Here is a 265,081-nt window from a genome sequence, read left to right on the forward strand (position 1 = left end):
CTTCATGCTGTATATAATCAAAGTGCATCAAAGTAAATCTAAGTAAATTAGCACATTGTAAAATGGAAGCTAAGAGCACATTTTTTTCTAAAAAGAACTTTTAGAAATATGTCAGTGTAATTAGAACAGTAGACTTTGCCTGTACCAAAGTTAGGAATTAGAAAGAGAGATAGAGAGAGGCAGATTATTTGATGGGCTCAAACTGTTCTCATCCTTCAGATGAATCTCCCTGTCGTCAGTTCGGCTGGTATAGCACAAGCTGTTGTCCATCATTGCTTATCTTGTTTGCAGTGTAGCGATAACTTTTTCATAAGGTATCAACAGGATTGGCAATTTGGATTTTGCTTCATAAATGTATCTTACTCCTACAAATAAACAGAGCTATGTGTTCTGTAAACTGTTTCAAACTTTTTGATTACCAAGTAAGTTTCCTGATTTCAGATTGCTTCTCTCTGTCTTTTTTCACATTTTTAGAGTCGATGAGCTCTATCTGGTCACATTGAGTGATAATTCTTGCAAGTTTCATTTGGATGGAGTTACAGTTGCAGGAAGAGGAGCAGCAGCGTTCATCAATAGATGATCCTGAGGTTTGGCCTTATTGGTATTAACAAAGGTAGCCAAAGGTTGCTGTTCCTCATCTTATGATCCTTGATGCTTGTTACTGTGACTTCTGGATACCCACACCTATACTGAGATTAGCGGAGTTGGTAACACTTCTTTTAAGAAAAGCACTATAAAAGTCGATCACCTTGGTGAATAATTAATGGAAAGTTTAACAGGCAGGTTTAACAGAAAGGCAGAACAAGTACTGCTACTGCAGACGGCCTCTGTGGTGTAATTTTTGATGACAGGGGAATAAAGGTCACCAGAATTGCTGAGCAAAAAGCTGATCCATCATATCTCTTACTGAAAAGTATTAAGCTGGCTCTCCTCCTTATGCAGCTTCCTCGTCTTCGACTGTTATACCTGGATTGCTGCCAGGTCAATCTGGGTCAATTTACTTGCTGGCATTGCAGTGAATATTGGTTGAGGGCATCGCAAAGGCGTACATGTGCTGGCACCCTGCTCCTATAGTGGTACAGCCACTGATGTGGGGCTGCTGAGCTGTGAGCAAGCAGACTGCATAACACAAAAGTAACTCTTGAAAGCTCCCACCCCATTTGGTCCACCAATCTATTGGAGTTAAATACCCATCTCCCCAAGGTGTCCAGAGCCTGAATTGTAGCCATTTGAGCCTCCAAAGCAGCAAAAGCTGAATTGAACAATTCACGGCAGATGACAGGACTCAATAGCAGGCAGTGGTATTACAAGTAATATATATATATCCACAGCTGTTATACTTTAAGCAATACCTCCCAGACTCTACTAATGTCACAAAAGTATCATTAAATTGTGATTACCAAAAATAGGCATGACAGAGAGGAGAACTCAAGAATTTTCATACATTTAAATGTGATTTATATTAATTTAGTTCTGAAAATCAATTATAGTTTGTCAGTTTGAAATACTCAATATATAATTTGTGCTGTGAAATAGCAAACATTTCAGCATCAAATCACAGAATAGTTGCAGCACAGAAGGGGTCCATTCAGTCTGTCCTGTCCATGCTAGCTCTCTGCAAGAACAAATCAGCTGGTCCCACTTTTCCCCATAGCCCTGTAAATTCTCTCTATATCTCTCTCTCTCTCTTTGAAAGCTATGGTTAAACCTGCCTCCACCAAACTCTCAAGACTCAAAAAAGAATAAAACTGGATGGACCACCCAGCAACGACCTAGTTACCATAAAAGAGAATGGCACATCCAGCCCTGTCAAACCTGCACACTTCTCCTTACAAACATCTGGAGGCTAGTGCCAAAAATTGGAGAGCTGTCCCAAAGTCTAGTATAGCAACATCCTTACATAGTTATACTCACTGAATCATACCTGACAACCAATGTCCCAGACAAGACCATAACCATCCCTGGATATGTCCTATCCCACTGGCTGGGCAGACCTATCAGAGATGGCAGCACAGTGTGGGGAGGCGATGGCATAGAGGTATTGTTGCTAGACGAGTAATCCAGAGACCTGGGGTAATGTTCCAGGAATTCGGGTTTGAATCCTGCCACAGGATCATTTCCAGATAAAAATCTGGAAATAAAAGTCTAACGATGGCCATGAAACCATTGTTGTAAAAACCCATCTGGTTCACAAATGTAATTTAGCGAAGGAAATCTGTCATCCTTACCTGGTCTGGCCTACATGTGACTCCAGATCTACAGCAATGTGGTTGACTCTTAGCAAGGCACTCAGTTGTACCAAATCGCTATGAAGGAATAAAACCAGATGGATCACCTGGCATCAGTTGCAGTGGTTCAAGAAGGCAACTTACCACCACCTTCTCAAGGGCAACTAGGGATGGGCAATAAATGCAGGCCCAGCCAGCGAAGCCCACATCCCGTGAATGAATTTTTAAAACTTCAGTCAGGTGGAATTTGCCATGGAAATCCTCAGTATTGCCTTCAGGCCCATTGAAGTCTCATGGCATTAAGTCAAACATGGGCAAGGAAACCTCCTGCTGGTTACAACCCACTGCACTCCCTCAGCTGATCACAGAATCAGAATTGGTACGGTACAGAAGGAGGCCATTCGGCCCATTGTGTCTGCACTGGCTCATAAATGAGCACTATGACTTAGTGCCATTGCCCTGCCTTTTCCCCATACCCTTGCACATTGTTTATATTCAAATAATCATCTAATACCTTCTTGAATGCCTCGATTGAACTTGCCTCCATCACACTGCCAGGCAGTGCATTCCAGACCTGAACCACTCGCTGTGTGAAAAAGTTTTTTCTCACATTGCATTTGCTTCTTTTGCAAATCACTTTAAACCTGTGCCCTCTCATTCTCACTCCTTTTACGAGCAGGAACAGTTTCTCCCTATCCACTTTATCCAGTCCTCTCAGTTTTGAACACCTCTATCAAATCTCCTCCTAGCCTTCTCCTCTCCAAGGAGAACAGACCCAACTTCTCCTATCTAGCTTCATAACTGAAGTTTCTCATCCCCAGAACCATTCTTGTAAACCTCGTTCACACTCTCTCCAATGCGTTCACATCCTTCCTAAAGTGTGGTGCCCAGAACTGTAAAGAATACTCCAACTGAGGTCTAACCAGTGTCTTATATAAATTCAGGATAGCCTCCTTGTTCTTGTACTCCATGCCCCTATTAAAGCCTAGGACACTGTATGCTTTATTAACTGCTCTCTCCACCTGTCCGGCCGCTTTAATGACATGCCCATATACACCCAGGTCCCTCTGCTCCTGCACACCCTTTAGAGTTGTACCCCTTATTTTATATTGTCTCTCCTTGTTATCTCTACCAAAATAAATCACCTCACACTTCTCCACATTGAACTCCATCTGCCTCCTATGTGCCCACACCACCAACTTGTCAATGTCCTTTTGAAGTTCTACACTGTCCTCCTCACGGTTTACAATGCTTCCAAGTTTTGTATCATCAACAAACTTTGAAACTGTCCCCTGCACACCAAGATCTAGTTCCTTCATTTATATCAGGAAAAGCAAAGGTCCCAATACCGATCCCTGGGGAACTACAGTACAAACCTTCCAAGCCCAAAAAATATACGTTAACCATTACTTGCTGTTTCATATTACTCAGCCAATTTTGTATCCATATTGCTACTGTCCTTTTTATTCCATGTCTTACAACATTTCTCACAAGTCTGTTGTGTGGCACTGTATCAAATGCATTTTGGAAGTTGGTGTACACCACATCAACAGCATTACCCTCATCAACTCTGTTTCATCTTCAAAAAACTCCAGCAAGCTAGTTAAACATGATTTTCCCTTAAGAAGTTCATGCTGGCTCTTCCTAATCAACCCATGTTTTTCCCTACAACCTTTTTTGAACAAGGGCGTAAATGTTTGCAATTCTCCAGTCCTCTGGCACTTCCCCAGAGTCCAGGGAAGACTGAAAGATTATGGCCAGTGCCCCTGCAAACTCCACTCTCAATTCTTTCAATATCCTTGCATCTCTTCTGGTCCCAGTGCCTTGTCAACTTTAAGTTACTGACAGTTTATCCAATATGTCCTCCCTATCAATGTTGAACCCTTCTAGTGACAGAGTTTCCTCCTCTGTCACCATGGCCTCGATAGCACCTGCTTCCTTGGTAAAGACAGATGCAAAGTATTCATTTAACACCTCAGCCATGCCCCCTGACTCCATGTGTAGACCCCCTTTTTGGCCCTTAATCATCTCTACTCCTCCTTTTACCACCCTTTTATTGTTTACATGCCTGCAGAAGACTTTGGGATTCCCCTTTAAGTTGGCTGCAAGTCTTTTCTCGATCTCTCTTCGCTTCTTTTATTTGCTTCTTCACCTCCCTTCTGTACTCAGCCTGGTTCTCAATTGTATTTTCTACCTGACGTATGTCATAAGCACACTTTTACTTCTTTATCTTAATTTCTATCTCCTTTTTCATCCAGGTAGCTCTGGATTTATTTGCCCTACCTTTTCTGATTGAGGGCCTGTACCTGGACTGTGCCCAAACCATTTCTTTTTTGAAGGTAGCCCATTGTTCAGCTACAGTTTTTCCTGCCAATCTTAGACTGGAACCAATCTGGCCCAGCTCCTTTCTGGCCCCATTGAAGTTGGCTCTGCTGCAGTTAATTATTCTTACTCTGGATTTCCCATTGTCCTTTTTCTGCTGCTATCCTAAACCTTACAATACAATGATCACTATCTCCTAAATGTTCCCCCACTGGTCTCCTTGATCTACTTGGCCCACCCCATTTCCAAGAACCAGGTCTAGCAGCGCCTCCTTTCTTGTTGGACTGGACACATACTGCTGTAGAAAATTCTCCTGAATACCATTGAGAAATGCTTGCTCTTCTCTTCCCTTTACACTACCACTATTCCAGTCTATACTCGGGTATAGAAAGTCCCCATTATAACTACTCTGTAATGTTTCTACCTCTCTAATTTCCCTGCAGATTTCTTCCTCTACATCCTTCTCACTAGTTGGTGGTCTATAGATTACACCGAGTGATACGATTGTACCCTTTTTCTTCCTTACCTCTAGCCAAATTGATTCTGTCCTTGAACCCTCTGGGACATCCTCTTCCTCCAGTACTGCAAGGTTCTCCTTAACTAATACTGCCACCCCTCCTCTTTTTCTTCCTTTCCTATCTTTTTTGAACACTTTATACCCAGGAATCTCTAGCACCCAGTCCTGCCCTTCCTTGAGCAAGGTCTCTGTTATCGCTACATCATAATTCCACATGGCAATCTGTGCCTGTAACTTAACAATCTTATTTACTGTACTCCATGCATTCACATACATGCAGCACAACCCTGATTTAAACTTCACTACTTTCTCCCTTACTCCGACTCCACCTGTTAACTTACTATTCTCTATTCTAGTTCTTACTATTCTCTATTCTAGTTCTATCTGCCTCTCCCAGTATTTTGTGCATTCCAGTATGACTCTAGTATTGTCTCCTGGTTCCCATGCCCCTGCTAAATTAATTTAATCCCTCCCCAACAGCACTAGCAAAGTGCCCCACAAGGAACTCAGTCCCAGCTCTCTTCAGGTACAACCCGTCTGGCTTATATAGGTGCCATCTTCCCCTGAGCCTGTCCTAATGTCCCTGAAATCTAATGCCGTCCCTCCTGCACCATCTTTCCAGACCCACAATCACCTGCTTTATCCTTCTTTTCCTGTACTCACTTGCACATGGTGCTGGGAGTAATCTGGAGATTACTACTTTTGAGTTTCTGCTTGCTAATTTTCTACTTAGCTCCCTAAACTCTGACTGCAGGACCACATCCCCTTCCTACCCAAGTCATTCATACCAACGTGGACCACAACCACTGGCTGTTCACCCTCCTCCAGAAGAATGTCCTGCGGCTGCTCTGTGACATCCTTGACCCTGGTACCATGCTGGAGTCACGTCTATGACCGCAGGAATGCCTGGCTGCTCCCCTAACTAATGAATCCCCTATCATTATAGCTCCTCTTTCCTCCTTCCTCCCCTCGTGGTGCCACAAACATGGCTCTGACCGCAGTCCAAGGAAGCAACGCCCTTACCAGTATCTAAAACGGAAAACCGATTAGCAAGTGGAGCCCCAGGTGACTCCTGCATTACCTGTCTGGTTCTCTTGGACTGTCTGGCGGTCATCCATCCCCTTTCTGCCTCCAGGCTCCTAACCTGCAGTGTGCTACACACATAGTTCTTAGCCTCGTGGATGCACCACAGCGACTCCAGGCACCGCTCAAGCTCCAAAACCTGGAGCTCAAGTTTCTGTAACCGGTGACACTTCCAGCACATGTGGTTATCTCTGACATCGGTAGCCTCCATGACTTCCCACATATTACAGGACACACATTCCACACGACTGAGCTGCCCAGCAACATCTTTATTTTACTTTGGTTTACTTATATTACTTTATTTTATTGACCATGACTTCCCCTTATTCCTAGTGTTTCTTATTCAAATCCAAGCAGCCGCTTCTTTAGAAATAATATACTTTTCTAATTTACAGCTGTTTAAAGACACTCCCTATCAGCAGTTTCTTACCAATCAATGAACTTACAGTTTTCCTGTGATGTTGCTGTTTGATTTCCTTTTCCAAACTCAGCCAACTCCGAAGGTGAGGTTTACACCCATGTTCATTTCAGCTCAGTTGCTCCTGTCCCCAACTGCAGGTGAGTGAAGGCCTCAAGCCTCAGCATGGGCTTATAGCCCCTCTCTGATCAGGTTTACACCCAGGTCCGTTTCAGCTCAGCTGCTACTGTTCCCGACCACAGGTGATGAAGCAGTACTCTTCCATGTTGAACACCAATCGCAAGAATCTTTGAGGGTGAAAATGGCATAGAATGCACTACGGGTGGGGGACTTCAATGTCCATCACCAAGGGCGGTTAAAAAGGACCACTACTGACTGAGCCCTCAAGGAAATATTTGCTAAACTGGGCCTGTGGTGAGGGAACAAACAAGAGGGAAAAACCTACTAAACCTTGTCCTTAATCGACCTGTTGCACATGCATCTATCCATGGCAGTATTGGTTGAAGTGACCACTGCACAGTGCTTATGAACATCAAGTTCACATTGAGAATACCCTCTATCATGTTGTGTGGCATTACCACCATGCTAAATGGGATAAATTCAGATATAGCAACTCAAAACTGGACATCCATGAGAGGCCATAGGCAGCAGCAGAATTGTATTCAACTACAATCCATAACCTCACGGTCATGCATATTCCTCATTCTACCATTGCCATCAAGCCAATGGATCAACCCTGCAGGTGCCATGCCAGGAGCAGCACCAGGCATACCTAAAAATGAGGCATCAACCTGGTAAAGCTACAGGACTACTTGCATGCCAAACAGTGGAAGCAACATGTGATAGACAAAGCTAAGCAATCCAATGCTCCGACCTACACACACATTACAGGGTATGAAGATAGATTAAGCAATTTAGAGTCCAGTAAGATTAAAGGGGATACACAGCTCTTGGAGATTGTTGACTTGGCTGGCTTCAGCTGAATTCAGTGGTCCTGCTGCTTTTGGTGTTGAGGTGGTTTAAAGAGGTAGGAGGACAATTTATCTGTTCCTCTGGAGACAGCAGTGCTGGGTTGAGTTCTTCTTGAAATCTCTCCACAACATCTGGATAGTCAAAATCAACAGACAGGGTTCAAAATTTGCAAGTTGAATGCAGAAAGAGAGAGAAAGAAAAAATGGAAAGAACCCATTCAGGCCCCTGCTCCTTCAGTGTCTCATTTGCTGTCTTGTTCTGCAGAGAAAGTAGGCGCTTAAACACAAAGGGTTGGCTTGTCACATAACCTTCTCGCTCCAATTACCCAGTGACCAAAATATGGCCATGGCTAGTGTATTCCAGTTGTAACTTGATTAGATAATGTCTGGGAATTTCTCTCTCAGCTAGGAACCCACTGTTTAAGTGACTTTATCTAATGGTTTGTCTCCATCCAGTTGATTGTCTGGCTGCTTTGCTAATGAGATAGAAGATGGCCACCATTCATACTCTTTCAAGGCCTTTACTCCTGGTGCAGCTTTTCAGCCAGGTTGTCTCCATTTCAATGGTTTTAGAATGTAGAAGGTACAGTGGGGGCAAAGTCATCTTTGATGTGACTCCCAAGTAACTGGAGTGTGGCTTTAGTCTTATTTAAAAACAAAAATTAATTAGGGGTTTCCAGCCAGTAAATTCAAAAATCATTTTTTGATATAAAGCATGGCTTCACAACACAAGTAACATTGTCTGGCACTTGCGTGGCATCAATGACCATCTCCAGCAAAACAGAACCTAACCATCTTCCCTTAACATTCAATGGCATTACCGTCACTGAATCCTCAACTATCAAGATCCTGGGAATGTAGCCAAAAACTGAACTGGATTAGCTGCAAAAATACTGTGGCTCCAAGAGCGGGTCAGAGGTTGGGAACTCTGCGGCAAGTACCTCACTTCCTGACTCCTAAAGCCTGTCCACCATCTACAAGGCACGAGTCATACTCTCCACTTTCCTGGATGAGTACAGCTCCAACAACACTCAAGAAGTTCGACACCATCCAGGACAAAGCAGCCCACTTGATTGGCACCCCATTCACCAGCTTCAACATACAATCCCTCACGACCCATGCACAGTGGCAGCAGTGTGTACTGTCTATGAGATACATTGCAGAATTCACCAAAGCTCCTTTGACAGCATCTTCCAAACCTGCAACATCCACCTAGAAGGACAAGGACAGCAAACAAGGCAGCACCACCACCCGCAAATTCCCCTCCAAGGCACACACCATCCTGACTTGGAACTATGGGTGGGATTTTCTGCACCCGCCCACTGCCGAAATCTTCCGGTCCCGCTGCAAGTCAATAGACTTTTGGCTGGAGCGCCACCTCACCTGCGGTGGGTCCTGCCCGTGATGGGGTCGGAAACTCCCGGCCTATATCACTGTTCCTTCACTGTCACAGGATCAAAATCCTGGAACTCCCTTCCTAATAGCACTGTGACTACACCTTCACCAGTTCAGAAGGCGGCTCACCACCACCTTCTCAAGGGCAATCAGGGGTGGGCAACAAATGCTAATAAGATGTTAGCCATGCCCACATCACATGAAAGAATAAATTAAATAAATGCATTCCAGATCTTAAACATTTGCATTTCCCTCATGTCACCATTTTTCCTTTTAAACCTTCAAACGATAGTTTATTACTTAGCATTTCTTCAAAGCAATGTCCCTTACATTTCTTCTACAAGGTTTGTTGTGTAGGAATTAAATGAGATGAGGTTTCTTTTAGTAAGAGCTTATTTTAACTGAAGTTGATGGGGTTGAGCTTTTGCTTTGGGTGCCATCAGTAAATGACCTTGTAATGTTCATGATGGCCACAACATGTTATATTTTGATATTTAAAGTTTGTTTTCATCACTCGACTAAATAAGTTGCATTTAAATTCAGTGCTTAATAGATTTGCCTCACAATGAGACCACGGATTATTCTTGACACTTTTATGTGTGGTCATTCATTGGGTTCAATCATATCACATGATTTAATGGCTCCCTCACAATTTTATTTTTTTTTGTTTTCACATGGAATGACTCACATGGAGAAAAGCTTTTCTTATCTTTGTGTTTTAAACTGCCTCAATTTCCCAGTTAGATGAAGGTCCTGGTGGAGTGCTGTTTTTCTCTACAACGCCCCCCTCCCTGTTTTTATCTCCCAGGTCCACTCCTCACTTTGTAATCTTCAGAGGCCGGGAGGTAGGATTGATTGTCTGCAGGAGAGACAAATGAGCTGTGACCTGCATACATAGCAAAGAGAAGCTGTACATGCCATGAGTGATACTGATGCTGCGTCTCTCTGGGACACCTACGTGGAGGCCCAGTTATTAAATAAGAAAACTCTGGATGTGTAAATGACAGATACATCCCATTGGCAAACCTCACATGTGGACATTCACATGAAGACACATAACACAATAATCTGAATCTGCTCATATTTTAGAAAGGATCAGATTAAAAGCAATCCAGTTGTTCGAGCTGGCAACATTCTGAGATCTTATTTACAGGACAACAGATCAATGTACTGAAGTCATGCAACAACCCTTATGGGACAAACACTATGCTGCAGAAGACATGGGCTGAATTTTGTTGCTAGAATGGTGAACCAGTGATCGGGATGAATTCCAGGTCGGGAATGCAGCAAAGCAGGTGGAAGGACATCAGGCACGATCTGCCCAGGTGCATCCAATGAAGAAACTGCCTCCAGGAGTGCTGTCCCATTAGGAATGGCAGCGGGCACCAGAGGGAGGGGGGAGGCAAACTGAGCAGCTGAAAGGAAGGGCAGCTAGCCACCAAGAATGGTGTGCGCTGCTCAGGTGAATGGAGAGAGAGAGGGGGCGCCGCTAGATAAAGGTGTGCTATTAATGTTGGAATTGGCAGACATATTCTAGTACTTAGAGCTATCCAGTGGCCCTGTCTGCAGGGGAAAAGCCTTTACTTGAAAGCAATTGCTTATGTATGTGCCGAATGAAAACCTATGCGCTCATTTGAGGATATTATTGCATATTCATTTCATGGCGCTCCAATCTCCTGCCGTGCTCTCACCTCTTGTGAGGAAATGAGCTGCAGATGAAGTGGAGATCCTGTGTGCCTCCAGAAAACTGCTAATTCCTTAGAAAAATGCCAGTTGTTTGATGGTATAATGGCCATAATTGGCTTCCCGCTGCTGCCAGGAGAGTTGCCATTCAAGGACACAGCCTGCCCATGGGAAAAGTGGCCAGAGGCGGGGAAACTTCGGGGAACCAGTCCAATGCACTTCATAAAATTTTCCTGGTCCACCTTAACTCCAAGCCCACTTAGTTGTGGAGTTGGGAAAGTTGCCCCCCATATGTCCCACTGTCTTGCTGGCAGTAATACATGGGCCTCTTCAACCTGGTAAATAGCTCAAACTAATCACAGTCCCATCTTCTCCCAGGACTGTCACAAAAAGCATTGATAAAGGAAAATTGACAGGCATTCTTGCCGAACAAATTAACACGATGTCAAAATGATAATTCAGTGCAAAAACATCATTGCACTGGCTATTAATTTCATTCATAAAATGCCGCAGCAAACATTGTCAACTTATATAATTAATTATTTAACAAAGTGGGAAATGCATCCTGATTGAGTTGCTTTCGAGGTGGCAAGGTGTCACATTTAACAGGTAGGGATCAGCATTGAGGTGCACTGCTCAAGTTCAAATTAAGAGGGAGTGAGTGAAAACAGTGTTTCAAGTCCGCTGTCAGAACTAAGGAACTGAGGAGTCAGAAAGCAGGAAGAAACATTCCATGGTGAACGTTTGAAGGACTTGCCACAGTTCAGGTAAAGCCTTGCTTCTACCTGGTAAGGATACATGGAAGCTACAAAGGCAGGGCAAATCTTTCTATTAAGCACAATCATTGTGAGTGCCTTGAACCTCAGACAGCAGACTGGTGAATTATTTACATGAACTAATCATAGATTTATTGTTTTGAAAGCTACAAAAAGCTAAAATTGCTTTTTGGTACCTTCTTACTGGTTTTGTTGCAAGTCAAATTTCAGTTTTTTTCCCCCACTTGGGTCATTAAATCTAAATGTATCATTAAATTTAAAATATATCTCAGAAACACAAAATGAAAGGCAACAGAGAGATGATAAATTGGAGGGGGCCAAGGATAGATCATTGAGACACTAAAGAGGTAGCGATTCAGGAGTAGAAAGAGAAGCTGTTGCAGGTGATTCCTGACTATGACTGAATAGATAAGAATGGAACCAGGTGAGGGAATTCCCACCCAGCTGGATGATAAAGGAGAGGCATTGGAGGATTCTGTGGTCAATCATATCAAAGATTGCAGACAGATCAAGAAAGATGAGGAGGGATAGTTTACCACATTGGGGGCCTGATTCTCCTGTGGGCTCAGGAAAACACTACCTGTGCACTTTTCAAAACTGCCCACCTGACCCACGTGTAACTTTGCCCAGGACTTTTGTCTTTTACATGCAGGGGTCCGGATTCACAGTTCATTTTGTGAGCCATGATGGAGATTGTGAGGAGTGTGGGTGCAGGGGTGGGGGGCAGTGAGAAAGCCCACCTCAGGTCTCCAACACGGCAGCTCAGCTCCCAACTTCATGAAATGGCCCCCTAAGTCTCACCCTTCAGCCACTGCACCCCCCCCCATGTCCCCTTAGGTGGGCTATGCCACCTCATGCCCTTCAGGCAGCTCATGCCACATAATGCCCCCTCACCCCCACCCACCCACCCCTCATGCCCCCTCAGATGCCCCATGCCCTCCATCTATCCTTCATAGTGATTATTCATTATGTACAGTCCTCAGGAGCCACACAATAGCAGTGGGAATTATTTTAAAAAGTCATTGGAAAAAACAAACCTCAAACAATCTAATAAAACCCTGAATTCAGACATACTAGCATTGATACTGGAAAGAAAAGGAACTAGTCCAGTGCAAAAAAAAACCGTAATCTTTTAAGTGTCTATTAGGTTTGTAAAGGGTGTGTGAGGACACAGGCGACCACGCCGGAGTGAGACAAAGACCAAGTGAATAGCAAATTAGGCTCATATGGTAAGTTGTGGTAAGTCCTTTTCAGGTTTAACTATAGATTAAGAATCAGGATCTAACAGAAGTAAATTAAGCTAGCTTGTTAAATAGAGAACTGTCCGGAATGGCAGTTATCTGTCAATCACCTGAAATCAGTTGGTTCAAGTGGTGATAATTACTATTGCAGGAAGCTTAACTAGCTAGTAACTCAGAGGGTTACTATAAAAGAGACAGACTTTTCAAACTGCACAGTCAGTACAAGGCACACAAGGGACTACGTCAGAGTGAGAAGCAGACCGAGTGAGTAGTGAATTAGGCTCATGTGGGAATTCAGTGCATGAGGGCACAGAGGTGCACCAAAATGGTTCCAGGGTTGGGAAACTTTAGTTATGAAGATAGACTGGAGAATTGGGACTGTTATCCCTGGAGAGGAGAAGGCTAAGAGGAGATTTGATAGAGGTGTTCAAAATCATGATGGGGCTGGACAGAATAGGTAGGGAGAAACTGTTCTCACTCAAAAGGATCGAGAGTGAGAGGGCACAGATTTGAAGTGTTTTGCAAAACAAGCAAATGCGATGTGAGAAAAAGCTTTTTCACACAGTGAGTGGTTTGAGTCTGAAATGCACTGCCTAGAAGTGTGGTGGAGGCAGGTTCAATCATAGCATTCAAGAGGGCATTAAATGATTCTTTGATTAGAAACAACATGCATGGTTACGGGGGAAAAGCAGAAGAATGGAATTGAGTCATAATTCTGAGAGCCGATGCAGACACAAAAGGCCGAATGGCTTCCTTCTGCACCGTAACAATTCTGTGAAAAAAGAAGCCACATCAAATGCATACTCTTATTACAGCCTCTTAAAAGTTTCCATTGTTCCTTGGTCAATTGACCACCTGCTGAGCTGAGCTGAAGCTATTATTAGCATTTGTAAACTAGCCAAGCATTCATAATGGCTCCAGCTGTCATAACAAAAGTTTCCTGCTACATTGTCTGAAACTGACAGATCAGAATGGAGTCCCATTGCTATTTCAAAGCAGAATGCCTGTCAATCAATGGAGAGGAGCAGAGATTTATTTGAACTTACAGAAGCAGGTTTTTAAAAATAAAATCAGCCAGAGCTGTCAGTCAATTTAAATCACAGCACAAAACATAACAGCAGAGGCTGACAGGACATGTTATTTTTACATTTTTAATGCATTATGACACTTTCTTCAATGGAAAGAGTTCTGTAATGTATGACAACACATATACAATGGTTGTCAAGGTAAGGGTTAACCTATCTTTGCAGGACAGATTCTTATGATGAATCACAGCAATAAAAACACATCTACATTACAATACAGCATCTAATAGTGACATTGAAAGGTGCCAAAACATTATGCACTTGTGTTTCAGAATGTTCCCATCTCCGCAGTAGGCTTTCGAACATACGAAATAGGAGCAGAAGTAGACCAGTGGTGATGAATTCTCCAAGGAGATGCATTTTTTAAGGCTTTCAATGCTGACACCAGTGCACAAAATTTGTGTGTGGGAGGAATTTCAATTTTCCTGTGGTACTCAAAGTAGGGACCCCGACCTTAGATGTGGTACATGTGCAACTTGCACTCCAGGCTTTCCCGACCCACAGAAAGGCCACATGAAAATGGTGCGGGGTCAGACAGACACAGGAAATTGCTTTTTGAGCAACAAAAAAACCCCACAAAGTTCAGTGTTTCGAGACGCGATTCGCACCTCCTTTGGGAGATGAAAATCTGGCCCAGAATGTCATTTATGTGGCAAGGGTAGGAACCTGATCATGGGGATTCAAACCTAGAGCTGCAGGAAATATGGGTACAGATTTGAGAGGTGACAGCACATTTAAGGACTTTGGAAAGGAAAGGCAGGTGGTAGGGCAGTAGATTACAAACGCAGTGAGATCAAAGGTGGGTTTTTTGGGGGAGATGGATATTTTTTAGCCTATCTTCACATGCACTTTTTTCCCTTTAAGGAATAATGGAAGGATTTCCAGTCTGTTTATCAGCCCCTTGAAAAGCATCACAGACACTCCTTCTGTGGCTAACAATCCCTGGCATGGAACTTGAACCCAGGGCTTCAGTCCCAGAGGTATGGGCATTACCACTACACCAAAAGACCTCCTGGGGAGCTAGAGAATGATGGCAGATTTGAAGGTGAGGTGGATAGCAGCAGAGCCAAGGGAACCGGTATTAGTATCAGCTAACACGAGGGCCAGGAAGGAAAGTTGGGTGGTCTGCTAATGGTAGAGAGCAGGAAGTAGAAAACACAAGTTATTCCAAATACAGTTAGACCACTTACCGTGCTCTGTGCAACATCCCTCACAACCGACACCAGACTGCCAGGAAATTGGACCTATACATCTTATCAAGTTGCCACTGTTTTAATAGGGTCTGATGAATCCTGTTCTTTACACTAGCAGAGAATTAAGCTTCTTACGTTTTCCTTACTTGTGATGTAACCAACTGAAATCTTAATATTTTTTCGCATGAAACATCTGAATGGGAAAAATAATTCTATGTTAAAAATTGAGACTTGTTATAAAGGGCTTGATTTGGGAATGTGATAAAACACTCCAGCTCCTCCTGGACCACAAAGAAACAAACGAATACCTTGCTGGGCCTCTTCCAGCCTTGGGTTCTGTTCTCGGGAGATTTAACCTGGCAGGAAGGATAGGCTCTCTCCACCCCCCCCGGCCCCCATCACAGGTTAAAATAGCCAATGATCTAATTGGAATCCAGACAGATTAACAGATTGGTCCCCGATGATGTAATTGGGGCCCAATTGGAGTGTGCAGTGGATTTTGTATGTACCAATGATAATTATAGGGACCCACATGAGTCAAGGAAGAACAGTTGTGTTTGTTTAAATTGTTCAGAACTTGAAAGCCTGGCCCCAATATTCACTCAGAGGGTGGGAGGGAACTGGGGAGCTGTTTAATGGTCAGTCGAGGTCCTGCTGAATTTAACAGCAGGGCCTGTTTAACCATCTTTGGTCTTCAATTTCCCATCTGCATTCAGCCAGATTGCAAGGCTGACTAGCAGACGGATGTGGCCAGTAGCACCATGTCGCAACCTGGGACTGGAGAGGAAGGAGGGAGAGGTCATGGGCTGGGAGTCAGGAATCGATCATGGGGGTGGTCAGGAACATTGAGGCACTGAAGCCAAATGGCGGGAGTGGGGAGTTGCTGGAATGATCGGATGGGTAAGGGTTTGGGGGGGAATTGGAAGGGTCATGTCGATGGGAGGTGGTGCCTCAGGGTGGGTGTTCAATCATGGGGGTTGGGAGGGATAAAGCAGGTAAACTGGACTGAGCTGGTAAGGCTCTTACTTACCTATTAGATCAAGCAATCCTCACCTCCCTTTCACTGCTGGGCTTCCCAAAACCAGGAAACTCTGATGACCCAGGTGAAATTTAAAATGGACAGGCACACAGCCTGATTATAATATTTAATTAGCCAAACTCCCTACTGGGAGTGCTCCTCCTGGTGGAGGCTGGATAGAGTTTGAGTATTCAACACTTTTATATCCCATTCAATCCAAATTCAACCATTATCGGGGGTTAAAATTCTTGGCCTCTGATCACGTGGAAGGAAGGATGTCCTTGCTATAGAGAGAGTGCAGCGAAGGTTTACCAGACTGATTCCTGGGATGGCGGGACTGACATATGAGGGGAGATTGAGTCGGTTAGGATTATATTCGCTGGAGTTCAGAAGGATGAGGGGGGATCTCATGGAAACCTATAAAATTCAAAAAGGACTAGACAGGGTAGTTGCAGGAAGGATGTTCCCGATGGTGAGGGGGTCCAGAACCAGGGGTCACAGTCTAAGGATACGGGGTAGACCATTTAGGACTGAGATGAGGAGAAATTTCTTCATCTAGAGAGTGGTGAGCCTGTGGAATTCGCTGCCACAGAAAGTAGTTAAGACCAAAACATTGTATGTTTTCAAGGAGGAGTTAGATATAGCTCTTGGGGCGAAAGGGGTCAAAGGATTTGGGGAGAAAGCGGGAGCAGGCTATTGAGTTGGATGATCAGCCATGATCATAATGAATGGCGGAGCAGGTTCGAAGGGCCAAATGGCCTATTCCTGCTCCTATTTTCTATGTTTCTATGTGTATATCTAGATTCACCAGTCCATATTAAAACAGTGGCAACTTGATAAGATGTACAGGTCCAATTTCCAGGCACAAAACAAAAACAAAAAATACCTGGAAAAACTCAGCAGGTCTGGCAGCATCTGCGTAGAGGGACACAGTTAACGTTTCGAGTCCGAATGACCCTTCAACAGAACTAAGTAAAAATAGAAGAGAGGTGAAATATAAGCTGGTTTAAGGGAAAGGCGGGACAAGTAGAGCTGGATAGGGGGCCAGTGATAGGTGGAGATAACCAAAAGATGTTACAGACACTTGTCCCACCCTCCCCTTAAACCAGCTTATATTTCACCTCTCTTCTATTTTTACTTAGTTCTGTTGAAGGGTCATTCGGACTCGAAACGTTAACTGTGTCCCTCTCCGCAGATGCTGCCAGACCTGCTGAGTTTTTCCAGGTGTTTTTGTTTTGGATTTCCAGCATCCGCAGTTTTTTGCTTTTATCCAGTTTCCAGGCAGTCTGGTAGTGCTGGTGTGGGAGGCTGGACAGAGCACAGTAAGTTGTCTAACAAAGTTTATCTTTTATTTTTCCTGCTCTCTAATATTAGTAGCATGTATACACAGTCCAGCAGCCTGCAGTATGGGAGAATAAGCTGCCAATTCTTAAGCAGCTAAAAACTCTCTTATGTGTTTACCTAATTGTATTTAAAGGGACCATGCTTTTTTTTTATTCTTTTACAAGATGTGAGCATTGCTAGTTAGGACAGCATTGAATACCCATCCCTAATTGCCCTTGAGAAGGTGGTGGTGAGCTGCCTTCTTGAATCGCTGCAGTCTATGTGGTGTAGGTAAACCCACAGTGCTGTTAGAGAGGGATTTCCAGGATTTTGATCCAGCTGGTTTGGGACAAGTGTACCTGCTACCTGCTATTTAATATTACACCTGGCCAGATCAGGGCGTGAAAGAAGGTAAATCCCTTGCTGCATTTTAAACTGTCTTCCCACCCCTCCCAGGTCTGGTTTCTGCCAATATAATCAGGTAATGCAAGACTCCTCCCATTAATAGGTCACCTGACACGACTTGGGCTTAGCACTGTGTTACGCCCATCCACTGTGAAACTGGATTTAGAAAGTGATCAAGTGGTGGTCTGTTCGACCTTCTGCCTACTTTATTACTTTACTGCAGATTTGAATATTGTGAGAAGGTAGACGTTGCAACTAATGTATTCCTAACATTATGAAAGAGTCAACGTGGGAGTGGGTTCAGCACATGCGTATAAGTTATGTTTCACTATGGGGAAAATGTATGCACAACACACAACACTACAATGCTTAGTTCATATTCCTGCAGCCTTAAAAGTTATGTTTTTTTACAATACTTGGAAATCTTTTAGCAAAGTTTGTGCTCCTCCAATGGAAGAATGTTTCCAATCTATCCACCTAAACTCATGAGGTTATAGATTGATTTCTGTTTATTAAGAAATGAGAATAATAAGGACCATATGGTGGAAAGACTTAAACTTGCATATTTAATATACTTTAATTTAGCAAAACATCAACTGAAATGAGTAACTCGGAGTTTAAGAATAATAATGAGCAATACTCCAGGAACAAATGTGCTAACCTGAAAGAGGCAGTTCACCATAGGCATTAACAAACTTTGCACAACAGCTGAAATGAATAGCATAGCATTTGCTTGTGCACATAATGAATCAGAGTATGTGTAGAGATGAGTTAATATGAAAAAATGCTTGCAGTTCAATTTGTCAGAGCAATCTCCAATCCTGGTTGTGAAGAAGACACTGAGACTAGAATGCTTTGGTGGAGACTGTTTATTGCTTGTCACAGAGCTTACTTCTCCACTCTAACTCCAGGCCCCAGTGCTGGATGATCTTCTTTGTATATATATGTGTGTATGTATGTATATATGTATATGTATGTGTGTGTGTAATATATATATGCCTGACTATAATTAACTAATCAATACACAACACCTAATATGAACATACAAAATAGGAGCAGAAGTAGGCCATTTGGCCTCTCAAGCTTGCTCCTACATTCAATAAGATCTGTTTGCGTTTTGAATTCCACATACCCATCTACCTCTGATAACCTTTGATTCCCTTGCCTAACAATAATCTATTCACGTCTGCCTTAAAAATATTCAATGACCCCCACCTCCACTGCCTTCAGGGCAGAGAGTTCCAAAGTCACACAACTCTGAGAGAAAAAAACTCTCCTCATCTCTGTACTAAAAGGCAACCCCTAATTTTAAAACAGTGCCCCCTAGTTCTGGACTCATCCACAAGAGGAAATATCCTTTCCATTCCCACCTTGTCAATACTGTTCAGGATCTTAAATACTTCAATCAAGTTGCCCCTCACTCTTCTAAACTCCAGCAGAAACAAGCCCAGTCTGTCTAACCTTTCCTCTTAAGACACCTTGTTCATTCCAGGTATTAATCTATTAAACCTCCTCTGAACCACCTCCACCACATTTACATCCTTCCTTAAATAAGGAGACCAACATTGCACACAATACTTGAGATGTGGTCTCACCATGTCCTGTGCAACTGAAGCATAGCATCCTTACTTTTATGTTCAATTCCTCTCATAATAAAGGATAGCATTCCATTAGCCTTCTTAATTACTTGCTGTACTTGCAAACTAACATTTTGTGATTCATGCACTAGGATACCTAGATCCCTCTGCATCTCAGAATTCTGCAGCCGTTCTCTGTTTAAGTAATACTCTGCTTTTTTATTCTTCCTGCCAAAGTGAACAACTTAAAATTTTCCTACATTATGCTCCATCTGCCAGATTCTTGCCCACTCACTCAACCAATCTATATCCATCTGCAACCTCCTTATGTCCTCTTCAAAACACACTTTCCTATCTATCTGTGTCATCTGCAAATTTAGCTTCCATGCCTTCACTCTCCTCATCTAAGTAATTGATATAAATTGTAAAAAGCTGAGATCCCAATACAGATTCCTATGGGACTCCACTCATCACATCCTGCCAATTAGAAAAAGGCCCATTTATGCATACTCTCTGTTTTCTGCCAGTTCATCTTGCTTTAAAATACTGGGCATTTAACATCCATCAACAGAATCTATTAGATACTATTAGATATAGAACACCATTCACTGGCACAAAACACATTAGAGTCTATTACCTATGGCCAAAGCCAGATAAATAAAGCTGGTATATAACTTAGCTATTGTTATAAAATCAGAAAACACTGGAAACACTCCACCCACCACCCTTATCCCTTACAACCTCCATGTCAACTCACCAGTATCCACCATGCACAGACCTCAGGAGCCTTTCTGAAATGGAATAAAGTTCAGAGCGTGTATTGCAGACTTTATTTTTTTTTTAACTCTCAATGATAAAAACCTATTCAATACATTTAAACCCCTTCAAATAATTAATCCCTCATGAAAACAAGCATTTAATTCAAGTACTTAATCTCTGGTGAAAACACACATTTGGTATCCATAGCTCCCCATCAAAGACTTGGAATTGTCAATCAAATTGTGAACTTACAAGCCATCTCCCCCCACCCATCTCCTGCCCAACCGTGATAATGATAGGTTGTGGAATCAGTCATGTAGCACTAATCCTATAATGACAGCTCCCAGGCTTATGTCAACAGACAGCTAGTGAAATTTCAAGCACTGACTTTTGTCAACTGCAGAGTGTTATTCTTCAAAAAATTGAAGAGTCTGGGGTTTTAAATGCCTTGACAGCTTGAGAATTCCACTGAGTCCATTTTTACACACACCAAGATCCACATTTAACAATCCTACAGAGCACCTGACCTCACTCAAATGGCACCTAACCTCTCCCAAAAGGTACCTCACTTCTCCAAAAGGGGTACTTTAACTCTACCAAAAGGGTACCTGGACCTCTCCAAAAGGGAACCCTACCTCTCCAAATAACTCCAGCAGCTTTAGACATTTTGCTCAAATGTCTAATGTCCTTGAGCCCAGCTTTGCACATCCCACTAACGAAAATTGCATCTGTTTGAAGGCAGCTGCACTTTTACATATGCAGCTGCCTTCATGAACCATGAATGTACAAACTACAACCTGCCTGTGTTCTGCCCCACTCACTGCCCCCACACCTCAGCAAAAATGGTGGGTGCTGTGTTTGGGGTCAGGGCTTCCAGAATTGAGGCTCCAGTACCATTTTGGCTAAAGTGTGGAGCCCTTCCGAAGCTGTGAAAATTCAGCCCTCTTCACCTGCGTAGGCAAATGGGACCTCAATTTAATATAAAAGCAAAATACTCACCTCCAATTTGCTCAAGTTCCTCAGCTACACTGAAATGTCAGCCTGAACTATTTGAATCATGAAAAGTCTGACTCAGAGACAAGAGTGCTATTGCTGAGCCAAGGCTGACAAGACAGAAAAGATTCCTCCTCTCCTGAAGGCTCTAAGTCATAGTTCCATGTGTCTTTGACCCTCTGGTACTTTATCCAACCTCTCAATCACCACGTGCAAACTTTGATGAAGCATGCTATTCAACCATAACATGAATCACAATCAACCCAAATCTTATTTTCACCCAATGTCTATACTATCCAGCAGGTGTCACTAGATAATGATAAGGAGTCCCAGTACCTGCATTAACTGAACACACAGGCTGTAGATTAAATTAGGATCTTTTCATTTGTATTGATTCAGCATTATTTAGTGCCATGCCTTTACCTACAAGGTATTTGGGGGAACTACAAGTTACAAGAAATCAGCAATAGTTCTCAATAATTGCATTAACAAACCTTTTTGATGTAGAAAATGACTGGTCATATTACAAACTAACTTATTGAATTGCGTCTGCAAATTAAAGAGTTAAATTACAAAGTGAAAATCTAATTCAAATTCAAGCATTCAGGTTAGTTGAACATGTAGAGGTTAGACTTGTCACATTGCTGACTAAAGTTACTCTTATGATGGGCTTCTTTACCTGAATTGATACCAGCAACCAATGGGAAAATGTGTGATCTTTAAAGTAGAATTCCACTAAAACTGTTATCATTTGTCCAAGACTGTGTTCTTATTTGCTGTTCCGTGCATCAGCAGGATGTGTCATGTTTTTTGCATTGCGTGCATTGTGAGATGAAGCTGTGTTAGAAGGTAGACATTTCCTGTTCAGCCCCACACTGGGCTTGATGCTTATACAGAGCCCATCAAAAGTCTCCTGATTGTGTGAGATTTCCACCGGAGCTCTCAGAACAAGACACAACTGATTGTATCAAAGCGTCTTTAAATGCTCCTTTGTTCATTGCTGGAAATTGTCAAATGATTTTACTGACATTCATTTGTGTTCTTTCTAGTTCACAAGTTTTACAGAACATTGTACATATATGAAGTCTTACTTAAATCAAAAGACTGAAGTCAAAAGTGAAAATACAAAATATTCAGTTAATGCTTTCTGAAGGGAAGTTTGATCAAACCTAAATAAAGGTCCAAGTTGATGAATCCATGTGGAGATTTCCATTTTCTAAATAATCTCTTTGTAAGGCAGCAGATAGTACCTTTGTTGCAGAAACATTATCAATTTATCAAATGTTGGAAATAAAAGGAAAAATTTCTGCAAAAACACAGCTGTAAAAACATAGCCACTGGAGAACAAAATAGGTTAAGACTTGGGGTGTAACCCTTCATAAGAACATATGTGTACATGTCGTTACAAAGGGAAATCCGAACACCTAATTTTAACCAAAAGAACTACACAACCAAGATTTCAGTTTTATTTTAATCAAAATACAAACTTTACTGTATATAGAACAAATTTAACAAAGCAAATACGATTAAGTTAAGATTAGCTTATACCCATATATGCTAGGCACTTAGGTTTACTTCTTACTTCCCACCATAATTCTTTAACACATTACAATAGCTTAAAGTTATTTGCTTCTATAGGGAACAACCATAAATTCTCTTGCACTCCAGCTATTCTCAAAGGTAACACTTCCATTTACTATCTCTTGACTGTAATGCCTCAGTCCCTTTTCTTCCAGGCTAATCTGTTGGTTGCTTTCTTTGCCACAAGACTCGATGAAGACCATTGTAGAATCTTCCACTAGTTTCAAACTAGACAATCTTCCAGCTTCTGTTCCATTACAAAACCCAAACTGCGATTAAGGCTCATCTGCATTCTAAATGACAAATGATGAAGTTAGTTTTTTTTTCACTCTGCTTACAGTGCAGATCTGCCTAACTCATTTACTTTGGCTATCTTCTGTCAGTGAGCTGCAAATGGCATCAGTTCCAAGCTGCAATTACTGCTTGAATGGTTCTGTCCCTCTATAGCCTTAACCAGTTCATCCTGCCCAGAAAAATTGGTTTCCAAACCTCAGATTCAGTTTTTGTTTCCTTCGTAACTGAGAGGGTCAGTTCCTTTTCTATGTTTCCCTTTTCTGTTTCTGCTTTTTGGTAAGGTCATGCATTGTTTAAGTTTCTCCACCTGCTGTTTAATAGCTGTTGCTCTTCTATTCTGACCTTTTAAGTGTAATAACCTCCCAGCTTGTTTACATTGCATTTACCTCATTTTCTACAGTTAAAACTTTGATTCTTAAAACTACAAGTTATATTCTAAAATACTTGAACCATGAACTAGATATTCACAACAATGTATACTACCCAAATTATTCTTAATGATTGCAAGCAGCCGTGCCAGGATAACACCAACAACTTGCATTTATATTATACCTTTAATGTGGTAAAACATCCCAAAACCCTTCAGCCTGTTGGCAAAACAGGATTTCACACATGGCCACATAAGGTGATACTAGAAAGGGTGAGGTAGGTTTTAAGGAGGTCTTAAAGGCGAAGAGAGTGAGGTGGGGAGGGAATTCAGAGTTTCCGGCCCAGGCAGCTGAAGGCTAGCGGTGGAGAGATTAAAATCCACGAGGCCGGAGTTGGAGGAGCACAGAGATTGCAGCGAGTTATAGGTCTGAAGAAGAAAGGAAGGAATGATGCCATGCAAAGATATGAAAACAAGGATGAGAATTTTATAATCCAGATGTTGCCAGACCAGGAGCCCACGTAGGTCAGTGAGCAGAGGGGTGTTGATTGAATGGGACTTTGTGCCAGTTAGGATAAAGGCAGCAGAGTTTTGGATGAGTGCAAGTTTATGAAGAGTGGAAGATGTGAAGTTGGCCAAAGGATCATCGGAGTGGTCAAGTGCATAGGTTACGAAGGCATGGATGAAGGTTTTAGCAGTCGATAAGCTGAAGCAGTGAAGGAGATGCGCTATGTCACTGAGGTTGGAGTAGGCAGCCTTGGTGATGGAGCAGATAGGTGGGTGGAAGCTCATCTACGAGTTAAATAGGATGCTAAAGTTACAAAGAGTTTGGTTCAGCCTCAGTGATCTCTATCAGGAATAGAAACAGTAGCTAAGGAACAGAGTGTGTGGCAGGAATCTAAAATAATGGGTTTGGTCTTCCCCAATATTTAGTTGGAGGACAGCCGGTGATAATTAACCCTTAGATTTTCCCCCATTTGGAAGTCTTTGGTTTCCTCAAACTACCATCCAATGATGTTATTTTAATCCCGTCTGGAATTCACCCTAACCCCGCTGCATCCCCCTTTTTCTGGAAGTTTTTAAGATATTAAAAGTGTTAACGTCTGCAGGCACTTCCTCCCTCTAAAACCTTACTTTGTGTTTTCAATTCTTTGTCATGCCTTTGCGAAAAAATATCTTGCTAAAAATTCCCTTGTTCGCGCGCTCATTGTGGAAGTCAGAACGTTTCTGAATGAAGGAAAATGTTTAAAAGGAAACTTTTCCGACTTCCTATTCACTGCGAAAAGATAAACATGTTCTTCCTCCTCACATTTTGTGACTTTGCTGCAAGTCACAGAGGAATGTTTTACCTCGAGTCCAACAGATGATTAGAAGCATGTCCAAAGCTGTAATATGCTTGAGGGTTTGGATGATACATCTGAACCCTGAGCGCACTTTGCTATTGAAGACATTCCAGGCACGTTTTATTCTCTATAATACATAGCTTTCTGTTTTTTCCATTAGTGTGGCAAATTCATGCTTTTATGTCTAGTGAGTCTCACCAGCTATTTCTCTTAGGCTTTTGAATCTGTTTTAGATCATTTAGCGACGGTTTACCTAGTGAATTTTTCGGTGAGCTTTCTTTTTTGTATTTTCATCTTCCATTTCTGATGCTAATTCTTCCCATACCACTGAGTGTTGCTTTGTTTCCTGTGAAGACTAGTTTTAAAAGATTACATGCCTGGGGTGGTGGGGAGGAGTGAAGTTAAGTGACATGCAGATTGTATTTTACTAAAATAATATCCTGCTTTATTTGACAATAATATTCATAGGCACTGTGAGGAACCGGCTGGTTATGTTATGGATAGTATGCAGGCAGCAATGCATTAGACGTTTGATTACACGAGAACAAAGCCCAGTTAGACCAGATTATTTATTCCAGATTGGTTAAAGAGTAAATGTATAAAAAAAGAAAAAAAAATATTTTTTCAATTTATTTAACATTGACATTGCTACAAGGAAATGAGTATCAGAATCTCTTCTTTTACTGATATTCTTTTATACCTGTGACATCACTGCTCCTGCAGGGAAAAACAATGTGAGAAGTGAGTGGTATGTGGCAGAGTGACCCTTTCAGGTGCATAATATTTGTATACAAGATACAATACGAAAGGACAAATGAAGTTGTTTTAATAGAAAACAGATGGGATCCTATGTATTAAAGGGTCATGACATCGACTAAAAAAAAAAGTTAAACCTATATAAATCACTGGTTAGGCTGCAAGTGGAACGTAGGTCAAGAATATAGCAAGGCCACGGAGAGTGTACAGAAATGATTTAGAAGGAAAGAGCTTGCGATCATGTAGCAACTTTCATGACCCCGGCACCTCCCAAAACACTTCACAGCTAATGAAGTACTTTTTGTAGTCAGTTAAAAATTTGCAAATTTAACGAGTAACTTGCACACAGCAAGATCCCACAGCAATGAGATAAATGTTCAGATAATTTGTTTTAGTAATTTTTGCTTGAGGTATAATGGTCATCCAGGACAGCTCCCCTGCTCTTTTTCAAATACAGTCATTGGACCTTTTACATTCACCTGAAAGAAGCAACTGGCGCCTCAGATCAGCATCTCATCTAAAAGATAGCATTTCTGATAGTGTCATACTCCTTCAGCACTGCACTTTAGTATCAACCTAACTCTCTCAGATTGTTGCAGGCGTGGGACATGGGGCTTGAATCCACAACATTCTGAATCAGCGGCAAGCCTGCTACTAATATGACAAGGCTGACTCCCAGACAGCCAATTTGAGTACAATGGTACAATGTTGTAATGTAACATTCTATAATTCTCTATCATTGCGACTGTAGATGAAACATATGTTTAAAGGCATTTTTACTTCAATCCTTCATTGATGAAAATAGTTAACACATCGTCTATCTTAAGATGTATTATAGGGGGGCTGGGATTTTGTAGGGCCAACAGGGCTCTTGCCCATTAGTCGGAGGACTGTCAGGGAACCCCCGTCAGTTCCTTTGGAGGGGATGGCGGGGCTCAATTAAATAAGGTGATTAATTGGCCACCCTGAACCTTCCCTGCAAATGCAGTCCCCTGTGGTGGAAGTTCCACCCGCCGAGAGCTGCTGGCCAATCAGAGGATAGCAGCTAATCATTGCCACCAGTGCCAGTCGGAGCGGTGGCAGCTGACAGCGATGTACCCACCAAAGGCCCAGGATCATCACGGGAACCCAGACCAAAAGTAAATGAAGATGGGATGGGTGTCATGGAGTGGGGGTCATAGGAGGGTGGGGGTGATGCCGGGGTGGGGGTTGTGGGGGGCAGGGTGTGTTGGAGGCAAGGGCAGAGAGTGGCCTTCAGTGCCACCCCTTTCCTAATGCCAGCTCTCTCGACTGGGCACAGAGTGCCCACCCGTTCTACCGCACCCCGTCCCACCCCTGGGAGGCAGCTGATCGGTCTGACAGGTTTTGCTGGGCAGCCTTCCAACGCCAGGGAGTACCCATTTAATCCCTGAGGTGCCACCAAATTGCGGTGGGCTCAGGGATAATGGGCGTCAATAGCTCATTAATGAGCCTAATTGACATCATGCCACCAGCAGCCGAGAATCCCATGTCAGTTACTTCCACCCTCCGACTTAATAGGGGGATGTATTCCCAGCACCAGGAGACAGAGTAGGGCCTCTCCCACGAATAAGTGGCCCTGGCCACCATGTTTCCCTCCACGACAGGCTGCAGAAAATCCAACCCGGGGTGTTTTCAGCTACTACTTTAATTTGAAGGAACTTGAAAATGCAGAAGACAAATTCTCAATTTATCCCAGTTCCATTCAAAATTACTTCTTTTAAACTTTATTTTTGAACTATTAAAAATGCAAGCATCTGTCAAGCAATTTAAATGGAAGATACAGACAGAATTACAAAAACATTTGGTTCATAAGCATAGACAGTTAAACAAAAACTCGTACCCTTGGCTCTTGTTTCCTGTTTCCAAATGCAATGTCACAGCCAGATTGTTAGGTATCTGTGTACTTGGAATCTGTAAACATAGAAGTGACCTCAAAGTATGCAATCCTTCTCTTATGTATACACACGCTCCAGAGTGCAGCTGGGGCCTGGACAATGACCCTGAAGAAGAATTTTACTTTAATTAAATTAGTGCTCAGCAATAAACAATATTGCGCACTCCTGGTTAACTTCATTCATAAGTTAGACATGCAAAGCTGGGCAATCCAGAATCACAGCCCATTACTGTATCAGTGTTCTCCTGCAATGGTTTGCAATGTAATTCCCTGATATCAGCAGAGATGTTGGCAATTCCTTTAGACGAAGGAGGTGTCCGTCGGCATTCCTGCTGGTACCTGCCACTGCGGTTTGGCAATGATTTCTCTTAGGCGTATGATTCAGGTTTAGTAGAGAATAGTGTTCGAAGGTACCACATAAAGGTACTTGAAAATTAATAAACAAAATACAGAGGGAAATAGGTTTCAAGTTGATAGCTCCAGTTAAAAATCTAGGATGACCTTCTTCCGAATTGCCATTTCTTCGATCCTATAGACCCCTGGGTTGGATCATTTTCCACTCTTATTTTTTGAATTATTGTGAATTGATTTTGGGGGGGCATTCTAAAGTTGGGAGAAAGAAAAATGAGTTGCAACAATATAAAAAACTTTAAATGAAAGTGGAAATGGTCAAAAGGGTTAATTTAACTCTTGGTTTATATTGAAATCCCAGCTGACAGCTGTTTGCCTTCATAATTTAACACTTGTTTGGGCTGTGAAGTCGGGTCACCTCTGTAATGACTAACAGGCGTCTCCGAATTGATACCTACCCTGTTAAATAAGCCTGAAGTCCACAAACTCTGGAAATCCATTCCCTGGTTAGTAAAATGATTAACTAGATTTCTTCAATAGTATCTTCAGCTGCCAAGTTAAACACAACGGAAGAAACGTAACATTCAGGATTTGAAGCAATTATATGACAGAAAAAGGCAATTTCGACAATAATGTGAATGTTCCTGACGTGTAAATTAAAATGGTGTATTAGATTTATTAAAATGGATACGGTAGTTGAAAGTGACCAGTGGAATAATTGTAGACAGTGATACATTTGTGTTTTATCTGGCTGAGTTCAGGTCAGGTACAGTGGCAGTTCAGATATGATATGTGTGTTCTTAAAATTTAAGAAGGTAAAAATACTGCTGTGGAGATCTTTAGTTCATCCCTCGGGTGTAAAATGATGATGTTGATCAGTCATCCAATTTAATTAGGTGGCCAGTTGTAAATTTATCCTTTCTCACACCCCCCATACATATACAGCAGAGAGTACAAAGCCATGTCCTGTTTGTGTGCTAATAGAAAGGTTCTAATTAATCTGCTGAGATTCAGTCAGAAATAAATGCGAGGATGATCACACATGCAGCTCTTGATCATATGAGTGCCTGTTCAGCTAGACAAATATTATTTTTGTAGTTTATTTATTGACGGAGATGCTCTGCAGCAGGAGTATGTTGATTTGTAGATAGATTGCTGAAAGCCATATATCCGAATAGTTGAATATATCCGAATAGTTGAATGGTATCATCATAGTGGAAAAGTTTAGCTTGTTAATGGATGGTTAACATGGATTCAAGAAAGGAAGGTCATGCCTAGCTAACCCAGTGGGGGTTTCTTAGACTTTACTGGTGCCGTGGACAGGCAAAATGCATTTGATATTACTTGGATTTCAGAAAACTTTTGATAAGGTTCTACACTGGTAATTAATAGCTGTGATAAGAAGTTACAGATTATGGGATACAACATAGAGCAGGTAAAAAACTAACTTGAAAAGGGGTAACAGAGGTGGCCACAAACAGACAATTTTCAGGTAGGAATTCAATCACGAGGGCACAAAGGTCAGTATGGCTGATTCATGCCATTTCTGGTTTACAGTTGATAATTTTAGTATTTATATAAACAATAGAACCTAGGAATCAGATGTGTGAGCCTCCATGTCTGATTATCCAACCTGCTTTCTCTTTGAGTGAGGGTCTGCATTGGGGTGACAGTGGATAATTCAATTAAATCATCAGCACAAAACTTGGATACATTAAAAAGAGGCAAACGACAGAAACACCCAATAACGGAGGAATAGAGTGCAAATGAAAATAACTATTTTCACTGTATATTTCAGATCAATCCCATCTGTAATGCTGCAAACCATTTTGGCCACTTAAATTTAAAACTTTGTGTAAAGGTACAGAACCTAGCGACAAAATGTTGTAATATGCCTTTAAGGGATAGCAGCACGCCATCACGAGAGGGGAAGTGTGTCACGTGATCCAGTCTCAGTTTCACTTTGGCCTCTGAGCAGAGCACAGCACGTATAAAGCTCTGCTGCTGATGTCTTCATGCTTTCTGTCCATGTATATGTGTTCTCAAGTGCCTCGTTTAAATAAATTAACCCACAACCTGTTTAAACAATCAGGTATGAGTGATTGGAGCCGTTTATATCATTATCAAAACACAACATGGTGTTCAATGGTGGTCAAACAGCATGGCAGCAAGATTAAGCACGGCTATGACATGGTGATCAGTCTTAGGTCATGCTACATGACATGAGATGATCCTCGACATTTTGGTCAGACTGCAATGAAGCTGCTGTATCAGAGAATGTTGAAATCGCAATGTGGTGGCTGCACAGAAAAGCTTTGAAGACACAGTGCTCAAATAAAGAGTCGGTAAGCAGGTGGATCCCTTGTGGTGAGTGGGACAGTGCGTCAAGAGGACCAGCACCCCCAGGTTAGCTCAGTCCGGAAAGGCAAGAGACCAGGATGTAGGCTGGATCAATAGAGAGCGAGGGAGAGTCCAACAAAAAAAAAAGCAAACAAAGCCATCGTAAAAATTGGATCGGAGAAGGCTGCGATTATAATGGGTGGATATGGGAGTTGCTGAACAATAAATTGAATAAAACAAGGAGGAAGGTCAAAGGGATATTGTCAGAATGTCCGCAAAACTCCCCAGTTTGAATTGGGATGTGCAGCTGACCTTCTGTCCAAATTCAGAATGTTTAAACAGCGTACAGAGCTATGGTTTCTTGATTCAGGTGTCTCAACCAGACAAGCAAGCCATAAGAATTCACCTAGCAATTGGGAATGAAAGCCTATGCAAGCTGAACACGTTAGGCTTAACAGCAGCAGAGCTTTTTTTTTAATTCATTCATTCTGGCTAGGCTAGAGTATATTGCCCATCCCTAATTGCCCTTGAGAAGGTGGTGGTGAGCTGCCTTCTTGAACTGCTGCAGCCCATGTGGTGTAGGTACACCCACAATGCTGTTAGGGAGGGAGTTCAGGATTTTGACCCAGCGATAGTGAAGGAACGGCGATATATTTCCAAGTCAGGATGGTGAGTGGCTTGGAGGGGAACTTCCAGGTGGTGGTGTTCCCATTTATCTGCTGCCTTTGTCCTTCTAGATGGTAGTGGTCATGGTGACCACTGAAGGTACTGTCCTAAGGAGCCTTGTTAAGTGTCTATGGTGCAACTTGTAGATGGTACACATTGCTGCCACTGTGCGTTGGTGATGGAGGGACTGAATGTTTGTGGATGGGGTGCCAATCAAGCGGGCTGCTTTGTCCTGGATGGTGTCAATCTTCTTGAGTGTTGTTGGAGCTGCACTCATCCAGGCAAAGGAAGAATATTGCATCACAATCCTGACTTGTGCCTTGTAGATAGTGGACAAGCTTTGGGAAGTTGGGAGGTGAGTTACTCGTTGCCGGATTCCGAGTCTCTGACCTGCTCTTGTAGGTATTTATATGGCTATTCCAGTTCAATTTCTGGTCAATGGTAACCTCTAGGATGTTGATAGTGGGGGATTCAGTGATGGTTATGCCATTGAATGTCAAGGGGTGATGGTTAGATTCTCTCTTGGAGATGGTCATTGCCTGGCACTTGTGTGGCACAAATGTTACATGCCACTTGTCAGCCCAAGCCTGGATGTTGCCCAGGCCTTGCTGCATTTGAACATATCTGAGGAGTTGCGAGTGGTGCTGAACATTGTGCAATCATCAGCAAACATCCCCACTACTGACCTTATGATGGCAGGAAGGTCATTGATGAAGCAGCTGAAGATGGTTGAGCTAAATGATCCCCAAAATGGACTACATTGAAAGACTGGTTCAGAATCAGGTTAATCTTCCCTATTCCTTGACTAAAGTTCATGTCATTTCAACAATACCCTACTGAATCCATAGACCACTTCATTAGCAGATGCAGAGAAAGGGTGTTTGAAAGGGATTTTTCAAACACAGAACTAGCAGACAGAATTGTTAAGTTGGTGATTGTGTCCACTCCCATGGAAGCATTCAAGAAAGATCTGCTTAGTGAGCCCAAAATGTATAGCATTGAAGAGCTACTCAAGGATGAATGTACGTATGAAGCGATCCTTGCAGGTCAATGAAGCTTACAAGTCCTAAGCACAACCCTAATTGTTGATGCAATCACTAGAACTCCCAAACCTAGCAAGACATGTGGAACGTGTGTGTGGCCTTCTGCATGCGCCAAAGAAATTCCCAGCTTTTCAATTCTGTAACACATGTGGCAGAAAGGGGCCCAAGACAGTGACTGTACGCTAGAGCAAAGGCTGATTCAGCTACAAAGATCCATGCACTGATCCAAACAGACCATGCACAATGGGAACCTTAAAGCAATAAGAATGTCCATCCGGTATCCCATTAGAAACATATACATGCGGTGATTGACAAACCAGAAAATGACAATGATGTGCACAATTAAACAAAGAGCAGTGAGCACATGTCTCACGCTGTCAATCTCATGAAAAACATAGATGCCATCACACCATCCAAAGTGTTTGCCAAGACTAAAATTATCTGTCCTAAAAAACTTGGCAACTATTCATTATTGGCCAAGATTAACACGGGGCAAATGCCAACATACTACCACTGTGAATTCTAAAAGACATATATCCAAAGGCATGGAAGGCCATGGCAAAACCCACTACTGTGCAACTTACGGCATACAATGGTTCACTAATTTATAGTCCTGGAGTGCAAGTACAATCAATCCACCTGGGTGTCACAGATGTTCTATATCGTAGAGACTAAAGGCCCAGCGATTGCGGGACTACTTGCAATAGTGACCATCCATGGAATCAGCCAGATGTCACACAGCAGATCAAACTCAAAAAACTATTTCTATCACCTCAGTTCACAATCTAACATTGAAATATCCAGAATGTTTTGACAAAATTGGCAGTTTCAAGGGAGCAGCAATGTTATGTTTGCAGGAGAATGCATGTCCATCGCTTGATCTGGTACTTTGTGTGCAACACAAATGCCAGCAGCTACAAGAAAAAACAGCGAAAGATTTCACACTACTGAAAATGTGGAAAACCATCACTGAAGGATGGCCTGATTCAATTCAGCATGTCCACAAACATGTGAAACCATTTTGGCCTTATCAGGATGAGCTAGACTTCTCCCAGGGAGTCGTTTTTAAAGACAAGCAGGTTATCATACCAGAATCTTTGCAACCCAATATTCTTCAACAACTTCGCCACTCACACATGGGCATAGGTTGGACAAGAAGACTCACGAGAGACAGTTTACTGGCTGGGTATGAACAATAACATTGAAGTCATGTCAAGAGCATATGCCAAGTCAGCACAAGAACCACTGATTCCACATGAAGTTCCTACCCATCCTTGGTCCAAAATTGCATCCAACCTCTTTCATGTCCATGGCACTAACTTCATCGTCATCATCGGCTACTTAACCAAGTACTCCATTATTCAACAATTGCACAAGACATCAAGCACAACTGTCACGCACACTATCTTCAGTTTATTTGATGTGCCAAAAGGGATCATTATGGATAATGGTCTGCAATTTATTGATAAGCCATTTCAGGACATGTGAGAGAAATTGAATATCTATCACACTATTTCTTCTACTCATTATCGTAAATCTAATGGCCTAGCTGAGCGAATGATTGACATGGCAAAATCCCTAATTCTCAAATTTAGACAGACTTAGCGGGTTCTACACATTGCAATGTTGCATCTGAGAGCGATACTTCTAAGTGCAACTATTACATCACCAGCAGAGCTCATGGCAGACCAGTGAATACCAATTCACCTACTCTCTCAGAAACTAGAGTGCAACTTTTAAAACTGCAAGAGGAGATGATCAGCATGCACAATAAAAATGCAGTTACAGAATTGCCAAGCTTACAGTTGGGACAAGAAGTTCACATTCAGGATCCCAGAGAATGTGTGTGGCAACCAGCCGAGGTGACAAGGATTTGTTCAGAAGCAAGATCTTATGAAGTCATTAGACGCAAAGGTGCAATAGTGAGGCGTAACCTAGGACAAATCAGATCCCTTCCAGTTTCTCAGCCACCATACAGTCCTATTGCATCTAGGTCAAGGTCGCAAATGCAACCAGGAACAACATCCAAGAATGACAATCCCACAGATCACTGTGAGCAAATAAAGAAACCTCCAAAGAAGGTTACCATTACAAAATCTGGTTGTCCCAGCAGATTACCTCTGTACTTTAGAGACTCATAGATTCACCAGTCCTATATATTTAAGTAATGGTACCTAAACATCAACATGTATTGTAAATAGTCATACTTATTTGGAAGGGAGGAAAGCATCTTTAAAAAGAAAGAGGGATGTTGTAATATGCCTTGAAGGGATAGCAGCATGACATCACTAGAAGGGAAGTGTGTCATGTGGCCCAGTCTCAATTTCACTTTGACCTGTGAGCAGAAAGCAGCACACACAGCTCTGCTGTTGATATCTTCAAGTTTTCTAACCATGTATATGTGCTCTCATGTGCCTAGTTTAAATAAGTGAACCCACAACGTGTTTACACAATCCCTTATGAGTGATTGGTGCTTTATATCTTTATGAAAACACAACAAAAGTAATGCCATTGAAGCGGGTGTTTTTGGAGAGAACAGGTTGAGGGAAATTGTGAGAGGAGTGTTGAAAATATGGAAAAGGCAATGATCTTTACCTACTCTAAAAATCCTTATATTACTATTAGTGTTTCAGTTAAAATCTATTATTATGGTTTATTATTTTCAGAACAGTTTTCAGATTTTTGTTTTTTTACTGCTGTTACTTGTGTTTATTAATCTATTGTCTTCTTTGTGTCTAAATGCCCTTGTGCGAAGGTGAGAAGAAAGCAGCGTAAGACATCATCGTCATCACCCCATATAACTTTCACCTAATCTTTTTGAAATAAATTATTGATTAAAAGATTTGCTTCAGTTAAAAAGCCTCAAGTCTACCTTTAAAAAGACCCACAATGGTTGGTGTGCATCATCACTATTTATTAATGATATGCAGCTTAAAAGTTTTCTTGTGTTCGGCTGTTGTCCTGCAGATGTGAGCACTGCTGGCTCCAATTATAGAGTGCTTGGTTAGCCTGTGCCAAAACCACTCCTTTCTTGCTTGTTCCTTGCAGCATTTATGCAAATTGATGGAGACTGATTGGCAGGAGAATTCACCACTCCTACTGTTAGTTTTAGAACTATTTTAGCAGTGAACTTTGAAGAATTGAATTGGTATGGACCTTGCTAGTATACAGAGGGATTGCGCTGCACTAGTGTATAGCCAAAGACTTATAACATGGAGTGCAAATTTAGGGACTGCAGAAGTAAGTTTGCTTCTGCACAGTTTACTGTTTGCTGCTGTGTTATTTTCTTCTTCCTTTTACCTGTGAATGAAGCCTGGAAACAAAGTAAACCACGCCTGAAGTTCTCGTACAAAGGTAAAAATATAAGTGTATCACATATTTCAGGGTCTTTTTTCATCTCGTTAAGTTATTTCAAGATCAGTGCCAACCTTATAATCCTCACAGTAAAAAATATATTAACTCCTGCAAGTCAGCCGTGTCCGAGATGCAATTGGAAAGTGATTATTGTGTTTGATAGAATAGAAGGTGTTGATGATAATAATTTCACCTAAAATCTTTTTGATTTGCCACTCAAGATTTGATCTGACCCTCTATAAATCTCAAAGTTTCTGCGAGGTTCTAGTAATTTATTAATGCCAAATAGTGATTTACTGATCAAGTTGTTTACAATCTAGAAGCTTCAACAATCCGGCAAAAATCATCTAATTAGATCACTGTTGGAACAGAAATGCAATTGTGATTAGATATTAGATCGTTGTTTGGTCAAGTGACCTGACATGTTCTGACATCCTGGAATGAATACTGCAAGTTCTACATTAATCTTGTGTAGCCAAAGATGTGCATTGTTTTTGCATAAAAAGTTCCAGAAGCAGTGAAAATGCTGGTTTTCTAGTCAATGGCTCCATATCATAATGACGGATTAGAGTGTGGCCAGCCGGTATGTGAGGAGGAGGACAAGAGGTAAATGAGTGGAGATGAAGAGTGAGCCCACCAAAAGCGCTGGGGCAGAGAAAGAAGAAAGGAACCCAAGGCAAGGGTGAGCAGTGTAAAGGAGACAGAGAGACACTGACACAACCTGAGAAGCAGCCCATTAAATTGTGCAATCACTTGTCCCAAACATGCAAAAGACCTGGCATACTCACGAGAACACTCAAGGCAAATTTTAACCTTTCTTTCCACATACTGCTGCTGCTGAACTTAGCTTCATTTTAAATCAAATTTACTTACTTTTATTTGCAAAATGGCCATCTAAAGTCCTGAAACAGCTTATCAATTTGTGGCAGCAAAGGCGCACATGCATTATGTTTTATTTTTAAACCTTGGAAGCAATATTTCAGTTCTTAGCTGCACCCGATAATAAACCCCCTGTTCACATGCATGTCTTGGCATGTGTTACCTCATTACACAAACTACAACTCACACTATAATCTTCATTTTTGATTGGAAGCTAAAAGACAAGTTGTAACTTACACCTAGCATTCAATCTGGATGCATAGAATAAAAATAATCAGAATTTTAGTTTGCTTCTGAGAAATGGTGATCGCTTGATAATTAACTTATGAAATATATCACACAGCCTAGCAGGCTCAATTTTATGTTTTATCTTCAGACAGTGCTGCAACACAAGCTGTCCTCAATCTCAAATGTGAATGCCATCTTTAGGAAGCTTATGGGGCTCCGCAACATCAGGCAACAGTCACAGAGACTGATTTGAATGTAAATGCTTTTTCCTCTTTTAAATTAAGGGAGAAGAATGGACGTATAGCTTGCAATCCTGTCGGAGTTAAGATAAGAGCCACTTTTCAAATAAAAAATCTCCTTTGAAAATTAACCTCTTTCTTGCTTTCCCTCTTTCTTTCTCTCTCTCTCTCTCTCTCTCTCTCTCTCCGACCCAAGCCAGATCCGATTAGCATTCCTTTTGTTCTTTATACTACAAATCATGATTGGAAAATAGCACTGTTGGGCATTCTTAGCATTTAGTGCCACAGTTTGTCTCAGCGACCTCCACCTCAGCAACAGATGTCACCGCAATAATTATGCAGAGGAAGCATTTGCTGTTGCTAATGCTGTCACAGCCCTCTGACTGCACCTGAGTGTGGCACAAGTACACTTTGTCCTTTCGTAAAACACTGTGCGCATTGGCTTGTGATATTGCAAACCCTAAGCACAGAAGAAAGAAATCTTTGATACTCAATTTCATGTGTGTCATTTTACTCGAAGGCTAGAGCTGCTGTAACAAATCACAATTAATTGCAAGGCATAACAGAATTTTCTTCCTCTATCCACTATCCAGAGCAATGCAATCTCTGTATCTGTCAGATACTAGACATGTGGCATCTGTTATAGGTCTGGAGAGAGGAACAACTTTGAGGTATGTGCGTGAATTTTAAACGCACTGTTGTTACTGACAGGTCAGGGGGCACTTGTGACCTTTCAAGGAAATCAAGAATCAGGCACATCAGAAGAATTTCAGGGTTTACACTATTAGCTAATATATATACAGCCTAATTTTTTTTTTAAAAAGAGGAACGAAGATATTCATTTCATTATTTATTAAGTTGCCGAATGTAGTTATGCAATTCTGCTTTGCTGGGTTTAAGTGATCTATTTGCTCAAGAAGTGCTGCAATTTTGCTGCTGCTTCCAAAATATAGGCAACTCCTCTTTCAATGCACATCTGTAAAACATACAGCTTCCTATCATTGCTGGATATGATGGAATGTAGAATGAAATTCACTAACCACAGAATGTTTTCCTATTTCATTTCTTAAATTAACTGGGGGTAAAAATAAACCCTCTGATCTTGCCATTTTATTTACAAACATACTGAGAATTAGTGTTGTTGAAGAGCTGCCAGCTACTCATTCATATTTCTTACATGACATGGTATTTCTTTCTTCATACAGAGTATGAAGGATTATGTTAATTGAGGGAAAGCCATATGTGATCTTCAACTGGCATTATTGCTTTCTGTTCACATCTGGGGAGTTGTTTCTAATTTGCCTTTGTCTTATTTTTTTCATCAAACATCATGGCTATTTTTAAATTCATCCAGGAAATAACCAATTACCAAAAAGAATTCAACAAATTCAGAATCTAGTCTGTATTGCTTAATTAATCATGTATTCATTACAAAGAATCTTTCACCGCCGTATATAACAGTTTGCTGTTCCATAATTACGTATTCTGGTGACAAGTAAAAGTGTAAGAGCAGGGATATTCCTGTAGTCGAATTCAGATTACTTTTGTACAAGACTTTTTAACCAATGGTTGTAGAATTTGTGGGCAGTAATTCATGAAGAATAGCTGTATTCTTTATCTGTACCAATTGTTATAATATATCTCCTGTCACATTTTATTGTGGCTCTGGAAATGTTATTGCACAGTGTGTGAGATTTGCTGAAGATGCTCCAGCTGTTCTTAACTCCCATGAAAACAGTCCTTAAGGGCGCACACATCTGTTCCTCATGTGTCTTTTCAGTAAATGCCCGAACAGAGACATATGGAAGAGAACAAGGGTCTTGATTCCATCAAAAGGGGATTTTTACCTGACATATTGTGCTATCAAAAACATAATATAAAAACAAAATTGCAGAAAGATGCTCAGCAGCTCAGGCAGCATCTGTGGAAAGAGTAAAACAAAGATAATTTCAGGCTGGTAACCTTTCTGTAAAATCTGTAAGATATTAGAGTTGAACAATTTTTAAGCAAGTACAGAGCAACAGGATAAGATGGGGATGGTGGGGTGGGTGTGGGGAGGTGGAAGGACAGAATAGAAGGACAGTCTGTGATAAAATGGAGGACAGGACTGATTAAGTAATAAAAGGGATGCTTGTGCAAGCCAAAATGATAATGGGATGAGTAAAGCAAGAAAAGATGGGCCTAGAGGAGGTACAAATTGTTACAGCAGAATAATTAACAAAGGGGAGGGAAGCATGGAAAATCTGGCAAAATGCTAATAATGGACGATGGTTGCATCAAAGCCATTGGGAATGGCAGAGGTGTGGGCTGATGCATGAGTTGGGGATCCCTTATGGATACATGGCTAAAGGGATAGTCTGTACCCTTAGCTTGCACCACCACCCCTTCTGTCAGTTTCACTTTTAAATAGCTTCCACCCTATCATAGACCCTTCTCTTTTTGTTTTTTGTTTAACCCTTCCCCCCCTCCTTTTCCCTGGCTCTGTATTTGCTTGGAAACTATTCATCTCTAACATCCTCTAATTCTGATAAAAGATTATCAATCCTTACCTGTTTCTACTCTCCACAGATGCTACCTGACCTGCTGAGTGATTTCAAGAATGTTATGATTTTATTTCAGATTTGTAGCAATATTTTGCTTTTGATGAAAATTTGTGTTTGATTATTGGTTTTGTCAGAATTGGTTGATGTGTATTTCCACATCTATGCATGTGATCTTCAATGATGAAACTAGCCCTGGGATGGTGACTAAGTTTTTCAAGCATTGTCGATTAAGGTAACACCTTTCCCCATCCCCTCATCTGATCCAATCTCCTGTACTGCAAATCAGAAATTGAACAAATGGTTTCACTATCAGAAGGACTTTTGTTCCACATGTTGGAAACCAGTGGTTTACAGAGCAAAATCCACAAATAAGCAGTGCCCACATCATTTACCAGAGCTGTTAGTTATTATGTTGGCCATGAAATGAGTATGTACTTTTAGTAAGCCACCAATTCTTGACCTGACCCCTTGTCTGTTCATATAATGGCTTTGGCGTTTTCATCTCTGATGTGTTAGTTGGTCTAAGGCAGGATGGCAGCAGGGCACTATAATTAGCCCCAACCTTTGTAGATAAGGGAAGAGATAATCACTTTGGACTCCTACTTCTGGTGATAAATATTGCTGATGACCGTGCGTGAAATCTTGTGCTGCTCCCGTGCAAGACGGGCGGAGGAACTTAATTGAGTGGGAAGCCAAAAATGAGCTTCCCGGCAGCAGGATGAACTTTTGCACTTAAGTTCAGGGAAGTTTCAAAGCGTGTCGATCTTCCCACGAAGTGCATTTGCATACATCTGCATGTCATGCGTACTCATTAAAAAACCAGCTCGCAAGAGTGAAGTTCTCCTTCCCAATTAAGTTATCGGTTTGTGAGCAATAGGTTTACAACTGTATATAAGTGGTGTGCAGCAGGTGAAGTAGCTGCAGTTGGAGTGAGTAGTCACTGCTTTTTTCCCTCTTCGGGGACCATTGTTCAATGAGGTGGTGGCAGTCTAAGAGGCATGGGGCAGGGAGGTTGGCTGAGGGAGGAAGGGAGTCCAGGCGGGGACAGGGCCAGGGAGGGAAGGTGAGGGTGGAGGGTTGTGGGAGGGAAGGAACAGCCTTGTATGTTGGGTGTGGGGGTCCTGTGAATGGGTGGGGGGAGATGGCGGGAGAAAGATCCTCCTAAAGTGCATGGATGGAGCTATCTGTGGTGGGATCCTGGGGTTTGAACTGAGGGTACTGGGCAGCGGAGGGAACAGTCACAGTGAGAGTGGGTGGTGGGATGCATTAGGGTGACAGGTCCAAGGTCATAGTTGGGTAGCGGATCGTCTCATGGGGAGGGTCACGGAAATGGACAAAAAAGGTGGTGTAGATAATGGGAAAGGTCAGAGTGGGCATGGCGATAGTAACAACAACAGTGTGCTGCTTTAGAACCTCAGCAGTGCTGGATAGATGGCCACAGCTGATAATGGGGTGGGTGGTACACCTATGATGGCAAGACAAGAAACTCTCGAATGTGCCTCGAGGGTGATGGAGGAAAGTCCAATAGTATTTGAAGGAGGGTGCACGGACATGGCTTTAATCACTCCAGCCAATGCTGCAGTCATCATGCGCATGGATGTGTGAATGAGAGGAGTACTCTTCTGTGGTCCTCCAGGATGGACCACTGTGGTGGGGTGGGGGGGAGACCAGGGTTGACAGATGTTAGCTACAGAGTTTCCCATTGGCTGAAATGCTCAGGGCCAGAGGGACAGCTTCAAAGAATAAGCTAACTAGAAGGATCACAGAAATTTGTTCACAGTTCACCTCAGTCATACATGCTGCTGGCTCAAGGCAGCCCTGCACCTCTACTGGCTATGGTCCAGCTAAGGAGGAAGCAGCTGGGGCATCGACTTCCTGCCCGCCCCTGCCACAAGATTCACCATGCCCCTCGCACATACGTATCTAATGAGCTGACCAGCGTGAGATTATGTGTGGCAGCCATCCCACCCTCGATCAGAAATCACTCTCACCACCCCTGCCTCCCAACGTATACTTCAGACCAACAAGTTCTGCCTTGTGTGTGTAGTTGTGGATGAGATCACATAGGGTTGTAAGTATCAGAAAGCAATGAGTCCCTAGCGTAGCACACCAAGAAATCACTGCATTCAAGAGAGTTGAAGAGGGGGCAGTGGAGGGAGGGGAGGGAGAAGCAAAAGAAATGTTCCTGGACATTTATTTAACATTTCACTCAGTTTTGGGTGGAGTTTTAGCTACAGTGAGCTTGTAGGACACAAACTGAAATAGCCTTTCAGCAAATATAGGGAAACTAATTTAAGTTCCTATTTCTTTAAAAAGGCAAGGAATATTTTTTCTAGGTCTCTATCAATGTCATTCAATTATCAACTACTGGGAGATTGCAACAACGGCGTAAAGTGATGTAATTATCATGGTGATTTTAATCTACATATAGATTGAATGAATCAGATCAGCAAAGGTCGCCTAGAAGATGAGTTCATAAAGTGTTTTCAGGACAATTTCTTGGAGTAGCACGTTCTTGAGCAACTAAAGAGTAGGCTATTCTCGACCTGGTAGTGTGCAATAAGGCAAGATTAATTAATGACCTCATAGTATAGGAGCCACTAGGCAGCAGTGCTCATAACATGATTAAATTTTGCATTCAATTTGAGGAAGAGAAGAGTGGGTCTAAAACTAATGTTTTAAACTTAAATAAAAGAAATTACAAGGGTATGAACTCAGAGCTGGTTCAGGTGCGCTGGGAAACTAGGTTAAGGGGTAGGTCAGTAAAAATGCAGTGGCAGACATTTAAGGAGATATTTCATAATGTTCAGCAAAGATACATTCCAGTGAGACTCCAGGAGACGATCACACCATTTGTGGCCAACATGAGGTTAAAAGCAGTATTGAATTGAAAGAAAAGGCATACAATTCTGCAAAGATTAATGGTAGGTCAGAAAATTGGACATCATTTGAAAAACAACACAGAATAACAAGAAATTTATGAGGAGGGAGGAATTAGAGTATGAGGGAAAGCTAGCTAGAAATTTTTTAAAACATAGCAAGAGTTTTTACAAGCATTTATAAAGGAAAAGAGTAACTAAAATGGCATGTCTCCTAGAGAGTGAGTGAACCTGGGGAATTAGTAATGGGAAGTGAGGAAATGTCGGAAGCATTGAACAGATATTTTATGTCTGTCTTCACTGTAGAAGACACAAATAACATCCCAGAAATGTGTGGAAATCAAGAGTGAAAGGGGCGGGATGGACTTAAAGCAATTACAATCACCAGGAAATGGGTATTAAAAAAATATTAGAGCTAAAGGCTGACAAGTCATCAGGGCCTGAAGGACTCCATCTTAGTGTCCTAAAAGAAATGGCGGCAGAGATTGTAGATGCATTGGTTTTAATTTTCCAACATTCCCTTGATTCTGGAAAGGTCCCATTAGATTGGAAATTAGCAAATGTAACTCCTCTATTTAAGAAAGTGGGGGGAGACAGAAAGCAGGTAACTACAGGCCAGTTAGCCTAACATCTGTCATAAGGAAAATGCTAGAATCTAATATTAAGGGAGTTATAGCAGGGCACTTAGAAAATCTTAATGCAATTGGGCAGAGTCAACATGGTTTTGTGAAGGTGAAATTATATTTGACTAATTTATTACAGTTCTTTGATGAAGTAACAAGTGAAGTGGATAAAGGAGAACCTGTAGTTGTGGTATATGTGGACATTCAAAAGGCATTTGATAAGGTTTCCACATCAAAGGTTGCTATGAAAAATAAGAGCTCATGGTGTAGTAGGTTGTATATTCATGGCTGGAGGATTGGTTGGCTAACAGGAAGCAGAAAGTAAGACAAATGGGTCATTTTTGGTTTGGCAAGCTGTAACCAGTCGAGTGCCACAAGGACCAATGGTGGGGCCTCAAATATTTAAAAGCTATGTAAATGGCTTGGATGAGGGAACCGAATGTATGCTTGCTAAGTTTGCATATGACACTAAGATAGGTAGGGTAGTAACTTCTGAGGAGGACATAAAGATCCGGAGAGGCTCTCTGTCATGGCGAAAATCCCATAAATAGCCAAATTTCTAAGCCCTGCCCCTGAACCCAGCACTTCCTATCTTTGCAGGGGTGGGACTGGGGTCAGGCTGGGGTTTGCACTTGCGTGATTCGCAGAGGCAGATGGCCATTTAAATCACCAGCTGCCTCTGCTGAGGTGCGATTTTGGAAGGACAAGAGCGTGGAATCCGAAGCATGCAGATTAGAACAGGTAAGAGGAGGCCTGAACTTGGAGGATGAATTTGGACAGCCAAGGTTCCCCTTTGGAAAGGTAAGGAATCCCTTTGGGTAGGGCCCCCGACATGTTTGGGAGAGGTAAGGCACCCTTTGGGGATGGTGAGGCAACCTTTGGGATTGCTTTTACACACAGACTCATTGAAGCTGTCAAAGAGCTGTCCATCTGCAAGGAACTATGCAGCTATCAAGGAACTGTTAAAGAGCTGTCCAGCTGCCAAAGAACTGTCCGGCTGTCAAGGAACTGTTAAAGAGCTGTCCAGCTGCCAAAGAACTGACTGGTTGTCAAGCAACTGTTAAAGAGTTGTCCATCTGCCAAACCTGTCAAAGCTATCCAGGAAGTGTCAAAGCTTTCAAGGTGCTGTCCAAGGATAATAGGTGAGTTGGAATGGAGGGCCTAAGGGCAAAGTGTGGTGTGTGGGGGGGCATGAGTTGGCACTAAACTGGCATGGGTATGGGGCAATGGGCATGGGTAGAAGGGCACTAAGTTGGCATGGTGGCATGGGGGCCTTGGGGTGGGTAGAGAGGCACTAATTTGGTATGGGGGTAAGGGGTGGGTAGAGGAGCACTCTGTTGGCATAGGGGCATGGGCTGGCATGGGTTGGCATGAATGGGGCATAGGGAGTTTGTGGTGGTTGAGGGGGCAAGGGGATGTGAGCTGGAGGGATTTTTTTATTATTAATTTTTATTTATTTAAACCAAGTCTGCCTCCGCACCCAGCAGCTGACACATTAATTCCAGGGTTGCCCACCCCAACTCCTATTCAGCCCACACCCACACAAACCCCCCCCTCCCCCCACACCCCTCCCCACCACCCCCCCCCAACCTCCCCACCCCCGACCTAAAATCCGACTTGCAGGCAGACATTTGTAAAGGTCATGTTTGCCAATCCGGGAAATCTCCCAACATGGCAAACCCGACTCAGGGACTAAAACCTGGGCCAAAGAATTTACAGAGGCATTTAGATTAAGTGAGTGGGCAAAAAAAAAATGGCAGGTGGAGTTTAATGTGAGAAAATGTGAACTCTGCCACTTTATGGCAGGAAGAATACAAAAATAGTATATTATTTAAATGGAGAATAGTTGCAAAACTAAATGGAAGAGAGTGATCTGGGTGATAAAAACAGAAAATGCTGCAAAAACTCAGCATCTGCGGAGAGAGAAATGGAGTTAACATTTCGAGTCTGTGTGACTCTTCTTCAGAGCTGGGTATCCTGGTTTATGAATCACAAGAAGTTAGTATGCAAGTACAGCAATTGATTAGGAGGGAAAATAGAATGTTGCTTATTGTAAAGGGAATGGAATATAGAAGTAGGGAAGTTTTGCTACAATTGTTTCGAGTATTTGTGAGACCACATCTGGAGTACTGTCTAGTTTTGGTCTCCTTGCTAGATAATTTAGAGCATTAGAAGCAGTCCAGCAAAGGTTCATTCGACTGATTTGATGAAGGGGTTATCTTATGAGGAAAGGTTGAACAGGTTGGGCCTGTATCCATTGGAGTTTAGAAGAATGAGAGGCGACCTTATTGAAACATATAAGACCATGAGGGAAATTGACAGGGTGGATGCTGAGGATGTTTCCCCTTGTGGGTGAGATTAGACCTAGGAGACATAGTTTAAAAAATAAGGGGTCTCCCATTTAAGATGGTGATGAGGAGAGATTTTTTTTCACTGAGGGTTGTGTTCTGTGGAATTCTCTTCCCCAGGGAGCAGTGGAGGCATGGTCATTGAATAATTTTAAGGCTGAGTTAGATTCTTGATTGACAAGGGAGTCAAATGGTATAAGGGGTAGACAGGAAAGTAAGGTTGAGGCCACAATAAGATCAGCCATGATATTATCAAATGGCGGAGCAGGCTAGAGGGACCAAATGGCCTACTCCTACTCCTAATTAGTAAGTTCATACATTTGTATAATTTTATTTCCCATCAACTTCAAAAATCATGAAACCACATGACGCCTCAACCTGATACAGGTATAATATTCAAAATCAGGAATTTTAGATGCAGCCTTGTACCTTGCCACTCTTGGAACCCTAGTGTGCTGCCCATCACCCAGGCCTATTTCATGAGCTGAGCTAACAGGAAAGGTTACTCCAGTGATAATCCCATGATGACTAAAGACACCTGAATGACAAATATATGGACCATTAATGCATTTGATTTAGAATAACATTCAAAAAGCTGTATTGTTGAATGTTATAAGCCATACTGAAAACAAAGTGCCAGTGTGTAAGCTTCAACCTCATATATGATACCTTGGAAAAGCATGATAGGTTTTGTGCTCATTATTTTTGCACCTGAACAAGAACGTTAATGTCGCCATATGAATGTCCATGTATATTGACTTACAGCCTATAGGCCATTAACCTTGCTTTTGAGATCCACTTTATGTGATCCAATGCAGACATTGAAAACACAAATTGATTGTGTAGATAAAAAGAGAATAGTTTTGGTCACGGGCTTGAGCACTTAGGGTTGAACAAAGACTTTCACACTGTTAGGAAGTAGAGATAGCTTAAGTAATTTGTATGTGTATTTGGGTGTATTCAGTGAGACCAGTTGGCTCACAGTGCGACAAAAGTCTGGGGGCAGTTGAAGAGAGAACCAGTGACTCTGTTCAGTAGCCACTCTCCATGTATCTAACAAAAAAATAAAAGTTAGGATCTATCAAGCCAGGTTCCTTCCTGGGATTGGGCTTGTCCAATAGTAACATCAGCTGGGATCATAACAACGCTTGTTTTATAAAATAGGTGGTTTGGTGTCATTACTGTTCCAAAAATTGTTAGGGTATTGATTCAGGCTGTTTGAGGTGACAATTACTTCACACCAGCAGCTCATGATTTTGACCAGGCACAAATGAACAAAGGCTTAGACGTTTCTTCTCAGAAGTAGGGAGGTAAGTCACCTACAGTGATTGTGTGTTCTGGTGGCTGGGTACAAGCCATGCAGGTCATGTTGTTCCTTACATATTTACAAGGAGAGTTAATAACTAAATGACAGAGGAGGAATTAGGACTTGTTTAAGGCAACTGTAAAATTTTGCTGCACAGCTCTGATTTATCCTTTCAATCTCAGGTGCCAAAATATGCTTCAGGCCTTCCAAGACCAGTGGGCACTGCAAGGACAGGAGCGTTTTGTGGGCACCAAGAATAATTTATAGTTTAGTCTTTTAAGTTTCACTTTGTTTTATATCCTGGCCAATATTCGTCCCATAACTAACAGTACTAAAACAGATTATCTGGTCGTTATCACCTTGCAGTTTGTGGGGCCCTTCAGGGTGCTAACTGGCTGCTGTGTTTCCTGCAGTGCACGAGTGGTGCCTACTTTCCAATAGCACTTCTTTGGCGGCAAAGCAAGTTGAGACATCCTGAGGTCATGAAAGGTGTTGTTTAAATGCAATTCTTACTTTTAAAGAAAAATAAAAAATATCTGTGAACTTTGGCTGGGCAGCTCAACCAATTACTGTTGCACATGTCTGGCAACTGATTGGCTGGTTGTCTTTTTGCGGTTTAACCCTGCCTGATTATGTCATTCACTCTATAATACTGAAAGCAAGTCTAAAAAAAATCTCCTATACAGGGCACTGATCAACCTCTTGGGGATCTGGGAGTAGGAAAACAACAGCCTGGTATACAGATCAGCTCCATAAGGGTATGGGAAGTAAGGGAGCAACTTGTGCAGTGCACTGATTGGCTGTTTAATGATCCAGGGAATGAAGAATTATAAGAGATCTATATTGCATACTTATTTTGGGGACATTGACATAAAAGGCAGCAGTCGGTAGAATCTAGAAGTCATTGGAGTAGCACCACTTTATATGTTCTGGATTTTTGCTCAAAGTTTAAGATCAAGAAGAGTAACATAGTGAGAGAAAGAGGTGGTGGGACAGAGGCACAGCAAGTGTGTAGCAGGAAGGGGTGTATACCTACTGGCTTAATAAAAATCACAAAATGAAGGTAATATTGCGTTCTGATCTGATTCAGGTCAACAAAGTCTTCTTTACTGAATATATTTGGAAGTTTTACCTCATGCGTTATTTAGTCCCCAAAAGGCAAAGAAAAATCAATGGACAAAACTGAGAAACACACAAAAAAGGATGTACATTTTTACTTTAAAATAGTTACATTTATAGACTCATATTGACATATACAGAACAGAAGGAGGCCATTCGGCCCATCTTGTCCATGCTAGTCAGCAAAGACCTGACTACACTAACTCCGTTTTCCAGCACTTGGCCCATAGCACTGGAGGCTATGGCAATGCAAGTGAATATCTAAATACTTCTTATTTGTGAGGGGTATGTGCTGAGAATATCCAATCAAAGGCCATCAACCTGGGTAATAATACGTTGGTTGTGACACCCCATTCTGAAAATTAATTAGACAAAAAATCTCTAAACTGACCATTGGGGAAATGAAAAAAAGACGTTTGTTTTTAAAACATCACTTTGTAAGAACACATTGTTTCATGAATTGAACATATTTTTAAAAAGGAGAGCAAAATTCAAACAGTAATGTGTACCCAATCTGAATAAAATCAGCTGCAGATTGTACAGTTATATTAAGATCTTAATACAGACCACTTTGCCAAGAGATTGGGCTCTTGCATCAAGACGTTTATCAATTGTAGATCAAAATTATAGTACATGTTGGCAAATCTTTATAACATCACTTCTTCATAATTTATAATAATTAAATAATTAATTTAACAATTCAGTCTGGGAAAAGAGAAGCTCTTAATCAAAACATATATTCAATACAAATGCTTCGTCTCAGGGACCAAGATTATTGCTCAATATAAAGTTTGTTATATTTCACATTCGTGTGGAAGGGAAATAATTTTATTATAGACAGTGGAATTCAAATGTGAAGTCACTTGAAGTGCACTTGGACAAGTTTGCCGATCTTTTCCAGGAGGTAGCCTAATTACGACCCAGTGTAAGGTCAAGTTTAAAGAACTCCGGTGAATCAAAAATTTTTAACATTCCATTTTTAATCTTTTAAATATTGTAGAGAAGACAGTGCTGGCACCTACCAGGTGAGTGGAACTTTACACAGGTTTGGATCCATGCCAAGCGCTGTCTCTTTCCTCTGGCCAGAGGCAGCAGTATAGGTGGAATCGTCCCAGATTTGCACTAAGTGCAGTAGCAGGTGGGTAAAATGACATTTTACCCGTCGGCCGCGAATGCGGGTTTTCATGCCATATCATTCCAAATCCACCTCATTATTTATGCATTCCAGGGAAACACGCTGTTTCCATGGCAGGCGGGCTCTCATTCGCCCGCCTGCCATCACCTCGCCACTGCATCACGCCAGGCGCCATATTTAAAGTCCAGCCACAAGCACACATCTCAATGCTTTCAGACCATCGCTGCTGCACAGAAGACATGGCCCTGAAACTGAAGAAACTGCAGCCCCCAGGTTCAGCGACGCGTCCTTGAGCGCCTTTTTGGATGTGTGGAGGCCCACCGGGATGTCCTCTACCCCCGCTCTGGTCGCAGGATGGGCAGCAACAGCACTAACCCAGCTTGGGAGGTGGTGACAGTGGTGGTCAGCGCCAACGCCCTTCGAAAGAGGACAGCCACCCAGTTCTGCCAGGGTAAGTCACTCTTTTCATCACTCTCAACTTGCACACTCTCAAACCTATCACACATCCATAGGGCCCTCACTCACTGCCGGTTCAAGGGAATCAAACTCTCACAAACAGCACTGAAATAAATGACCAGATAATCTATTTTTGATGATATTAGTGGAAGAATAAATGTTGGTCAGGACAACGGGAGAACTCCCTATGCTTCTTCAAAAAGTGCTGTTTCACAACAGCACATAAAAGACGTATACTTGCCGACCTGCATTTTGAGGGGAACTCGGAGGTGAATACACAGTAATGTTGTGCAGCACTCACCAGGGTCGCATGTTGGAACTCAAGCTTCAGGGGCACTGACTGGGGTTAAGGGCAGCCCTGCCATTGAATATAGCGCACAAGCATCTGGGGTGGGGAGGGGTGGTAGGGTGGGCGCAGGAAGTGGCCACGCATTAGGGAATCCTGTATAAAGTGACCATTCCTCTGCAACTGAGACAATTCAGGCGCAGCCACATTGATATGATTGGGGTTGGGCTCCTGGCTTATCTTTCCACTCAAGCAATGCAGAGGCATCAAAGTGCCACCAAGTGCTCCAGATCTTCGCCCCACCCCACCCCCCCACCATCCCCACCAGCACAGACGGCAAATTCATGAGCATTTTAGTGGACTGCAGAACAGTTGGACGACTGCGCACATTGTACAATCTCCTCGCTAAAGCTGGCCATGTAGCAGTTACTGTTGGAGGCGCTCACAGCCCCTTGCAATGGCAGCATCCCGGTTTGGACCAGTGTCCCCCATGGTTCAAGCTAACAGGGCAGCCATGCAGCGCACTAATCTCTGGCCATTCAGGTGGCAGCCAACATTCTCCAGGAAGCGTTAAGGAGCCATCATACTTAACCAGGATAGTTTATTAGTACACCCATGCTAACCATGTGTCTCTCTCTTTCATCCTGAAGGAGGAGTACATCGGGAGCATGGAGCCTGGTGAACTAGCTGTATGCCTGATGGCCTACCGAGCGCAAAGGCGATGGAGGAGAGAGCGACTGAGGCTCCTGGCTGTGCAGAGGCAGGGGCAGCAACCTCAGGAAGAAGGGGCAGCTGGGGCTCCAGCACGCGCCGCCCAAGAGCCACGGTGAGCCATCACAGGCCAGCGCCTAGCGACACCCAAGGTCTATAGACGTTGTGTTTCATTCCTGCAGATGACCAAGAACAAGTATCGCCAAAGACTGCGCATGTCTAGGAAACTGGTCGGTCACATCTGCCAGCTACTGCAGGATTTGGTGCCACGGGGACATGGAGGGCACCCGCTGCCATTGTCCGTGAAAGTGACCGTGGCGCTCAATTGCTACGTGAGTGGCTCCTTTCCGGGCTCCACAGGTGACCTCTGTGGGATCTCACAAGCCTCCACCCACAAATGCATCCATGAGGTCATGGATGCCATCTTTGTGAGGGCACACAACTTTGTGCATTTCGTCTAGGACCAGGGCAGCCAGGATGGAAGAGCAATTGGATTTCCCACAGGTGCACTCGACTGCACTCATGGTGCTCAGATCTCCATTGCAACACACGGTGGTCCACATTAACGGCAAGAGGTTTCATTCGCTGAATGTGCAGCTGGTTTGCGATCACCAGAAACTCATCCTGCAGGTGTGTGCACGGTTTCCAGGGACCGTGCACGACACCTACATCCTCAATTAGTCACAGATCCCTGGAGTCTTCCAGGGTCCACAGAATCTGCAGGGAAGACTCCTCGGGACAAAGGCTATGGCTGATGATACCCGTGCGATGGCCTCAGACTGCAGCAGAGTGACAGGGTCCTGCTGTGTGACAGTGGCACTCTCCTCGGCCTGTGGAGCTGGAGCTGCTGAGGTCAAGGAAGAGGTTAGTTGGATGGGCCGGACACTCTCGGAGTCACCTGGATGGATGGTCCCGGAGTGTGCACTTGCTGATCCTCCTCCCTATGGGTGCTCAGGGGCACCAGGCTGACTCTGTGAGCAGCAGGGGTAGCTGGAGTGAGATCGAGCTTCCCTGCACCCCTCTCGCATACACACTGTTGGAAGCCAACTACAGCATCAGCGATGGAGTTGAGCCCGCGCAGCAGTGCAGGAGCGGTGTCCTGGACCAAGGTCTCCATGACCTCGGTGCATTGCAATGCCAGCGCTATCACCTTAGCCTGAAGGCGGATGGACTCCTCCATTGTGCCTTGCGATCTGAGGAGTACAGCGGACATCCCTTCCTGATATTCCCGAGCTTGTCTTTGCAGGTCCAGCAACTGTGACATGATCGAGTCCAGAGGCTCGTCATCTGACACGGACTCAGCAGATTTCTGGCCTCCAGCTGTCCTCTGAGTGCCGGGCATCTGGGAAGTTCCTGCCTCCACTTGCTGTGGATCAGACAGTGCGATGTGCTCACCAGATTGTGATCCTGAGGCTATTCTAAAGCTAGGTCCCACTGAGGTGTGTGTCTCTGCACTGGTGGAGGGTGTGGGGGAGCGCTGTGTTGGGACTTCGGGGGAGTACCTTCAGATTCCTCTTCAGAGGTTTCTTTGGGGCTTGATTGGAGGCCCTGGGTCATGGACTCTGTCGGCTGTTTTCCAGATGTGCCTGCGGAAGCAATGGGAGATAATTAGTGCATGGCCGTGGCTTGTGAAGCAGGACACATCACTCACAGCATGGTTGTCTGATGTATGTTGCACTGCTGGACACTCACTTGGTATAGCACCGCCAACGTCACCATCAGCACAAGATCAGTCCAGATCGTCACCGGCAATCTGGATAGCTCTGGTTTCAAAGTCTGCGAGGACCTTGATTTCAAGCATTCATCCACCATCTGCGACCTCTCTCTCTCTTGTGTGTCCGCTTGTCCTGCATGAATAGAGATGGAGAGAGTGTAAGCAGGACGTCTGCCAGGTCAGGTGATAAGTCTGCCTGACCTGTGTGGGTGGTGAGCGGTCCCATAGACGGGATGAGGACAATGAAGATGTGTGTGAGAGACTGAATAGTGACACCCCTTGAACTGGCAGTGAGTGAGATCCCTGTGGACGAGTGATGGGTTTGTGAGTGTGTGAGTTGAAAGTGATGAGAAGAGTGACTTACCCTGGCGGAACGGAGGAGATCATTCATCCTCTTCCGGCAGTGGGTGGCTGTCCTCTTTGGAAGGGTGTTGGCGCTTCACAACTGCCACCGCCTAAAAGCCTGGTTTGTCACACCACTGCCCATCCTGCGGCCAGAGCAGGGGTAGAGGACATTGCGGCAGGCCTCCACGGCATCCAAAAGGCATTCCAGCGACACATCGCTAAACCTGGGGCCTGCATTCTACTTGCCTTTCGACGACATCATCCTGCAGCAGTCTAGGGCTGGAAGCACTGGAATGTGTGCACACGGCTGGCATTTAAACATGGCATCCAGCATGATGAAGCGGCAAGGTGATGGCGTGGCAGGTGAGTGAGATCCCGCCTGCCATGGAAACAGCATGTTTCCCGGGAATGCTTAAGTAATGCCGATTTAATAATGACATGTTAGGACAAATATTTAAACATGACGCAAGTCTGGAAACCTGGTATAACTCTCCCTTTAGGCGCATACCCTGTATCTAAAGATATTCTCAATCATCTATTTACTACTGTGAATATATTTGAAGAAACAAGGATACAGTGTGAAAACCCGCCATCGCGGCCAGCGGGTCAAATGTCGTTTTACCCACCCGCTGCCACACTTAGTGCAAACCTGGGACAATTCCAACCAGTGTCTTTGCTTGCTTTTTAAAAATCCTTTTTGAAACAGTTCAATATATGTTTGATCAGCCAATGAAATGAAAGATTAACATCACATAGGCACATATAATTGTGACAATGTAAATATAAATAGCTGCAAACAGCACCTGAGGCTTGATTCTTGATAGCAGATACACAAATCTTTTCGAGTTGCATGTATAAAGGCCCCAGAGTTGAAGATGAAACTTTTTTGCTGTAAATCTCTAAAGCTGCACAACAAGGAATGGTTTTAATATTGCATATTGTTAGAGCAAGGTCCCACTTGGAACACGTCTGAGAATTTGATGGTTTTAAATTGCTGGTTCTAAATTGCTTGATATGTATGTATGCACTGCTATAGGGGATCATGTTGCTCCCAACACAAGCAGCACCATTGAAAAATCAACTTCTCCCTATCAGAAGACTGTTTTATCTGCAAAGGAAACTTTCTTCATGGAACTGTTACTGCTTATTTATTATTTTAATTCAGTTTGAATTGTCCCATATGAAGAAATAATTCACTGTTTTCTCTAAAGAACTGCTCCCATCAATTTTTATCTGAGCTGAGGCGTGTGACAGGTTGCAAAGGCTCAACCACTTAAGTCTACGCATCTTTGAATTTTGGAGACTTGTATTTTGTATGTGCCTTTAGAACAACTGTAAAGTCAATCCTGAATGATTCCTTCAACCCTTAACTTAATATCAATTTCACTTAGTTTCCTTACTGCAACCTTTCAATTTTTACCCAGACGTTGCCTTTTAAAATGAATCTGGCAGTAGTGTCTGCTACAAACAGGAGATTCCATTATTGTCGGGACAAACCCGTGTCAACCATTGATTCCCTGGGTCAGTAAACTTCCGTAGCACCTGTGCACAATTTATTAAACCATTTTGAGACTTGCAACTGATGTTGGTTAATTGATTTGGAGTAATAATGCTATGCACATATGGCCAGTATTAGTTTGAGTTTGAGGCTCCTGAATATCAAGTTAATTCCATGAAACAGACTAAAACTTCCTATTGATTGATCTTTCTGTACCCTTTAGGATTGATGGGGAGCTTTGTATAAAAAAAGTCAACTTCTTACCTTGAAAGATGTAATCCTTTGTGATTTATAATTCACTAATTTTCTCTGTGCTGAAGTTTCGGTATCCATTTGAGAAATAAACTTTAGCCTCCCCCCTTCTCTTATATCCACACAAGTACAGATGTTTCAGCTCACAAACGTCTTGTCATGATCCTTAGAATCAAGTAGTGTTACCATCATATCACCATGATGTAATCTTTTAAAATGTACAGGAACCACCTTAAATGTAAATCAAAGTAAAGACTAACACATTTTATTCTAACTTTTATCCTTACGTTCTAAGGTTAAATGTAGGCCACTTGTTTATAGCTGTTGCTTCAAATATATTCACAGCAGTAAATAGATGATTGAGAATATCTTTACATACAGGGTATGCACCTAAAGGGAGAGTTATACCAGGTTTCCTTACTTGCGTCATGTTTAAATATTTGTCCTAACATGTCATTATTAAGTCAGCATTTGATGGGAGATTGGTTAAACAGTTGAGGACATGTGTTTATTGAATGTTGAGAAAATTAAAACCAGCGTCAGCTTGGGTCAGGGTTTAGGTATTGCTCCTGGTGTGAAACATCTTTTGCATCAATTGCAGATGTTTAATTGGTAATGGATTTTTTTTTTGAAATTGCATAATTTATAATGAAATAATTTGTTGCCCAACCACCCCTGATCCATTTCCTCTTCTCTCCTAATGATGGCAAGTCATCCTGATGTTCGATGAACACTGGAAACCCTTGAGTAACTCGCTCACATGGCTGATCTTCATATGAGACTTGAAGGTTTTATAACATGGTGAGGGTATCACAGCCAGTCCCAATCATGTTCTTGCCTGACATCCATTTTCTTATGTGCTTTCCCACAGGGGGCAAAGGGCAGAGATCAGAAACCTGAAACATATCTCATTTTCTTTCCCTGCTAGCCTAGGGACACTCCAATTGTCACCCTGGCTGAGATTACATAACTCAACACAAACCAGAAACCACACTTGGGAACCTCTGGATTTTTATGATTCAGTACCTCATCACACAATCCGTTTTCTCACTCAACTCTTGACAATGCCTTTAAATGTTTTTATACAGCAATTCTTGCAAAAAAAATAAACCTCTGGCCATGATTTTCCGATGGTCAGGCAAGCCCGGGAGCAGTCGGGAAGCCGACCACGATCGAGCTCTGACCACGATTGAGCTCCGACCACGACTTCACGCCGGCTGGCCAATTAATGGCCAGCCAGCTTCAAACGCGTGCTGAGCATGAGGAGCGGGTGCGCACAGTCAAAGCTCCCTGAGGCACAGAGCTGCCTCGGGGAGCTGAAGTTCTTTAAAATAAAAAATAATGAGATTAAAGATAATGAAAATATGTCCCCTTGTGTGACATGAGCAGGGACATGTTAAATATGAGTGTTAAAAGGTTTTCTTTCGTTTAAATCACTGGTCGAAACCTCATCCCACCCGTGGATGAGGCTTCACTAAAAATGCAAAGGCCGCTTGGCCTTTTCGCCCGCCCGCCAAACGAACGATTGAACGGGCGGCGAAAAATTTGAATCAATTACTTCATTTAGGGCCTTAATAGGCTGCTTAATTGTCAGTGGGCGCACTGCCGACTCCTGCGCGAGTGAGCGATGACGTCGGGATGCTCGCCTGACATCATTACGCATCATTTTACGCTCGTTTAGGTCGGTGCACACCCACCTGACGAGTGCAATATTCTAACCCCTATGTTGCTGTATTCCCCTCCCAATTCCCTAGATTTTTTAAAAATGTGCTTTTTTTTTTCGATTTTGATTCAATTTTGCAGTATTCCCACTGCTGCATCTACTGCCAGGCTTTCTCCTCCATTCAGCTAGATAGAACTGCCCAGACTATTGACTTGATCATGGATGCAACTGATGTTAACTCAGAAAATAGATACATTTCTGCAGAGCAGCACTCCTTTCTAATTCCCAGTGAATTAATTGCTGCACAATTCTCCAAATGATGGTCCCCACAGATATAGGTAATAATTACCCCAAAATTACTGACGTGATCAAATTACATGTAATTGGAAGTCTTTGGCCTGGATTTTTCCAAGTCGGGCCAAATCGGGAGCACTTTAAAAATGGCAGGTGGGACCCAGTTCAAGTACCCCTACACCATTCCTCTTTCCAGCTATTTTTGCCAGTCTGTGATAAGGGTGCAGGTAACCCTCCCACATGCAGCACTCCCACTTTTCCCAGTTCCATTGCAGGGGTGGGTCATCCAATACCTGCAATTTTTGTGGAGTCAGACCCCTTTGGTAAGTATACATCATTCTCAGTCTCTCAGAGGAGATGTTAACCATGGGGGAACCCCAGTCCCAAGTGGGAAATGAGAAAAAAAGTCACCTGACCTTAGAATTCCTTCACTGACAGTCTTTGAAATACAGAAAAGAACATCTGTCCTTTCAGGTTCAGAAGTCAGGTGATGTATTGTAAGGTGGGTGTGTTTTTACAATGATTCACTATGGGGCTCTACCCTGCAAAGGCAAGTTAACCACTACATTCACCAGCATTATGTAAATGCTGACATGCATTAGTCCTTTTCCCATTGGGAAAAGTGCTCTTTTGCATTCAAAATTGAAGAAAACACTGCTTAGGAACTTCAGTGTGATGATCTGAAATTATTTAAAAATTCTCTTTTAAATTAAAAGAAAATCTTCAGCAGCTGTCAGCTAGAGAAGAAAAAACATACACTTGCTGCTGAGTGTGCATTGAATGACAGGCCGTCTTTTTTTAAAAAAGGGTTGCCCATCTCCCTGGGGATCGTAACATAAGACCACAAGGTGTAGGAGCAGAATTAGGCCATTCGGTCCTTTGAGTCTGTTTCGCCATTCAATGAGATCATGGCTGATCTACTAATCCTCAACTCCACTTTCCTGTCTTTTCCTGATAACCCTTGATTCCCTTACTGATTAAAAATCTGTCTATCTCAGCCTTGAATATACTTAATGGTCCAGCCTCTACAATCCTCTGCGGTAAAGAATTCCACAGCTTCACTACCCTCTGAGAGAAGAAGTTCCTCCTTATCTCTGTCTTAAATGGGCGACCCCTTACTCTGAGATTATGCCCTCTGGTCCTAGACTCTCCCACAAGGGGAAACAACCTCTCTGCATCTACCCTGTCAAGCCCCCTAAGAACCTAATATGTTTCAATAAGGTCGCCCTCTCATTCTTCTAAACTCCAATGAGTACAGGCCCAACCTACTCAACCTCCCTCATAAGAAAATCCCTCCATACCCAGAATTAACCCAGTGAACCTTCTCTGGATTGCCTCCAATGCTGGTATACCTTTCCTTAGATAAGTGGACCAAAACTGTTCACAGTATTCTAGGTGTGGTCTAACTAGTTTTAGCAAGACTTCCCTATTTTTAATACTCCATTCTCTTTGAAATAAAGGCCAACATTCTATTTGCCTTCCCTATTACCTGCAGATGGTGCAGCTTCAAAAAATCTTAGTCATCTGTTTCTTGCAATATCAAAAGCTTCATTATCCATGAGTTGGAATAGTTTGTTTTGGTAACTGTGGCCATTATTAATGCTTGGCTGATTTTCAAAATGTCCACAACCACTTATCTCAGCAGGAGGCTGTACAAACATTTTGATTGCCAGTTTTAATTGATTATTAAAGGATTAACTGCCTTTGATGTGATCAGTGAAATAGTTGTTTGTTTTTACAACAGATTGAGCACTTAAGGGGATATAAATATTTTCGAATGGCCTTTATTGAAGGAGTGTTTTATTCAGTTTGATCTGTTTGAATGAGTTCAGATTGTTACAAGCCCATTTAAACAAAAATCCATTTCAAAGCAATTTTGAGGTCTGCCCATAGTGGATACTGGGAGAGTGGCTACGTAGGAAACATGGAGGACATGGAGGAAGCATGAGGTGGAAAAGGGATCTGAGGAGCATGGGAATGAGGGGATGAGGGTTTAGGGGCCTAACATTCATCATTAAAACTAGACTCATGTCCCAGAAGACGGAGATGGGTGTTCTAGCCTGCCAGCCTGGCTATCCGCCTGCCTCTGTTTCAGCTTCAGGCCTGCCTCTGAAGGCAGTGGGCCTGAGCCCATCTCACCCCTGCTCCCCTGGAGTGAAAATATAACGTGCAGGGACATTTTATACCGAAACGGGTCTACTATGTTGGGAAATTTCCTGACTCGACCTTCCCGCCTAGTCAGTGAAAATCTGGCCCTTATTGTTTGAATTATATTGCTTTTCAGTTATATTAAGAGGAAAAGAAAGCAAAGGATGGAGTGGGGCCATTGAAAATAAGATCTGGTGTCAGCATTGCAATCGATGCTACGTAGGCGCTAAACCTGACTAAATTTCTTGCCTCAGTTTTTACCAAGGAAAAGACAGTTAGTTTATTTTACCTAGAAAAGGAACTAGAGAGTGTTGCAGAAATAAGCTGTGACATTAGTCACATTACCACCAGCACAGTTGTTGAACAACTGTGCAAACTCTAAGATAAATCTCAAGGGCTGGATAAAATTCATCTGAGGATTGAGGAAATTGGTACACAAGAGCAACTGAATGCCGACTTTTCCTTTTCCCATGTGGCAGAACATATTCTCCATTCACAATTTTCCAATCCGTTAACAGCTAAGATCAAGAACTCAATGACATGGATGAGTATTAGCCTAAGTCAAGGAACACAAAACTGATATCCAGTTTCATCTACCAATGATAAAATAGCCAGAAGATGGATTCTAACCCTGACTACAAATGATGTGGAAATACGGTCATGCATTTCTTCCCCCCCACCCCCCCACAAATCTCACCTCATAACAGGCACAGCAGACTTTCCAGAAGATGCCAGGTTAAGTACTTAAATGTAACTTTTCCGAGGATTTCTTCTGGGCCAGGAAGAGTTGGAGTGCATCTGCTGGATATCTGCAAGCAGTCCATGTACTACCCGAGTTCTATCGTTGCCTCCCAGTGACTATGGCCCTCTCCGGACACCCCCTCTCACTCCCCAACCCAAAACTAACTTCAGGCTGGGGATTGCTCCTTTGGGTCTCTGATATTTTTGTGCCTCCTATCCTAATTTCTGCTCCTGTCCACCTACCCTCACACCATCTCAACTAGTTTTGACCAGGGGACAGTGCTGCAGTTTCCAAATGAGACCCTGGATTAAAATAGCCCAAACCTCATGCTGAACTCCCTCTGAGGGCGTCCTGCAGTCTGCCCACCTAAATGTACCCAGAGTTAAAATTGACTCTTGGGCTTCTCTCACAACATATGGATTTGTTCCTCAGATTCAATTTAATTCATCCTGCTACTAAAGCATAATTAACATGGTGATGTTTGGGAAGGATACCCTGACCAGCAAACTTTTGCTCAATGCTCCTGCCTCAGTGAGAAGGTTGTTTTCAATTCCAGAGACTTCAAGACAGAATTGTTCCTACTGGTCCTCCAGCTTCGAGTACACGCTCCCCATCCTTAATTGGATGGCGAGCAAGTCCTCTGGTCACCAATTAGCCAATCCAGGCAAAATCTATGTTGAGTTGTTGCTCCCGACACAGTGCCAGGTCAGGACCTGCTTTTGACGCCTACATCAGGGTTCCAATCCAAAATGCAAAATCCTGCCCACGCATTTCACATGGCAAGCTAATAAACTATGTTATAATTTTTCTTGTTACAAAATCTAACGATATTTGGACCATGCCTGCTGTGGATAAAATTGAGCGAGGAGGAAAGGAAACATCTTGAACCATTCATCGGAATATCTAGGAGGCAACAGAGTATAATGACCGGTTGGCAGAAGGATTTGATTAGTGTAATTAGCAGTTAGAGTGACACTGCCTAACAGACACTACTATGATTCACAATTGCTGAAACAATGGAGCTTGTTGATCATTTAGTTGGCAAAATCATTCTGATTGTAAAAATCACTGGCTCATGGGATAATTAAAAAGTAACTAACTTTTTCTCCATATTACGCATATTTAATGCAAACAAAAGGCTATTGGTTTGTGTAATAGGCTGTTGGAAAAGGTATTTTTTTCTCTCTCAGTGGGTCATTGGTCTGTGGAATTCTTTTCCCCAGAGAGCAAGTGGAGGCTGGGTCATTGATTTTTTTCAAGGCAGGGTTAGACAGATTTTTGATGGACAAGGGAGTCAAGGGTTATGGGGGCAGATAAGAAAGTGGAATTGAGACCACAAACAGATCAGCCACAATCTTTTTGGCAGAGTAAGCATGAAGGGCGGGCCGAATGGCCTACTCCTGTTCCTAAGTCCTGTGTTCCTATATATCAGATATACGTGTTTTGTGTGTGAAATGTTCCTTTCTCTAGTTGAATGTGCCTGTTCAGTAATAGATAAATGGAATTTGTGGTCATACTTGACATGTAACCTACAGAAAATATAAACTAATTGCTTGTATAAACGTATGTGGAACAGGAGTCAATTACTTTGGCAAGTGGAATAATTTGACTATTGTCACCAGAGTATGATTTTCCAATGGGATCATGCCAATTGCCAATATCTATGATGCATTTCCTCTGCAAATCAGATATGGCCCTCAGAATGGACACCAATCATCACCATGATGCTTCAACATCATGCATTACCTCAGTCAGGGTATCGTTGATGGTTGGATCCAGTTTGTCTTGAACTTTGATGAGCTTTTTAATATTTTTCAGGGAACTCTTTGTACATTTTTACTGCTGCAGCCAGATATGTGTCGTACGTCAAGCAGCTATGAACAAGGCACATATTTAACAAGAAAAACACACACGGCCCCCATTGGATTAAAATAACAGGCCATAATTTTTTGTAGCAGGGCATCTAAGAACTTTTGCCATTAGTGAGATTTGCCCTTGCATATTTAAATTTTAAATGTTTTGCGTGGCAAGCTACTGAGCTCTTACCTGTGCATTGAGGGAAAAAGTGCATCTGGCACCGGACTGAACAGGGCAAGCAACTGCTTAAGCAATTGCTTAAGCAATCAGATTGAAGGATTGAGAAATTGATAGCTCAACAATGAGATGGAGTGGAAGTGGTTGAACTCATTGTCAAATCGTGTACAGAAAGAGAAATAAGGAGCAGAAAAGGAAGGTTGAATTAAGGAAGAGCACGAAAAAGTTTTTTAAAAAGTTCTAAATGTTATATTCTTAAAATCTCCAACAGTAATCAAAATCTGAAGGAATGAGACTGCTCACAGTGCCATAGAGATTATTTAGCAGTAATTAAAGGATATTAAGACTGGAATAGATATGACTTAATTGTTTGTGGTAAATTAAGTTCATATCTATTTTGCTAGTACAGCAACTTCACGCCATTAAATTCATTTCAAAGTACAAAGTAAGAAATACTAAAATGGGAATTAAATAATGTCAACATCTGTACTTATTCACTGGGCCAAAATCCTGAAACTTCCTTCCTAACAGCACTGTGGATGTGCCTACACCACATGTACTGCAGTGGTTCAAGAAGGCGGCTCACCACCACCTTCTCAAGGAAAGTTAAGGATTGACAATAAATGCTGGTCTAGCCAGCGATACCCACATCCCATGAAAGAATAAAAAAAAGGAATCAAATTTTCGAATCCCAGCAGTGTGCTTTCCAAGTGAGAAAGAAATAGATGCATTATGAAAGGGAGAAAACAAATTGCTTGGTACTTCACACCTCTCCTCCTCCTTCCATGACTCTTGCCTAATCTACGTTTAATACCATGTGTGGCATAATTTAGGTTAGAAATGCAGATATGCAGTTAGAGCAGTCTTTCTGATACTTGGTAAAACAATCTGACAAGAGACCTGTTAATGGTTACTTCCTTTTCCACTCTCGCAAAAGTGATGTAGCTAAAGCTAGGAAATCTGCCAGTTAGGGAAGATAAAACGTAGCTATCATTGAAATTGAGGTCTTTGACTCAAAGGTGTAATGCTGTTACGCTGTAACCAGCCCAGACAGAGCTGTTTTTTTTTAAATTCATTCATGGGATGTAGGCATCACTGGCAGGGCCAGCATTTATTGCCCATCCTTAATTGCCCTTGAGAACTGAGTGGCTTGCTAGGCCATCTAAGAGTCAAACACATTGCTGTGGGCTTGGAGTCACATATAGGCCAGACCAGGCAAGGACAGCAGATTTCCTTCTCTAAAAGGCATTCGTGAACCAGGTGTGTCTCTATGACAATCAACAATGGTTAGGTGGTCACCATTAGACTTTTAATTCCAGGTTGCTTTTAATATGAACTCAAATTTCACCATCTGCTGTGGTGGGATTAGAACCTAGGTCCCCAGAGCATTACCCTGGGTATCTGGATTTCTAGCCCAGTGACAAATCACTATGCCATTGCCCCCTTCAAATAAATGTTTTAAATTTAAGCTGCAAAATAGGGTCATTTTTCAAATGTTGCGAGTTGAACTAATTATCAAAGCATAACAGCTGGCATTGTTACAACACCTTTAACCTAAAATTTGTCAAGTGCCTCAGGAGCATTAGCAAAAAAAAAGCAGGTTGGTTCTGAGCCACATAATGAAGTATTAGAGGAGGTGACCAAAAGCTTGACAAAAATGGTAAGTTTTCAGGAGTGCCTTAAAGAAGAAAGTGAGGTAAAGAGGTGGAGAGGTTTATGGAGGGAATTCCAGTGCTTGTGGCCTAGGCAGCCAAAATAATGGCCGCTATTGGAGGAGCAGTTAAAATCAGAGACGTACAAGAGGCCAGAATTGGAGGTACACAGAAATCTCCAAGGGCTGTTGGGCTGGAAGAGGTCATAGAGATATGGAGGTTTGGAAAACAGGATGAGATTTTTGAGGTATTCCAAAATCAAGAACAAGGGCTTTCACTCCAGTACAATATTCTAAAAGCACGATACCGTGCATCAAGACACAGTTTGATATAATAGAATTTCCAATGAACAACTCATGGTAGAGATACTTCTTTTCTGATGTTGCATTTGAGATTAGCAGAATATTAGGCAGTGTCTTTGTTAAAACTGATCCTGCTAAACGTCTGACAACCAGTTGGTAAAGGAGGAGACCAGAATTCAATCCTTACTCAGTTTTAGATTTATTCACAAAGTAAAATGTTACAAATGTATTATTCCACAACCCAAGTCAATAAGTGTCTTTTTATACCTCTTTTGAAGCACAAAGAGCTCATAGCTAATATGGGGCTTGAATGCATGACCCTTGGATTAAGGGCTATATCAGCTACCACTGGAGCTAACCAGGCTGCATAAAAGGCAGTACCTCTGACAGTGCAGTAGTCCCTTCGCACTGTATGGAGTGTTTCATGCTCGGGTCCTGGAGTGGGACTTGAATTCAGAACCTTGTGGCTTCGAGGCAAGAATTCAACCAACTAAGCTACAACTGATAAAAAAAAACAGCATCACTGACAGCGCAGCAGTCCCTCCCACTTAACTTTAATGTATACAATTAAGCTCCCACATGTCCAGTAACACACCAAGTAAACTGACTCCAGCACCAAGGCGTCTCCAGTCAAATTAGTTTCAGACATGTTCTTCATTTATGCATTTGACAATTGACAACATTTGAAGGTTGGTCTAAAGACAATGTTATATCCAACTAAGCTTGCATGAGGCAAAAGGTATTCTGTGCAATATTAACAGAATCGCACCTAAGTAAGACCACAGGGTTGCCTAGTTCTTGTAATTTGAAAATTTATGGTATTTTTCATAGAGATAACTTTTAGATGTTCCTGCACTACTGTCACTGACTGTATTCTATTGTTATTTGTCCTCACATCCTTTAATTATCTTCTTTAGTAGAGAAGTTATCTACTTCTCAGTAGATGAAAAGCTGAAGCACTATTATTTTTCACATTTTGTCTGAATGTAACAAAGGAACATATGAAATAGGAGCAGAAGTAGGCCATTCAGTCCCTCGAGCCTGCTCTGCCATTCAATAAGATCGTGGCTGATCTGTTTGTGAAGATCAGGGCTTAATTTTCAAATTGGGGTTGAGAACCTGATGCCTGGAAAAGTTCTAAGTTACAACCCCGTGCTGCATCTGGCAACACAATCTTCAAATATTAGTGCCCTAATTGGTGTGGAGATGGCCAATCAATGGTGCCGAGCTCTGCAAGGAGGCAGACATGCCAGTTGGCGCATGGGTGTCAAAGGCTAACAGCAGCCATGATGGCCCCTGCTGTTGCCTTGCACAAAAGAGGAGGCAGGAATTCAGGAGGCCAGAAGACTCAACGCTCATGAATTGGCCAAATGGCCAGCAGTTTTATGCCCTCAAACTAAAAGCCCCGATGGCAGAATCTTTTCCACTTTAAAAAATAAGCTTGCAGCTCCCTGCATTGAACCTGTCAGCTGTAGCATGCACCAAGCTGTTTAGGCTTGGTAATTTTAATTTGAAAAATTGCCTCCTGGCTCTTTCTGGCCCATCAACAAGCTTGACCTTCTCTTGCAAGTGAAAATTCAGCTCGAGAGAATAATTTCACTCACCACACTCTGTGGATCCTCATTACATCTACTATTTAGGTTACTGCTGGTGGGTTTAATGTTACTCTGACTTGCTTGCTTTACTTTAGAAATGATTATTATTGCAATATACCTGTAATTGGAATTGAGGTCTTTATATAAATGTGTGTTCCTTCGTAAAGAAATGTGGCCTTGAAAGAATAATTTCCATGATTATTGTAGCTGTAAAAAATACATTATTACTGACAATTATTTTTGTCCTGAGACGTTGTACAGCATAAATATCACTGACAATAGTTCTGCCTCTATAAATGAGTAGTAAAAAGCTCCCCTGATCACTTAGTGGCACATGGGCCATCTGAAATTTTGTTGAGTCATACAGATCAGGAAGTCACTTGTTGTGTTCTGAATTAGCTAGTTAACTTTATGAAATTATTATTTGTGTCTTTTTGTCTCTAACTCTCTCTTTAAATCAACTGTGGTTGACCAGCAAACACATTACTGTGCAGAATCAAGTCACGATTTTCTTTATACATTGTATAATTTTATATAAGGAGAAATTGTTACTTTTCGCAAATCTAGTCAGTTTGAATATGTTGCAGGATTTATTTCATACAACCCACTTAAAAATGTACAACCAACTTAGTGAATGCTATTTGCACAAAACTTTGGCAGTAGGCTTGACCTTAGTGACATTGTTCAAATGTGTCAATGTCTATAAAAATGTTTCTTCCACATACTTGGTGGTGATTAATATTTTCAATTTATATTGTTTTGCTCTGGCAGATACATTGATGAATGGCAGTGGTAATCCATTCCAGGGATCGGCAGAAAGTTCCAGTTTCCAGTCATTACTAATAGATGAAGAAAGAGGAAAGCTTCTGGTTGGAGCTAAAGATCTGATTTATATCTTAAATCTGGAAAATTTGAACAAGGAACCTAAGAAGGTAAATAACGACATGAGAGCTACATGTATATATGCTACATCAAAACCAGCAAATTGCATATAAATCTGATTTGAAAATAGATAGCTGCAGGAATTTAATTCAAAGAAGCTTGGAAGAGCTGATTTTCACTACTTTACCTGGGCATGGACATGATGATGACAACCTCAAAATAGGGTCAGTAGCCTTACCATCCCATTACCACTGATGAATATATTGAATAAACAAATGAATTTCATTACAGACAGTGCAGTGTCCTTCCTGTCGGTCATTAACCCATAACACAATCGGTTACCTTATTGTGAAAAGTCGTGCTGACATCCAGGGTGAATGTTTCCACTGACCTATCCTCAAATATAATTGAGTTGACGGGATACATTCTGTGTGATATTTCATGGTCCAGAGAGTGTTGCACAAAATAATCTCCAGCTGCACCACAGTAAAGAAACCGCAAAGGAAGTTAGTGTGCTGCTGTGAACATCACAGCACTGAAATACCAAAATCCCAGCAACAAAGACTGATGCCAAATGTGTGGCTAACAGAAAAATTAAACAGAAAATGCTGGAAAAACTCAGCAGGCCTGGCAGCATCTGCGGAGAGAGAAACAAGAGTTTACGTTTCGAGTCCGTATGACTCTTCGTCAGAGCTAAAGTAGAAACATGAAATGTTTTGCTTTTATAGAAAACTAAGCTGCATTTATGTCATAAAAAAATAACAGCAAAGAAGTAGAGGACTTGAGGCTGGAGTAGAATTTTTAGGTTCAGATCTTCTTATCGTGTCCACGGACAGTCTATACATGGCCCAGCCAGAACTGGACACATTTTTGCGCCTTGTTGTTGAATTCGGCAACATCTGCAACAGTGCAGGGTTCCTCTAGTGATAGGCATTGCAGGAGATGTTGCATAGTCTGTGGCTCAGTTCCACATTCACAAGTTGTCGGGCTGGTTGTATATCCCCATTTGCTTAGTGACACCTTTGAATGACCTACACCAGTCCTAAGTCTGTTAAGGCACTTCCAGGTTGCCCAGTTGCAATTAGCTCCTGGGGGAAGGCTTTCATCCGGTAGAATCCCCATCGCTGGGGGTTGTTCGAGACTGGCGAGCCGGTCTCTCCACAAGGCGATGCGGGCTTCAGATGGGGTTGATTGTAAGGGAACAACACTGTTCATGAAGCTCTTCCTTGACTTTAGGCGGCTGGGTGTAGGTGTATGACCATATAGAGGGTGCCTCTCATCTTATGTTTGATGGAGTCGCTCTTTCTTGCTGGCTACCATTCTCCTTATATCAGGGGGAGCGATACCCGCCAGGATATATAGGCTATTGGTGTTTGTTGGTTTTAAACAACCTGTGATAAGTTGGCAGCTTGCATTCAGAACAGCATCCATCTTCTTAGCATGAGTAGATCTTTCCCATGCAGGGCAGGCATATTCAGCAGTGGAATAGCAAAGAGCAAGTGCACTGGTTCGCAAATGTTTTCAGGCTTGCTTCCCATTTTGTGTTAGTGAGCTTATTCAGGATGTTGTTTCGTTCAGATGTTGTAGGTTCAGATGAAGCTTACGCATTATCCAGCTTCTGTCCTTATGTGCAATATATCCTAGATTAAATGATGTTGCTCATTCCCAGGATTTGAATGGTGTGAGTGACACAGATTCTGAGATTTCCAGTTCAGCTTTAAACATTAAGTGAACATTCTAATTGTTGTGCTAATATATAAGGCTTGATTCTCCATGTATCACCCAGATGGCCATGAATGTTTTCAACACCTCAGTTGAGAAGTCGCCACAAAGCTCGCTACCATGTTCACTACTAAACTGCAGCACTGTTGATCATAGATTGTTCGCTGTTCAGTTCAGTTATGTGAACTTCATTGGTCATCTGGTCGTGTGCCCAGTCCTGTTATTGCTTGGATTGTGCCCCTCACAACAGCCTGTTCAATCAATGGAATCATAGGCTGCCAGCTCTTTCCTGAGATTAAAACTGGAAGGCCAGCAGGACAAAGGTGGGGGAAGAGGTAGAATCATGGATTCAGTTCTGAGGCGCTTGGCTGTTGAAAATTACTGGCAAGCTTCCATAACCTTGAAAATTATGTTTCAACACCAGAGGACACAGAAGTGGTTGAGGGGGGTGGGGGTGGGGGGGGTGGTGGGGGAGGACTCTTATTTTAAACAGCATACTTCTGAGGGGTAAATAAAAGCAGAAAATACTGGAAATACTCAGCAAGTCTGGCAGTGCCTGTGGAGAGAAACAGAGTTAATGTTTCGAGTCCAATATGACTCTTCTTCAGGTTCCACAGATGCTGCCAGACCTTCTAAGTATTTCCAGCACTTTCTGTTTTTATTTCCATTCTCCAGCATCCGCAGTATTTTGCTTTTACTTTTCAGGGATGATTTCTCTCAGAGCTGTCACTTAAAACAGTCATATTCTAATAAAGGGCCTAATGCCTGTTTTAAGGCCCATTTGGAACACTGGGTAGCACTGAGCTGGATCAAGAGTTGGGCCTGCTCCACTCAGTGTGGATAAGGACTAATAAGCAGGCAGGGCCAAAGGGGTAAGTGAAAGAAGGAACTGTTTTTGCAAATACCTGCAATGAGATTTTAAAAAATATATAATAAAATGGCTGTCTTTAATCCCTGGAGCCCACCTTTTCTAGGCGCTGGGGGAATGATCCATCTCTGAGTAAACTGATAATCAAGTCATGTTGCACATGTCTCGCAGTTGGGAGTGCCTGATCACGATCTGCCTGTTAAAAGCTGCAACAGTAAACAGGACCACTCCAAGATGGGGCCACTCTGAGCTGGGACCAATCCACCAGAGGGATCACTCAGCTCCGCCTGAGATTGCTGCTGCTGATGCTGCACTAGTTGAACAAGCTGCCTGTTGCTCCACCTTCCGGAATGGGGAATTTGTTGTTTGCTCCATGCTGGGGATGCTCAGGCTCCCTCACTCCGCACCGGAGACGTGTTTCTGAGGCAGCTTTGTGCTGGGCACATCGTGCATGTGTGTGTGTGTGTGTGTATACGTGTGTACGAGCAGTAGCTCCATGCTGGGGACGTTGTGTCTGCTTGTGTGTGTGTGTGTGCGCGAGCGGCAGCTCTGTGCTGGGCACGCACTGGCAACAAAGCTAATCCTCCTCTATCCAAAGCGGCATTAAAGAGCGAGTAAGAGCAGAGTCGGCAGGGAGAACGACTCAACTGAGATCGCCGAAGCAAAAGGCAAAATGCAGCAATCCATCAATTCAGACCTTTGTTTAAAACAAAATCCTGCTGAGAATTTTGAGGGTATCATTATTTGCAGACTGTTACTCAGGGAAGATAGTTTGTTTAAAAGACATTGCTGCATATTATTTATTGAAGTTAGGGTTGGTGGGGTTGAGCTGTTTTGTTTTCACAGTTTTGTTCATGTGAATAAAGTCCCCTCTGCAGTTTCTAGTTCTCAGCATTGAAAGGACCTTTTGCGAGGGTTATTGTTTCTTATTGAAATGGAGTCAGTGTGAGAGTATTACAAGAGCTGATCAGTCTAATACAGGGCGGTGTAACACACTCAGGTCTGTTTTACACACTGGGAGCTGTGTGACACTCCCCATACCCCATACCCAGCGTCCGTGCATATGGTGCTGATACACTTGGGGGAATTTCAGTAGGCCCAGTATCAGCCTTCGTTGCATAGTTGCAGCAACTGTCCGCTTAAGCACTCACTCAGCATTTTGGGGACTCCTGTCATTTGGGGGCCCCGTGCCATGACACGGAGTGCTTCATTGTAAATCCGCCCCTGCCTTGCTCCATGGCACTTTTGGCAGTTGCTGCTGGCCCACGCGGTCCTCCCTCCCATTGTCATCTCTCCCCCCCTCCCCATCCCTTCACGCTTAGCTGGGTACCAGTGAGTCAAGCAGTACCACATTGGACCCAATTGGAAAATCGCATTTAGAGGCGTGACAGGCACTGGCAGTTTGCCTGACACACTAAGATGAGGCCCAAGGACCAATTTCTGGTGGTCCTCGGTTAGCCTTTCCTCACTTCCCTGCCCCACCGGCCTTGGAGCTCCCAGTCTCCATGGCAGATAACTTTAAATCTTTTCTGTTCGGTGCACTGCTTTGCACTACTTTGACAACCAGCCAAAGGGCTCAATAAGAAAAAAATTGAAAACAATTAATCTAATTGTGTTTTTTTTTTCCGTAGCTTTAATATAATTCTTTTTGTCTTGTCAGATTTATTGGCCTGCAACTAAGGAGAGAGTGGAACTGTGTAAACAGACTGGAAAAAAAGAAGTAAGAAATACCTGGCATTATCTTGTGATTTCCGAGCATTTAGTTTTTTTTCTTAAAAAATGCAACTTTTCATATTTGCTGACATATTTAATATGCATTGAACACATTTCTGTCATTTTACTTGATATGAAGCAAAAGCTTGCATTGCACAAAATGCAGAAACTGCAATATTTAAAATATCTGAATGTTGAAGAGTAACAGTGTGTTTCTTAACATTGCATGTTAAAATGTTCTCATCTGATGCTGTAAACCATGTGTTATTAGTTATAGCTCCTGTTTTATCCCCAAACTTGGCTGAAACTAGTGACACTCAAGCTTTAGATGAAACCTAAAAATCTTAAGGCAGTGTTGAAAGGCAGGTCTCTAGGGCAAATCCAACAAGTGAACAGATTTCTATGATACCCTACGAGCCATTTATTAATTACAATGTTTCAAAAGCCTATATTTGTATAAACACAATGTAAATTAAAGAGTGATAAAGAAACAATATGAGTATTCAATTTAAATTTTTAAGTTTTTTTTCTGGCAAGAAAATGAAAATTGTAAACTTCAGTTAAAACCCTGAAATGTTTCCTGATTGTCAGGACCACTTTAAAAATGTTGTCATGTTGCCATGCTGCTATGTTGAAGATTTGGAGTCTCCGTGATACCATGTTGTGAGCCTCCTAATGGTAGCCCAAAAGCCAAAAGTGTCAATACTGCTAACCAGGGAGCAAGCAACCCAGTTCAAATCCCCACCACCAACTACAGGGAAAGTGAAGCCCAGGATGGAACAAAGTAGGGAAAATAAGAACACATATTATATCTTTTAAAAAAAAGCAGTTTCCCAATTGCTCTTTTAAATGAAAATTACTTGCAATGAGACAACTCAGTATTCTCTTTATTGTCATGCTTAATACTTATGATGATCATGTTGCATGTTTTTTTTTATTAACTGAGCATGTGGTAGAAATCCATACAGCTTTACTGTGAGACTAAACAATACTGCTATTATTATCAGACAGAATGTGCAAATTTCATCCGCCTACTACACAACTTCAATAGGACGCATGTCTATGCATGTGGTACGGGAGCTTTCCAGCCTATATGTGGATATATTGACCTGGGACCCCCTACAGAGGTAATGTACCCTGACATTGCTGAAAATAATGATCAACAGATGTTGCTGCAGCTAAAGTATGTTCAAATTTTATTATTACCATGTCCGGGTTACCTTCACAGTGAAGTAATCTTCTCACTGAGGAGCGAGCTTTTTAATGAACGTATCAGAGACTCTGTCGAGACCTGTTTTAACCATGGAGCAGAACAAGAATTTTCAATAACAAGACTTCACAATAAACTATCATTTCATCACCAACTGCAAGTTTCTCCATGTCTGCTAATCTTTCTACATTTTCCAAATCAGAATGCCCACACAATAGATTAAAATTAGGGAAGAAAATTTCCATTACCTAAAGGTAGCTATGTGTATTATACAGACTAGATGTGATTATGTTTTTGACAAACCTCCATTGCCCCATTGCACAATTACCTACCAGGATTTTCCCAGCATAAAATGACAAAATGGGAATCCCTGACATAAGCCCTAGATCCAGTTTACCTGGACTCCAGCCTGGTCTGTGGCCTTTTCCCGCTGCACTCCTGCCAGAATGACAACAATGATACACTGGAAGGACTGGAGAGTTTGCCCTCATAATGTTTATTTTGTTATGGTGTGTTGTGTTTGTCTTGATTGTAATGTCCGGCACAAAGCTGTATCAACTGGGAAAAGTCGTTTGAGAGCAAGAGCCAACACTGAAACTTTAAATGCAGGAGATGATTTGTTGGACAATTTTGGGTGTAAAGCTCGTGATTTTCTGTCCATATGAAATCAATAGATGGAAATAATGGACAGTGCACCAGTGATTTTCCGAAATGTTGCCGTGCCAGTAGTGCAGATTTTTGCAAAGTTTTGCCCCACATTTATGAATATTTGGCAACACTCAAGTTATCCACCAAGTTCCATTCTTTACCAGCATGACTCACCCATGAGGAAAGGTTTTGGAGGCTCCATCGTTGTACTATTCCACCGATTTACTTGTTCTGCAATGGGGTGGAATTTTCCATGCCCGCTGGCGACGGGCGTGATAGGTGGCATGCACAGACAATAGGGCATGATCTGTTTCGCGACAGCGGGAAGGCAGGTCGCGATCGTCCGCTCAGCTCACTGAAGGTGGGCTGCGTTTCCTGCCAACAGTTGTCAGGGTGCTCATTGTCATACATCAGCATATCATTAAAAGGCCATTCCGCCAGGTTCTTGGACCCCCTGCCGGATTGTCAGTCCATGTTGGCGGGGAAGCACGTCGATGTGTTTTACAACAGCACACAGGCGACGTGCACTTGGCGGCCTTCAATTTGGGGGAACTGGAGGTGAGTGAACAGCATTGTTCTGCAGAGCCTGCTGGGGTCACCTGTTGCTTTGCTGGCTTCAGGGGCGCTGGGAGGCCGGAGTGAAGTGCCGCCCTGCCACAGAGGCGACTGTTGTCGAGGGGTGGGATTGTCTGGGGGCAACTGCTGCCCAGCCTTAGAGGCAACTCTTGTCGAGGAGGTGGGAGGCAACTGCTGCCCTGGCGTTGGATCCTGAGCACAAGAAATTGAGGTAGTAGGCAGGGTAGACGAGGGAAGGGGCCACGCAGTAGGGGCACCTGTATAAACTGATCATTCCTCTACAACTGAGACAGTTCAGGCGTAGCCACAGTGATATGATTGGGGTCGGTCTCCTAGACTGCCCACCCACGCAAGCAATGCGGAGGCACCAAAGGGGCGCCGAGCCCTCGAGACCTTAACCAACCCACCCCACCCCTCCACCATGGCACAGACTGCGAGTCAGCGACCACTTTACTGGACAGCGGAGCAGTTGGTCTGCACACGTTGTACAATCTCCTCGCCAATGCTGGCCATATAGCAGTCACTGCTGGAGGTGCTCACAGCCCCTTGCAATCTCAGTATTCCGGTTTGGACCAGTGTACCCCATGTCAAAGGTTGACAGGACAGCCATGTAGCGCACTCATCTGTGGCCATCCGAGGGGTGACCAGCACTCTCCGGGAAGCCTTAAGAGGTGGTTACACAGGGCAGGAAAGGTGCAAAGTACAGCCAAGATAACCATGTCTCTCTCTCTCTCTCGCTTTCATGCCGCAGGAGGACCATGTCAGGATCATGGATCCTGGTGACCTAGCTGAATGCCTGATGACCTACAGAGACCGTAGAAGACAGAGGAGAGAGCGACTGAGGCTCCTGGCCGCACAAAGGCAGGAGCAGCAACCTCAGGAAGAAGGGGCCAATGGGGCTCCCACACACACTGCCAAGGAGTGACAGTGAGCTGTGGGTTGTCAGCGCCTAGCGACATCCAGGGTCTATAGATGCCACCAGTCATCCCTGCAGATGACCGAGAACCAATGTCGCCGATGACTGCGCATGTTTAGGGACACTGGTCGCTCACATCTGCCACTTACTGCAGGATGTGGCACCAAGGGGACATGGAGGGCACCCACAGCCAGTGGCTGTGAAAGTGACCGTGGCACTCAATTTCTACGCCAGTGGCTCCTTTCAGTGCTCCACAGGTGACCTCTGTGGGATATCACAAGTTGCCACCCACAAATGCATCTGTTGCTGAAAACGGAATGAACACTCAGACCCAGGAGGTTTGTCTTGGAAGCCTTTATTAAATCGTGATATCACGGAGAGCCCAGCAGCATACAATGGAGCTAACTGACACTCTGAGGAAGCATCAGAGTACATTCATAGTTATAGTAAAAGCATGCGTAATTAATAACATTGAAATTTTATCTTTGGCATGCATACAATTGTTCTGTCTTAGTTTATAATTACGCAAAAACCTTGAGTAGTTACACAAAACCTTGAGTCGCCCATCTGGCGACTAGTCATCTGGACAGACAACAGATAGCATGTCTAGGCTCTGTCTCATGTGCTGATAACAGACCTCCTAACTTTGTTTCAAGGACTCTTGGTAATTTGATTATGATACTTGTTTGTCTTCCTTCACTATAGCTGACAGCGCAGGTTTGTCTGCTACTGGTGCAAGGAGACTTCGTTGTAGTATTCCACTATGGTTTAACCACATAACCCTTTGTTACCCTGTAGATGTATTTTATTCTCCCACAGCATCCATGAGGTCGGATGCCATCTTCTTGAGGGCATACAACTTTGTGCATTTCACCCGGGACCGAGAAGCCAGGATGCAAGGGCCATTGAATTTTCCCATTCGCGGGATTCCACAGGTACAGGGTATGGTTGACTGCACACATGTGGCACGCTGGTCTCTGTCGCTTATACACAGTGGACTTCATCAGGTGCAAGCGATTCAACCCACTGAATGTGCAACTGGTGTTTGACCACCAGAAACGCATCCTGCAGGTATATGCACGGTTTCTAGGGAGTGTGCACAACACCTACATCCTCAGTCGGTCACAGATCCCTGGAGTCTTCCAGGGTCCACAGAAGCTGCAGGGTTGGCTCCTCAGGGACAAGGGCTACCCACAGAAGTCGTGGTTGATGACACCCGTGCAGCGGCCTCAGACTGCAGCAGAGCGACGGTATAATGAGGCTCATGCTGCAGCTCGCAACTTGGTGGAGCAAACCAAAATGGGGTTCCGGTGCCTGGACCAGTCTGGTGGAGCCCTGCAATACAGTCCACAGAGGGTGACACGTACCGTCATCATCTGCTGCGCCCTTTACAACCTGGCACTGCAACGGGGAGACGAGATGGCTGAGGAGGAAATGGAGGAGCTGCCGCCTCCTCCGATGAGGAGGATGCAGAGGATGAGTGTGAGGAGGACCTTGAAGGTGACGATGACAGGGATGAGGCCTTCACAGTGGCTAGACAAAGAGGTGTGTTCAGGAGGCCCTCATAGCTGCTAGATTTGTGGAGGATGATGATGACATGCAGCGAGGTGACCCCATAGATCCTCACATCGCATTTGTGAACGTTTGACTGTAGTCTGGCTTATGGCAGTGCACATATCCTCATTGAGAATGCTCCTGTTATGGAGATGCAGTGGAGGCCCTAATAGTCGCTTGATCGCAGGAGGATGATGACGACATGCAGTGAGGACACTCCACAAATCTTCACACAGCCTCTGAGAATGTCTGACTCCTGTCTGGCTGAGGGCAGCTCGCTTGTGCTCCATGATCAGGGCCATATCATATAGACGCAGCCATGAAACTTTAGAAGCATCTGACGCTTTGCCTGCCTTCAGCACCTGAGCTCTTCAGGAGCTGGAGCACAGCATCAGTGGTCACAGATGCTGAAGACATGGGGGCCAGCCCCACCTTAAATGTGCTGAGAGCACATAAAGAGAATGAGAGAACTCTGTAACACCTGCCCAGTACATTCTGGCAGCAATGACAAGCACTGCCAAGGTGCAGGCATCAGTAATGTTTCCAGGGAGTGTGAGGCTGGACCATCACTTTGGTCTGAAGGCTGCTCAGAGCACAGGGAAGAGGCCCTGGACTGAGACACCTGCCTTTATCTTGTGCAGAAAGATTTCACATCTGAGTGACAAGAACACTGTTTATCAGAACAAGGAGCCATAGACATGAAGACATTCTTGGGAGTTTATTGACAATAGTGAACAGTATGTACAAGTGATTAACACCCATGCCCAGGCTGTGCAACTAATTCTCCTTATCTAACGAGGTGTCAGCTGTGGCTCAGTTCATAGCACCCTCGCCTTTGAGTCAGAAGGTTGTGGGTTCATGTCCCACTCCCGGAAACCAAGAACTGTGAATGTACTCGAAAGAGTTACATGCGATCTGTTGATAACTCGAAAGAGTTAATTGTCCTTAACTGGCTAAACCCTGCCACTACGTCTTGGTGCTCCCTGGACATCCACAGCAGAGGTGGAGGCGGCCTGCTGACTGTGATGCCCTGTCAGTGATAAATTTGGCGGACGTCCTCTGGAGGGCTGAGACTTGGAGGGCCCCAGCCTGCTTTCGGGGTCCTGCTGTGTGGCAGTGGCACCCTCCTCGGCCTGTGGAACTGGAGCTGCTGAGGCCACAGGAAGGAGGGGCCGGACATTCTCGGAGTCACCTGGGTGGATGGACTCGAAGGGTGCGCCTGCTGACCTCCTCCCTATGGGTGCCCAGGGACCCAGGCTGACTTCTCAAGGAGCAGGGGTAGCTGGAGTGAGATTGAGCTGCCTGGCACCCCTCTCACATACACATTGTTGGAGGCCAACTATGGCCTCAACAAAGGACTCCTCCATCATGCCTTGCAGGGGAGTACCTTCAGATTCCTCTTCAGAGGTTTCTTCGGGGCTTGATTGGAGACCCTGGGTCATGGACTCTGTCGGCTGTTTGGCAGATGTGCCTGATAAAGTAAGGAAAGATCATAAGTGCATTGGCAGTGGCTTGTGAAAGCGGATACATCACTCACAACATGGCTGTCTGATGGATGTTGCGCTGCTGGATCCTCACTTGGTAGAGCAGAGCCAACCTCACCTTCAGCACAGGACTGGTGCAGATCGTGGCTGGCCAGCTGGGTGACTCTGTTTTCAAAGTCTGTGAGGGCCTTGATTTCGGGCATTCCGCCACTGGTCTGCGACCTCTCTCTCTTGTTGTGTGCCAGCTTGTCCTGCATGGATAGAGATGGGGGAGGTGTAAGCAGGACGCCTGCCAGGCCAGATGATAAATATGCCTGGCCTATATGAGTGGTGAGTGGACCCATGGACAGGATGAGGACAATGATGGAGCGTGAGAGAGTGAATGGTGATGTCCCTTGAACTGGCAGTGAGTGGGGGCCCTGTGGATGTGTGATAGGCTCGTGAGTGTGTGAGTTGAGAGTGATGAAAAGAGTGACTTACCCTGGCGGAATGGAGGAGAACATTCATCTCCTTGCAGCACTGGGTGGCTGTCCTCTTTTGAAAGGCATTGGCACTGACCACTGCTGCCATTGCCTACCAAGTTCGATTGATCACATTGCTGCCCATCCTGCGGCCAGAGTGGGGATACAGCACATCCCGGCGGGACTCCACGGCACCCAGCAGTCGCTCGAGGGACCCGTCATTGAAGTGGGGTCTGCAGTCTTTTTCCCTTTGCTGGCCATGTCTCCCGAGCAGCAGTGGTGAGCTGGCGGCGATGAGCACTGTGCTGGCGGCGATGAGCACTGTGCTGGCGGCGATGAGCACTGTGCTGGCGGCGATGACCACTGTGCTGGCGGCTACCTTTTAAACATGGCAGCCAACGTGATGACGAGTGGGTGAATGAGAGCCTACTCGCCATGGAAACGGTGCATTTCCCGGGAATGCATAAGTAATATGGCGGGCTCAGGACAATAAGGTGTGAAAACCCGCCATTGCCATCGGCGGGTGGAATACCATTTTGCTCGCCCACTACCGCACTTAGTGAAAATTTGGAACATTCCACCCATGGTCTCTGCATTATTTATGGCTTCTATTAACCATGCAAAGAACCCTCTTCAGGCACCATTCATTTTATGGATCACAAAAATTGTATTGTGAATGAGTAAATGCAGTAGTTTTGACCAATAGAAAGAACCACTCAATCTTTGAAAGGGAATATCAGTGTAGAAGGAAATACTTGCAATATTTAATACATCTATCCTATGGGTTCACTACTGATGAATTCCAACATTCTTTAGTCATGTTGGTTGCATTTCCTTTTTGAAATGGTTACTCAAAGGTTGCTGGGGATTCATTCTATGGAGGCAATAAAAAAAAGTCGGTAAAAGAAAGAAAGTCCACAAGGAGCAGATTCACTGTAAGATATTACCATGAGGGTTTCTCCATGCTGATCAGGAAACAATGCAAACCATTATATTGGGTTTTCCTATATTCTCAGCTTCTAAGAGCAAGGTTAGGCCAGTAATGCTTTGAAGTACTAAAGATAACTCCTCACTGACATTAAATAATGTTAACTTCATATTCCTGTTTGGAACGCATGCACGCTCTTCTCATCTTGGCTTCACACTTCCTCCTTCATAAAATATAATATTTCTGGCAACTATGGAGCAGTTCACAGGGAAAATATGCCTTTACAACTGTACTGTAATAAATAATAAAGATCCAAACTCAGTACAGTGAAGGGGAGGTATTTCATTTTATAAATAGTTCCTCCAACATTACATTTCCCGTTTATCAACTGACAAAGATTTCATAGTTCAATCTCAGTTTTTGCATGTTCTCTAGCTCATGAGTTTAAACAGGTGAAGTATTTTACCTCAACGTGAACGAAATATTTTACCTTTCACCTATTGCACTGCGGCTGTTAAGATAGTGACACTGATGGCACCTGTAAAGACTATGATGACTCTTTATGACTGCTCTTTCTGAATTCCTGAAAGAAGTACTATTTTTGGCAATATATTCTTTTCAAATATATAGAACTATAAAAGATATATGCAAAAAGCATGACTGAATGTTATCAAACTTACATTAGTGCTCGCTGCTGGAATTAAAATATTTTTTTAATTCATTAATTCATGGGATGTGGGCGTCGCTGGCTAGGTCAGCATTTATTGCCCATCCCTAATTATCCTTGAGAAAGTGGTGGTGAACTGCCTACTTGAACCACTGCAGTCCATGTGGTGTAGGTACAGCTACAGTGTTGTTATGGAGGGAGTTCCAGGAGTTTGACCCAGCGACGGTGAAGGAACAGCGATATATTCCCAAGTCAGGATGGTGAGTGGCTTGGAGAGAAACTTCCACGTGGTGGTGTTCCCATGCATTTGCTGCCCTGTCCATCTAGATGGTAGTGGTCGTGGGTTTGGAAGGTGCTGTCAAAGGAGCCTTGGTGAGTTCCTGCAATGCATCTTGTAGATGGTACATACTGCTGCCACTGTGCGTCAATGGTGGAGGGAGTCTGTGTTTATGGATGGGGTGCTAATCAAGTGGGCTGCTTTGTCCTGGATGGTGTCAAGCTTCTTGAGTGTTGTAGGAGCTGCACTCATCCAGGCAAGTGGAGAGTATTTCATCACGCTCCTGACTTGTGCCTTGTAGATGGCGGACAGGCTTTGGGGAGTTAGGAGACAAGTTACTCGCCACAGAATTCCTAGCCTCTGACCTGCTCTTGTAGCCACAGTATTTATATGGCTAGTTCAGTTTCTGGTCAATGGTAACCGGCAGGATGTTGACAATGAGGGATTCAGCGATGGTAATGCCATTGGATGTCAAAGGGGTGATGGTTAGCTTCTCTCTCTTGTTGCAGATGGTTATTGCCTGACACTTGTGTGGCACGAATGTTACTTGCCACTTGTCAGCCCAAGCCTGGATCTTGTCCAGATCTTGCTGCATTTGGACATGGACTGCTTCAGCTTCTGAAGAGTCGTGAATGGTGCTGAACATTGTGCAATCATCAGTGAACATCCCCACTTCTGGCCTTATGATGGAAGGAAGGTCATTGATGAAGCAGCTGAAGATGGTTGGGCCTAGGACAGTGACTTGAGGAACTCCTGCAGTGACATCCTGGAGCTGAGATGATTGACCTCCAACAACCATCACTATCTTCCTTTGTGCTAGGTATAACTCCAACTAGTGGAGAGTTTTCCCCTGATTCCCATTGACTTGTTTTGCTAGGGCTCCTTGATGCCACGCTCGGTCAAATGCTGCCTTGATGTCAAAGGGTAGTCACTCTCACCTCACCTCTGGAGCTCAGCAATTTTGTCCATGTTTGAACCAAAGCTGTAATGAGGTCAGAAGCTGGGTGGCCCTGGCAGAACCCAAACTGAGCATCAGTGAGCAGGTTATTGATAAGCAAGTGCCGCTTGATAGCACTGTTTATGACACTTCCATCGCTTTACCGATGATCAAGGGTAGACTGATGGGATGGTAATTGTCCAGGTTGGATTTGTCCTGCTTTTCATGTACATGGGCATACCTGGACAATTTTCCACATTGCTGGGTAGTGTTGTAGTGAATTCCCCCTTTTTTGTAAAATAAAAAGCTACCTAGTAAAAATCAAGTGTTTAATTAAAGATCGCAATATTTAACTGAAAGTACAGATGTCCAAAGATAAATGAAATGATGAGGAAGTTGGATACTAAACATTTGAACGTATAGCAGGATTATGGACATGGGACTGTTATTGTCAGCTGATTTAGATTTATTGAAGGAAAAGTGAAAATGATATACATGAGTGTAAAATCTCATAGTCACTAAAGTACTGGGGGTTTGAGAGAGAAGATACAGTTTGTCAGATGTTATGCTGTGTACAGCTGCCAAGCTCTCAATAATTTGTGGAAGTACGAGACAAGTGGGACAATTAATCTGACATGTCATTCCTGTCCGCTGAACTTTGATGGTGACTGAAAAGGTTAGTACTGTCTGAGGTACAAGTGAATCCGACACTAAGATGGAAAAGTGAAATCCTGAGGAGGACATAATGAAAGAGATTATTTAAGAGATTAAGGAGAAAGACAGATTCATCCTGACAGGAATAGATAATGTCACTAATGGAGGCAAAGAGAAAGATGGTCCCGAAATCAATTGTAGCGTCAAAATAAAATGTACATCTCCTTGGGCAACTTTCACCTTGATGCTGAGGGGATTGGAGCTGAAATGAAGATCAGAAATTGCCAAGCTGTATTCTTCTTGTTTGTTGTAATTGTGCTGCCAGTCCCTTTCCAGTGTTTCAGTCTACATGTTGCACAACCTCAAAAATGTAACAGAGAAAATATTGAGGCATAAGATGTACACATCTCCTGGGCTGATTATTTTCCACCCAGGGGTATTAAAGTAGGTGAGAGTTATTAGTGTTAATTTGGCAATCGTCTCTAGGTTCAGGAATTGTGCCCTTAATTTGGAAAATTGCAACTGCCACTCCATTATTTAAACAGGGAGGGAGAAGGGAAACAGTGAGCTACAGGCCTATCGGTTTCATGTTAATTGCAAGGAGGTTACTAGAATATATCACCAGAGACAGAGGTCAGAATTTTCCAGCCCCTCACACCGGCAGGATCTTCCAGTCCTGCCGATGTGAATGGAGATTTCAATGGCTTGCTGGCCCTACTGCAAGGAAACTGCCATGGGGGGTGGGGGGGCGCGCTGGGGGCAGTGGGGTGATGGGAGCCAGAAAATTCCAGCTACTGTGACTGAATATTTAGACAGATATCAGCTGATTACAGAGTCAGCATGGATTTGTGAAGTGTAGACTAATCTATTTACTACACTGGCTGTTCGGAGAATGTCTGTGAATGTTGGTCAGAATTTAATGGGGCCCCACTGGCAAGTTTGCAGGCATGGGAGCCAATTAAGTTACTCAGGTGGTCTTCCTGTTGCCTGCCCACCCATCCTCGAACTGTCCTCAATTTCACGGGGGTGGGCAAGGCTTAGGGTGGCCAGCCCAACCTTGCCCCTATTGAGGCACTTAAGTAGCCAGTTTTGAGGCTAGTGGGAGGAGGTCAGGGGTGGGGGGAACCCTGGCGGGTTATCCTGCTTGGGCCACCTTTCCTGATGGAGGGTCACCCCGACACGGTTTGCCAGCCCGTGGGCTCCTTCCCCAACGTTCCTCTCCATCAAGACCCACACCTTCTTCTCCCAACCCCATCCCCCAGCCAGGCCTCCCCTCCCATTCCCGCCGCAACACTCCCCTGCACTTACCTCCATCCTGGCTCTGGGCCTTTGACTCTGGTGGCGCTGTCAACTCTATAAAGTGGGATTTCCTCCCAAGCGAGGGGTGGAAGTCGCATCTCTAGCCAATTAATATTCCTCAAGAGCGTTAAATGGCTGAGGGGCAGCCATGATCCCCGTTGACTCTTTGGGTGATGGGATGGGAAACCCTGCCACCTGTTAAATGCTGCCCTTTGTTTCCATGGCCTTCAGCGAGGCATTTGATTAGGTGCTGCACAAGAGATTATTGTCAAAAATGAGATTACATAGAATTGGAGGTAATGTTGTGACAGGGGTTTATTTTGGGAATTAGGAAACAGAGAGTAGGAATAAAAGGTTCATTCTGCAACTGGTGACAAGTGGTGTTCCCCAGGCATCGGTATTGAAATCTCAGTTTTTCACCATATATTTAATAACTTGGATGAAGGAGTAGAAAGCTGTTTAAGCTGTGTGGGTGGGAGGCGTATGTAACAAAGAAACCTGGGTTGGAATCTTTTGGCCCTGTCACGGCAGGAGTGGGGCCGAAAAATCCCGCTGACGTTAAATTCCGCTCCTGGTCAAGCTAAGTGAGTGGGCTAAACTATGGTAAATAGAGTCCCACCTGCGGAAGTGTGAGGCCATTGACTTTGGATTTAAGCAAGACCAATCAGACTATTTTCTCATTGGTAAGAAAGTAGGAGCTGCAGAGAAGCAAACGGATTTAGGTTTTAATTGTATACAAATCACGAAAGCCTAATTGAACTGGTAGCAAAAGTCATTCAAAAGGCTAATGGAATGTTGTCCGTTGACTTGAAGGGGTTGGGATTCAGGTGAGAAAATGATGTTTCAGTTGTACAGGACCTTGGTCAGATTCCATTTAGAGTATTGCGGTCAGTTTTGGGAATAAACCTCAGTAAAGTTGTCTTGGCCATGGTAGAGGTATATCACAGATGTACCAGAATGACACCAGGGCTTAAAGAGTTAAATAATGAAGAATAGTTGTTCAAAGATGGCTTTTATTTTGTTGAGCTTAGAGAGTTGAGGGGTGATCCAATCAAGGTATTAGAGGCGATTAAGTGATTCGTTAAGGCAGAAACAATGGGCGGAACCTTGTGCTGCTCCCGAGAGTGAGAAGCAAGGTGGGAGGAGGAACTTAATTTGGCGTGAGGCCAAAATTCAGCTTGCCGATGGCAGGATGAACTTCTCTAATTAAGTTCTCAGAACTTTAAAAGTGAGTTGATCTTCCCGACGGCAAGCATCAGGAAGCCCTTTCGCATGCAGTTACATGTAATGCATGCTCAGTAAAAGGCCACCTCACCAGAATTAAGCTTCCCCTCACAATGAAGTTGTCCGCAAGCAAGAAATACATGCCTTCAGGTTTATGACTGCAGGTAAGCGGCATGCAGCAAGAATTAGTCAACTTGCTGGAGTTGGAGTGAGTAACCACTGTTTTTTCCCTCTTTCGGGAGCATTGTTCAATGAGGCAATGATCAGGTGGTGGCAGTCTAAGGTGCTCAGGGCAGGGTGGCTGGCCAATGGAGGGAGAGAGTCTGAAGCAGGGAGGATAGCTGAGAGAGGAAGGAAGGCTGCCCAGGGCAGGAATGGAGCCAAGAACGAAGGCAGGGTGTCCGGGGAAGGGAGGGAGGATGGCTGTCCGGGGCAGGGAGTGGGGAAGGCTGTCTGGGGAAGGGAGGGAGGCTGGAAGAGAGTCCAGGACAGGAAGGGAAGCAGGGAGGGAAGGTGAGGGTCCAGAGACGTAGGAAGGAGGGAAGAGCCTTGCATATTGGGCGCGGGGGTCCTGTGAATGGGTGCGGAGAGGGGTTTCAAGGCATGGATTGTGGGAGACAGATGGATCTAACGGGTAGGGTCAGTGCAGTCTACATGGGGTCCTTGGGGCTGAACTGAGGGTACCAGCTAGTGGAGGGAACAGTTACAGTAAGTGGGGGAAATCTGGGAAAAACAGGTGGCACGGATAACGTGAGGGGTCGGGGTCGGGTTCAGGGCGGGCATGGGGACAGAAACGGATGTAGGCTCAGAGGGGAAAGAATGCATGCGAGGGCAATGGGTAATGGGGAGAAGTTCGAGGGTATCAGAGGGGAGGGGAATTATTATATTGGAAGGGTCAAGACTGAAGAGAGGCAGCTGGTGGGTGATGGGGGGGATAGAAGGAGGCGGAGTGAATTTGAAAGGTGATTTTAAATTTTCTTTTAATTTTAACTGGAGGACACAGTCTGTCGGTAAGTGCGAAAGCCTCAAATTGGAAGGGGGCGGTCTCTGCAGGTGGGTGGAGTTAAAGGTGAGCACAATAGGCCAACTGAAAGGACACCCCAATAACCATGAGGCAACTGGATGACAACCATCCTCAGGTGTGTTCATCTCTCTGTGGTGAAGCCCACACAGCAGCAGGTTTGCTCCATGACTCATGGGGTCTTATAACTTCAAGATCCCAGCAAGGTCGGGAGCTGCAGGAAAGCCTGCACTGAAGGGTAATTCAAGTTGACCAAGTGGGGCAGTTGGGGGGAGATGGTGGTAATGGAGGGAGGGATGGAGCGAGAGAGGCAGGGGATAGCTCTGTGGGGGTGCAGGGGGGGGCGGGGTGGTGGCAACAATGTGCTGGTTTAGAACCTCGAAGGTCCCAGGTAGATGGTCATGGCTGATAACGGGGTGGGTGGTATGTCTATGATATCAAGGCAAGGGTTTCTTGAATCTGACTCAAGCGTGATGGAAGGAAGCCCAATAGCATTTGAGGGAGGGTGTGCAGACATAGCTTTCATTACTCTGTTAAATGTTGTAGTCTTCATGCATATGGATGTATGAACGACAGGAGAACCCTTCTGTGGTCCTCCAGGATGGGCTTCACCATGGTGGGGTGGGGGAAGGCCAGGGTAGACCCGACAGCTACAAGGCTTCCACTCACACTTATCTACAGTGTTACTTGCCACTTAATTAGCCAGTTTAAATCCCCTTGAGGACTTTTTGCATATTCTTCACATCTCACATCAGGACAACAGCAGCAGGAGATGCAATGACTTAGCTGCATAGTCTGCGCAGACAGTATTTTCATACAGTCCAGAATCTGGTGAGCTGGAACTGATGGATTGTATGCTACATGCCTGGGATGCACATTCATGAATGATGGCCAATGCTTAAGTATCCACATGTCAGAATAATCATTGATTACGATGCTGATGATGTGAGACAAGTGCCTCAATTGTAAGACATAGGCCAGGATTTTACGGCCCCGCCATGGTGTGTCTCCCCCCCAGCCGATGTGGCAAGCCATTTAAATCTCCAGTCAGTTCAACAGGACCATAATATCCTGCTGCGCAGGAGAGGCCACAAAATCCTGGCCATAATCAGGACTGAGTTCCATGCCCATAAATGCCCGTGACTATTGAAGCAACTAGCAGCAAAATGAGAAGACAGCAAACTTACAAACAGTGCAAGTGATATATTTACAAGTTTGAAAAATCTCTACTGTGGTTGGGCACTTGTGCCACCTATGTACCTTCAAAACTCCATCTTTCTTTGCCTACGGCTACATTTAAGTGCAGGCCCAACTTCCACAGCTGAAGTGGAGGCAGCCTGCTGACTGCTATGCCCTGTTGACTGTGATGCAGTAGCAGCGGTGGTTGGTGCCAACGTTGCACACAAGAGGTCGGCCATCCAGTGCAGAAAAAGGATGAATGACCTCATCCATGCCACCAGGGTAAGTCAACCATCTCTTCACTCTCAGGTCGCCCACTCACAAGCCCGTCACACACTCACTGGCATCTCACTCACTGCCAGCTCAAAGAACATCATCGCTTACTCTCTCTCACACACACTTTGACATTTCCGTCTGGCCTCATCTCCTCTGGAGATCGCCTCCTCATCCTGTCTGTGGCTCCGCTCAGTACACACGCACGCCTGGCATCCTTCTCATTTGGCCTGGCATGTGCCTTGCTCACACTCTCTCTATCTGTCTTCATGCAGGACAAGATCAAGCACAATCATTGGGAAAGGTCCCAGACTGGGGATGGAGTGCCGGACATCAAGGTCCTCATTCCATTCGAGAGTCACGCGTTGTAGCTGGCCGGAGAGGACGTGGACCATTCCTGTGGCGTGATGAGGTTGGTGGCAAGCATCCACATGAGGATCCTGCACCAGATCATCCCTCTGACTCCACTGTTCTATCTGTAATATGACTGCCAATCACTAATAATCTCCACTTTCTCTCATAGGCATATCTGCCACATCATCCTCGGGCAAACTTGACCCTGGCTAGGCGCCGAGAGCACCTCAGATGAGGACCTTGAGGGCAGCACAGTTGAATACCTGTCACGGCGCTTTCCCACGCCCTCCGCAATTCAGCGACACACACCCCGGTGGGACCTAGGTATAGAGCAGCCTCAGGATCACAATCTGATGAGAACAGCACACAATCTGCTCCACAGCGGACGGAGGCAGGGACATCCAAGGTCGCCGGCATTCGGAGGACTGCTGGAAGCAAGAGATCTGCTGGATCTGAGTCAGATGATGAGCCTCTGGACTCAGTCCTCAATCAGTTGTTGGAGCTGCAAAGACAATTATGGGAAGATCAAGAAGGGATGTCTGGTGCACTCCTCAGATTGCAAAGGATGTTGGAGGAATCAGTCCGCTTTCAGTCTGAGGTGATAGTGTCGTCATGCCAACGCACCAAAGTCAACACTGGCACGATGGCGGCCTCCATGAAGACTTTGGTCCAGGACATCGGCCCTGCACTGCTGCACAGGCTGAACTCCATTGCTGATGCCATAGTTGGCCTGCAACACTGTCAACATGAGAGGAGTGCACGGCAGGTCAATCTCACTCCAGCTTCCTCTTCTCCTCAAGGAGTCAGCCAGGGGTTGTTGGCCACCCATAGGGAGGAGGACCAGCAGCTCGACACCTCAGGGCCAACCGCCCAGGTGAGACCGGGAATATCCAGCCGATCCAAATCTCCTCTTCCTGTGATCCCATCACCTCCGGCTCCACAGGCCAAGGAGGGTGCACCTGGCCCATAACAGAGTACCCAAAGTAGGCTGGGGCCCTCCAGGTTTCGGCCCTCCAGCAAGCTGCTTCCACTCCACTGTGTATGTCAGGGGAGCACCAAGGTGTAGCAGCAGGATTAGGAAGGTTAAGAAGATGTAGTTGCACCACATGGGCACAGGTGTTAATCGCCTATACATAATGTTCACTATTGTAAATAAACTCCCAAGAATGTCTCCTTGTCTATGGCTCCTTGTTATGAAGAGCAGCCTTCGTGTTATTCAGATGTGAAACCTTTGGTTCCTGCACAAAATGAAGGCAAGTGTCTCAGTCCAGGGCTTCTTCCCTGTGCAGTGTGTAACCTTCAGATCAAAGTGATGGACCAGCCTCACACTCACTGGACACGTTAGTGATGCCTGCACCTCGATGGTGCTTGTCATTGCTGCCAGAATGTCATGGGCAGGTGTCACAGAGTTCTGTCATTCTCCTTATGTGCTCTCAGCACCTTTGAGGTGGGGCTGGCCCCCCATCTCTTCAGCATCTGTGTCCAGTGACAGTGTGGTTCTGAAGGGTACAGGCGATCAAGGCTACCAAAGGATCAGGTGCACTTAAAGTTTCACAGCTGCGTCTCCATGATATGACCCTGATCACAGATGCAAGCAAGCTGCCCTCAGCCAGACAGGAGTCAAACTTTCACAGATGCAAGGTGAAGATGTCAGGACTGTCCTTAATGCATTTCATCATCATCCTCCACGAATCTTGCGGCTATTAGGGCCTCACGAGCGCTTCTGCCTCATCTGGCCAGTGTGATGGCCTCATCGCCTGCATCCTGGCCTTTATGGGCCTCATCACTGTCATCCCCTTCAATGTACTCCTCATTGGAGGAGATGTGCAGCTCTTCCATCTCCTCCTCAGCCAAGTAATCCCCCCATTGCAGCGTCAGGTTGTGTGGCATGCAGCAAGCTACTATGATGCGCAGCACCCTCTGAGGTCAGCAGTGCTCCATCAGACCTGTTGAGGCACCAGAACCTCATGTTCAATATGCCTATCATTTGCTCCACCAAAGTCCAGGATGCTGCATGAGCCTCATGATACTGCCTCCCTCTGCAGTCTGAGGACACCGCACAGGCATCATCAGCCACGTCTTCTGTGGGTAGTCCTTGTCCCTGAGGAGCCAACCCTGCAGCCTCTGCAGACCCTGGAAGATGTCAGGGATCTGAGACCTGCTAAGGGTGTAGGAGTCATGGATGCTCCCTGGGAATCATGCGCAGACCTGTTGGATGCAATTGTGGTGGTCGCAGGCCAACCGACCATTCAGAGTGTAGAAGCACTTGTGGTTGACATAGTTGACTGCTTTTTGCATGGAGATCTAAGTGTCACGTGAGTGCAGTCGATGGTTTTCCACAGGTGCAGGGTGCCAGAGATCACCATAAATCCCAACGTTCTTGCTTCCTGGCTTTCCTGATCCTGGGCGAAATGCAATAATTTCTGTGCCTTCGTGAAGATGGCATCCGTGACCCCTTGTATACAATTGTGCCTGGAGGCTTGCAAGATCCCACACAGGTCACCTGTGGAGCCCTGGAAAGGAGCCACTGGTGTAAAAATTGAGTGCCGCACTTTCACGGCCACTGGTAGTGGATGCCCTCCATGCCCCCATTGCGCCTAATCCTGCAGCAGGTGGCATATGTGACCAACCAGTTCCCTAGACATGCGCAGTCTTTGGCAACACTGGTTCTTAGTCATCTGTGGGGATGAAAGCACCGTCTATAGACCCTGAGTTTAGCGAGGCACCTACAAGTGGCATAGTGGTATTGTCACTGGACTGGTAATCCAGAGAGCCCAGGGTAATGCTTTGGGGACCTGGGTTTGAATCTGACCACAGCAGATGGTGGAATTTGAATTCAATAAAACTTTGGAATTATAAGTCTAATGATGATCACAAAACTATTGTCGAGTGTCATTAAAACCCATCTGGTTCACTAATGTCCTTTAGGGAAGGAAAATCTGCTGTCCTTACCTGGTCTGACCTACAGCAATGTGGTTGACTCTTAAATACCCTCTGAACAAGGGGGATCAGGGTTGGGCAATAAATGCTGGCCTAACCATTGATGCCCACATCCCATGAATGAATTTAAAAAAAACAAGCGATGGCTCAGTGTGGAACTTCAGCAGCGTGTGCAGGAGGCCCTGCTGCACTTTCTTCTTGAGGGTAGCTCCTCCTATTGGCGAGCCAGACACCCCCTTCACAATCCTCTCCTTCTTCTCCGCTCCCTGTGAGCCATAAGGCATACCACTAGATCACCAGGCTGCATGATCCTGGTATTCTCCTCCTGCAGGATCAAAGACAGAAGTGTGGGTTAGCATATGTGTCCTAAGGACCTCTCTTGGTTAAGTTTCTGGCTCCAGATGCATCTCAAGGCCCCTTCATGCATGCCAGAGAGTGCTGGCCACCACTTGGATGGCCAGTGTGTCGTGTATGGCTGCCCAAAACCCCACCCACCTTCACCCCAGTCCACTTGACCGATTGGCAGGAGGTTCGGCCACTGGACTGCATGCTGTGCTCTCAGCTCAGGCACAGGAATTCTTCTAACCCACACTGCAAGGCTGTGCTGTTAGCTTGAACCATGAAGAATTCTGGTCAAAACCTGAATAAAGACATTGCAAGGGACTGTGAGCACCTCCACCAGTGATTGCGTCCATGGCCACCTTTTGCAAGGGGATTCTGCAACTTGCCCAGTCGGCTAATTGTTCTGCAGCCCCCTAAAATGCACATTAATTTGCAGTGTGTGCCTGAGAGGTGAAAGGTTCTGGAGCATTTGGTGGCACTTTCATGCTTTTGTGTTGCTTGAGTGGGCAGAAAAGCTCCAGAGGCCCCACTCCAAGCGTGTCAATGGAGCTGCTGCTGAATGGTCTCAGCTGCGGAAGAATGCTGACTTTTGACAAGTTTTTCCAAGTGCCTGGCCGCTTCCCTTACCCTGCCCCACTCCCCAGCATGTGCTTGTGTACTTCTGTCAGTCTGTGCTGCCTTGGCCACCCCCACCCGCGCTGGAGCCCTTGCCCCAGCACCACACTGAAAGCCAGCTGGGGAAAAGCGACTTGCCTATGCCCCCCAAATGCGCAGTGTCTCTTCCTTGATGTCCTACGGGCAATCCTCGTGAGCACTGCGCAAAGCTGTGTGCACTCACCTCCGAGTTCCCCTCAAAGTTCAGTTTGCCAGGTGCACATCATTTAAAGGCGGTCATAAAGCACACCGTTCTGAAGTCTCGCCGACATGGGAGGTAAATTTGACGTGGGCGATGATTTGGCGTGTGGACACAATGTTGAGATAAAAGTGCATGAGAATTTAGTTCCCGACATTGGATGGCAGAAAATGCACATTGACGGGCAGAGCGGATGACCACAAACTGGTTTCACGACGGCATGAAACCGATTTTTGGCCTCCTTGTCATATTGCACGCTCACGTCACCAAGCACACCCACTGCAAACAGGAAATTTCCGGCCAGAGAGTTTTCTTCCTTCTTCCTGTATTGCAGACAGCAGTGGGAGCAACATGTGCCGTGGCTGACAGCACATCAACAATATCAAAGTGTCTTTGGCTCAAAGCAGCCTAACACATTATTCTTTTCAATTTTTGACACATTGTATTCCGCAAGCTGCCAAATTTGAGTGACATGTTGCTGTTGCCAATCGATGAAACCTGAGTGATAAATGATAACATTTACTTCTTCACCCAAAATACACTGGGAAACAAAGTGTAAAGCCTGTTGCGCCTGAACATTAAAAAGATTCAAATACGTAAACTATGATTTATGCTGTGATTTTGAAACATTTGACAATATTGAAGCTTGTATGTTGTGCCAGTGAAGAAGTGGGAACTGTTCAACAGGCCTGTTTTTAGACATGCTGTATCTAATAGTGTTCAGCACTTCTGTTCCTCCCACTCATTCAGTCAGCTATGCTGGTGATGGGATGCAGAAAATAGAAACCTGAAATGTAATGACGATATATTAAATGATAGATAGTTAAATCTTAATAACCCTATTGGCTCTGACGGTAGTTGATAGCATGTGGTTAATAGCGTGTCTCCCAATAGTTACATTCCTATCTATCCACAAATTGTCATTAAAATGTCTTAACGTTTTCCCCTGAACTAGTAAAAATCCTTGAAAATCTCCTCATGCTCTTTTTTAACTCTAATTTAGTATACTGCAAGACTTCGAAATACAAATGATTAATTCTTGGTTGTATCTGATCTCTGATTTCTTGTAACTTCACTGACAGGAGCTTTCATCGAAACTTGACCTTAAAACTCCTGAACCTGGAACATTGAAATGCCCTTATGATCCCATCCAACCTTTCACATCAGCTCTCATAGGTAAGGCAGTTATACATTGCTGAGGACTTGAACTAATGACATTGGATGAATGAATTTTAATATGGGCCAAACATACAATGATTTGTCTGTAAAGATTACACAGTTACCTGGTTTATGTTCATCTTTGTCAAAATCTTACAGGTTAAGTATAGCTTATGAAATAGATTTTATGAAAAAACTAACTTTTAGAAAAAACATATATTTATGTATGCTCAAAAGACGTAGAACAAAAATAATCTCTCATATAATGACAGTGGACAACTTAGATTATTTTCATCCATGTGTCCTCAGACATCTGTTTGTATTTTTACCCAAGTTCTTAATCTGTGGGTCAGCACAGCCATTTGCAGTGAGGTATATCATGGACTAAACGCTACATTTCACAAAGAAGTTCCATTGTAGAGTATCAAGTCTAAGGAATTCACCGTGGAGCTGCCACAAGGGCAAGACTACATGTGGTTCTACTTAATCATATGATTACCAACTGACTGACCACATTTACACCATGTTTTATTTTTTTTGCTTAGCATATTAACTCCCAATAAAACTTAGTCAATAGTCAATTCTCTGAAGAGAATAAAAATCATTATTTCATAACACCTAAAATAATTTGTAGATAATTGTTAAGGAGGAAAATAATAGTTTAGTCAGGCTTCCCCTAAATCACTGCCAATTCCCTAACAGGACATTTTTATAAGATCCCAGTTTTCTTACACTCTCACAATATGTCTTTGATTCTTGCAGAATGTTGAACCAGGAGCTGTTGTTACACTGACCTTGAGTTTCCGCTTGTATGCGCTATTTTGGCACAATCCCCCTTTTGGAGTGTAACCAATTCCATTTGGAACTCCTCAAATAATGAAACAGTCTACGCCCATATGCAGCAAGAACTGGACAACATTTAGGCTTGGGCTAATAAGTGACAAGCAATATTGGTGCCACACAAGTGCCAGGCAATGACCATCTCCAACAAGAGAGAATCTAACCACCTCCCCTTGACATGCATCTGGAACCCATCGCTGAATCCCCCATTATCGACTTCCTGGGCAGCCACCATTAACTTTAATCTTAGCTAGTCCAACCACATAAATACTGTGGCTACAAGAGCAAGTCCAATGCTAGAAATTCTGCAGTAAGTAACTCACCTCCTGACTTCCCAAAGACTTTCCGCCATTTACAAGGTGCAAATCAAGAGTGTGATGGAATCCTCCCCACTTACCTGGATCAGTACAGCTCCAACAACACTCAAGCTCAATGCCATCCAGGACAAAGCAGCAGCCTGATTGGCACCCTATTCACCAGCTTAAAAAATCATTCCCTCCAATATCGATGCACTGCAGCCACAGTACATCATCATCTACAAGAAGCACTGCAGCAACTCACTAAAGTTTCTTAGACAGCACCTTCCAAACCCGTGACCTCTACCACCTAAAAGAACAAGGGCAGCAGACACATGGAAACACCACTACTTGCAAGTTACCCTCCAAGTCACACACCATCCTGACTTGGTAATATATCGCTGTTTCTTCATGATCATTGGGTCAAAATCTAGAAACTCACTAACTAACAGCACTGTTGCTGTATCTACATCACATGGACTGCAGCAGTTCAAGAAAACAGCTGACAACCACTTTCTCAATTAGAACTGGGCACTAGATGCTGGCTTTGCAAGCATCTTCCAAAATTTCATCCCTTGCCCCCACTACTTAGTTTAAAACCCTCTCTACTTCACTCATTATACAGCTTGCAAGAACACCAATCCCAGTACGGTTCAGGTGTAGACCGTCCCAACGGTATAGATCTCACTTTCCCCAGTACTGGTGCCAGTTCTCCACAAACCGGAACCCACTTCTCCCACACCAGTCTTTGAGCACACATTTATTTCCCTAATCTGATTTGTCCTATGCCAATTTGCACATGGCTCAGGTAATAAACCAGAGATTATGCCCTTTGAGGTTCTGCTTCTTAATTTGGTGCCAAGCTCCTCATACTGTCTATGGAGAACCTCCTTCTTTGTCCTGCCTGTGTCGTTGACACCAACATGGACCATGACAACTGGGTCCTCTCCCTCCCACTGCAAGTTCCTCTCCAGCCCCGGGCTGATGTCCCAAACCCTGGCACCGGGCAGGCAACACAGCCGTCTGGACTCATGCTCTATGCTGCAGAGAATGGTGTCAACGCCTTTGGCTATACTGTCCCCTACTACCACTACATTCTTTGTAATTCCCCCCACTTGAATGGCTTCCTGTACCACAATTCCATGGCCAGTCGGCTCATCCACCCTGAAGCCCCCACTCTCGTGCAAACAAGCTGAAAAAATCCTCAAACCTGTTGGACAATTGCAAGGGCTGAGGCTCCTGCACTCCTGCCCTCTGGGTCCCCTTACCTGCCTCACTTGCAGTCACACCCTCCTGTCCCTGACCACTGACTAAATCAGAAGAGCCTATCCTAAGGGGTGTGACCACCTCCTGGAATAAAGTGTCCAGGTAACTTTCCCCCTCCCTGGTGTGCCGCAGTGTCTCCAGCTCAATAACTCGGAACCAAAATTCCTGTAGCTGCAAACACTCCAAATGTGTTTGCCCTGGATCACACTGGTATCCCAAAGCTCCCACATCCTGCAATCGCAGCACATCACCTGTTCTGCCATCGTCAATATGTGCTAATTAATAATTGCTAATTAATTAATTATAATCAATAAAACCTACACCTCCCAATAGGTTTCGGCACTGCTAGTAAACTTTATAATACGGATAAAACAATACAGTACTTATAATACTGATAAAACTAATAATACCAGTTACTGGTTTACCTGCTCCTTCTGCTGCACCAAAGTGGAAATTGAATACTGGAGGCTGAAAAAGAGTGGAAGAAAAAGCGCCTCCTCCCCACCCTTCACCGAACTCCCCACTCAGCACACTTTACTTTTGGAGTAAACCTTACCTAAAGCACCTCTTTCCCCCCGTGCACCGAATTCTCACTTTGAACCAAATTCCCAAATATGCTCACTCAATCTCTGTCTCGCTCGAGCTGAAGCCTCCCCTCACTGACTGTGCAGTTCTTACTCTGCACAAATGTTTGGGCACAAAGAAACTAATAGGTCCATCTTGAAAGGATTTAAATGAGATTGGCCTTTAATTCTACTGAAAGTCTAAATACTGCACCCCAGCCTGACTGGAAAATAGTTGTGCATATTTTTATAAGTTTATCTTTCGGTAATTTAAAATTGGTTTACTGACAGGAATGGTAATTTTTTTTTGTGATAATACCATTTTCAGCAGACAACTATTCAACTTTACCAAGTTACTACTCTTAAATATATCAAGAGATATTTCTGAAAGCAAACTTTAAAAATATGCCTTTTAAAGTGCTGTCTGATTGCATTGGTTCATGGCCGATTCTGTGTTCGGCAAGACAGAAAAGAATTTCGGCGGAAACTCGGGGGAAAAAAACACTTACCGACAATGGGTGCAATTTGTGCTGGTATCATGGGGCTGAATTTCAATCAAGGCTAGGGTCCAGATTTGATGCTCGTGGGCCACAATCCTGACCCCAAGCCATTTTCACTGAGAGTAGCCAATTATCTGCAAATTAATGTAGTTGAGGCACATAAAAAGGCTGGGACTTCCAGCCAGCAGTGCGGCCTGGGCTACATTCAGACGAATAGAGTGGACTTAGTTTGGGTGGGGGTGCTGGGTGAGGGGGGCGGCAATTGTCCATGCGAGGGCCTCCCACCCACAATAGTCATCGGGCTGCAACTGCTGGCTGTCCTCTAGAATGGTTGCCCCTCCAGGATCATGCCCAGGCAGCTATGGTCATTTTAGAAATAAAAAAAGAACTTACCTGGCCTTCCCCCTCAGGGAGGTCTTATGGCCCAATGGGTAGCGTCCCTGCCTCCGAGCCAGAAGTTCTAGGTTGGAGTCCCACTCCAGGACTTGATGGCCACAGAAGGTGTGGCCAAACAGGTTGAAATCAACCTGCAAATCCTTCCAACACGCCTATGGCAAATGGTAAGAGTAGATGAGACTCCTAGTCAGCCATGCTCGATGCAGAGTGGCACCCCTCAAGCTGCAGTCTAGCAACCTGTTCCAAGAAAAACAAGCTACAGAAAACAGACATACATGTGCTTTGTCTGATTCATGTGTCTCTAGATGTGAGATGTCTTCTAAGTCTAACTCTTCTCCCTTGTTGTTTCCGTCTTCAGATCGGCAGCACCCAGTTCGGCTGGTTGGGCTGCCGATTTATGAGCACTGAAAGGCCTTCCATTAGTCCTCCAGCCTCGGGAGCCTGTATGCCATCCCTGATTGGGCACTGAGCCTGCTCCCTGGCCTTTAATTGGCTGGATCTCTTAAAATAGCAGTGGAAGTGTTCATAACATGCCATTGGGCTCAAAATCCAGAACTAGCACCTGCTGGATTCCCAACCCCTGAGTGACAATATTCACCCCATTGATTGCACCCAAAGTGGAAACCCTAGCCATTGTGTTTTATGTTGTTATTTGTTATAGGGAAAGTTAACTGAGTGGACAAGTTTGTATAAATTACAGTAGCTGACTTACGCTGATTTTTTAAAAAATTACCATGTGCCTGCTTAACACATTTCTATAACATTCCTGCCTCCTGTTTTAATGGAAGAATTCACCTGTTTAGCATTTCCATTGAAATAGCAAAGCAAGGTTATGCAAACATATTTAGTTTCTGACTGCTATTATTGCAAACCGTGATATCTCCCGATGCGCAAAGAATATGCTATTTCCATCTTAAACAGAGCTTAATAAATTTGCAAACTGAGTTGGCAAAACCTCTTTGTATCCAAATGGGCTTAAGAGAAACATGTGGCTATAATGGGAAGGAAATTCCTCACAAAACTAAGTGAATAATTGAAACATTCTGCATATGGAAAGCAGTCATATAAATTCACGAGCGAAAGGGTAAAGGAAGAACTTTGTGGGATTTTGCTTTGAAAGTTCAGGGATACTGTCTGGGGAAATGCAACTTTATGTCCGCTGAACTCCATGTTCCATTTTTTAAGTGACAAAGAATTTCTTTGGTGCTGTTTAGCCGCTCCTCTGGCTGTTAATGTTGCTGTGTTTCTGATCTGAATATTTTTGGCTAGTCATAGCTACTTGAAGCTAATCATTGCTGCCAGTAACAGAAATAGCTTGATTCAGTGAATGGATTTATTTCAGTTCTACATGTACCATCTCAGCCAATGTTCTTTGCATCTCAGCCAAGTGGTCCATTCTTTACCTGTAGGTTGGGCAGTGAGTATCTGTAGGTTATCTGTTCGTGGGGGTTGGAGGGAGCATCTCAGCCAAGACTTGTTCTATTATAGTGCCATACAGCCACTTGCATTTATCTAGCGCCTTTAACATAGTAAGATGTCCCAAAATGCTTCACAGGAGCGATGAGCAAACACACCGAGGTATTAGGACAGATGAAACTGGAAAGGTTTAAGGACATCTTAGACGAGGATAGATAGAGAGGTGGAGAGGTTTGGGGAGGGAACTACAGAGCTTAGAGCCAGAGCAGCTGAAGGGATGGTCACCAGTGGTGGGGGTCATTAAAATTTGAAATGTGCAAGAAGGATACAGCACAAAAGGAGGCCATTCACCACATCACGTCTTGCTGGGACTTCATACAATTTATCCAAATTGTCCCACTCCAACTAATGCACTTCATAGGAATGATTCTTGAACAAAGTTTGGCGCCGAGCCACATAAGGAGATATTAGGGCAGGTAACCAAGGCTTAGTCAAAGAGAGAGCTTTTTAAGGAACATGTTAAATGAGGAGAGAGATGTGGAGGAATGGAGATGTTAGGAAGAGAATTACAGAGCTTAGGGCTGAGACAGCTGAAGATACAGTGGAGTGAAGAAAATCAGGAATGTCCAAGAGGCCAGAATTGGAGGAGTGCAGAAATCTTGGAAGCTGAAGGAAGCTCGAGAATTGGAAGAGGTGAAGTCTTTGATAACGAGAATGAGGGTATAAAATTGGAGGTGTTGCCGCACTGGGAGCCCGTGTAGGCCAGTGAGAATAAGGGTGATGGATAAACCGGACTTAGAACACAGGGAAGAGAATTTGGGATGAGCTTAAGTTTCTGGGATGGGAGGCCAGCCGGAAGTGCTTTGGAATATTTGAGTCTGGAGGTAACAAAGGCATGGATAAAGGTTTCAGCAGCAGATGGACTGACACAGGGGTGGAACCTACGATGCTAAAGAGTTTGAAGCAGTGTTCCCTCTAAGCAGTGCGAACATGTGGCTGTGCAACAACCTGAAATCTCCCAAACAGGCCATGCACAAGTCATCCCTTTTAAGTTACTGCACGTGCACAGCCAGGCAAAAACTTTTAAAGGGGCCGTGCACTTAAACAAATCGTCCATGCATTCCAAAAGAAAAAAAAGGAAGGGCACTTTGGGTGGACGTAGGCGATCTTGGTGATGCTGAGGATACAATGTCAGGAGGTCACCTCAGGGAGAAGTAGAATGCCTAGATTATAAATGGTCTGGTTTGGTGATCTATCCCCAAGATCTGCAAGTTTCTCCTCTTCAAGATTATATCCAACTGTCTTTTGAAAGTCTCTACTACTGCCCAAATCTCTACTGCCATCCTTTCAGACACAAAAAAAACTATCTCCCCCATCTCCCCCCTGGCTCTTTGATCAACTATCTTAAATCTGTGTTCTCTAGCTACTAAATCTCCTATCAATGGAAACAATTTGCTTGTCCTCACCTGAATCTCACCCAGGCTAACTTTCCACTGGTCGCTATATACAGATGAGAAGTGAAAACCTTGGCTGATTTTCTCCTCCTGAGCTCAGGGATACTGATGTTAATTGTGCACCGTTAGAGTTGAGATCAATCAACTGAACAGTGTTAGGGGATCGAAGCAGTGAATTTTCTCATCTGTGTGGCTCAGTTCCAACCAGAGTTACACTTACCAACTGAACCCTAGTTGACGTTTTTGGACACATATTTCAAAGGCATAAAGAAAAACTACTGTGCGTGTAATCAAGTTGTATATTTTTTTTGGATGCGCTATAATTTCTGAAGAATTAACCTTGCTCCCAGCTCACACGAAAGGGATTTTCCAGTTACCCAGACTCCAATAGTACAGTTCTGTCTTTGACCCATATAATGAGAATGACTGTGCTTATGCCTGGTAACATTTAACACTTAATGTGCTGATTGCAAAATGTGACCTTAATTGGTTTCCCTTTTTTATTGCCTTGATAATAATCCTGGTTCCATAAATTTGTAAAATTTGAGAGTGTGATGTTTACAATTATTAAATTAAATAATAATTCCTCTAACTTGTAACCTGACATAAAATACAAATCAAGCAAGAAATGATCAGGACTCCTAAATTATTGGAACACTTTTCAATGGTTTAATTGGATTTTCCAACATTTTTGCTGCCACACAAAAATGACAACTTGGCAACGTAACAAAAGACTTGGGGCAGAATTTTCTCATCGGCATGCAGAGGCGGGCCCCGCACGCCCACATGTAAACTGACGCGCGATGATGTCGGGCGAGCGTCATCGCGATATTTGGGAAGGCGGGCGCACTATAAGTTCAGATGCGCGCCCGCCATCAATTAACAGGCCGGTTAAGACCCTTGAGGCAGCAATTGAGTTTGATTTTTCACAGCCCATGCGATCTTCAGGATGTCGCACGGGCGCAACGGGCAGGCGGGTAGGAGACATTTGTATAAACCTCATCCACGGGCAGGATAAGAGGGTGAGTGGGGTCGCAAATGTGATCTTTCAGGTATTAAAGTGCGAAAGTTACATATACTTGCCTGTGTGAGAAGGAATACTTCAAAACTCATACCAGCTGCTAGGACAAGAGTAAAAGCCTTGGTCAGGACTCTACAGTAAAAATTATTTCTGGGGCCTGCAGCTTTCAGGAAGCCTTCCCTTCGCCTGGAAATGGGAGTTGTGCTCTCCACTACAGGCACCTCCTCTGAGGGGGAAGGGAGGTCCAGAAGAGGGAGGAGGCCAGGAGTCTACATTCAGGGAGCCACCTTTGGGAGCAGAGGCGCAGGCACAAGGGGCGCAGGGCCAAGAAGTTGTCCAAGGTGCAAGGGACCGCAGAAGACGCCACTATCCTGCTGCCAGGGTATACAGGCAGCGAAGCAGCTACCTCAATATATTTGCGGTCCAGTGCCAAAGGAAGCTCCGTCTCTCAAGGTAGACAGTCACCTCCATCTGTCAGATGATAGGCCCTGAGATCTCCGCCAACTGTGTGGGTGGACACCCCATGCCAGTGGCTCTAAAGGTCACAGCTGCCCTCAACTTCTATGCCTCCAGCTCTTTCCAGGAGTCGGCGGGTGGTCCCTGTGGAGTCCCCCAATCAGCTGTCCACACTTGTATCAAGCAGGTTACAGACGCTCCATTCAGACGTGCATTGACTTTCACCCACTACCACTGGGACGATGCCAGCCAGATAGAGCGAGCCAGAGGCTTCACAGCCATTGCTGACTTCCCCCGTGTCCAGGGTGCTATAGACTGTACACATGTGGCCATCAAGGCGCCAGCAGGTGAGCCCGGTGCCTTCGTCAACAGGAAGGGCTTCCACTCCATGAACGTGCAGATAGTGTGTGATCACAGGATGCTGATTCTACAAGTCTGTGCAAGGTACCCAGGCAGCTCCCATGACATTTACATACTCAGACACTCCCAGGTGCCGAGGCTCTTCAATACTCCGGCCTGGCTGGTTGGATGGCTGCTGGGTGACACCCTCAGAAGGTGGCTCATGATGCCTCTCCGCCATCCAAGAACAGAGGCTGAGCAGCTGTACAATAGGAGCCACGCCTCCACAAGGGCTGTGGTGGAGAGAACCATCGGTCTTCTCAAGATGCACTTCCAATGCCTGGACCGCTCAGCAGGTACACTCCAGTACCCCCCAGATCATGTGTTGCTGATAGTGGTTGCATGTTACGTTCTCCACAATCTGGCGCTGGAAAGGGGCGATGCAGTGGACAAGGAAGATGTAGACGCAGTTGCTCTGGATGCACATGATGAGTCCAACAGTGAGTCCGAGGATGAGCGCGCAGAGGAGAACACTGAGGGGGTAGATGCTGACCTGGGCATACTTCAGGGAGGCAGGGACGCCTGGGAGGCTTTAACCCAAAGAACCTTCAGCTGGTCCATCACATGCCAGGGCTGCAGGCTCCAGACTCAATACCTGAGTGCTAAATCAGCCTGGATACTAACATTAACTAAGACCCTTGTCAATAAAGCTCAATGTCAAACAACTCACTCATAACATCATGGGTTCCTGTTCACTTGCAGAAGTAAGGAATCACCCTGAGGCATGGCAACATGTCAAAATTTATTGAGAGGACAAATGTAACTTCATAAAGCAAAACAAAAACGGCATTGGACATGACACCAAGTCTTCCACAAAGTACGACGGGCCAACATAAAAGCATTAGTGAGAAACTCATAGTGTGCCTAAGGTGCCTTAAATTTACCCTTACGGGTGCTGCATCTAGTTGCTGTCCCCTCGCTGGCACTGGCATCTGAGACAGCCTGCTTACCCTGCTGTCCTGTTGGTCTCGATGACCTTAGCGGCCGTTCTCTGGCCCTCAGAGCATTTGATGGCCCCGTCTTGGAGGGAGCGGTCAGTTCCACGGCTGGCTTCTCCCCAGTCGCTGCAACCTCATCGGATGCAACGGTCACTGGCAGAGGAATGGAGGAGCTGCTGCCCTCATCCGCAGTGCCCTGAGAGGAGCCCACAGAGACGACAGGCAGCTGCTGTGCCAACATGAGGTTGCTTCGGACCTCCCTGCTCACCGTAGATGGATGGGCACCAGGCTGGGATACTTGGTACCCAAACCATCTCCCACACTGGCACTGACCAGCTGAGGCCAATGCCACTGTGAGGGCTTGCAGGTCCAAGCGCAACCCCAGGAGGCCCTGATTGTTCTCCTGGAGGAGCTTCTCCATGAGAGTCACCACTCTCTCCATGGAGGAAGCATGGCACTTGGCCATGAGGCTCATTGCATCGGTGATGCTCCACAATGACTGCTCCAGCATGAGCACCATGCCATACGTAGCCTCACGTATCTCCGTTAGGTCGTTCCACATACCCTGCTGCACTTCCAGTGTTCGCTGCCTCACGGACGACTCCAGAGGCACATCATCAGCCACCGACCAGCTGTCCTCCAACTGCCAGCGCCCAGGGCACTCTCTGTCTCTGCCCGCACCTCAAGCGAGTGTGCAGTGCCCTCACCGTCGTGCCCCGGGACACTAACCGAATATCTAATTCCCACCGAGGTGCTAGTATCTGTGCTGGTGCCTGCCTAGCTGAGATGGTTTGATGCTGGTGAGTGGATTTGCTCTGGGACTTCAGGTGGGCCCTCTGCCTCCTCCTCCCGGTCCTGTTCCGGTGATGCTGAAAGGAAGAAAAAGGACATTTAGTTAGTTACAGTGGAGACAATGTCAGTGTGCATGCCGCTACCCCGGATCATTATGCGCTCATCCTTCCATAATCAATGATAAACCCATGTTGCTAACTTCAATCACTGAGCATTCAGCAGTGCCATGGCTTCTGTGACACACACGGTGACCTGAGTGCTCGCCAAACATATCTCCCTGTGGCACCCCAGCCTCACCACCACCGGTGGACCTGGGGGCATGGCGCCTCTCCAGATCCATGGCCTGCTGCTCGAAAGCCTTTAGGATGGCCAACTGGGCCTGCCCTCCACCAGTCCGCATTCATTCAGAGGCATTGTGCAGTCTCTTCCTGAAAAGGAAAGAAGAGCATTGATTAGTCCAGCCTGCACCTGAATTCCCATCGCATCCCTGCCAACCCAGCCAGAGCGGGACATTGCAGGACTCCAGTTCTTCATCACCCCGCAGCTGCCGCACACTCACCCAAAGGAGCCAGGGCTGACCCCACCCCCCCCTTTACCCAAATGCTGCCTCCTTCACCTGTGGCACCACAAGTTGTATCCTTGCTAAGCAAGGAGGCACAAGCACGTGGAACGCAAAGACCAGCAGATGGACTGATGCCCTGCCAACTGGAAGCTCCCCTCCCAGCATGTTAGCACCCTGACTTTGACATGCTTCCCAGGTGCAGACCCTTGACTTTCACTCCACATTCTATACTCTGGATGTCAGTGTCACACGTGCTGTGGATACAGAACACATCCTCATTCAACCCTCTCAGGGTGAACTGGGCATGGACAATCTCTGCTGGCACACCCAGCGAGGGATACATGCCGTGAGGGTTTCAATGCCGTGACTTTACTCAGAGTTGCCAGGGGTGGGGTTGGGGGGAAAGGGTGACGGCTGCATTAAGTGACGTGAGGCAACATGGCACTCACCCTTCCCGAGCGCAGGAGATTGCTGAATATTTTGCGGTACTGGACCCAAGTGCGCCGCACCACATCATGGGAGCTCACAATCTCGGCCACCTCCTCCCAGGCACATCCTGTCCCTCTAAAGAAGGACCTCCCGCCGTGCTGCCACCTCCTCCGGGAGGGCAGCTAGGCACTCATCGGAAAAACGAGGGGCACACTGCCCCGCTGGCCTATCCTCGGGCCTGGCCTGCCCCGATTTGCTACCCTCCGGACTTGCGTCAGGCACATAGTCCCTCTGATGTGCTCTTCTCCCAGCCATTGTGAGCAGCCTTTCCAAGGCTGCCAGGCCTTCATTTAAACAGGCAGCGGGGTCGTCATTGGACCCGGCGGTCTGTGCACGCCCGTCACTGCCCGCCCACTCCCGCTCACTCCCGCAATGCACGGGAGTCGTGAACTACACTAGGCAGGCCTTAATTGGCCCACACCTGTAAAATGGCGGCATGGACCTGATCGCGGGTGCCCACCCTTGCCTGCTTTCGCGCAGCCCGTCTGACATGGAGAAAATTCCCCCCTTGATAAATGTCAGCTGATTTTGAAGGGAAGAAATAAAAGCTTTTGCAGCTTTAAAACTAAATTGTCCCACAATAAATCAAACTCTTCATAGTTCACACAATGAGCACCAGAAGGTCAAAGTGCAAGCTTTCTGCAATGATTTTCTTATGTGAATAATGATTTAACTTTGGTTCAAGTTTAATGCCCCCATAAAACCTCTTCAATGTATAATTCTGTTAGGATTGTGTTTGATGAGTAACCATTGCGGTTTTTCTGTATTCCCACTTCTCATTTTTAAAAATTCATTCTTGGGATATGAGCGTCTTTAGCAAGGCGAACATTTATTGCCCATTGCTCATTGCCTTTGAGAAGGTGGTGGTGAGCCATCTGCTTGAACTGCTACATTCTGAATATGGTGAAGGAGTGCAAACCGTGCTGTTAGGGGGGTTCCAATGGTTTGACCCAGTGATGATGGAGGAATGGTGTAAACGAGGTGGTGTCTGACTTGGAGAAGAACTTAGAGGCGGTGGTTTTCTCATGCATCTACTGCCCTTGTCTCCTAGCTTGCAGACATCACAGGTTTGGGAGGTGCTTTCAAAGAAGTCTTGGCAAGTTGCTGCAGTATATCCTATAGATAGTATTTATGGCAGCGACAGCGTACTGGTGGTGGAGAAAGTAGGTGTTTAAGATGTTGTATAGGTTCTGGATCAAGTGGATTGCTTTGTCCTAGATGATGTCGAGATCTTGAGTGTTGTTGCAGTTGTAATCATCCAGTCAATTGTGGGAGAGAACTCCAACACTCACTTGATGTGCATTGTAGGCATGTTGCCTGGTTTTCTTGCATCTTTACTAGTAAGGCAGGATTTAGAGTAAAACTTCCACCTTCAGGTGCAAGTTTTTGTCTTTTATTTTTATTTACCTCACCTCATAGACTTGTAGAGTCTCATAGACATTTACAGCACAGAAGGAGGCCATTCGGCCCATCGTGTCCACGCTGGTCAACAAAGATCTGATTACACTAATCCAATTTCCAGCGCTTGGCCGATAGCCCTGGAGGCTATGGCAGCACAAGTGAATATTTAAATACTTCTTAAATGTTATAAGAGTTTCTGAGTCAACCACCCTTTCAGGCAGTGAGTTCCAGACTCCCACCACCCTCTAGGTGAAAAAAATTCTCCTCAATTCCCCTCTTAGCCTTCTGCCTTTTACCTTAACTCTATGCCCCCTGGTTATTGACCCCTCTACTAATGGAAAAAGTGCCTTCCTATCCACCCTATCTATGCCCCTCTTAATCGTATACACCTCCATCAGGTCCCCTCCCAACCTTTGCTGCTCCAAGGAAAACAACCCCAGCCTATGCAATCTTTCTTCATAGCTCAAACCCTCCAGCCCAGGTAGCATCCTGGTAAATCTCCTCTGCACCCTCTCCAGTGCCAACATATCCTTCCTATAATGTGGTGACCAGAACTGCACGCAGTGCTCCAGTTGTGACCTAACCAGCGTTTGTGGCCCGAACCACCTGACTCCTATACTACACAGAGAAAGGGTGAGGGGCACAGAACCAATTTCTGGGCAAATGCCCCTGCAATCCCAGTTGTCAGGAAGGGAAAGAGTCTCTTCAGTGGTGACTGTCCCTTCAGATTGTCTTCCTTCCTCCTCTTCTCAACTCCCGCCTCCATTCCTACTGGGGAATATCCTGGTCTCTGTTTCATGGCCACCCCACTCACCATGGCTCCAATCTGTGAATAAGTGAACTGTCTCTGTTCATAATAACCTCAGTTATTTACTTCCCAGAATTCTGTAAGAAAAAAGTGCATTGAAAAGTGAACAAGTAAAATCGTTGAGAAGTTAACAGGTAGAATAAAATGAGCATGGGGGCCTCTTGTCACAGCAGTAAAAAAGCAGCTTGCATTTATAGAGCACCTTTAAACTAGAAAAATGTGCCAAAGCGCTCTGTATATGCACATAGGAACAAGAGTAGGCCAGTTCGCCCTTCGAGCCTGTTTCACCATTCAGTGCTCTGTGAGCTAACTCCAGATACCCATTTTTTCTTCAAATCCCGTAATATCTTTGTTAACAAAAATCTATCAAACCCAGATTTAAAATTAACAATTATCTAAACTTAATTGCCAATTGCAGATGAAAGTTTGAAACTTCTACCACCCTGTGTGTGTGAGGAAGTGTTTCCTAATTTTACTCCCGACAGACCCGGCTCTAATTTTTTAACTCTGGTCCCTAGACCATCCCTTTGAATCAACTGAGATAAAAATACGAAAAGGATATACTTACATTTATAATGCCCCGTACATGTCCTTAGAATGCCCAAAGCACTTCTCACCAGTGAATTATATTTTGAAGTTCAGATGTGCGTATTAATTACCCAGATGGTAACTGACAGGATTGGATTGAAGATAAAGGAAGCAAAATTCAGAAATGTTGTAGGGCAGCTGGCCAAACCTATCCTATTAGTTTCCCACCTTTCCACAAGTTTTGTGATTTGCAGAAATTACAATTTACTTGGATATCAGATTTACCTGGCCTCATGTCTCTCAGAAATCCTCTAAATCAGTTTTACAAAACACAAAGCCCATCGCACTTGTACAAGAAATAAATCACAGAAAGAAAGCTTGTGGACTTTCTTTCTTCTTTCCAAGTAATCCTCTTACACTTTCATTCAGTGGATGATTCTCTAATCCTTAATCCTTAGCCAATGCTATTTTATTACTGGTGGACTGAGTGATGGTGCTGGGGGCATAACGATCTGCCGGCCTCTAACTGGCCAGCAGGTCTCAGTGGCCTTCCTCCGCTGGGGAGTTCAATCATGGGGAAGGCCCAATAATGGTCACTTAAAGCTTGTAGGGCATTTGATTCCGTTGGGCCTCCCCCGTGGAACAGACAAGGGTTCCCCGCCAGTACTCCAACTGGTGGGTGAAACCCCATTAGTCTGACAGAGTTCCAGCCCAGGTACTTGCCATAAGATGTATCATAGACATAAACTTCCATTTACTGCATATGAGCATAGTCATACTAGTCTCTCTTGGATTTTTAACAGTGCACTTCTGTTTTGAGACAATTAAAGGCAAGGTATAAATAGATCATACCAAAAAATGCATTCATAGAAAAGAGTGCTTGTTTGCGAATGCTGGTATACACAAGATAATATTGAAAAGTGATTGCAGGTAAAGCGACATAAGTCCAGACAATGCGACTCTTGGATTTAATGCCATAGTTCAATATAAGTACAGAATGGGTATCTATTTCTGAGCCTCTTATAGGCTGTATGGAAATCTACGACACAATGGATTTACCGCATAAGAATGGTTTATGGATATCAGTGTAAAAGTTAACTTGTATCTGTTAAACAAAGTAGCTGAGTGCCAAAAAACGACCTATGCCTCCAGGTTCACAGGTCACTAAGAAATCTCCATAAAAATTAGATATGCTACATAGATGTATGTACATATACTGGAGATTAAACATTAAACCAGTTTCAGAACTAGTAACAGCACAGGTGTGATGGACTGAATGGCCTCTTGTCATCTGTGTTTTCTATGGCAAAAATTCATTCTCGGTCCAGTTCATTATGTTGGCAAAACAGGAGAGAGGAAAAAATGGAGCCCAAGACTCCATTGCAAACTGCATGAAAGACACCTCCTTGAGGTTTAAGTTTGAAACTAGAATCATAGGCTGCATTATTCCAGCCCTCCCCCTGCCCCACCCACCGCCCCCCACAATCCCGTGGCATAGCCAGGGAGCCATTGAAATCTCTGTTCACATCAGTGGGACCAGAAGATCCTGCCGGCATGAGGGGCTGGGAAATTCTGTCCAATTACGGCACAGAAGAAGGCCATTTGGCCCATCGAATCTATGGGCAGAATCTTCTGGTCAGCGTGCAGGGGCGGGCCCCGCACGCCAACACGTAAAATGACACACGGTGACGTTGGGCGTGCATCCCGACATGACCGCGTGTCACTCTGATCTTCCATTCGGCAGGCGCACACCGGAGTCGGCTGTGTGGCCTCCAAACTGTCAAAGGCCTGGTAAGGCCATTAATAGACTAATTAAAGCAATTGTCAGGGCTGCCTGTCCAACATTCAAGTTGGTGGGCAGGCGAAGAGCCCAGGCGGCCTTCGTATTTCTCATGAAACCTCATCCACGGGCGGCATGAGGTTTCATGAAGGGTTTATTAATTAAATAAAAATTTTTATTAAAATTCATAAACATGTCCCAGCTCATGTGACACTATCACATGAGGGGACATGTCTAAATAATTTTATTTTCACCATCTTTTGCACTGAACCTAATCTCCCTGAGGCATGGAGCTGCCTCAGGGAGATTTCTGCTCTCTTTCGCGTGCATGCAAGAAAGAGCGCAGGCCCCGACTCCCCCTCCTCCCACCGCCTGCCCATGAGCGCTGAGCACTTCCAGGTGCACGTCACGCTGGGCGGGCCTTAATTGGCCCACCCACGTAAAATGGCGGTGCGCAGACAATCGCGGGCGGCGATCAGCCCGTCCAATGGGGAGAAAATTCTCCCCTATGGCCCCAACTAGGGTATTGCATCCAGTTCTAGCCACCACACTTTAGGAATGATGTGAGGGAAACTCTGCCTTCAATGCTGAAATACTAAACTTGTCAATTTCATTTTTTAAATCTTCAGATGAATATCTTTATGCTGGGACATCCTCTGACTTTCTTGGGAGAGACACAGCTCTATTTCGCTCCCCGATCCATCACCTGGAAAACCAGTATATCCGCACAGAACACAACAATCCCCTTTGGTTAAGTGGTATGTGACACTGAGGCTTGCTGTAAGTTAATCGATTCAGTGTGTTTGACAAGCAGCAATAATTTCCCTTTGACAGTGAAAAAGTCCCTGAAACTTTTGAAATTGCATGGCAGGTTCTGAACCGTTAGCTTTGTTTCACAGTGTGCAATAGGCTGAAGCAGACTTGCCTGGAAGAGGCCTTCCTGTACTCTGCCTTGGAGCAGTAACCCCAATAGTGAGTTCTCAGTAGCTCAAGAAAATTGATTCACGCATCTCCAGTAGGTAACCCGTATTTAATAATGAGCAGAGACTTAGAAGCAAGTTACTTCCCTCTTCTGTTGGGTGGGCAACAGTGTGCAGTCAGGAAAGCCTAAAGATTGGCAAAGTACTGGGAATTCTGGGAATGCTAGACTTTGCCCACATGTTAGTTCATCCAGTTGCTCAATTCTGATAAATTATCCATAGATGCAAATGACACATTTCAGAATGCGTTTAAACACTTTTACATTATTGTTACATTGCTTTTATTTATTGTATGCAATTCTGATAGTTAACTCTATTTATATTTATATTTTATATTTATTGTTAAAGGGAATCACCTCTTTGGAAGGTAGAAGCAACAAAGTTCTCCTTGTGCATAGTTTAGATATTTGTATTTATTAGGTTTGTTGATTCTCCCGAATAAATCAAAGCCTAGAATTAAGTTTCTTTCTCTTTCTCCTCTCTTATCTCTCTTTCTTTCTTTCTTTCTTACCTAATTTCTCTACTCTCTCTGTTCCTTCTTTTTTTGCATGCCCTGTATTCTCTCCTTTTTCCTCTCACTTCCCATCAGATCTTGTGCCAGGCTTGAGCAATAAAAATTAACTTATACAGAAGGGAGCAGAGGGCCAGCACTTGACACTTGTGAGGAGAATTAAGTGGGAGGTGGGGGAACTGACCACACAAACTTGAGAACAAGCATAGGCCCAGGGCTTGGGCTGTGAGAGAGAAACTGTGTGTAGAGGGTAGAACTGGAACATAGTACAAGATTGGGGCTTGGTACTGGGGCTGGGCAGGGAAGAAGATTTAAGACTGCACTCAGTGGGAGTGGGGAAGTCAGAATTTATAACTGCATGCCTAGAAGAACTGGGCCTGTGGCCAAAGCTGAGTGAGAGCCAAGTATGTAGAGATCAGTAAGCAGAACTGGCAAGTCTGATTGATGCTTAAACCTTGGGAACATGTACATCATGGGGAGTCAGGCACTGAGCAACTATTTTTTCACAATCTAATTCCGTTTTACATATTGCATCGATGTTTTTCAAGTTTATTTTGGTATTAGACTAAATTAAGCATAATACTGTCATTATACTTGTCATTTATATATTTTTCAGACCCCAAGTTTATTGGGATGTACTGAGCCTGGAAGGAGTAAATGGGGAGCCTGAGTACCCTGGTCTGCTGCCTAGGCCCAGGAATGGTTGGGCTGGGCCTAATTGCAGGGAGGCAAAGAATGTCAGTGGAGTTGAGGATGGGAATTAGTTTGTCTTGACCATATCATGCATTAATGGTCACATGACTACCAGATTGCTGAAAACCAATGGAAGAGCAACTATTTTTTCACAATCTAATTCCGTTTTACATATTGCATCGATATTTTTCAAGTTTATTTTGGTATTAGACTAAATTAAGCATAATACTGTCATTATACTTGTCATTTATATATTTTTCAGACCCCAAGTTTATTGGGATGTACCCCATCTCTGACACCTCTGATGAAGATGATGATAAAATATATATATTTTTAAGAGAGACAGCACTGGACACAACGAGCTCTGAGAAGGCCATTTACTCCAGAGTAGCCAGAGTTTGTAAGGTTGGTTTTTAAAAACATGTTTATCAGTGATTTTTTTCTTGTGTGTGGGGAAATGGAAGTCCAAACCTTTATCTCAGAAGAACACCCCCAGTAAAACTAATCTGAAGTCTTCCGCTTTACCATCCATGGCCCCTCTATAAAATTCATATTAATTTGCATCAAATCTGCTGTAAGTTAGTTATGTGAGTCATGGGCCCATTTCAACCAGAAACTGGGTAAAGCCAGCCTAAACTCATCTCATATAAAACCTTATAGTAAAGTTAGTACAGTGAGAAGACTTTCTTTCACCAGTCTTCGGTAGAGGTGAGAGGATAGTGTGTTAACATAACAACACCTAACAGCCTTCCCCATACAGATATACAACACCTCTGGGACTTTGAAGTGGGTATCATCTGCCATCACTTAACAAAAGTCACCTTAAATTTGGCACGCTGTAGTGTCAGAACATGCCTTATTTTTTGTTTTGAAGTTTTGTATATTTAGTAAAATTCTCTTCCCTCGTGGAATTGCAAAAAATAATTGTAGCTTTAGCAAAAACCTGGATTACTGTCAATGATAGCATTGTCTTTCAATACCCATTTCTGCAGAACCATCTGCTTTGCTGAATAACCTTCTTTTCAAATTTACAGTGTCATCCAAGCCCAAAAATAGGTTTAACTTCATCAGACACATATCTGTTCTCCATTATAGACTTGGGCTGCATCACACGAACAGCCACTGAGAGACTAATAACAGCATATTTTTTACTTTAGTCTCTCAGAGCCTCACTTCCATAAACTCTGCTTTGACAGGAAAGAAGAGGAAGAGTTCAGTTGAAAATTAAGAGCATAAGAGTGAAATAAATAGTACTGAAAACATAACAATAGAGGTAAAGAAACAAAGAAGACAGTTTATACACTATCACATTTGTTCAAAGCATCCCAAAGTACTTCAAATGCAATGCTCTGGAATTTGCGAGGTTTTTGATGGAGACCTGTCAGCATTCACCATCTGTACCCTTTTGAATCTGACCACAACTTCAAGATTTAACACAAATGTAGCCTAACATGCAAACCGTGAAGTTGCGGCCTGTCATTCACTGCTCCGCTATATGTGGTGTCAACCCCTTCCAAACCTACAATCAGTGAAATCAATCAATTTTTCATCCCCGCCATGGCTTCCGTCTGCCTTTGCGGCAGGCAGCTCCCAATCCCTAGAGGTCCTGAGATGAGTCACTTAATTGGCATTGCTTGCTACCTGGACAACTGGGCCATTTGCATTTAAAAATAGAGATAAGAGAGTGATGTGGCCTGAGTGTTGGGTCCCCAACCACGCATTGTAGATCCAGGCCCAGGAGTTTCCTAATCAAAAAGTAGAATATTGCAGATGCTGGACATCTGAAATAAAAACAAAAAATGCTGGAAATATTCAGCAGGTCAGGCAGCAACTGTAGAGCAAGAAACAGAGCCAAGGCCCAGATCTTCCAGTCAGCATTGGAGAGGGTGTGCCCGCACTGCCAGCTCCAGTGGGGATGCAGGGAAGAACAGAGTCGGGCGACAAGTTGTTGGACTTAATTACACCACAGCCAAGTCCCCTTTTCCCATCATGAACTGAAGACGCGCCCCTTAAGAGCTATCTTCAGTTCATTGATTCACATTGTTTTAAATGGAGCTGCCAATCCGAAACTGCTAACTCCCCCTCACCCCCACCACAGCCCCCCACCTCCCCCGCCCTCAACAATGCTGAACCACCCCCATCACTCCCCAGTAGTGTTGACCCCCCACCAACCCCGCTGCATAGTGTGCAGGATGTGCTTCAGGACATTGACAACAATGTGAAAGAGGTCCTGCAAACAATCCCTTCACTGGCGACATGGTGGTCGCAGCATTGTCCAGTCATGTCCCTCAGGAATGTTTGGTGCTGACACCTTCACAAACATCATGACAGCTTTTAAATCCAGTCTTGGATATGAAATCTCCTTTAGTTGTTGAATCCTGATCCCAAATCCCACAACATTTGCTGGGATATTGAGCGGGCTGTGAATATTTACTTGCAACCTTGACTGGACAAGCTGACATTAATCATTGACTTTTCCCTGGACTATTATGCGGTTCTGGGTGAAACACTAGGCTTCGATAAGACCTCATCCAATTTTTCTCTCAATGAGGACAGCTTACTCTATGTGATCTGGGCCATTTTCAAATTGGGGTCCAGTGTTGCTTCAAACTATCCGGTTCTAAATTTCTTTCTCTATGTCCCTGAATATTCTCGACAATGATCAGCCCTCTCCCTCACCCCACGAAAATTTTCAATCACTACCAACCGCCAGGCCACTCCCCCACACGCATCCCACCCCATTCCATGACAATGTGGACTCTTCTGACATTGGCTAAATAGAAGCCAAGGATTCCAGAAGGTGAGTTTAGAGAGGGGTGTGACAGGGGTTGAGCACCATTCAATAGGAGTGAGGGGGTGAGCACTGTCTGGCAGGGGGTTTGATTATTGCCAGGATGGTGTGCTTTGACACTCCAGCTGATTTATCTAGTTTTATACTGGTGTTAGATCTACTATAAAAAAACACTAAGTAAATCCATGTAAAAACCAAGGTAAGTATAGCACAAATAGACCAAGTCTCCATAATTCTGGTCATCTGATCGCACTGTCATTGGAATCATGGAGCAACCTGGGCAGGGTAAAACGGGCAATCGGTAGTTTAAATTCCCCACATAAGTACCGTGGATATGCATACGTTAGGACTTCCTCAAGGTCCCAAGAAATATCAGCGATGTAAGTTGAGTTGGAAGCCTCTCCCCATAATCGGAAGATTTGGGTCAACATTTTATAGACCTGAAACGTTGACTCTGTTCTCTCTCCGCAGATGCTGCCTGACTTGCTGAGTATTTCCAGCATTTTATGTTTTTATCCCAGGAGTTTCCTGCCAGCTTTATGAGGATGGAGCCTCTGCCCACCCGTTATTGATGTTAGGGCCAGATGGTGAAGTATGAAATTAGGCACTAACCCTCTCCTTGATAGTTGGTTTATTTACAGAATGTAGCATTACATATATCTGCCTCTTACCTACTACCACCCAGTGTCCCACAATTCTTCCTTTTATACTCTTTAGACAAGAAAAATTAAATAAGCAAATAAACAGATCACCGCTTGAAGGGGCACTTTCATATTATTGTAAAGAAAGATAGAAACTTCAATGGAAACTTATCAAATAAAAATATCATTGCCAGGGGTGATGATACACTCCCAGTCCTGCAGTGCCTACCCATCATGGAAGGCCTCAAGCATACCAGTGGATAGTCTTCCTTTCATATTCTTTTGAGTACCAATAAAAACAAACAAATGAACAAATTAACTAATTAACTCATTAACAGCCTCTTAAAGGGGCATTGCAACAGAAGACAGAACTTTTAAAGGAAACTTAGCAAATCAAATTAAACTGTTGTTTTTGGGGTTGATGATGCACTCCAGTCCCTGCGGTGCACATGGGTCGCAGAAGACTTCAAGTGTACCAGTGGACAGTCTTTCTTTTATACTCTTTTGAAGAAACCGTCAGGAGATAAACTAATAAAAGGTGTGACAGCCCCTGATGGGGCGCCGTAACAAAAATAAAACTTTCAAGGGAAATTTAACTAATGAACCTAAAATGGTGTTCATGGAGCTGATGATGCACTCCAGCCCCCACGGTGCCCACCAGTTGCAGAAGGCCTCAAGTGGACACCGCATTCTCTCTCTCCAGGGACACTCAGATAAACATAGCCGCGGAAGAGGGCAGACAGTCAGATCGGATGAGCCCCTCGATTGCCCGCTGCTGGACCTGTTAATAGCCACTTTGGGCAGGAGTCTTCCTTTTATACTCTATTGAGTATAACAAATTAACAAACAAAGGGGACAAATGAACAAATTAGAAAAGGATCAAATGAACAAATTGAAGGGGCAGCCCCTTTAAAGGGGACTGCAACAAAAGGCAAAACCTCAAAGGAAAATTACAAGGGTTAAATCAAAATGTGATTGTGTGGGTAAACAATGCACCCCAGTCCCCGCCGGGCCCACTAGTCATGGAAGGTCTCTAACGTGCTAGTGAACACCACATCCTCCTCCTACTGGGACATATGGTCGCGGACGTAGCCGCAGAAGATTGCAGACAGTCAGGCCGGACGACCCCTTGATCGACCACTGCCTGGACTTGTTGATGGCCAACTTGGCCAGGAGTCTTCCTTTCATATGTACTCAAACTACTTCATCAATCAATGCCCTTCACTGTGTACCCTTAACCTTGATAATACAATTAGTAATTGAAGCCAAGGGGGTGTAATTGTCTGCAGGCCCTGTGACACCAGGCCATTTCCAGCTCAGAAGGGAGGTGGAATATTGTTGAGATACACCAAGATAGTTGAAGCACACTGGCCTTCAGATAAGCACCAAAGGGCTCCACCAGACAGGAAGGCAGAGTCCAGGCAGGAGAAATGGCTTCAACTGCTGGAAAAGGAGAATTAAAAATATGTTACACAAAAGGCTAAAGTGGAGATTGCTGAGGTCTTCAGGAGAGGTCTGGGCATCTCCCCAGCAGCCCCAGTGGAAGACAGAGCTGGATTTTCCAAATGCACACGACAAATGAGCATAAGAAATACACTCTTATGTAACTTTATGCAAATGGTGTGCTGACCCGCCAAACTCTGAATAGAACTGCTGGCAGTGTCGCCAGCAAATTTTCAGGGGCATGGGATAGGAAGTTCCTCAAAGCTGCTCCTGCTCTGCTGGCACCACTTAGCCAGAGGTTTGGTGGAAATCTGGTTTACGCACGCAAATGTGATGTTCACCCAACTTCCAGTGAAGCAATGACATGGAGCAGGAGCAACTCTGAGGAATTTTACAGGTGGGGTATTTCATAATGGTATGGTCCTAAACCAGCAGGTATAATGGGTTGGGAAGAATATCTTTAAACAGAAATATAACTTTCAGGATTAGTGGGGAGAAAGACTTCTGTGTATGTTGTAAGTATTCTGAATAAACATTGTACGCAAAGCACCCTGAACATTTCTTTAAGTTTGAGATGCTCTGCCAAAACAATAGGAAATAGATTTCTTCTTGACCTTGAGTCACATTTTACTTAGTAAATTGAATTCAAATTGACACTTGATTTTGTTAATTCATTTCAGTCAGGGCAGTCTATCTTTGTTGACAATCTAGTAAGCTCTACATTCTTTCAGTCTATAGAATGATAATTGTTTTCTGAAGGAATTATACTCATATTTTAGATTCTTCTAATAATAACATCCTCAGGTTAATAAAAATATATTCACAATTTAAGAACAACATCAGAATCCAAGCTAGTCTAAATTTTAAACACAAATCTTCTGCTCCCTGTTCTGTCTCTCCTTTTGGATGTCAGCTGCCCTGTTAAAAAGCCGCCTGCTGTCATTGAAAGGCTTCTGAGACTGATATATTGTTTCAGTAGTATGTCACAGACAAATAGATAGAAAGATGGATAATATGCACTAAACTTGGAACCGCACCAGAGGCTAGTGAGGGGTCAGTGCCATGCATGTAAGTTCTTTGTGCTGTTTTAAAGTGTTTCCACATGTCAAAGGAGCCTTGCAGGATCCCATTGATGAGACAGAATTCTACCATTGTTCAAATTCTGGAGTGCTTATTAAAATGATGAGCTTCTAGAAAACAGTAAGGAATAAATGTAAAGCTATAAAATACCGATAATAAAAACTAATTTCATATTGTTACTGGCCATTGGTCTCAGCTCTCCTGGAGGATTGTAAGAAAACCTCTCCATACATCATAGAAACATAGAAAATTTACAGCGCACGGTGTGGTCCCTTGGCCCATCGAGTCTGTGCCAACCAAAGAAGAGCTATCCAACCTAATCCCACTTTTCAACTTTTGGTCTGTAGCCCTGCAGTTTACAACACTGCAAGTGCATAATCAAGTGTTTTTAAAATGTGATTAGGGTCCCTGCCTCTACCATCCTTTCAGTCAGTGGGGTAATTGCAGACCCCCACCACCCTCTAGGTGAAAAGAATTCTCAACTCCCCTCTAATCCTTCTGCAATTACTTAAAATCTCTTCCACCTAGTTATTGACCTCCTATCCGTTCTATCCAGGCCCCTCATAATTTCATACAACTCAATTAAATCTCCCCTCAGCCTCCTGTGCTCCAAGGAACACAACTCCAGCCTATCTAATGTTTGTGGATTGGGGGCCAACTGAAGAGACAAAGAAAGTGTGGGCAGTGGGGAGTTATTTTTGGCACATTACCTCCTCTGTTCTTTTATCAAATTTAAGAATGCGTACCATACTGAATCAGCCTGCCTCCATTCATTTGGTATGGGCTCAGGCAATGAACAAACAAATAAACAAAACATCACCATAACTTATTATTTTAAAATCTTAACTTTTTAACTATTAACATGCTCTTCAGCACAAAATGTATTTAAAAGACCTTGTCTGAAATTTTAATTTAACGTGATCAGGTGTGAAATTTTGATTTAAGGAAAGTAAGACAAAATATATATTGGCACCACAGTCACTGCCAGAAGGATTAATTTATCTGCAGTTAATCTGTTACTCAAACAGTAAATGAATTGCAATAATTTATCAGAAAGACAAAGTTTTCCCCCGGTTTCTGCAGAAACAAATATGTAGTCAGTCAAAGCTAATTCCCTTTTCTCCTCCCATCATTTTCTTCTCCCGTAGGATTTTTGAAGGCATCTGAAAACAAAAGGAAGGAGCTGCTGGAGCTCTATAATCATAAAACAAATTGGACAATGGGAAATGTCACATTTCAGCTATTCTTTCCCTTGTGTGAACAATATTATAACTTTTCTCTGCCTCTTTTATGCTGAGAATTGCAGATCATAAAATCATAGAATGGTTGCAGCACAGACAGAGACTATTTGCCCTGTTGTGTTCGAGCCAGCAGTTGTAAGTTGCTCAGCCACCACCCACCGCCCACACACACACACACACACACACACCCTCCCCCCCACTCCAAGTCTTTTCCCCACAGCGCTGCAATTTTTCTCTCTTCAGGTGCTTACCCAATTCCCTTTTGAAAGCCATGATTGAATCTCCCCCCACTACACGCTCAGGCAGTGCATTTCGGATGCTAATCACTTACTGCTTATGAAAGTTTTTCCTCATGTCGGGTGGAATCTTGTGAGTTTAGGGGGCACTTAATTGGATGGGAGGGTGGTGCGTGGAGAACCCACCACCTGTCTACCTGAGTTAAATCTGTGGCAGGAAGGCTCATGGACGGCCTTCCCGCTCACTGCCAATTAACGCCCATTAAGGGCCTCTTCCCGCCACCTGGTTTCAATCCAGAGGCGAGCAGGGGGCTCACCATGTAGAGAGCACAACAAGCGAACCTTTGTGGGCTTGCAGGCAGGGATCCCATGTTCAAAGGCACTCTGTGCCTGATTGACAGACTGGCATAGGGAAGGGGGTTGCCTGCCAAGAGCCACCTGCTTTCCTTGCTGTCGATTCCACCCCCCTTCCCCCTCAACACCCATTCCACCACTCCCTTCTTGGCATCACACCTGGGTCCCTCCTTAATCTGAGACCTCAGCTTTTCTGCTGGCGCTACTGAGTACAAAAGAATAGCTGACCTTTGATTTGCTGGCAGTTCTCAGCTCTCTGGAATGTTAAGTACCTGAATGGTACAGGATGTATTGGCCCTTCACAAAAAGAAGGGGGTCTCACCGGCTCCAGCCAGTGGCCGAGGCCCCTGTCGGCTCCACGTGATTTCACCCCTTGTCTCTGGTTCTTTTGCCAATACCCTTAAATTGGTGCCCCCTGTTTTGCAACCCTTCTGCCAATGGAAACCTACCTACCCTATCCAGACCCCCTCATGATTTTGAACACATAGCTCTGAGGAAGCTGTAGTTAGTCATTGATGCCATTTATATAATGTATGCTGATTGTGGGTGATCAATTAGTTTGCTATGGTTACATCAGAATTGTTAGTCATTAATGTTGATGCATTAGTGACGTATAAAAAATGCAAGCTGTTAACCTCTATAATTATGGATATTGTCAGCAAAAAAGATGGTTATGAAATAAACAGTATAGACTATAAAAAGGATAGATAATTGAGTTATTTCAGAAGGTGCACATCAATTATAAACAGTTCAAGCTTCATTCTCACAGTTATGACTCAAGCTGTGTCAGATTCCATTAACTTCTACACTTTCTGCATCAGCACAAATTGCTACTTTTTCATAAAAGTCCTGCATGCAGTGAGAATGCTTGTTGGTATGTGGGCAGATCTGTGTATTATCAGATCATTTGCCCTATTCTTGGTATTGTTTGAAGTCCTTTATAATTGCCCCAATATAAAATATGAAGTATTGGATTTTTATTTAAGTGATGCTACTCAAGTATTTCACTCCCAGATGATGAACTTCATGATAGATAGAATGGACATATTGGGCCTAAGATTTTGTGGGGTGTTTAGCGATATGTAATTCCACTGGGAGACCAGAAGAACTCCCCTGAGTAAACAGTGCCAACAATCATTTCCAGCTCATTCTCTAAATGGAGTTACTGGCCTCCTGCCGGAATTACATTGAGAGGCTCATAGAAAACCCACAGAATTTCAGGAACAATTATCTATGGGGTCATAAAGTTCTGGTAATCCAGCTTGCCAAACTATTTGACACTTGGATTGGAATTCTTAGTTGGAACCAGTTGACTGAGTGTCAGATGAGTAATGGCCTTGGGAAGCTGAAAGAAGGCTGGAGCTTGATGTAACAAAGCTAACGCCAGATTCTTTCAGGATTACTATTTACAAAGTTAAAAACAGATTGGCAAATTCCAGAATTGTAGAAGACAGATGATAGAGGTCAAGGTAGATATTGCTCTGGTATGATGCATCATCCAACACTCACCCTGACAATTGTACAGATTTGATTTGGTTACACACAATTTTACACACACTGCCTTCTGTCTTTTTGAAGTAAATCTTTGGAATTGTTTACCCCAGAGGGCTGTCAAAGCTCAGTCATTAAGCATGTTCAAGACAGAAGTCGATAGATTTCTGGATACTAATGAAATTAGGGGATATGGGGATAGTGGGAAAAATGGCATAAGAGGTAGATGATCAGCCATGATCTGCTTCAATGACAGAGCAGGCTTGATGTGCTGAATGGGCTACTCCTGCTCCTATTTCCTATGTTCCTGTGAAGTGCCTGAGGTCAGAATTTAATCTGCCTCCACAAAAGTTTTTATTGTTTGGCTGTCCATCTTCTTAACTGCCTCTCCTGCTTTAAAGTTTAAAATTTGTGTGCTATTAAAGTTCACAGCATTTCAGTGTGTACAATCGATTCATTAAAATGAAACTTTTTATACATTACAGCCCCTTAGTCCAATCTAAAAACAAGGGCTCTGCATTTCCTCACTGGTTTTTGGCATGTTGGGGCTGTTATTGAGGCAAGAAGGCTCTAGAGGGGGTAGAAATTGAGAGAAACACTATTTATACTTTGTCTCGACACCATTTTGACTGTTTGTCCTGGAGTTGTAGAATACATATTTCTGACATCCACCCCCTTTGCTAGTGACATCAGATAAAGAGAGACAGCAACAGGAGTTGTCCATTCAGCCCCTCAAGTCTATTCCACCATTCATTTAGATCATAGCAGATCTAAAGCAGTGGCATAGTGATATTATCACCGGACTAGTATACACAGAGACCCAGGGTAATGCTCTGGGAAACTGGGTTCGAATTCCACCATGGTAGATGGTGAAATTTGAGTTCAATAATTAAAAAAAAAATCTGGAAGGAATTATGTCGATTGTTGTAAAAACCCATCTGGTTCACTAATCTGCCATCCTTGCCTGGCCTATATGTGACTGCAGACCCACAGCAACATGGTTGACTCTTAACTGCCCTCTGAACAAGGGCAATTGGGGATGGGCAGTAAATGCTGACAAATAATAATAAAAAAACGCACTGCCTACCTTGATAGCCTTACATGAGCAGTCTTGAAAATTTTAATTGTCCCAGCATCCACAGCCCTGTGCTAGAGAGAATTCCAAATCTCCACTAAAGAAAGAACTTGCATTTACATAGTGCCTTTCACAACCCCAGGACATCCCAAAGTGCTTTACAGCCAATGAAGTACCTTTGAAGTTTAGTCACGACCTTTTGTGTGAGAACGAACTTCCTGATTTACCTTCTGAAAGGCCTAAGTTTCAAATCTAAATCTGGATTCCCCCACCAGATGAAGCAGCTTCTCTGGATCTACACTACCAATTCCTTTTAACATTTTAAACACCTCAACCCGGTCACCAATTAACCTTCTAAACTCAAGAGAATACAAACCAATTTATGCAACATATTCTTATAATTTAATCCTTTCAATCCGTTTTGCTAAATCTTTACGGTACCCCTTCTAAGACCAATACATCTTTAATGAAGTCTGGTGCCCAACTGAACGCAGTACTCTAAGGGTCCCACCAAGTCTCTATTCCCTGAAACAGAGAATCTCCACTTAGGCATTCCAACCCCTCTTGAGATGAAGGCGAATATTCCACAAGCATTTTTGATTACATTTTGTACCTTTGCACCGACTTCTAATGAATTTTGTACATGTATACCTAAATCCTTTGCTCTTTGAATGCTCCTGGACTCGCAACATTAAGAAAATATTCTGATTTGCCTTTACTGGATGGATGCAAACTTCCCAATTTGAACTCCATTTGCCATTGTTTTGTCTTATATCTCTTTGTAAGTTACTGCTCTCTTCCACACAATTTACTGTCCCTCCTAACATAGTGTAATCTGGTCAATCAAAAATCTGTCTATCTCAGGCTTGAATATATTCACTAACCCAGCCTCCACTGTTCACAGGGGAAGAGAATTCCAAACACTATTGACCCTCTGAGAGAAGAAATTCCTCCTCATCTCTGTCCTAAATGGGAGACCCCTTACTTTTAAATTATCTGTGGCCCCAAGTTCTAGATTCCCCCATCAAGGACATCCTCTCAGCATCTATCCCAGCATGTCCCCTCAGAATTGTATATGTTTCAATTAGTTCACCTCTCATTCGATATTGTAGCCAAATTTGCTGATGATAGGAAGATAGTTAGGAAAGCAAGTTGTGAGGAGAATAACAGGGGTCTGTAAAGGGATATAGATAGGTTAAGTGGGTGGAAAAAAATTGGCATATGGGAAAATGTGAAGTTGTCCATTTTGGCAGAAAGAATAGAAAAACAGAATATTATTTAAATGGAGAGAGACTGCAGAATATTGCTCTACATAGGAATTTGAGCGTCCTTGTAAATCAATCACAAAAAGTCAGCATGCGGACACAGGAAGTAATTAGGATGGCGAAAGGAATTTTTAAAATTCTTTCATTGATTGTGGGCATCGCTGACTAGGCCAGCATTTATTGCCCATGTGGAGGCAGCTGGTGATCTAAATGGTCAGCTGCCTCCATGAATTGCGCATGCAATAACCCCGGCATGACTCCAGTCTCGCCACCATGAAGATGGTTTCGGAGGCAGGACTTAGAAAATTTGGCCGTTTCCGGGATTTTTGCCACAACCGAAGGGCTGTCCATCATGGTGAAAATCCGGGCCTTTGTCTTCCACATCCCAACTAATTACCACCTGCTGTCACCAAGTTATCTTTAGTTCTGTTTTTACTATTATTTTTACTGATGTTTACCGCTGCAAAATCTTATCAAATGCCTTTTGGAAGATGGTATCAACAGTATCCATAGATACCCTCTTGTATCCACTTGGCTAGTGACCTCCTCAAAAAATTAGTCAGACAAGACCTGGCCTTGACAAACCAATGCTGATTATCTTTGATCGGGTCATACATGCCCAAGTTCCTTGACTCTCTGGCTGAATTTTCCGTGACTCCCCTAGCGTTGGGTGTACTCGGTGGTGTGAGGGGACAATATGGCAAGAAGCCAAAAATCGGTTTCACGGCATTGTGAAACCAGTTTGTGATCGTTTGCTCGGCCTGTCGATGACAGGCTGCGTTCCCCGCCATTGGACATTGGGAGCCTCATTATAATACATCAGCATATCATTATAAGGCCAGCCCGCCGCACCACCCCCACATCGCCCTCAACCACTGGATCATCCACCCACATCAGTGGGAAAACACGCCGACGTATTTCACAACAGCATATGTAAGGTATGCACTTTACTTGGGACTTCAAGGTTTGTTTGCCTACCTTGCTTTGGGCAGCACTCACAGTCATCAGTGCCAGGCTTCACAGACAGCACCACCTCACTTTTAGGGGGCTCACAGGAAGGTCTCTACATCCAAAGCAGCCATATGTGGCTTTTCGACTGCTGCAGGGCAAGGTCTTGCTTGGGGAAGAGGGATAAGTGGCCTCAGGCAAGGGAAGAGGCTGCAGGACGAGAGCTGTACTGAGGAAGGAGGGTATCGCAGGGGGTGTGTGGGGTACATTTTGCCCTGCACAAGTGGCTTCAAGATGGTGAGGGCTGAGGAGACAGTCTCCAGAGGAGATGAGGCCAGATTAATATGTGAGGTTATGTGTGTGTGAGAATGGGTGGTGATGTCCCTTGAGCTGGCTGTGAGTGAGATGCCAGTGAACGTGTGATGATCTTGAGTGTGTGAGTTTAGAGTGATGAGATGATTGCCATACCCTGGCTGCACAGATGAGATCATTCATCCTCTATCTGCATTGGACAGCCAACCTCTTCTGTGCAACATTGGCTCTGATCACCACTGCCATTGCCTACCAAGCCGGAGTGGTAATGTAGCTGCCCCTCCTGTGGCCAGAGCGGGGGTAGAGGACATCTCAGCAGGCCTCCATGGCGTCCAAAAGGTGCTCGAGGGCTGCAGTCTTCTTGCCTTTCAAAGCCATGTCTTTGCTGCAGTCCTGGGCTGGAAGCAGTGAGCACGGCTGTACTTTAAATGTGGTGCCTGGCGTGATGAAGTGGTGAGGTGACAGACAAATCAGAGCCCACCCATCATCGGAACAGCATGTATCCTGGGAATACATAATTAATGCGACAGGTTTAGGAAAATACGGCCTGAAAAGCCGCCATTGCAGCCAGTGTGTAAAACATTGTTCTGCCTGCCCGCTACTGCACTTGGTGCAAATCTGGGACGATTCCTTCCTCTGTCCCAACTCTTTCTCTGATAAAAGCAAATTTCCAAAAGTTACGCGTAACAAATGGTTGTGTAGTTAGCTGCGTTCTCCCTTTCTCTCTTAAATAATGAAGTGATATTTCAATTTTAAACCCAAAAGCACAATTCCTTCATCTAGAAACCTTTGTAAAATTATCACTAACACCTTTACAATTTTTTGATCTTTTATTTGACACTCTAGGGTGGAATCCGCCAGGTGCAGGAGCTTAATCTATCTTAAGTCTTGTTATTTTTTTTCTATTACCTGGACAGAACCATCCAGTGGAATTCCTGGCAGTTCCACCTCTGGTGACTTCAAGTATATGGCATGACAACTGCCAGGTAACAGAAGTGGGAACCACCAAATTTGGGAATGCTGGTTTCCTTAAGCAGCCAGTCACTAAGAAATCAGCTGCCATGAGCTTGTGACATTTTTGGAAAAAGGTTCAGTTCTCACAAGAAAGAAACATTTTTTAGCCATACCTGCTCACATTCAACCCTGCTACTTCCTTGGCTCCCATTTCATGCTGCATCTATATTGATGTGGGCACCAATTCACTTTGTGCAAATGACCTGACCCCAGGAGTCCTGGCAGACTGTGAGTGCTTGGGGTGAGCTATTGCCCTGACAAAGTTAAAACAGCCCTTCAGGTTCTGAGAATATTCAGACCCTCAATGCTTTACTGACATTCCATGCAAGATCGGTTGCATTTAACATGACAAGACTTCAAAAACTGGCAGAGAGTTTACACTTCAACCAATCTTTTTATTTTATTTATTACATGAATCATGGAGCTCTACAGAATAGCTTGCTGCACTACATCAGGTACAAATATATCTCAAACTGATTGCATTAAATTATAAACAAACCTTTAAAATCTTGAGGGGTCTTGACAGCGTGGAGGTGGAGAAGATGTTTCTTCTTGTGGGAGAATCTAGAACTAGGGGTCACTGTTTAAAAATAAGGGGTCGCCCATTTAAGACAGAGATGAGAATTTTTTTCTCTCTGATGGTTGTGAGTCTTTGGAACTCTCTTCCTCAAAAGGCGGTGGAAGCAGAGTTTTTTAATGTTTTTAAGGCAGAGCTAGATAGATTCTTGTTTAACAAGGGGGTGAAAGGCTATTGGGGGTAGGCAGGAATGTGGGGTTGAGGTTACATTCAGATCAGCCATGATCTTATTGAATGGCAGAGCAGGCTCAAGGGGCCGAGTGGCCTACTCCTGCTCCAAATTCATATGTTCGTATGTATGTTTGTATTCGGCTTTATCTGCTAAGCATTGTGGCATTGCTAGCTAGCCATCCTGTCAGTGTAACTTTTAACATTTTGCTTTGGTTCTGTGCAGCTCACGTTGATGCAATTGGCATCCTGCTGATTAAGTAATGTCGAATGAACTTGAGCGAGCGTGATTTTAATAGTTGTTCCCGCTTCTGAGAGAGCCCAGAAAATAGCTCTGTCACATTAATTATGCAGCCAAAAGGGCATCTTTTCAGCCTAAAGCACCCCACAGGAGTATGAAATATCCATCATTTGAAATAGGTCTGACAGTGACCTTTTAATATGGGGTGATCTCCGCTTGAGAGAAAGGTCTTGAAATTCATTTTGCTTTGTGTCACAGTAAGGAACACTTGATTTTACTGGCACATCTAAGATGGTCATTGAAGCATCGTAAGACACTTAACATGTCAGTTCGCTAGGCACAAAATTTTTGGTGCAAACGAAAGCAGTTCAAAAGTTATAATTTATGGCAGGGAGCATAGAAAAAAGATGTTAGGCATGGCTCAGTATGTAGAGCAATATTCCTCCAATCTGGATTCCATTTTGCTAACTCAAGAAGGAAAAGCTATTGAAAAGTGTCCCCTAATCATTTGTTGAACATTCTCCATTGTAATTGTTCCAAACTGCCGCTGCATTCTGTGTTTGATTCCTCTTGCCTTGGGCACTAGGTGTGGGACTTGTTTCTTAGACAGGCTGTGGACATACTCTGGTATCAGTTTAACACTTCCTTATTAGTACTACATCTAAACAGGTTACAGAGTAGGCATGTAGCTCTTAGGCATGATTCCAACCTCCCTCTTGAGAGTCTAATACATGACTGACTAGGGTCAGTGGTACATCATCATCTATGCCTTACATTAGCATATCCCTTCTGTTAACCACTTATACTACACCTCCCCTAAATATGCTATCCTACTTTTTAACAACAACATGAGACTATGGGCAGATTTGCACTAAGTGCGGTAGTACCCATTGGACACAATTGCAGCTTTTCACACTGTATCATCCCAAACCCGCCACATTAATTAAGCATTCCCAGGAAACATGCCGTTTCCATGGCAGCTGGGCTCTCATTCACCCACCATACCATCACCTCGCTGCTTCATCACACCGGGTGCCATATTTAAAGTGCAGCCGCACACACACGTCTGCGCTCCCAGCCCATAACTGATGCAAAGAAGCCATGGTCCTGAAAGGCAAAAGGACTGCAGCCCCCACGTTCAATGACATGTCACTCGAGTGCCTTTTGGATGCAGTGGAGGGTCACCGTGATGTCCCCTACACACGGTCTGGCCGCTGGATGGGCTGCAACCTCACTAATCTGGCATGGGAGATGGTGGCAGCGGCGGTCACCTCCAACACCTTACAAAAGAGGACAGCCGCCCAGTGCCGCAGTTCCACCAGGGTAAGTCACACTTCTCATCGCTCTCAAATCACACACTCACAAACCCATCACACATCCACAAGGTCCTTACTCACTGCTGGATCAAGGGACTCTCTCATACACACCGTCATTGTCCTCATTCTGTCCATGGGACCACTTACCACCCACACATGCCAGGCATACTTATCATCTGGCCTGGCAGGCGTCCTGCTTACACTCTCTCCATCTCTATTCATGCAGGACAAGCTGGCACACAAGAGGGAGAGGTTTCTTACCGGCGGAACAACGCCAAATCAAGGTCCTCATGGACTTTGAAAACAGGGCCATCCAGCTGACCAGCAAGGATCAGGACCGGTCCTGTGCTGACGGTGAGATTGGCACTGCTCTACCAAGTGAGGGTCCAGCAGTGCAACATCCATCAGACAACCATGCTGTGAGTGATGTGTCCTCTTTCACAGGCCACTGCCATGCACTAATTATCTCCCCTTGCTTTCACAGGCACATCTGCCAAACAGCCGATAGAGTCCATGACCCAGGGCCTCCAATCAAGCCCCGAAGAAACTTCTGAAGAGGAATCTGGAGGCACCCTCCCTGAAGTCCCGTCACAGCGCTCCCCCACACCCTCCACCAGCACAGAGGCACACACCTTGGTGGGACCTAGCTTTAGAATAGCCCCGGGATCACAATCTGGTGAGCACATCACAATTTCTGATCCACAGCAGGTGGAGGCAGGGACTTCACAGGTGTCCGGCACTCGGAGGACAACTGGAGGCCAGAAATTTTCTGAGTCTGAGTCAGATGACGAGCCTCTGGACTTGGTAATGTCACAGTTGCTGGAGCTGCAAAGACAAGCTCGGGCACATCAGGGAGGGATGTCCGCTGCACTCCTCAGATTGCAAGGCACAATGGAGGAGTCCATCCGCCTTCAGGCTGAGGTGATAGCGCTGGCATGCCAGCACACCGAGGTCAACACTGGTAGGATAGCGGCTGCCATGGAGATCTTGGTGCAGGATGTCACTTCTGCATTGCCGCGTGGGCTGAACTCCATCGCTGACGCCATAGTTGGCCTTCAACAGTGTGTACGCGAGTGGGATGCGCAGCAGCTCAATCTCACTCCAGCTACACCTTCTCCTCAAGGAGTCAGCCTGGGGCCCTCAGGCACCCATAGGGAGGAGGATTAGCAGGTGCCCACCCCGGGGCCATCCACCCAGGTGACTCTGGGAGTGTCCAGCCCATCCAAATCCCCCCTTCCTGTGACCCCAGCAGCTCCAGCTCCACAGGCCGAGGAGGGCGCCACTGCCACACAGCAGTTCCCGAAAGCAGGGCGGGGCCCTGGGGCCCACCAGGTCTTGGCCCTCCAGAGGACGCCCATCAAGGTCATCACAGACAGGGCGTAGCAGTCAACAGGCTGTCCTCACCTCTGTTGTGGATGTCTGGGGAGCACCAAGACGTAGCAGCAGGGTTAGGAAGGTGAAGAAGGTTTATTGAACAGCCTGGGCATGGGTGTTAATCACTAGTACATAATGTTCACTATTGTCAATAAACTCCCAAGAATGTCTCCCTGCCTATGGCTCCTTGTTCTGATGAGAAGTGTTTGTGTCACTCAGATGTGAAACCTTTCTGCACAAGATAAAGGCAGGTATCTCAGTGCAGGGCCTCTTCCCTGTGCTCTGTGCAGCCTTCAGACCAAAGCGATGGTCCGGCCTCACATGCACTGGACATTTTACTGATGCCTGCATCTTGATGGTGCTTGTCATTGCTGCCAGAATGTTGTTGGCAGGCGTCACAGAGTTCTGTCATTCTCTCTGTGTGCTCTTAGCACCTTTAAGGTGTGGCTGGCCCCCATCTCTTCAGCATCTGTGGCCAGTGATGCTCTGTTCCTGAAGGGGTCAGATGCCAAGCCAGACAAAGGATCAGGTTCATTTAAAGTTTCATGGCTGTGTCTCTATGATATGACCCTGATCACAGAGTGTAAGCAAGCTGCCCTCTGCCAGACAGGAGTCAGACATTCTCAGAGCCTATGTGAAGATCTATGGAGTGTCCTCACTGCATGTCATCATCATCCTCCTGCAATCGAGCGACTATTAGGGCCTCCACTGCATCTCCATGACAGGATCATTATCATTGAGGGTATGTGCTCTGCCATAAGCCAGACCAGAGGCACAAGTTATTGATGCAATGTGAGGATCTTATGGTATCTCCTCACTGCATGACGTCATCATCCACCACAATTCCAGCAGCTATGAGAGCCTCCTGAGCACGTCTGCCTCGTCTGCCAAGTGCGAGGGCCTCATTGCCGTCATCGTCGCCTTCGGGGACCTCCTCACCTTCATCACTGTTGACGTCCTCATCATCGGAGGAGACCTCCAGCTCCTCTATCTTCTTTTCAGGGAACCCTGAAAGGAGCCACTGGCATAGAAATTGTGTGCCGCTGTCACTTTCACAGGCACTGGCAGTGAATGCACTCCATGTCCCCGTGGCACCAAATCTTGCAATAGCTGGCAGATGTGACCGACCAGTCCCCTAGACATGCGCAGTCTTCAGCGACACTGGCTCTCAACCATCTGCAGGAATGATAGGCGGCGTCTATTGGATCTAAATAGGCGCTGACCAGTGACGGCTGGCTGCGGCTCTTCAGTAGTGTGTGCGGGAGCCCAGGTGCCCCTTCTTCCTGAGGGTGCTGCTCCTGTCTCTGCACATCCAGGCGCCTCAGTCACTCTCTTCCCCATCGTCTTTGCTTTCTGTAAGCCATGAGGCATACAGCTAGATCACCAGGCTCCATGATCCTGATGTACTCCTCCTGCAGGATGAAAGAGAGAGATGCGTGGGTTAGCATGGGTGTACTAAGAACCTCTCTTGGTTAAGTCTGAATGCCTCTTAATGCATCCCGGAGATTGCTGGCTACAAATTGGATGGCCAGAGATTTGTGCACTGCATGGCTGCCCGAAACCCCACCCACCCACCTCCACCCTACTCCACCCAAACAATTGGCGGCAGCCTTGCCTATTGGACTGCATGCTGTGCCCTCAGCTCAGGCACAGGCATTTTCCTAACCCACGCTGCAAGGCAGAACTGTTAGCTTGAACCATGGGGGAGACTGGTCCAAACTGGGATGATGACGTTGCAAGGGGCTGTGAGTGCCTCCACCAGTGACTGCTCCATGGCCAGCTTTAGCAAGGAGATTGTACAATGTGTACAGTTGTCCAACTGTTCTGAAGTCCACTAAAACGCTCATGAGTTTACAGTCTGTGCCTGAGGATCGAAAAGCTCTGGAACACTTGGTGGCACTTTGATGTCTCTACGTTGCTTGAGTGGGCAAATAAGCTAGAGGTCCGACTCCAATCCTATCAATGTGGCTGCGCCTGAACTGTCTCAGCCGCAGAGGAATGGTCACTTTATACGAGGTTTCCCTGATGCGTGACCACTTCTTTCGCCCAACACCTCCACCACCCACACGTGCTTGTGTGCTATCCTCAACCACAGGGCAGCCTTTGCCACCCTCCAAAGTTGCCTCAACTGCAGGGCAGCCTTTGCACCCCGCCCCCCCCACCCCCCAACACACCTCAACCTTGAAGTCCAACAGGCGTCCCTCGCTAGTGCTCTGCAACATTACCGTGCACTCACCTCTGAGTTCCCTTTAAAGTGCAGCCCGCCAAGTGCATGCCTTTTAAATGCTTTTGTGAAACATGTTGGCGTCATGGGCGGACAATCCAGCGGGGGGAGGATGAGTCTGGCGGGCTAGCCATATAATGATATGCTGATGCATTACAATGAGGTTCCCGGCGTCTGATGGCAGGAAATGTGGCCCACCATCAACAGACTGAGCGGACGATCGCAAACTGGTTTCATGGCGTGGTGAAACCGATTTTTGGCCTTCTCGCCATATCATCCACTCACGCCACTGAACATGCCTAACGCCAGGGAGCACAGATAATTCCATTCTGTCTTTAACTATTTAACTATTAACTATTTACATTTCTGTAGCTCCCTTTTTACAACTACTGATTGTACTCAGCTCTAACTCCCACTCTTCCCCTCCCCAAGTCACCATTCTCGGGGATTCATTCAACCACAGCCTTCCAGCCCTCGGGGAAGACAGCTTGGAGACATAAAATCTTTCGTATGTATCCAGTAGAATGTCATTATCTGCAGAATAGGACAACACTTTATTAGCATTGCTGTCAGCATCTCTAGGAAACGGAGTGTAGATTTCAGGATGACTGAACTGCAAGCTCAACGAAGACTATTCAGTGAAAGACTGATTCAAAAGTGAAGACTGATGAGAATCGAAATTTGGACCCTCTGGAACTAGAAGAGAAGAATTCAGGACACTTGAACTGGAACTAGAAGAGAAAAAACTTGTTTCTCCCTCAAAGGACTCTGGGAAGAAGCTTCAGAAGAATGATCTTTAATTCTTGGGAAGACTATCAGAGCTGCATTATAAACTGCTGTATCAAAGACTGAAAAGGCATTGAAGATCTAAGGTTGCAATGAACTCAGACGATGAAGGAAAAATTGACCAATTCCCTGTAAGACCACCAAGAAAAGAAGAAGAGATGATTTTCCGGGCGGACCGTTTACTTTCTGTAGGCTGTGGTAAGCCAACCACACCTCTCTGTACGAGGCTGCTCCACTGTGAGGAATGGGGAGAACTGCTAAGAAAATGGAGACAAGGCATCATCATCTTCTGTAATGAAAGGAATTTCTTGCAGACAATCGACTCTGGGGTAAGACTGCTGTACAGGATTCTGCAGCTTCAGACATGCTAAAGATTCTGACGCAATATCTGTGCTGACCGTCAGCTCTGAAGGGAAGAAGACTTTCAGCTGGGACTGACATATGGACACCAATTGACTTCCACCCTGAGAAGGTACCAGCTCTTAGGCAGTGTGATCCTCTATGGACTCTAACTTGAACCCAGGCAAAGCATTCGCTGGAAGACTCTTCATGAACAACAGGAGATAAAGTAGACAATACATCAGTAGACTCAGTGGAACTGAGATCTGAATGTTGTTCGACAACTAAAAGTACAGCTGATTCTTCTAAGAAGACAACAGAGATGTCACAAAGTGCATCCAACAATGGGAAAGATGAATCATGCTCTAGGGCCTCAATCTCCAAGAGATCACTCAGTACTGCAAGGGATTCTTCCTCATCAATCTCTACGTAGAGCTAATTCAGGCCCAACAGGTCTTTATGGGGATGGTCACTGTCTGCTGCAGTACCTTCTGTATCCTCCACCTCTGGCCTTACTTCATGAAGATTTGAGAGATTCATAACTTCCTAGCCTGCCCTGGGTCTAGTGGATGGTGTCTCCATGAAAGAAAGGAACTTACTGCTGAGTGTATGAACTTCATTGGCTTCTGAAGGCTGAATTTCCACTGCTTCTAAATAAAAGATTGAAGGCTATTGTGTGAAAGATGGTAAGTCATTCAAATGATGAGTATAATCTAGATTTTCCAAGATTCCTAGAAGTATGGCAACATCACTCAATAAGGATGTACTTTGATTTTGTAGAACATAAAGAGAATCAATGATGCAAATGGTCACATTTTGTAGCTAATAGCAGCAACAATCCTGCCTTTGATCTATGCACCTGGACCTTGTAACTTGATGTCTGATGGATAAAGGGTCATCGGCTGAAGGGTACGAGGTACGGTCATTGTTACCTCTCTCCAGTGTGTCTCCTTCTACCACTGAAATTTCTTGAACTGCTTTCAAAGGTTCCTTCACAGTGTGGTTGCTTCTACAACATTGATGTGTCTTTTTACATCGATGTCTCCATTGCTGCCACCATATTCCGAACTGCCACCTTGATCTGGGTTTGAGTCCTCTTCTCTTGGACTCTAGGCATGGGGCTTAGTTCTTAGAAAAACTGTAGACATTCTCTGGTATCTGCTTAACCCTTCTTTATTAATACTACATCTCAACAGGTTACAGAGTAGGCATGTAGCCCTTAGGCATGATTCCAACCTCTCTCTTGAGGGTCTAACTCATGAATGACCAATGTAAGTGGTACATCAGCATCTATGTCATAAATTAGCATATGCCATCTGTTAATCCCACAGTTGATACTACAATAATCCTTCGCAGGGTAATTTGAACCCCCTTAATTAGCTCATTTTACTTCACATCCCTGTGAAGGAAAAGATATATTTTTGGGAAGAATAAAACAGTTATTTCAACATTCTATTTGGGTTGGGAGAAATTCAGAGCTGGATTTCTTCCATACTCATTGGCCTAGAGATTCATTGACAGTGTGCCCATTATGCATCAAAATAAGCACCAAAACATCTTATATGGCAGGTGCACACACACATTCCATGCCATAAGTATGCCAACTGCCATATTCATAAACAACAACAACTTGTATTTATATGGTACCTTTAACATGGCAAAAAGTCCCAAGGTGTTTCACAGGAACATTATCAAACACCGAGCTGCATACGAGATACTAGGACAGATGGAGAGAGGTGTTTCAAGGAGTATCTTAAAATGAGGTGAGAGAGGTAGAGAGGCCGAGAGATGTTGGGGAGATGGTGGCATTGTGGTATTGTCACTACAACAGTAACCCAGAGCCCTAGCTAATGCTCTGGGGACATGGGTTCAAATCCCAGCTGCCTACCATAGCAGCTGGTGGAATTTGAATTAAATTAATAAATCTGGAATTGAAAGCTAATTTCACTAATGGTGACCATGAAGGTAATCATTGATTGTTGTAAAAACCTATCTGGTTCAATAATGCCCTTTAGGGAAGGAAATCTGTCATCATAATTGGACTGGCACACAAGAGACTCCAGACCCACAGCAATAGCGGTTGACTCTTAACTGTCCAGGTCAAGGGCAATTAGGGATGAACAACAAATACTAGCCTTGTGAATAAAGGGAATCCTAGGGCCTCAGCTGAAGGCAAGCTGCCAATGGTAGAACAATTAAAATTGGGGATGCACAAGATATCAGAATTGAAGGAGCACTGGTATCTGGGAGGGTTATAAGATTGGATAGGGAGGAGTGAGGCCATGGAGGGATTTGAAAAGTGAAGCTGGGTATTGGATGGCCTGCAGATAATGGAGGGTGAGAGATGGGAGAACCAGCCAGGAGTGTATTAGAATACTTGAGGTTAGCGATAACAAAGGCATGGATGAGGGTTTCAGATGTGCTAAAGTGGGGCAAGCTGGTTGATGTTATAGAGGTGGTAGCGGGTGGTCTTAGTGTTAATGCAGAAGGTGCTCAGAAATTTATCTCAGGGCCAAATACAGCATCTCGGTTGTGAATGTTCTGTTTCAGCTTCAGATAGCTACCAGCATAAAGGCCCCAGTACAGAAGCCTAAGGTCTGTGTGTGAAAAAGGGTACGAATATGGGGGGCCTAACGCTTTCTTCAATTTACATTTACAAAATTCTTTAGCAGCTGAGTACACAATATATATTCTCAAATGTTATCATTGAAACCCCCAGCCGCCTTAAAGGGACCACTGGAGGTATTTTTATTTAAACTCTGTCTTATTGTAGTTCTTGGAGGAGCTGACTGACAGACACTGCTCACTCCCCTTCATTTTGATTTCTTTCCCCCCCCAATCCCCCGACCTTGTTTACTACCTCAACTGGTGGCAGAGCAATAGGTCCTTGAGCTTTCTGGGACTGATGCCAGCAACTTGCCGACATTAAGCCAATGAGGTCAATAGACCAATTTTCCATGGTCCTACTATCAGCCTCATTCGGTGTGCATAGAATGCGTCATACTGGAAACTTGTCCAAATCCAGGCGCAATCTAACTCCTATTGAGAACCTGAATTGAATGAAATATTGAATAAGCTTAAGTAACTGTGCAAAAATTCAGCAGATAAAAAGTGTTTAGCTGTTTTCAACATGATAACATTGATTGGAAAAAAACTGCTCGGTGGTAAGGTGTGAACTAATCTTTTCACTGCAAATGCTCAGTAAGAAGGTGAAAGTGGCAGCATCAAGATGTGAAAACTGTGGGAGGTCAAAATAATGGAGCAGCGGTAATGTACAGAGTTAAGATAAACAGGGTCAGAGGCGGACAACGATATACAGATGTCACAGTGGCTGACTTTCTTGTGGAAAATGTAGTGATGCTCCCTCTGGTGGTGCCTAGGAGAGTATGCCACTGGGACAAGCTAAACCCATTCTGACAAGAAGAGGATACAGCAAAAGTTAGGGCTCTTTGGCGATACAGAGAAATTAAAATTAAAATGAGGCTTAGAAAGGAGCATTTGATCAATCCAGGACAAACAATATGAAATAAAATTTCCAGGGTCCAGAGGGAAACAAAAATGATGGGACAAGCTAAGAGAGAAGGTGAAGGAAGGTTGAAAAGGAACATAAAGGATATTAGTAAGATTTTATAAACACATCAAAATAAAAATAATTAAAGAAAGGATAAGGATAAATAAAGACAAAGACAATGTTAGAGGATAAAGGAATGGTGTAATACAAACTGAGTATTTTGCCTTTGTTTTCATAGAATAGAGTGATGGAATTGAACATGGATAAGAGGGAGACATGGAACAATTAGATAGGATAACAATATATAAGAAAGTAGTATTACAAGAAGTGGTAGAATGCAAAGTAGAAAAGCCACTGGGTTCTAAAGGCTGGCTTGCTTGACAGATCAGAAAATATTAAAGGGTCTGATCACAAACTTCCTCGGTTGTGAAAGTTGTGCCAGAAGGTTCAAGGATTGGCAATGTAACATTTCTATTCAGAAAAAGATAAACCATTTAACCTGATATAGTATAAAAGCAAAAAAACTGCGGATGATGGAAACCCAAAACAAAAACAAAAATAAAAATACCTGGAAAAACTCAGCAGGTCTGACAGCATCTGCGGAGGGAACACAGTTAATGTTTCGAGTCCGTATGACTCTTCAACAGAACTAAGGAAAAATAGAAGAGAGGTGAAATATAAGCTGGTTTAAGGGGTGTGGGACAAGTAGAGCTGGATAGAGGGCCACTGATAGGTGGAGATAGCCAAAAGATGTCATAGACAAAAGGGCAAAGAGGTGTTGAAGGTGGTGATATTAGCTAAGAAATGTGCTAATAGGTGACATTAAGGGTAGAAAGCAGGACGAGCAAGGTACAGATAGCCCTAGTGGGGGTGGGGTGGGGGGAAGGGATCGAAATAGGCTAAAAGGTAGAGATAAAACAATGGGTGGAAATACATTTAAAAATAAGTGGAAATAGGTGGGAAAAGAAAAATCTATATAAATTATTGGGAAAAAGGGGGATTGGAAAGGGGGTGGGGATGGAGGAGAGAGTTCATGATCTAAAGTTGTTGAACTCAATATTCAGTCCGGAAGGCTGTAAAGTGCTTGGTCAGAAGATGAGGCGCTGTTCCTCCAGTTTGCGTTGAGCTTCACTGGAACAATGCAGCAGGCCAAGGACAGACATGTGGGCATGAGAGCAGGGTGGAGTGTTGAAATGGCAAGCGACAGGGAGGTCTGAGTTATGCTTGCGGACAGACCAAAGGTGTTCCGCAAAGGGGTCACCCAGTCTGCGTTTGGTCTCTCCAATGTAGAGGAAACCGCATTGGGAGCAATGAATGCAGTAGACTAAATTGAGGGAAGTGCAAGTGAAATGCTGCTTCACTTGAAAGGAGTGTTTGGGCCCTTGGACGGTGAGGAGAGGGGAAGTAAAGGGGCAGGTGTTGCACCTTCTGCGGTTGCATGGGAAGGTGCCATGGGAGAGGGTTGAGGTGTAGTGGGTGGTTGAGGAGTGGACCAGGGTGTCACGGAGGGAACGCCACCGGTGGGGGGTGAAGGGAAGACGTGTTTGGTGGTGGCATCATGCTGGAGTTGGCGGAAATGGCGCAGGATGATCCTTTGAATGCGGAGGCTGGTGGGGTGATAAGTGAGGACAAGGGGGACCCTATCATGGTTCTGGGAGGGAGAGGAAGGTGTGAGGGCAGATGCGCGAGAGATAGGCCGGAAATGGTTGAGGGCCCTGTCAACCACCGTTGGTGGAAAACCTCGGTTAAGGAAGAAGGAAGGAAGACATGTCAGAGGAACTGTTTTTGAAAGTGGCATCATCAGAACAGATGCGACGGAGGCGAAGGAACTGAGAGAATGGGATGGAGTCCTTACAGGAAGCAGGGTGTGAGGAGCTGTAGTCAACCACAGCTCCTCAACGTCCAAGGGCTCAAACACTCCTTTCAAGTGAAGCAGCATTTCACTTGCACTTCCCTCAATTTAGTCCACTGCATTCGCTGCTCCCAATGCGGTTTCCTCTACATTGGAGAGACCAAACGCAGACTGGGTGATCGCTTTGTGGAACACCTTCGGTCTGTCCGCAAGCATGACCCAGACCTCCCTGTCGCTTGCCATTTCAACACTCCACCCTGCTCTCATGCCCACATGTCCGTCCTTGGCCTGCTGCAATTTTCCAGTGAAGCTCAACGCAAACTGGAGGAACAGCGCCTCATCTTCCGACTAGACACTTTACAGCCTTCCGGACTGAATATTGAGTTCAACAACTTTAGATCATGAACTCTCTCCTCCATCCCCACCCCCTTTCCAATCCCCCTTTTTTCCAATAATTTATATAGGTTTTTCTTTTCCCACTTATTTCCATTATTTTTAAATGTATTTCCATCCATTGTTTTATCTCTACCTTTTAGCCTATTTCGATCCCTTCCCCCCACCCCACCCCCACTAGGGCTATCTGTACCTTGCTCGTCCTGCTTTCTACCCTTAATGTCACCTATTAGCATATTTCTTAGCTAATATCACCACCTTCAACACCTCTTTGCCCTTTTGTCTATGACATCTTTTGGCTATCTCCACCTATCAGTGGCCCTCTATCCAGCTCTACTTGTCCCCCTCCACCGCTAAACCAGCTTATATTTCACCTCTCTTCTATTTCTCCTTAGTTCTGATGAAGAGTCATACGGACTCGAAACGTTAACTGTATTCCTCTCCGCAGATGCTGTCAGACCTGCTGAGTTTTTCCAGGTATTTTTATTTTTGTTTTTGTAATCTGATATAGTGCTTCAGATCTACCCTTTCTGTGCCAATTACTACCTTTATACTTCCATACCACTGAGTACCTTATATGCCTCTGTAAGATCATCTATCAGTCACTGACTTTGAACAATGAAAAACTCAAGCTTATCCCCTCCCTTCCCTCACAATTCAGTCCTCTGTTGGTCAAGAGCAACTAATTATCTAGGCCATTTACAAATGGATTGGTTTGTGGGCCAAGCATTTAAAATGTATTTGATACTAAAGAAGAGGCACTTACTGTGGTGGTTGTAATGCTACTTATACAGCACATGCTCTGAATATCATGTCACGAGATCTATTGCTGCTTAAATTGAGTTAACTTTGACGGTGTCAAATGAGAGTAACAAAATTAAAAATAGCCTAGTCATCTGGCCATTTGTGCTAGAAAGTGTATGTTGGCCTGCGTTAAACGTATCAAATGTCTCAACTGACTTGATTCCAATGGTGAAAGTGTGCTTGTCTTATTTAAACAGATGGCTGGTAAATCCTAGTTTCACACTTAAATGCTTTTTCTTTCTCCTGCTCGCTAGGTAGTTTTAATCGGGAACTTTCATTTCTGCAATGCATTTTGGGATAGTTCTGCCTCCGGAACATTTTCTTGTTTGCTCTTTCCTTGTAGTAAAGAAAAAAAGTTGGGGGTGGGGTACAGAAATTTTTTAAGAAGGTTGTGTGCAATTAATCACAGCAGGTAAAAAGGAGATGAGAACGGCTAAATCCAAGAGGTAAATACCTTTATTGCATTGCATTTGGGCCAGGAGTGTTTACTCCAGGCCCAACAAGCCTACCTCCACAAATAGGTTGATCCCCTCCTCTGCCAACCACAAACTCCTGCCCCAACAATGTTTGAATTCCTCCCCCCTCCACCACCTACCACCCACCTCCCAGGATGTCACACTGAACTGATACCCATTCCTTGGTTGCTTTCCCACCAAATATACAGACAGCCTATCAATCTGGAGCCCAAGAAGACATCCTGCTGTTAAATTCTGCAGGATGTACAGGAAGCTCTTACTTCCAGGTTTCCAGTCTGAAAACCCTTCCCCCTTCCCACTTCCCCATTGTCTTCCCTGCTCCAAGAAAATATTGAGGCCTATGTCTCTGATTGGCCGTCTGACTCATTGATTATGAGGCATTGCCCCCATAACCGTATGTTTTTGTATTGGTTTGGTGTAACTGGTAATGGAAGTTGAATTACTCTACTCTGTGTTGGATATAGATTCTGCCTGGTATTGTTCTTCCTTATAAACAAGTAACATTTGCGCCACACAAGTGCCAGGCAATGACCATCTTCAACAAGAGAGAATCTAGCCATCACCCCTTGACATTCAAAGGTATTACCATCATTGAATCCCCCATTATCAACATCCTGGGGGTTACCATTGACAAGAAACTAAACTGGACTAGCCATATAAATACAATGGCTACAAGTGCTGGTCAAAGACTAGGAATCCTGTGGAGAGTAACTCACCTCCTGACTTCCCAAAGCCTGTCCACAATCCACAGGGCATAAGTCAGGAGTGTGATGGAATACTCTCCACTTGCCTGGATGAGTGCAGCTCCAACAACACTCAAGAAGCTCGACACCATCCAAAACAAAGCAGCCCCCTTGATTGGCACCCCATCCACAAACATCCGCTCCTTCCACCACTTACGAACAGTGGCAGCAGTGTCCCATCTACAAGATGCACTGCAGGAACTCACCAAGGCTCCTTAGACAGCACCTTCCAAACCCACAGCCACTGCCACCTAGAAAGACGAGGGCAGCAGATGCATGGGAACACCACCACCTGGAAGTTCCCCTCCAAGCCACTCACCATCCTGGCTTGGAAATATGCCACTGTTCCTTCACTGTCGCAGGGTCAAAATCCTGGACCTCTCTCCCTAACTGCACCATGGGTGTACCTACACCACACGGGCTGCAGCGGTTCAAGAAGGCAGCTCACCACCACCTTCTCAAGGGTAATTAGGGATGGGCAATAAATGCTGGCCTGTCCAGTGATGCCCAGATCCTATAAATGAATAATAAATAAATAAATAATTGAGGTCTAAATCTTTGCAGAAAGATATTGGTGGTCAGCGGAGCTTGATCAACAAGTGGACAACGTTTCTGAAAGCTCGTCTCATTTGCTCAGTCCCAGGACCTGAAGGTTATCAGACGTATTTTGATGAGCTGCGTAAGTAACAGTTCTTTTTTCCTTTTGAGGCCTGAAAAAAGGCCATTTAAACAAAGCTAACATTGATGCAAATTAATTGTCTCCAAAATCCACCCTGAATAGGCCAATGTTTCTGATTTCATGCAGAACAATGTTAAAATATGGGGTGGAGTCAGCTTGATTCCAGCATTCGTTTCATAAGCCTAATTGAATTGCTTTCCTGTTTTCACTCTGCAAAGTCGTACTTGTGATTTTATAACTATTTTATACAAACAGTCACGCATCAGACACAGATCCGGAAGGCTTACCAGTATTCAGAATTGAGAGGACAACATTAATATCTTAACTTTCATGTATAAATCAATATTATTGTAGATCTTTTACCAATAGACCTAATTGGACCACATCAGGCGCAGTTTGGTGGTCGCTGAAATGTAGCTCCAACGATGATGGCACAAAGTAGAAGGTAGGGTCTAAGGGGTCGGATGGTGGTGTATTGATAATGTCATTGAACTAATAATCCAATGGTCCAGAGGATTGGTTCAAATCCCACCATGGCAGCTGGTGGAATTAGTCTCAGTTATGACAATTATCATCCCATCTGGATCACCAATAGGAATCAGGGAAGGAAATCACTCACAGTGATGTGGTTGACTTAACTGCAAGCCATTTGGCTCAGGGGCAATTTGGGCAACAGATGCTGGCCTTAGCAGCAATGCTCACATCCCATGAAAGAATAAAGGAAAAACATCATTGCCACATCCTTCAAATATTGAGTTATGGAACTCAGTCAAACTGTTATATGGAGCTGGTGAGCAGAGGCCAAACCGATCCCCAGAAGGAAGGAACCTCATCAGTCGATTAATCTCTCTTAGTCACACGGTTGTGATGATTATGGAGTAATGTTAGCAGAAATATGATAGCAAGTTTATACTGGTTGACAGCTTGATTGGATGTTGTATAGCATGGGTGGATCTAGAAGCAAAAATCAAAGAGAGAAACTAATTTACTTTATCTGAATATGGTTATTTATAAAATACACAACGTAGCTGGTTTGACAAGAACTAAATTGTGTTCATTTTTTTTAAAGAGGATGTTTTTCTCTTCAACACAAATGATGACAAAGTGCCAGTGGTTTATGGAGTCTTCACATCTTCCAGGTAAATAAGAATGTTCTTGTGCTAAAGAACGAATAGTCACTTTGATCATTGTTGTAAGAATATAGAGTATCAGTATTATTTGGTTTGCCCATGCAACATCAGTTAATATAACATAACTATTGATTTTTTTAAAACAACATTTTACATTAAACATTTTTCTCCAGTTTGCATTCATTGAGCATTTATGTAACACCTTCCAAACCCGTGACCTCTACCACCTAGGAGGACAAGGGCAGCAAATACATGGGAACACCACCACCTCCAAGTTCACCTCCAAGTCACACACCATCTTGAATTGGAATTATATTGCTGTTCCTTCAGTGTCACTGGGTCAAAATTCTGGAACTACCTTCTTAACAGTTCTACAACACACGGACTGCAGCCACTCAAGAAGGAAGCACATTACCACCTTCTCAACGGCAATTAGGGATGGACAATAAATGCTTGCCTTGCCGGAGATGCCCACAACCCATAAACAAAAAAATACTTTTTGCCTGAAACATTCTGGCAGACTATTTGCATTTACAGAGGAAATATGCCAATATTTCTTCCAAAAAACAACTTGTTGCTTGTCTATTGTTTATTTCATCCACTGAACTTAATCTTCTGTAGCAGTGAAACTTTAAAGTTGAACAGCACTGGAAGTCAAAATAGTCAAAATTCTCTTTGAACTATTGATAATTGAGAAAGTTTCAACATTTTTTTTGCTCTCAGTTCTGTTTTCAGTGGCTCAGCAGTTTGTGCATACAGCTTGCCTGATATCCGTGCTGTATTTAATGGACCTTTCACACATAAAGATAGCCCTGACCGCCACTGGGTAGAATATCAGGGGAAGATTCCCTATCCAAGACCTGGAACAGTATGTATAATCATCTATTAACTATTAGAAAGTATACATCTTGATATAAGGTTCAATCTATTGGTATTATAACCAGCAAAAACAAGCATAGCACTCACTGGTCAATTAGACATGTGGCCCAGAGCTTTAAAAAATCAAGGTTTTGTTATCCGCAGAGTTTGTGTCTTTAAGTGCAGCAACAAACAGGACAGTAACATGGATTACTTTGCAACTTACGCCTTTGCACTCTCAGTTTCTCTCTTCAACTATGCTATTTCCCTGCCTTTTATCCTTCCAGGATGGCCCTTTGACCCAAAGGCCAATTGTGCTACTAAAGTGACCACTTAAGGGCCTCTTCCCACTGCCGTTGGCATTTTACTTCTGCTGCATAGGTAGCCTACCTGCAGGCTCCAGGGGGTGGGTGTCCTCCTAATCGGGCTGTCCGTGACTCACAGAGGTACCCTCTGGTGGCAATGGCCACTCCTGCGGCAACACCCGCACCTTCCCTCACCAACACGCCCACCACTTTGAAGGGGCCTGCCTGACTGGCCGTGGTGACCCCCGACATCACTCACCTTGTTGCAAGGGCTTGGGGGGTGGGGGCAGTGTCCATCCCTTCCTGCTCTCGGCTTGGCTGCTGTCCAGAAGTGGCCATTGCTCCCAGCAGTGCAGCTGAGACTGAAGAGCAATCAGTCCTTCAATTGGAAGGGCAGCTCTTGGAGTCAGGCTTACATCTTTTCAAGCGATGGGAGCCCCAAGGACAATTAATTAACTGCTGAATGAGCCTAAAATGTGGTTGGAGTCTCCAAAGGGCTGTGTTCTGGCCCATCATCTGGGCCCCCGTGTCCCCAACAAAATTTAGCCCATTCTTTTCAATTGAGGTTTGGACAAGAGTCAAGGGCAGGAACTCCTTCTAGAACAGAAGCCAGTTTAGCATTTCACTTGTAACCCAAGGTCATACTTGTCTCATTTTAGTAAATGCAACTAATTCAATGATTGTTCTCTTACAGAAGCATTGATGCTTTCATTAAAAGTGTAGAGAGATTTAAAAATGTATTGGAAGTTTATAAAATCCATATGTAAATTCCTGCCTTTTTTTTAAGTGTCCTAGTAAAGCATTCGACTCCACAATCGAGACAACCAAGGATTTCTCAGACGACGTCATCAGTTTCATTAAGAATCACCCAATGATGTACAAGGCTGTGTATCCAATAAACAAGAGACCTGTTTTCATTCAAGTGAATGTTGGCTACAGAATTACACAGATTGTAGTCGACCGTGTTAACGCTAAGGATGGACAGTATGCAGTCCTGTTTTTGGGCACAGGTACAGGAGATACCCATTTAAAACAAATAAATTCCAAATATATTCATTCATTAATACACTTTTATATATATGTTTCTAGATGTTGGAACAGTAATAAAAGCATTGAGCGTTCCCAAAGACAATTTGAATGCTGAAGAAGTTGTTCTGGAGGAATTACAAGTGTTTGAGGTACAGAAGATCAACTCGTATAACTTGATTGGAAGCTGGAAACTCTTTTAGTAGCTATAATTGAAGTAGCATGTGAGACTTGCTCTCTCCAATCAATGTCAGGAGTTACAATTTTACTAACATTAAGTTCTCACTGCAGCACTAATGGGGAGTTACAGGGATCTACCAGAATTGTGTTTTCTCATTGAAAACAAGAATCTGAACAACACAAAAATCACCACATTGAGCTGTGCCATCATTCCCAATCCTTTACTTACTTTTTTTGGCGTACCTGCTAGATATTTTTTTTAAATATGTCTGTGATTTTTGTGCTCATGGAGATGAATGTTGCTCGTGTTGGGCAACATCCATTCCTGGAATTTCTGTAATGGTTCTTCCTATCTCCCCAGCTGTAATTCTGATGAAAGATCTCAGAGTAAACGAGGGTTTACTTCGGCCTTGATGCAGATCCTCTGCCAAAGTTATGACGGGAGACTGGGAGATTTCAATAGAAATACTACTCATCCGTGACTGCATTCTACCTTGGACACACATACTTAGAGTTTCCACAGGGTTTCTCCAGATCCCCCTCAGCCAAGCATCAACAGAAGCCTTGGACAGGCAAGGTGTGAGATGGACAGAAACAGCCATTTAGGCCATTTCTCCATGGGTTCTCCCAATCTTTGCTGGAGTCACAGCAAGGAATTGCAGCAACGCTCCCATATAGTGTCAGCATTGAAAACTCACAAGTCAGGTAAAATTTGTTTCTTTGTAATCATCTGCTGCACACGTATGAATCTTATTCATTCCCTGTATTAGCTGTCCAGTAGCCTGCTTGGGCGAGAGTGCCAAAAGTCAGCAATAGCTTTGGATTGAGCAGTGTAACCAGATTTTCACTAATACTGATACAGTTAACTAATGCATGCACATATGATGGATACACACATACATTTACACAAACAAGACAGTTTAGGTAGTACAGTTTAAAGAAACTCAACATTTATGCTATATGAGCAAAACATGCTGGTAAAGAAGAAGAGTCATACGGACTCGAAACATTAACTCTGTTTCTCTCTCCACAGATGCTGCCAGGCTGGCTGAGTTTTACCAGTACATTTTGTTTTTATTTCAGATTTCCAGCACCCGCATGCAATATTTTGCTTTCATTTATGCTATAGAGTTCACATATAAGTTTACTATATTAATTATAAACCATTAACTTGATACATTTTATTTTCCACTTCTCAGTCTGGTTAAATTCATAATAAAAAACGTTGGATTTGAAAGATATTCCATTTCCAAAATTTGAAAAATACATTTCAATAATATTTGCTTTCTGGTTGCCTTAAGAGGCAATTTTCCAAATTTTCAATACCAGCAATACTGCCAGTCATACACGTTGGAAAATTGCGGACACTTTGCCCCATGAATCCCTATGAATTAAAATTGGCATATTACCCTCTACAATTCAAAGTTTATCAACAAAATTTGAAAAAGCTCCTGCTGATTTCTAAATCAGTCACTAGATCTAGAATCTTAAACACATAAAACATTAAAGCATGGTAAGGTTTGGCACCGATTTTAAAAAAAAGATACACCAAACGTGGGATGATTGCACAGTCTACAGAGTGCTACCAGGTTGTAGATTTTGAAGAAATCAAAACCTAGCTTCAAAACTAATTCAGTTGTTTTAGCAGCATCAAAGAAAATACTAAATGCTACTAATCATCCTTAAAAAAAGACATTGGTCAAATGGTAGAATCCATTCTTCCAGCTCTAGCTTTGAAACTAGTTAAAAGCATCAGACTCTTAAACTGAGAAATTAAGCCACCCACCAAGAGTCATTCACAATACAGTAAACCAGTCAGTAAGTACACAGTAGTTCTATTTGCATGAAGTAGATAAATTGTTATTCCAAGTAGATGAGCTGTAGCTGGTGTCGTGTCGACAAGTCACAGAATATTATTTCCTGACAGCTGTTTACATGAAGTCTGACAGGTGAACAAATCATGCCCGTCCCAAACAAAGTATGAAAATTGATTCAGTGACTATATCCACCCATGATAATCACAAGAATCCATGGTTTGTGAACAAAGTAAAAGGACTAGACTGTCAACTCACTTTCAAACATAAAAGCAAAATATTGCGGATGCTGGAAATCTGAAACAAAAACAAAAATTGCTGGAAAAACTCAGCAGGTCTGACAGCATCTGTGGAGAGAAAGACAGAGTTAATGTTTCAAGTCTGTATGACTCTTCATCGGAACATGACTCTTCTGATTAAGAGTCATACAGACTCGAAGTGTTAACTCTGTCTTCCTCTCCACAGATGCTGTCAGACCTGCTGAACTCACTTTCTATGTTTGATGACAATCAATCAATTTTAATATTTTTGATAAAGTATCAGATGTGGTGCAGTTGGTAACTTTCTTGCCTCTTGAGTTGGAAGGCTGTGGGTTCAAGTCCCACTCCAAGACTTAAGTACACAAATCAAGGTTGGCACTCCAGGGAATGCTGCACTGTTGGAGATGTCATCTTTTAAATGAAATGTTGGGCAGGATTTTCATTTTCGAGGCAGGTAGCATGATTCTAGAAAATTCCTGGCTCGGCCCGGCTGCCTCAGGAGAAAGTGCCAGGAGAAGAAGATTTTCATTCTGGAGGGTTAGGGGATGGGGGCAACAGTTGCGCCAACTGACCTTGGACAAAGTTCGGGTATGGAGGCGGGCTGTTTAAAAGGCCCCCATCAGTTCTATGGAACTTCATCCCAGCTATAATAAAAACCGAAATGCCCTCCAGCCCTCACCCCTCACACCTTCCTTATTCCCCACCCCTCAGGCTTCCCATGCCACCCATGCCAAGGTATGACACTATAATGTTTCAACAGTGTGGATTTCTGGGCTCTCAGCCAAGCCTCATTATGCATTCTTGGCTGAGGGCCCAGACATCCATTAAGTACTGAAATACCTGAGCCCTAGGGAAAACATTGGCTGATTGACAGCTCTGACTCCCTGATATCTTCTGACAATTGTTGTATTTCTATATTATATTTGATTAATACAAACTTACAAATATCACACAAGACTGGTAAACTAAATGTAGGTTTGGTTTACTTGAGGATGTATCACAGGATTGCTCAGCAGACATATTTACATAAGATTCAGCAGCTATTGTTAACAGGAAAGTACAGCTGCAATCCTTTCACACCACATTGCTGCTAGCTAAACTGGAAGGTCCTTCGATCAGTGTCTGCTGGTCACATGGTTTACATGGCTACTTACTCATTAGTATATCCTCCGTTAAAGTGATATCACAACATCCACTTTTCTTTTCCAAAATAACATTACATATATTAAGAGTGGAAATAGATATATGTTAGGGTATTTGCGAAAACTATTTACACAAAATATAAATCTCTGCTCAAGGGATTAAGGATTTAAGTATTTAAGAGTTTGCGTCCATATAATATACAGGTGGCTTAACAATCCTCCCAGATCTCATAATAGTATGACTTCCTGAGATCTAGACTTGGGTTTTCTTGACTTGTGGGTGTGTTGGTATCTTGTGTATTGTCAGAATGCTGATTGTTTTCATGGTGATCTTTCATAATTTCATCTCATGTGTTCTAGACACATTTGGATGGCTAGGAGTTATACAGTTGCACAATTCCCACAGCTGACTTCTGTTCCTTCTTAACGTCACTCTGTTCGGTGTTATGACTTCATAGGATTTAGGCTCCTTACACACTTTGGATACTTCTGCGAGTAACCAGGTTCTCCGGGTAGGATGTATGACTCGAACCTTTTGTCCTACATTCAGACTAGGCAGTTCTGCAACTGTACGTCAGTCGTCCACCTTCTTCATTCTCCCTTGTTTTTCGAGAAGCTTCTCCTGTACTTCTGGGAAATTGGACATGTTATGACTTGGCAAGGTTGTCCTAAACTGCCTTCTGCACATGATATCCACTGGTGATGGTAAACCCATGTCCAGAAGTCTTGTTCTTAAATTAACATGGTGATACGGAGATCTTGTTTTGTTTCCTGCACTTCATGATTAATAACTTAACAGTGTGAATCATTTGCTCGGCGAGATCTTTGGATCGGGGATAGTGTGGCAAGGCTGTCAAATGTTTTATGCCCCACCTAGTACACATGTCCTGAAATGGTCTGTCACTGAACTGTGGCCTGTTATCCAATTTGATCTCTTCAGGCATACCGAACAAGCTGAAAATTGAACTCTAAAAGCAAAATACTGTAGATGCTGGAAATTTGAAATAAATACAGAAAATGCCAGAAAAACTCAGGAGGTCTAGCAGCATCTGTGGACAGAGAAACAGAGTTAACGTTTCGAGTCCATATGACTTCTTCAGAAGAGTATGAAAAAGAGTCATACAGATTGAAACATTAACTCTGTTTCTCTCTCCACAGATACTGTCAGACCTGCTGAGTTTATCCAGCATTTTCTATTATTGAAAATTGAACTCATTGGGCCATAACTTCTGAGCCAAAGGGCAGTGTATGTGGGGATTACCCCATAGATGTGCTGGGGACCACCCCCAGAGGTTTCCAGATAAGGATTGCATGGCAATTGCTCGGAAAGTTCAAACTTCCGATGGGCAATTGCCCTGCACTGGGAACCATTTGAAAATGTGATTTAGACCACAAACTTTGGATGATTACAGTAATAATAACCTGAAAACAGTTAGAATAATTAAAACCACTTCTAACTTCTGGGTAACTATTGCACTGACCCACCCCAGCCTCCCCACGGGACTTCCCCCATCCCCCATTACGCCCCCACAGGGCACCCTAATCCCCACTACCAACCTCAGCCTATCCCCCCATGACCTCATATGGGACACCCCACCATCCCCAATACTCTCAGACTACCCTTTCCACCCCCAGGCCAGACCCGACTCCCCCATCCCCAACTCAACTCCTGGCTCCTCCCCTCATGACCTGACTCCTGTCTTGCCCCCTCAGGCCCGACACAACTCACGACTCCTCCCGCCCAGGCCCAACCTGACTCCCAACTCCCCCACCCCCAGCTCAACTCCTGACTCCACCCCGTCCCCTCCAGACCAGGCCCAACCCCCATGCAACCCCCAGATCCACCCGAACTACCCTCCCCACACCCAAATCCTACCCAGTGACCTTATGCACCTGCCTTCTCCCTGTCTTGTCACAGACTTTTAAACTTAGCTGGACCTTTAAATCTTACCTGGCCTTCGGCAGCTCATGCCATTAAAAAAGGGGTCGTGGCTTACGTACCTGCGACTGATCTGCCCTCAGCTGTAGGCCCCGGGAGCCACTGCGCTACACAGATCTCACCCCACCTGAGTCGAAAGTTCGTGCAAGATAGGAGCAGCTGGATTTCAAGGTAAGTAACTACAACAATAGAAATCTAACTCAATTGCCATTCCACTCCGGGCCTATTGTCTAATTGTCTGATGATCAGAAACTTGGAAAAGTAGTTAGTGACTAGAAGAAAGTCAGCGCTACAGATAGTGAATAGATCTGTTGTGATTTTAGACCAAGGGTACAATGGGACTTTGTGAGGGTAAAGAGGTTCTTTGCATTGGTGTGGCTGGTGTCTCTAGCATGCTTCACACATTCTCACTACCTTCTCATATCATTGTTGATCCCTGGCCAATACACAGTATACCTTGGCAGGCACCTTGTTCACTGTATGCCCAGATGCCCTGGTGTAACTGTGACAATATGTCTGGAGAATAGCATTGGGTACAAGCACCTGTTTTCCCTTGAAAAATCACAACTCTTGAAATACCTAATTCATCTCTGCACTGCCAAAAGCATCTGAGGAATCTGGCACTTCTAGTATTATTTCCGGCCAACCTTCTACAATAACACTCCATAATGCCTTCAATTGTGGGTCATTTGCTGTTTCCTCCCGAGGTTGATTGCACTTGTGTTGGCCAAATTCATCAGATCGACCATGTGTACATCTTCTACGTTGATGACTACACCATCTACTTGTAGATCTAGTGACCCATCCGTAATTTATTTTTTGGATTAGGTAACCTGCTCAGTGCATCTGAAGTAACCATTTTTCCACCAAACTTGTAACAGTCTTCAGAGTCGTAGCCCTGTACTTTTATCAGAAGTTTTACAGGCCGGGTACATCTGGTGTAGGTCATGGACTGACTCAAAGTGATTACTCTTGGCCTTTTCTGCTGCAATTGGTGTCTTGGTGACCTTGTGTACGGTCACAATGTTGAGTTCCGTACACGCCGGTAACCCTGCTGCTGCTCGTCTGCTCATGTCCACCAGGTAGAATACTTGTGGTTTCCATGCAGACTTGCCGTAGCTGCATTTCAATGTCAATGTGCCTATGCAATGAATGGGTCACCCATTGTGTGCAGTTACTTTGTCTGTCCTGAGCAGTATCATTGACTTCCAGCAATCCAGATGCCTACCCTTGGGGATTCTTTCCAAAAGATCTCTCTGGAAAGCTTCAGTTGGCATTGAAGGTTGGCCTGAAATAATACTAGAAATGCCAGATTCCTCAGATGTTTTTGGAAGTACAGAGATGAATTAGGTATTTCAAGAAGTGAGATTTTTCAAGGGAAAACAGGTGCTTGTACCCAAAGCTGTTCTCCAGACATATTGTCATAGTTACACCAGGGTATCTGGAAAGATATTCGCCCGTGCTGACTTTGGCTGTGAGCGTGAGTTTGCCACTTCTCTATGTGCATGTGATAGTTGCAAAAGCTTCTAACCGTTTGACTTCATCCACACATTGTGTTGCATTGACAATGTGGAAAACCAGTTCATTTTCCGGTTGAAGATCTTTCCATTCTGAATCTCAGTCCTGGTCTGTTTGGCTGCGAATCTCGTGTATGTGCTTGAGCTTATGTGGATTTCTGGTGCACTCACTGCTGTTGCTACAAGTAAGCTGCAGATGCCTTTTGTTTGGCTACATCTTACTTCTGGTCATACCTCTGGAACCAGGTTCCTCACAGGTGAGCCCTATGTCCTTTTATACCGCATGATGTACAAAGATCTTGGAACACAAGACAGCTTTGTGGTGGGTGCAGCAACCTGCACTTCCCACATGTTTTGCTTGCCCTCTGCGGCCTGGGTACCATGCCAATATTGGTAGTTGCACCTAATGCTTGCAGGTGTTGTGCAGCTACAATGGCTTCATATATTCTGCCATCTTTTAGCAATGTCAATATTGTGATCTTTCTTTCTCTCCAAAAGATCTCTCTGGAAAGCTTCAGTTGGCATTGAAGGTCTAACCAGATCCATTATTCATTCATGGCTCAGCTTCTGAGAAACCCCAGTTAAAGATATCAAAGAAATCAAAGAAAAGTACAGCACAGGAACAGGCCCTTCAGCCCTCCAAGCCTGCGCCAATCATATTGCCTGTCAAACTAAAACATTTTGCACTTCCGGGATCCGTATCCCTCTATTCCCATCCTATTCATGTACTTGTCAAGCTGCCTCTTAAACATCACTATCGTACCTGCTTCCACCACCTCCTCTGGCAGCGAATTCCAGACACTCACTACCCTCTGCATAAAAAACTTGCCCCGCACATCTCCTCTAAAGTTTTCTCCTCTCACCTTAAATCTATGTCCCCTAGTAACTGACTCTTCCACCCTGGGAAAAAGCTTCTGACTATCTACTCTGTCCATACCACTCATAATTTTGTAAACTTCTATCAAGTCGCCCCTCAATCTCCGTCGCACTTGAGAACAATCCGAGTTTCTCCAACCTCTCCTCGTAGCTAATAACCTCCAGACCAGGCAGCATCCTGGTAAACCTCCTCTGCACCCTCTCCAACACCTCGATATCCTCCTGGTAATGCGGTGACCAGAATTGCACACAATATTCCAAGTGTGGCCTAACCAAGGTTCTATACAGCTGCAGCATGACTTCCCAGCTTTTATACTCAATACCCCTGCCGATGAAGGCAAGCATGCCATAGGCCTTCCTGACTACCTTATCCACCTGAGTTGCCACTTTCAGTGACCTGTGGACCTGTACACCCAGATCCCACTGACTGTCGATGCACTTAATGGTTCTGCCATTTACTGTATAATTCCTACCTGTATTAGACCTTCCAAAATGCATTACCTCGCATTATCTCCATCTGCCATTTCTCCGCCCAAGTCTCCAACCGATCTATATCCCGTTGTATCCTTTGACAATCCTCTTCACTATCTGCAACTCTTCCAACCTTAGTGTCGTCTGCAAATTTACTAATTAGCCCAGTTACATTTTCCTCCAAATCATTTACGTATACTACAAACAGCAAAGGTCCCAGCACTGATCCCTGCGGAACACGACTAGTCACAGTTCTCCATTCAGAAAAGCACCCTTCCACTGCTACCCTCTGTCTTCTATGACCAAGCCAATTCTGTATCCATCTTGCCAGCTCACCTCTGATCCCGTGCGACTTTAGCTTCTGTACCAGTCTGCCATGAGGGACCTTGTCAAAGGCCTTACTGAAATCCATGTAGATAACATCCACTGCCCTTCCATCGTCGATCATCTTTGTCACTTCCTCGAAAAACTCAATCAACTTAGTGATACACAACCTCCCCTTCACAAAAACATGCTGCCTCTCATTAATATGCCCATTTGCTTCCAGTCCTTGCCTTGATCACACCTGAAGTCAAACTAATTAATCCTTATGGTGCTGTCTGTAAGCTATCAGTTCCAGTGATGTATTCTAAAGTTCATCTTTACACGAAGCTGGTCCTCCAGCTTGTTCCACAGCTTTCTGATTTCCTCAGAAAGGCCCAAAATGTTGACTCTGTGCAACCCCTTGTTTCCAATGGCTATCTTTATTTTCATCATTTGTTTATCTGGTTCTGTGATGGATAAATCTAAAAAGCACACCTCCGTTCTTTGTATAAAAAGCCTAAGTTCAGACAGGACATCTGTAGGCCTGTAGGCTTCCAATTCATGCTGAGCAATTTAGTGGTCATCCTCCTGATGTTTTCTGTCTTTTACAAATGCTGCCGAGGTGCAGGGGATTTGTACCTTTTTTTTATCCATTCATGGGATGTGGGCTTCTCTAGCAGGGCCAGCATTTATTGCTCATCCCTGGTTGCCCTTGAGAAGGTGGTGGTGAGCCGCCTTCTTGAACCACTGCAGTCCAGTTGATGGAGGTACACCCACAGTGCCGTTAGGGAGGGAGTTCCAGGATTCTGACCCAGTGAAAGTGAAGGGACGGCGATATATTTCCAAGTCAGGATGGTGAGTGACTTGGAGGGGAACTTCCAGGTGGTGCTGTTCCCATTCATCTGTTGCCCTTGTCCATCTAGATAGTAGTGGCCATGGGTTTGGAAGGTGCTGTCTAAGGAGCCTTGGTGAATTCCTGCAGTGCATCTTGTAGATGGTACACACTGCTGCTACTGTGCGTCGGTGGAGGAGGGAGTGAATGTTTGTGGATGTGGTGCCAATCAAGCGGGCTGCTTTGTCTGAGATGGTGTCAAGCTTCTTGAGTGTTGTAGGAGCTGCACTCATCCAGGCAAGTGGGGAGTATTTCATCATACTCCTGACTTGTGCCTTGTAGATGCAGGACAATCCTTGGGGAGTCAGGAGGCGAGTTATTCATCACAGGATTCCTAGCCTCTGACCTGCTCTTGTAACCACAGTATTTATATGGCTAGTCCAGTTTAGTTTCTGGTCAATCGTAACCGCCAGGATGTTAATAGTGGGGGGTTCAGTGATGGTAATGCCATTGAATGCCAAGGGGCGAAAGTTAGTTTCTCTCTCATTGGAGATGGTCATTGCCTGGCACTGGTGTGGCATGAATGCTACTTGCCACTTGTCAGTCCAAGCCTGGATACTGTCCAGGTCTTGCTGCATTTGGACATGGACTGGTTCAGTATCCGAGGAATCGCCAATGGTGCTGAACATTGTGCAATAGTACTGAAGACTTGTGCTCCAGAACTTGCCGCGACCCTGGCCAAGCTGTTCCAGTACAGCTACAACACTGGTATCTATCCGGCTATGTGGAAAATTGCTCAGGTACGTCCTATAAACAAAAAGCAGGACAAATACAACCCGGCCAATTACCATCCCATCAGTCTACTCTCAATCATCAGTAAAGTGATAGAAGGGGTCATCAACAGTGCTATCAAGCAGCACTTGCTTAGCAATAACCTGACGCCCAGTTTGGTTTCTGCCAGGGCCACTCAGCTCCTGACCTCATTACAGCCTTGGTTCAAACATGGACAAAGAGCTGAACTCCAGAGGTGAGGTGAGAGTGACTGCCTTTGACATCAAGGCCGCATTTGACCGAGTGTGGCATCAAGGAGCCCTAGCAAAACTGGAGTCAATGGGAATCAGGGGGGAAACTCTCCACTGGCTGGAGTCATAAATAGCACATCCCCACTTCTGACCTTATGAGGGAAGGAAGGTCATTGATGAAGCAGCTGAAGATGGTTGGGCCTAGGACACTACCCTGAGGAACTCCTGCAGTGATGTCCTGGAGCTGAAATGACTGACCTCCAACAACCACAACCATCTTCCTTTGTGCTAGGGTCTCTAGATTACTAGTCTAGCAACAATACCATTACACCATTGCCTCCCCAAAGCTTCTGAGAAATGCAGCAATTGCGTGTTTTTCTTGTTCTCTCCCCATCTTTATTTTTTTTTCTTGGCTGGAGCTCAGGTTTTTTTCTATTTCGAGGGCTATCTATATTTTGCGCAGGAATTGCACCAGAGGACATCATGATGGCCTTGAAGCTTGTACTGTCTAACATGAAATGGATTGCCCAATTCACCACTGACCCAGCTGCCCACAAATCAGGTGTTTACTGCTCTTGAAACACGATCTGTAGAGGGACTCTGCCTTCTTTGTATAGCTCAAAATCCTGCCTGTGGTTTTTCTTGTGATCTTCAAATCTTCATCACTTTATTTAAGAGGGACCACTGCTGCTCATCATGTTGTAGTTCTATGTCCACTTAATATAAACTTGCCAATCTCACACAGGACTGGTAAACTAAACATAGGTTCAGTTTAGTTGAAGATGTAGTCGAGGATTGCTTAGTAGACATGTTTACTATAAAGATTCAACAGCTATTGTTAACAGGAAAGTACAGCTGCAACTTCTTCATGCTACATGCTGCTAGCTAAATTGAAAGCTCTTCTGAATACTGTTTGCTGGTCACATGCTTTACATCATGGCTACTTACTTATTAGCATATTCCCTCTTAAAGCAATATCACAAAAGCAATTGCACAATGTTTATTTACACAGGATAAAGAGGTTTCAAGTGCTTGCAATTTCTGCTATTGATATTTTAAAGGCTCTGGATGATTGACACTTTCATTGCGCTTTAGTAATAAGAGTTTGTTTTAAGAAAGCGGAATGTTATTGATGAACGACTTTTTTAAAGCGTTTGTTTACACACCCTATTGTCACTATAGGGTTCATTGGTTCTATACAGTGTAAAGTGGATGAATGGGCATGGAAGTTCCATAACTTGGCATGAGGGGCATGATGGGCCTTAGGGGGTCAGTGGAGGGCATACCTTGGCATGCAGGGCACAAAGGGCCATAGCAGTGGGTGGGGAGCATACCTTGGCATGGGGTGCATGCATACTATGGTTCATGACACCCCTGAGGTGCTGTGAACCACAACTGTTTGAACAGTCCGCCTGACTCCATGAAAATTGCAGAGGACTAGGACATGCCTAACCCCACAATGGAGCCGGCCTTAAAAGGTCCTGCTGCAAATCAGATACCCTAGGAATGGGGTCGGGAATCCCAGAATCGGGTCCGTGAAAATCCAGCCTGTTAATCCAATGTCTCATCTGCCCCCTCAAGTGGATGCAAAAGATCCCATGGCACTATTTTGAAGAGTTGGGCAGTTACCCTAGGTGTCTTACTCAATATTTATCCTTCAATCACAGAAACAAATTATCCGGTCATTATCACATTACTGTTTGTGGCAGCTGGCTGAGTGTAAATTGGCTGTCAAATTTCCTGCATTACAACAGTGACTATACTTCAAATGTACTTCACTGGCTGTAAAGTGCTTTGGGATGCCTTAATGTTGTGAAAGGAGCTAATCTTTCTTTTTTTTAACCTTTAGCTATAATCACAGCCAGTAAATGTCATTAAACAGGAAAGCAATTACTAAACAAATTGACGCCAAGCTTGTTGCTACATTTCATGTGGATGCCATGGTGGTTTTTCTATAATTATCAGCCTGAGTTATGAAACTGTAGTAATTGCCAATGTTTAAATTTTGATAGGAACCAACTCCAATATTAACAATGGAATTATCTTCAAAGCAGGTAAGCCACCTAAGTAAACACAGTGTAACTTTTTAAATCAATGGGGCTAGGTTGTATTTGGATGTGCAAAATGATTATTTTGTTCAGTAGTCACTCTGGTTTACTGGAAGTTATTTTTTCTCATTGTGTTTTGTGAGTTATATATAAGAACTGCAGCTCCATAGACACCAAATTCACAAAACCATAAATATTCAGCTGCACCCAGGAGAGTAATTTGGAATGATATACATCAATGATCACTATCATTACCTTTCAAGTAGCTGGCTCACAATTGCCAATTACAGAGGCCTGTGAACATATTGAACATCAGCTTTCTCAATCAGAGAATTATAGAGATAATTAATGAGGGGGGAAAAATAAAGAGAAAACAGAGCCAGTAGTGATCATATGTAGGTCTCAAGAAATAGCTAAGCTGGTAAATGCTGTCTTCCCTTGAGACATGTAGACCAAGGATGTTGCAAGGTTAATTCATGCTCTGTGCTGTTAGCTGGCCTCCATTGGAGTATGTGGGCTTCCCACTTTTGGTCTCAGCATCTCTGGACTATGGAGTGTTAAAAAACAGCCAGGGTTTCCATTCCAGGTTGCTCTCCAGTGACCTCTGCTGGAAGTGTGTTGTGTTAACAAAAAGGCTGGATTGCGGTGAACTGACTGAAAGAAACAAACATTTAAGTATGATTCCTGCCTGATTTGTGGAACTATAAAATAGCATTGGACAGTAGGTTTAGAACAAGAGAGGCAAGGAAAATAAAAATTCTGAATAAGAGCAGTTGCAGACAGAGGCAGTTGACTTCTCTGGACAAATTCAGTTAGCACAAATGCTGAAATGACCATTCGTAAAATCTCCTGTCAAGAGGCTGTAATGGTAGGCAGAGTGCCATTTTAATTGCTTTTAGTAAATAAGCATCAGAGTGTAAACAGATTGATATTGATGCTACCTTATTGCTTACAGTGCATCCATCTTATAACACCATTGTGATGCCAAAAAGATGTGATACTATGGAATAACTTGAGCTTTACCAGACAATACAAATAGTAACGCAAACAGCCATACAATGCATAGGATGATGTAGGGCCTTTAAGGCTAAGGAATTACTTCTCTCCATATAGCTAAAGATTATTTCAACAGTATTTCTTTAAATACAAGATTTCTAGTTATTCTTTCTTGAAAGACTTTCAGTCTCGAAAAAACTTCAGGGGAGATGGCAGCATAGTGCTATTGAGCTAGTGATTTGGAGGCCTAGGCTAATTCCCTTGGGTCATGGGTTCAAATCCCACCATGACAATTGATGGAATTTAAATTCAGTATGAGGAGAATCTGGAATTGAAAGCTAGCTTTATTCATGGTGACCATGAAAACATTGTTGATTGTCATTTAAAAAACTCATCTGGTTCGCTAATGTCCTTTAATGAAGGAAATCTGTCATCCTTATCTGGCTTGCCCTACATATGACTCCCAATCCACTGCAGTGGTTGAATCTTAATTGGCCTCTGAAGTGGCCTCTTCAGACGCTCAGTTCAAGGGCAATTATGGATGGCCTTGCCAATAACACCCACATCCCATCAAAGAATAAAGAGAAAAAGACTGTCTATATGTAAAAACAGGCCTAGGAATATAAATAAAAATTTTGTAAAAGGGTCTGGCCTTGTGACTTGTTTGTAGTCAAAGAACATGAAAGGGCTAGGTGTGAATTATTTTCTCCTGAGTTGAAAATGCAGCTTGATATTTGATGGGCTCAATATTATCCAAAGAATAAAGTTTACATTTCTTTGAAATCTGCCTGATATAATTTCAGCATCTATCATTGAAGAAAACAGCCACCTAATACCAATCTTGTTCCATGATAAAGATTCAAGCTTCATAGCAACATTATAACTGCTCCATACTTGAGTCTCAGTGGTGTCATGCACATTGGAGTTAGACCATGTAGAAACTCTGGAGTGCATAGACTGCCATCATCTCTTCATTAATAGAATCAATGCTGATATATTCTTTTAATTCATCTGACAGCTTTTCTAAAACGTTTTTCCTTCAAATCTAGTGAGTGTTCATTTTTAGCACTAAGGTTAGCTCTCAAATAATAAATTGCATCAAATAATTGTCCCCGCAATTTTGTCACACTTAACCAATTCCATCATCTCATCCACCCCTCACATGCCATTCCATCCTTCCTACGCTATTCCCATTTCACTCTCTCTATCCTTCCCATGGCAATCTGATCCTGCTCTTGCCATCCTAATCCCTCTTATCAATTCCATCCCATCATTCACAGAAACAATTTCTCCAGCCAGGGCAGCTTTGTTGTCAGGCTCCCTTTACCGTCCTCTGTTTCTGTTCTCCAACCCCCACCCTGGTTGCTCTCGTCCTCCGAGCGCCCCATGTGCCTCTGTGTGCACCAGGCACTGCCCACCAAATAAACCCACCAACAGAAGAGCCCTGTAAATTGACCAATCAAAACAGCCTGGACAAACAAAAACTGAATATTATTATTATAGATTTTGCACTATGCACTGAGAGGCTTGAGCTCGTCAAACGGACCAATCAAAACAGCCTGGACAAACAAAAACTGAGTATTATTATTATAGATTTTGCGCCATGCACTGAGAGGCTTGAGCCCTTAACAGAACCTGTGCTTATGTTGCTTTAATATCACTTACAGAAGCAGATTTATATTGGATCGAAGAATAGCATGGTGCAGCTTGCTCTGCAGAGGTGTGATGCATATGGTACGGCTTGCTCTGAGTGCTGCCTTGCTAGAGATCCCTACTGCGCATGGGATGGTAATTCATGTTGCAGATATGTGCCAGCACCAAAAAGGTATGCATTAAATCAAAGTTAGTGTAGGTTACTTTGAACAATTATCTTTTTGTGGGTTTTTAGATGCAGATTTTGTGCTTTATTACAAATAGTTAAGAAAGTATTTTTTCTGCAATTTATTAAGGGCCTGTTTGTGATAATGTGGAATTGGAATCAGGGTGCGTGCAAAAGCAGGGAAGAATTATTATGCTTTGCAAAAATCAACATTTTAAATGCATTAATGAGTATTGCTGAGTATTTCTAGCCAACCTTTTGAAGTTTTACAATTTTGATAGAAACACAGACCAGAGGAAATATACATCAACCCTGGTTCAATGAAAAGTGCAGGAGGACATGCCAGGAGCCACACCAGGCATATCTAAAAATGAGCTGTCAATCTGGTGAAGCTGCAACACAGAACTACTTGTGTGCCAAACAACATAAGCGGCAAATGATGGACAGGGCTAAGCGATTCCACAACCAACGAATCAGATGTAAGCTCTGCAGTCCTGCAACATCCAGCCATGTATGGTAGTGGACAACTAAAGAACTCACTGGAGGAGCAGGCATCACAAATATCCTCATGCTCAATGATGGGGATGCCCAAACATCAGTGCAAAAGATAAGGCTGAAGCATTTGCAACTATCTTCAGCCAGAAGTGCCGAGTGGATGATCCATCATGGCCTCCTCCGGAGGTCCCCAGCATCACAGATGTCAGTCTTCAACCAATTCGATTCACTCCATGTGATATGAAGAAATGGCTGAAGGCACTGGATAGTGCAAAGGCAATTGGCCCTGACAATATTCCAGCAATAGTACTGAGGAACTTGCTGCACCCCTAGCCAAGCTGTTCCAGTACAGATATAACATTGACACCTACCCAGCAATGTGCAAAATTGCCCAGGTACATCCTGTACACAAAAAGCAGGAGAAATCTAACCCGGACAATTACTGCCCCATCAGTCTACTCTCAGTCATCAGTTATGTGATGGAAGGATTCGTCAACAGTGCTATCAAATAGCACTTGCTTTTAATAACCTGCTCACTGATGCTCAGTTTGGATTCCACCAGCGCCACTCAGCTCCTGACCTCATTGCAACTTTGGTTTAGACATGGACAAAAGAACTGAACTCCAGAGGTGAGGTGAGAGTGACCACCCTTGACATCAAGGCAGCATTGAACCGAATGAGGCATCAAGTATCCTTAGCAAAACTGGAGTCAATGGGAATCAGGGGAAAACCCTCTGCTGGTTGGAGTCATATCTAGCTCAAAGGAAGATGGTTGTGGTTGTTGGAGGTCAATCATCTCAGTTCCAGGACGTCACTGCAGGAGATCCTCAGGGTAGTGTCCTAGGCCAACCATCTTCAGCATGTTCCTTCCATCATAGGGTCAGAAGTAGCTGATGATTGCACAATGTTCAGCACCATTCACGACTCCTCAGATACTGAGGCAGTCCATGTCCAAATGCAGCAAGGCCTGGACAATACCCAGGCTTGGGCTGACAAGTGGCAAGTAACATTAGCACCAGCAAATGCCAGGCAATGACCATCTCCAAGAAGAGAAAATCTAACCATCACACCTTGACATTCAATTGTTTTTTTCATTCATTCACGGGATGTGGGCTTCGCTGGCTGGGGCAGCATTTATTGCCCGTACCTAGTTGCCCTTGAGAAGGTGGTGGTGAACTGCCTTCTTGAACCGCTGCTGTCCATGTAGTGTAGGTACACCCACAGTGCTGACAGGAAGGGAGTTCCAGGATTCTGACCCAGCAACAGTGAAGGAACGGCAATACATTTCAATGGCATTACCAGCATGGAAACCCCGGCTATCAACTTCCTAGGAGTTACCATTAACCAGAAACTGAACTGGATTAACCATATAAATACTGTGGCTACAAGAGCAGATCAGAGGCTAGGAATCCTGCTAGAATGCACCATTCTCCATGGCAACACCTCTACCAATCAGAGTCTTCTTGCCAACCAATCAGCGCCCTCTTCTCATGTAGTATAATTTGTTGTTCCCTTTAGATGTAATATTCTTGCAAATCTGTCCTGATGAGTGCAAGACGAAAAGCTTTGACAGCATGTCTCTTTTTCAGCAATACTATTAAGCAACTTTCTTTGCATATAAAGACACTTTGTGAAACCTGCTGTAAATTTAAAGTGTGCTTGTTGAGATCATGGACTTCTCTCTGGGGATTCCATTGTTCCTGTGTTTTGAAGAATTGAATGAAGAGATAATAGAAGAGAAAAGGACGGGAAGCAGGAGAGTGTGGCAGCATACGTGCATACAAGACCTGACTCACAGGTATCCGTCCCGGGGCTCAAAAGGCAACTGAGTTCCTACTTATCTTGGGAATTCAGATAGGCAATGTGGAAAGGGTAATGGCAGAATTGAAAATAGGAGTAGTGGCTACATTGGAAAAGGAGGTGGTGGCAGCTTTGAAAAGGGATGATGGGCCACATTGTAGAACTACTCAACCATTAGCACTCATACTTGCACATGTATTAGCTCTGCGGCCCTTGTTTACATGTTCTACATGATCTTCAGCCAATTTGGTACAAAGTAAGACATTTACCCATAATAGTTCAATAGCAATATCTGTGACTTCCCAATACAAAGACAAAGATTTTTTGCTGCTTAAATCCAATGACTAAAATGTGTTTTCTTTTCTATTAGACAGACCAGACGTCAAGATATAAAGTATGGAGATCCAATAATTCAGTGTTGGGATCAGGAGGACAGTGAGTACATAAACACAAATATGAGGATTATTGCATTACACCTGTGTATATGTTAGTGCTGGCAGTATTCAGCTACAGTTAATAGTAATAATACCCTGTAGCATACAGAAATTATTTTCCTGGCTGGAAGAGGATGGGTATGGGTGGTGGAAAAAAATAGTGAAAAATTAGTTGAAGCACACAAACACTAATTTGGAATTATGAAACAACAAAAATTATCCCTTTACACGATTGATCAACCAAATTATTCGATAAATCTTCTGTCGGTTTGATTTTTCTCTTAATCATAATCTATGGAGACTGTTCTGGCTTTTTTGGGAATGGAGTTCTTTACATACACTTCTCTAGGTACTAACAAAAAGTTATTTCTCTATATTATTTTTAACGATGATGGCAGCCCCTGCAGATAAACAATTCTGTGCAGTCATTCAGTTGGCAAACTTTACCTCATGTAGGATCCAATCCAATAAATCCAATCTGAGCTTGGAATTTAGCTTAAAGGTGATTTCTGTGTGGAGTGAGGACTCACAAATGTCCTGCAGAATTGAACTACAGGACTCCTTTAAGTGGGATTCCCGCCCAGAGGCAGCCTGACTGATGGCCAGACTGCTTCACAGGGCCAAAGCCTGTGATAGCAGATAGAGGTTTTGGGGTCCAGGGTCCTAATTGTGGGGTAAGGTCCCACGGTAAGGAGCTCCTGATTGTGGAGGGAAGAATCGGATGGTAATCCAGGGCTTTCCGATCATGGGGACGAGGTTGGAGGCTCCGATGGTAGTCAAAGTGGGGTTTGACCATAAAGACCATGGTGAAAGTTTTTATTGGGTTAGCTTGTTGAGCCTGGAGAAAACATTTCTGTTCCTCCTGGCCCAGTAGCAGCAATTAGTAAAGGCACTTGCTCATGGATTCTGCGCCTCTCGCTTCCTCAAAGCTGCCATGTTGCCCAAGGCACAAGACACCGAGGTGCCTGGGTTACAAATAGATGAATGGTTAAAGATGGCACACAGCCTCACTATAATATTTAAATGACCAATCCACTTTGCGTGAGCAGGTTTGTCACCCACATCTTCTCTCAGCTCCGTTAAAACATGAAGTTGGATGGGTTCAAGGTATGTTCCGTTCCTGTTCCAGATTTTCTGCATTTTAACCTCTGACATGACACTTAGTAACCTGTTTTTGGGTATTTAGATTCAGCCCAGTGTGACTTCATCAGTTATTTGAACCACATCCTGCACGGGCATGAAATCATTTAAAACATTCCTTGCAAAAATTAATGGCTTGGAACATTAGAACATCAGTAGTTATCACAACAGCTGTTTTCATTTTGGGCCATGGAATGTTTTAATCATTAGTTGTTAAAATTTATTCTCCCTACTTTGGTGTTTACTAGCATGAAATGGTCATTATAATTCTTTTTCATGAATGCCCATAATAAACATCTCCTATTTCATAGATGCAAAGAACGTGCTAACTGAGAAGAAGTTGATTTTTGGAGTGCAGTACAATTCCACATTCCTGGAATGCAGTCCAAAGTCACAGCAAACATCGGTCATCTGGTCTGTTCAGCGATCACTGGATGGCCAACAGGAGGAGGTAATTACTCTGAACGGTGCATTCTAGCTAGCTAACAGGAAGCAGAGAGTTGACATAAATGGGTCTTTTTCTGGTTGGCAGCATGTGACGAGTCGGGTGCCACACGGATCAATTACAATTTATTTTGGTGATTACAATTTATATCAATGGCTTGGGTGAAGGGACCGAATGAATAGTAGCTAAATTTGCTGACGACACATAGATAAGTAGGAAAGTCAATTGTGAAGAGGATGTAAGGAGGAAACAAACTGACATAGATAGGTTAAGTGAGTAGGAAAATGGAGTATAATATGGGCCAATGTGAAATCGTTCATTTTGGCAGGAAGAATAAAAAAGCTTATTATCTAAATGGTGAGAGATTGCACAGCTCTGAGATGCAGAGGGATTTGGGTGTCCTAGTGGATGAATCACAAAAGGTTAGTATGCAGGTACAGCAGGCAATTAGGAAAGCTAACAGAGTGTTATCATTTATTGTGAGGGGAATTGATTACAAAAGTAGGGACATTATGCTTCAGGGCATTGTACAAGGCATTGGTGAGACCACATTTGGAATATTGTGTACAGTACTGGTCTCCTTATTTCAACAAAGATGTAAACACGTTAGAAGCAGTTCAGAGAAGGTTTAGTAGACTAATACCAGGAATGGGCAGGCTGTCTTATGAGGAAAGGCTGGACAGGTTAGGCTTGTATCCACTGGAATTTAGGAGAGTAAGAGGCAACTTAATTGAAACCTTTGAGATCCTGAGGGGTCTTGACAGGTTGGATGTGGAGAGGATGTTTTCTCTTGTAGAGGAATCTAGAACTGGGAGTCACTGTTTAAAAATAAGGAGTCGCTCATTTAAGACAGAGATGAGGAGAAATTGTTTCTCTCAGAGGGTTGTGAGTTTTTGGAACTTTCTTCCTCAAAAGGTGGTGGAAGCAGAGTCTTTTAATATTTTTAAGGCAGAGCTAGATAGATGCTTGATTAACAAGGGGATAAAAGGTTATTGAGGTTAGGTAGGAATGTGGGGTTGAGGTTATATTCAGATCAGCCGTGATCTTATTGAATGGCGGAGCAGGCTTGAGGGGCCAAGTGGCCTACTCCTGCTCCTAATTCGTATGTTCGTAACACTGAACATCATTGGATTGGAGATGTCTCGTAAATCCTTCACTTACATTTCAAGAGACTTGTCTGATTATTAATCAGGCCATAAATATGTTCATGTATATTTTCACATCGTTCCTATAATTAAATCACATTAATATTCTCATGGCAAGCGATTGCAGTGAAATATTACAGATCATAGGCAGTTTCCTAACATTCATGAAAATGTGAAAATATAGATCAAGCCTTGACCATCTTCACAGCAAAAAAGCACAGTTTCTGGAGCAAAATAACATACTCAGGAGCTGCAGATGCATGTCACTTCTGCACTGCTAGCATGTGATGCTTGGTGGAAATGTATCTCTCAATCACAAGTGCGCTCATTGGAATAGTTTAACTGCACATTAAAGATATGTTGACCTCAAAATCCATTCTATTTATCTGTAGAGAGACATTCTGGACCTTCAGCCTCTTAAAAGACCATAGGGTTTATATAAACATTTCCTTTCTTTTCAAAGGTTCCTATGATATTTTTCCTGCTTTCTCCTATCTTTGCAAGTTTTCATCTTAATCATGGAGAAACTCTTGATCATGGTTTCCTCCATGTCTTATCAAACTCACAATATCTCATTCATTTAGAGTGAAGTTGACTCGTTTTGTTTTGAAAGTAAACCTATTTTAATGATTCTGACTCTAAAGAATAAATACCATGCCATGGGGTAGAATTTAGTCTGTATTCCTTTTCTAACTGGCTCCAAAGGAACATGAAAATAAATAGTTAGCTTATATTTTGTTGGGGGCCATGGGAATTGCTGACAAGTCTTAAGCCACCTAATTTCTGATTGGGGTCCTTTAAAAGGCATAGACTTCTACTTACGTATTTAAGAGTCTGATTGACTGTTTTAGTCATTCCACCCAGATGTATAAAAAAAGACCCCCACAATGCTTGCGCAGATTGGATGCAGGTTGTCCTACTCTTGAATCAATATGCTTTGCAAATATTTCATGCATGAAAAATGGGCCCAATCCACATCAATTTATTTCCCCCTTTAAAATGCAACCTGACTTTTATTGATCAAAAATCATCCTTCTAACATTTAACATTTTTGAAAGCTCTGATCTTGTTTGTGAGCCAACAATAATTGTACCTCTTTGGGACTAGAATGATCTGCTAGGTCCCGTAGCTCTTCTGATGCCAATATTATTGCAAATAGAGGGGTTCTTTACTGGCATAGAGAAGGGACAACTTAATCTGATAAATCTCATTGTGAAAAAAGTCTAACAGGTTTCTAAAGCTTGTGATTATCCTGGAATTTCATTTGTGTCATATATTTAAAATTATATTCCAACAGTTTTGCAAAATCAGCTATGCAATCAGTGCATTACCACTCTAATTGATACAACTGCCGTACTTAATTATTAAAATGCAATTAACAGGCAAATAAGGTAAAAGAAAATGGCAAAATTGATGTTGGGAACTAAACGCATAATCTGAAGTAATGTTAAGTAGAAAAAGGATTTTACTAAACATTATTTCTGTATGAGAAAATTCACCTTATTAGTGAATTAGGGTTACATCAGGGGCAGAATCTTCCGGTTGGTGGGCGGGGGCGGGGCCTGCTCGCTGACGCGTAAAATAACATGGGATGATGTCGGGTGGAACTCCCAGCGTCACCCCGCGACATTTCCATTTTCAGGTCAGCGGGGGCGCAGCCGAGTCAGCTGTGCGCCCGCCGACCTGTCAACGGCCTATTAAGGCCATTGAGCAACTAATTAAAATCATTAATGGACCTGCCCGTCCAACCTTAAGGTTGGCGGGCAACTTGGGAGCCCTGGCGGGCTTTGGAAAAAGCATGAAGCTTCATCCACTGGAGGGATGAGGTTTCATGAGGGTATTTAAATTTTTAATAAAGGTTTCAGTTAAAGTTATGGACATGTCCCAAATCATGTGACAGTGTCACTTGAGGAGACATATCAAGGAAATTTTTCTATCATTTTTATTGCAAATTTTAATTCGGAGCCAATCTCCCTGAGGCAGCACTTAGCCTCAGGGAGAATGGTGCGCTCTTTCGTGCACATGCACGAAACAGTGCACTCCCGGCTGAGGGAATCCACCCCCCCCCACCGACCCGCACAGGGAGCACATAGCGCTTCCTGGCGGACGTCACACTGAGTGGGCCTTAATTGGCCTGCCCATGAAAAATGACGGCGCGCCCCAATTGGGGGTGCCGATTGGAGGCGTGCCAGCCCGCGCCCGCACCACCAGGGAATTTGTTTGCTATTCACATTGTTTGCAACAGCATTGGCAAACTAGTCTCTGTTTTGGTTCAGGCAAAGCCAAGTGTTAAAGTCAAACAGTTTATCAAAATCATTGCGAGACATTCCTCTGAAATTGATTTTTTGTTGAATTTTATTGCTAACATTTATTTGAAAATTCTATGGAGGAATTGGGCTAATGCTGTTAGTTATTACAATGTCTTTTCAGCTCATTGGATGTGGTTTCATAGCAGCCTATAAAGACTACTCTTGTTGTCAGGTACAAAGCTTCCAAGTTAAATGCGCTTGGACAGCTAAAACGAAGGCAGGGATTTTCTGGCCCCATCGTGGTGGGACCCGCCAAGGGAGACTTGGCGGTCCAGCCAAAAGTCCATTCCTGGCGGCGGGTGAGGGCAGAAAATCTTGCCCTAAATTTCTGCTGGCACGAGTCAACAAACACAGCCCATAGCTTAGCATTTAGTGCCACTACCTGACTCAGTGAGGCTATAAATATGCAGGAAATGGAAATGCCATATGGTGCATTAGAGAGTACTATTGAGGCTAGAGTTAAGGCATATTGTTGGAAAAGGAGGGAACTTTACTCTGCATCTAACTGCATGTATCCTAAGACTGTACATGACATGTGAATGCAAGAAGAAGAAAGTGGTCCAGCATTGCCCGCCCTTATGAGCACAAATGTTCACAAAAAATATAAGGTAGGTTGTGACCATAATAGATATATCTATTTTAAAAAAAATAATGGTCAATACCTACACCTTCTCAAGGGCAATTAGGAATGGGCAATAAATGGTAGTCTAGCCAGCAACAGCCTCATCCTGTGAACAAATAAATTATATACATATGTATAAAAATATATATATAAATATATATATGTATATGTGTGTGTGTATGTGTATATATATATATATATTCATTAGATTATCTTCATGTTATAAAAAGTTTTTTAAGAATCTGAAGGTATGTTTTATTTTATCCTATTTCTTCTAAATTTTGTGTTTATATAGATAAAATATGGTTCCAGAATAATCAAAACAAGGCTTGGTCTACTCATACGTCACTTGCAGGAAGATGATGCTGGGATTTATTATTGCAGAGCTGTGGAAAATACATTCACACAAATCATGACAAAATTTCACCTTAAAATTATTCTGAGTGACTTTAAGGCAGCTCCAATGAAAGCAGAGTACAACGATGGAAAGGGTAGAGATGTTCGGAGCAGGACAAGGCTACGTTACAAGGATTTTCTGCAGCTTCTGAACAAACCAGGCATTACTGTAAATGAGTACTGCCAGCAAATCTGGCGTAATGGAAAGAGAGGACAAAATAGTAAAACAGCAAAATGGAAAAACACACAAGAGTTTAAGCGGTTTTAGATTTTGGACAATACAAAATGCATTATGGTGCTCCTGTGAGGAGATACAGTAATAAAAGTTATTCACTGGACTGTTGTATCAGAGTCTTGGCTGAATAATCTGACTATGTCTCTGGTATACCATGAATGGATGAAATAGAATGTGGCCATAATAGCTAAAAAATGTGGCAAGAAGTATGAATATATCTGGGTGTATTCTAATCAATAGAAATAGTTGTTTCTTAAAAGGAAGGTTTGCTTTAAAAGCAAACATTACTATGTAGGCAGTTTTTTTGGATAGTTTGGGGAGAAAATGTCAATGATTTCTCAAAGCTTTCAAGAAGTCAGCAAGTTAATCTTACCATGGCAGTGTGAATTGAATTTCTACCTCAGCTCTCAATCAAATCCACCAAGGATTTGTAAAATTGGTCCCAACTGTGTGTTGATCATCATTTCCTGACTTGGCAAAAGTAAAGAGAATGGTGAAGGAATGGCACTTGCCATTCACCTCACTGAGAGATGCCCGCAAAGTGTTTACAGGCTTCAGAGTAGAGACATGTTCAAATTCAGTGCCTGATCCAGCATAGTACCCTCTACAGGTTATCTGTAAGATCTATGATCAAGCAAGAAACACCAAAGCTCTTCAGCCAATCAGACTGAAGAATCCTCAATGGGCCACGCAGAGCAGAACCTTCTCAGCTTAGTCTCTGCTGAAATGACAGGACCTTTAGCAGGTCAGGATCCCGTAGAACTCTACAGTGGGATTTGTCACAGCTCTTAACTGAGCAATGGTATTAGAATCCTGACTCTGGGTTCCCCGGCCAATCAAAGCAGGACATGGATTTTTAAGGCTGCAGCAACCACAGGAATGGGAATGGCCTTATCAGCCCCTGCTGTGCACGCCTACCTGGCTCACTGGGAAGAGGGTCTAGTTCCATAAAGCGGCAGATGTCAGCAGCGACTTGACATGAAAACCTGAGCCTCCTGAGGCACTAGTGCTCACACACATCAATAGAGCTGATCCTCTGCCTGTGGACCCTCTGTTGGGGGTCTCACCTCCTTGGAACTGGATATATATGTCTATTCTTCCTGCCCTGTGGGGTGCCATGTAGCTGAGGAGAAAACTGCTGCTGTAGTTCCTGTTGCCAAAGCAGGAAGTATAAATTTGATTTAAACCATGTTTAGAAAACAAAATGAAGATTGGGAGAGATGGATGGGATTAAGAGAGAGATAAAAGATGCACAGGAAAAGTTTTTTTAAAATGTTTTTTTTATTTTTTACATCTCTAACACTATTACTGTCTGAAGGAATGAGACTTCACACATGTAAAATTAAGGTTTCAGGGTCAGAGATATTGATTGGCAGTAATTATCAATTATCATGCCATTAAAAGTCAACTTACTCCTAAATGCACCAGCCATAACGTTTTCTGACATTTTTAGTGGTGAGCTAGTGGACAAGTAATCCAAATTTATGCCATTGCATTGATTTCGATGCCAAGTCTATCAGCAAGGTGTTACAGCTCACTCTATAGAGGAACAGGGTACCTCCAATAGCGACTATGCATTTAAATGTGCATGTGCGGACTTGAAAAGTTGTTGTCATATTTACTTCATTATAGCACTCAGCACTGTTAGCCTCATTGTTATTATCTGCACAAAATGCAGGTCAATTCAGAAATGCTCTTGCTGATCTGGAGGAAGGTTGGAGTAACTGCTTAAAGGATTGCTAAATGTATTATTTCATGTGTATTATTAAAGTATACCCTTTTAAGGATAAGCATACTTTGTATTACATTTTCAAAATCATAAGTCAGGCATACCTCATATTTAGATGATGAGATATACCTTCATTGAATTATATATGTTATCATCCTGAACTACTTCTTAAAAAGCTTTTAACATTTTACTTTTATATGCATAACAGGTAAGTGTATATCTGGCAGGTACATTAAATGGAAAGTTCACCTTATACATACGTAACCTTCACTGAATAATCAAGCTATTTTTTACAGAACTTGACCAGGATTAATTTTATACATCTTGAACCCCTTGATTGACAATGAATGAGGCTTAGGTAATATAAAAACAAAAAGCTAAAAGCTACTGCGGATGCTGGAAATCCAAAACAAAAACAGAATTACCTGGAAAAACTCAGCAGGTCTGGCAGCATCGGTGGAGAAGAAATCAGTTAACGTTTCGAGCCTTCACGACCCTTGCTCCTATCACTGCTTGCTTATCTCCACAATCACCACACCCTCAACTTCTCTCTCCCCCCGCCCCCCCCACCTTAAACCAGCTTATATTTCTCCTTTCTCCTAACTATGCTTCAGTTCTGCCGAAGGGTCGTGAAGGCTCAAAACATTAACTGATTTATTCTCCACCGATGCTGCCAGACCTGCTGAGTTTTTCCAGGTAATTCTGTTTTTGCTTAGGTAATATAACCTGGTTCATAACAAAGTCACCAAGCATCTTATTAGCTACAGCTAAGTATTTTCCTTCCAGGTAGAAGAGGGAAGTTCCAAGTGACTCCATAAAAAAGGTAGATAATTCTGTTCCCTTTTCCTCTGCCAACTTTTTACAATGTAGTTTTCTTCTACGTTTTTCAATTAACCTACAGATAAATGCACCTGGATGTACTGATACTTCTTATCAGCTTTCTTATTGGAAAGCCTAAAAAATGATCTCATGTTGTGTGACCATGCATTAAATGTCTGTATCTCTTGTATTAACTGATGTTGCACTAAAAATCCACAACTGTACTTAAATGACTTCAGTGTTAAAATCAATATGAAACATGCCTGCTTATTTCTTTACAAAATGTCACAAAATGTGCTAATCATCTTCTCTGCTCTCAAAATGACTACTTTTGTCCATATAGAAAGGTCTTGCATACAGTGCATTGTATAGCAATATTAACAATTTAAGAGATATTGACTTTTTGTTTATTTCTTTGGGCCAGGAGTGAATGAATACAAAGGCTTTTATGGCTCATGTACAGGAGTCTCGGGCAAATATAGTGCCCTTGGTTAAAACCACCACAGTGTGACAGAACTGTATGCTAAAAGCATTGTGTAAAATGTTTTTGGGCTCCTTTTTTCTTGCATGTTGCCTCACATTTGTGTTTTGATGAATCGGGGTGGGGGTGTGGGATGTAGGATCCAGGACACAGGATTCCATTCTCTGGCTCTGGCAATACCATTGTCGCACCAATATAATGGGCCTTGGCTTTGAAATGATATCACAATTTTACAAGGACATCATTAAATTAATTGGTTAATATTATTGCTATCTTACAAAATTAACTACCTTAGTCATTCTCGATAACAGTATGAAACACGCTGTGATATTTCAAATCTATGCTCAATAATCAAGAATGTGCCTACAAACATATGGAGTAAGTAGTGAGTCTTATCTGCCTACAGAAAAACAATCCTGTGATCGAGCATCCTCATCAAATATGAAAAGATTATAACGTTCTAATGCAGTAACATATAACTAAAAGGAGAAACATTTCTGTTGATTGAAAATTTGACTTCCATTATTTACATGTTTTAAGTGGTGTTAAAAAGAAGCCCCAAGAACCCTGCCAGATTTTCTCTCACTCAGCACAGCAACCCCGACATGAAGTGTAGCATTCCTCGCAGCATGTAGGTTGAGATCAGTTAACGAAGCACATGGGGAATCAAACTTGGAACCTTTCCACTCTGCATGACTCAGCCATAGTTTTGTTCCTTGAGCACATAAATTACAGAAGGTGTATCATGTCTTCATTACAAGGCTTAAAGTTCCTTCAGTAATTCAAATTTACACAGAGTTTCCCGTTATCAAAACTGAGATATATACATCATATATATATATCTAGCCATTAGAATACTTTTGAAGTGCAATCACTATTGTTATGTTGGTAAATACAGCAGCCAATTTTCACACAGCAAGATCCCAAAAAAAAACAATGAGACAAATGACTGATGATCCTTTTTGGTGATGCTGGGTGAGGGATAAATATTCACCAGAACCTAATGGGCTCTCCTGTTCTTCTTAGATTGTGTCATGGGATGCTTTATGTCAGCCAAAGCTGGTAGACAGGGCCATATTTTAAGATCTCATCTGAAAGAAAGAATCATATAATCATGGAATGGCTACAGGCCATTTGGCCTATCGGGACTGTTCCAGCTCTCTGCAAATCAATGTAGGTAGTCCCACTTCCTGCCCCCACCCTTTCCCCGCGACTCTGCAATTTTTTCTCTTCTGGTGCTTGTTCAATTCCCTTTTGAAAACCCCACAATTGAATCCGTCTCCAACACCTTCTCAGGCAGTGCATTCCAGATCCTAACCATGCACTGCCCAAAAAGGTTTTTCTCATGTCACGTTTGGTTCTTTTTACAATCATCTTAAATCTGCGTCCTCTGCTTCTCAAATCTTCCACCAATGGGAACAATTTCTCTTTATCTACTCTGTTGAGACTCCTCATGATTTTAAACACCTCTAAGAGATCTCTTCTCAACCTTCTCCAGGGAGGACAACCCCAGCTTCTCCAATCTATTCACAAACCTGAAGTCCCTCATCCTTGCAACAATTTTTGCAAAGCTTTCCTGCATCCTCTCTAAAGACTTCACGTTTTTCCTAAAGTGCGATGTCCGGAATTGGACACAATATTCCAGTTGAGGTCAAATCAATGTTTTACAAAGGCTCATCATAACTTTCCTGTTTTTGTACTCTTATGTCCAGAATTTTTCCAAGGGGTAACAGCGGCTCCCCATGATGCTGGTAAAATGCCAGCAGGGGCAGAAAGTCGCCCTTATTTGGGCAAGTCTTCCTGGCACTGAAGTTCCCACAAATGGTAATATCCTGTGGTTGCGGGAAGACAATCTGCCATTTTCTGAGGCTTCCCATCTCCCATTTCCTAGTCCGAGTCCAAGAGGTCTGGTAAAATTCAACCATGTGTCTCTACTTATGAAGACCAGGATCATGTAAGCAATTTTAACCACCAGCCTAACCTGCAAACCAGACAATGCAACACTAGATTATACGCTCAAGTCCTGGAGCTTTGACCCAAGAGAAGAGGGCTACTACTGACTTTTTATGTAGCTTCCAAAATAGCTTACAGAGGACTGTAGTTATAAATAGTTTGCTGATTTAGTATTTTGCCTTACAAAATCCTGCCTTTTTCTGTTCCATTTTCTGATAATTGAGCTTTCTTTTTAGGCACATTTGGATTTTTTAAAAATAAAAAATGGCAGGGAGAAATATGTGCCTTGTAATAATATGTTGAATGCAACTCACTATATTGTACTTGACTGTAAAGGAGAAAGCATTGCTGACTGATATAAAATGTTGGTCACCCATACAGATTTCCACACGAATGAACAACTGTGATGTGCAATGCAAACACTACCTTTGGAAAGGTATTGAATATTAGATACACATTCAGTATTAACATAATACTTTGTAGACTGCATTGTGATACATACTATAGCTGATAATAAGCAGCATACTACATTGACAATTTAATATTTTGTTGTATTAGAAATATAAGAATAAAGTTTTTTAACTTCCAAAAATGTGTTTATTAAGTTTTACAGTAAACAATTACATTCAGTTTATCTACATAAGGTGGTCGCCATTTAAAAATGTCATCAGCATCTGATGCAAAGAGTGGGCATGTCTTAAACTCCTGTGCAAGACAGCCCATTAGGCCTGCTTGATTCCTTGTGCCTACTTATAAGGTAGCGGTAAGTAAACATGCATTTATGGGGTGAAAAATTAAGGCTGACTATTGCTGTGAGTATAGCATATCGTGGCTGAAAAGGGTGGTCAACCTATCTGCTGAGTATATGTGAAAACATGGTTTTTTTGGGCTAGAAAAATTGGGTCATCTTATATGCTGGGTGGACTCATACACTGTAATTCATGGTACCTAACAGCACTGTGGTGTAGCTACTTCACATGGACTGCAGTGTGTTACAATCCCCGTAGAGACTGATAACTTTTAAAAGGAGATATGAATTTCCCAGTGACCTATGCAAAGAATCACATGAGAAGATTTCATGTTTTAAGATTTTTACTATAAAAACAAACTAAAATCCACATCGACTAAACATTAATTTGTAGGCAACTAGGTGGTTGTGTAGTGGTATTGCCACTAGACTGGCAATCCAGAGACCCAACGTAATGCCCTGGGGACCCGGGTTTGAATCCTACCACAGCAGATGGTGGAATTTGAATTCAATAAAATCTGGAATTAAAAGTCTAATGATGACCATGAAAGCATTGTTGATTAAAATAAACCATCTAGTTCACTAATGTCCTTTAAGAAATCTGCCATCATGCCCTGGTCTAGCATACATGTAACTCCAGATCTGCAGTAATGTGGTTGATACTTAATGCCCTCTGAAATGGCCTAACAAGCCACTCACTTGCACCAGGCTACTAAAAAGCCAATGAAAAGGAATGAAACCGGACGGACCACCCAGCATTGACCTAGACGTTGGAAATGACAATGGTAAATCCAGTCGTGTTGACCCTGCAAAGTCCTCCTTACTACCATCTGGGGGGCTTGTGTCAAAATTGGGAGAGCTGTCTTACAGACTAGTCAAGCAACAGCCTGACATAGTCATCCTCACAGAATCATATCTTACAGATATTGACCCAGACGCCACCATCACCATCCCTGGATGGTGTCCTGTCCCACCAGCAGGGCAGACCCAGCACAGGTGGCAGCACAGTGGTATAAAGTCGGGAGGAAGTTACCCTTGGAGTCCTCAATATTGACTCCAGGCCCCATGAAGTCTCATGGCATCAAGTCAAACATGGGCAAGGAAACCTCCCACTGATTACCATGTACTGCCCTCCCTCAGCTGATGAATCAGTGCTCCTCCATGTTGAGCACCACTTGGAGGAAGCACTGAGGGTAGCAAGGGCACAGAATGTACTCTGGGTGGGGGACTTCAATGTCTATCACCAAGAGTGGCTCAGTAGCACCATGACTGACCGAGTTGGCCGAGTCCTTAGCTGTGAGACTGGGTCTGCGGCAGGTGGTGAGGAAACCAACAAGAGGGAAAAACATACTTGACCTCATCCTCACAACCCTGCCTGCCGCAGATGCGTGTGCCCACGACCACCGCAAAGTCGTTGTGGAAATGAAGTCCCGCCTTCACATTGAGGATATCCTCCATCATACTGTGTGGCACTACTACCATGTTAAACAGATCTAGCAACTCGAGACTGAGCATCCATGAGGTGCTGTAGGCCATCAGCAGCAGCAGAATTGTACTCGAGTACTGGTTCAATGAAGAGTGCACCAACAGGCATACCCAAAAATGAGGGGTCACCCCGGTGAAGCTTTAACACAGGACTACTTGTGTGCCAAACAGCATAAACAGCAAGTGATAAGCAGAGCTAAGCAATACCGCAACCAACATATCAGATCTAAGCTCTGCAGTCCTGCCACATCCAGTCGTGAATGGTGGTGGACAATTAAACAACTCACTGGAGGAGCAGGCTCCACAAGTATCCTCATCCTCAATGATGGGGGAACCCAGCACGTCAGTGCGAAAGATAAGGCTGAAGCATTTGCTACAATCTTCAGCCGGAAGTGCTGAGTGGATGATCTATCTCGGCCTCGTCCGGAGGTCCCCAGCAGGACAGATGCCAGTCTCCAGCCAATTCAATTCACTCCGTGTGATACCAAGAAACAGCTGAAGTCACTGGATAGTGTAAAGGCTATGGGTGCTGACAATATTCCGGCAATAGTACTGAAGACTTGTGCTCCAAAACTTGTCGCGCCCCTAGCCAAGCTGTTCCAGTACAGCTACAACACTGGCATCTACCCGGCTGTGTGGAAAATTGCACAGGTATGTCCTGTACACAGAAAGAAGGACAAATCCAACCTGGCCAACTACTGACCTATCAGCCGACTCTCCATCCTCAGTAATGGAAGGGGTCATCAACAGTGCTTTCAAGCAGAATTTGCTTAGCAATAACCTGCTCACTGACGCCCAGTTTGACTTCCACCAGGGCCACTCAGCTCCTGACCTTATCACAGCCTTGATTTAAACTTGGACAAAAAATCTGAACTCCCGAGATGAGGTGAGAGTGACTGCCCTTGACATCAACGCCACATTTGACAGAGCATGGCATCAAGGTGCTCTAGCAAAACTGGAGTAAATGGGAATCAGGGGAAAACTCTCCACTGGTTGGAGTCATGCCTAGCACAAAGGAAGATGATTGTGATTGTTGGAGGTCAGTCATCTCAGCTCCAGGAAATCAATGCAGGAGTTCCTCAGGGTAATGTCCTCAGCCCAAACATCTTCAGCTGCTTCACCAATGACCTTCCTTCCATCATAAGGTCAGAAGTGAGGATGTTCGCAGATGATTGCACAATGTTCAGCACCATTCGTGACTCCTCAGGTGCTGAAGCAGTCCATGTCCAAATACAGCAAGACCTGGACAATATCAAGGCTTGGGCAGACAAGTGCAAATAACATTCGTGCCACACAAGTGCCAGGCAAGGACCATCTCCAACAAGAGAGAATCTAACCATCGCCCCTTGACATTCAATGGCATTAGCATCACTGAATCTCCCACTATCAACATCCTGGGAGTTATGGTTGACCTGAAACTGAACTGGACTAGCCATATAAACACTGTGGCTACAAGAGCAGGTCAGAGGCAAGGAATCCTGCAGCGAGTAACTCACCTCCTGACTCCCAAAAGCCTGTCCGCCATCTATAAGGCACAAGTCAGGAGTGTGATGGAATACTCTCCGCTTGCCTGGATAAGTGCAGCTCCCAGAACACTCAAGAAGCTTCACACTATCCTGGACAAAGCAGCCCACGTGATTGGCACCATATCCACGAAAATTGACTCCCTCCACCACCGACGCACAATAGCAGCAGTGAGTACCATCAACAAGATGCACTGCAGGAATTCACCAAAGCTCCTTAGACAGCACCTTCCAAACCCGCGACCACTACCATCTAGAAGGACAAGGCAGCAGATAAGTGGGAACACCACAACTTGGAAGTTCCCCTCCAAGTCATTCACTATCCTGACTTGGAAATACATTGCCAATCTTTCACTGTGGCTGGGTCAAGATCCTGGAACCCCCTTCCTAACAGCACTGTGGGTGTAACTACACCACATGGACTGCAGCTTTCAAGAAGGCAGCTCACCACCAGCTTCTCAAGGGCAATTAATGCTGGCCCAGCCAGCGAAGCCCACATCCCGTGAATGAATTTTTAAAAAACACATGGAATCATACCTTACAGATCAAGTCCACCTCTGCATATGTCCTGTCCCACCGGCAGGACAGGCCCAGCAGAGGTGGGGGCACAGTGGTATACAGTCGAGAGGGAGTTGCCCTGGAAGTCCACAGCATCGACTCTAATCCCCATGAAGCCTCATGGCATCAAGTCAAACATGGGCAAGGAAACTTGCTGTTGATTACCATGTACTGCTCCCCCCTCCCCCACCTCAATATCTGATGAATCAGTACTCCAACACGTTGAACACCACTGGGTGGCAAGGGGACAGAATGTACTCTGCGTGGGGGGCTTCAATGTCCATCACCAAGAGTGGCTCGGTGGCACCAGTACTGACCTAGCTGGCTGAGTCCTAAGGGACGTAGCTGCTCGACTAGGTCTGCAGCAGGTGGTGAGGAAACCAAGAGGAGGGAAAAACGTACTTGACCTCGTCTTCACCAACCTGCCTGCCACAGATGCATATGTCCATGACTGTATTGGTAGGATGGACCACTGCACAGTCCTTGTGGAGATAAAGTCCCCTCTTCACATTGAGGATACCCTCCATTGTGTTGTGTCGCACTACGACCGAGCCAATGGGAGAGATTTTGAACAGATCTAGCAGCTCAGGACAGGGCATCCATGAAGCACTGCGGGCTATCAGCAGCAGCAGAATTGTACTCAATCATAATCTGTAACCTGATGACCCAGCATGTCCCCCACTCTATTGTTACCACCAAGCCAGGGCATCAATCCTAATTCAATGAAAAATGCAGGAGGGCATGCCAGGAGCAGCACCAGGCATACCTGAAAATGAGGTGTTAACCTGGTGAAGCTACAACATAGGACTACTTGCAGCCAAACAGCAGAAGCAGAAAGTGCTAAGTGATTCCACAACCAACAGATCAGATCTAAGTTCTGCAGTCCTGCCACATCCAGTCATGAATGGTGGTGGACAATTAAACAGCTCACTGGACGAGGAGTCTCCACAAATATCCCCATCCTCAATGATGGAGGAGCCCAGCACGTCAATGCAAAAGATAAGGCTGAAGCATTCGCAACAATCTTCAGCCAGAAGTGCCGAGTGGATAATCCATCTCGGCTTCCTCCTGAGGTCCACAGCATCACAGATGCCAGTCTTCAGCCAATTCAGTTCAATCCACGTGATATCAAGAAATGGCTGAAGGCACTGGATACTGCAAAGGCTATGGGCCCTGACAATATTCTGGTAATAGTACTGAAGACTTGTCCTCCAGAACTTGCCACGCCCCTGGCCAAGCTGTTCCAGTACAGCTACAACACTGGCACCTACCTGGCAATGTGGCGATGTGGAAAATTGCACAGGTATGTCCTGTACACAAAAAGCAGGACAAATCCAACCTATCCAATTACCGCCTCATCAGTCTACTCTTGGTCATCGATAAAGTGATAGAAGGGGTCACCATCAACAGTGCTATCAAATGGCACTTGCTTAGCAATAACCTGCTCATTGATGCTCAGTTTGGGTTTCGCCAGGGCCTGTCAGCTCCTGACCTCATTACAGCCTTGGTTCAAAAGTGGACAAAAGAACTGAACTCCCAAGGTGAGGTGAGAGTGACTGTCCTTGACATCAAGGCAGCATTTGACCAAGTATGGCATCAAGGAGCCCTAGCATAACTGGAGTCAATGGGAATTGGGGAAAACTGTCCACTGGTCAGAGTCATACCTAGCACAGAGGAAGATGGTTGTGGTTGCTGGAGCTCAATAATCTCAGTTCCAGGACATCACTGCAGGAGTTCCTCAGGGTAGTGCCCTCAGCCCAACCACCTTCAGCTGCTTCATCAATGACCTTCCTTCCATCATAACATCAGAAGTTGGGATGTTCGCTGGTGATACACGATGTTCAGCACCATTCACGACTGCTCAGTTACTGAAGCAGTCCATGTCCAAATGCAACAAGACCTGGACAATACCCAGGCTTGGGCTGACAAGTGGCAAGTAATATTCACGCCATACAAGTGCCAGGCAATGACCATCTCCAACAAGAGAGAATCTAACCATTGCTCCTTGACATTCAATGGCATTACCATCACTGAATCCCCCACTATCAACATCCTGGGGGTTACCGTTGACCAGAAACTGAACTGGATGAGCCATATAATTACTGTGCCTACAACAGCAGGTCAGAGGCTAGCAATCCTGCAGCGAGTAACTCACCTCCTGACTCCCCAAAGCCTGTCCACCATCTACAAAACACAAGTCAGGAGTGTGATGGAATACTCTCCACTTGCCTGGATCAATGCAACTCCAACAACACTCAAGCCCGCTTGATTGGCCCTCTCCATAAATATTTACTCCCTCCACCACTGATGTACAGTAGCAGCAGTGTGTACCTTCTATAAGATGCACTGCAGAAACTCACCAAGACTCCTTAGACAGCACCTTCCAAACCCACGACCGCTAATATCTAGAAGGCAAGGGCAGCAGATACACGGGAACACCACCACCTGGAAGTTCCCCTCCAAGTCACTCACCATCCTGATTTGGAAATATATCGCTGTTCCTTCACTGTCGCTGGGTCAAAATATTGGAACTCCCTCCCTAACAGCACTGCAAGTGTATCTGCACCACTTGGACTGCAGCAGTTCAAGAAGGCAGCTCACCACCACCTTCTGAAGGGCAATAGGGATGGACAATAAATGTTAGCCTACGCAGCAAAGCCCACATCCCATAAAAATTAATTTTTAAAAAACTGAACGACAGAATAGGTATTCCCTAGTAACTTAACAAAACTGAAAATTCCATGCCACATTTATACTTCACACTGCATTCTACACAGATTTGTAGTCCTGTGATTAAAGACCAAAGCTCCTCTCGGTTTTACAGGATCTCTTCTCCCTGCTTCATCAGGGTGAATCTTCCAGTGTCCTTTTAAACAAGGACCCCTTCACTCAACCCTTTGAGCATAATCAAGTGGAGTTCCCATTGCAAGGTACCGTCTGGTAATTCTGTGCTTGTTCTGTCTTCTGGTTCCCAGAATTCAAAGTAATCATGCTCAAAATGCTGGAGCTTCTTCAAGTGTATTTGTGGCAGGTGGACTAATACATTGTTGATGAGCACCTGACTGCAGTGTTGCAGTTAATGTGGCACCCTGAATGTGCATTCTCATAACAATTTCCTAGATCTTTACGAATAATATAACAATATATCAGTGGTCTTTAACTCTTCACAATCTTTGTTTCTTTGAACATGGTCCTGTCCTCACCAGTTCTCCACTTGGTACTTAATCCAAAAGCAGTCCTTTTCTTGTGCCTGGCATAGCAGCATCTTCTTCCCTAAAACTCTCAGTCTGACTGCCTCTGAGAGTGTGGAAGTCTGTAAGTAGCAAAAACAGCTCCCTTCTCTTTTGTGTCCAGGTTTTAAAGCTGGCACCTTACTTTCAACAAGTTTCAACTTGGGCCTCTGTTCTCACGGCAACCAGGTCATATGGGCTTGTCTCCAGGCAGATTTCCTGAGATCACATGACCCTCTCCAAACTACTCAATTTTACCTTGAATTAAAGGAGACCATTCAAAACATAACCATCTTATAAAGTTTCACATTTGTAACAAGATGTTCAAAAAGGTAGCTCACCAGCGCCTCTCAAGGGCAATTAGGGATGGACAAATGCTGGCCTTGTTAGTGATGCCCACATCCCATAAATTTAAAAAACTTTCCTGCCCTATCTTCAATATCCCTCAATTCCCTTAGTGTCTTTTATATTTATGAAAAGTACAATGTTCCTCATCTTTTGACCTGGCACTTAGTCCTGATGTGTGCTGCAAGGATTTTGGCTTTGTTAGTTGCTGTAGCTGACAATGTATTCCCAGATTATAAGTGAGCAAAGTATCCACTTTGGGCAAAAATTGGCAGTGCTGGAAATCTGAAATAAAACTAGAAAATAATTAAAGACACATCTGAATAGAGGGAAACAGCCAATAGTTCAGATAAAAGGTTTCCACACAAAATAGCAACCTAACTCTTTTCATGTGTGTATTCCCATTTAATGAAGTCTTGACAGGATCTTGTTGACAAAAGAAACTTTACTGCACATCAATACATTTTCGTTCATGTGCTGCTTTCTACTGTTCCCAGTTAAACAAGCGCCTGCCGTAGTGGTGCTTTCAACACAAGAGCAAATGACATATACAGGAAAAAACGCTAAATCTGCAAATTGAGAAGGCACACAGAAAATGATTGAAGTACACAGCAGACCAGTCAATATCTCAAAAGAGAAAGGCCAGGTTACCATTTTGGACGACTATCTTTCAACACAACTGCATCTGAATAAAGGAAAACACTGTTATGGTTTCGTGACGATGAAAAAGTATACATTACAAACATCTTCGCCATTCCCTTTACAAATGCAGTGTGTCATCAGCACTTCCTGTGTTTATAAATTAGTACATCTCCTCATTGACATTAATGCACTTGTAATTTTTATGAAATTGTATTTCGTGCTATCTGCTTTGGAGAGTTTAACGTACGAAATGTGCATAGTGTACTGCAACATCCCAGGACAACATTCGGTGCCGTGTTGACGAGGCGCCTGTTGGTGGCGCTGCCTCGGGCCAGGTGCCGGCAGGGTTTCTGCGCATGCTCGGCGGGCGAGCGAGCGAGCAGCCTGAGCGGAGCGTTTTTATTGCCGGTTGCGGGGGCCAGTGAAATTCCGGAGGTCGCAATGGTACTCGATCTGGACCTGTTCCGCAAGGACAAGGGGGGAGATCCCGAGAAAGTCCGGGAGAACCAAGTGAATCGCTTCAAAGACGTGTCGCTGGTGGATAAACTGGTGGAGGCGGACTCAGAATGGAGGAAATGTGGGTGTTGGTGGGATGGGATGGGGGGGATGGGATGGGGGGGATGGGGGATGGGATGGGGGGGATGGGGGGGGATTTTAACAGGGCCTGGGGGTGGGGGGGGGGAACGGGATAGGCGGTGGGGGATGGGTAGTGGGGCAGGGGCGATGGGGGATGGGTAGCGGGGCAGGGGCGGTGGGGGATGGGTAGCGGGGCAGGGGCGGTGGGGGATGGGTAGCGGGGCAGGGGCGGTGGGGGATGCCCCCCCCCCCCCCCCCCCCCCCGATCCCAATCAGGCCCATCGAATGGTGTCTGCGGGGAAGGGGCTGCTGCGCATGCGTGTGCCTAGCTCTTTCCTGCAGACTTGTCCAATTCTGAATGGAAGGGCGACTGGATTGTCACTCTGACTCAGTTCACATGTAGCTTGGGGTGGGTGGCAACTGTGTAGCGCAATTAACCTTAAACCCCATACAGTTCCCATTCTGATGGTTTTTGCTGACTATTGAGCAGATTAGAAAAGCCTTTGGTATGGACTGAATCCATGACTTAGAGGTTGCCATTAACATTTTATAAGCATTTAATGACAGCCCCCCAAATCAAATGAGTAAGAATGTTTTCTTGTGGAGCCCTAAACTATACTGATCGGTAGATTCAATATTTGGACTCAAAGCTAAGGTTTCTGATCATGGTATTTGCACAGGAAGGTGAAAATTCAGTGGTGTCAGACCAGTGTCAGATCTGGTTGTTGGATCTTTGGGGCTTTACTCAATAGGCTACAGTGGTTCTCTACACTGAATAATTATATTTTTAACTGTTGAGAAAGAGAGCTTGACGCATAATGTATCAGCACACACAATACATGCACAGAACAATCTCCTTTGCAGTGGAGTTCCAACTAGGCAGAAGCCAAGCAAGGATATTGCCAAGCTGAAACCTGAATTGCTGTGAATGCCTTTAGATCAGTCACTGCAGTGAAAATGCAGCAATTGTTATTTGGTAATGTAATCACAGTTTTTTTTTAGGTAGTGCATGTAGTTCATGTGCACTTTGGTATTTAAAAGTATAACCTCCCATCTGTAAGAAGTAACAACTCAAATGATGTGTGACCTTTTTAGAGAAAAAGTTGCAGTTAGTTATACCATTGGAAGAGGGCCTTTAGTGAAATACTTGTCTATAGGGCACTTCCTGACAAATGCATTAAGTGGCAGGGTAACATTGGTGTAATAACCATGCGGTTCCACAGGGTGTCTGCTGTTGACTTTCAGAAGCTGATGCAATCTCAAGCAAGCCAGATTTTTGTTTTACTTTCCAAATGAATCTATGAAATGTTTTCTTTTTCTGTAGCTTTTGTCCATAATTTTAGTTTACTATTTTATCTCTGAATTGATATTTAAGTTGCTGTGGTTCTTTTCTGACGGAGTAACTAAGATGTGGCCAGTTGGATAGTCTTTTTCACTAAATTTAGCAATCAAGGATATAGCAATGACAAGACTCCAAACCCATAAATTGTATTTTCCTCTTTTGAGTATAGTGCTCAAAATACATTACTTTCATATGAACATATTATTGAAGTAATGTTCTTTCTGCAGTAAATGCTCCTGCAGAATTATTTTGGTGCATGGCTGTATATTGCGTGATAATGTAGTCACAACAAGTTGTGTTGTGGAGGATACAAAAAGCAGGTGGACGTTTAGTAAAAAAGATTTTTTAAAGACATTTAATTTAACAGAAAACGAACAATAAATAAAAACCTAATCTTTGGTGGGGGAGGGGGGTGGTTCTGTATGCTGCAGTTCAACTTTTCTAAGTATTTTACTTCCAAACTGTAGGTGCCAGTAAAAGTTATCCCTAGCTAATGAGAATTAGTATACAAAATGTTTTTAACAGTTCAGATATAGAAACATTTCACACATGCACCATTGTGCTTTAAAGAAACTCCCATGTCAGCTAAAGATTCAGCAATGCACAATAATGTCATGTGTGAATTTTTTCTGATAACTTCTTCCACACACAATAGGTGTAAATTAAGTTTCATTGTTCAGGAAGGCTGGATATTGCATGAGTATCTCTGGGATTTAGGTCTAATTCAGTTCACACTGGGGATGAAACTTTCTCTCTGAATTCTTCTTTAGGCTAAAACGTAAATCATACACTAAATTGACATTAATTGTCGGTCTCACTCAGGGCACAGGGTAGCTGGGGTGAGGAATCAAAAATGCAGTAAAGAGTGCTCCGGTGAAATTAGGGCAGTGTAGAAATTGTGAACTCTTAATTATACTGTACCTTCAATGAGAGTGTTTGGTCACACTCAGTGACTGAAAGGAGTGGTGTTCCAAATTTCTGCGCTGACATTTTTCATTTTCAAAAATTTACCAGAAATGCAATGTAATGTACATTACACATAACTGAAGTCTGTTACTTAGTGCAGAGGCTAGAGGAGCTGGGATTGTTCTCCTTAAAACAGGGAAGGTTTCATTAACGTAAGGTCATCCAAAACTCTACCTCCCATATTCTTTTTTGCACCTAATCCCACTTGCCCATCACCATTGTACTCATTGACCTACATTTGCTCCCAGTTAAGCAACTCCTCGGTTTTAGAAATTCTTTTCCTGTTTTCAAAACCCACCATGGCCTTTTCCCTCCAATTTCTCTAATCTTTAGCCCTAAACCCTCTGAGATATCTGCACTCCACCAATTCCGATCTCTTGCATATCCCTGATTTTAATTGCTCCTTTGTTTGTGGTTGTGCCTTCAGCTGCTGTGGCCCTAAATTCTGTATTTTATTTACTAAACCTCCACCTTCTTTTCCTCCTGTAAGATGATCTTTAAAACCTATTGCTCATCTGCCCTAATACCCCCTTATGTGGCTCCACGTCAGATTTTGCTTGATAATGTTTCTGTGAAGCAACTTGGGATGCTTTATTATATTAAGGGCATTATATAAAGTTAATAGAAGTGTTCAAAATTATGAGGAGATTTGATTGAGTAGATAAGGAGAAATAATTTCCACTAGCAGGAGAGTTGGTATCCAGAGGACAGAGTTTTAAGATAACTGCCAGAAGAACTGTGGAGAGATGTGGGCAATTCTTTTTAACACAGCAAGTTATGATGATCTGGAATTCACTGTCTGAAAAGATGGTGGAAGCTGGTTCAACAATAACTATCAGAAGGGAATTGAATATATACTTGAAAAGGAAACAGTGCTGTGGGGAAAAAGCAGGGAAATGGGACTAATTGTATTAACTCTTTCAAAGAGCCAACATAGGCATGATGAGCTGACTGCTGTGCGATTCTATAGTTCTCTGGTGAAAGACATTAAGTAGAGAAGCAAATTAAATATACCTAAACTATATTTAAGTATATATAAGGAGTGGTGGGAGGGGAAAGCCATACAATTTAGGGAACACAACAAAGAAATTGCAGGATTGGTCAAGTCAGGATTAGATTATGCCACTGAAGGAGGAGAAACAAATGCTAAGCCGCACCCCGAGCCAAGCTGTTCCAGTACAGCTACAATATGGGTATCTACCCGGCAATGTGGAAAATTGTTCAGGTATGTCCCATACACAAAAAGCAGTATAAATCCAACCCGGTCAATTACCACCCCATCAGTCTATGTGCTATCAAGTAGCACTTGCTTAGCAATAACCTGCTCACTGACGCTCAGTTTGGATTCCGCCAAGGCCACTCAGATCCTGACCTCATTACAACTTTGGTTCAAACACGGACAAAAGACCTGAACTCCAGAGGTGAGGTGACAGTGACTGCCCTTTGACATCAAGGCAGCATTTTACCGAGTGTGGCAACAAAGGGCCCTAGCAAAACTGGAGTCAATGAGAATCAGGGGAAAACTCTCCGGTGGTTGGAATAATGCCTAGCACAAAGGAAGATGGCTGTAGTTATTGGAGATTCAGCATCACAGTTCCAGGACATCACCACAGGAGTTTCATCAATCATCTTAAGGGAAATTAGGGATGGGCAATAAATGCTGGCCTAGGGAGCAATGCCCACATCCCATGAACGAATGAAAAAGTTCCTCAGGGTAGTAACTTAGGCCCAACCATCTTCAGCTGCTTCATCAATGACCTTCCTTCCATCGTAAAGTCAGAAGTGGGGATGTTAGTTGATGGTTGCACAATGTTCAGCACCATTCGCGACTCCTCAGATAAAGAAGCAGTCCAAATGCAGCAAGACCTGGACAATATCCAATATTGGGCTGACAAGTGGCAGGTAACATTCACGCCATGGAAGTGCCAGGCAATGACTATCTCTAACAAGAGAGAATCTAACCATTGGCCCTTGACATTCAATAGCATTACCATCACTGAATCCCCCACTGTCAACATCCTGGGGGTTACTATTGACCAGAAACTGACTGGACTAGCTATATAAACACTGGTTACAAGAGCAGGTCAGAGGCTGGGAATCCTGTGGTGAATAACTCACCTCCTGGCTCCCCAAAGCTTGTCCACCATCTACAAGTCACAATTCAGGAGTGATGGAATACTTTCCACTTGCCTGGATGAGTGCAATTCCTACAACACTCAAGAAGCTTGACACCATCCTGGACAAAGCAGCCCACTTGATTGGCACTTGGCAACAAATATTTGCTCCCTCCATCTCTGACGGATAGTGTCAGCAGTGTGTACCATCATAAGATGCTCTGTAGAAACTCATCGTGCCTCCTTAGGCAGCACCTTCCAAACCCCCAACCGCTACCATCTAAAAGAAGGGCAGCAGGCACATTGGAACACCACTACCCCGTAGTTCCCCTTCAAGTCACTCACCATCCTGACTTGGAAGTATATCACCATTCCTTCACTGTTGCTGGGTCAAAATCCTGGAACTCCATCCCTCACAGCACTGTGGGTGTACCTAAGCCACGTGGTCTGCAGTGGTTCAAGAAGGCAGTTCACCACCATCTTCTCAAGGGCAATGAAGGATGGGCGTAAATGCTGGCCTAGCTGGCGACGTGCACATACCATGAATGAATAATAAAAAATAAATAAAATGGATACAGTGGATATCGATGATGAGAGAGGCCTAGATTTATTCCATGTTACAAGTTTAAACAATTGTGTGGAAAAATCCCGAGGAAGTGATGTCATTGTGTCAGATGTTCAACTCACACTAGAACTAGACTGTAGGATGGACTACAAAGTTTTGAAACTTTGTTTCAAAATGTTGTACTGGCAATTATTGTAATGATAAGCGCAGTTAATCTGCGCTTGCACAGAGCCCAGAAGTTCTGGTCAGTTTTAAATAGGTAATGATAGCAAATACTGATAGACTGTCGTCAAAAATTCCTGCAAAATAAGGGCCAGTATGAATTTTCAAAAATGTCATCCCTAATTTTTTGCTCTACTTCCAAAAATTCCTGGGTAGAATTTTTGAAGTTTTTAAACTAAACTACAGATAGGCTCCATGATTTTTTTTGTCTTGACCTTTAATGAAGAACATTTTATTTTTTGTTTAATTTCCTGTCCAGCATTAAATGCTGCCCTCACAGAGCACGTATAATCTGGTATCCTTGTTCAAGGGAATTCGGATAATTCCAATTTTTTTCTGTAAGCAGATGTATTCCTCGTGGTAACACCTGATATGGAATTGTACTCCTTTTTTTTGGAATGATAAAATGACATTATTTTCAACAGGGAAAAAGTAATTTTCAGACATTCAAAGTTTTTTGGGATTTAAAGTGTTTAATTTCAAATTGATAAATCCATCAGTTACATATTCAGTTCTCTCACATTATCTGTCAGAAGAAGCGAAAAAATTTTTATCTGAAGTAGGCAAGTTTGAGGTGTTACTTGATAATACATCAAATTAGTTTATTAAATTTTTGCAAACTAGCTTGGTGATCCAAAGAAATATAGCATCTTTATGCAAGTGCTTTCCACTGCTCAAAGTATGTCCCTGCTTCTTGTTCTTTACATTGAACGTATACCTGTCATGTTTTCCGCTCACATCTTTCTATTCTCAACCAGGTCGGTTCCGTGTCGACAACTTAAACAAACTGAAAAACCTTTGCAGTAAAACAATTGGAGAAAAAATGAAGGTAAATTATTCCTATCTAAAATTTCCAGCTCACTATTGTCACTAATGATATTCCCCATTCAGCACCATAAGGTGTTTTTAGTAGATCGTATGTATGATGAGCTGTCTTACCGGAGGAATAACAATAAAAAAAAGGAAAAACTTGAAATTTTATAGTGATTTTCACATTTTGAGGATGTCCTGAAGTGTTTCATGGCAATTGAAGTCAAAGCCATAGTTGTAATCTTGTTAAACATGGCAGCCAGTTTCTATGGAGCTAACTCCCCAAACAAGAAATAAATGACAAAATAGACTGTTTTAATGATGTTGGTTGAGGAATAAATTGACCAGGCGAGCTGTCCTGTTTTCCTTCATTAATGCCAAAGGATTGTTTAAACTCACCTTGAAAAGGAATACAGGGCCTCGGTTTAATTTTTCTGCAAAAAGACAACACCTCTGCCAAAGTATCAGCCTAGATTGTGTGTTCAAATTTCTAGTGTTGTGCTTCAATCCATGATCCTCTGACTCTGAGGCAAGAGTGCTATCACAGAGCCAAGGCTGATAAACCCATCAAATAATTAATTTAACTTCAAAGATATTGTGGATCTTGATTCCCTAAAAAACCTTTGATAAATTATCGCATAGATGGCTATAAGGTTGTGTCCTGTGGAAAGAGCGGTTAAATTTTAAGATAGATTGAAAATTTCAAGGTGAGTTTAAACAATCCTATGGCACTATTAAAGGAAAACAGGACAGCTCTTCTGGTCAACATTTATTCCTCAACCAACATCACTAAAACAGTCTATCTTGTCATTTATCTTATTCTATCTTGTCATTTATCTTATTCATGTTTGGGGAACTAGCTCCATAGAAACTGGCTACCATGTTTAATGAGATTACGACTATGGCTTTGACTTCGATTGCCATGAAACATTTTGGGACATCCTCAAAATGTGAAAAGTGCTATAAAATTACAAGTATTTCCTCCATTCCTGGAGGCTGTGTGGTTATTAATGGTAGCAGCTCTTGGTGGCGTCCAGTCAATTGTGGTGTCTTTTAATTTCAACATGTTACAGCTTTGCGTCTCATGTATTCAATAAATGATGATCGATGAAATTGTGTATTGGCAAATAAAACATTTGATGATTTTTGTGAAACATAGTTTGAATAATTAGACTGAGGCATGTTTTCATCTAACCTGGCAAACAATTAATTTATTACCATACAAGAAATTCAGAAACCAAGTTAGTTAAGCAGATTTATGATTGTTTAATACATGTTTATACAATGATTTTAACTTTTATCACTCTGTTTTTTCATAGAAAAAGGAGCCTGTTGGTGAAAGTGATGCTGTACCACAAAGTTCGCAAAACCTGGATGACCTCAATGCTGAAGTTTTAAGTGTAAGTGGCACTGATTCAATAATCGTTTTCTATTTCTACCATATTGCTGTAGTACTGTATTTTTTTGTTGTTTAAAAAAATACAGTTTGAATACAGTTAAGTTGTTTTGACCAACAGTTACATTTGTAGTGAGCAACAATTCAATGTAAAATGCACCGAAGAGTAACATTAAGAGAATTCATGTGTTTGACCTCAATATAAGTAAATGAGCACATGTGCTTTATTTCTAATGTCCATGTTTGGATGAGTTCCCTCCTTGATTTTCTACTTTTAGTTTCTTTCTTCATGACCTGGTTTACTGTTTACAATTGCAAGAGTGGCCTTGTATCTTATTCCTGGGCTACCACCAGTGCTTTCTGTAGGCACAGAACCAGGAAGCACCAGAGACCACCCACGTGTGATTTCTTTCCCATCTGATTATCTTTTCTTCCTATGTGCATTCGTGATAAGGTAGACAAATTAACAGCGTAAATAGATGTAAACGGGTACAATATGATTGTGATTACGGAGTCATGGCTGCAGAGTGACCAAGGCTGGGAACTGAATATCCAAGGCAAAAAGGAAAAGGAGGTGATGTTATTAGTTAAGGATGAAATCAGTGCGATAGTGAGAGAGGATATTGGATCAGAAAATCCAGATGTAGAATCAGTCTGGGTGGAACTAAGAAGCAACAAGGGGAAGAAAACATTAGTGGGAGTTGCCTATAGGTCTCCAAACAATAGTGAGAAGGTAGGGGATGGCATTAAACAGGAAATTAGAGATGCATATAACAAGGGTGCTACAGTAATGGGTGACTTTAATCTACATATAGACTAGGCAAACCAAATTAGCAATAATACTGTAGCGATGAATTCCTAGAGTGTGTACAAGATGGTTTTTTAGACCAATATGTTGAGGAACCAGCTAGGGAACAGGCTATCCAGATTTGGTATTGTGCAATGAGAAGGGACTAATTAATGACCTTGTTGTGCAGGGTCCTTTAGGAACAGTGATCATAACATGATAGAACTCTTCATTAGGATGGAAAATGAAATAGTCTGATCTGAAACTAAGTTCCTAAATCTGAACAAAGGAAACTACGATGGTGTGAGGCATGAGTTGGCTAAGATAGACAGGGGAACTTCATTAAAAGGCATGATGGTAGATAGGCAATAGCTAATATTTAAGGAACTAATGTATGCATTGCAACAGTTATACATTCCTTTCTGGCTCAAAAACACAACAGGAAAAGCAGCCCAACCATGGCTAACAAAATAAATTAAGCATAGTATTGGATCCAAAGAGGAGTCATATAAAGTTGCTAGAAAAAGTAGCAAGTCTGAGTATTGGAGGTAGTTAGAATTCAGCAAAGGCTAAGAGATTGATAAAAGGGGAAAAATAAAATATGAGAGTAAACTTGCAAGCAACATAAAAGTGGACAGTAAAGCTTCCATAACTATGTAAAAAGAAAAATATTAGTGATGACAAATATAGGTCCCTTACCTTCTGAAACAGGATAATTTATAATAGAGAACAAGGAAATAGCAGAGCAATTAAACAACTACTTTAGTTTTGTCTTCACGGAGGAAAACACAAATAACCTCCCTAAATGCTAGGGAACCAAGGGTCTAGTGAGAAGGAGGAATTGAAGGAAATTAGTATTACTAAAACAATAATGTTGGAGAAATTAATGGGACTAAAAGCCGATAACTCCCCAAGGCCTGATAATCTCCATCCCAGGTTACTAAAGGAGGTGGCCATGGAGATAGTGGATGAGTTGGTTGTCATCTTCCAAAATTCTGTAGAATCTGGAACAGTCCTGGCAGATTGGAGGGTGGCAAATGTAACCCCAGTATTTAAAAAAGGAGCGAGGGAGAAAATAGGGAATCACAGACCAGTTAGCCTAACATCAGCAGTAGGGAAAATGCTAGAGTCTATTATAAAGGATGTAATTACACTTAGAAAGTATCAACGGGATTAGACAAAGCCAACATGGATTTATGAAAGGGAAATCATGTTTGACAAACCAACTGGAGTTTCTTGAGGAAGTAAGTAGCAGAATAGATGAGGGAGATGTGGTGTATTTGGATTCCCAGAAAGCTTTTGATAAAGTCCCATATAAGAAGTTAGTGTGTAAAATTAAAGTACATGGGATTGGGAGTAATGTATTGGCATGGATTGAGAATTGGTTAGCACACAGGAAACAGAGAGTAGGAATAAACGGGTCTTTTTTCGGAGTGCCAGGCAGTGACTAGTGGGGTATTGCGGGCATCAGTGTTTTGGCCCCAACTATTCACAATACATATCAATAATTGGATGAAGGAACAAAATGTAATATTTCCAAGTTTGCTGACAACATGAAATTTGGTGGGAATGTGAGCAGTGAGGAGGGTGTTAAGAGGCTTCAAGGCGATTTAGACAGTTTGAGTGAGTGGGCAAATACATGGCAGATGCAGTATAACATGAATAAATACGAAGTTATCCACTTCGGTAGGAAAAACAGAATGGCAGAGTATTACTTAAACGGTGATAGATTGGGAAATGTTAATGTACAAAGGGACTTGGGTGTCCTTGGGTGTCCCACTGAAAGCAAGCATGCAAGTGCAGCAAGCAGTTAAGAGGGCAAATGGTATGTTGGCCTTCATTGTGAGAGGACTTGAATACAGGAGTAAGGGTGTCTTACTACAGTTATACAGGGCCTTCGTGAGACACCTGGAAGTAGTGTGTGCAGTTTTGGTCACCTTACCTAAGAAAGGATATACTTGCCATAGAGGGAGTGCAGCAAAGGTTCACCAGACTGATTCCTGGGATGGCAGGATTGTCGTATGAGGAGAGACTGGCCCAACTAGGCCTGTATTCACTGGAGTTTAGGAGAATGAGAGGGTATCTCATTGAAACGTATTAAATTCTGACAGGATACAGGGATGATGTTTCCTCTGGCTGGAGATCTAGAACATGGGGTCACCATTTCCGGAAACGGGGTAGGCCATTTAGGACTGAGATGGGGAGAAACTTCTTCACTCAGAGGATGGTGAACCTGTGGAATTCTCTACCACAGAAGTCTGTGAAGTCCAAGTCACTGAATATATTTGAGAAGGAAATAGATTTCTGGACTCTAAAGGCGTCAAGGTGTATGGGGAGAGCGCGGTAGTATGGCATTGCGATAGAGGATCAGCCATGATTATATTGAATGACAGAGTAGGCTCGAAGGGCCGAATGACCTACTCCTGCTCCTAGTTTCTATGTTTCTGTGAAGCAGCTCAGATTGTAAACAGTGTGGAACAGGATTCAGACTGGTGTGTGCCCTTGTTCTTTGTCATTGAACAATGAATGTACTTACACTCTTGAGCCACCATATCACCTTGTTGTATTCTTCAAGGTACTCTATAGGTGAACTTAATGGTCATCAGTTTTTTAAATCGGAATTTTGGGATAAAACTAGAAAATGTTGGTAATACACAGCAAGTCCATAAATACCTGTGAAGAGAAAAGGTTAAAATTTCAGTGTTGCCTCTTTATAGAAGGCAAGCAAGACTCTTTATAACAGTGAATAAAACAAAGGGGCAGGGAAGAAATTACAAATGTCAAGTATGCCTACTCCTATTTTAAAAGAGCAATTAATCGGTTGGTTAGCCTGTACTCAAGTCTTTAAAAAGAAGCCGTAAAGAAGCAAAGTTATGCCAGATATTCAAAATCACCTCAGTTAGTCAGGATAGATATTAAAAAGACAAATAAGGAAATCGGCTCCAATTTGGAAGGAAATCAAAATGGAAGTTCTGTGGGAAAAATAGTGAAGGAAAATGGGAAAGATTGCTAATGTCTGAAGTTGCTGACTTCAGTGTGTAAGCTGCAGGTTGGTGGGGAGAGAGATGAAATTTGCTTTGGGCTTTGTTCAGATGGTAATGGAGGCTGTTAGTTGAGTTGGTCAGGATTGTGCTTAAGACCATAAGACATTGGAGCAGAAATTAGGCCATTTGTCCCATCGAGTCTGCTCCACCATTCAATCATGGCTGATAAGTTTCTCAACCCCATTTTCCTGCCTTCTCGCCGTAGCCTTTGATCCCCTTACCAATCAAGAACCTATCTATCTCGGTCTTAAATACACTCAATGACCTGGCCTCCACAGCCTTCTGTGGCAATGAATGGGCAGAACAGAGAAATTTGGAAAAGTGACCACCCTTAATCTCTATTTGGCCATTTCCTTGTAGAGTTTATTCAGAACAGTGAATTCTCAGTACATCAAACTGGAGAAAATACTTGTAAATTGTTGTCTCAGATAGGAGGAGGATTTAGACCCTGGAGAGTGGTGTAGGTAGAAATAATCCAACTGTTGCATCTGGGACAGGCATTGCACCTGGAACAGTTGTGCTCGTAAAAGTGAAGGATAGCTCCAGGAATCATCAAGCAAAATTTCACTTATTTCCAGCTTTATAAATAAAATCCTCATCAGGCTTATGGTGCGCCTTCATTACGGGAGTGTTCCGTTTTCTATTGCTGAGCTGATATTATGTAACTTAAGTACACATGGAACAAAACAAAGGCACCTTGTAATTTAGTAGTTTTATTCCATGACAGGAAAATATTTGCCAGCCACCTGTGTAGAATGGTTAGAAAGGTACTAGCCCAAATGTTTGGTCAAGTATATCAGGTCAGCATTAAAAGCTCATCTTATTTGCTGTTTGCCATTTGGATCCACCCATTCCTGTTGCAGTTATTTTTTTTGTAAGTGGTTTGTACTGCCTCTTGCCTCACTCACACTTTCTGCAAGAAGAAGGTTTGCAGTGGAGTTCCCCAGGGGTCGGCATAGGGACCTTTCCTTTTCCTGATATAAATGATCTAGATCTTGGTGTGCAGGGGACAATTTCAAAGTTTGCTGACAACACAAAACTCGGGAGAATTGTAAACTGTGAGAAGGAGTGTAGAACTTCAAAAGGACATTGACACATTGGTGGAGTGGCAGATAGGTGGCAGATGAAGTTCAATGTGGAGAAGTGTGAGGTGATACACTTTGGTACAAAGAGCATGGAGAGACAGTATAAAATAAAGGGTACTGTTCTAAAGGGTTTGAGGAGCAGGGAGACCAGGGTGTATAAGTCATTAAAGGTGGCAGGACAGATAGAGCTGTTTCTAAAGCATACAGTATTCTAGGCTTCAGTAATAGGGGTATAGAGCACAGGAGCAGGGAGGTTATGATGAACTTATGTAAGACAATGGTTAGATCTCAGCTGAATATTGTGTCCAATTCTGGGGTGCCACACTATAGGAAGGACGTGAACACATTGGGGAGAGTGCAGAAGAGGTTTATGAGAATGGTTCCAGGGCTGAGACACTTCAGTTATAAAGAAAGATTGGAGAAGTTGGGGCTGTTTTCCTTGGAGAAAAGAAGGCTAAGAGGAGACTTGAAAGAAGTTTTCAAAACCATGAGAGGTGTGGACAGAGTAGATAGGGGGAAAATGTTCCTGCTCGTAAACGGATCAAGAACCAAAGGGCACGGTTTTAAAGTATTTTGCGAAAGAAGCAAATGCAAGATGAGAAAAAACTTTTCCACACAGCGAGTAGTTAGGGTTTGGAATGTACTGCCTGAAAGTGTGGTGGAGGCAGGTTCAATTAAGGCATTCAAGAGGGAATTGGATGATTATTTAAATAGAAACAATGTGCAGGGTTACAGGGAAAAGGCAGGAGATTGGCACGAAGTTAAAATGTTCTGAGAGCCGGTGCAGACATGATGGGCCGAATGGCCTCCTTCTCCACTGTAACAATTCTGTGATTTTAGTTCAGGGTTGGGATAGTGAGTTGAAGAGGAAGCAATAAGGCACAGACTTTGGTGAGATGAGTTACAACAGCTGAAGATCAGTGAGGTGAGGATGTCGTTGCACTTCAGTCTATCTAAAACCAGCTCTTTCTACTTTATTACAGCTTGTTCTGGTTTTACATTTTCTGAGTCTATTGCTGAGGCAGTGTGTACAGTTTTGTGCTGCCTATTCATGAAATCCTTAACCATGTTTCAGCTCTGCTTAATGTTTTGGTAAAGCTAAATTTCTAGATTGTAGTGTGCTTTTTGTACCTTTAATTCCTCTAGAATATTATAAAGGCAGGAACCAAGGACCTATAGGATGCATCTTCACATCTAGAGTTTGATTTAGTCAGGCCATCTTGGTGAGGTAGAAAGTGGCAACCATGTTCTTATCTGTAAATAATGATGGACACTGGAGAGATTTTTTTTATAGTGTTTTCTCAGTTTGCATTTTGACACTACAGTACCTTAAGCTGAAAATAGACAGGCGGTGTTTTTGGTCTTGTAGAGAATTATTGTTGTAGGAACTTGGCCCATCCTACACCCTGAGGTGGGAGCACAATGGCTGAGTGGGCAAAGAAGTACTCCCTCCTTCCCTTTCCTTATTCATTAAGGGTGAATAAAGCCATATGAATCTCTGTATTTTTGAATTTTCTTAGTGAATGATTTTGTCCTTTAATACTAAACTTTTTCCCTGTTTAGTTATCCTTTTCAACTGCGTAACTCAGCAGAATATAATTACAAGTAGAAGTTACACCTTTTTGTAATGCAGTGCAAGTTAAGCTGACTAATGCAGCAAATGACGCCATCGTATTTTTTAATAGCTTCTTGAACTACAAACTTTTACAGTTGTATATTCTTACTTTTCAGGGTTTAACTGTAACTCAGATCAAGAAAGTACGGATTCTCATTGATGAAGCTATTGGCAAATGTGATGCAGACCGTCTGAAACTGGAAGGACAGAGGCTAGACAGTCTGAGAGAAATTGGTAATATCCTGCATCCCTCTGTACCCATCAGCAATGATGAGGTAAGAACAAAGCTCACCTTACTTCTGGTTTGAATTCTTCATTTTATTTTAAGATCTGGCCTTTATTTTCCAACACACTCTCTTTCATATTATAAAGAGTTTTCCTAGAATAGAGTTCAAATTCAGGTGGGTCACCCCTAAAGAGAGGTCTGTTATAACCACGTTATCCAAGTAACATGAAAGTGTTTTTTGGGTTGACTCATGGAAAAGATATAGACAAAAGACTCACTGAATCAATTTCAAATGAAGAGTGAGGCATCCATCCCATTCTCAATATCTTCTTCAGTGATGTGGTAGATAGCATTATTCAGGATGGCCTTAGAATGTGCATTTCAGGTATTTCTGAAAATATTTCAGCAGAGCTTTTTGCTGGTATTAATGTGTTGCTGGCAGAATCACTTGGAGGTTTAGTACACTTTACTCACCAACTTGAACAATGGGCAAACCAATGGAATGTGATATTGTGTGCCCCCAAGATCAGTAGAATCGCTTTGCATATTTAGAGACATGACCTGATAACATAGGAGTATTTGTTCCAATTACCAATTTATTTCCTACATCAGGGGCTCTGCTGGATAACCGCTTTAGCCTCATGAGATTGTACTGAAGAGGGTCAGAAGGCAGTTTTGTCTGTCCAGCCATGTCTTGTCTTGATCAATCACATAATCCCTATACTGTTTAAGAATGTAGTATCCAAGACATTTGTCCAACCAGTTAGTCTTCATAATTCAGAATTTTTAGGCACATTTGCACTAGGATTAACAATTGTATTGTCACTGTTGTCAGCTTATTGAGAGATGATCTGCAGTTGATTATTGAAAAATTTCATTTTCAATTTATTTCTGATTTTAGAATATGATGGAAATTTAGGAGATTCCAATGTTCCTCCTTTTGCAGGATGTAGACAATAAAGTGGAGCGAACATGGGGAGACTGTACAGTCATGAAGAAGTACTCTCATGTTGACCTGGTGGTAATGGTTGATGGTTTTGAAGGAGAGAAGGCGTCTGTAGTTGCAGGGAGCCGAGGGTATTTCTTGAAGGTGAGCTTAAAAGAGGTTAAATGACAATTTTTTGGGAAAGGTTTTGCTGTAACCTATCAATTTCATCCGGTATAAATGAATACAAATAGTGGCACATCCTGGTAGAGCATTGAGGTTTTTCTCATCTTGACGATTTTCGCAACAATTCTCCTCCACTGTTGGTTTTTGGGTGTTCTGAACCCCTAATTGTTATGGGAAATGACTGGCAAAAAGTTCAATCATGATTCTGCTTCAATGAAATAAGGTCAGAACAAGTTTATTAAGTTTTTAGGTAAATTAAGGCAATAAACTCAGGCAGTGATTTACAGTCTAACATGGGTTATATACTTCCTGTATTATGGCTGGACGGGGAGCACACAGAATCATAGAAACTTTACAGTGCAAGGGGAGGCCATTCAGCCCATCAATTATGGTCTACATCGACAGTACCCAATGACTACTACTCTTTTGGTCTTCGGGCTCCTTTGGTTTCGCTTTCTTTCTCTCCTAGATTTCTCTATCGCATGAATCTGATTGGGAGGCACACTTTTATCCTGACCTAATCCCTCCCACACTCCAATCATCATCTGCCCCCGTGTTTGAGCATACTTTCCTTGACCAACCCAGGTTTCTTCCGTGTGATCGTCACACTATTGCATAATGTTTTTCACATCCATTTTTGTTTGACTGTCTCTTACCTCAAAGCTCCAAGGTCTTAACTCCTAGAGAGGCCTAGAGATTCCAATTCTGTGTTTTTACATGCACAAGCAATTTCCACTCAGCTTTTTTGCTGCAAGTAAGCTCTTCCTAATAACTTGACATAGTTTTCCCATCGTCCCACTACCTGGCATCATTTCTATACCTATTTCTAAGTTTTCCCACTTTGCAATTCTACAAAGACTATTTCCTAATAATGTTAGATGTTAGTTTCTAATAATAAACTTAGATTTTAACAATTAGTACTCTGGTTAGTAACCAAGTAATATTACACTACTGAAGGCTTTTATTTCTCTCTGAGGCAGAGGTCTATGTGCAGGTCTCCCCTCTGGTACATCACTTGAGGTTTGTGTGTAAGCGTTCCTTCCCAGTGAGGGTTGTTTTACTGCATAGAGTGAGCATCATAGCTGAACCTGATCGTCTTCAGTTAGTTGCAATAGAATTTGGATTGAATTTGAACATTCTGGTATCAATTAGCTCAGCCACTCAGCGTTCATTGGATAATTAATATAGCAAAGACATTTACTTGTATATTTTCAAAACAAATTATTTTTCATGGCTGGTTTTTGTAATTTACAACTATTATTTTAAATGCATTGCATTAGCTTCCTTTCTTAAAATGTTGATTGTAATTTTTTTTGCATATGTAGACTGCAAAGAACAAAATGATCAATTTTCCACTTTTGCTTTCTCATTTATCCAGTCTGAAAATACAAAAAAAGAGAAAAATCCATAATGTTCAGCTAGCTGTACAGGTTCACTTTTGTATTTTTTTCCTCACTTTGCACATGTAACATCCACTTCCGATCCCTGCTGTGCAGATCAATGCCTGTTTCTGGTTGCAGTGGTTATGGAGTAGTTTCATCTAAACTAAAGAGAATGGAGAAACTTTTGTATTCTTTAAATGAACTTTCCCTTGCCAGGATAGGGATCAAAAAGAAAAGCTAATTGACCCTGATATTCAGTATGAGTTGTGTGTGTGCAAGATGATGTTTGGCAGAATTAAGTTTATAAGTATTGACATGTACTAGAGTAGACAAATCCTGTGCTCTGCAATATATTCAGTATTTTCAGTCCTGTTTTTACAGGGTCCTTTGGTATTTCTGGAACAAGCCCTGATCCAACATGCTCTGCGGTGTCTGTGCAGCCAAGGCTATACTCCACTTTATACACCATTCTTTATGAGAAAAGAAGTGATGCAAGAAGTGGCCCAACTTAGTCAGTTTGATGAAGAACTCTATAAGGTATTAAAATAATAAAACTGCTTTATCTGGTCATAAATCATAATGGAGGAAAAATGTTTCCATCTTTTCCCACACCTGCATGTGCTATTAGAAATAGGATGATTTATGCTGTGGTGTCACCCATGAACAGATTATCATGAACAGCATTTGCCATCATTTATAAATCCCCTGTTTATCCACATTCACCTTATTGAGCATTATATTATCAATAACAGCCACCTTTGCTTTAAATTTTCACTAAATTTAAGGGATTCATGATTCCTTTTGGACTCCTCTGATGCTCAGTTAATACATGCACTGGCTAATGTTATACGGAGCCAAATAGATCAGAAGATCCCACTTTTAATCCCTGGTTTGTGATGAGTGACTAATTTTTAACTAGAACATCATTGGGGACACTGCAGATGGCTTGGAGGAACATAAGTTCAAGCATGTTTCCCATCCCTTGGTAACCATTGCTCCTTCCTGAAGGATGCATGCATGTGAATGTTGGTTAGCTCTGCATGGATTTGACAGTGCTCCTCATATGTTTAAATGGCATGAGGATAATCACTCTCTTGGCTGATGTGAAAAATAGCCACTGTGGTAAGGTACCAAAGAGCTGGTGACACCATTAGGCTGTACCCTGCTCTTGGAGAGATTGCCTTCAAAAGGATAGATGATAAAATAAGCTTCTCTCTACAGCTGCTGCCAGACCTGAGTATTTCCAGTATTTTATGTTTTTATTTCAGACTATAAGATTAGGTGCGGCAAGTACAAAAACAGAATTTTCAACAGGAATCTCTAGACAGCAGACACTTACTGTGTCCTGTCTCAACAGAGATATTGAACCACCGCTGCTCTTTCTGAAATTAACAGATACTGGGTTGAACCTGAGACCTCCTGAATCTCTAGAGTTTAGTCATTGTAATAACTAGCTTATCTGTTAGGAAAACCCCAATCTTTCTTCATAAAATTCTTAATATCCTTGCCTCATACCATCCCAAAAGCAGTATTTACCTTACAATGGCTTGATGATGAGAACTGCACACAGTACATGGGATGGTCTCTGACAAATGCTGTAGGCAATAATATGACCTTTTCTGATTTATGCTCTTGCCATCTGCTTATTAAATCCAGTATAAAAATCCAGTATTTTATTTGCAGTTTTCTAAATCTATAATTCAACACTGTGCTGATAAGATGTACCCACTGCAACTCCGAGATCTTTCTCAGTAAGCTCTAAGAAACCACTGTTCTACTTAATCCATATTTCCTTTTTTTGCTCCTATACCAAATATTTTACCCAAGTAAACCATTGTAAATAAGTGCAATTTTCTTTTCTAGTTTTAACTAGATTTTTATATTTCAGTGCTACAAACAAAAGTCAGCACTTAATGATGCCAAAAGTGAAGGTACACAAAAATCTTATACTGAACTGCAAATCCCCGTTTTCTCATTAGGTTGTTGGAAAAGGCAGTGAGAAATCAGATGACAGCTCAATCGATGAGAAATACCTGATTGCCACTTCTGAGCAGCCAATTGCAGCGTTGCATAGAGATGAATGGTTAAAACCTGAGGACCTCCCTATTAAATATGCTGGACTTTCCACCTGCTTCCGTCAGGAGGTTGGCTCACATGGCCGTGATACTAGGGGCATCTTCCGTGTTCACCAATTTGAAAAGGTAAATCGAAATATTTGGAAATATGCTAGGTATTGAGGCTAGCTCAGTAAATTAAGTGGTGTGGTATGGCGCTGTCTTATTGAGTACCCGACAAACCAAATTTTACTTCTCATGACACCCATTCCAGCACTAGGTGATTACTATTTGTCTTATTGCCCAATACTAGGGGGGGAATATGCTCAGCCAGCATTTCTCCCCCTGATTGTTCTCCTGGAGTTACATTTGTGTGGACTTCAGGGGAGGATAGAGTTATATTAGGTTGTGCTGGCCCTTGTGTTGAATTGCATTCAACCAATCAGTGACCATTTTACACGTGAATTGTGGTCACTTGACAGAGCTACCAGCAGCCCCTTAGATTGTACCTGAGCAGGAACTACTGCTTCAGGGAATAAAGGATTAGGGAAGAAAACTAGAGGAGAAAAAAATTATCTTGGTCACTACAGATGATATTTTGTTGCCTCAAACTAAGACTAATTTTACTATAGGGGCAGAAAGTATATTGTATAAACACTTCCTTCTAACAGTAATAACTTATAAAGTTTACTTCAGAACAATAAATCAATAGATTTGTTGATCAGTTAAGATTGTTTCACGACAGAGAACTGGTTCAGTATGAATCTGATTTTTGTCTTCACAGATTGAACAGTTTGTTTTTGCATCCCCTCACGATAATAAATCATGGGATATGTTTGAGCAAATGATTGGAACTGCTGAAGAATTCTACCAGTCTTTGGGCCTTCCTTACCGCATTATAAATATTGTATCAGGTACCTGAAAAATCATGCAGTTGCTTTGGTTGAACATATATAAAATGTCACTTATTTTGTGTTAAATTCAAGAAAAACAACTCGAATATTGAAGTCATTGAAGGATTGACAACCATTGGTAAATGAGGGCTAAGAATGGAAAACAAGATACTACTTCAGTCTAAGACTGAAGGTTGAAAAGCTGTGTTTTAATCAACTGTGTTTCTGTAATATGTTCTGTTCTTACAGTAAGAAATGTGGTTTTGATTTTTTTAAAAGCTAATTACTCTTATTTGTTAGTTTTTTAGATCACTTAGGCAGCTTTTCTCACTTACTGATAAGTGGGAATATGCAACTGAATAGCAAGTTACACAATACAAATAAGACTTCTCTGAATTATCATAGTGTTTACTGGCAGTGTGAGGAATGTATTTGTAAAGATGGATCTTCTCAGTTTTATTTTATATCAAAAATCCAGCAGTTTAACTAATAAACTTCAATTTCTGATCATAGATCTCACTCACTTCCTTTGGATGTGATCATTTGCTTTTTTGTTAAGCTGTTGCAATGAACATGCAAGGGTGGCAGAACCTGGCATGCTTTGTTTTGGCTGTAGCTCCTGGTATCTGATTATAAAGTGATACTTATCATAGACACAGAAAGGTCAATGAACTGCAAAGTTCTAATTTTCTGAAGGGAAAGGGGCAGAGCAGGTAGAGAAATGACATTACCATCTCACTTTGTCTACTGTATAAACAGTTCCAAAATTATATCATCCACTTTTATTCCACTTGATATTACATTGTGTACATAAATGGGTCTAAAGTCATTTTGTTTTTTCTGCTCTGGTAGGTGCATTGAATCATGCTGCAAGTAAAAAGCTGGATTTGGAAGCCTGGTTTCCTGGTTCTGCTGCCTTCCGGGAGTTGGTGTCTTGTTCTAACTGTACAGATTACCAAGCACGAAGGCTACGAATTAGATATGGACAAACCAAAAAAATGATGGACAAAGTAAGTCAACAGTTGGGATAAGAGGAATGGATATAAAGTGCAATACACTGTCCTTTCATTTTGACAACCAGGGATCAGACAAAGATGATGATGAAACAAAAATGTATGTCAGACAATTGTAATACTATAATGTGAAAGCTGTTTGAGTCCAGTCCTTTCTGGATCTGGGCCAAGAGCACAAAGCATTGCTTGCACAAGTTGGCACTAAATTGGTAGACTCACACTGGCAAAGTAAGGAGTGTTCTTTTCACTAAGGAACATTGTATGGGACAGATTGGATTGATTTAATGCTGCATTTGACTGTCCTTTATCTTGTTAGACCTTGGTTTAGGCACCAGATGGCAAGAATGGAAAAGTGTTCCATTCAACAACCTTCATGAGCATAACCATTTGTCACAAAGGAAAAAAGGAAAAGCTTGAATTGTTGTTAAATGAATTACTTTCTTTTTAATTCCTTCATGGGTGTTGGATTCACTGGAACACCAGCATTTATTTCCCATTCTGAATTGCTCTTAAGGTGGTGATGAGTCGCCGCTTTGAACTGCTGCAATTTACATGGGGTTGGTACTCCCACAGGGAGTTGGGGAGAGTTCTATGATGTTAAAGAAACAGTGATACATTTGGAAATCTGAATCGTGTGACTGGATGGGAAATTGCAGTTGGTGCTGTTCTCATGTGCTTGCTGCCCTTGCCCTAATATAGACGTAGAGATCATTGGTTTGGTAGGTGCTGTTGAAGCAGTGTTGGTGAGTTGCTCCAATGCATCTTGTAGATAGTACGCACTGCAGCTACAGTGCACCAATGATGGAGGGTGTAAATGTTTATGGCGGTGACTGGGGTGCCAGGCAGGTGGGCTGCTTTGCCCTGGATGGAGTCACACTTAAGTATTGTTGGAGCCGCACTCATCCAGGCAGGTGAAGAGTTTTCATCACACTCCTGACTTGTGTATTATAAATGGTGGACTGACTTTGGGGAGTTACAAGGGTGAGTTAACTTATCGCAGAATTCCCAGCTTCTGACCTGCTTTTGTAGCCACAGTATTTATATAGTTGGTCCAGTTCAGTTTCTGGACAATGGTAACCCTCAGGATGTTGATGGTCGGGCATTTAACGATGCTAATGCCACTGAATGTCAAGAGGAGATGGTTAGATTTTCTCTTGTTGGAGATGGTCATTGCCTGGCACTTGTGTGACTCTAATGTTACTTACCACTTATCAGCCCAAGCCTGCATGTTGTCCAGGTCTTGCTGCATATAGACACAGAGTGTGTAAATAACTGAGGGTAACGATTGGTACTGTACACTGTAATCATTAGTGAACACCTCCACTCCTGACCTTATGATGCCGGGAAGGACATTGATGAAGCAGCTGCAGATGGTTGGGCTGAGAATGCTGCCCTGAGGAACTTCTGCAGCGATGTCTTGATGCTGAGATGATTGGCCTCCAGCAACTACAACCTTCCTCTTTTGTGCTGAGTGTGACTGCAACCAGTGGAGAGTTTCTCTCTCCCTCCCCCCACCGATTTCCATTAATTTCAGTTTTACTAGGGCTCCTTGACCCCACACTCAGCCAAATAAGTAATTAGGTTATTGGTGAGGAAGCGCCACTTAATAGCATTTTCGACAAAACCTTCCACTGCTTTGCTGATGTTTGAGAATAGACTTATGGGGCAGTCATTGGCCAGATTGGATTTGTCTTGCTTTGTGTGACGAGGATACACCTGGACAATTTTCTGATTTGTCAGGTGAATGCCAGTGTTGTTCCTACACTGGAACAGTTTGGCTAGAGGCGCAGCTAGTTCTGAAGCAAAAGTTTTCAGCACTACAGCCAGGATGTTATTGGAAATCATAGCCTTTGCTGTATCCATTGCACTCAGCCATTTCTTCATATCATGAGGAGTGAATTGAATTGGCTGATGGATTGGCTTCTGTTTTGGTGGGGACCTCAGAAGGAGGCCGAGATGGTTGTCCCCTGAGCACTTCTAGCTGAAAATGATTGCAAGTGCTTCTTTTGCACTGCCCCATCGTTAAGGATGGGATGTTGCCAGAGCTTCTTCCTCCAGTTAGTTGGAGGTGTCAGCTGTGGCTCAGTTCATAGCACCCTCGCCTTTGAATCAGAGGGTTGTGGGTTCATGTCCCACTCCCGGAAACCAAGAATTGTGATTGTACTTGGAACAGTTGCAATCTGTGACTGTTGATAACTGGAAAGAGTTTCCTCCAGTTAGTTGGAGGTGTCAGCTGTGGCTCAGTTCATAGCACCCTCGCCTTTGAATCAGAGGGTTGTGGGTTCATGTCCCACTCCTGGAAAACCAAGAACTGTGATTGTACTCGAAAGAAGTTGCAATCTGTGACTGTTGGTAACTCGAAAAGAGTTTCCTCCAGTTAGTTGCTTAATTGTCCACCACTATTCTTGACTGGATCTGGTAGGACTGGAGACCATAGATCCAATCATTTAGTTCTGGGATCACTTAGCCCTATATGTCTATAGCATCCTGATTCTGTTGTTTAACATGCATGCGATGTCATGTTGTAGCTTTAACAACTTGGCACTTCATTTTTAGTATGATTGGTGCTGTTCCAGGCATCTTCTTCTGCCCCCCTCATTGGACTAGGCTTAATCCCTGGTTTAATAGTAATGAGGGATATACTGGCCCATGATGTTATGGATTGTGGAGGAATGCAATTCAATTACTGTTTGTGGCCCACACCACCTCATAGATGCCTGGTTTGAGCTGCTCGGTCTGTTCTGGATCTATCCTATTTGGCGCGATGATAGTGCCACACAATACAATGGAACAGGCAGTCAGCGTGAAGACAGGCCATCTTCTCCACGTGGACAGTGCTCACTGCTATCAATACTGTCATGGACAGATGCATCTACAACAGGTAGAATGGTGAGGGCAAGGTCAAGGCTTTCCCTTCTGTTATTTTCCTCACCACCTGACACAGGCTCAGTCTGGCAGCTATGTCCTTCAGGACTCAACCAGTTCAGTCAGCATTGGTACTAATTTCCCACTCATGGTAAGTTCCCTAACCAGAGTACATTTTATGCCTTTACTACCCTCAGTGCTCAAAGAGGCATTAGTGTGCTGTTTAACTATGGGGCAACTACAAACAAACTCATGTCATCCTTTAGTGGCATCTGCACTTTCAAGAAGTCCTTAACAGTAGAATGTGCAACTGCTGGTAAGGTATTTATTTTGTCCTTAGCATGGGAACATTGAAGCCACTTGTCACACCTTGGTTGATCTGGTTAAGATGAGGTAACTCTGCCCAAATTTGTGTCCTTTCTTATTTATATGGTTCAAGAACAAGAACAAAGAAAAGTACAGCACAGGAACAGGCCCTTCGGCCCTCCAAGCCTGCGCCGATCATATTGCCCGTCAACTAAAACATTTTGCACTTCTGGGGTCCGTATCCCTCTATGCCCATCCTATTCATGTATTTGTCAAGCTGCCTCTTAAACACCACTATCGTACCTGATTCCACCACCTCCTCTGGCAGCGAATTCCAGACACTCTGCATAAAAAAACTTGCCCTGCACATCTCCTCTATAGTTTTCTCCTCTCACCTTAAATCTATGTCCCCTAATAATTGAAACAATGCCACATACTTACTCATCAAACAGTTTGGAAAATGTTAACAATGAAGGAAAGTCTAAGCATAGGTTTACTTTTTTTTGTTTAAATGGGATGCTGGAGACACCATTTTGGTTGATGTATTCAACCTTTAAAATCAGGTAATTGGTATGATGGACTTGTCTACCTAATTAGGTCTACAAATTGTCATTCCTTGGGTGAAAATTGTGCTTTTTTATTTACTAAAACTGTTTCTGTGATTAAAAATAGTGAGTAAATCCACTGTGTAGTGTTGGGCTGAACCACACAGATCAAGGAAGTCCGGATATGACAATTTGATTTCACTTGGTGAGGCAGGGATGATACATAAGCTGGCTTCAGCTCCCTAGCCCAGAGGGGGGCGAAACAGCCAGGGTTCGAATCATCCTGATCTCTCTTGTGTGATTCATACTGGAAGTGGGTCTGTTTAGATGTCAAGTGAGAGTAAGATTAGGCATCTGTGATGCCTTGCGTGGTTGGCCAATCTGCCACAGTCAAGACTTAGATATGAGGTTGATTTATTTGTGTGAGATACTGGTGGGCTACTAGTACTTATGGAACTGTACCTCAGCATGAAGCTGTCTTCAGGACAGGATTGATGAAGGTAGAAAATTACAGGATGAAGAGAAAAAAAACTGATTTGAAAGACGATTGATTCACTTTAAGTTTTTGTAAATAAAAAGGAAGTGTGAAGAACAGAGAATCAGTATAACTCTTTACTCTTGTTCCCAGGCTGAGTTCGTACACATGTTAAATGCTACAATGTGTGCAACGACTCGTGTTATCTGTGCTATCCTGGAGAATTACCAGACTGAGGACGGTATAGTGGTACCTGAAAATCTAAGGCCGTACATGCCACCAGGTAAGTGGAAAAAGTGTTTATGGGCGTAAGAACCTTGCAGGCTATGTAGTTAGTGTTAGGCCTCTGCCCTATCCATCAATATGACTCAGTTTAGTTGACTATTTTAAAGAAGAGCAGGGGAGTTATCCACAGTGTCCTGGTGAATATTTATCTGTCAATCAACATCATAAAAAAATTATCTAGTCATTTATCACATTGCTGTTCTCAGGGTGCATATTGGATGCTGTGTTTCCTATGGTATAACAGTGATTACACTTTAAAAGTACTTCATTGGCTATAAAGCATTTTGAATGTCTGATGGTCATGATAAGTGCTATATAAATGGAAGTCTTGATCTTGTCCACAAATTTAAAAAAAAGCACGGTTAGTTTCTCTAAATCTAGTGAAACTCTATACAATTGTCATTGCCAGTCTTTGGTAAAGTGAGAAATTTCAGGAATGTAGTCATGGGGTAAATTGCTAGCCAGTCAGTGGCTGCTAGTCAAATAGTGTTGAGTTAATAGGTAACGCGGACTGTTGGGGGATAAGTCAGACAAGACTGATGAGCTGAATTTGAACAGTATGAATTAATCCAAGAGACTAATTATTGATATAACAGCAAGAGTTAAGATAATTTAAATAGATATGGAAGGGGAGGGTCAAAAAATTTATAAGTAAACAATGATTGAGAAGACACAAAATAAGAGAGAAGATAGAAATCCAGCTGAAGTTCTAAACAATCTTAAGGAAATAGTTGAAGCTCTTATTAAATGATGGAGGCTTTTAGATTTAGATGCAGGATATGATGTTCGAGTTGGGTTACTAATGGGAAGAGCTTTTGCCAAATTATCTTTTCTCACCCCAAACTCGTTGAACTCGTGTAATGTTTTGAAGTTCCCTTCACAAGAATTCAAGTTATTTATTGTGAGTCTGTAACATTATTTTTTAACACTGTGAAATTTGATATTCAGTCATACAGATCAAGAAGTTTCTAGGTTTGATCTTGCCTGAGGGGGCAATTGGGCATTGGCCTCATCACCCCTGAGACGGTGTGAAGAAAAATCAGCCTTGGATCCTTCTCTTGATCAATGTATAGTGATTGCAGCTGTGAAGGGCATATGACTGAGCAGAGTGAGGATAGAATCGGACCAAATGGCTCAATAACCTTCTTAACACTCTGTAAAATGTAGTCACTTCAGTAAGATAACAAAGGGTGGTCAGCATCTATGGAACTATGTATGCCTCAGCAAGGGGACGTGCTTCCAAGGGAAAAGATGAAAATAATTTTCTTAAATTTATAATTGCTTTCTAAATTTGGAGTGTGTTCTTCAGACAAAACAAAAATGCAGCTCTTGATCTGATATGTTCAAATTCCTTTGCATCTATATCTTAGAATTAGAAGCAACTGAAATTTCAACATTTACTACGAGATAATTTTCTGAATATTAACCTTAAATGAAGTGTTTCATCATCTTTTACCCACAAATATATATACATCTTATTCAAATAGGTTTGACTGAGCTGATCAAGTTTGTCAAGCCTGCACCAATTGACCAGGAAGTATCTAAAAAACAGAAGAAGCAGCAAGAAGGAAGCAAGAAGAAACCTGCATTCTCTGATACCAGTTTGGAAAATAAAGTACAGAACATGTCTGTCCACAATTAATGAATCCTTTTAATTAAACTGTAAAATTATACTTCGTGTACTTATGGTCCAAAATAATTACTCTTGTGGATGACTTATTTGTAACTGAGATCTGTGTAAAGTAAAATCAGATAAACAGAATGTATGTAATAGTAATAATGTGCATCTCCTGGACAGATTAGCATTTACTTGAAATGGAGGAAGTTTTATGAAGAGTTTGCTGCCAATGTATGTTCATGGAATGTGGAATTTTATCTCTTCAATGATTTACAATAATAAATAACTACTAAATAAGTATGCTTTTGACTTGAAAGTCAAAATTATTTAAATTTTTATATAGTTCATTATAAAAAGTATCACTTCTTTGATTGTGTTATGGAACCTACCTAAGGCTATAGTTAAAATTCAGGAGAAATGAAACTACTAAGCCACTTTGCAGTGATTTTTCTGTTTCTTATGTCTTAGCGTACCATGTGGCATGGTATCAATACATACAAATCAGTAAGGCCTCAGATTTTATCCCTGGTTGTTACTGAGTTTAGCAGTCTTAGGGCAGTGGTGGGAACCTGACATTTAGCTTCAGTAACTCCAGGCTAAGGGGAAAAGTAGTTGAGGCTCATGTTCTGTTTGCTAAGTGTTTTCTCCTGAAAAATACAGCTTCCTGGGCCTCAATGAAGACAAGATTGAATTAATTTGATTTTTTTTATTCCTTCATGGGATGTGAGCATGACCAGCATTTGGTGTCATCCCTAATTGCTCTTGAGAAGGTGCTGGTGAGCCTCCTTGAACCACTGCAGTTCATCTGGCATAGGCACACCTACAGTGCTGTTAGGAAGGGATGGAGGATTTTGATCCATTGACAGTGAAAGAATGGTGATATTGTTCCAAGCCAGGATGGAGCATGGCTTGGAGAGGAACTTGCAGGTGGTGCTGTTCACATCACTCTGCTGCTTTTGTTCTTTAAGGTGGTAGAGGTCATGAGTTTGGAAGGTGCTGTTGAAGGAACCTTGATGAGTTGCTGCAGTGTATCTTGTATAGTATACAGTGCTGCCACTGTTTATTTAAGTTGGTGAATGAGGTGCTGATCAATGTGCTGGTTTATCCTGGATGGTGTAGAGCTTCTTGAGTGTTGTTGGAACCACACTAACCCAGTTAAGTGGAGAGTATTCCATCATATTCTTAACTACTGTCTTATACATGGCAGATAGGCTTTGGGAAGTCAGGAGGTGAGTTACTTGCTCCAGTCTCCACAGCCGCTGACCTGCTCTTGTAGCCACAGTATTTATATAGCTGGAGCATTTCAGTTTCTTGTCAATGGTAAGCCCCCCCTCCAGAATGTTGATGGTGGGGTATATGGTGATGGTAATGCTATTGAATGTAAGGTGGAGATGGTTCTTGTTGAAGATGGTCATAGCCTGGCACTTGTGTGGCACAAATATTACTTGCCATTTATCAGCCCAAAGCCTAAATACTGCCCAGGTATTGCTGCATTTGGACACAGACTGTTTCAGCACCTGAGGCTGCAAATGGCACTGAACACTGCAATCATAAGCAAGCATCCCCACTTCTGACCTTAAACTGGAGGTTTGATGAAGCAGTTGAAGATGATTGAGCCTCGGGCACTACCCTCAGGAACTCATGCAATGATGTCCTGGGACCAAAATAAATGGCTTCCAAAAACCATAACCACCATCTTTTGTGCTAGGTATGACTCCAGTCAGAGAAGTCACTCTCACCTCAACTCAATTTCATAACCTGCTCATTCTAATTTGGCTTATTCTCACTCTCCAGGCTGACTGGTGAGGGATGGCCTGGACTAATGGAGCAATTGCCTTTAACAGAAAATTGGGAAGGAAACATGAGTTATAGTTTTTAGGGGTCTATCAAACTAAAGGCAAGGGTTAAGGATTTTATTTCATCTTTTGTAAACCTTGATGAGGTTGCTCTGATGTGGTTAAGAAGATTTGTTTGGGGTTTCATTAATATTTTTTAAAAGTAAAACTCTCTTCAAAGGAAATTATCTTGTGAGATCAGTTGAGCATTGATCTCATCACCCTACTCATTCAACTCCATGTTGCAACTAAACATTTGTGCTTGTTACAAGTTTCTAGTTTTTTAAAGTTCAGATAATGTATAAACTGTCACTGTCTCCCAAAATTCACCCCTCACAACTATAACCTGCAACTCATGAAAAATGCCATGACATCTGCTCATACTCTGCAACAGGTTACTGAGAAGAAGTATATAATCTATATTGGAACTAACTAAGCAATAAACCTTCGGTATAGAGGTGTGAAATCTAAATTGGCACATATGTAATAATGTACACAAATTTAATCTAGCAAAATTGTACATTCCTCTCAGTTTACGCTTGTCACAACCTAAGCATGCTATCATAATCTCAAACTAGTTCCTGTTTCTAAAATATAACAAGACAAAACTCACCAGCCGTTATGGCAGATGAGGGTAAATTTCAACTTCAGCAGGGGCGTAAAATGGGCCATAGCAAATTGGATGCCGTTTACGCACCCCACCAAATTTTCCTTTCAAATCAATGGAAAGGCAGCCCAGGCTGGGAATACAAGTGTACATTTTCCACCCCTGTCAAAGTTGAATTTCACTCCTATCGTGTTTATAATTCCAATACAAAATTCAAAACAAAATCATTGTAACTGATTAATCAATGTACAGTAAATAACAGTATTTGGGAACATGTTCAAAGTGAAAATACATTTGCAAATTTCAAATGATTATAAATTGCTAAAGCTTCAAACTTGCAGTTTTTGAAGCCATTTAAACCAAAGGTGTTGATATTATTAAGGCTGACAGTGCGAGGTAGATGAATTAGCGCGCACAGTTGGAATAACAAGATTGCTGAAGCATGTTAATGATGGTGTCACTACTCGTAGTAATTCTGTTCCCTTGAGCTGACAGTTTAACCTTTTCTCCAGTGATGTGGTCAGTCATCGTTTGGACAAAAATAATGCAACCATCACTTCCTACAAAGGCACAAGCACTGAACCAGAAAGACCTACATCCTAAAATAGGTTAAAATGATCCACAAGCTTCAGCAGAAAGGGCTAAACAACCCTTATAACATTCCTATCTTCTGTTGGTACTCTTCACTAACTGTAGCTTTTATTTAATATAAAGCTATGTAATTGATGTAATTCAATGTGTGTTCTCTATACGTGAAGATATTCTGGAACTAAAATTTTAAAAACACGTTTCTTTAAAATTGAAAATAGAGCAATTAATAGTTATTTTAAAGGATAATAGTGGTGAGGCTCTTTTGATAATGGAACAAAAACCCAGCATCAAGGTTGTAAACTGGAAAATGCTCTGTTGTATTTGTTTTGATTACCGATTTTCATTGAAACTAATTTCTGAAAAAGCACTTGCTTTGGCAGATTCCATATAAAGCATTTTAACACAAATATATAATTTGATTTAATGGAGGGTACTATTAGATGGTTTGTAAAGCCAGGATTTTCAGCCCCTGGTATGTAGCAATTTGTGAAAGTGAGGTTTAGCTGTATTGGAGGGTAGACATAGGGGCATCCTTGGGTTTTGACAGCGTTCAGGTCATATAGACTTGACAACATTAGGTTGGCAGTAGGAGGAGCTGTAAGTAATCGTCACACAACTGGTAATTCAGAATCACAGAATTTTAACAGCACAGAAGGAGGCCATTCGGCCCATTGTGTCTGCACTGGCTCTCCAAATGAGCATTAAGACCTAGTGCCATTGCCCTGCCTTTTCCCCATATCCCTGCACATTGTTTCTATTCAAATAATCATCTAATGCCCTCTTGAATGCCTCGATTAAACCTGCTTCCACCACACTTCCAGGCAGTGCATTCCAAACCCGAACCACTCGCTGTGTGAAAAACGTCACATTTGCTTCTTTTCCAATCACTTTAAATCCATGCCCTGTCGTTCTTGAACTTTTTGCTTACAAGTGGGAAAAGCTTCTCCCTATCTACTCTGATCTGTAACTTTCCATGAGATCTCTGCAAATGTTAAATTTGATGTTTTGCTGTTGGTTTTGATAATAAATACCTCTGCCTCACACATCTCGGTAATACTTATACTCTTTTGAGCAGCCATTAAAACAAATGAATTAATTAACTAATGATCAGCCCCTTAAAGGGGCACTATAACTAAAAAATAAACTCTTCAATGGAAACTTAACAAATTAAATGAAAATGTCATTTCCAGGGCTAATGATCTTGCAGTGCCTACTGGCCACGGAAGGCCTCAGGTGTACCGGGAGTCAACTGCATGCTCCCTCTCCAAGGACACTCATGTGCGAACATAGCTGCGGAAGAGGGGCAGACAGTTGGCACTAATATTTATATGTTCTTTCAATGCAACACAGGTAATGAGTAGAGGCTCTCAAAACTCATGTTTTATGTTTTTTAAAAATAATTCAAATTAGGATGATGAAAGACACTATTTGTACTTGAATTTAATGCATTTTTTGAAATTTCTAGAGAATAATTCATGCACCAACTAAAACTACAATAGACGTGTCATCAATAGTCTGGTTCTCTATCCTATCTAGGAAGATAGTTTGTAACATGTTGTTAAACACATGGATCTTTTGGATAGAATGGTGAAGAATCTGAAATATTACATGGCAACTGATTACAAATGATTCTAATTTGAAAGATATTCAAAGTTTTTTATTAAAACAATGAGAAATCCTGTAAGAAAATTATTTAGAAACTGCAACAAAAAGATTTGTTGATGGCAGCTGAAAAATACTATGAAACTAATACTGTGCGAAATACAAGCCGACTGGGTGCAAGAGGCTTCTGTAGAGGGTAGGGGAGCAATTTGGCAGGAGAATCAGTTTAGCTATCTCTTTGCAGCTGATAATAAAACAGGATGACAGCCAGTAATTGATCACCTAAAAGACTGGAAATATTCAGCATGTCTGCCAGCATCTGAGGCGAAACAAACAAGAGTTAACAACCCACGTCTGTGATCTTTCATCAGAAATTTATTTCAGATTTGCAGCACCTGCAGTATTTTGCTTTTGTAAGGCTGCCTCATTTGAGAGCATTGGGTAGAGACATAAAAAGGAGTTAGGCACATATATATGTTAAACAGCGTGAACTGATATGACATCTGCATAGTACAAATTATTTAGCAGCAACATTGGAGTACAATTTATTCTACAGACTTTTCCTGGCTGTCCCAAGAACTGAATCTACCCACAAAATCTCATGGCTTGGTAAAATATCTATATTTCACTGTTTTCACATCTCTGTGCTATTTGATAAGCTAGAGTAGATGGCATGGCAATTTTGCATGATAACTGCCAATGTTGCAGAAAGAATATTCTATGACGTAGGATAGGTTTTTCTGTCAATTTCTGTCCCCATGTGGATTTGCTTTACTGCAAAAAAAATGATCAAGTCACTAAGAACGGAAATGCTAACTCTCCTCCATAGAGGGCAGCCAAGTTTGAAGAATTAAATTCAATTTCAACCTAGTGGAAATTTAATCCTGCACACAACTAGATATAATCTGATAGCCAGACAGAGGAATGCACATTTTTCTTTATTTGTTTCTATGATGGTAAATGTTAATTAAAAGCAAGTTTCATTTTCCACCTGCAGTGCACCCCAGTTCTCCCAAATAACTTTGTGCCAGTTTGTCCTGCACTCTACTTTATCAATCTATCCAATAATGAGCCAGTCACAATAGAGAGGTTTCAGGAGATGTGAATTGTGTTCTTAGAAGATGAGAACATGTTTGTGTGTCATATTACACAGACTATAATGCCTCATTCTTTTTTCCCAGGGAGGTGCCTCAATGGCTGATACTATACAGTTTGCTTTATCGAATTGAGACTGTGTTTCCGAAAATGATCTATCCACACAGGTAAACTTTGTAGATGACAATAGCACCTTGATAACATTCTACTTCAAGGAAATGGAAGGAAAAAGGTTACTGTAAATGCTTGGAATTAACACACAAACTGCTGGAAGTACATCGCAGCATCAACAGCATGTGTAAAAGAAACAAAAATACCTGGAAAAACTCAGCAGGTCTGACAGCATCTGCGGAGAGGGATACAGTTGACGTTTCGAGTCCATATACTGTATCCCTCTCCGCAGATGCCGTCAGACCTGCTGAGTTTTTCCAGGTATTTTTGTTTTTGTTCTAGATTTCCAGCACCTGCAGTATTTTGCTTTTATCTTAATGTGTAAAAGAAAAGCTGGATTACCAGTTGAGCTTTAGGCCCTTTGTTAGAACAAACTTATCAGCATTCTCAGCAGTGGTGTATGCATGTTTTAAGAATGGTGTACAACTGACAGCTACAAAATACTGGAAAAGACATTGGGCAGCAAATGTAGAGAGAAAGCATAAGAACATAAGAAATGGGAGCTGGAATAGCAGGGATGTAGTGCTAAATTTTGAGGTGCGGGAGGTCTCACAAAATGTGTTGGCTATATCATTTCTAAATCTACTATTACATTGTTTTCCTACATATTAATCATTTGAGTCCCCAAATGTCAGTAAAACTATGTTTTTGAAGTGAAAAATATTAGTGCCTGTGGGCATTTGATTTCAAACCATGTGGTATTTTGAATCATTAGTCTTTAGCATAACTAGAATTTTATTATGCAACAGATTAATTATTTAATTCAAGCCAATTAAAAACTTGAATTACAGAAAACTTTACATATTTATGACTGGGGGATGGTATATAGAGGGACCACTGATTTTCTCGATTTATATTAATAACCTAGGCCTGGGTGTACAGGGCACATTTCAAAATTTGAAGATGCAAGACTTGGAAGCATTGTGAACCGTGAGGAGGATAGTAATAGACTTCAAGAGGATATAGACAGGCTGTTGAAATGGGCAGAAATGGGCAGATGAAATTTAATGTAGAGAAGTGTGAAATGACACATTTAGGTCAGGAGAATGAGGGGAGGTGACATAAAATAAAGGGTACAATTCTAAAAGAAATGCAGGAGCAGAGGGACCTGGGCATATATGTGCATAAATCATTGAACGTGGCAGGGCAGGTCGAGAAAGCAGTAAATAAATTATGAGCATAGAGTGCAAAAACAACTGAGTATGAACCTTCATAAAACACCCCAACAGAAAGGATGTGAAGGTTTTAGAAGGGGTGCAGAAATCTATGAGAATGGTTCTGAGGATGAAGAACTTCTGTTGTGTGGGTAGATTGACAAAGCTGGGGCCGTTCTCCTTGGGGAAGAGAAGGTTGAGAGGAGATTTGTTAGACATGTTCAAAACCATGGAGGGTGGGGGGTGCGGTCTGGATAGAGTAAATGGGGGAAACTGTTCCCATTGGCAGAAGGTCAAAATCCCTAAGATAATGAACAAAAAAACCAGAGGCAACATGAGAAAAAACCTCTTTATGCAACAAGTGGTTTGGATCTGAAATGCCCTGCCTAAGTATGTAGTGGAGACAGATTCAATTGCAGTTTTCAGTAGGGAGCTGGGTAGTTATCTGAAGAGAAAAGATTTTACTGGGCTTCAGGGAAAAGGTGGACGAGTGGGTTTAGCTGAGTTGCTGTTGCAAAGAACTGACACAGAGACAATGTGCTGAATGGTCCTGTGCTGTGACCATTCTACGATTATTGCTGGAAATAAGACATGTCGAAGCTTTTCATCTTGCACTCATCTGGACACTTCGCAAGGATACCAATATATACTGTATACCATAACAAACAGCATGTCTCAGCCGCTGTTCGCAACGGGCAAGGTGCAGACTGTACCCAACCAGCCCGTGCTTGCAAAACTGAAAATACAGTGTCCAACATTAGCTGTGATTCCATGATTGGACAACATTTGCTAAATAATCCTCAGTGTGCTAATAATTACACTGAAAACCAATTTAAGATTGTCAGTTGGGCTTTCAGTGTGGCGCATTTGCATGTACTGGAAGCTACGTATATTAACACACAAGGCCTTGTTCTTTGCAGACAGAAAGAACATGTACACACATTGTGCCTGTTTAAGCTAAACAAAATAAGTGACAGCCATTTTCTGATTCATTCCTCAGGGCAATGCCTTGACCAATCAGGTATTCTTGCTAAGTGTCCTGATGAGTGCAAGACGAAAAGCTTTGACATGTGTCTTTTTTCAGCAATGTTCAAGTTCTGTACTACCAAATATTCCATGATTCTAGAATAGATACATTCAACGAAGTTGATAAACAGATGAGGAAGAAAGAAACTGAAGGTTACCCTGATAGCGTGATCAAAAAGGGTGGGAGGAGGCTTGTGTGAAACATAAACACCAACATAGACGAGGTGGCCCAAATGGTCTGTTTCTGTGCTGTAAATTCCATGTAAAGCTGCCAGCAAGGAATACAAACACTATACTGCATTTCACATCCTCAAGCCATTACAGCCAAGGTTCAGTCGGCAAACACAGCAGGGTGTTTGGGAATATTGATGCTGCTTTAGATCCCGGGAACCTTGAGCTTCAAAAATCCCAAAAATGCTTGTTTATGAGAAAGCTGTGTGCAGGGAGTTATAAGATCTGTATTTTTTTACAGTCAGAAGGGTTACAACTATTGCTGCTGCTGCGCATTGACTCAGAGACATTCAGCAGCAGCAGTGTGAGGCCCTGGGCCTGGCCTTCCCTCTGCCGTCACTTCACCTCCCCAGGCTCCAGATTCACAGTCACACTGGAAGCTCCAGATATTCTGGCCAACTCTTACTATCTGGCCTGAATTCAAACTCCAGGAACTCATGGCCATACCATGCCCTTGTGTCCCACATAATACCACAGGTAGAATTCACTTGACATGGTCCCCGGCCAGCCACCTCTGTGTCACAGGTCATGCAGCCCCACATGGTTGCGAGAGGATTTCCCTTCAGCTCTGATTGTTGCCATCAATGAGCCAAATCCCCCTGCATGTGTTACTCACGGAAGCCAATAGCTTCAATATTGGAAGCAGTGAGGATTAAAATCAACATCAATACAGATTGAAAATCCAGTCATACAATTAATGGAGTGGATTACACTGAGAATCCCCTCAACCTCCTCCTCCACCCAACCCCCTCCAACCTCCTCCCCACCCCTCCCCGCAACCTCCCCAACACCCCTAAACCCCCCTCCCCACCCCCCAACCACCCCTCTCTTCACTCATACCCTCCCAATCTTCGATGTAAAATTTGTCAATGTGAAATCTCCAATCTATTTCCTGCATTTAAAACAACAGTGACTTTACTCTAAAGAACTTAATTGGCCGTTGAGTACCTTGGGACATCCAGAGATAGTGAACAGTGCTAATAAAAACGCACTTTTTTATATAGAGAGAGGCAACCTCTGGTATGGCCATAAAAACAAGGGAGGGAGAGGCTTGCTGCAGACCAGCCTCAGTCGGACTCAGTCACAGTCGTGAAATGTTTGAAAACATGGAGATCAGTTCAATCTAACACAACAGGCCAGTTTTAACATTTCTTACCATGTGCGACGGAGAAGAAACTCTGAAAGGAGAAAGGGGACGAGTTTACAAAATGGTGACAGAAAGAGTGAGCGAGGAAGAGTCTGCCCCGGAAAAGCAGCTTTTAAACAGAAGGTGCCGGAAAGGCACTCTGATATGCTCTGGCATCATTACACCCTTGTGGAAAAGGCCATTTGGCCTTTCCAGTCATCTTGCCATTCAATAAGGGTAGGGCTGCACTTTGACTTCAACTCCACCATCCTGCATTATCCCCATATCCCTTAATGTAGTAGAAGGATCTGGTACCTAAAGGGTTAACATGAGACTGAGTACAGTACTGCCCATACGGTGATGTAAGAAGGTACATGACCTAGAGCGAGACCCAGTCTAGAGACGAGTAGCAATGTCTAAGGACCTAGTATGGAGTCCTCTCCATACCTACTGTAAATATGTCCATAGTTCAGTATTGTTAATAAAGACTTCCTTGTAACTTACACAATACTGCTTCATGGTGTTCACGCAGTATCCTTCAAGCGTAGCAACAACAGAATATATCATGGTAACAGCGAACCCTTCACTTAATTTCCTTAATACCCATAAGTCTATTAACTCCTACCTTGAATACGCTCATTGACTGAGCATCTACAGCTCTCTGGGGTACAGCATTCCACAGATTCGCCAAAGCAAGGTAGGTTAATGTTTTAGGTCAATGATGGTGACATCTGTGTCTGCAGATCCGCTGAGTGTTTCCAGTTTCTAATGCTAGTTCAGGTTTCCAGCATCAGTGTAGGAAATGGTAGTTTTAAGAATCCTAGAATCAGCATGCATAGGATAGTGAACACCCAGCAGAAAGCTGGTTCCTCTTTTCCTCTCAGTCTTTGGAAAAAAATGCTTGTTAGCAGCCAGGAACAGGGATAAATATCTGAATGCACACAGTATACGAAATAAGGTAAATGGGCTTGTGGCACAGATTGAAATTGGCAGGTATGATGTGGTGGGCATCACGGAGACGTGGCTGCAAGGGGATCAGGACTGGGAGCTAAATATCCAAGGATATACATCCTTGCTAGTAAGAAATGAAATTAAATCAATAGCAAGAAACGACGTAGGGTCAGATGATGTAGAATCTGTGTGGGTAGAGTTGAGGAACCGCAAAGGTAAAAAATCCATAATGGGAGTTATGTACAGGCCTCCAAACAGTAGTCAGGATGTGGGGCACAAGATACACCAGGAGATAGAAAAGGCGTGTAAGAAAGGCAAGGTTACAGTGATCATGAGGGATTTCAATATGCAGGTAGACTGGGAAAATCAGGTTGGTAGTGGATCCCAAGAAAAGGAATTTGTGGAATGTCTACGAGATGGCTTTTTGGAGCAGCTTGTGGTGGAGCCCACTAGGGAACAGGCAATTCTAGATTTAGTGATGTGTAATGAGGCAGATTTGATAAGGGAGCTTAAGGTGAAGGAACCCTTAGGAGGAAGTGATCATAATATGATAGAATTTACCCTGCAATTTGAGAGGAAAAAGCTGGAATCAGATGTAACGGTATTACAGTTGAATAAAGGCAACTACAGAGGCATGAGGGAGGAGCTGGCCAGAATTGTCTGGGAGATGAGCCTAGCAGGAAATACAGTGGAACAGCAATGGCAGGAGTTTGTGGGAGTAATTTGGGAGACACAGCAAAATTCATCCCTAGGAAGAAGAAGCATATTAAAGGGAGGACGAGGCAACCATGGCTGACAAGGGAAGTCAGGGACGGCATAAAAGCTAAAGAGAAAGCATACAATGCGGCGAAGAGCAGTGGGAAACCAGGGGATTGGGAAGCCTACAAAGACCAACAGAGGACAACTAAAAAAGAAATAAGGAGGGAGAAGATTAAATATGAGGGTAAACTAGCCAGTAATATAAAAGAAGATTGCAAGAGTTTTTTTAGATATATAAAGGGTAAGAGAGAGGCAAAAGTGGACATTGGGCCGCTGGAAAATGATGCTGGAGAAGTAATAGTGGGGAACAAAGAAACGGCGGAGGAACTGAATAGGTACTTTGCGTCAGTCTTCACAGTGGAAGACACGAGTAACATCCCAAAGTTCAAGAGAGTCGGGGGGCAGAGGTGAGTATGGTGGCCATTACCAAGGAGAAGGTGCTAGGAAAACTGAAAGGTCTGAAAGTGGATAAATCACCTGGACTAGATGGATTACACCCCAGAGTTCTGAAGGAGATAGCTGAAGAGATAATGGAGGCGTTAGTGGTGATCTTTCAGGAATCACTGGAGTCAGGGAGGGTCCCAGAGGACTGGAAAATCACTAATGTAACCCCCCTGTTTAAGAAGGGAGTGAGGCAAAAGACGGGAAATTACAGGCCGATTAGCCTGACCCCGGTCGTTGGTAAGATTTTAGAGTCCATTATTAAGGATGAGATTTCAGAATACTTGGAAGTGCATGGTAAAATCGGTCAAAGTCAGCATGGTTTCATCAAGGGGAGGTCATGCCTGACAAATCTGTTAGAATTCTTTGAGGAGGTAACGAGTAGGTTAGACAAAGAAGAGCCAATGGATGTTATCTATTTGGACTTCCAGAAGGCCTTTGACAAGGTGCCGCTCAGGAGGCTGTTCAGTAAGATAAGAGCCCATGGTGTTAGAGGCAAGGTACTAGCATGGATAGAAGATTGGCTTTCTGGCAGGAGGCAGAGAGTGGGGATAAGAGGGTCCTTCTCAGGATGGCGGCCGGTGACTAGTGGAGTTCCACAGGGCTCAGTGTTGGGACCACAACTTTTCACTTTATACATTAATGATCTATATGGAGGAACTGAGGGCGTTCTGGCTAAGTTTGCAGCTGATACAAAGATAGGTGGAGGGACAGGTAGTATTGAGGAGGCGGGGAGGCTGCAGAAGGATTTGGACAGGTTAGGAGAATGGGCAAAGAAGTGGCAGATGGAATACAACGTGGGGAAGTGTGAGGTCATGCACTTTGGTAGGAAGAATAGAGGCATAGACTATTTTCTAAATGGGGAGAGAATTCAGAAATCTGGAGTGCAAAGGGACTTGGGAGTCCTAGTCCAGGATTCTCTTAAGGTTAACTTGCAGGTTGAGTCGGTAGTTAGGAAGGCAAATGCAATGTTGGCATTTATTTCGAGAGGACTAGAATATAAAAGAAGGGATGTGCTGCTGAGGCTTTAAAAGGCTCTGGTCAGACCACATTTAGAATATTGTGAGAAATTTTGGGCCCCGTATCTCAGGAAGGATGTGCTGGCCCTGGAAAGGATCCAGAGGAGGTTCACGAGAACGATCCCAGGAATGAAAGGCTTAACATATGAGCAACGTTTGAGGACTCTGGGTCTATAATCAATGGAGTTTAGAAGGATGAGGGGGGATCTGATTGGAACTTACAGAATACTGAAAGGCCTGGATAGAGTGGACATGGGGAAGATGTTTCCATTAGTAGGAGAGACTAGGACCCGAGAGCACAGCCTCAGAGTAAAGGGAAGACCTTTTAGAACAGAGATGAGGAGTAACTTCTCAGGTCCAACCCTAACATTGTCATCAAACCTGCTGACAAGGGTGGTGCTGTTGTTGTCTGGCGCACTGACCTCTACCTCGCAGAGGCTGAGCGTCAACTCGCAGACACTTCCTCCTACCTCTCCCTGGACCATGACCCCACCACTGAACATCAAGCCATTGTTTCCAGGACTGTCACTGACCTCATCTCCTCTGGAGATCTTCCTTCCACAGCTTCCAACCTGATAGTCGCCCAACCTCGGACGGCCTGCTTCTACCTCCTACCCAAAATTCACAAACAGGACTGCCCCGGCAGACCGATCATGTCGGCCTGTTCCTGGCCCACGGAACTCATTTCTCGCTATCTGGACTCCCTTCTCTCTCCCCTTGTCCAGGCCTTTCCCACCTACATCCGTGATTCCTCTAACGCCTTACGTCACATCAACAATTTCCAGTTCCCTGGCCCCAACCGCCTCCTCTTCACCATGGACGTCCAATCCCTCTACACCTCCATCCCCCACCGGGATGGTATGAGGGCTTTCTGCTTCTTCCTCGAACAGAGGCCTGAACAATCCCCATCCACCACTACTCTCCTCCGTCTGGCTGAACTTGTTCTCACACTGAACAATTTCTCCTTTAACTCCTCTCACTTCCTCCAAATAAAAGGTGTGGCTATGGGTACCCGCATGGGCCCCAGCTATGCCTGTCTCTTTATGGGGTATGTGGAACATTCCTTGTTTCAGTCCTACTCCGGCCCTCCCACAACTCTTTCTCCGGTACATCGATGATTACTTTGGTGCTGCTTCATGCTCTCGTCGGGACCTGGAAAAATTTATTAATTTTGCTTTCAATCTCCACCCCTCCATCATTTTCACATGGTCCATCTCTGACACTTCCCTTCCCTTCCTTGACCTCTCTGACTCAATTTCTGATGATAGACTGTCTACCAATATCCATTACAAGCCTACCGATTCCCACAGCTACCTCGACTACAGCTCCTCACACCCCGCTTCCTGTAAGGACTCCATCCCATTCTCTCAGTTCCTTCTCCTCCGTCGCATCTGTTCTGATGATGCTACTTTCAAAAACAGTTCCTCTGACATGTCCTCCTTCTTCCTTAACCGAGGTTTTCCACCCACGGTGGTTGACAGGGCCCTCAACCGTGTCTGGCCCATCTCCCGTGCATCCGCCCTCACGCCTTCTCCTCCCTCCCAGAAACATGATAGGCTCCCCCTTGTCCTCACTTATCACCCCACCAGCCTCCGCATTCAAAGGATCATCCTCCGCCATTTTTGCCAACTCCAGCATGATACCACCACCAAACACATCTTCCCTTCACCCCCCCTGGCGGCATTCCGTAGGGATCATTCCCTCCGTGACACCCTAGTCCACTCCTCCATCACCCCCTACTCCTCCTCCCACGGCACCTCCCCATGCAAATGCAGAAGATGCAACACCTGCCCCTTCACTTCCTCTCTCCTCACCGTCCAAGGGCCCAAACACTCCTTTCAAGTGAAGCAGCATTTCACTTGCATTTCCTTCAACTTAGTCTACTGCATTTGTTGCTCCCAATGCGGTTTCCTCTACATTGGAGAGACCAAACGCAGACTGGGTGACCGCTTTGCAGAACACCTTTGATCTGTCCGCAAGCGTGACCCAGACCTCCCTGTCACTTGCCATTTCAATACCCCACCCTGCTCTCTTGCCCACATGTCTGTCCTTGGCTTGCTGCATTGCTCCAGTGAAGCTCAACGCAAACTGGAGGAACAGCACCTCATCTTCCGACTAGGCACTTTACAACCTTCTGGACTGAATATTGAGTTCAACAATTTTAGATCTTGAACTCTCTCCTCCATCCCCACCCCCACCCCGTTTCTTCCCCGTCTTTTTTGTTTTTTCCAATAATTTATATAGATTTTTCTTTTCCCACCTATTTCCATTACTTTTAAATGTATTTCCACCATTGTTTATTTCTACCTTTTAGTATTCCCCCACCCCCACTAGAGCTATCTGTACCTTATCTGTCCTGTCTTATACTCTTAATTAGCACATTTCTTTAGATAATATCACCACCTTCAACACCTCTTTGATCTTTTGTCTGTAACAGCTTTTGGTTATCTCCTCCTATCACTGGCTGCTTGTCCCAAACCCCCCCCCTCCCCCCTTAAACCAGCTTATATTTCACCCCTTTCCTAATTTTACTTAGTTCTGTTGAAGGGTCATGAGGACTCGAAACATCAACTGTACTCTTCTCCGCCGATGCTGCCAGACCTGCTGAGTTTTTCCAGGTATTTCTGTTTCTGTTTTTGATGAGGAGAAACTTCTTTAGCCAGAGAGTGGTGAATCTATGGAATTCATTGCCACAGAAGGCTGTGGAGGCCTAGTCATTGAGTCTATTTAAGACGGAGATAGATAGGTTCTTGATTGGTAAGGGGATCAAAGGTTACGGGGAGAAGGCGGGAGAATGGGGTTGAGAAACTTATCAGCGATGATTGAATGGCGGAGCAGATTCGATGGGCCGATTGGCCTAATTTCTGCTCCTAGGTCTTATGGTCTAAACAAAGATAATAGCTGAGAAAAATGGTGCTCCCAGGGCTCTCATGTCAAGCTCTCCTGGGAATAAAGGCCTCCATGTAGACATTCCTGAGTTGATACAAGTGTCTGGGAGGATTTAACCACTGGCACCCAGCAAGAGATAAGCTGAAAGTTGACCTTAATTGATGGACAAGGGAAGGGTTTACCTTGGATATCTGTCCTCAGTAATTGGTCAGATGGGATGGGCCAAGTGACTGGCATAGAGTGAGCCACCACCCTGTAGAAATAAGGTTTTTGTGCTCATGAAACTTATTCAGACAGAGAAGGAGCGGTGGAGAGCTTCCTAACACTTCAGTTAGCTCAAGAAGGCAGCAGAGATCAACATTAATTCTGCATAATCCGTCTGTCCTCTGAGACCAGTAACTCATTCTCACCTGTCATAGGTCGAATGTTTTTTTCTGTCAATGTGGCTTATGCATCATATTTAAACCGTTTCTTCTTAATAAACTATTTTAAAATCACTTATGAGTTCGACGCCCATTTTTGCATAGGATGTGACTCGCGAAGCAGAATCTTACACCCGTCACACCGACCCTTATGCAGTTACAACAGATGTGCAATATGATTCTTTCTAATACTAAATGGATCGTAGCACCCTTGAGAGGTCTTGTGCATGTGTTTTTAATAAATTTATAAAATCTAAATTGTTAGTGTCCAGTTTGCCTTAAGATGCAGGGTGCAAAATTATCTTTAGAACAGAGTTTACAACTGGAGAGAATAGGGTCAGTTTAAGAATGTAACCATTTGTGTTAGATCTTGGATGACAAGATCAATTTTGGCTAAGGGTGTTTATTTCTTTAAAAGAACTTGTACATAAAAGGAACATTTCGGCATAAATGTGCTTCCAATGACAAAAATGGTTAAAAACTAGTCTGGCATGGCCTTGTGTCATGGACAATTTTAAGGTGTTATTTTTTATTGCCCATGATCAAATATATTTGTATGTGAATTTGGGTATTTTCTTCCTCTTGCAATGATTGTGTCTAAATACCTCAGCAGCAAGCTTTTGTATGTTAAAAATTAAGAAGGTTGGTTTATTTCTCACACATTTGCCCAGGTGGTAAACAAAAATATGGCATCTCACTCACATGACTCATCTGTATTATCTCACACACAAAAACTAGATACATTTGGAGGTAAAACAGTAATTAACAGTAACGGTAAATGGAATTTAATTCAGTGTCTATTTTGGTGCAGGCCTGATGTTTCATAGTTGAGTTGTTACTTTACCTGAGGTGAAGGTCTTGAAAATGCTCAGTAGTTATGAGGGTTCCTAGAGTTGATCTGCCTGGAATGTTCTTTTTACAGGTAGGCGTGAAGATGGAACAGGTTGGAGGAGAGATGATCCTTGTTTTCTTTTTGAGATACTGTAAGTAGTTACTTGGCTGCATAACTGAATACAGTGGTCAATGGCTTTTTTTCAGGATCTCTCTCTCTCTGAACGAGTCCTGTCGTATCTCTGAAGATGTCTAAAAAGAAGTTTGAATTTTCTGCTATATCTTTAGCAGGGAGCCAAGATGGCCACTGTATCATGTGACATCACATCAGTGTTAAGTCATGGTCACAAATAAGGGATTTTGGTGATTTAATTAACAGTCTGAAGTCTTCTCCCACCTGTGTTTTTTTAGGTGGCCAAAGCCTTTAGATTTGACAAGGAAAATTTGCATTTTTACGATGAAAACCACAGGGAGTCAATATCAGAAAAGATATCTTTGTCCTTTTTGAGAGGGAAGATGATTTAATCCACAAAACTGTCTGGTAGCTCTGAGGATCCATTTTAAGTTTCAGATTGATTTACTTTTTAAAAATGTAGCCTTTAAAAAAATGTCTTTCAAGATTTATTATGCAATCATGCATATGTGTCATGACACTTGGCTTAACGCTTCTTAATGCTTTTGTGTCTGAGTCTGAAGGTTGTAGGTTCAAGTTCTACATAGTCTAGGATGACATTTCAGCATAGAACTGAGGGAAGGCTGGAGTGTCAAACATGCTATTTTTTGAATGAGACATTAAACTGAGGCTCCATTTGGCCTCTTAGGAGAGAGTAAGAGACCACTATTTGAAGAGGAACAGAAGAATTATCTTGGTGTTCTGGCCATCATTTATCTTTTAATTTATCACCAATAGAGATCATCTGGTATATTGTGCCACCTTGTTCTGTGCAAATCAGTTGGTGTGTTTCTCTGGATTACAAAATGTATTTCATTGGTTAAAAGTGCTTTTAGACAACCAATGATTGTAACTTACATCGATGAAAGATCTTTCCTTCTCTACTCTCATTTAGGTTTCTTATAAATTGAAATTAATTGAGTTCTACATCCTGGCTGGAGAGATCTGAAGACAGGACACTTACTGAAGAATATGTTTCAACTACTGTCATTTATTTGCACTGGAGTGGTTACAGGCTTGAAAAATTGAAGAACATGAATTATTCAGGAATGTGTAGTGCATTTTGTAAGAGTTTGCTCACTGAACCTGATAAATATAGACTGTTATAAAAACAAAAAACTACTTCGGATGCTGGAAATCCAAAACAAAACAAAAACAGAATTACCTGGAAAAACTCAGCAGGTCTGGCAGCATCGGCGGAGAAGAAAAGAGTTGACGTTTCGAGTCCTCACGACCCTTCAACAGTTCTGTTGAAGGGTCGTGAGGACTCGAAACGTCAACGCTTTTCTTCTCCGCCGATGCTGCCAGACCTGCTGAGTTTTTCCAGGTAAATATAGACTGTTGTATATCCTGTCTGCATAATTACTAAATGTTGGTTCATCAGTAGAATTGTGCATTACATATATATTCCATTTTTTCCCTTCTTTTACTCACTGCTTTTGGACAACGGGCAGTTGTAGCCCTAGTGGTCTTTATTAATGTATGAGCATGAATAGCAAATTAGTTTATTTAAGAGCCAAGCTTGACCTTGCCCCTATTTGAATTGCGCACACAGATAACTGGCTGATAACTTTGGCTGATTTCTCCCTCCTTTGCTCTGGACTAGTGAATTGTAATGCCATCCAAATACAGCACTGCAATTGAATTGGACTTTCCACTCCGTATGGGTCATATCACAGCATTGTTACAGTGCAGAAAGAGGCCATTCAGCCCATCGTGTTGGCACTGGCTCACCAAATGAGCATTTCACCTTGTGCCATTCTCTTGCCTTCTCCTTTAACTCTGCACATTATTTGAAAATAAACAATCGTCCAATTCCCTCTTGAATGCCTCAATTGAACCTGTCTCCACCACACTCTCAGGCAGTGCATTATAAACCCTAACCGCTCGCTGTGTGAAAAAGCTTTCTTCTCAAATTGCTTTTGCCTCCTTTACCAATTACTTTAAAACTGTGTCCTCTGGCTCTCAATCCTTCCACTAATGGGAACATATCTACTCAGTCCAGGTCCCTTATGATTTTGAATACCTCTACCAAATTTCCTCTCAGCCGCCTTTTCTCTAAGGAAGTCTGCATGCGTCTTTACCAATTCTTCTAAGGACCCTAAAAGGAATATTCAAACTCCTTTCAATTTATTTTACGATTAGCAAACTTTCCCCCTCCCATATTTCTTCCTTTCTCTCTTGAAGATTCTGATTCTAGCTAGAGCAGGATCTCATGAGTTCCAAAAATTCTCTGGTCATCCGTTCTCAGCTGATGTCACTTTACAGAGTTTGGCTCTGATTGATGTCCCTCATGCTGTTTCAGCGTACAGCATGAAGTGCTCGACGTAACATGTATTCCCAGTGAATGGAAGAAGTTGTAGCTCAATTGGCTAAGAAGTAAAGGAGTATTGAATGTTAAAAAAAAATTGCTAAATAACCGAACTTGCTGTTTATGCTCATTCATTCATGCAACCAGGTGGTGTCGCTATTTTTTATCTAACGTGACCAGCCAGTTTGTGAATTCATGAGCAAGGCACTTGGCAAACTGTCGAAGTAAAGCAATTTGTATTGGATATATCACTGTAACAACAATAAGTACAAATCGGGAACGCAGTAAATCTCGATTTGAGAGCGAATGCATGAATCTCTACACCCTCTGCTAATCGTGATTTTTGGCTGTTCAAGACATTATTGTATAGCCGACATTATTTGAGCGTGCAATGTTCCCGGTTCCAATCAAACAGTGGTGCCGGGCAGCCAAATAAAGTCTCGGGGACGGGACGCTTGGTTCCTGGGCATCTGTATTGAGAGGGCCCGTCGGATGCTCAAAGAGTAGATGGAAGGATGTGCAGATATAAAGATCCCTTAAGTCGGTTTTCCAACAGATTTTCCTTCCACTGGGTCGAGGAGGGGCAGCGATGTGATTTGCTACTTTTGTATGGAAGCAAAAATCACGAGTCAGTGCAACGTCACCTTAAAACAGGGGCTAAAACTGCATAGGGGTCATTGTCAATTCATTAAGTCTGGGCTTAATGATGCCCAGAACCCCAGGAAAACAGAGACTGCTGATCCCAGTTCCAAGAGGAGTGGGAAACAGCATATTGCTAGTGCGTTTGTGTCTTGTGCAGCATTGAGATAAATCCAAGCTGTATACTTGGTAATAAGACGTGACAATTTAAGTGACCGTGTGGGACTGCATGTTTTCATATTTCGAGTTTTCCGTGTAGATTGATCACACAACGGTAATTGAACACTGAAGAACTACCATTGTGCGTGTAAGACTTATAATGATGGTAACATTTGGCTGTATTTAACATATACCCCGTCAACAGCATCACATAACTCGCCTGCATTATATGTTCAACAGCTTGATCGTGTTCCTTGGCATTTAAATATTAACATGTAAGGCTATTCCTAATTGATTCCCGAGGTATTGCAATCAAAATACTGAGCCAAACAGATAATACACGGAATGCAGTTCCGTCCATTTACACGCTTGGGCAATTGATTGCTAGCGAATTTGACCATCTTGCCACCCAGACCTTAAATGAAATCATCTGCTGTATTTGTGCCACCGATATCACATCCTTAGCTGCTGCGAAATCGACTGGAATCGTTTTTTTTATTGAAACCGGGATTGAAGAGGTGGTTGTGAATAAGCAATATCTGTCTCACAAACTCCCACATGTCAGGAATGTTGGGCAACACGCAGATAAATGAAAGCTAAGTAGGAAGTACAGTAACCTGCGCGGATCATCTGTCGGTGATATTCACATATATATTGCGTAGTTTAGTCTGAGAGAACTCCACCTTCAATCTTCAACTGCGAAAATCAACGGACAGTCAGCTTAGCGTGCGAGGAGCTTCTTCTGCTGCTGGTCTTGCAAATAAACGCACGAGTGAACAATTTCAAACTGTTCTGGAATAGACACAGGAGCCATGTAGATACACAAACTATACACTACAAAAAGAATGATGCTGGTTCCGTATAATAAACAGAACAAATGGGTATTTGAAAGAAACTGCCCTCCTTTAGGGTTAACTGCTCCCATATTCAGCTAGTTCAGAGCTAGTTTGTGATGTGAAAGTGGCGCCTGTTTAAACGGACAGAAACTCAGATTGGGACCATGACACGCGATTAACAGCCAGATGGGCCACTAGTCAATTCGGGTACTGGGCACAGTTTGAAGTGAACGCAAGCATTGGCACACACTGCACAGCTAGTTAAGTGGATGACTGAGATTTAATAAGATATATTGCACGGTTTTTTTTGTAGTTGGGTAATCGAGCAGCAACATATTAAAACACACATTTTAATGTGATAGATTTCAAGTTAGGAGGGCTCCTTGAGATCTGGCGCGAACATTTTGTTATTCTTTCACGGGATGTGGGCATCACTGGCTGGGCCAGCATTTATTGCCCATCCCTGGTTGCCCTTGAGAAGGTGGTGGTGAGCTGCTTTCTTGAACCGCTGCAGTCCATGTGGTGTAGGTACACCCACAGTGCTGTTAGGTAGGGAATGTCAGGATTTTGACCCAGTGAGAGTGAAGGAACGGCGATATATTTCCAAGTCAGGATGGTATATTATGAGCACTGCAAAGCATGAGGAGTTTCTGCTGCTAGGGCTTGGGTTGCAATATAAAACGTGGCGATATTTAAATACATCGAAATTGTTTGGGCGCGTTGTATGATTTTCTAGGTTGTGAGGGGCAGCGGATAAAGAGCTGTGCCACAGAATTATTTCACGAAATCTGGAGCTGAGACCCACCCATATCTCATGTCCAGTTTCATTCATTACTCTTATCAAAATAGTCTTGCTCGCAACTCTAACCAGCTTCAAAGAGTCGCTTAGACAGACTCCCACAAGGAGCTGGTCACTCATTGTGTCCACTGCTGGACAAATGCAAGGGGACAGGATCCACCAGTGAGTGACCTCTTGACACACGCTGCTTGGTTGTTTTACAATTACCTGTTTCGCCAGCTTTATCTCCAGGTCTCCTCGTTTTCTTTTCCTTGGTTTCTAACCACATGTTTCCGGCAGATGGTGCTGGCCTTTTGCAGGTGCCGGCGTGTACATCAGGAGCTCCCCCGTCTCTGTAAATCGTTACCCTCCTATCTGTGGGAAGCACAAGCGAGGACCGGTCACAAAACGCGGCCAATCTGTCACTGCGGATTTGAAACAAAGGTGGTCACACCTTCGGCTCCCGGTCTCACAATGGCATTAGTTCACAACAACTAGCCAGAGCTGCAGGGCGAAATAAATCTTGGACCGCAATTCGGCAGCCTGTTGTGTCTACTGGCGATTTTTGTCCAGCGAAAATCGTATTCCAGTACACCTTTTAAAATATCTCAAACATTCCGACTTAATCATAAGTACAAAGAGAAAAGAGCTGAGGGTCCATTTAGCTCACAGATTCCAACAGCTCGTGATGTTTCCCACTTTTGTCACACTGTTCAGTTGGACACAAGAGATTCGTATCGAATTCACTGTTTTTAACGATTAGAAATTGCTGAGAAAGTTCACAATATCTAAGCAAATAATATTTAACTTTTTTTTAAAAAAAAAACAACTCTTCCCGAGGGCAATGCAATCCAACAGATTACAAAATAAACTGTTTTAAATTCACTCCGACTGAGCCAGCATTCTGGGAAGCATCGGATTTAATATTAACACCGCGCTGGGGAGAGGAGCTGATCCGTTCCTCTGTCCCGACTCTATTGTCGAGGAATCAAAGTGTGTTACCTCCTTTTGCATAGCTGTAAAAAAGTGCATTTAAAAAGCTTTCGGAACAACCTGTTCAGGAGCGAACCCAGCCCCAGTTTCCAGCTCTGCACATCGATCTCCGTTGTTTGAATGGAGGTGACGCGCTGCAGTTAAGTGTTGGCGAGCAACATAACCCAAGACTCGGGACGAAGACTTACAATAAACCGGTGCCAACTTCCTGTAAAAATGCGTTCAGTTTGCATTCTCCTGCCGGGGCCATGCTAGGGGGTCCTAACCAGACCAGAGTACAACATGTAGGAAGGGCATTGCCCTTTTAAGCCCTTGTTCTGTCCTCTCTCCCCCCACCCCCCTCCCCGGGTTGAATTCGCCTTGTGTGAGCAGGTTTATGCTAATTGAAACCCCCGGCAGGGCGCAGACGGAGCCATTTTGTGCGATCATTTCACACAAACGGGGAGTGTTGCTGTTGGGGATGGGGATGAGATCCGCCTGACAATGTGCCGGCCCACAGAGTTTCCAGAAGGGGCAAGAATGGGCAAACGCGGCGGCTGAAATAAAGGCGAGGGAGAGAGAGAGAGAGAGAGAGGAGGGGAAGTTTGATGGAGCAGCGGCGGAGATGGGACAGCATTACACTGAGCCAAGAATGGAAGTGACTGTACTGAACTGGACTCTGGTGACCTGCTTACTGTTTAACACCCCTTTGTTAGAGTGCCTCAGTGTCCACCTCTCTGAACATTCAAAGCCAGGGACTTTAGTGCTGGATCTGGCTGCAGATGAGACCTGTGTGATCCAGTGGATCTCTGCACCGTGGTTCACCAGGAGATATTTGGACATTGACTGGGCTGCGGGGACAGTCCGGATCTCCCAGCGCCTGCACTGCAGACACTTCCCCAACAACAACCCATTCAGCATTCACCTGAGCAGACAGTGCCCCGGAGCCGGCCAGCCCGGACCCCATCCCAGCTCCATCCAGCGCCTGGATGTCCACGTTCACGGCCACAACTGCTTCACCAAGTACCGGCGGAAGGCAGGGCGCAGCGGCGGCGGAGGCAGCGGCGGAGGCGGTGATTTGGAGGTTGTAAGCGGCGTACAGGGCGACCGGGAGTCCACTTCAGTCTGCATCCCGGCCCGGGAGCCGCTGCTCGCCATCGGCCAGCTCCTGGCGGCTTCCCGGCGGAGCTGCGAGCCGCGGGGCTGTCAGGTGCTGGCCCCAAGCCGCTTGGCCCTGTCCCGGGACGGGCAGCTGTTTAGCCCGGACAGGGTGTGCCTGGAGCAGCCCGCTTCCATCCCGGTGCAGCTCCGGTGTCGCGGCTGCTCACCTTTCAGAGCCCGGGGCGGAAGGGGACGAGGCGACACCTTGGCTGATTTCAGGATTAATCTACAATTGGCCCTGGGCTCTTTAAGGGAAAGTGGTTCCCAGGAGTTGTCACCGGGCGTCGAGGGAGCCGGGAGTAAAAGGCGGGAGAAGAGAAACGTCAACACCGGTCCTCAGTTCCAACCCCCCATTTACCAGGTGTCAGTGGCAGAGAACAAGCCGCCGGGGACCAGGGTGGTCTCGGTTAAGGCGGTGGACCCCGATGAGGGGGAGGCGGGCAGAGTGGAGTACTCCATGGACGCTCTGTTCGACAGCAGGTCCAACAGCCTGTTCGTCATCGAGCCAGACACCGGGGTCGTGAGCACCGCCGAGAGCCTGGACCGGGAGACCAAGGACACCCATGTGTTCAGGGTGACCGCCCTCGATCACGGCCTCCCCAGGCGCTCGGCCATGGCCACCCTCACAGTCACCGTCAGCGACACCAACGACCACGACCCGCTGTTCGAGCAGCAGGAGTACAAGGAGAGTGTGAGGGAGAACTTGGAGATTGGCTACGAGGTGCTAACCGTGAGGGCAACGGATGGGGACGCCCCGCCTAATGCCAACATCTTGTACCAGATTCTCAACGGTGGAGGGGAGAACGCGGTGTTCGAGATTGACCATAGGTCTGGAGTGTTGAGGACCAGAGGGCCAGTGGACAGGGAGACTGTGGAGTCCTATCAGTTATTTGTGGAGGCTAACGATCAAGGGAGAAACCCTGGTCCACGTAGCTCCACTGCTACTGTGCACATAACGGTGGAGGATGACAACGACAATACCCCTCAGTTTAGTGAGAAACGGTACGTGATCCAAGTTCTGGAAGACATTACCCCCAATACCCAGGTTCTGCAGGTCACAGCTTCTGATAGAGACAAGGGTAACAATGCCTTGGTTCATTACAGCATCATGAGTGGCAATACCCGTGGGCAGTTCTACATAGATGCCCAAAGTGGGAGCATTGACGTTGTGAGCCATTTGGACTACGAGATGAACAAAGAGTACACACTAAGAATCAGGGCACAGGATGGTGGAAGACCCCCATTGTCAAACATCACTGGGTTAGTGACAGTACAAGTGGTTGATGTGAATGACAATGCACCCATATTTGTCAGCACTCCTTTTCAGTCAACAGTCTTGGAGAATGTGCCAATAGGCTATTCAATTATTCATGTACAGGCAATAGACGCTGATTCAGGGAACAATTCCCGTTTGGAATACAGATTAATAAATACACCTGCAGATTTCCCCTTCTCCATCAACAACAACACTGGCTGGATTGTGGTTGGTTCAGAATTAGATAGGGAGGCGACAGATTTTTACAATTTTGCTGTTGAAGCAAGGGATCAGGGATCACCTCCAATGTCATCCTCCGCTAGCGTCAGCATCACTGTACTAGATGTGAATGATAATAATCCCGAATTTAGCCAGAAATTATATCAGATAAGACTGAATGAAGATGCAGCTGTTGGCTCCAGTGTGGTAACTGTATCTGCAATAGACAGGGATGTCAACAGTGTCGTTACATATCAGATTTCCAGTGGTAATACACGAAACCGCTTTTCAATAACCAGCCAAAGTGGAGGTGGCCTGATAACCTTGGCCTTGCCACTGGATTACAAACTGGAGAGACAGTACATCCTAACTGTAACAGCCAGTGATGGGACACGATTTGACACAGTTCAGGTGTTAATTAATGTTACAGATGCAAATACACACAGACCAGTATTTCAGAGTTCCCATTATACAGTTAATATCAATGAAGACAAACCTGTTGGTACAACAGTAGTGATCATAAGTGCAACTGATGAAGACACTGGTGAAAATGCCAGAATTACTTATTTCATGGAAGATAGCATACCTCAGTTTAAAATTGAACCTGACTCGGGTGCAGTTACGACACTAATGGAGCTTGACTATGAAGACCAAGTATCGTACACTTTGGCAATTACTGCAAAAGACAATGGAATTCCTCAAAAGTCTGACACCACATATCTTGAAATTCTAGTGAACGACGTAAACGACAATGCACCTCAATTCCTAAGAGACCATTATCAAGGGTCAGTTTATGAAGATGTCCCTACGTTTACAAGTGTGCTTCAGATATCCGCCACTGACCGTGATTCAGGGTTGAATGGTAGAGTGTTTTACACTTTCCAAGGTGGGGATGATGGAGATGGGGACTTCATCATTGAGACCACATCTGGTATAGTTAGAACCTTGCGCAGGCTCGATAGAGAGAATGTTCAGATGTACTTCCTGAAGGCTTTTGCAGTGGATAAAGGTATTCCTGCAATGAGGACTCCAATAGATGTCCAAGTTGCAGTGTTGGATGTTAATGACAACCCTCCAGTTTTTGAAAAGGATGAATTTGATATCTTTGTGGATGAAAACAGTCCAATAGGATTAGTGGTGGCCCGTATCACTGCCACAGACCCAGATGAAGGTACAAATGCACAAATCATGTATCAAATTGTGGAGGGGAATATTCCTGAAGTTTTTCAGCTGGATATCTTTTCTGGAGAGTTGACAGCTCTGATGGATTTGGATTACGAAGCTAAATCTGAATATGTCATTGTAGTTCAAGCTACATCAGCACCTCTTGTCAGCAGAGCAACAGTTCATATCCGTCTATTGGATAAAAACGACAATTTCCCAGTGCTGAAAAATTTTAAGATCATTTTCAACAATTATGTCACTAATAAATCTAGCAGTTTTCCTACTGGGGTAATTGGCAGAATTCCAGCTCACGACCCAGATATCTCTGATACTCTTCATTACAGCTTTGACCATGGAAATGAATTAAATCTAGTCATTCTCAATCAAACCACAGGGGAATTAAGTTTGAGTCATGCTCTGGACAACAACAGGCCACTTGAAGCAACCATGAGAGTTTCTGTGTCAGGTAAGGTGACTTGTAGTTTTTCTTTGCTTAACCTGGGTCAGGACTGTAATACAAATGTTTGCAAACTCCCATTACAAACAGTGAGTGAAAGAGTGTCAGAAAACAAACATTTTGATCCTGTGTTTGATACCTTCTTGCATTCCTATTGTTTTCGATCGGATTAAAAACAAGTAAAACCTGCATTGTGGCGAAAGTGCTCCAAATTTCAAAATGCAATTTGAATGTGTTAAAAAAATTGCATGTTTCTAAAACACCAAATCAGAAAGCTGAACAACCTTGTTTTCAAAGTTTCTCTTTTTGTTGAGGCTGTTTTGGGAACCATGCAGAATACAGATTATGGTATACATGGTACCCTCATCTTAAATCATTATTCGAAACACAACAGGTTTTTCCAACAGGTTTTATTTCTTTTAACGTGTTTTGGCTTACATTTTGCATTCTGCCGACAGCAGTCATTGTCTGGAAGTCTGTACAATTCCATTTTTTGTTGTTGTTATCGATGTGATTCGTTAAGTAATTGAAATCTGAGTCGTTCTGATCAGAACTGAAGTCTAGTTTTAAGTTTGTAGTTATGGTGAGAAAGGCGAGAAAGGAATACTATAGAACAGATATATTTTTACACTATTAGTTCCATACTGTGCAGTAATCCTCGATTTAAATGAAACCAAACATTGGAGTGGAGCCGGATTTGATGCTGCTTGGATAAAATGATCCCATTGCTGTTGATGCAAATTAGTGGAAACTTGCTTGTAGGGATCAAAAGATTAAAAAGACTACTTTGGACAAGATCTTAGGGAGATCATTAAAATGGACTTTACTGATTGTATTTGGTGGACCAACAGAAGAACAATATTGTGATAAAGTACAGGACTTAAATTTTTGAACTGTTGAATATTATTAAAATAATACATTGCAGTTTAGACATTAGAGCATAGATTCACTAATATCTCAATATATCTGTGATTTTAACTAACAGTACATTTAATATAATATATAATGAATACAATTTGTCATATTTTAGCACTTTACCCTTATCATTCATTCACCAAAAATACTGCAACTTTATTTATTTCTGTCTAATAATACCCTCTTGTTGTTACTCATGCATCTGCCTCTTGCATGTGGAGTGCTGTCAATTGGATCTTGGTAAAGTATTTGTGTCTGTGTGTGAACTTTTCTTAGTAATACCACCTGAGCTTTACTTTTTTAAAATTCATACAACTGTAGGATTTGTTCTTCTAAACTGGAGTTGGTATGGAGATTATCTTTTGGAGTGTGTGATGCTCTGGTGAATTACTTCATTACAGGTCAATCACTGGTAGTACTGTGAGGTGATGAATTCTGAATATCACACAAGATGTGTATTGGTGAAATTGTAAACTATATTGGTAGTTACACATACTAAATGAGCTGAGTGACAAGATTGTACAGACTGTATTACCTTGGCACTGTCATGCCAAAGACATACTTTCAGATTACTTTTAGATGGACAGTTATCAATTGTTATTTCAAATGATTTTGTTTTTCTTAAAGAATGAAACTATCTCAAGCATGAGACTGATGCTTGCTTTTGGTAGAGAAACTTAAAATGATAAATTAAAATCCATACATTAATTTATCTCTCATACTCAGAAGCTTATGTGCTTCTGTTGGAATTCTATTGTTCTCTGATAACTAATGGATTATTACCCACATTAAAGCCTTTCCTCTGAAATGGAGGGTAATTATATAAATGCAACATTTTTTGTTATGAGGAGATATTGTGTTGCACTTTCTCCTGATCAAAACAGGTAATTGTGAATTCTGTAGATGTAACCTGTAAATCCAAATTATTGCAAAGAGTGAAAAAGGAAAGCACAATTTGACATTATAATGCACAATATCTCAATTCAATGCTGCATTTCTGTAATTTCATTGCTGTGTAGATGATCCCCCTGAAGTTTGTAGTTGAAGTCTGTGATGATTGTGTTCTGGTGGGTTTGTGTTTGCAAGCAGGGATCTTGCATGTCTAGCAATCATTGATGATCATTCACTAAGGTATTGTAACTAGTTGTTTCATCCTGTATTGGCACTTAGTGTCACTGAACACATAATAGAAATAATGCACTGTGACTTCATCCTTAATGATTGACAGTCCCGCTTATTTACGTGATTAAACAGATGGTGAGCGTCCATTAAAACTTTGCATATGCTGCAATTAATTTCATTCTGTTTAGAGGCTACAATACTTGATTTTTTCCCCCTCAAAATGCTGAGCAAACGCAGCTTCAAAAAATAAAATAACGCCACAATTCTGAATTTCTCCATTCAGATTATTGTAATGAAAGTTTTCACTGCCTTCGCTGACAGAAGGTCTTTGTCCTCCAGTGTTTTTTAAGCTCATTAACAGAGACAACAGGAGTAATGCTTCTAAAGTCTTTACACTTGTAGATAAGCCAACATGGAACCCATTTCTTGAGAAGAGGATATTTGATACCAATTTAATGCACTGCATGGAAAATTGTCCCAAAAAAACATTCCTGCTGCTGTATTCTTTGATGATTGGCAGATTATGTTTATAAGCAGAGCTGTCTATGATCCACTGCTAATTTTGATAAGCAGATTTATATAATAAACATGGCTTAGCATCATTTCTAGGTCAGAAAAGAATCTCGGCAGTGAGCAATACCAGCCATGTATATCACTAGACTCTTATCAGATACCAGTTGACCATCCACAAGTGAGAATATATCTGAGCATTTAGAAACATAGAGTGGAATCGTCCCAGATTTGCATGAAGTGTGGTAGAGGGCGGGAATGTTTTATCTGCTGGCCGCAATGGCGGTTTTTCACGCTATATCATCCCAAACCTGCCGCATGACTTATGCATTCCCAGGAAACACGCTGTTTCCATGGCGGACGGGCTCCCATTCACCTGCCACGCCATCACCTCGCTGCTTCAGCACACCAAGCACCATATTTAAAGTCCAGCCACACGCACATCTCAGTGCTTCCAGCCCACGACTGCTGCAGGGAAGATGCCCATGAAAGACAAAAAGACTGCAGGCCCCAGGTTTAGCGACGCGTCACTGGAACACCTTTTGGATGCCATGGAGGCCCACCGCAATGTCCTCTACCCCCCCGCTCTGGCCACAGGGTGGGCAGTGGCGTGACCAACGAGGCTTGGGATGCAGTGGCGGCAGTGGTCAGCGCCAATGCCCTTCAAAAGAGGACAACCACCTAGTGCCCCAAGAGGATGAATGATCTCTGTTTCGTTAGGGTAAGTCACTCTTCTCTCGCACTCACAAACCCATCACACATTCACAGGGATCTCACTCACTGCCAGCTCAAGGGACATCATCATTCACTCTCTCACACACACCTTCATTGACCTCATCCCATTCATGGGTCCACTCACCAACCACACATGCCAGGCATACTTATCATCTGGCCTGGCAGCCATCCTGCTTACACTCTCTCCATCTCTATTCATGTAGGACAGGCTGGCACAAAACAAGAGGGAGAGGCCGCAGACTGGCGGAGGATTGCCAGAAATCACGGTCCTCACGGAGTTTGAAAACAGAGCCACCCAGTTGACCGGCGATGACCAGGACCGTTCCTGTATTGACGGTGAGGTCGGCGCTGCTCTACCAAGTGAGGGTCCTGCAGTGCAACATCCATCAGACAGCCATGCTGTGAGTGATGTGTCCTCTTTCACAGGCCACGGCCATGCACTAATTATCTCCCTTTGCTTCCGCAGGCACATCTGGGAAACAGCCAACAGAGTGCATGACCCAGGGCCTCCATTCAAGTCCCAAAGAAACTTCTGCAGAGGAATCTGAAGGCACCCTCCTTGAAGTCTCATCACAGCGCTCACCCACACCCTTCACCAGCACCTGCCATAATGCAGAGACACACACCTCGGTGGGACCTAGCTTTGGAATAGCCTTGGGATCACAATCAGGTGAGCACATCGCACTGTCTGATCCACATCAGGCAGCGCAAGTGACTTCCCAAGTGTCCGGCACTCAGCGGACAGCTGGACGCTAGAAATTCACTGAGCCTGGGTCAGATGGCGAGCCTCTGGACTCGGTCATGTCACAGTTGCTGGAGCTGCAAAGGCAAGCTCGGGAACATCAGGAAGGGATGTCCGCTGCACTCCTCAGATTGCAAGGCACGATGGAGGAATCTGTCCGCCTTCAGGCCGAGGTGTTAGCGCCGGCATGCCAACGTACCAAGATCAACACTGGTAGGGTGGCAGCTGCCATGGAGACCTTGGTCCAGGGCATCGCTTCTGCACTGCTGTGCGGTCTGAACTCCATCACTAGTGCCATAGTTGGCCTCCAACAGTGTGCACACGAGAGGGGTGCGGGGCAGCTCGATCTCACTCCAGCTACCCCCTCTCCTCAAGGAGTCAGCCTGGGGCCCTTGGGCACCAAAAGGGAGGAGGATCAGCAGGTGTGACCCCCGGGGCTATCCTTCCAGGTGACTCTAGTGTGTCCGGCCCATCCAAATCCCTTCTTCCTGTGACACCAACAGCTCCAGCTCCACAGACTGAGGACCCTGAAAGCAGACCAGGACCCAGTAGGTCTTGGCCCTCCAGAGGCCGCCCGCCAAGGTCATCACAGACAGGGCGTAGCAGTCAGCAGGCTATATCCACTGTTGACGTTCGGGGAGCACTAAGACGTAGTGGCAGGGTTAGGAAAGTTAAGAAGATGTAAGTCTTTTGAGTCGAAGCAATTAAACTAAATTAACAAAATCAGGGAAAAAGTAAAAGCAGCCCCTTATAGGGAAACTGCAAAAACAAAAGACAAAATGCAAAGGAAACTTACCAACATCAAATCAAAATGGGAATAAAGGGATCCATAAAACACCCCAGTCCTGGCAGTGCCCACCGAGCACGGAAGGCCTGGACGGTGTTGGTGGACACCGCGTGCTCTCTCTAGGGATACCCGGCCGCGAACACAACCGTGGAAGAGGGGCAGACATTCGGGTCGGACAATCCCCTCGATCGCCCGCTGCCTGGACCTGTTCATAGCAACTTGGCCAGGCCCAGGAGCAGGCTCATGAGGAGATCCTCCTCCCTCCAGGCCCCCCTCCTCACCGGGTGCCCATAGATCAGGAGCATGGGACTGAAGTGCAAACAAAACAACAGTGAAAGGCTTTTCAAGAAACTAAAAAGGTGGTGAAGAAGATGCAGTTGTACAGCCTTTGCACTGGTGTTAATCACTTGTACATACTGTTCACCATTGTCAATAAACTCCCAAGAATGCCTCCCTGCCTATGGCTCCTTGTTCTGATGAGCAATGTTTGTGTCACTCAGATGTGAAACTTTTCTGCACAAGTTAAAGGTAGGTGTCTCAGTCCAGGGCCCCTTCCCTGTGCTTTGTGCAGCCTTCAGACTAAAGTGGTGGTCCAGCCCCACATTCCCTGGACACATTACTGATTCCTGCACCTCGATGGTGCTTGTCATTGCTGCCAGAATGTAGTGGGCAGGCACCACAGAGTTCTCTCATTCTCTCTGTGTGCTCTCAGCACCTTTAAGGTGAGTTTGGCCCCCATCTCTTCAGCGTCTGTGACAGTGATGCTGTGCTCCTGAAGAGGTCAGGTGCTGAAAGCAGACAAAGAATCAGATGCTTTTAAAGTTTCATGGCTGCATCTCTATATGACCCTGAATATAGAGCGCAAGCGAGCTGCCCTCAGCCAAACAGGAGTCAGATATTCTCAGAAGCTATGTGATGATCTATGGAGTGTCCTCACTGCACGTCATCATCATCCTCCTCCTGCAATCGAGCGACTATTAGGGCCTCCACTGTGTCTCAATGACAGGAGCATTATCACAGAGGTTATGCGCGCTGCCATAAGCCAGGCTGGAGTCAAGCATTCACAGATGCAGTGAGAGGATTTATGGGGTTCCCGCACTTCATGTCGTCATCATCCTCCATAAATCTAGCAGCTATGAGGTCCTCCTGAACGCACCTGCCTCGCCTGGCCCACGCAAAGGCCTTATCCCCGTCATCGCTGCCTTCGAGGATCTCCTCATCCTCATCCCTGTCGGCGTCCTCCGAGGAGACCTCCAGCTCCTTCATATCCTCTTCAGCCAGCTCGTCTCCTCCTTGCAGTGCCAGGTTGTAAGGGGCACAGCAGACAATGATGATGCGTGACAGCCTCTGTGGACTATATTGCAGGGCTCCACCAGACCAGTGCAGGCACTGGAACCTCAGCATCCCGGTGGCCTGCTCTACCAAGTTGCGAGTTGCAGCATGAACTCCTTTGTATCTTTGCTCTGCTGCAGTGCATTTGATTGCACCCTGCACTAGTGGGAAACCTGAGATCTGGGCAAATCCAATCGCTCTTGAACCCTGGCTCTCCTGGTCCCAGGTGAAATGCACAAAGTTGTGTACCCTCATGAAGATGGCATCCTGACCTCATGGATGCATTTGTGGTTGGAGGCTTGTGATATCCCACAGAGGTCACCTGTGGAGCCCTGAAAGGAGCCACTGGCATAGAAATTGAGCGCAACTGTCACTTTCACGGCCACTGGCAGTGGATGCCCTCCATGTCCCCGTGGCACCAAATCCTGCAGGAGGTGGCAGATGTGACCGACCTGTTCCCTAGACATGTGTAGTCTTTGGTGACACTGGTTTTCAGTCATCTGCAGGAATGAAAGGTGGCGTCTATGGACCCTGGGATTCATTAAGCACTGTCCAGCGAAGGCTGTGGCTCTTCGGCGGTGTGTGCGGGAGCTCCAGCTGCCTCTTCTTCCTGAGGATGCTGCTCCTCCCTCTGTGCAGCCAGGTGCCTCAGTCGCTCTCTCCTTCGTCGTCTTTGCTCCCTGTACGCAACTAGGCGTATGGCTAGGTCACCAGGCTCCATAATCCTGATGTACTCCTCCTGCAGGAAGAAAGAGAGAAACAGTGGGTTAGCATGGGTGTACTAAGAACCTGTCTGGTTCAGTCTGAAGGCCTCTTAATGCTTCCTGGAGAGTGCTGCCACCACTTAGATGGCCAGAGATTAGTGCGTTGCATGGCTTCCTGAAACCCCAACCTCCTCTGCCCCTCTTCAACTGACCGATTGGTGGCAGCTTTGCCGATTGCACTGTGCTCTCAGCTCAGGCTTAGGCATTCTCCTAACCTGCACTGCGAGGCTGCACTGTTAGCTTGAATCTTTGGGGAGACTGGCCCAAACCGGGATGCTGACATTGCAAGAGGCTGTGAGCGCCTCCACCAGTGACTGCTCCATAGCCAGCTTTAGCAAGGAGACTGTACAATGTGTGCAGTCGTCCAACTGTTCTGCAGTCCACTAAAACACTCATTACTTTGCAGTCTGTGCCCAAGGGGTGAAAAGCTCTGGAGCACTTGGTGACACCTTGATGCCTCTGCGTTGCTTGAGTGGGCAGATAAGCTAGAAGCCCGACTCCAATCATATCAATGGCTGCGTCTGAACTGTCTGAGTTGCAGAGGAATGGTCACTTTATACAGGGTGTCCTTAAAGCGTGGCCAGTTCCCTCATCCACCCTACCCCCACCCTGAATGTTTGTGCGCTACATTCAACCGCAGGGCTACCCTTGCTTCCCCCCACCCCCCCAAGTCACCTCAACTGCAGGGCTGCCCTTCTCACCCCCACCCCTCAATGTACCTCAACCGCAGGGCTGTCCCTGCACCCCCTGCTTACCACCTGAACTGCAGGGCTGCCCCTACTCCTCCTTCCTGTCACCTCAACCACAGAGCTGCCCTTGCCCCCTTCCCACCCCAAGTCACCTCAACCACAGAGCTGCCCTTGCCCCCTTCCCACCCCAAGTCACCTCAACCACAGGGCTGCCCTTGCAACCCCCCAACGCGCCTCAACTGCAGGGCTGCCCTTGCACCCCCCCCATCCCACAAGTCACCTCAGTGGCAGGCCTGCCCTTACCCCCGCCCCACCCCCAACACGCCTCAAGCTTGAAGTGCAAAAGGAAACCCTGGTGAGTGCTGCCCAACGTTACTGTGCACCCACCTCCGAATTCCCCTTAAAATACACCCCGCCAAGCGAGTGCCTTTTATATGTTTTGTGAAAAGCGTCAGTGTGCTTTCCTGCTGATGTGGGCGGACGATCCAGCTGGGTGGTGGGGGGAGAGATTCTGGCGGGCAGGCATGATAATAATATGCAGATGTATTAAAATGAGGTTCCCGACGTCCGATGGCGGGAAACGCAGCGTGGCGGGCTGAGCGGACGATTGCAAATTGGTTCCATGCCATCGTGAAGCCGATCGCGCCATATTGTCTGCTCATGCCACCGAACATGCCCGACACTGGTGGGCATGGAAAATGCCGGCTGTAGTTTTTTTTTTAAAAAGAGTGAAGAATTGGATCCTTATTAGAACTTTTAATTGCAAAAATAGATCCTATGGATAAATGTGATATACATTACAATTGAATCTTATCAGCTGTCATAGAGCCAGATCATGTCATTGATTGGTTATGCAATGCAGTCAACAAGAAGATATTTATCTATATCTTAAAACTGTGATGTCACTGCATGCTTCTTTTCAACTTTTATCATTATAAAGTCCTATGTCCACAATTATAAGTTGGTGTAGGTGTAAGCTTGTCACACTGTAATTGTGCCTTCCTCCCAGTTTGGGTGATGCACCCTGACCCAGTTCAGCCTTGCTCCCCCTAACCTCATTTTACCTGTACTTAGTCTTGATTCCTTAGTATGTATCAGTTATCTTTTGTCCAAAACTGCATCATGCAGATGTGAAGGATATCCAGGCAAATATGGCTTTTCCCACTGGATTTAACATCTAGGTTTAACATTATCTATCAGACAAATGGGCTAGTGTCAATGCGTAATTATCAGAATATAAGCACAATTACATTGTAGTTGATTATTTCAATGGACTTTCATTGTAAAGTCAGTACAGTACAGCATAATTATTTCTACATGAAAAATCCTTCTGAAGAATTCAATTCTAAGTTCATAGTAATTTACAAACAGCTTTTCATTTTATCAGCAGCATAAAGTACCAAATATCCCAATTCCAATCAGTGGAAAACATGGAGAGCTAGACTTTGTAAGGAAGTTGGTGCCTGACTTAATTCACTTACTATTTTCTGTGTATCGCAAAATAACCTGCAAAAGGTCCATTGAGACCTAGCTAAATATTTTAGCCAAATGTATAGTGTGCAATTTTATTTTAAACTAGAAATACTCCAGGTAAAACATACCTTCTGGTTTTATCAAGAGAGGATTCTTAGAAATATAGAAGAACTACTAGAAGTGCAGGAAAATATTATATTTTATTTCCAGGCACAAAACATATCCTTTTTGGAAATGTTTTATACAATTAGGACTGAAATGAATTATTGAACTAATATTTCACAGCAAAAATATAATTTGAAAAATTTTGCTGAAGAATGGCTTGAAGAATGGGACCAGAAAGCTTTCTGTGCATAGGACCAGAAAGCTTAATGACTTAAACTTGGGTTTTCCTCCCAAATGCTTGTTGTTGCTTTCTGTCACATTATTGGGTGGAACACTTTTTGTAGTGATGGAGCACACCATTTTATGGAGAAGAAAACTGCTCCCTGGGTCAGTGACACCTTAGTACCCTGGCTGTTGGCATTGACAAAGGCATCAGAGAAATCTGAAGGACAAATAAGGAGAGCAACAAATGAAAATGGAAGAAAGTTGAAACAACGTATGCATGGCATGTTAAACAATCTTTGGCTCCACAGTGTATAAATGATAACTGTGTTGTTGTGCCATATTTATCCACTGTTTTTCAAGAAGGAGTTTGTGAGGTCTAACTTTAAATTAATGGGTGATTTATTTCTATTCAGAGTATTTTGTAACTCTGTATCTATTACGCTTAACTACTTTTCTCCAAAGTTTTTGATCTGAGCATGATAGTTTATTTTGGTCTAAAGGCACACTTAAAACTTAATGTTAAGTGGTGGGTGGGGGAGGAAGGGCGGGGGGAGCAGAATGTCCATGTAGGCCCTTTTTTAACTTTGACTAACAATACTGTTGAATTTCAAATGTGTCTTAACACTATTTTAGATTATAATGCCTATTACTTGTATTTATTCTCTATTGTAATTTAATAGTTTTGATTTTCTGATGCAAGTATTGTTAAGAAATAGTCCCATAATTAGCTGCGAACCTGGGAGATAACAGCTTTATCCAAACTGTGTCTGGTTTTGGCAGCAGCTGTGTGAAGGTCCTTTCAACTGAAAAACAGTTTGCCTCTTACCTCAAGCACCTGCTGGGGGTATCATTGGCACAAAGGGACGCTTGTCTGCTGTCGCTCTTTTTTCATAGGGTAGGCATGCTGATTACAGATTTGGCAGATGAGTCACTGCAGACAGATCAATGATGCCTTATTTCAGTGCGATTGGCAGTAATTGTCAGTTTTCTCTTTGTGCAAGAGTATGAATGCCATTTTGTAGTCCTCTATTCTGCTGATTACAGCTAACAAGATGAACTCACTTTATCAAGTTGATGATGAAGGCTGAAGTCAGAAGCTGAGTAATGAGCAACTTTCAGTGGCTGCATTCATGTGCAGAAACAGGGACGTTAGGGAACAGACTTATCAGTTTGTCAAATCCAGATGCATTTTTGTGTTTAGATTAACAAAGCATGTTCCTCATTTTTCAGCTGTTAAATTTTATTTTCAGTGTCCTGTTTGTTTTTCCATTTATCTTATCCTGTTGGGATAAATGGAAGCACAATGGAGAACTGGCCCTGTTGTATTTAACGGCAAGTGATCGTATTGGTGGTAAAGGAAACTAAATCCTTTCACACCATTCCTAGTATAATATTGTTTAGAACATCAGTATAGGATTACATTACATAGGATATATGGCACAGAAACTGGCTATTTGGCCAACCAGTCCATGTTGGTGTTTAAAGTCCACATCAGCCTCCTCCCATCTTTCCTTCAGTAAACTACCATCGTGACCATTCATTTCCTTCTCCCTCAAGTGTTTGTCTAGCTTCCCCTTAAATGTCACTTCAGCCACTCCGTGTTACTGAGTTCCACATTCTGACCAATCTTTGTCGGAAAAAATTTCAATACGTAGCCTAAAGCTAGATCCTGTTCAGTTTCTGAGTTGGTCACAGAAAAGCAAGAATAGGAGGGCGGGTTGCTAACTTGGCATCACAATTAGTTTCAAGATATTTTTGCATTGTTGTGCTTATTTAGGGAGAAAGGAACCATTGGTTTCTAATTTTACTTTTCCAACTGTTATCATACAATTGACCTAGTAGATCCAGTGGTAGCTCATGAGAAATGGGGTCTCTGCTCCTGCCAGGAATTAAATTTGGCATTTTTATTTGCAAGGACAGCCATTTGCAATTAGCTTGTTTATAGAACAGAGACACTTTGAATGGAAGCCCAGGAACTCAGCATTACAGTTAATGATTGTTTATTTGAGACTCATTTGTTTAAAATATTTTACTGTTCTAATCCCTTCCCTCAACAAAAATTTGTATTAATGAAGCACCTTTAACATTGTAAAACATCCAAGAGTGCTTTACAGAAGTTCTTATCTAACAAAATTTAGGACCGAACCACATTAGGAAATATTAGGACAGGTGACCAGAAGACAGGCTAAAAAGGTAGGTTTCAAGGAGTTTGGTAAAGGAGGAGAAAGAAGCAGAGAGGTTTAGAGAGGAAGTTCCAGAGCTTGGGGTTTAGACAACTGAAGACACAGCCAGGAATGATGGAGTGAAGAATATCAGGGATGTGCAGGAGGCCAGAATGGAAGGAGCATAGTGATTCCTGAGGATTGTAGGGGCAGAGGAGTTTATAAAGATCGGGAGAGGTGAGGCCATAGAAGCAATTAAAAGCAAGGATGAGAATTTTAAAAATTGAAACATTGATGGACAGGGAGCCACTATAGTTCAGCAAACATAATGTTGTATGGGACTTGGTGTGAGTTATCATACGGGCAGCAGAGTTTTTGATCAGCTCAGGCTTACAAAGATGCAAAGTTAGCAGTCAACCAGAAGACCATTGGAATAGTCGAGTCTGGGGGTAACATCACATGCTATCCTAGTCAGGAAAGTTTCTTGATTTCCTTTAAAACTCCTTTGGTTCTTATAAGGTACATGACAGCAGTGACTTTCCGTCGGACTTTTTTCTCTTTACTTATATAGAGAAGTGCTTGGCAGACCCATGGCAGAAAGGCTGATATCAGGAACCTCTGCAAGTGGAGGATGGTAACTTTAAATTCTTGTCCCACTCACTGTTTTACAGATGTCATTTGTCAACATATACCAATGTGGAGCAAACATATTTTTACTTTATGATAGCAAAGTGCAGTGGTGCTGTAACCTGGTATGTTATAGAGAGGTAGAATGACAATTCTAGCCTGGCATTTTATCCAATATTAAACTATAAGTCTTGGTCACCTTGTGGAAGATATTATAGATTGAAGTTAGGTGCTCCTCCATAGGAATGGAAGGAAACCGGATGTAGTGACCTATCCCGTTCTCACAGTCAATTTCAGATAGTCATTTGCTGAGGTATGGGAGCAGAACACTTAGCTCATTGAGGATTTTGATGTTTTAGGGAGGCTTGAGAAGACATGAATAAAGAAAAGCAAGTAAATGCCTCCTGTTTTCATTGAGTTCAGAAAATGCAAATCATTTCACTGTGAAAATTAAGATCAAGGGAACTAAAGCTAGTTGGGCTTTATAAGAAATATAAGAAGTTGTAGTGCCTAAGCTTTCAAAGCTAGAGTCATAATTTTGAATGGTGAGGAAAGAACAGTTTTGGATGGGGTTGACATAAGAGTGAGCTACAATATAGTTTTGAAGCTGAAATTTCAGACCTGAAAGGGGGTGGATAATTTTTCAAAGCTCCAAGGGAAACCCAGATGTATTTCTGGTGCTTGTCAGTAATTGCTTTGTCGTACCAAACTTTGCAATGCAAATGCATCTTTAAAAAAAATGATAATTATTAGCATAATGTTGAAGTTAACACAAAACAAAAATAATAGTAGCTGAATTAATAAATATGGCATTGCCCCAATGGTTTATTTTTTCCCAGCAAAGAGATTTTTCACCAATTACAGAAATCAGATTTAAAAATTATATTTAGCACTTAAAAAAAAGGCTTGTATTTCATGGTCTCAGCATATCCCAAAGTGCCTTTCGGACAATGAAGTACTTTTAAAGTGTAGTCACTTGTAATATAGGAAGCGTTCTTGAGATGTGAAGTAGTGGCAAAGGCACAACATTATTAAATTTATTAATCAAGCATTCGAGTAGTTTCTATTTACAGTATTTAGTTAATAACCAAACTTAAACTCTTAATGCATTTTAATGTAAGTGTGTAAATGGGTAAAATGTTAATAGCATTTAAAACGTAAAGGCAAGTCTATGTTTCGATCATGTTAACTGAAAAAGCACAGGAGAATTGCTCAGTGGGATATAAGCTGCTTTATGTTAATGAGGTCTTGTTCTGGAGATAGGCCAATGTAAATTGTGCAGCTTATCAGACAAGCTTGGCAATAGGCCTGACACAGTACTGGAGATTAGAGAAAGACCCAGGACAATGCCAGCTGTGCCCAGTATGATATGATAAATATGTTCTGTCACTTGGGTCTGGCAGTGTTATAACTGATGGCCCTGGTGACCTTAAAATGTCACCAGGAGACTAATCTGCTTTGACTATTTTTGCTTTTAAATTTTATGCTGGAATGTCTAACTACGGTGTACATTTTAATTGTTCAGGAAGATCCTAGGTTCAGTCGCTGCTCTTTGATAAGCCAGCTGATGTCCAGTAGATTGGAATACTGCTCCTATAATTGACTTCTATGCTACTGAGATAGGGTGAAGCAACATTAGTTGGGTATCTCATTTCTGATCGCTCTCCAGTGATTCCTGTTGTGTGAATGTTGGGTTAGGACACCTTAGCTGTAATGCTCACTATGGTTGAATACCTTGGCAGCATTTGTTCTCCAGGTTCACGGGTGAAGAATGGTCATTTTACATGGATAGAGCCAAGAGGAGGGCTTTCCTCCTCACTGTTGTTTGTTTTCTCTGACCCTGAATGCATTTGTAAAAGTTGGGGGAAGAAAAAGAGAGAAAATACAAAAATAAAAATGAAGAGGTGGTGGAGGAGCAAAGGAAGTGGTAGGAAAATGCACAAATACTTGGCATTAATAAGTGGTATTTCAAGCTAAGCTGCTGCAGAATTTGCCATGCCGAACAAATTTAACATTATGAGGCCACCACTTTAATTTTTTTTAGTATGAGCTATGTACGGACATAGGATATAAGAGCAAGAGTAGGCCATTCAGCCCTACAAGGCTGCTCTGGCTGATCTGGTAATGGTCTCAACTCCACTGTCCTGTCTGCCCCCCATAACCTTTGACTCTCTTGTCTATCACAAGAACATAAGACATAGGAGCAGGAGTAGGCCATTTAGCCCTTTGAGCCAGCTCCGCCATTCAATGAGATCATGGCTGACCTACTACAACACTGTTTTCCTGCACTTTCCCCATATCCCTTGATGTTTTTGATATGCAGAAATCTATTCATCTCAGTCTTGAACGACTGAGCCTCTACAGTCCTCTGGGGCAGAGAATCCAAAGATTCACCACCCTCTGAGTGAAGAGATTCCTCCTCATCTCAATTCTAAATGGCCTGCTCCTTATTCTGAGACTGTGTCCCCTGGTTCCAGATACACCACCCTGCCCCCCTCCCCCACCCAGCCAGGGGAAACATCCTGCATCTACCCTGTCAAGCCCTATAAGAATTTTGTATGTTTGAATGAGATCACCTTTCATTCTTCTAAACTCCAGAGAATAAAGGACAGGTCTAATTAATATTTCCTCATAGGGCAGTCACTCCATCCCAGAAATTAGTTTGGTGAACCTTTGAATGCCTGTCAAAAATCTGTACCATGTAAATGGTACAAACTTTAAACATTGGACTGGAAATTTTTCTGGGCTTCTGCCTGTCTCCCTGTATATCTTCAGTCCAAGACAGAAGTAACACGAGAGAAATAGTGGAACAGAGATCATGTCTCATCTAAGTAGATGAGATACCAGGTAATATAAACAAGGTCAATGTGACTTCATGGATTAGTATTAGTTGCCTATGTGGGTCAGAGAAGAAATTTCCAGATTTGTTTTCTCTAGTTAGGTTTGCATTTGTTTCTTTTGCCTCTATTAGGGTATTATATGGATGCTGGTGGATAGAGATTGTTTAATCATGATTTTTTAGGTTCGAAGGACCAAATAGCCTTTTATGCCAATCATTTTCATATGTTGATATGTTTCGTTAGTTAGAGTTTCCTTAATGCCATGAAAGGGAAAGAACGTCCTTTCACTTCATACAAGGCAAATGACATAGGATGAGGCCAGAGGTGTAGAGTTCCTGCTCCTAAACCTGCAAACTAACCTGATATTACAGCAAGAGTTGTTATACTCAGTGAGGTAAGGTGTACCAGCCTCTCAAGGGTTTATGTGGGTCCCACCAGTGTGCTCCAGGCCAGACAAATGGCCCAAAGGAATTAAAAAAAATAAAATGCAAACTTTTTTTTTGCCAGATTGGCCCTCTTATTCAGGAGACTACACTCCATTGGCTGTAAAGTGCTTTGAGACTTTTGGTGATCATGAAAGGCACTATATAAATGCAAGCCTTTCTTTTTTTTCTTAGTTGATTGGAAAACAGCCAGAGTTGGGGGATGGGGGTTCTGGGCAACAATCAAATAAACTTGGGATTTCATGGAAATGAGGCATATGGGCCTGAGAAATGCCATAAAATAGCACTTCAACCTGTCCTGTGCTAATAAGATACCCTCCCGCTGACCCTGCAAACTCAGTTGGGCCAGTGCTTGAGAACACCATCAATGTTGCTACTGGAGTCTGAGCGATGTTGGGTGATTATCATTCTAAATATGGTAGTTTCTGAAACAATTCAATACTTTTGGCCCTCAGAATAATGTCATACTTCTCAAAAATAACAGAAAACAAATTACTCAGCTTGGCTGTATAATGGATACAAACTGCTGTGTTAGATATGTATTTATTTTCCTGCTTTATCTCCTAACACAGAGTACTGTGAAGATAGTGTGCGATAAAATGCAAAGCTTTTTTTTAAACCCAATCAAATCCCACATGTAGTTTATATTAATTAAGTATTTGGAAGGGATTAGTTCCAGCTGTGATGCACTGTGGATAGAAGTGTTTGTTGGGTGCACAATCATCAGAGAGTTCCCTCGCTTGGTACCTACCATATGTTTTGACATTAATTGGATTAGCTGTCTTCGAACATAAGACTGATATAGCTCTTGCCTTTCTTGCCTTTGCCTTGGGACAGGAACTTCTGTTGTGTTGAAACTCTGTTTATGCTACTGGTTCATTCAGGAACCTTTTCTTCCATCTCTCCTGAAGGAAGACATTGCTTCATGTTGATGTAGGATTTAATGGATACCTGATGCCACCTGCTATCATAGCCATGTGGGTATTCTTGATGTGTGGGCCCAGCGGTGACACCTTTGGGGCCTGATCCTGTGCACATCTGCACATTTCAGCAAGAGACACTGGATAGGGATTAGGATGATTTTTTCCCCCTTTCACCCTTTACAAGAGAGCTGAAGACAGTTGACGTCCTGCTTGAAATCAGCTACTTTAGCAGAGCTCGGGGATGTCTCCCAGAATTCAGATTGCTTTGACTCCATTTCTGACCTGAAAATTAATTGTGTTTGCTTCAGGCTTATTAATTCTTCCAAAAATTGCTGTGCACATGACATGGATATCTTTTTTCTGCAAATACATCGCTTGTTCAGCATTCTTTCAAAAATGGCTGAACTGTCATTGCAGTGATCCAGTCAGTAACATGTCTGTCTAATGGTGGACAGAGATCAGGGCTTGAATGCTTTGAGCATTGGAAACCAACCCATTGTTATCGGGGCAAGAATTGGAAAAGGCATAATTTTTTACAGTCAGTTTTAGAATAAAATATCCAGCCACTTAAATTGATAAGAAATATTGGCAGTGGGAGGTGTACAAATGGCTATTTGTTCCTCCTGCATTGCCCTTGTATAATATGAATTTCAGATTAAATCTTTTGACGGCAAAGACACTAACCACTTGCACAGAAATATTGATTTGTACTATTTCCTAATGAGTTTATTGATTTTTGGTTGTTATCAGGCAGTTGTGAAGGAATGGAGTGGAAGAATATCCTGTCTGATTTTCTGATAAAATCTGTTGTCCATTCATGTTGTTTTACTGTATTTTTCCTCTTACATGCATCATGATACTTTTAGTAACGTGCAAAAAATCTAAGAATTGTCCACTTACTCCTGTGGCTTTCTTCCTGTTCACCTCTTCTTTCCTAAAGATGGAGACTTAATGCTGTGTTGTCATTTTTTTTGAGTGTGAATATAAGCTTTGAGTATATTATGGTCTTTCTTCATCTGTGTATCTAGACAATGAGTGTCAGTGAACTATGCATTTATGGGGCAACACAGCTATCCTGCTCTCATACAGCACCCAGTTGTGGCAATGACCAAGAAAGCTTAAATGTATTCCTTTATATTTCTCAAATTAGCTAATCTCAGCCAAGGCATTAAAGGCATCACAATTAATCTTCATGTCTCTGGGCTACGGAAGGGAAAAATAACCCGAGGCCCCCCCCCCCCACTCCAATTGTTCTGCCTTTTAACAATTTGCTGATATGAAAGGACAATGGATTTTGTGTGAAATTGGACAGTGTTTCTGTGAGTATTTGCAATTTGCTAAAGAAACAGTATACACAAACAACATGGCACCCAGCTGTAAAAAATCACACTTGCTACTGTAGCTTTCCTCTGTGTGATATTAAAATGCCTTGATGAGTAGATTTCCAACTCATGTGTTAATTACTTCTTCTGTGAAACTCAAACCTGACTCAGTTGGTAAGTGACATGCTGGCCAAGAATGTACCAGGTGGCTGGTCTTTATTGAGCTAGCTGATCTCAGCCATGATGCTGCAATTGAAACTCGCTGCCCAGTTTTACACATGGCTACTTAGGTGAGGTACCAAAGCGATGTTAGCACCTGCAGTGTTATATTCCAACAAGTTTCAGCATGTGTAAGACGGGAAAGGGCAATCTGCCAAGGTCTGATATGGTTTGTGCCTTTTTCACTCAAAAAGCAGTGCTCCTTAATGGATATCGTTAAAAGCAGTAACAGCACAGAAAACCTACCGACTAAAAGCGTATCATTTGAAGCAGTGCTGTCAGTTGGCTGGACAGACTACAAGTATATGTTCCTGCTCACTTGCAGCTGATGTCAAAACCCAGGTGGCTCATGGTACCTCAACTTACCCATTAGACTCCCCCAAGAACTGAAAAAGCTGATAACATGCAGCAGGTCAGTGGTGAGAATGGATTGCTGACTTTCTGAGCTCATACCATTTCTCAGACCAAGTTTCGAGTATGAGCTTACAATATCTACCCTTATATGTTGACTAGCTTTCAATAGAATCATAGAATGATATAGAACAGAAGCCAACCATTGGGCCCAGTGTGCCTGTGCTGGCTCTTGCTGTGTGGTGCAGCTCTTTTTCTGGTTTTTGGTTCAGGTTTGCGCAATTACTGTGTTTTGCTTCTATGTAGAATCACAATAGTGTTTGTATTTCCTTCGCTTTGGAGAAAGGAAGATCCAACTATGATATAAATTGTAATTTAATAAACCTCTTTCCCTGAGGGATGAAGGTACACATGATTCATTAATGATTATGATATGACACTTTTTTTTAATGGGCAGACCATATAAAACCACAGCCATCTGGACAATTTTTTTTTAGTAACAATGCCTTTGCAGTGTTAGTGTACTGTCTGTTAATCTGTTGTTAACATGGCGTCAGAAAAGGAAATGATGTAATATTTAGCAATTATGGTAATCAATCCAATAGCAATTACTGATTAGCTCTTTTACAGTTTTGGAAAACCTTTATGGCACTGTAACAACTATGTAGCACAGACTTGTAATCACTCTGCTGTTGTATCTTTGTAAAAATATCGGTACATGGGAGATGAAATTCCTGTCTTTGTGAATTTCAATGCTAAAAGGTAGTTGAGATCGTTAAAATAGTGAGGAGTTTGATTCGCCTTTGGGTTTTTTTTGTGAATGTTAAAGAAGACAAGAATTTCACTCCCATGTTTGCTGTTACCTCCTTTTTAAAATGAAAGGTTTTGTTTTCAGTAGGTAACAACAACTTTTTTTAACGTAGAAAAATGTCCTAAAGCACTTCGCCAAAGTGTAAAAATGGACACTGAGCCAAAGAAGGCAGTCTTAGGAGGGGTGGTGAAACATTTTTAGGCCTGAAAAGAGGAGAGAAAATTGGAGAGGCGGAGAAATTTAGGGAGCATAGAGACTGAATGCAGTCTCCAATGGAGGGGCGAAAGGAAGGAGAGTGAATATTAGGACAGACTAAGAGGAATTTGCAGCTCTGGGGTTGGTGGTTGAACTGGAAGAGGTTACAAGGATAGTTTGGGGTGAGACCATGAAATTATTTGAACCCAAAGAAGAGAACATTAACTAGAGGCATTGATAGTCTGAGAGGCAATGTAATTCAGCAAGGTGAAGGGTGATGCATGAGCAGTACGGCGTAGAATTGGCCATGGGCTGTGGAGATTTGAGTAGGAGTTTGTGGAGAATGGGATGGTTTGAGGTAAGGGTGTGGGCAGGTCATGCTGTGATGGTGGAAGTAGATAGCCTGTGTGATGGAGAGGATAGAGGATTGGAGGCAGACTGAGTCTTAATACAACCCCCAGATTTTGAACAGTCTGATTCAACTTGAAACAGTGGCCGGGGAGGGGTACAGTCTTTGGCAGGGGATAGAGCAGGAGTCAAAGAAGCTGGCTTCAGTTTTCTCCAAGTTTAATGAGAGGAAATTGCAGCTCATCCAATATAAGCTACCTGACAACACACGCAGCAAAAAGAAGGGGGGAGGTGGTGGCAAAGAGCATCTAGGTATGGAGTTTGACCTCATTAATGATTTTGGATGTTGTCACCAAGAAGCTGCATTTAGATTGGGGGAGGGGTTTGCAAGGTTAGATCATCATGTGACTCCAAAGGTAGTGTATGGGGAGTGGAAATGAAGCCATTGCTGGAGATACTCTAGCCATAATTTGATTGATGAGACTGGAACCAAACAAGGGCAATCCCACTACGCTGAACATGAATGGAGAGGATGGTATGATGGATCTTGTTCAAATCCGGGGAGAGATCAAGGAGGACTTGGTGGGATAGTGCCCCACGTAGTCAAAGAGAATATTATTTTTGAAAGCTTTTCCATAAGCACTTTTGCACAATATCCTTCTCCTGAAGTGCCTCTTGCTATATAGAAACTTACAGCAGGGAATGTAGGTTTCTGGCTATAATTTCTCACTGGAGCCACATTCCCAAATCAAGAAATCCAGTTAGATCTGTGTCGGACTCTCTCCTACTTAAGTATATTTGCTATGGCAGCTTTTCAGAGTGACATTTGAGAGCATTGGGTTTACCCAACCTCTTAGCTGTTGCTATTTAGCAGAAAATGTATTTTTAAAATTACCCTTTTCCATAACATTTTCCTTGATTCTTTTTCTTAACCATAAAATGTGGGTGGAAATGAAACCTTTAAATTAATTACAAATTGTGTACAATTTGGCTTGGAGCTCCATGTAAACAGTCAGGAAGTTTCCCTTTAGCTCATTAATGCGAAAGAGAAATAAATATTCTTCCCCTTTCTAAATTATATGCAAATTCATACCATTATATAAAGAATGGATTAAAATCAGTTTTAAAAACAGGATGGGACTAGTGGGCCCATTACAGCGCTAACCGTAAAGTGTAATAGTGCATATTTTCATTGCTAGAATTTGTAAAAATATTCAAAGGATTAAGTTTTAAGGGATGCAATTGGGAACTTGTATGCGAGCAGGCATCTAGGCACTGAAAAGGTGCGATGAAAATAACAAAGACAGGAGTTTCAACATCTATGTAATACTTTTAGAAAGGATTGATCTTAATTTGTAGTAGGAATAAAAATTAGGTGCAGTATTCATATGAAGCTGTGGATTTTTTTTCCCATTCAGACGGGGTGAAGGGTGAGTAGTGATGGTAACGTCAGTGTTTCTGTCCAGAAATTTCATTTTGTTCCACTGCTTTTGCACCACAGCTTAACACTAAATAATTACCACACCATGGCTTTTGTCCTGCGTATTTGAATGATAAAAGGCTGGCGGAGTTGGGTCAGCGGGAGAGAGAAGATGCTTGTCCAGAGATCAGGGCTGGAAACAAAGTGAGCCAGTGTGGTTTTCAGCTGGGCGGTTGTTAATTGTGGTTTGACCGAATGTTGAGTTTTAGAATGAAGGGAATCCATTTACACCCCTCTCCAGTGTCTGGATGAATATTGGTTTTGGCAGAACTTGAGTATGAATCTGTGTTCCTAACAGCTTCGGAAAGCCATCCCATTTAAAGTGGTTTTATATTTCATGAGTGCTGCTGACAGCAGACATGCTACTGGGTGCAATTCTTGGTGTAAATGAGCCAATCTATCTGGAACTAGTGTTCTTCCAAAAATGTGAGTCTGTTCATGCTTTAACACAGAAATCAGGGGGGCATCTGTGCTGCTGATTCTAGCAATGCAGCATACCGCAACCCGACTATAATTCTGCCACATTCGCTGGGACGGACATCTAGCAAGACCTTTTTACTGGATGCTGTTCAACTCAGCTGAGCTTCGAAACCCACATTGTCTCCGTTACCAGGACTACCTATTTCTACCTACCCAACAACATCTGCCTCTCCCCCTACCTTAACCCAACTTCTGCTGATATTATGACTATGTCACCTTCAGACTCTATTCACTCCAATGCTGTTCCGCCTGGACTCCTATAATTTACCCTTCATATTCAAAATTCTGGTGGCCCTATCCTATCCCCCTTTAAATGCCATTCATTCATCTGTCATCACTGTTCTTGTTGGCCTACATTGGTCCCCCAGTGCCACACATTTAAGATGCTTAGCTTGTGATTAAATCCCTCCATATTTCCATCTTGCCTATCTCTATCACCTCTTCTACATTTCAACACTCAAATCCCGTCACCAAACTCTAGGGCTAATTTTAGCGTTCACCGATGCTGTAAAACAGGCAGTATTGGATGGATTATGCTGCTCTGCCCAATTTTCCTTTCCATTACTTCAATAGCAAGGGAAATTGGGTGATGAAAAAAATTGATGGCCCAGCCAGTATCACCTGTTTTACACTATCCTCAAAATCTAAAACTACTCCCTTTGTTTCTCTGACTTCAGATTGTGCATTCATCCCTCCCATCATCATATGGCTTTCAGCCAGAAAGGCCTACGCTCTGGAATCCTCTCCCTAAGACTTCTCTTTAATACCTCCCTCAAAACCCACTTCTTTGACCCAAGCTTTTGGCGCCCCTCCTAATCTCAGAATCATAGAATTGTTACAGTGCAGAAGGAGGCCATTTGGCCCATCGTGCATTTTAACTTAGTGCCAATCTTCTGCCTTTTCCCTGTAACCCTGCACATTGTTTCTATTTAAGTAATGCTCCAATGCCCCCTTGATTGCCTCAATCGAACCTGCCTTCCCCACACTTCCAGGCAGTGTATTCCAAACCCTCACTACTTGCTGCGTGAAAAAGTTCTTTCTCATTTCACATTTGCTTCTTTTGCAAAACACTTTAAAACTGTGCCCTCTGTTTCTTGATCCGTTTACGAGTGGGAACATTTTCTCCCCATCTACTTTTGCCCTGGCAATCATTTTTCTTCACATCTCTGTAAAGCACCTTGCAATGTTGTTCAACATTAAAGTTGCAGGATAAATTATTACTTGCACAGCAGGTGGCACCCAGTGTAAGACCCAGGCTTCAGGAACTGGGTCACTCAATGAATGCACTGACACCAATATAAAGGAAGGCTAATAATTTGGCTTAAGGTCAAATTTTATAATGTAAATATGGGGAAATGATCTCCAGAATTTCTATCTATTTAACTAGCTTCATTGCATAGTAGGGCTAAGCAACACTTGAGTTTGACACCTTAAGTGAAAGGGTCTAAGGTGGTGTATGAAGGCTTTTTTTTTGAAAGAGACACCTTCCTTTGGAAAGTAGGCTTACCTTTAAAATAGTGCCTTTCATGACTTCAAGACACCCAAAGTGTTTTTGTCAGCCAATGAAATACTTTTGAAGTTTAGTCCCTGTTGTAATATAGGAACCATGGCAGCCGAATTGGTCACAATGTTCCACAAAGAGCAAAAGAATGATGACCCAGATATTAAAGCTTTAGTGACATTGGTTGAGGGATAAATATGGGGACACATTGTAAAACTGTTAAAATAAACTAATAATCTGGGGCAGTGATTGGAGTTGGCACCTCCTTGTCCAAAAGCTATTAGTCTTCCTTATGAGTTGCAAATTAGAACAGTCAGCAGCTTCTCTACACTGCAGACCTGTGGGAGCAGCCTGTCACCAAAAATATGGCCTAGTGTTATGAGGTTAATTATGTTCTGGACTTTTATATTTACTTATCAGCTTTTTTAAAAAATGCCCAAAATACTTGCTTAGGCAAATCTCAAATTGATGTGTCCAGCATCTGTTCTGTTTATCTGGTAACACACAGCCTTCTCCTCTGTTCTACAGAAGTTTTGTAGTCAGAACTAAACTGGGAAGATCAGGATGGCTTGGTGCTGGTGGTGGGGGTGCTGGAGGGACAGGGTGGAGATTAGGAATCTTTTATCCATTTCCTCTTTCACGCTCTTGTAGGAAAACAATTAGTAGCTCTGGGTAAGTTTGTGGTTACTAATTTTCATTGTCGGTTTCACAGAGAGATAACAGTATGAATAGTGCACCTGTGTTAAATTAATTTTCAGGGTTTCAAACGTAGAGCTTGCAATTAGGAATTTTAAAAAATTTGTTCATGGGATGTGGGCAGTCCTGGTAAGGTCAGCATTTATTGCCCATCCCCAATTGCCCTTGACAATGTAATGCTGAGCCACCTCCTTGAACTGCTGCAATCCGTGTAGTGAAGGCACTCCCACAATGCCGTTGGGTAGGAAGTTCCAGGATTTTGGCCCAGTGACAATGAAGTAATGGTGATATATTTCCAAGTTAGGATGGTATATGATTTGGAGGCGTCGGTGTTCCCATGTGCCTGCTGCCCTTGTCCTACTATACAGTAGAGGTTGCGGGTTTGGAAGGTTGAAATCATGGCCCTCAGTTTAAATTAGCAATCCATTGACTGGCTGAACAGTGTAATAAAGGTGCCACAGACTGTGTTGTGTGGAAGTAGGACACCCCAAGCTCATAGATTTGGATCTTAGCCATTTTGGAGAGAGATCCTGCTTTGTCAGGTGTTTACAACCTAGCTCTTTGTTACACAACAATATTGTGGCTTGAGACTGGATCAGTTGGCCAGCTTCTCAGCTCAGATATATTACTCGGGGATATTTATAACATACTTAAATTAATGATGGCAGATTTTGGCAGTGACGGAATTGCAAAGTGAGACTCCTGCAGACAGAGGCAGGGGAATAAAATAAACTGTTTTCAAGCTGTATTTTACTTCAGGCATCTTCCCTAGGCCTTTAGAAATAGTATGGACACCAGTTTGATGGTCGATTTTTCCACTTAAAAAATCTCTGTCCATGGTTATAGTTCCTGCAGCATCGAGAATATGAGCTGGTGTGGAAAAGCTACTTTGTGAATATCTAACAGCTACTATGATCTAGTGGTAAAGGCCACATGTAGTATAGCATAAAGACGTATAGATTAGAAGGTCCAAAGTCTTGCGCTCCATCTGAGGCAAATATTAGGTCTCAGCTCGGGCAGCAGCTGAGGCCCTATGATGGATTTCAGTGCCCCTGGGCTATAGAAAGGAAAAAAATGCCCAGAATATTTGTCCTACATCATTATGTGTGACTTCTACTGACATTCATAAGAGTGGTGTTTGGCTTTGTGCTAAAACCTTTCTATATAAAATAGCCTGATAAAACTCCTTGTTTCAGCTAACAAATGGACGACTATTTGGGTAAAATACTTCAGCAAAAGCATTGAGGGATGGGATGGGGGATAGTGGGGAGAGGGTAGGGGGTGGGGACAGATGTAAAATTGACACAGTTGTTCTGATCTGGAATGTCCCAACGTAAAAGTAGTGAAAGCAGACTCAGTAACAACTTTCAAAAGTGAATTGGATGTACATTTTAAAAAAAGGTAAAATTCGCAGAGTAGGGGATTGGACTAATTGGATAGCTCTTTTAAAATGAGCACAGGCACAATGGTTTCCTTCTGTGGGGTATGATTCTATGATCCCAAATAAAAAAGGAGCTGGGTAGAATACCATAAATATCTAGCAATGGTTTTTATTTGTCAGCTGGGCATTCATTAATTGGTTTCCAAATTTGTTATCAATCTTCTCTTGTGGCATTCACAAAAAAGGGAAATAAAAGTTGTGTTTTTAAGACTTGAGTTTGTTTTACTGGTCCTTGCTGTGACAGCTAATTTTCTCAGTACAGTAGCTGGAGGAGGCAACAATACGTAGTGGCGATGGTCTTGGTCACACAACAGAGAGGGATAAAGCGATTCTTCCCCAGAGGAGGCCTTTTATTGAGGGAAGCTTTCTGAATCTAATTTGTGCAATTGTCAGTCTTGCTGCTCTGTCATGACACCTCAAAGCAATTATTCAAAGTCTGTGAGTGAATAGGTCATTGATATGCAGCAGCTTTTGAAATCAAAATGTGAAAGAATCACATGTGAAAGAATGAGGGTCCGTGGCCCAGGATTCACCCGCTCTGCTTTCCTTTGTTCTTGAAAGGTCTTAAGACATTTACAATTGTGTGGGTCAGGCTTGATTTGCCAAAAAATGGGCAAGCATCTGCTTTGAAAAGCAAATATGAATTGTAACCTACAAACTGTTTTCAATCGTTTAAGCATTGCATCAAAATATTGAAGGGAGAAAATCCATTTTGTAGTAACAAAACTGAAATTGAAGTTTAAACAGGAGATCTCAGGCACTTAGAATCTGTGATCTGGCCATGGGATCTTTTATAGTATAAAATCTGTACAGTGGGAATACCTTATACGCCTTGAAGTATTTTGTCTCATCGGTCTTTTCTGATATTTAGGCTTTGTTTTAAATAAATCGACTTTTAGCAGTTTTGTGTCATTCCTGAAAGGTGCTTTTAAACTGCATTTGTTATAATAGTACTTTCCATGAGATAGCTCCTGTTATTTCCACTACTAACGCTGGTCCTTATCTCAGAGCAAACTTGTAGACCCACTAAAAATACTTGTGGAGGTTTTGCTGGATCCATGACCTGTCGCATTGTCACGCGACCCAAACACAGTCAGTGTCATCAGGTGGTTGGAGAGCATTCCTGTCTGATTTCACTTGCATTTCATTTTATTTCATGGGCAAAAAAAGGAGCAAAGTTCCTTTCCAGGCCTATCAATGGCCTTAGTGCATCCGGCAAGTTTACTTTCAGTTTGGTGCTGGCTGTGTGAGCCTTGTGCCTCAGGTGCCCGTTACAATAACATCACGCTAAACCCAAAGTAAATGCAGCTTACGCTGCCAGACAGCAATGGCAGACTGGAACACAGAAGAATGAATTTAAAAATCTTTTTACATGATAAAAATGCAGCCAAGAGCGGTTCCTTGCCGTCCCCCACTGGTTGTATCAGCAAATATAAATGCGCTGACTTACTCCAGTGGCAGCAGAGACCCATTTCTTTGTCTGTTTAAGGCCCCCCTGGATTTATTGGCTCTGCGTCTGCCTGATATCTGATGGAGAGCAGCGCCAGGTGGGGATGTGAATGGGAGAGTTGTGCTACAAAGCTGATATAGTGCTGTTCTCCTGAAATCAGCACTGCAAAGTGTTGTTTCCTTTTAGTTGACTAGATGGAATGAAATTTGCTCTTATTAAGGCCAGCAGTAGAATCCTTTTTTTTACGTTGTCAGCAGCAACTACTCCCCATGAGGCATAGTATGGATTAGATGCCAGCTAGAGGTTTACAAGTTTACACATAATCCTCTATCATTACTACAACCCTCCCCTAACTCTGGATAACTGATTCTTAATTTACAAAATCACTTCACAGGGGAAAATAACTTATACTTTAGTGTAGCACATTGTCACACCCCTTGCACAGGATATCTCAAAGCACCTTGCAGACAATGAATTTGTTTTGAAGTCCAGCCCTTATTGTTGTGGAGGGAAACACAGCAACCAATTTGCAAACAGCAAGGTCCCATAGACAGCTAACCAGCTATATGATCAGTTAATTTGTTTTTGGCATCTTCATTGAAGGAAGATTGTTGCTGTTCTTAAGATAGTGCTCTGGGACCTTTTACAGCCATCTAAACAATGTTTTGCTTTTAAGACTTACCTGAAGGGTAGCACTTCTTGACAGATCAACATTCTTTTGGAAATGTCCATTAGACATTGGGCCAGAAGCTATTGTAAAGGTAATGGTGAAGCTAGTTGTTCAGGTATGATGCATTTTAATTACTGCTATACAACCTCTCAGGCATTGGCATTTAACTTTTACAAGTGTGGATTCCCACTCCCTCAGCATTTAATTGTTTTTGGAGATTCTGCTGAAAAAATTACATTAACTTTTTAAGAATGTTTTCTTTCTGCCTCTTTTATCTCTCTTAATCTAATCCTTGTCACTCTTTTATTTCAATTTTTGTGCCCAATTTTGCATTGAACTCATTATTCTAACTTGCACTTCTTGGTTCAGACTCTACACATTAACAATTAACAATTCTTTAATCTGATTGGTTAAGGAAATACACAGTCACTTGCCTTGTTTACACATGGTTGTCCTGTAGAGGTCACGGTGCAGTTTTGATGGCTCAATTGCAGAAACTTGCCAAGCAAAAGCTCATGGAAATTAAATGAACAGTGGGTGTTGTTCATTTGCTGGTTACAGTAAATTTTAGCTCACTATGTTAGAGTCCTTGTCTGGAGTTTGAACTCGCCTTTCTGACTTAGGTGTGAATGCTGCCAAGTGAGTCAAGTAGCAATTTCTGGCACTCATGGCCATGAGAAACTGGGTTCAGACCATCCAATTTCACTTTGTTTTAAATGTCTCTAGCCTTTTTGGGGAGGCTATTTGTAGCCATTTCTCGTAGGGAAGAGGATAGCATTGTGAACCTGCACCTTTCTGCAGATTCTCATGAAGTTTTTAGTTAAATAATAATTGAATTTTTATGTGTATTCATCACTCTGTCATGTCACCCCATCTTTTTATAAAAGCCAAACACTAAACCCCAGTGACGATGCCAAGTACCTGGAGAATACTCTTCCTTGGTTCTGTAACATTACTGAAATTCTAATCATGATGAGTGCGTTTACATTTCTCTGAACCTTAATACTGTTGAAGAATCACATTGGAATGCTCTTATTGTTATAGTCTAGAGTTGTGGAATGAAATCACAAAATGTTGTTTCAGTCAATTTTTATTAATAAATGTCTAAACTAAAGATTGCTCAAATCCCTGTGGGATTAATATACCCTAATCTGCTGTGGTTGTTCTCGTGACATCTGCCCATCTTCTCTACTGACTACCAATCTAGGGAACCCCCTCCCTCAACCTTGTTGCCTCTCTTTCCTGTAAATGATGCTCCTCATAGCCTACCCCTACATCTGCTCTAATATGTGACTTGGTGTCAAATTTTGGAACGTTTGGCCATGGGACGTTTTACTACATCACATTACATTTACTACATTAAAGATGCTACATAAATGCAAGCTGTTGTTATTTAATCATCTTTATGCAATGAGATTTGTCCTGGTCATGGACTTTTACAGTGTTCCTATAAATTACTTAAAAGAAACAAAACTAGTTTGAATTTTAGAGTATGCTTGTCAGCTGATTGCATTCTCTAGAATTTCAGTGATGCATTACTTGAAATAAGGACTGGTTGCCCTCCCTGTAACAGGGAATGTAGAATTTGAAAACAAAAACACACCAAATAATTATATTCATCCTCCTCAGTGTAGCAATACAGTCCCCCCACTGCTGATTCAATTCCATTAGGCACAAGTTATTCAATAAAATAAAGATTTGTATTTATATGGTGCTGGTACTTCATGTAGAATTAACTACTTTCAAATGCGAGAGATGTTGTGCAAGCAAATATGCAGCCGTTTTTGGAACAGCAAGAGCTACAAGACGAGAATAAATGCAATAAGCTATTTATTAATCTGTTTTTGGTGGTGTTAGTTGAGGGGAAGATATTGGCCAGCATATAGGAAAACGCTTTTCTTTAAATAGTGCCACAGGATCTTTAACATGCCCCTTATAAGGCAGAGGGGCTTTGCTTCCGTGTCTCTTGCAGAGCACAGCACCTCCAACAGCACAACGCGCCATCAGCAGTACTGGAGTGTAGCCAAGATTACATGTTCAAGCTTTGGCGTGGAGCTTGAATCCATGTGTGACTGTCCTCGGAATTTCAATTTATTAAATTTCCTGGTTGATTTTAGTTTTAAATGTTCCTTGCAGTTTGGTTGCTTGTAGGCCATTATATTCTTTACATCCCAAATCTATGTGGGAAGTTGACCTTTCACCTTTGCTGTGATCCAATTATCTTTGTTATGGATATATTGAACTGCACAATTGATGACGTTTTACTTGGCATTCTGTGAATGCTTTCTCTTCCCTTTAGCTTTCTTTTAAAAACACAAGCACAGGCTGTTTAAATGATCCGGCTCACTGTTAACTGTCTTCACTTCAGTATTTGAATTTGGTCGCAGGTTTCTGTGCGCTATTTGCAGTTAAATACATGTAACTTCAGTGTAGATCTGCCTGACGTGTCTGAGTGTTGTAACTTTAGACAGTTCCCACATAATACACCAGTTGGTGAACTCATTTTATATGCATTCAAGCTCTGTATTCAGAAAGAAACACAAAGGCATGTGCTTGTTGTAAGGTTGAACCAGCAGAACCAGAATATAAAGGCATTGGAGTGTTCAGCTGCTGACCTTTTTCCCTCTTCTTCCATTTTCCACCAATTTTCTCCACTCCACAACTCTTCTCTTAAAGACATTGATACCTTGTGGGACTATGGTGCTTTGGGCCAGACATAAGTCCACACACTTCTTTTGCTGTTAGGTTTCAAGATTATGGATATTTTTTTCAACGGTCAATTTTGCTCTACTGGTTCACCAGAGTTTGTTACCAAATCTTTCCCTGTTTCGTAACTTCCAAAAAGGGATCTCTTCACGTTGCAACAACAGTAGTTCTTATGCACACAACATAAGCAAATGCAAAAACTCTTTATTTACATTTACAAATTATAGCTGCTTGCCAAAAAAACTGACCAAGGATTGGATCGGATCTCATCTTAAGCATTAGTCTGAGTGACCTTACCAGTTCCCTGCCGTCAGTTCCCTGATCATGATAAATATTCAAACAAAAGCATTTGAAACAAATCAACAGAAATAGACAAAGGATGTTAAAGCTGACTTTTGTTCTTTCTCATAATATTCATTTTAATAGTGATCCTGATGTGAAGCTCTTTTTTTATATAAAGTTTTTTTCTAATTGATTTATTGAAGGGCGACATGCTTCCACACTCTGGTTTTTTTAAGGTGACATAGTACATGAAAGCAGCGGATATAAAACTTCCGACAGCCATTTTGAATGATGTATGTAAAAAGGAGGCGTGCAATTGTGAAATGATTTGCTCGTGGATCCAGTGGTGGGCACAGTTTTTGTGTTCCACCAATTTCTCGGGTTTGAACCAAAGGTTGATCTCCTCTGTGCACTTGTTGCTGAGTAGGGGAGTCAAGGTGGCTTGAGCCGATGGACCGGAAACCATGGCTGGAAACCAGGAAAGCACCTTCAGACCAAGAATGCATCTTCATCACTGTGAAGAGTCCAGAGGGGCATTGTAAAGAAAGTCATGCGTTTTGAATGGCAGGGTTTTGAATGGGTTGCAGTGACATTTATTTCGGTCTGACAAAGTATTACATTGAACTGGAAGATGAGCCTTAATACCTCAAATTGATCAAACATATAAGCTTGTGGAATGGAATGTCATTGTTGTTGTTGTTGTTATTATTGGTGTTGTCTTGGTCTGGGAGGATCTGCATGTGCTGAAGACTGGCAGGGTCATGTTTGATGACACCAAGGCTGAAAGCTCCCAGCCTGGCATCACTCAGAGTGATTTCTGTATTCAGGTTGCCATGATACTGACTGTGCGCTAAGCGTGTATGAGACTCCTCTTTAAAGGTGGAGAAATAGGGCTTTTTATTTTTTTCACAACCTTCTCCAAAAGCTAATTTTAACCTCTCATTTTGTGATTCTGTCAAAGTGCTTCAGAGTGTTAATTGTGGGAAGGGTTGAATTATCCAGGGAGGAAATTTTGCTGTTATTTGTACACCCTGCTTAGCCTTTACTGCTTGATCTCCTGTGATGCTGTTCACTGACAGATCACCAACAACCCTCAACGCTGGCCCCACCATCTGCACGGATCTCTCTCCACTCTCTGGCAATCACCCCCAAACCACCAAACCTCACTTTCCTCGAACCTTCCCTCCCTCCCACGATCTCTATCCTGAGGAAACCTACCATGCTGTGGGTTGCAGCCTTTGGCCTCTTAATGAAGGTCTCACAGGGTGTGGTGGGGGGAGGCCATGGATCAGTCCTTGAAATTTTTAAGGAGGTTGTGTGCCTCCTTTTCTGAGACTGCGGTTGTGGGTTGGGTGGGGGTGTGTTGGGAGGGGAAGAGATGGTGCGGGGAAGGGGGAGAGAGCCTTTTATCTTTAACTCACGTCAGTTGAATTTCTCTGTTTTGGGAATCTGGCAGGTAAAAGAAGGTGAGAAAGGCTGGATATACAAGGTTAGTGCCTTGACTGCATTGCTTATGTGCCAGGAGGAGCTAGAGTGTTTGATTCCAAGAAGCTGATATCCCCAGGAATCCATTCGACTTGACAATTCAATGATCTCTGACACCCCCCACCCCCAGCCCCCCAACCCCGGTCACCCCCACCATCTCTCACCCAAACCTCAGTGAGCTCTGATACCACCCACAATCTGTCCTATCCCAACCTCTGCAATCTCCGAACCCCTACATCTCACCCCTGTGCCCACCAATTCATAACCAGCCCCGATTCCATTCTAACACTTCTCATGAACACCTTCTCCCACTCCTATCACCTCACTCTCTTGCTTTCACTCACGCGCAGTTTCTCTCTCTCTCTCTCTCACCGCCCCACCCCGCCTGGCGACTGTCTCTCTCTTCCCTCCTCCCCGTC

At 43.2% G+C, this 265,081-nt stretch overlaps 3 protein-coding genes across 3 annotated transcripts in view; all 3 read left to right on the plus strand.

Annotated features, from left to right (window-relative positions):
• The first annotated feature begins 34,758 nt into the window (after positions 1–34,758).
• Positions 34,759–165,253, plus strand: LOC144683518 (semaphorin-3D-like). Its single transcript, XM_078546587.1, has 17 exons — positions 34,759–34,997; positions 64,760–64,920; positions 69,121–69,180; positions 70,181–70,300; positions 90,053–90,146; positions 106,663–106,791; positions 108,480–108,622; positions 137,477–137,591; positions 138,661–138,730; positions 139,445–139,589; positions 140,672–140,894; positions 140,974–141,062; positions 153,279–153,320; positions 155,978–156,135; positions 158,795–158,859; positions 160,310–160,449; positions 164,815–165,253. Exons 1-17 carry the CDS (start codon positions 34,856–34,858, stop codon positions 165,181–165,183), a joined length of 2,265 nt encoding a protein of 754 aa, XP_078402713.1. The 5' UTR covers positions 34,759–34,855; the 3' UTR covers positions 165,184–165,253.
• A 13,778-nt stretch (positions 165,254–179,031) lies between these two features.
• sars1 (seryl-tRNA synthetase 1) lies at positions 179,032–206,260 on the plus strand. The gene is made up of 11 exons (XM_078546591.1): positions 179,032–179,240; positions 185,207–185,277; positions 186,578–186,658; positions 193,302–193,460; positions 194,358–194,501; positions 196,286–196,441; positions 197,884–198,105; positions 198,743–198,872; positions 199,704–199,861; positions 204,209–204,338; positions 205,828–206,260. The coding sequence occupies exons 1-11, from the start codon at positions 179,105–179,107 to the stop codon at positions 205,980–205,982; spliced, it is 1,542 nt and encodes a 513-aa protein (XP_078402717.1). The 5' UTR covers positions 179,032–179,104; the 3' UTR covers positions 205,983–206,260.
• Positions 206,261–229,200: 22,940 nt separating this feature from the next.
• Positions 229,201–265,081, plus strand: part of celsr2 (cadherin, EGF LAG seven-pass G-type receptor 2) — a 328,955-nt gene continuing 293,074 nt past the window's right edge. Inside the window, exon 1 of the mRNA XM_078547792.1 lies at positions 229,201–232,840. Within this exon, the coding sequence (XP_078403918.1) occupies positions 229,201–232,840 (3,640 nt within the window). The remainder of the gene's footprint in view (positions 232,841–265,081) is intronic.

The sequence above is a fragment of the Cetorhinus maximus genome, chromosome 8, assembly GCF_964194155.1.
Source record: "Cetorhinus maximus chromosome 8, sCetMax3.hap1.1, whole genome shotgun sequence".
Lineage (NCBI taxonomy): Eukaryota > Metazoa > Chordata > Chondrichthyes > Lamniformes > Cetorhinidae > Cetorhinus > Cetorhinus maximus.

What these genes read in the sequence shown, in the direction of transcription:
- LOC144683518 (XM_078546587.1), top strand. Translation starts at nt 34,856, where the DNA reads ATGGAGTGCAAATTTAGGGACTGCAGAAGTAAGTTTGCTTCTGCACAG. An exon ending in ACCTGGGACCCCCTACAGAG is followed by an intron (nt 70,301 to 90,052) that starts GTAATGTACCCT and finishes CTTCACTGACAG; the next exon opens with GAGCTTTCATCGAAACTTGA. An exon ending in TGGAATTATCTTCAAAGCAG is followed by an intron (nt 153,321 to 155,977) that starts GTAAGCCACCTA and finishes TATCACTTACAG; the next exon opens with AAGCAGATTTATATTGGATC.
- sars1 (XM_078546591.1), top strand. Translation starts at nt 179,105, where the DNA reads ATGGTACTCGATCTGGACCTGTTCCGCAAGGACAAGGGGGGAGATCCC. An exon ending in CAATTGGAGAAAAAATGAAG is followed by an intron (nt 185,278 to 186,577) that starts GTAAATTATTCC and finishes GTTTTTTCATAG; the next exon opens with AAAAAGGAGCCTGTTGGTGA. An exon ending in TACCCATCAGCAATGATGAG is followed by an intron (nt 193,461 to 194,357) that starts GTAAGAACAAAG and finishes CTCCTTTTGCAG; the next exon opens with GATGTAGACAATAAAGTGGA.